The 262,167-nt window shown below is 39.2% G+C and overlaps 6 protein-coding genes across 17 annotated transcripts; 3 read left to right on the forward strand and 3 right to left on the reverse strand.

Moving 5' to 3' along the window:
• Positions 1 to 51,693: 51,693 nt before the first annotated feature.
• NANP (N-acetylneuraminic acid phosphatase) lies at positions 51,694 to 55,626 on the reverse strand. The gene is made up of 2 exons (XM_085219551.1): positions 55,398 to 55,626; positions 51,694 to 55,309 (listed from the first exon to the last, which is right to left on the reverse strand). Exons 1-2 carry the CDS (start codon positions 55,485 to 55,487, stop codon positions 54,614 to 54,616), a joined length of 786 nt encoding a protein of 261 aa, XP_085075677.1. The 5' UTR covers positions 55,488 to 55,626; the 3' UTR covers positions 51,694 to 54,613.
• A 56-nt stretch (positions 55,627 to 55,682) lies between these two features.
• Positions 55,683 to 76,136, forward strand: EIF2AK2 (eukaryotic translation initiation factor 2 alpha kinase 2). Of its 7 annotated transcripts, none has more exons than XM_085219548.1 (17): positions 55,689 to 56,066; positions 56,364 to 56,426; positions 56,532 to 56,731; positions 59,379 to 59,493; positions 60,382 to 60,551; positions 61,805 to 61,931; positions 62,603 to 62,679; positions 63,437 to 63,521; positions 65,092 to 65,126; positions 65,297 to 65,404; positions 67,336 to 67,455; positions 68,582 to 68,692; positions 70,438 to 70,630; positions 72,798 to 72,923; positions 73,300 to 73,398; positions 74,843 to 74,905; positions 74,989 to 76,136. In XM_085219548.1, exons 3-17 carry the CDS (start codon positions 56,628 to 56,630, stop codon positions 75,121 to 75,123), a joined length of 1,668 nt encoding a protein of 555 aa, XP_085075674.1. In that variant the 5' UTR covers positions 55,689 to 56,066; positions 56,364 to 56,426; positions 56,532 to 56,627; the 3' UTR covers positions 75,124 to 76,136. The 7 variants fall into 7 exon arrangements, with proteins under 7 accessions (XP_010705171.2, XP_085075674.1, XP_085075673.1 ...); XM_085219547.1 differs by having other exon boundaries at positions 56,535 to 56,731; XM_085219546.1 differs by having other exon boundaries at positions 55,690 to 56,143; positions 56,615 to 56,731.
• Positions 72,154 to 83,017, reverse strand: GPATCH11 (G-patch domain containing 11). 3 transcript variants are annotated; one of them, XM_085219554.1, is made up of 9 exons: positions 82,786 to 83,017; positions 82,461 to 82,687; positions 81,352 to 81,393; positions 81,152 to 81,272; positions 80,282 to 80,372; positions 79,029 to 79,133; positions 78,225 to 78,306; positions 77,022 to 77,107; positions 72,154 to 76,603 (listed from the first exon to the last, which is right to left on the reverse strand). In XM_085219554.1, the coding sequence occupies exons 1-8, from the start codon at positions 82,830 to 82,832 to the stop codon at positions 77,052 to 77,054; spliced, it is 771 nt and encodes a 256-aa protein (XP_085075680.1). In that variant the 5' UTR covers positions 82,833 to 83,017; the 3' UTR covers positions 72,154 to 76,603; positions 77,022 to 77,051. The 3 variants fall into 3 exon arrangements, with proteins under 3 accessions (XP_085075680.1, XP_085075679.1, XP_010705169.2); XM_085219553.1 differs by having other exon boundaries at positions 72,154 to 73,300; positions 82,786 to 83,016; XM_010706867.4 differs by lacking the exon at positions 72,154 to 76,603 and having other exon boundaries at positions 76,715 to 77,107; positions 82,786 to 83,016.
• Positions 83,018 to 83,023: 6 nt separating this feature from the next.
• On the forward strand, positions 83,024 to 136,176 carry HEATR5B (HEAT repeat containing 5B). The gene is made up of 36 exons (XM_085219544.1): positions 83,024 to 83,082; positions 84,986 to 85,151; positions 85,670 to 85,881; positions 87,343 to 87,451; positions 88,452 to 88,601; positions 89,119 to 89,290; positions 89,696 to 89,853; positions 90,782 to 91,031; positions 92,846 to 93,001; positions 93,290 to 93,540; positions 94,482 to 94,593; positions 95,999 to 96,151; positions 96,431 to 96,530; positions 97,313 to 97,422; positions 97,941 to 98,104; positions 99,784 to 99,959; positions 101,127 to 101,232; positions 102,455 to 102,645; positions 103,701 to 103,860; positions 105,233 to 105,422; positions 106,698 to 106,867; positions 109,058 to 109,202; positions 110,038 to 110,277; positions 111,420 to 111,671; positions 113,620 to 113,801; positions 115,936 to 116,004; positions 117,802 to 117,981; positions 118,850 to 119,087; positions 119,762 to 120,022; positions 120,300 to 120,427; positions 120,605 to 120,749; positions 124,286 to 124,555; positions 125,951 to 126,175; positions 128,606 to 128,757; positions 131,689 to 131,902; positions 133,351 to 136,176. Exons 2-36 carry the CDS (start codon positions 85,026 to 85,028, stop codon positions 133,653 to 133,655), a joined length of 6,222 nt encoding a protein of 2,073 aa, XP_085075670.1. The 5' UTR covers positions 83,024 to 83,082; positions 84,986 to 85,025; the 3' UTR covers positions 133,656 to 136,176.
• A 1,300-nt stretch (positions 136,177 to 137,476) lies between these two features.
• STRN (striatin) lies at positions 137,477 to 201,697 on the forward strand. 3 transcript variants are annotated; one of them, XM_085219556.1, is made up of 19 exons: positions 137,477 to 137,911; positions 149,812 to 149,915; positions 156,579 to 156,652; positions 158,416 to 158,494; positions 160,397 to 160,561; positions 171,598 to 171,733; positions 173,515 to 173,650; positions 175,984 to 176,094; positions 178,324 to 178,410; positions 178,976 to 179,119; positions 181,453 to 181,559; positions 184,863 to 185,038; positions 186,042 to 186,089; positions 186,708 to 186,829; positions 187,688 to 187,855; positions 189,472 to 189,612; positions 191,629 to 191,736; positions 192,981 to 193,067; positions 193,150 to 201,697. In XM_085219556.1, exons 1-19 carry the CDS (start codon positions 137,612 to 137,614, stop codon positions 193,317 to 193,319), a joined length of 2,463 nt encoding a protein of 820 aa, XP_085075682.1. In that variant the 5' UTR covers positions 137,477 to 137,611; the 3' UTR covers positions 193,320 to 201,697. The 3 variants fall into 3 exon arrangements, with proteins under 3 accessions (XP_085075682.1, XP_085075681.1, XP_085075683.1); XM_085219555.1 differs by having other exon boundaries at positions 137,478 to 137,911; positions 181,423 to 181,559; XM_085219557.1 differs by lacking the exon at positions 178,324 to 178,410 and having other exon boundaries at positions 137,479 to 137,911; positions 181,423 to 181,559.
• A 2,415-nt stretch (positions 201,698 to 204,112) lies between these two features.
• VIT (vitrin) lies at positions 204,113 to 233,194 on the reverse strand. Of its 2 annotated transcripts, none has more exons than XM_010706862.4 (18): positions 233,164 to 233,194; positions 232,325 to 232,390; positions 231,134 to 231,290; positions 228,979 to 229,112; positions 225,048 to 225,125; positions 223,417 to 223,497; positions 221,862 to 222,065; positions 221,147 to 221,197; positions 219,045 to 219,083; positions 218,892 to 218,948; positions 218,058 to 218,120; positions 215,409 to 215,456; positions 212,583 to 212,645; positions 210,316 to 210,463; positions 209,416 to 209,519; positions 209,087 to 209,313; positions 207,136 to 207,649; positions 204,113 to 206,497 (listed from the first exon to the last, which is right to left on the reverse strand). In XM_010706862.4, exons 1-18 carry the CDS (start codon positions 233,192 to 233,194, stop codon positions 206,319 to 206,321), a joined length of 2,244 nt encoding a protein of 747 aa, XP_010705164.3. In that variant the 3' UTR covers positions 204,113 to 206,318. The 2 variants fall into 2 exon arrangements, with proteins under 2 accessions (XP_010705164.3, XP_085075684.1); XM_085219558.1 differs by having other exon boundaries at positions 231,134 to 231,305.
• Between the last annotated feature and the right edge of the window lie 28,973 nt (positions 233,195 to 262,167).

The following is a 262,167-nucleotide window of genomic DNA, read 5'->3' on the forward strand; positions in this document are numbered from 1 at the left end:
TAGTTTTCTGCTTCCCATAATGTTTTTCTGTTCTAAGCATCCAAAATACATGACAATTTTGCATATCTTCATTGTTATCCATCTCCCTTTGTCTTGGTACTGAGTATAGAAGACCCTCATCTAATGCTAGCTTCTTTGAGCCTGTGACATTCTAAACACTTGGCTGGTCTTCCTGTGGTCAGGATATTTCTCAAAGCTAAAATGTTTGTACACGCTTATTCTGTTCAAGAAAGTTTTCCTTTTGAAAAAAAAAAAATAAAACAACAAATAAATCGCATACACCATTCCATGGCCTCAGTTTTGAATAAATGGAGCAAAATTATTCAGTGCTGCTGTAAGTACCAATACACAAAACAAGCCTTTCTAGTGCTGTGTGCTCAGAAACCTGAAAGACCTATCTGTTCCAGTTGTGGAAAACATCATTTACAACAGCAAACGTTGTTGTGACAGGGTTAAACAGTTAGGAAAGAGTTACAGGCTGCCTGCTTGTCACTTGCTTCAGCAGGGGTTTAGGTGGAGATGTGTGCCCTTTTTCTGTCAGGAAGAGCTTGGGAGCCCCTGCAGCTGGCTTTGGATGAGGGAATAATTTTTCTTTGTGTTTCTTTATGAATTTGATGTGTAGATAATAAACTGTATCCTGGAGCGAGAGCTGAACTGGACTTGGGTATTTCTGTGGCTCAACCTTTCCCTTTCCCCTGGGCAAGAAAGCCCACCAGCGTGCAGGCTGGGAACAAGCACATGACAAGAGCTGTGAATTTTTTTTTAATAAAGTTATTCAGGTTTGCAGTATGAAAAGAGAAGGCAGGCACATGAAGCAGCAGGCCCACATTTCACCTGTAGGTGTAAGAGAAAGTCCCACTGAAGGTAACATGTCTTTGGATGAAAGCTCTGTAAATGAGATGGGTTAAGTGATACCTATCTAATATTCAGCATTTCCAGTGCCCGCGTCATGAAGCAGTGAATACTGGAGCATGAAGTGTGTCCTTCATCCACTGAAGATTTTGAACTCCCAGACAGGAAGCAACATTAGATCAGGGGAACAAACCAGCTGCTGTGACCTTCAGCTGGCTGAGGGTTACCAACATGAATGCAGAGTCTGAAGCGGCTCACATTTAATACACAGCAGCAGTAGCAACCTGCTTTGGTGTTAATACTGTTGCCGTTATCAGAACTGGCAGAGCTGCCCGCAGTTCACCTACTGTTCCTGAGGGAGGGCAGAGCAGGGCCAGCTCTTCGGGAAGCACACAGCCTGGGGACGCTGGTGTCATGCCTAGGCAGTGGCGGTGAAGCTGCAGAAGGCAGATTTCAATCTGCGATGGATAAGAAGCAGAATAATACCCAAGACAAGGGTAGTGACTCTAAATCTGTGCCTGCTCTGAGGGCCTGCAGGGGAGCTCTGTCCAATTTTTAGCACCGTATTTGAGAGACATGGACAGACTTGGGGGAGGGAGGAGTAGAGCAGCAAGATTTATAGCAAAGCTTAAGACGAGTAAACTCTTTGTCTTGCTTAGGCTGGTAGGGACTTCAGAATTTATGTGGATGTTCTAAAAAGCGATGAAGACTGGATATTATTTTCCAGCTGCAATGGATGTATGGTCAAAACCTACCTGACCAAGATTTAAACGCTAGGAAAAACTTCCTATCAAGAAAAGAAACCTCTGAAAGACTGCAGGTTGGAGGTTTGGAAAAAATTTTAAAATGTACACGCTGTGGTCAGCAGGTGCATGGTTTTAATGGTTTTACTTGTTTTATGGGAGTGAATAAATGAACGTGATTCACTTCAGGACAGCTGTGGCCTGACATGGCTTTACGTGTTTAAGCAGAACAGAGGTGATGGTGGTGGCCCTGGCACACATTTAGGCACTTTAACTCACAGTTTTCCAAGTACTGCATGTGGAGGGCATCCAGGGAGTTGCCTGCTTTGTGGAAGCCGATGGACTTTGTTCCTCTTAGTCCTGGTAATATCACCTGTACTGGTGTGCTTTTTCAATCCTGTTAGTTGGCAGTCTAGTTAGATGATTTTACAGTTATTTTTATCGTCCAAACTGACAAGCATTTGTCCTTTCTGGCAACATTAACAACCACAGCCCTTTTGTTTAGTTCTCTTTTAAGCACTTATTTCTCAGAAGGCAGAGAAGCAGTGCAGCGTGCATCTGGCAGGTTGTCTTCCAGCACAGGCAGCTGTAGGATCCATTGGCACACACAACACCATGGCAGGATTGCAAAGCAGTTTGTAAGCTGGAATAAGTATTTCTGTCAATCAATTGTGCTGAACCATGAAAGAGTGGTCTAAGTCTGAGTAGCTGCATACCTCTGAATTTCAGACAGCATATAAAGCAGATCACTTGGGGATGCAGATGTATTTGCATAAATTTAGATCATAGTGATAATAATGAAAGTAGCATTTTTAATGAAGTAATTGCAGATCCTTTCACAATCACTAAGAAGCCTAGCAGTAGATCACAGTTGTGATGTGGGTAATTATTAAAATTCCAATTTAGGGTGGCAAACAACATGATTAGGGATTTTCCAGAGACCACTCCTGACAATTTTTTACTTTAAAAAAATCCAAACTTAATTGCTTCTGTTCCTGTAGTTATTCACAGACTTGTTTTTCCCTTTTTTTTTTTTTTTTTCCCCTTCCCTTTTATTATCATAGACTATCACAGAATGTTTTGAGTTGAAGAGACTTTAAACATCATCCAGTCCCAAACCACCGCCCCCAGCCATGGGCAGGGACTAGATCAGACTGCCCAGGGCCCCAGCCAACCTGGCCTAGAACACCTCCATCTCCATAGAGCCAATGACAACAACTCTGGCTTCATTCAGCCAATTCTTTATCCACTGACTAGTTCACTTTTCAAATGTGTGTCACTAATTTAGAGATAAGGATGTAGTGTAGGAGCATGTCAAAGGCCTTGCACAAATCCAGATAGATGATATTGGTCAGTCTTCCCTTGTCAACTAATGCTGTCCCTCTATTGGAAAATGCCACCCTTGTGAAGCTGTGCTGGTTGCCTCAGATCACCTCTTTTTCTCAGTGTTGCAGTTGGGTTGAGGAAATCCCAGATACGACGACAGACTGGGAGAAAAACTCATTGAGAGCAGCTCTGCGGAGCAGGACTTACGAGTCCTGATGAAGTCGGACACGAACCAGCGGTGTGTGCTTGCTGCCTGGAAGGCCAGCAGTGTCCTGGGCTGCAACAAAAGAGGGGTGGCCAGCAGGGTGAGGGAGGTGATTGTCTCCCTCTACCGTGCTCTTGTGAGGCCACATCTGGAGTATTGTGTCCAGGTCTGCGGCCCCGAGTACAGGTGGGATGTGGAGTTCTTGCGGTGGGTCCAGAAGGAGGCCACGAGGATGGGAGCTTGCAAGCAGGAGGAGTACCAACATTCTGCATGATCTGATAGTGACAAGACAAATGGAAATGGCTTTAAACTAAAAGAGGGAGATTTAGATTAGATGTTAGGAAGAAATCTTTTACTCAGAGGGCAGTGCGGCACTGGCACTGTTGCCCAGAGAAGGTGTGTTGCCACATCCCTGTAGGGGCTCAAGGCTGGGTTGGATGGGGCCCTGGGCAGCCTGAGCTGGTGGGTGGCAGCCTTGACCACGGCAGGGGGATGGAACTAGATAATCTTTAAAATCACCTCCAACCTAGGCCATTCTATGATTCTGCGTGCCTTAACATAGCTTCCAGGAGGATCTTCCCTGGCAGAGGCATGAGGCTTATTGCCTATAGTTCTCTGGGTCTTCCTTTCTCCTTTTCTTAAAAATGGGAATGTTGTTTTCTTTTTCCCAATCACCAGGGACTTTTCCTTACAGTCATGACTTTCCAAATGTGATGGAAAGTGTCTTGGCAACTACATCATCCAGTTTCCTCAGGACCTTGGGACGCAAATTACTGGGACTATGACTATGGGCAGATATTTTCCATTTTACTAAGAAAAGTGAAAACAGTCATGTTCTGTACCAGCGGTATTTAACACATAGTCAGCTCCTCAGGCAGTCAGGGTGTTCGCCTTTTATTACATCTGTTAGGTATCATCTGGGACAGAAGACTCCAGCGCTGCTGTGGATGCGGTCATGTGCTGACTCGTGGGAGAAGAAACGCTCACAGTTCACACGCAGAGACCTTGGCTGCAGATGCACTGCTCACAGCACCAGCAATGCGTGTGTGAGCTGTCAGAGTACACAAAGCTCCCCACTGTGACCCCTTGTTCCTTGGCTTCATGTCCCCACATGAAAGGTGGAACATCCTGGGAGGTCAGGAGAACAAGAACTGCAGCTGGAAATCGCGGAGGAGGAGTACGGAGCTGGAGACATAGAGACCGGGGAAGATCTCCAGGGAATTCCACCCGCTGCTTCCAAGTCTGGATCAAATATGCCTGTAACACTCCCGATAGATGCATGTCTAAGTTCTCCTGAAAACCTTCCTTGATGAAGATTCCACCCTATCCTCTGAGACTTTCTCTGGGACCTTGTTTTCCCTATCCAAATGTCGCACTTCAGCTTTCATTCTCACACTTCAGACACAAAACCTTTGATCCGCCAGGGACCCAGAGAATAGGTTCTTCTATCTGCAGGCCCTTATGTATTTTAAGTCAGACATAGTGTCTTCTTCAGTCCTTCTCCAGAAAGAACTTTCCAGTCTCCTTGTAGATTATAGTTCTTAGAGGTATGGCAATACTTGTCAATTATTATTCCAGGCACCCAGCTGTGCTATGTGTTATTCTTAAAGCCAGAGCCTAAAACAAGGCACACAAATGAACATAAGTGCATATGACAAAATTATTATTTTTTTTTAAGATAAATCTCGTATCACACAGCTCCAGGTCTGCTATTTACATTATTCCCTCTTTTCAGAGCAGAAAGCAATTTCTTTTCAGTATTTTATGTCCTGCAATAATTTCTCAAGAGGTAATGGAAAATGCTGAATAAACGTAGTATGAAGGAGCTATAATAGTTAAATATGTGTAACTAACTTCGAATTTCATTTCTTATATTAGTTTATTGTCATAGCAATGTTGTGGTGATTGGAGGTGTTTCCTGTTCACATGGGAATGACAGAGAGGCTACTCATCCCCAGGAACAGCTACTTCTACTTAAGCAGGAGTTATTTCTATGATCTGCTTGGAAAACATTATTCTTTAATTCTCCTCCTCATCTGGCTGCTAATGTTGTTTTGATGTTCAGAAAAATGCAACACTGTGAACATGAATATTTGGGTGGAGTACAGAAGTAGGACCATCTTCTTCATCAAAATTATCTTTCACTTCCTTGCTTCAGTAATCACCCATCTCTTCAGAAAACCTTTTCCAATGACCGTGGAAATAAGACATTCCAATGACATATCTTTTGTCACTTAAAATGTCCCCTTTGTTTTGTACAGAAAGAGGACAGTGATGAAAACTGGGTGGACATAGTGCAGAGACTAGTTCTTACCAGGATAAATTTCCACTGTGAAGTCAATAGATGTGCAGTTCTTCTGTGGTCACAATGCATTTTTCTTCTCATAGCTAATGCAGAGAACTCGTTTACTGACTGCACCCAATTACTGGGAACTTTCCCTAGTAGCCACATGAAAAAGTAGCTGTGGGATTTGGAGAAAGTTACAAGGCATTTTCATATTCCAGTAGGGTTCTTTGTGTGTTCAGTCCTCACAGACCTTTGGCTTAGCACACCCAGTAGCATTTCTTCTGACTTGGACCATCTTTGGAGAAGATGACAGGATTCAGGCTAATCTGCTGTGCTGGAAAAAAAACAGGTTGTTTTTTTTTTTCATGGTGTATGTAAGCAAGCCCTTTATTTTCACTAAAATTGTCTTTTATGACAGTGCCCATGCCTTCTAGCATCAGGAGCATATGCTGTAATGGGATCTGCATCTTGAAAAGGTTGTGGATGAGAACGAAGGCAAGAATTGTGGGCAAAGAACATTATGCTGAAGAAGCACAACAAAAAATTGGCTATACTGTGGAAAGTCAAAATGATTAAAAAGTGTGATATGTCATTTTATCTTCTAGCTACATGCAGCATGTGTTTCCCGTGTCTCAGATTACAAGAAAATGTGAACCGAGGGTTTATGATAATACCACCAAGGAAGTATGATATCATCTCTCCCACAGGTGTTAAGTCAGTTTTCCAAGGTGTGTTTACATGGTGTGCTTCAGAGCACTAGCACACATGGGTTGCTTAAGCAATATCTGTAATTACGGGAGAGTTTGAGGAATAAACATTGTCTAGCCAGGTATGAGTTGTAAAACAGCTCATGGCAAAATAGGTGATGTCATTCATCTTATCCTGATAAATACTTGCTAGGGCATGAATTTGAATGGAGGTAAAAGAAGCTGATAATTTGGTTTATAAATGCACAGCACATAGATGTAATAAGGCTAATCATTAATAAGATAAATATTCTGATAGCGCGGGAGCAAATTTTCTTACATTTTGACATTTATAAGGCTATATTTCAGACTACTGCTCTGCTCTTATCCAAGTTGTAAACCACAAACCAAATAAATGATATAAGATTACAAGAGGAAAACTGACAAAAATCAGCATCAATAACACGCTCAGCTTGATGCATTCATTTTCATCAGGGGACTGGGTAACTTGAGATTTTTATTATTATAGAATCATTATCTGCCTTTATATTCTTTATGTTTATTGAAAAAGTTAGTGCAATTAAACATGGTGGAAATGAAACATGCCTGCTTAGTTTATATGCTATTTGTTATCTTTTATATTAGGAGCACGTATATTGTATACAGAAGCTGTGAAATTAAGTAAAATCCAATAAGGTGAACTTGTTATTTCAATTTAGTTCTAATGCATGGCTCCAGAACAGATTTACAGCTGTCTTTTTTTTAAGGTATGGGATATTTTGCTAAGAAAACAGTCTATCTGTAAAGTTCAGTGCTTGTGAAGTACTTCAGATATTTTTTGCTTAGATTTTGATGGCTTGTATACAAAGAGTTGGACACTACCTTTGTGGTACCATTAAAACTCATCATAATCATTAAGCAGAGGGCATATTCACTGTGCTGCAGCCCATGCCTTGGCTGTGGTATAAACGAACGTTGAGCCACAGCTGCTGAGAATGATGGTTATTTGCAAGGAGGGAGACATCCTTGAGATCTGCCATATTGGCCACTGCAGGGAATGGTTACTAGAATGTCTGCTGGGCCACCACTTGCTCCAGGGTGGCTTTTCAGGGCCATGGAAATCAGCTCAGCAAAATGGTATTCATTACACAGCTCCTTCAGAGAGCATCACCCCTCGGCATTTCCTCCTTGGGAGCCCAGAGGCAGAAGGGAAAGCTGTGCGTCTCACTGCTGCTGCAGTGCTGGTCCCTCACTTTGTTTTTCTTGGTGTTTTTCACCGTTTGATCCCATTCAAGTGTCTTAGCAGATGTGCTTGACCACCTACGGACTTTCTGGACTGTTTTCCTTCCTGGCTTTTCAAGTTCAGCTATTCATGAAATCTGAACTATGTGTTGATCTCTGAGACTGTTCCAATTTCACTTAATGCAGCAATTATTTAAAAAAAAAAAAGTGGGCAGCAGTTCTGCAAAATATTTGTCCACATTTCTCTTGGATGCTTTCCTTTAATAAGCACATGAGAGTGGGGTCTGGTTTTAGCTGGTTTCCTGCAGAGGCAAGGCATGGGCAGTACTTCCTGGCTACACATACGTGTGTCTTATTCCTCCCAAACAGCTTTTTGAATCCACTGCTGCTCTGGGCTAGAGCTGCAGAGATCTGCACGCTCCTGCGTGTTCCTGTAAATGTCAGTTAAGCTGTGCAGAAGGTAAATGTATTATCAAGGGTTTGCTTCAGCACTTCACCTTTTAATAGGCACAATGCAAACACAAGACACAAATCAACAGGGGCAGGTTCAGTAGCTCCACAACTCACATCACTCTTTGTAGGACTAATCAAAGTGTGCTTCTTTCTCTTGGCTAGGTGCAAGGCAGTGTTTTTGTGGGTGCTGGGTCTTGAATTTTATGGAAGTCTTTATTAGAGCTTATTTCTCTTTTACACTGCCTCTGGATAAGTTTGTTTTCTGGTTAGTGTGTGCATTGAGGAGCCCTACAGGGCTTAATGCTGCACCTAATTCTTATGCATACATGTTTTCTCAGTCCAGCTTTCCACTGAAGGCATTGCCACAAGGCATTGCTACATCAATCATTCTTCAGCACGTCTTCTTTCCTTATGTGTCATCTATTTCTCTTGCATGCTGTGCTGGAGATTTAGTGTTTATAGGACATGGATTTTCAATAAAAAACAGCACTGAGCAAAACTCAAGTGATATTTTATAAACTTCATTGTTTACAGCCTTTTCAGCTTCTATTTATAATCACTTTTTAATCTCTAGAACTATAATACTTCTGGCACCTCTTTTCCTTCTCCTCTCCAAGGAGAGAGAGAAGGTTGTCATTCAGTTTACAGACATAGCTTTTACCAACATAGGGCCCAGTTGGATCCCTGCCGTCTGAGAACAGCAGGTCTCTCCTGTCCTCATTCCCTCCCTGCTGTGTTTATGCTGCTGCATCAGAGCTGCTGAAGCAGCCACTTCCCCAAGGGACCGACCTGGGGACAGCCAGAGTGCACAGCAGGCAGGTGCATGCCTCGACGTGATGGTGGAAGCTGGCATTGCACACAGCTCAGGCAGTGAGCACACCTTGCAGCAGTGCAGGGGCAGGCTGTTTCACAGCACCCTTATCGTGCAAGGGATTCCTGCTTTCTAGGAACATATGAGCCTTTTCTAAGCTATTTAGTCTGCATATTTTGGATACCATGAATATGCACACTCAGTACTTGGGCCACTGGCTTGTGTTTTCACAGCAAGTGGTTTATCCTAAGTCTGAAACAGTCAAACTTGTTTTTATTCTTCACAATCTCACATTACTCAATCCCAACTTATATTTTTTTTGCAATTGATGCAATCTTCTCACTGGTACAGCAACATATTCTTCTATAGCTGTTAGAGATATTTGCTGTCCAAAACCTGTATTTTTGACAACTAAGTGTGGTAAACTCAGGAAGGACACAGATGCATTCGACTCATCCGAATTTCTTTATGAGAAAACCCTGTATTTCTGCCTATACTTTTACTGTGGATTGAGAAGCAGATGAGTTGCTTCTAGATCTGTAGCTGTTGGTGCAGAAGTGCATCCACTTGTGGCAGTGTAAACAAAAGTGAGTGAGGTCTGGCACTGACTGCATATGGACATCTCTCATCATTTTCTATCTGCCTTGGTGTATGAAACTGTTTTATGAGAAGTCCTCAGGGACAGAAAGCTCTGTGTCCAAAAGGAAACTGTTTCATGATCGTGGGGGTTTTTTTCTTTGAGGATAGCACAGTGTCAGCATTATAAGGAGATATATGAGACCTACCAGAGGCACTGATGTGGCTCCATGGGATGAAGTGGTCCTGGGTAGTAAGTTAAAAAAGCGGTAGTAATTTGGTGCTCCAGTATTCATCATTTGTGACACTTCAAATATGTGCATTACACAAAGAAGATCTTTAGGACCACTTTCCTGCTAAAGTCTTGAGAAGAGGACTCTTGCTTGCAATAAGTATTATACCAAGTCATGCAAGTTCTGGCAGTTTTCAGTTCTTCGGTAACGTGGGAAATCAGTTTATGCTGTGAAAAGTACAGAGCAAACAATGGCACTTGAAATCTGAGTCTCCGCTTTCACCAGAACAAAGCACATATTCTCTTTAACTCAGTTCACAGTGTAATCAGTATTCTTTTTAGGAAATGTGCACATTTCTTAGGTGAATTTGAAACAGTAACGTTGAAATCTAACAATGACTAAAGAAATCTGTGTGAAAGATAATGACTTGTGCTCTGCAACACTTGCTGTCAGCGTCTCTTTAGAAGAGGAGTGAAGTTTCTGACTTGAAAGGAATGAAGTCAGCATTGGATTTAGAAGTGTCTTTAAGAGATGAAATGAATTATTCACGTTTCACTCGCTGACACCTGAGATAGGAGCTACTTTTATTAGTGCCTGACAACACGGAGATGGAGTCACCCAGGAAAGCACCTGATAGTCTGATTTACTCATTGTTTTCCTGAACTTGAGAACAAAAAATGGTACAAGAAAATGATTTTGTAATGATGCCTTAGGCTACTGATGAAAAAGCCTTGTTTTCTTTGGAATATGCTTAGCTCAGCAGTTTGGTCTCCGTGTCTTTAGGTATTCCCCACCAGGCACGATGTATCTATCCCTCTCTGATTGCAGAAGTACTAAAGCTTTCCTACTTTCCCCTCCTAGCAGAAGAAGAGTAGAAAGGGCTCTCCTGCCCCCCTCCAATGAAGCCAACCTTCCATAGAGAGTGAAAAAATTAGATTTTTGTTGTTGTTGTTGTTTGGGGAGGGCTCAAGCAGTAGGGAATGTGTAAAATTAGACAACATAGGAAAGCATTTAGAGCAGTTAGATTTGTTACTTTTATTACCTTTCACACCACAGAGGAGCAAGGGAGCAGTCAGAGATGAAATATGAGCAAATTCCAAATAAATTAAAGGAAATATGTTTTATGTAATGTACAGCTGGAGCTTGAGTCTCATTGACTAAAGATAGCTACTAGTCTCAGGAGCAAGCAAGACAAGGAAGACAGCAGAGTACTTGTGTGAGCAGAGCAAATGTTCAGAGGAACTTTGAAAAGGCTCAAATAAAAAAGCTTGGGATGTAAAACCTGAGACAGTTGTAAAATTTTCACAAATCAACCCTTTCAGCATTAAACTTATAACTGTGATGCTCTTCATCCTTTGATCTTTCGAGCCTTTAGGTAAATGCACCCGTCAAACCTCTTTGGTGTTAAGTAACGTATTAATTTGCCGGCATATCAGGTCTGTGCCTAGCTGCTATGAGGTGCTGCTGTTTCACAGATGACATCCTGTCAGTGTCTAGCTTGTTGGTTTTTAAATTCTTCAAAAAAGACCTTTAATCTCTCAAGAAGAAGAATTCGACCTCTCCTCTCTCTTTGAGATTTTAGACAAGTGGGAAAGCCTGTTTCCCTCTTGTGAACGTTTGTATAGGAGATATATTTGGGCAGGATCTAAGTACTTTACATATAAAATAAAATTTGAACAGAGCAGCCTTTTTATCTCTGGTTACTACTGAAATGCATGCTGGTTGGTTCTCTCTGAATCTAAGTGTTCACTCTCCAAAAAGGAGATTTGGGTACTTGCTGGATCTCTGCAGAAGATAATATTTATTTACATGTTATTCTGTTCTGTAAAGATGTCAGCTTGGAAGATTCTGCCTTCCAACTTTGAGGAATCTATGCTTGGGTTATGTTCTTGGCTCACCCTCTGGGCAAATCCATGGTCAACTTTTGCTCTTTTCTTTGAATTTTTACGTACTCCAGGCATGGGTCTTTGGATTTGTCAAGAAGCTTAAAGTAATCTGTGGGTAAGAAAAGATGAAGTTCTTGATGTCATAAAGGAAAGACCTGTCCATCCTTCCCGTGTCCCTCTGGTAAGACCAGGGAGATGAGGGAAGAGACAACATATGTTAGATGTACAGCTGTGACATTTGTGTCACCCACATTGTGAAATTTAGACCCACAAGCTAGACACGAAGATGAAAGCTTCCTTTGTCACGTGAGAAAAAAACTTAGCAAACCACAGTGAGACATTTCAGCCTAACTTCTTATTCATTCTTTAACTTTATTTCCTTATAACATGAGCCATCAAAAAAACCACCACCAACAAAAAAAAACTTTGACGTTTTTCAGAAGCACAGTTGTTTTTTGCTTTGTAAATAAGAAACTAACTTATTCTACTGTAGCTGTCTTTGAGATCTGTTTTTTGATTCAATGGAAAAGTGATGACAGGTGTTGTCATGCAGAAGTTAATTCTTTCAGCGTAACTGTCCGAGGTCTTGAATGATTTATTCTGTGTAAAGTATTTGGCAAAAGTAAAATCTACTTATCTTGTTTAACAGCAAGGGAAAATGGTTAAACCAAGCATTCCACCCTGTTCTTCTGAGTGATGCTGGTTGGAAACCAGCACCCTCACCAGTACAACAGGCAGCACAGAGGCTATTAAACTGATACTTGGCAAGTTCTCATAATGGGGGATTTTCTCAGTGAGAAGAATGCCCATGCTTGTTTTAGGCCAGCACCAAAACCACTGTTGTTGTTCTTGTTGTTGTTTTTCGCTGCATTGAAGCAGATTACAGCCTTAAAAACAAAGGTCTTCGCTCCCTGTATCCATTACTTTGTTCTCATGAGAAGAAACCCGTGTCTGCCTGTTATAATAAACTGATGTACCAGATTACAGTGAAGTTAATCAATGCTGACAGTATAACAGGAGTGACTGCGGTTTACATTGCAATAAAATATCTGTTTGTTTATAGATGAGGTTTTGGAACAAACAAAGCGTTTTATAAATCAAAGAGATCTCTCGCTGAACTTACCCTATTAAGGAGTAAAACATCTAATAACTAGAAAAAGATTGCTGTTTTGAGAAAGCCATTTAACTTAATTTCTTTTGAAAGGGCTGGTAGGTGAGCATTTTCTTTAATTCAGCCAGTGCAGTATTGCCATCTTTTAATTATGTCCTACCCTTTCATGGGATTTATCCTACATCCCAATGACGTGCAAATGCCAGTTTCCTCACTTCTCTCTTGTTTTAAGTAAATTCACATCGCTCTGGGTATAGGGGAAAAAAAAGGATTATCAAAGTTGGAAACAAAATATGTTTTCTAAATTCTATTATGTATATACAAACATCATAAAATTCAATCTTTGTTATGAGTCAGGTCCAATCTCGTTTTTTTTCGTTCTTGCTTTGGCAGTTTTGTTATTAATTATTCCCACCAAGATAGATACCATCAGGACTGCTGTCCCATTTGCATATCTCCCCGTCTTCATCTATAATTTGTAACTTGATTGTAAGACTGAAGCAGCAGTTCCTGTCTCTTGGCCATTGTTACTGTGCTAATCACCTCTGCATTCTTCTTAGTCAGGCATGTCAGATATGAACAGATGTGGAGATATATTTAGAAAAACACTACCAAGAATCTTCTTATCACTCCGTTTGCTATTTCCAAAAAATGCATCTTTTGCATTTTGAGGATGGTCTGTGAGTACAGACTTCCCATCTTATTGCATTTAACCCTTCTCCACACCTGCTAATACTGATTAATATTTTATATGTTTTTTACAAGTAAAAACCTTACAGGTGTTCCGTATTCTTCCCTCTGACTAGTTAAGAAATATGGAACTATATTAATATTATGTACTGCAGCATTCCTATTTGTAATGTAATAAACTGTTGACCAGTCAGTTGCAACTTGACTGCAGGAAAGGTAGCATCTCTTACTGGCCACTGCTGCGTCGGTCACTTCGGCTAATCACATTACTGGCTACGGGAGTTTGCATTTTGATAATGTACGCAGAAGAAAGGGCAGCAGACAAAGAAACCCAGCTGAAAGAGTCCCCTGGTGCAGTAATTCGTAAAATACGAGAACTGAGTTCAGGAAGGATATTTTTGATCTTTGTACAACAAAACAACATTTTAATGTAAAGCCTGCTTAAACATGAAAATAAGGTTCATTCTTAGATTTGGTCGTTTAGCTCCTCCAGGCAGGTGGTTCCAAAGCCTTCCCCCCTGACAGCCAGCCAGAACAGATCTTCTTCCACCACTGTGCTCACCTGATGGTAGGAAATAGCGGCAAGATCATATCTCAATTTTTCTTTTCTCAGGATAGATTCCTCCGGTTTTCTTCTGCATCACATAGTCCCACTCTCTACTGCCATCCTCTTGGCCCTTCCTGGCCTGTCTCAGATTGAATCTGTCTTTCCTGAACACAGGCAGCAAGAACTATATTCATCTGTGTAACTGAGATTTCACTCATTTGTACACATCAGTAACAACCTTCCTATGCTGGGAACACCCCTGATTTTGTTAGTCTCACGCTCAGTGTAACTCAGTGTAGCTGTGGGATCCATCATATTGTGTGCCGGCTTCACATGGTGCAGTGTCATCTCTTCTCAGGAGTTGCTAACAGTAACTCAGCTAGCCTTTTTAAAATGAGTTTTAATTTGATGGCTAAGAATTATTGTTAACAAGTGGATGAGCCTCGTGCAGACAGGCAAGGCAGCAGCTGGCCTTGTTACAAAGGGCTAAGGGGAAGCTGCACCTCTCTCAAAATGGAATAGGCAGTTTCTCCATGAGGCTCATTCTCAGATTCACCCCTGTTTAGCACAGTGCATTGTTAGTGCTGAGGCATTTCATGCTCATTTGAAATCTCCATTTAAGGGAGCCTGTCACAACCTGCCAGCTCCTTCCCTGGAGCAGCTACTAGGCCTGGGGTGCTATCAACATGCTACTTGCTGGCCTCGTATAGTGTACCCAGCTTGTTCTGGCTTTCTTACAGACCTGCCAGGAAGGTAGCACATCAAAAACACTACAAAAGCACAGATTTAGACAACTAGCAACCCAGCAGCAAAGTTTCCGTGGCCTTCAGGAGCCAAGCCTGCTCCTGTGGTGTGTCCCAGGGAGTGGCTTACAACCTGTCTGCACCCTGCAGCACCCCCACCTACTACAGCATGGCCCCTTCTTTTCCCGTGGCCCCTTCAATTGAAATGATTCGGTTTTGCCCGCACTCTTTGAGCTCACAGTGACTGAGAGGGACTGGAAGTTTCTTGCCAGCTGGATGTAGCAGCCTGAATGAAGTTGTGGAGAGACATCTCTTCTCTGTATGACAGCACCATTTGGAGATGTTTGTGCACAGCCAAAGGTTGCTTCCTACCGCACACCAGTGTGGTTGGAAGTCTCCCATCCATGTACCTTCAGGCTTGACCCTCCCTTCCCTGAGATGGTGAGATTTGAGATTAGCCGTCACGTTCTTCATAAATAGTCTTAATTGGCAGCAAGTTCATGGAACAAATTAAAATGCGCTGTGGCAAACTTGAGCTAGTAGAATTAATAGCTTGTCTGTAGAATTAATAAGCATTGTTTAACTATGCTTGCAGCAAGAAACTCTGAAGAGTCTGTTCTATCAGTAGTTGCCTCTTACCACAATAGTATCACACTTTTCTCCTTGGCTGAGGAAGCTTGGTTACATGGGTGCTTGCCTTCATCCTTTGCACTGATGTTTCATCCCACTGACTTCAGTGAGACTGCTGCCGTGCCTGCTTCTTGCAGTTAAAAAGTCAGCAATGGAGATAGAGCTCAATTGAGCTCAATTGTGGCTCTGGGCAGCGTGGTCTGGTGGTTGGTGACCCTACCTGTGGCAGCGGGGGTTGAAACTGGATGGTCATTATAGTCCTTTTCAACCCAGACCATTCTATGGTTCTATGATATGATGATTCTATGACTTGTTCAGCAAATGTTTTACTTTCTTGAACAAAACTGTATTCTCTTTTATTTTGTATAACAGGATCTGTAGAAACGTGGGATAATGCTAGAAGCTGTTGGCAACCCCTGAAGTTACACCAAATGGAACTCTGAATTAATGTGGAAAGAAAGAATATTCCCACAGCACAGGCATTTATCTACACTTTCAGGAGGTCAGGGTGAAGGCAGCCTGTCAGGAGGTGCCAGCAGTTAGCTCACAGAAAGGGGAGAGAGGCACTGGCAAACCGTGGACCGCATAGGAACACAGCCATGAAGGCAGGCAGAGGTCAGAGACAGTGCCACATCAGCCCTTGTCGCAGGGTCTGGGCATGAGGGAAGTGCATCTGCACATCATGGGGTGCCTGTTTCTGTCAGCATTTTCATCTGTGGTTTGTTGTACATTTGCAGGAGTTGTTTTATCATGCCTAGCTCAAAGTGTGCTGAACCTAGACAGAATCTATTCAGTGATTTCAGTCAGATTTAAATTACACTTTTAGAGTATGGCTCCTTTCCTTTGCCAAATGCTCAGTTAAAATAATCTAGATCGTTTTACCAAACCCTACAGAGTCTGCTTTTCAAATAAGCCTTTGGAAGTGAAGAATCGGTGAGGGATGCAGAGGGGAAAGCTATTGCTCACGTAGCTTTCCTGAGCCACCTTTCTGCAGGTGAGCAGTGATTGAGCTGGCCCTGCGGTGGCCATGGGCTGGGCTGGGTGGAGGAGCCCCCTCTGCTCATCCTACCCGCAATCCCACGCTCCTCCTGCTCAGTGACACAAACTGCTTCAGTCAGGTCATGGTGAGCACCCATGTGCAATTCTTGATTCCATTATTTTGGTTTATTTCAAAGATCAGTTTCTAGTCTTCTGGGAGTGAATGGATGATACCATCAGTACCTGCATGAGGCACCTTTCCAGTTTAAAAATAAGAATATGAAGAGAAAAGTAAATACGTGAAAAAAAGAGGCAACCTAATTTTTAAGGCCTTTCTATTTCAGGTGATTTCTAAAACAAAACCTTAAAAAAAAAACCAACTGAAATCCAATCATGAAAGAAAGAGCAAGAGATATCATTAATGAGATTGTATCTCCTCAAATTGGCCAAGTACTTACATATGCTGCTGAAAGAAATTTGATGCTTAATTCTTTCAGACAATTTAGATGTTGCCAGAGGTGGTGTTCCACCTGCCTACAGGAAACTATCTGCAACTTTACATCTTAGAAAAAAAAAAAATTATATTAATCATCTCATATACAAGCTACTGGTACTATACATGTTGCTGCAGATTAAATAACTCCTTGGCTGAGTTTCAAATAGTAGAAAACAAGGCTCTGCTCCCACATCTCCCCTTGCTGATTAGGTTGCTGTTTAGATTCTTTTTATCGCATCTGGAGCTCTCAGCAGAAGGGATTGTTTGGCCCTGCAAATTAAGATTAAAATTGGTCTGATGACAATCTGATGGAAATGTATCATGTTTTCACACTGACATTTAGGTCTGTGCAGGCAAACAAGTTACTGTGGGGGTAAGCCAGCTAACCAGAAATGACAGGTCGTGATCATGCTATTATTTTGTGCTATATTCTGTAAGCTACCCGAGAGAGATAAGATCCCTTGCATTTCGTACGGATACTGCAGGGTCAGATCTTATAAATAGCAATCATTTTGAGCTAGTTGATATGCTATTAATTCAGTCCTTGCTTCAGCCTTGGTATCTCCTTCATTTGATGATCTCCTAAGGAAGGAAAGGTACCTATGGAGTTAAGGAAATGAAGAGGTGTATTTAGGTGTGAGGCAGGCTCTCCATCACTTTGTGCATTTGCAGATGGTGATGTTCCAAGGGTAAAGGGCTAAGACACGATCAAGGACACTTCTTACCCTTTGTAACAGGGCTTATGTTGAACAAATTTTTCTGAGCACTCTTGACTCTCTTGCTGCTCACTGACAGAGCTAGTCTACTGCCTGCAGAAGATGTCTCTTCATGTCATTATGACTTCCAGTGCCTGCTAGTGTCCTTTCTTTCTTCCTTCCTTCCACCTTCCCTCTCTCCTTCTGTCCCTTTCTCTCTTCCTCCTTCCCTCCGTCAATCCTTCCCTCTCTTCTTTCCTTCCCTCCTTCCTTCTCCTACTTTCTTCCTCTCCTAAGTCACTCCACAACCCCTGATAATAATACCTGGATTAGGCGATGTTTCCTCCTTCACACAGAAGGTGCTATTCTGCTTTTCACATTCTTAGGACAGCATACTCTAACTTTACCAATTATGTCTCACAAGAAAGGTAACGTTTATGCTCCCACCAAGGAGTATTACATTTATCTTGGCTAAGATCTTTGCCAAGATAAGGGTTACACATAATATATGAGCATGGGTAAGGTGTGATTTTACCTTGCCACAAACAAGGACACCACCAAGAGCAGTGACAGAATTCAAAGGATCCCCTCAGGTGCCCTTCTTGTGCCCTATTTTTTCCTCTTATTTGCTAGAAGAGAAGGGCTATCGTGAAAGATATGAGTATAGAATGTCATCAGAATTACCTATATGGATATGAGACAAACATGACACATGATCTACAGGGGATGCATACCTTCTGGGTAGTGTCCAGAAGCCAGGAAATCCAGGGCACTTCAGATGCCTCTGATACTCACATTTCAGCTACTGCATCTAGCTTTAGGTTATGTCTGCAAAAAACAACAATGTAATAAGAACAAAAAAAAAAGCCCCACACAAAACAGATAAGCAAATAAAAAAAGACCTTACAATACAGTAATTATTCTCTGAAGGGGACAGGGAGGCTTACAATTACACATACATACCACTGTTTCTGTTCTACCAAACACAAGCTCAAGCTTCTGACAGCGGTGGTGGTCCTTCCTGATAATCTTTGCTCACTTTTTTTTTTGCAGCTGTGTGTGTCTTTGTGTCACTAAGCATTATATCCACATCTTGAGGTCAGTGCTTTGTGGTGTTAGAACCACACAGTGTTTGTGTGCCACTGCAGATGGAGATGGTTGGCAGAGTGTGAGGCTATTATCAAGCTCCTGGAAGCAAAGCTGCTTTTATTGCATTTCTCTGAGCTTCCAGGAAATGAAGAGAAAGGGCGTCTCACAGATCAGTTTCTCCTCAAATAATTGGAATGAGCGGGTTGATTATTGATGACATACCATTAAATTGTAGTTGAAAACACTGAATTGTACTGTTTAACATGGTTCTGGAGAAGAGTTACCATGGTCCTGTGAATCATCAGTTTGAGACTTATTATTTCAGTAAACAAGAGATATTGTGGTCTCAACTATTATACCTTACATTTACTCGTGAGTCCTATGAAGAGGCTTTCTATAAAGGCTTTTGATGACAGGAGATCAAAAGCTGATTATAAAAAATGGTAATTTTTTCTCCTTCTAGATATCCGCACTTCTGTCGGTTCCAAAAGTTACTGTTACCTTGCTATATTTCCAACAGTGGCAAATCAGGGGATTTACTGTATCATAAAACACAGAAAAAGTGACATCTTTGCACTTAGTTCTCATTGTTTGGGACTGTCTATTTGACTTCTCTTCTTTAACCCATTTTTCTGGTCTAAAAGTACATTCACGTGGTTATTCGTATCAAGTTTGCATCAGGACAACATAGCATTTAATTCAAAGTAACTTGTCTCTCGGAGGTAGGAAAGGCATTTTACTGATCTTGAAACTCCCTTTACAAATGTGCACAAGCTACCTTTATTTTATGGCACATTGAAAAGAAAACCATACTGTCTCCATCCAAGTACAGAAATTGTAAAGGTTAAAAGCAAGCAGGACAATACAGATAAATATGATGAAGCATATGATGACTGTTGTATTTAAAAATCACATTTTCTAATATCCATAAGGCAGCAGAAATTAAGAGTAAAGTGCAGAAATGTAGAGGCCAGCTTTCCTGGAAAAGCAGATCATTCATACACTTCCAAACAAGCTCTATGTGAAAAGGTGGTTATGGAAAGTATAGACAGAAGAATTATTGCCAGTGTCTACTGTAAACTCTAAATAGGCAATAAACTGTAAATATGCAGAATAAAATTGTGATGTTAGAGAAACATCAAGAAGAAAATGAGACAAATGGTTATAAAACCCACAGAATTAGTTAAGTCCAAACTTAAAGCTCTACCAGGTGATACAAATGTGAACTGAGTGGTGCTTCCTAAGAGATTTTTTGCATACATATATATTTAATTTTGATGGATATCTACGAGAAGGTAGAGAGCGACAAACAGTGGGTAGCTGAAAAAGTCTGGACTAGAGAGCTTTCCTCACTCCGGTCATTTGGGGCCTTATGAACATTTTTTTTGCTTATAAAAAACTGCTGTTGTACACTTCAGGTGATCTGAAACATAACGTTGGGCAAAAAAGTGTTTAATTATGGAAGGAATAAACCTTGTGCTTAAGTTACAGACCAAAATGAAGAAAGCTGGAATGTAAAATGTGATTTGAATATAGCTTTGTACCCCTAAATGTGAAACCACTCTCTTCCATCCTACTTCGTTTTCTCTGATCTTCTCCTCTGCCTTGCCCATCCTCCACCATTTCAGATCCCAGCAGTCTTTGATTTATTTATACTTGATTTGCTCTGCTCCCATTCAGGCCTTGTTCTTCTAATCTATTTTCTACTTTATTGCTATTCTGTTCTTTCAAGCAAGACTTTACTCCAACTGTTGAACATCTCGTACCTGAAATACTGTAATGGCTTATACTTTGCCTCCATTTTTCTCTTTCTTCCCAAGATCACATTTGTCCCTTTGTTTCAATTTGAGCAGACACCCATCCAACTGTCTGCTGCTCATTCTTCCCTGGTTCTCATTTTTACCTCATGTCCTTTGTGCAAATGTAATATTCCTTGGTGGGTGCATAAATGTCATATTTCTTGTGAGACATAATTGGTAAAGTTAGAGCATGCTGTCTTAAGGATGCGAAAAGCAGGAGAATAGCACCTTCTGTGTGACAAACCCAAAGAAAGATCTGAATAAAGACAGTACATGTTACTCTCTTGTGCCTTCGGAAAAAGCATATTTCAGTCCAACCACTTCTGAATACAGAATTCAGAGTTCTTGAAAAATAACATTTGATTACAACATCTTCTTTAATGGGGAGCTGATTAGTGTGCTAAAGACCTACCATGTTGGCAAGTGCTGATGAAGCTGCTTTATTTCTTTCAAGTGCAAGAAACTGTAAGAAATTGTAATAAATACCCTTTTATTCTGTTAAGCCTAGCAGACCTGAAAAATCATCAACCTTGTTTCTGTACAACGTTGTGTGCAGTGTGTTTACATGGAGCAGTACCTTCTGTATTAATTGGAGGTACAAAACCAGAAAGTTGATAAGGATTTCCATTAGCCTGCGGATCCATTATTCACTACTGTGTTTTGGGGTATAGTCTCTGTTACATATTCAATCATTAATACAGAAGAAAAAGCATTTATTCTTGGAAAATGCCTTTCATGACTGGGATCAGCAGCTTGGAGATCCTAATTGCAGCCTATTAGGAATAATGAGATTTGCATGGTAGAAGCCAGAGAATTACATGGATAAAGGAAAAAAATTCACAACGTGAAAGGTTAATATAAACATATACTGCCCGAGAGTGCAAAGGACACATAAATTGGTGGCTCATTACTGCAGACTGACCCATGGGTAAGAATGTCACCCAGCTCAGAGGCTTTCCCAGGAAGTTTGGCTGCAAAAGTTACAAAAGATAAGGACATGCTTGTGGAAACCGCTAAACTAATGAGAGCTGAAAGTTGTTTGAAATATCCCGATGACCTCACAGATGGGATGCTTATTAAGGTATCTGCATCAGCCTCTTTTTTGTCTAACAGTCTGTTGTAAAGCTTTGCCGAGGCGTAGCCAACAGTCCGTGAAGGTGTCTCCATGCTTTCTGACATACCAAGGGCATTTTTTTTTTGAATGAACTCAAAATGAAAACCAACATGCATGTCCAATTTTTGTTTGTGGGCATATTTGTGGAATAGCACTGGCGAGGCAGTCAACTATGATTACTTCATCAACACGGGGTCTGCCCACTACCTACGTGCGTATCTGCTCGAGTGCGCTGGTCAGGAGCCAACTGCAAATTTAGGTCTTGAAAGTCTGAAGAAAAGCGCTTTATGTGTGAGGGTCCCATGAAGGCTCCGTAATGCAATTAAGCCACGTTTTAACAAAAGGCTGGACATTTTGCTGGAGCATGACGTGAGTAATTAAAATATCATTTAAAAACAAAAACAAAAACAAAAAGAATTGAGTGTTCTTTTCCACTCTCAGATATTGTTTGAAAAAGATCGAGGGACAGGAGTATGATTTTTGTTTGTTCCAGGATCTCCAGAGGGGAAATCATGGGCAACGCCATAAGCCGGCAAAAATATATACCTACCAAAGTTGCTATGCAAACCTATCAGTGTAGCAGCTAACACGCTTATAACCAGAATAGTAGAAAAAAATATTTCCTTCTCCATTACAAAGAAATAAATGGGTTTTCTAGATGCTTTTCTTAGTTTGTTGTAGATGACTGTGTAAGTATAGAAGTGTTGTAGGAAAATCTAGGCAAGGAAGAGACAGGAATACAGAGCACAAATTGATATGTGGGTTGTGCTTACAGTGAAACCAAGCTAGAATGGCATGAAATAATGGTTTGTCAACTGAAATGGTGACAAATGGTGGTAGGATGAAAAATGGGGTCTGTAATTCCAGCAACATCCAAGGATGAGAATGGAAAGATAAACGTAAGAGGAAAAAGGTTGCATAAGGTCTGCCTAAGGAAGAAGATTTCAGTGATTTTCTCTCAGCTTTTATTTGAATGCCTTCTTTAGGTCTCCCTAAGATATAACAGTTATAGAGCTTTTGGCCAGATTGTGCTCAATATATCCTATGAGACAAAGATGCAGTGGATATCACAGCTCATTCCCCTTGGTTATGATGGATGGCTGCTATGTCATGCCTTGTATTGAGAATACATGTAGAGCAGTGAGATGTAGCCTGGAATGAGGGATTCAATAATAGCCCAAGCACTGCCAAATCCCACAAAAATGTTTGGCAACCTTTCTTTAGGGGCTTACATTCAGATTTAAGAGCTAATTTCAGGTTCTAGTGACACAAAATTGTACCCACTCTCTTTAGGAAAAACATAAATGAAAACAAATTAGAGAACTGCTATCTATAGCACCAATTAGGTTTTTCTGTGGGCCCACAAGCCAATAAACCCCCAAATACATGTTCTCTGACCTGGCAGTGTTCCTGCATTACATTCAGAAAAGAGCCCAACAACAAGCTACAACAACAGAAACACCACTTTGGTAAATTCCTTTGCTGACTCAGCATCTTTCCCATCAGATCTGTTACCTTCTAGAAGTCCCCAAAAATCTACATTCTTTCATCTGGAGCAGATAGGATCCCACCCAAGTGATACATTGGTTGCCCTTGTCCTCTCCCTTTTTCCTGCTACAGTATCTGTCCTGAATTAAAATCCTGAAGAAACCCAAGGATGATGATTAGAAAAAATCAGGGAAGATTCCATTCTCAGCTCCACTTGGTCTAAACCACTTGAAGATGGGTAAAGAAGTTTGGCAATGAATCTCAGGGAGACTCACTTCCAGAAAATACACTTAATGGTGGGGAAAGCGTTGTAAAAAACTTCTCTGGCTGATGTGATGTTCTTGAGACAGTGGGTCTGCTGGCCAGCAAAGATCCATGTGTTTGCAGAAGGTGCCTGACTCACCACTCTCTCTGCAACTCTTCTCCCTGCTCTCCCAGCCAGCCCAGCAGCCATCCTGGGCTAGGAGTGGTACTTCTATCCAGACATAATGAGCATCTTGTGGTAAACATTGTTTTTTCACATACTAGTACATTAATATCCAATCGATTTTTCCCTTGTGTACTCTGAGAAGTAAGTTCATTTTGTGGAATATGTTATTCCTACAACAAACCTGTTTTATAAACAATCATCATGTACAAATACGTTGTGATATTGCCACGACATTTTCGTTACACTGAAAAACTGGGCTAAAAGTGCTTGAAAATCTGGTGTGCTGTGTCTTTTACAACCCCCATATAATTAGGAAGGAAAGAGCAAGTCCATGATTATTCTTGGAAGTTACTCAAGAGAGTGAGGAAAGGGCATAACTATTCACACTGGAAGTGTGTCATTTCCAAGCAGCCCTGGTTATTCTGCTGTACGACACAGTATACAGTGAGAGTGGATGTGTGCCGATGGTGCTGGGGGTTGCTCCAAGTATTCAAGTTCAGCAAAGGTTGTAATTCAGTCTTTATAACCCTGTGCTGGGTCTGAACTTCTGAACTCAGTATTGTCTTGGGTTTGTCTCCTGCCTGTATGCCCATCTGCAGCTGCGATACCATTACATTTCCATTTTCCCCAGTGAGCTGTCATGTGATTGCATTTTGAAATGAAATGGAAAGTGATTTATTGTGCTCAGTTATTTTCTCTTCTGTGGATGGATGCAAATCTAGGGCAATTTCCCATGCTCCTGCAACTAGACTTAACTTGGAAAAAAAAAAAAGAAATCTAGAATCAACAAATGAGAAAAACATTCCAGAACGCTAGAAAAATAGGAGCATTTCTCTCTGCCTTCCTGTGTTGATACAGCAGGTTTCTGCTGAGGTTGCTAATGACTGTGAAATGTCTTAGCCATAAGTTCTCTGAACCCCTCATCGTAATTACATTTCATAATGTTGTGCAACTGAATACACAAAAGACATTAAAATAACAGTCATGTAATACTGCTGAATTCTCGCTGTGAAGCTATTGTGAGTTCAAGATAACCGCTACAAAGAGCTGTTTCACAGAATTAAAGTAGCTGTGAAAAAGGAATTTAGCAGGAATTGATGATAAAACTCATTGTGAATATTACTTGACTGATAACACAACAGAAATCCAGTCAGTAGATAAGCTATCTAAATATTGAAATAGATGGGCTATACTGATGTTAAATGAGGCACATATTAAGTATGCGTCATTTAAATTACTAAATTTACAGTAATTGATGTTGTTCTAAGCTCTCATTTTATCCTCATACTCTCAGGGGATGAATTTCTGCCAATCTTAGCCACATACCCAAGCAATTTTTCTCTCACTGGGACTGTGTTATTTCATGATGTGAGTTTTTTCATGTGGAAGATCAGCTTAGTTTTTTGCCTTGTTATTTTAGACTGTAAAATTTTAGGATATGTATCTCTATGTCTATGTCATAGCCCATACCATCCCAGGGCCCTTATCTCTATTGAGCCTTTTAGTATTGTGGTACAAATCACCATAAATATCCTTCAGAAGAAAAGAAACATCAGCAGCTGAGTTTTCAATTTGCCTCATTCATCTGATTGCTTAGACCATTCTTAATGTGGCAAAGTTACTACGATGTGAGTGATGAGAAGAGTCCCCCTCCTCGACAGAGGATTGCATATGGTGTGGCCAACATACTCAGACTGGGACCAATTTCCTCCATAATGTTGGCAGGCACAGTGCTCTCAGAGCCAGAGAGATATCCATAGGCTCATGTGGGACTGATAAGAAAACAGTTCAAGTGTATGGCATTTCTGGAGAGTTTCAAACCTGGGAGCTTGGGAAGTTCCCTCTATTGGCTCCTGTCAATCCTGACAGCTGATTTTTGCTTCATATTTTCTTTTTCCAGTCAAAACAGAGAAGGATAATAAAAGTGTACCATATTAAACTCCTTTTTGTTACTCGAGGAAATGCTAAGAAACAGCACAAATGGAAAAGGCTGATGATTTATTTGTGATTTTTCTGCACAGCACTATCTGCAATGGCCACTGTGTAACCCATGGGCTGCTTAGGGGCCTGGGAAAGGGGCAAGACTTTGTGGAGACATCCTGCATTTTCTTGGAATGAAATGTAATTTGATAGGAAAGACAAGATCCTGCAAACAGGATAAGGTGGCAGAAGTAGCAGTACTAGTCTCCAATTTGGCAGGCAGCAGTGATCTTTGTGTCTTGCCTGACATTGGAAGCCCATTGTGGTAGCTCCCAATGATTAATTTTGAGGATAACAACCTCCTTCCCAGTGCTGTGACCTGTGGCAGTAAGGGTGATGGGCTCCCCTTCAGATTGAATCACAGCACGATGGCTGAGTTGTTTTCTTAACCCTAACAAGATCTGTCATTGAAAGTTACCAAAGCCTGACTTTTCCTTGCTCTGTCATTCCCCGTCAGCCTAGGCTGCGGGTCCCGTGTCCTTTGAAGCCAGCCGAGCTGCCACTCGCCTCGCAGCCCCCCTTTGGCTATGTAATGGCAGAGGGCAGCTCTGCAGCTGAGTGCCCAGCAAGGCCAATGAACCATGGCTGGAGGAAAGGCCAGTGCTGAGGAAAGCCAGGAAGCTCTGCCTTTTGGATTACAAGAGGCTACAACAAACACAGTAGTTCTGCAAGTCCTCTGCCAAGGATAAAGTGGCCTGATTGTGCATCTGGTGCCATGCAGGTTGCTTAATGAAGGAAATCTGGGAGTTCTTTGTGTTTAAGGTTGTTGACATTACATAACTGTACTAATGACCTGATGATTTTGGCTGGCAAAACAGTCTCATTATCTAGGATGCTCAGTTATTAGTTAGAAGCTCTTTATGGTATCACTTCAAAATTATAGAATGTATTGTTTCAGATTTATTCAGTACCACTGTGCTTCCAATATGCTTCCCATGCTGGCCAGTGGCTGCAAGAAAAGATGGGTTGATGTTCTCTATCCAATGCACTCAACTCCCTATGTCTTTTAAATATTTACAGTGTTCTTCATCCTTCACTCCTCCTGACTTCAGTTCTTTCCTCCTTCAGACATCCCTCAAGTAAGTAAAGTTCTTGAAGCAGCCATGACTCAAATGTGCTCCTGCTGACATGAACTAAATTGAAGTAAGCCAAAAATTGGAAACTCGTAAAAAATGTATTTCATTTTTAATGAATGAAAGCATTAGTATGTTCCTGAGTCCTTCTGGTCTGTGCCCAATTACCTGTGGTAAGCTCTTGCTCTTTTCCTAAGTTTGCAGTTGTGCATGATGATCTGCAGAGTAAGTCTGTTTACAGCTTTACTATTTAGTGAATTTCATTTGCATGGTTTATTGGTAATTAAAGTAATAAAGACCTTGGAGTCAATAGTTCACCCAAATAACTTCAGTGAGAGAAAATAGCCTGAAGAAAGACCAAAGAAAACACAAACAGTCATTGAAGACCCTTCTGCCTTTTCTTTTATTCCTCCTCTTGGCTTACGTATTTATTCCCACGTCCATCTAAGACCCAGATTTCTTACTAGCTGCATCACTGGTGCCATTCCTTGTAAAATCCTCTCAGCATCTCAAAGAATGAGAGCAGATGTAGTGGGAAGACAGGGGAGCAGTGCTGTCATTTCCCTGAAATCCTATAGGGTTTGTCCCGCTCTGGTAGCTTGACTGCAGTTTCACATTGTGTGGCCCTCTATACCAGTCCTCACTTTCCACAGCTCTTTCAGCATTATATATTCCCACATTACTCCACTTCATAAGCTATGGATATTTTGAATTTTTCCCCATAAAATGTCGGCATTTTTACAAGTCATGTCAATTAGGCATTAATCCCACAAATGTAAGTCATTAAATTAGAGTAGAAAGGTAAGACTATTGATTTATATTCTTTCTTTCTGTTTCTAATTTCTGCTCCCATTGTACTATTTCTCAGCTCTTTACCTTTTTATCACTGGGTTAGTCCAGAATTTGGCACAAGTAGCGTATCTCCATGGACTTTTAATATGTGGGAGTCTGTTTGCACAACTGCAGAACTGGATGATTGCCTGTGTGTTGGACGGTGAGTGAGGATACTGGAACTCAAACAGTATTCCTTTCCTTTAAAAAGTGGCTGAAGACAAGTGGGCATTAAACCAGCAGGTTTCCTAATCTCTTAAGCTCAAAGCTGTAGAAATAAAGCAGACCCACTCAAAATGTGATGGTTTGGGTTTTCATGAAAGTCATTTTCTGCTTGGATGGTTCTTCAAGGGTCACAGCCACTAATGTTGCTTTGGGTTTCAGGCTGGGATTAATACCAGAGGCTTGGTCTTTATACCACACAAACCCACTTAGTTTCAGATGTATTTCATCTAAACTCATAAATTTCATATCTAGACAAGTCTGGATGAATACCAGGTAGGTTTCCTTTGCACTCAACTGAAAATTACTAGGGGTTCCAGCTGTCCCCATCTCTTATAGCACGTTAAACAAGACAAAGAGATACTGGGCCATGTCTAGCTGATGGTATTAACACTACTTTCTGGTGGCAGATTCCTTCTATAGGAGAATCAGGGAGCAATGAAAGCAACAAGAAGACCATATATTACTGGTCTTTAAAAAAAAAAAAATATATATGTATATATATATTTTTTTCCCTGACTTAATTCCTCCCCCTTTCCCCTCCCTTATTTTTGTTTCAAGCACTTTTATTCTGGGAATTATGTCAGTTCATGTCTGATAAGAAATTCAAAATATTTTTCTCTAATCTTCTGAGGTGTATTTTTACTTGTTTGTTTGTTTTGTTTCCCCTCTTTTTATTAGTGTAATCTTCATGTAATGGCAGGACTGTACTCTCTTGATGACACCTCCCAGCAGTGACCCATGTTTAGGGGTTCTGCCTGTAAATGAGCTGATGTTGCACTCATCACATGAGCCAGACAGAAATATTACAGATACTATCTGGGTGCTATTTCTCTGAAACCTGGGCTGTGAAGAAAAAACAAAATGTCTGCGATGGGTTAATAAATACTGATGGTAGAAGCTGTCATACAGCCTGTGTACAAGTGGTAATTAGGGCAGGTAAATGTGCTGTCTGCAGAAGATTTTTTATACAATGAGGTTGTGTTTTCATTTACAAGAACTTCACATTTACTTTGCAAAAAAAATCTAACTTTCACAGAATATTCTGTAGTCTTCAATAATATTAATGATACAGTTTAAAAAGAAAAATGAAAACCTAAAGGACCCATACTTTTATGGGGGAAAATAAAAAGTTGGCATGTAACAATTGAGATTAAAATATATCCCTCCACTTAGAAGACATCTGTTTCCTATCTGTATGCAGCATATTCTGTTCTGTGCAGATGCCACATCAGGAGTTTTCTTAGCAGCTGTCACAATGTATTGAACAGAACTGCACATATCACAATTTATTTTTGTCAGATTGTATTGTTTCCCCCCAATCCTGTAGCTGGAAAAAATCTTAGAAGCTTAGAGACTTTTTTTTGGCAGCCAAGATATGATTTTAAATGGGTACATGGAACTGAAAGCATACCGAATGCCCGTAATGGTTATTCACAGAGGCTGTACTCTCTCTCGATGACTTGTCAGTCGTGGACTGCAGGCAGTATCACAGCACAGACAGCAGATGTTGTGGAATCATAACTTTTCAAACCTCTGTCCTCACTTACTGGTGGATTGCATCAGTAAAGCATAATAAGGCCTGTGTGCTGGTTCCCTGTGTTGAAAACAGCAAATACAGTAGTGTTCATATACAAATAAGGAAGCATATAGAGCATTAGAGTATTTATTACTGGACATACAGCTGACTCAATTTCAGTGTGATTAAAAGGTGGTCGCCATAGAAAGATCCACAAATATCAACTTAGAAATGAAATTGCAAGCTTAGGAGGCATTTGTAATTGTATTTTTAGTAGCCCTTAGTGAATATAATTAGAGAAGATGAATTGTATTTAGGCATTCCTTAGAAGTGCTTGTCCAGTGGGTTTCTGAAAATTTCCAACATTCATAAGTAGCCTATTCTGTCAGAACTCCAATAAAAAGGTGTTGGTTATTTTTATTTTATTTCCAACACCCAAATTAAATCTTCTTTGCTTCAAATTAAGATATTTTCTTCTTATCTTTCTGTGAGTGGAGAGAAAACATCCGAGTCCTCTCTCAAAGAACTTTCCTAGCACACCACTGGAAAATTATTCTTTAATCACCCTCCCAGATGTGCCTGCTTCTAGGATGAGCAAGCCAATCTTTTCAGTGCTTCAACACTTAGTCATCTAGACTCTCTCTGGTTTCTCATCTTTTAAAATTAAACACAGTGTAGCATTTGAAGTCTCTTCTAGCAAAGAAAGCTATCATTATCTCCCATGAGATATGTACGATACTGCCATTAATACAGTTAAAATGAATTAGTACCATTAAATTATTACTTCATATTTAGCTTACAATCAGTTTCATCTCCAGCCTCCTTTTTTGACACAACACTTAGTTGTGCATTTGACTTTTCTTTAGCAAGTACTGTACCATGCATTGTCATTACTGAATATGATTCCTGGTTTTAGATTTTACTCTTTCTGATTACTCCAGTTAAGTTTGAATTCTCATTCCAGTCTCTAAACTGCTTTACGAAATCTTTTTGTCTACTCTCTCTTCTGTCCTCTAAGTTCTCTGAAGTCTTGATTAGAACTGTGCACAGGACAAGTCCTTACAGAAGCACGGAAACAGACACCAAACTCTTGATATATGTTGTTTTAAAGCATTTTCTTTTCACCCACCTGGGCTCATTATACCAACTTGCTTATGTGAATACTGTGTAGAATGCTGTTAAAAACCATATTGAATCAGTAGGTATCAGTAACTAGTGCTTCCAATATACTCACTAAGTCAGAGACCAGTTCTTCAGATACCCATGCTGGTAGTCTCGTTGATGTCTTCTAAATATCTGCAAACTGTTTGCCTAGTCATTTGCTCAACAGCTCTTCCTGATATTGAGGTTAGTGACACTGGTTTACTATTCGTGAAGTCCTTTCCAAAGATAGGCAAAATGCTTGATCTTCTCCCAATGGAAAAGATGTTCTTACTGCCTTGCATCATCAATGGCACCACTATTTGCCTCTGAAGTGTCAATGAAAAATGAAAACCTATAGTACTATCCTATATGATATCCTGTATGAACAAATTTTTTTTTATTTTTTATTTTTTTTAAATGAAGGCTAGATTAAAATATGTGACTGGCTCTGATTTAGTACATTTTGGATGTGGGAGAAAAGGCTACAAGAAGATAGATGTCTTTACACTAACAAGATTATTCCAATGTGTCTTATGTATTCAGTGCTTTTATCTACCCGAGACATCTTGCTTTTTCTATATCAGATTAATATCTTAAAGAACTTTCTTTGTTGGACCTGCTTCTAATGTATTTTAGAAACTCAGACAATATCAGAGAGATCTCTTTTGTCTGCGTGTTTGTTGATTCAAATAATTCCAGTGAATTTGTGACATATGATCTGTTTGCAGTGTCAATATGCTGCCTTTATCCATGGGCTTACAGGCTGTGCTCTAGAATATTTCTGCTGAATTTCTGCTAGAACATTAAGTCTGATGTAGATGTCAGGTTTGATTTTCTGCAGGTTCCTTGAATGGAGACATGCTGGTGGAGTGCCTTTTCACCCAAGATGGAGTTCACCATCATTCTGCTTCTAGGACCTCTGGCTGAATCTGCTAACTTAGTTGCTGGTTAATTTTCAAAAAGAGGTGTGCAAGTGTTATGTTCATGGTTCAATTATTCCAGTTTTAGAAAACCCCTATCACAGAGAAAAGGGAAATAACAGAAGGGTGTTACAGTAAGCGGTAAGTATGATTCTCCATTTAACACCTTTCATTCACTAGAAGTGGTTTACGGGAAGAAGCATGCCTTCCTAGTTCAGGGAGTTCCCTTGCTATTGTCTTAGCTCTTCCAGTTTCTGAGGGCCAGTAGGAACAATGTCTTGTGAACCCAAATTCCAGAATTTCCCATTGCGTTATTGTGTTATGGTTAAACCACAGAGCCAGCATAGCGTGACTGACTTGTTAAGCCCAAGATGTAGCGTGCCAGGAAGGTTGCCAGGTTTTTAGACTACATCTTTGTTGTCTTTCAGGATACAGACTGCCAAGGTATGTGGTTTGGATGAGTACTTTTTATTTCAATGTATCAACATAGCAGACTTGTAGATCAAAACATTATTATTCAGTTCCAATGTGCATAGGATACTGTCAAAGAAAGTGGTTTCTTTGTCACTTCAACAACCAGACATCGGAGTCTGTGATGTTTGCTTTTAATTCATTATAGGTTTAGGAACACTGAAATGGTTGCAACTTCATGCCTCAAAAAAAAGTTGTGGACAGAGGAAAAAGTTGTTCTTGTCATTGGTGATTGGACTTGAGAGGAAATGAGGATACCAACCACAGGTCTTCAAGTGTAAAAAAAAATGCAGCTGTTACATAACTCATGACTGCTCGTTCCTTGCTCACTGTTTTCTTGCTTCTAGAGATGAGGGCCATCTACCTATGCACCACAGGAAGCTCAAGACTTCTTGTTTTCTTACATCTTCTTGTTGCCTACCTTTGTCTTCCAGTTATGGCACTGTAACTAAATACTCTCACATTTGCTATGCATCACCAGTTCAGCCTTCTGTGGTACAATTATGTGGTTATCAGCAAAAGGAGCCTACAGCCTTTGCAGGTTCTCAAATTAGAAGATATGGTGAATGACATTCAGTTCCAGCTCCCAGGGGAGATGTAGTCTCCCCTGTACAGAGTTAACAGCACAGTTTGCTGTCAGACTACTAACCTCACAGGCAGGATCTTTTCTCAATTGAAGTTTAATGCGCTAGCAGGTAAAAACTACACTGACTAGAAAGAGGAGTGCTTCTCAGTGCTTAGTTTGGTCCCATGAACGAGACTATAAGCTTACCAGTTCTCTGACACAAATCAAGACAGCAGTTCATCAGTGTTTACCACTCAAAATACATACGGTGAGGAGAAGATCTAATGAACTCTAGTAATTTCTAGTCTGTCCCTTCCTTTAGGCAGGAAAGAGCAATCACAGAATGGCTCGGGTTGGAAGGAACATCAAGGATCATGAATCTCCAACCCCCCTGCCAGAGGCAGGCAATGTCACATGTCCATAATTGTACAGACTTTCTTGTTACTATTTTTGATAGATTTGATCAGTTTTCTTTCGTCACAGTTTCTTCCAAATCTCTTGGAAGGTCTGTTTGGCTTTCTGCCAGGGTTGAGATTTGTATTTGATCGGGAAAGAAAAAAGTATTTTTTGTGAACGTTGCTAAAGTAGTAAAGTAGTAAGTAACCAAAGGAATATGTTGAAGATTGAGAATAGTTTCTGGTTGTAAGAGTTACAGAAAACAGATAAAAAGAATGCACTCAGAGGCTAGAGAAGCAGCTAATGTGACTGCCCTCTAAAGCACCCGGAGCAGTTCACCTGGCCTCGTGGAGGCTGGCTACCCAAACTTCTTTTTAGAACTGATAGAATTGATATCTGCCAGGCCAGGCCACAGGTGAGAATCAACAATCCTTGTGGCATTCACAGATACATTATCTTTTGATAATGAAATCTTCAATTAAAAAGAAAAGAACCTTTTTCGGTGAAGGAGGCCTGCTCATAAGAAAGCAGTGGAGGGTTTAGGCCCTGGGAGATTGATTCTGTTCCTGTCAGTGTCACTGCTTCAAATGCAATAGTCCAGAGGCCTGAATAGATCTCAAGGTGTTAGTGAGAAATTACCAGCCCACAGGGGACTTTGTTAAGATGTGCTCCAGGGGAAACAAGTCACATGAAAAGACTTGCTGGATTGCAGTACTTCATCAGTGACATGGAAGAAACACAGTTTATGTTTGACAGATGGTCAAAAGTGGGATAAGGTCCTTCAATAAACACTACTTGGAATGCTCTTTACTCACACAGATGAAAAATATTGTTAGTAATATTACCATCATCATAATTGTCCCTGTTCCTAGCATCATTATTATCTGTGCTACTGTAGATCAGAATTGCTTTGTGCTAACAGGGAGACAGTACCGCTTGAACATGGTGTGACAACTACAACAGTGTTCTTTGACCAACAGACATTTTCCTCATCTATTAACATATAAAATGCATGAAATAAATCACATGTCAATCTTCACTCCTTCACTCTTCTCTATTTTTCATTAAACCCGGACCTTAAGGATCACAAGAGTTTACAACTAAAATAAACAAATCCTCTGTTAGAATAGTAACCTAATCTTTATTTTCCTTTTTTAGTGGGTAGTGGGAAGCCTAATATGCACAGCCCAACTGGGTGTGTTTGGCTATTCCCCAAACTGAAACAAAACTTGGAAGATTAAAGGGGAGCTTGGCTCCAGGTCAGGTGAATCAGCACAGATACAATGCCAGCAAATGGCCTGAAGGATGGCCTTCTCTTCTGTAATTATACAAGTTTTTTATGCCATACAGGCAAAGGAAGTAATCTACTTAGTTTAATTCTAATTAAATATGTGACTTGAGGAAGTAGTGACACATCTGTCTGTGCTTTAGCTTCTTTTGGTGAGAAAGTGAACCGCTCTCTGCAGCATCTGCTTTAGCATGATCGTAGCCTTCTCGTTAATGCTCATGCTCTTAAATGCCGTTTATGTAAAAACTCTAATAGCAGGTTTTGGCTATGATACATGGTGTAAAACTTTATTCAAAGAAACAGAATACTTTCCCCCCACCTTTTTGTACTGTGTGAGTTTATGTTACGACTTGAAGAAGTCTCTTGGGGCAAATTCCCATAGTCAGTATAATTAAGTGAAATGTAGTTATCACAGGAACAGGAACAGTGATAATGCTTAGGAAAATGAATTCCCATAGATGACAGCAGAAGTCAGGTTTGGCTCACAAGTGGCTGTGGTTTCTTTGAGCTGGGAAACAGTGTCTTATTAGAAGGTATACTTGATGGCAAACATTCAGTATTTTCTCATGAGTTGGTAAAGGCCTGATCCTAAGAGCCCTGCTCTTGATTTGAAAAGCCAAGGTCAGCCCAGAGCTGTATAGGAATGTGCTAATGGGAAGAAATGGAAAGGGGAGGATTTTGATAAGTGAAGGAAAAGGATTTATACTGTCAAATTGTCAAATACTGGTCAAACATGGAACAACAAAAGTAAAATCCTCCCACTGTGCCTGTCTCATCTGGGGCTGATAAGGGATGAGATAAGCTGAACATGGGAGGGGAGGTGGGCATTCATTAGAAAAAAAAAGATCAGCGTTCTAGTACCACTGAGAATGTGCCTGTTTAACACAACACTATGTGCTCTTTAGGAACTTCCCTGTCTTCATATGCGTGCTATTTGAAAAAGGACTGGGAATTTTTAAACCTTCCCCACTGCTGAAGAGGACACTTCAGAGGAAATATGATGCTTACCTGGCACTGTTATTTCATTATGCAACCTTAGGTTGTAATTGTAGAAGTTTTGCAAAAGGACTTGAAATTCTGCCTGCTTAGGGATGAGAAAATATGCTATAAATTGGACTGCAGCTTTTTGATGAGGCTTAGAGCTGGGATTTAGGGGAGGAAGGAGCCTAAAGCTTAGCCTGGGAACTTAAAACGAAGATAAAAGAGAAAGGGTGTTCTTACCTGTACCATTCAGGAAGGCTTTGGCAAGCGTTGCTCTGGAAAGCTACCAAGGGAAAGTCATATTTCTGGGAGAAACTAATGGCTTACTCAGCTCCTGAACACAGTGATGTGAATAACTTGGGCAGTAAGGGGCTTGTTTTTGTCACCTGAAGGCTTTTTGCTGACTTCATGCCATCAGTTGGCAGGAGCCGAGCCTTCCTGAAGCTATTGGCAAGCTGGGTGAGCACATACTGCTGCCATGAGCCCCACCAGTGAGGTGCCTGCTGCTGTCCGTGCTGTTCAGGATGTGTCCTCATCACCTCCACTCGTGAATTCTGGGAGTGCTCCTGAGTGGCAGCCCAGGTCTTGTAGCCCAGTAAATGTCAGACTGTGCAGAGCCTTTGCCTGGATATGGCACAGCCTTTCCTCACTTTTTTTCCATCTTTTTTTTAAACCCTCACCCTAAGAGTGCTCTAACTGAATCCCTCCTCTCTGCTTATCTGATGATCGGTGCTCATTGACCTACACCCTAGGTCTGTAAAGCATTCTACCTGTTGCTTTCAGCTGGTTTCAACCTACAACAGCATATATATTTAAACAAGTTTACATATGGGTTTTGGTGAGGTTCTTGTGATACATCTAGTCTCCTGAAAACCTGATGTGTGCTTGAAATCTTGTCCCCTCTCCCCATTCAGCTTAGTCATATTACTCAGAAGCTGTTGGCTGTGTAGCCATGTCTCAGAGGTTATAAACCAGCACAGAAATAGGCAGACTGCCATTACTATTATCTACTGGAGATGATGAAGTGACAGCCATGATAGTGTTCTCCATAGATGAGTTGTCATACCCTTAACATTTATGTTTCACCCAGTGGCATGATCCTTTGTGAGAAGAAGCATCTGATAACAAAAAAGACCACTGTGGGAACCCTGCCTCTTCACAAAGACAAAGCATTTAACAAAACGACTGCTCTGACATAAATAGGTGGAGAAATAAGTTCTATTTAATTATTGAATTTGCCTCTGTGTGTATGTATACCTTACACACATTATGTTTCACTTTTCCTGTTGGGTTCATGCTCAGCTTCTGGTGCTGTTTCAGAAATTTTCCATCTCATGCTAGGTCTTCCTTCTTCATTATGCATAATAAGCATTTATTGATGTCTGTAGTGATGGCATCTAGATCAAACACTGTGGGAACACAAGAAAAAACTGTTTTGAACAGCTGTGGAGCAAGAAAAAACTGTTCAGAGCAGCAGCTGTAGAGCAAAATAAGCGGCATGAGAACCAAGGACACCTTTAGAAGAAGAAGGAATGTCTCACGGCTCTGATTGGATAAGCGTCTGTGTTTTGCAGAATGCTCTGTTAACATGTATAAATAGAGTAGTGCTTAACAATAAAGTGGACTAATAGCTTTTAACCACATTGGTGTGCTGTTGTGTCTCCGACCTCGCTCCTGAGAGTCCAGAGACTTCCCCACAAAACACCTAGTGAGATCAAGCTCAGAGAGCGTGCTAAGAGAAGACATTATACACTCTATAAAGTAACATACACCTTTCATGAATGTAAATGGATGTTTGTCAGTAATGAGGCGCTGCAATTAAATGAAATAAGCCTTGGCAATAGCTCTGCCATATCTGCCTGTGCAATGCTCCCTCAGCAGCAACACTCCCATGGGAAATTAAATATATGGCCTGTGCAATAGCCAGCCTTATTATCTGGGTGTCTGCAGCGGAGGAACCATCAGCCCTGCTTCCAGATCCAAGCCCAGGTGGAAAGAGGGTTAGAGGCTTCTCTGAAATTTGAATACAAGCTGGGGGTGAGGCACTGCCGAGCTCCTGTGAGACGCCTGCCTCAGGGAGTGGGCAACTGCAATGGGCAAGGAAGTGGGGAAAGACTCAGCTCTCCCCTTGAGTAAGCTTGTTCCTGTAGGCTCTTCTTTCTACAGCAGACTGAAGCATTCTGAAATAGAAGCAGTAGCACTAACAACAGCAGCATCAACAAGAGCACTCTCTTCCTGGGATGAAAATGTCCTCATGCAGACTGCTCTTTACCCAGGAAACCACTCAATCTAAACCTTTCACCATCTTTATTCATCTTTCCTATTGCTGGGAAAGCCAGCTGAGCCTGAGAGGAGCAAGAACACCCTGGTGAGGACATTGAGATGAAATCTCCTTTTGGAAAAATAGGTGCTTTAGGGGACTCAGAGATTGCCAAGGCTTTTTTGGATTAATGGCCACTGTCATTCCACAAAAATATTGTGGGAGTGAAAGAGAGGAACCTCTTTGCTTGTACACCTTTATCTAAAAGCACTCGTTGAGAACCACTTTCCATGGCCTCCTGGATCGTTTGCAGTCCATAGCCTGGGTACTGCTCACCGACTTGATTCTTGATGTCTTAATGTATTTTTTCTTAAATTAAGTGTTTACTAGACTGGAGAAAAAAGACTAGAAATGTGTGAACAACTGATTTCATAATTATTATTATCTGGGCAAGAAAATAAGAAGGCAGTTATGTTCGCAGTGAATAAAATACATTGGTTGAGCACCAGAGATAATCGACTCAAATTCAGCCTCAGAGTTTTCTTTGGAAAACAAGTTTTCTAAAAACGCTTCCCAGGTGCAGTCAGCATTCTCAGATCTTCTCCAAACTATAGGGCTTGAGATCACATTTTTTAAAAACGAGATGTTAAAAACAAATCTCTCAGATCTAAAAATGATGCAACACTTCTAGAATTTCTATTATACATTTTTGTGCTATTATATCTGATGGTAAGGGTGGCAACATGGCATTATGCCCCAATGTAATTTAGTTATGTCACTTTTCCCGTGAGACTCAGCCACTTCAAAGTGAGCTCTGTGCAAATGCTAATGTCTGCAAGCTAGGTAAATCACACCAGAGCACAATCATCAATGCATTACCACCACTTTTATGTAAGTAGATATTTCAGAGACCTTTTTTTAAGAACATTTCAAAAACAGAACTAGAAAAATAGAAATAGAAGTAGAAAATATCAAGAAGCAGAAGTAGGAAAATGAAGCTCAATATTGAGAACGTGAGTTAGAACATAGGATCTAACATAGAACATAGAAAAAGAATCATAAAAACAGTAAGGGAAATTAGGAGCTTTTCATCTAAAGTGAAACGAAAGATGACAGGCTTACTTTGATTTTGGAAAGGAGATGTAAACAAGGTGAAAAACTATTAATACATAAAGCCATATGTATTTTAGAGATCAGTTCAGCATTTTTTTCCTGAAAGAATAATGACATGAAGATGCTTAAAAAATTCATTTGATCATTATATGCACAGTGCAAACATGCAGGAAATACTGGAATGCTTTTTATTTTGGTAAAGAACTTTAAAATCCAAAATCAAACCAGATACTTACATAATGAAAACTACAAGGGCTGCTCTGAAAGTAATGCCTCCTATGTTATGACATTGGCCCATGACATCAGAGGTGGATGTTGGTGGTATGGTGGCAGAGTTGAGCCTTCCCACCAACACTCCATTACATTTTGTTGTAATTACATTACATTAAAAAACAAGATTGCATTTTGTTGCCTTGTGACAGATGGTAGCAGAGGGGCAGTCTGAATGAATGGCATCTGACATGGAAGTGCAGATAAAGTAAAGGTGTGTCATTGAATTCTTCCGTGAGTGAAAAAATGGTACCCACTGGCATTCATTGATGCTTGCTGAACGTTGAGTTGGCGATAGTGCATTTCATCAGTGGTGACAGCAGCTGTGAATCACTTCCACTTCCACTGATTTTTACAAGTGCAGCATGCAGGCTGTTGCTGATTGCTGGTGAAAATGCACAGCGAATGGTAAAAAAAAAAAAGGTATTTTGCGGGAAGGGAAGGGAAGGGAAGGGAAGGGAAGGGAAGGGAAGGGAAGGGAAGGGAAGGGAAGGGAAGGGAAGGGAAGGGAAGGGAAGGGAAGGGAAGGGAAGGGAAGGGAAGGGAAGGGAAGGAAGGGAAGGGAAGGGAAGGGAAGGGAAGGGAAGGGAAGGGAAGGGAAAGATTTATTTTCTCCAGCTGAGGATGCTATGAACTTGAAGAGAAATCCCAGTCATGGAGGCTGGACATGATGTTGACATGTAGCTGCAGAGCTTCCTTGTCTTCAGCGGGGCTATTCCAGCTGACAGCAGTTCTTTTCTCACTCATGACATTTACATTTAAATGCAACTTTTTGTCATTGTGGAGGTACTAGGGGTCCTGTTACTGTGCTCGATCATGGGACATAGGTCTTGGCTACTTTCCTCTTGTTGTTGGGTGATGGTCATAGGAAGATGTGTGAACAGGAATTGTCTGAAAATGCTAAATTCACAAATGAAACCCCTCTGCCATTCATTAGTGTAGCTTTTTCTGTTATAATAATCTGCCACTTCAGCCTATTGCAGTGGTATTTGCTGTATCCTTAACAAGCAGTGTTTCAGCTGCAATGATAATGGGTTATCTAAAGGAGTGTGCTGAATTGCTAATACAGGGGGAATTCGAAATGCAGGCAACAACATTTATGATTAACTGGGCTAGAACAGGCGAGACAAAGAGTTTGTTAATAATATCAGATTATAATCCTCTTTAAAAAAAGAACACAAAAACAGATTAGATTTGCGCGATGTGCAGCATTATAGTTATTTTTAAATAGACATCTTTATTAAAAAGGTCTCTCTGTTTGTGGCTGGATCTGTTTAGCTGAGTTGGATAACACATTATCAGCATGTTGTGGGAGAACAAGCCATTTATTTTAAGATCTCAAGATCCGAGAAAGGAATTTATGTAGCAGTTTTAGCAGCAGAAGAAATCCATCAGAATAAGGTGTCCTGTCACCAGCTGGATCAGTATGTGAGTCAAAAACTATTCTTTTATAAATCACAGAATTTTGCCTTATGTAATCTGTCTGTTTAGAGCTCCTGCTCCTTTGAGTAGGGACCACATCTTCTTGGGGCTGAAAGTAACTAAAGGTGCACGTATCTTCATTTTTTTTGTCCTGATATATAACACAAAATTCCTATCATCTTTTGAAAACAACTGTCCTTGCAGCTATGCTACCACGGCACTCAAGTTTCACAACTTATTTCATGCAGTTCTATTGATACAGAGAAGCTCATTTGTTTGCTACCCACTGACATGCCATCCTGAGTACCAGATAACATCAGTGCAGAACTCCTGCCCCACACAGCACACGGCACCAGGAACTGAGCCAGTGCATCACCGCACCCCCAGCCTCAGCTGCTGTTTTTGGGTCTCTTGGTAACAGCAGCTGCCCTGCTCCTCTCTCAAAACAAGGTTTCCCTAACATAGGTAACAGTTGCCTTCAAAATTATGTTGGTTTGCTGTATAATTCAAACTTGGTCCTATAATCTCTTCTATTCAGCTTTAAAAGTTATATTTACTAGTAGAAGGTGGCAATAAACTCAATTAACCAGGCTGATATAAACCTTATTTAAATCAAATTAAGGGCATTTCTGCAGCGGTTAGCATCTATTTCATCAAATGTGATTAAAAACTGCTTGGAAGTTAAATTGGTATGGCTTTGAATATAGATAAAGCCAGAGAAAGATGGAATTGGCAGCTGAGCCTGAACTGGACTGGGAAGCTCGGAGGTCTCCTTTGTATCCAGAACACCAAAGCTTTGTTTGTTTTAATTAAAACTTGGATCTTGCAGAATGTAATGGATGTTGTTTAGAAAAGCTGCCTGCTTGTTTCTGATAATTGGATTTTTCTAGCCCAGATTAATATCCTACCATTCCATTTCACTATGTCCTAGAGGATTCCTCCAAATAATTAAAAAATGAGTGCTGAAGGCTGTAACTACCTCATTAAGATAAACTTACAACAGCGTCTTAGATTTCAATAAGGAGTTATTTTCCTTTTTCCTGGAAAGAGGCCACAGTTTGTTTAGGCTCACAGTGGCAAGAAACTGATTTACATGGACGCAGAAAGCTTTTCAAGCCATTACTGCTGAATCATTGTGTTTCAACTAGCACGCAAGTGAGCTGGTGTGCTCTGACAAAGGGCTGGGGAAAAGGGTTTCAAGAAAGTTATGGTGACTAAATAATGAAAGAGAGATGCAAGATTGTAAATATTTTTGGAAAGTGTCCAGCTTGTAGTTTACACCTGCCCATGCTTCATGGCTAGAAATAATAGTTATTCTGATTCTTCATCAAAATGGTATTATCTATTTGCATTTTATGCTGCACACATCATGTTGCAGTGCACTTTGTGGTGTCCCTTAAGAGGAGGGATCTCTCGCTCTATGGTGCCTTACAATGGCAGATCTCATTCACAAGTGCTGATTTTGTTAGTATCTGACTTTTTACCAATACAGATAAGTTCTGATACTTAGGTTCAGCCCTAAGAAATATACAGTTCAGGAAAGCTGACCAGCCTGTTGGAAAGTCAAAACGGGAAAATGGAGGCACTAGAGGAGAATGGGAGTGGCAGAACTGCCCACATGAAGGTTTAAAAAATATATTAATGGTCGTAACTATATCTATATATATACCTATAACTCACAGGGTTGGGGGCAGCTGCAGTTGCATGTGCACACACTCATCACACACACAAGTCCCTGAGGCTCTGCTTGAGTGAGGTACCTAGGTACAAGTTCAAATTTAAACCTGAGCAAACCAGTGGCACTTAGATATGTTGAAATGTTTGTAGGCTGACAGGGGCTCAATTTCCACATTTCCTCTTGTGTTGCAAGAGAAGTTTTCAGATCAAAACTCATTTTAGTGAGAACTTTTTCCCAGAGCAAATTTCACATAAAAAGCTCTTAAATCCAACAGTGTGACATTTAAAAGGGTAATTTTTTAGTATCCATTTACAGAAATATATTATTTTAAAGCAATATTTTAAAAGTTTCTTAATCCTGGCTCTGGTCATAAGCAGTACCTTGTATATAAATATAATAGACACCACCTGAAAGGACATGACTTGGTTAACGCGTGCCGGTAGAAGGAAGAGTCCTCACGCAGGAGTGGAGGGCTGTCCCCCTTCCTCAGTCAGGGCTATGAACGACAGTGTTGTAGTGCGGCGGAGGTGAGACATTTCCTTCACTGTGACATACCTTGGGTATTTTCTTGGTGCCACATGGGATCGTGGGATATTTGAAATAATTATCATGGGGATCTGATATTCTGGCTAACTGGGCAGAGCCCGGAAGTGTGTTTGAAAACGTTTTCCTTCAAGTGTCACTTGTGCCTGGAAGATGAGGTAGTCAGTATATGGCAGAAGTCACAGTGACTGTATCTGAAACATCTGCAAGTTCTTCTGCATTTTCTGAGCTATTTATCTGTGAGGTTCAAGACACCTAGCATAATCTTCCCTAAGTGAGAGCTATGTATTTTATGCAAATTACATAAACTTTTTCTTAATTATGGGGATATTTCATGGAGATTTTGAGGAGAAGAATATGTATGAGAAAATCCATTTGGAGCCAGGTTGGAAGCATGTCAGCCTTGTGGTGCCTGCAGGATGGCAGTGCAGGGGAGGCAGGAGTAGATGCTGGGCAAGAAGGAAGAGAAGTGAGGCACTTTCTGGAGCAGTCCTTTTCCTGGTAAACACTTTTAGCTGCCCATTGGTGATGTAGAGACTTTCTGAAGCATAGGCTGTGCCCAACCCTTTATTTTCAGCGTACGCTTTTGGACGCATCCTTCACAAACTTATTTAATCTTTCTGAGGCCATTTATGCTTTGGCAGTCACAACATCCTGTGGGAATTAATTCTGCGGTTAGCATGTAGGGTGTGCCGAAACAGCCCATGAGTTATTTATGTATACCTGTTTCCTGACGTTGCTGTAACTCTCGCCAGCCTTGTGCTCATCTGCAGAGGTGCCTGCCGTCCATGACTGAGATGTCTCCATTTCCCCATATTGTTCAGGTTTATCGCTCACTACTCAACCTCCCAAGGTAGTTTTCTGCATGCCATACTGCTGTGTGCTGACAAATACCTGCCAGGAGCTATGGGTTTTGTCTTGGGAAATTCCAGGTAAACATGATACCTCAGCTTCTTGGAGGTAGCAGCTGCTGCTTTTGCTCAAAGGGAATTCCCAGCAACTTTGATCTGTGAGAGAGGACATCACCCTCGCGTTGCTTTGCAGCAGTGAGGTAAAATGTTTGTTAAGGACATGTGGCAGGCGCAGCTTCACAAGCAACAGGCCAAACTCCTTCATTGCATCCCTAAGCCACACATGCCTCATTTACAGTGGGGCTCTTTGGTCACCCCAGTAACAGCATAGACAGTCTGAAGCAAAGAGCAGCAAGCAAGAGCTGAATAAATATCAGTTATTTCTCACATATGACTTGTGGGGATCTGCAGGAATGTTAGATCTTGGCCTTTTTACTTTCAAAATTTGCTGTCTTTGGTGCATGGAAAGGCACTGAAGCTTTTAGGAGGTCAGCTAAATGAAGAAATATTGTTCATTAAAACAAAATTTTTATTGGTTGCGCTTGCTTTGGGCATGATGCACTGGCCAGCCTCCTGGGCTGATGTTATGCTAGATACCGTGACAACTTGTAGTAAGAATGCCTGCCCAGGGGAGCTTAGCAAACACGTCCTTTGAAGTGGATGAAACAAGAGAGAGTTGGGTGGGCAGGAAAAGGAAAAGGAGGGTAGGAAATATGGTATGAAGCACACGGCTCCATCAGCCTTGTGGAACAACCTTTTATAGTCTTAGTGATGAAAGCTGTGTAGGCCGTTTTCGTCAACTATTGCAGTAAAAAAAAACTGGACCAAAATATTGGTATTTTGTGTTACTCTGACCTGAGTAAGGCACAGAGGTACTTCAAACTCATTGCATTCCCCCTGTGTGATGTGTGCGCGTGTCAAGCAGACAGTGGCTTAGGCAAGGCAGCATCCCACCTTCTAAGCATCACAGAAAGGTATTGGAGATTGTTTTAGGGCATTTTTCTCCATGCAAATGTTTGATTGCATTATTTAACATAATAGGAGGACCTCCTCTAGCATTATCCCTATTGAAAATGCTCCCAGGTGTGCCAGGGGCATTCACAAGAATGTATAAATGCTTCTCTCCAAATGCCAGAAGTGCCTCCTTGTAGCAATACTGCTGCTGCACAGCTGTGCTCCCAGGTGAGAAGAGTTGTTGAGTGCCAGTGAATGTTTTGAGCCATTCAACTGCTGCACAGTTTGTTCTCGTCGTAATGGGCAGAGCCTCACACCACGCTGTTGACCTTGGCCTAGGGAAGCTTCAGAGGAGGCTTTGTCTTGGATTCAATGACCAAAGCCCCTGTCAAGGGCCAGATAGAACTGGTGGCTATGAGTCCCGTCTCCATCCCAAGCCTGCTGTGTGACCACCAGCCAGTCACCCTGGTGTTCTGAGGCTCATTCTCTCTTTATTAAGCTGGAGAAGGCAGCACTTGTGCTGCACAATGCCACCCTTTATCTCTCTGGATGTACTGTATTTGTCATCGTATAAACTTTATCAGGACAAAGAAGCTGTCCTGCCTATCCACGATACAGAATCACAGAATCACCAAGGTTGGAAAAGACCTGCAAGATCATCCAGTCCAACCATCCATGTATCACCAATAGCACTCACTAAGCCATGTCCCTCAACACAAAATTCAGCTGTTCCTTGAACACCTCCAGGGTCGGTGACTCCACCACCTCCCTGGGCAGCCCATTCCAGTGCTTGACCACTCTTTCAGAGAAGTAGTATTTCCTAATGTCCAGCCTAAATCTCCCCTGGCGCAGCTTAAAGCCATTTCCTGTCCTATCTAGTGTTCTATCACTAGTTACATGAGAGAAGAGGCCGACCCCAGCTCACTACAACCTCCCTTCAGGTAGTTATAGAGAGCAATAAGGTCTCCCCTGAGCCTCCTCAGCCAAAGAGGCCAAAGTACAGCCAAAGAGGGCCAGGTGTTACTGCAGAGGATGCACTGAGCAAGCTCTATACAATTCAGAAATGCCGAATCACACTGCAGGGGCTGCCAAGTTTGCTTTGCCTTCAGGGTCAATTTAGTATCGTGGCAGAGATGCCCCCGCCGGCTCCTGCAGTGGCACGGGGCTGCGGCAGCCTGCCGGCTGCTCCTGCTCGTAGCCGATCCTCAGCTGCCACCTGCTGAGCGCACAGACAAAGGCAACAGAATGCTCTGCGTGGGTATGTGGGCTCCTCTTGAGGGGACCGAAAGCCATTGCGGAGCGCCAAACTCGCCGTCACTAGCCAAGGGGAGATGGCACACACAGTGCCACGAGGTTTGTCCATGAAAACCTGCCCTTGTTTTCGGGTGCCAAGGTAGGAACTGCCTGAAATAGTGGTGAAGAATTCAGCAGACAAAAAAATGCAAAGTGGTAGAAGGAAACAGCTCAAGGAAACCCTGTAGAAAGAGGAGCTCGGCAGGAGAACCTGAAATCATACAGAAACCACTGCAGCATTAGCTGCAGGAATTAAATTCCTCTTTTGAAACTAAATCCAATAGCTACACGATGTAAATCTAACTCAGTTCAAGCACAATGCACCCACACCTTAGTGGGGTGAACTTTCAGGCATCATAATGCCAACAAACCTGTTGCTGATTTTAGGCACTTTCCTGTTCAACAGGCTGCTGTGCTTCTTGCAAAATATGCCTCAGATACCTGTGCTTAAAACAGAGATGGTACCGATCTGCACAGACCAAAACTCCTAAGCAGGGCTGCTTTGCCATGTATTTATATGCTGCCTACTGAAATAGGGTCTCCTCGCCATTTATGATGTCACAAGTGTAGTGCACAGTGAAAAGAAGAATGCTCCAACTTATTTATGGCTGCCAGGTATGTCTTACATTTAAAATAGTGATTGGGGAAAAAATACAGAAAACGGGGAAAAAAAAAAAAAAGAAAAAAAAAGAAAAAGAGGCTGTAGCTGTACCTACCAAACCTCTAATGCCATCTGCTGAGGAAACACTGGAAATGAAGTCTTCAGCTGGCTACTTCTTGCACTATTCTTGATATTGATGTCTTGTAAAATTTCCACTGCATGAATACATTGAAAGGGTTTTAAGAAACTCAGGAGAGCAACTGCGAGCATAAGAAATAGAGTGTGCTATTACAGGTTCAAATGATAGAACTTCATTTTCAGTGCTACTCCAGACACTAAGTCCTTGTAATTAATAAATGCTATTCAGCTTTAATTTTCTCTTTCTTTGCACCTAAGATAGGCGCCTAGAAAATTATCCTAAATTATATTTGCTTTGTTCATTTGCAAAGGGGAGATTATAAGGAGCACTCCTTAAAGGCACTCAGTAATAGAGGAAAAAAGCCTTCTTCTCCAAGAAGCTCCCATATGAAGCAAGTGCCTACAAACCTGAATAGAGCACTGTCCCTTAGTGATTGAACCTTAAGCTGTTCTATATCAGCATAAATGTGCTGATATCTGAGCAGTTACTGTGTATGGCAAAAGAAGGGAGGAGGTCGTTGGCTAGGATAGCACTGAACAGGGGCACAGTATGGGAACAAAACAGACAAACAAAAAACCAAATTGTTAATTCTGTAGATTTACATAAAAGTAAATAGATCTCTAAGGTAGGGGCTTTTCATTTCAAGATACAGCATAGAAATGTAGAACAAAAATATTAATACAATATTAAGGTGAATCTCAGAATGCAGCAGCATCTGTTTTAACACACACATGGAAAGTGTTCAGAGTAAAAGGAAAAAGATAATAGATCTCTCAAAGTATTTTAGCTATCAAGATACTAGGTTTCCTTAAAATATTCAGCTCACAGGGATGGAAGCAAAACATATATTTGAATTACATTTACAGAAAGGAAAATAAACAAGCTGTTTGTGTTGTTTTTGCATTTCCTTACTGAAAGGGGAAAAAAAGCACTTGGAACATTCAGGACCCTTCTTGTTTAGATGTCTGAAACAAAGGACAATAGAAGGCATCAACAGTTCAGCAAACAAAGGCTGTCAGTCCACCACTGCCGACTTCATGACAAATCAGAGCCCCAATGAGATTTTACGTGCCACTAAAACACGCCACATCATAAACAGCAAAGAAAACACAACCGGTGTAACAAATGAAAACAGTTGAGACTGACAACCTCAAATAGGCAGACCTGACCTATTGCTCCTCTGATGGAAATAGCACAGTAACTTTGAGGATACGTGATGATGTAATTCATTGAAAAAATAGAAAACTTTAGTGAGACTCGTAGCACTTGCATAACAAAAGAAACAACAAAGCATATATTTAAATAGTTGATACATTTTTGTTAGTAATGATTTTGCAACCAGTTGGACATTTCCTTTATACTGGTCACTATCTGGGGAAAATGGTCTTCCTATACTTGCCTGTATGTTATGCTGTTGAGGACACACAGTAACAGTACAAGTACATGAAAAATTGCTAGGGTGGCATATGGGAACTGTTGAATCATGGCCTGAGCCACTGATTGAGCACCTGGGGGAAGGACCCGGTCAGCCCTGGGAGCACAGGTGAAGGCAATTCAGCTGTGTGAATGGAAGGAGTGGAGCCTGGCTGCACCTCTCCTAGACCTCATTTAAGGGGTGACTGCCACTGGGGAAGGATCTCATCCTGGAGGTCCCTCCTTGGTGAGGCTTTTCCTCTGTGAACCTAGAATCTTCTGATATGGGTGAGCAATCTTCTTCTCTTATAGCACCTTCCTATTGTGCTGGTTCTTCTGCTGTCACATCCTTTGTTGTAATGCCTTTACCATTGCACTGATCTGTCTAATTGCTATAGGTGGGTTTAGCCAAGGAAAGTAGAATAAATTGAATGTTTTTTCATCTTTATTTCTGGAAAGGTTATTGAACACTTGGGGTAACTGAACCATAACTATACCAAGTAACTTTCTAGAGTCATTGGGAAGTACAAAGTTGTTCCCTAAATCCTTCACCTGAACTATACTTCTTAAGTGACTGCAGTCATAAATATTCATATACACCACTACACCTTGAGCCTCTTGTTGTATTGTATTTTTATAATACAGCTGGTGTGGCAAAATAAGCATTTCCGGGAATGTTTACTCCTGGAATACACTGAAAAACTGAACACAAGAAAGAATGTAAAAAAAAAAAAAGTGTATGAATGCATTAAGTGCATTAAATAAAATGTGTACTCAAATGTAGTTCAAACTACATGCACAGTTCCTTCTGCATTGCCTAGTAATACCTTATTTCCAAAATATAGAGAAGTTGGATTTTCTAAGTGTGATAAAGCTGTTCTTGAATACAGTTATAGTAGAAAAGCCCAATGCTTTGAGCCAGTGATAATCTGAACGAACAGACACAGGAAAATGATTGTCAGTGTCTTGCTTTCCACAGAATGTTCAGTTCTTTAGTCAGCTGTTCTTCAACACTGATTTGGAAACTTTGAGGAAAGCAACTCAAATTTGGTATTTTAAACTTGCATTACAAACTTTGATATCTGTAGCTGACTAACAGAAAACTTTGTTTTGCTTTAAACGTGTCTTTTATGCTTTCTTTTAACAAACTGACAAATTTGCTTTGTTTGTTTGATATGAATAGAAATTTTACTGGAAGAAAGGTTATTTAAACAAACAAATCCCAAACATGCTTGCAGCACACAGCTGCCGAGAAGCCAGTAAGAAATGTATGTACTCACATGATCTTGGTACAACAGCTGGCTCTTTCCTCTATTTATTATTGAAGTTCTCTGCAAACTTTGTTCCAAATGCTTGTTACTGCCGTGATTCAGAAAGAGAAGCAAATACAACTAAACAAATTGATGAATTGGATCAAATAGCAAAGGGAGAAGTGGGAGGTAAAAGTCACTTGTATATGACCTTATAGAAATGTGCACAAACTTTATTTGAATTCAGGGAGTTCTATGGATGCAAATGGCAATACTAATATATGGTAAAAGCAGAGTTATAATCCAGCCTTTCATTAGGAGTTGACTTGAGAAATGTGGCTTGCATTTCTAAAAGACTAATTCTTCATGTTTAGCACTATAATTTCACTTAACATTTTTAAAATGCATCTTTTCTGGTGTTTGAGGACTGCTCAGCAGAAGGCTGTCACACAACTGTTTTTTGTTTTTTGTTTTTTTTTTTTAAATCAGATAGCTTTTTATTCTATCTGCTTTTTATATGCTATATGAAGCAGGCAATGTGATACTCTGTGTTTAGGTCCCTTGCAACATAGGTGCAAAGTTGCAGTTTTTGCTTTAGACACAGCTGACATAATCTCTGCATTGTTACACCTCCTGTACGTGCACAGCATGATCTAGAAAGTGAGTTATAATGGAGACAATCCCACTGCAAGGCTGATAGAAATGGTAAAAGCTGCGCACAAAAGAACAGTATACACTACATACATTAGAGATACATTGCATTTCTATTCGTGTTCGCATGATTTCCAGGTGATGAGTTTTATTTGTACAGACTTCTGTTTAAAGAGTCTTTAAGATAGCTTAGAAGCAAAAATACTCCTAATTTAGGGCCAGGCTGAAAAAAGAGATCACTATGTATGTAAGCAGCCAGCACTACTTGGTTCTGTCCTGTATTGTAATGCTGAGAACAACTAAAATTGGATAGTTAGCTGGAGGGCAAATGGATAGATGCAAAATGTGCTGACTTAACACACATAGCCATGGGAGGAGGGACTGGTGCCCATAGACTATAAGGCTAAAAACAAAACTGAAGGACTTGTATTTATCTTTTTTTAATGATAGCTAAAAGAATTAAGAGTACACTCACTACCTATGGATCTACAATTAGAGTAGTCTATGGCATACTCCACCAATTCCTTTGAGGTAAGGAGTATCAGTTACTTTACATTCGCAGTTTTGTGATGTGCTAGGTCCAGCTGCATTGAAGTCTAGGTGCTGTTGAAGAGTAAAGTTAATGTTAACAGTTGATGAACCTAATTGCATTTGCACCCAGGTTAGAAATGTTGTTTTTCCTGACTTCTGGCACAATTTATGGACAGGCCTTCTCAGCTGTTTTACAAATGAATTGAATATGTTGGGAACAACAGCTGCACTCCTCCCCTCTTGCCTTCAGTCTTACTTTTCAAAAGAAGACTGATCTTGTTCACCCATCCACTGCATATACAGTTAAGCACTTTGTTTACCATGCCCTCACAATTCTCATCAAAATCAGCCTTTGGTACTTTGCCCTCTGCCAACCTCGCTGTCAACCGTGGTTTTACCTGCACAAATAGTCGTGTAGGACTAGGGACAGATTGTGTTTAAATAGCTTAGATAAGAAGCGGTTAAAGTGATGGCTGCTCTGTATCTGGCAAATTCTTAAGATATGGGAGAATGGTATATTGCCACACATACTGCTGCCCAGAACAATCTCTTTGCAACTGCAGAACTACATGAGACCTCAAAGAGCTTTGAATGTGTGCATGGTACCGAGATGGTCACTTTTGAAGACAGTTATTCCATTTCAGCTCTGACTTAAATCAAAATTTCATATTCATACAGTTACATTTGATAAGTCTATTTGAGTCCATCATCCAGATATGATTATAATCTACAGAGAAGAGTAAGATATTTGGAGGATATAAGTAATAGCAGAGTAGCTGTTCTATGTAGATCAGCTGACCTGTGCTCTTGAAGTCCCTATCTGAACTGACTGGAAGAGGTTCTGATGGTAATCCCACATTGTATATATCTATACTGGGTGATAGGAAACCATGCCATAAATCGCTTGTCTTAATGCAGAATATAGAACACAAGCATGTGTATAAATCTTAAGACGTTATCTGGTAGCAGAGGAAGCATGTTGTATTTAGGCTCCTACAATTTGGTTATCCAAACTCATGCTGTAACTCCTGGGAAATCTGACAATATTTATTCTGCTCAGATAATAGATTTTCTTCCTTAGATTTTTAGTGTTAGTTGTTTTAAAGCAGTTACAGTGCTTCCAAGGTCTGTCTTGTCTACCACTGATGCTCTTCTGATGAGTAAGCTGTTCTATCAATGGATGGGGGAAGAATGAAACTGGGAGAAAATAAAACACGAAAAACTATTCATAAAATGCATTATTTTTAAAAAAAAAATTAAGCATATAGTATTTTTATTATTTATTTTTATTTATTTTTAGTTCATTTTCTAATAAGGGAAATGTCTATGACAGATCGAACTACTTGCCTAGTTCAAAACCATGTTATTGGTATTTCCACACAACAAGAGCTTCACAGGAAAAGACAAATGGAACAGGTTCAGGGTATCTAATGCACAGGAAGCTATCCATTGTCTTTGTTTCAGGAAGTCATAGAATATCCTGAGTATGAAGAGACCTGCAAAGATCTCAGTCCACCACCTGGCTCCAGACAACACTATCCAAAATCCAAGCCCTAGTCTGAGAGCGTTGTCCAAACATTCCTTCAACTCCAGCAGCTCAGGGCTGTGCCCACTGCCCTGGGCAGCCCGATCCAGTGCCGACCACCCTCTGGTGCAAAACCTGTCCCCAGCTGCCCCTTCCCTGACACAGCTCCAAGCCGTTCCCTCGGGCCCTGTCACAACTGCAAAGAGCAGAGTTCAGTGCTGCCCCTCTGCCCAGCTGCCATCAGGCTTGTGAAAAGTAGTTGCAAACACTTTCCTGAAATCCAAAGAGATTATACCTTGGTAAACAAGGTGGGTAATCTTGTCATAAAAGGAGATTAAATTTGTTGAGTCACTTTGAACTCTAATTTTGTGCTGAAGTTCTTCAAGCACATAAAGAATCCCTATTTCTGATGCATTACTATGCACCTTTACACCTTACACATACAAAGCCACCCCCAACAAGAATGGAGATGCAGTGATGTGCAGGGCCTGTGGTACTTTGTAGGGCCAAATGCTTTTTTGACAATTCCTAACCACAGTTAGGAATTCAGTGTGGTCTACACAGTCAGGCCAAGAAGTTTTAAAAATACAGAACTATTGCTTCAGCCTTTGAAATTATGAGAACTACACATATTCAACATATCAGGGGTCACAGATTTTGAAGCCAATTCTATTAAAAAGTGACAGAGTGCAAAACAAGGTTTTATAAACAAAATACTTTTATTAGACTAGTACATGGGTTGTCTTGAATACAGCTGGCATTATAATGTTGTTACAGTTCATTTAATCTAAAGTCAGCGTTACTGAAGATTAACCTCAGGAGATATTTATCTGAGAAAATGTGATTAAAAATAAATAATTTTTTTCTCTTTTTTTATTTAGTGTGTTTTGGTAGTATAATTTAAATTAGACAACTTACCTAATAGAGCATATCACTAAGCAAAGCCAGAATTTAACTGGAACTGAATACTGACTATTTTATTCATCTGTTTTCACTTTTGATTTGAAAATGATTCCACCATTACATTTGTTTTTCCATTTTCATTAATAGAACTATTTTTCACTTGGTTTTCTGTAACAGCTCCATCAAGGAAAACCATCTTGAGTATGTAGATATTCCAGATACCTAATCCAGTTTTTTTGGGTAACTGCTTCTAAGAAGATGCCCAATGGAAAAATATCTTGTCTCTTTTCTTCTTGTTTTATAGCAGCATCATAATAGCATTGCCCTAACTGGAAGCTGGTAGTCAAATCCAGCCTGGTACAGTACTCACAATGGAAAAGTATATTTAAGTGTGACCTCTACAGATCACACTATCCCCTGAGTGTTCAGTTACAGCATTTTTCTTTCATAGATCATAAATATAAGAAAATAACTGGCTAAAACCAAGTGCAAAACAAGGAACAGACTCTTATAAAACAAGAGACCTTTTAAACAACGAGCAGGCTCAGTATCCTATTTCAGAATGATGCAAAAGCAAGAGAATACAAGCTTCAACTTACATTAAAAAATGGTAATCTGGTAAATAAATATCCTTCAAGCCCACAGACAGAACTGTGAATTACTACTATTTATTATTTTACATCACAGCTGGGTGAGAAACATCATTCTGATACAAGTTCTGTCAGCCTGATGCCATGCAAGCAGTGCAGTTAAATTGCATCTACTCTGGGATACTGTTGTAAACAAAGTTGTTTTCCTTCAGTATAGTTAAAACATTACTTCAGCTAAGTTATCTTTCCAGGGATCCATCTAACCTTTTGGATACGTTTCTACTTTTAAATAATATTCCTGGTGGGCTCAATGACCTTCACTATTTTTCTCTCAGTCATTCATTTTAAGGAATGTCATTAGCAATTTTTTGCTCATAAGCTCATACAACAGTGACTGTTTTCATACTCTCTCAAAGGCAAAATAAAATCTTAATTTAGGCTTCTTACTCCAGTAACAAAGGTATGTCCAGTCAGTCCCACTGGCTCATATTACACATGGCAATTCACTTGTGGCTTATGCCTGTTTCCTTATAGGTACAAGCAGAGCCTGCATCTGTACTCAGTCATCCTAGCATCTCAAAGGTCTTGGCTAGATGACATTAAGAACGTGGATGGTTCCATCATTTTTAAGAATTAATTTGATGAAAGAGATTCAAGCTTGAATTAACATGTCAATCTATTTCAGTGTTGGAGAAACTTAGTTTCAGGGAAATTATACTCATTGCCAAGTAATTTAATGCAGATTAACACCCTCCTCTAAACAGAATCCATGACACTATGTGAACCTTTCTTAATTGTATCAATTTAAATTCATGTAAACAAAGATACATTTCTTCTATACATTTCTTATGTACATTCACCCAAAATTCTTACTTCTTTTGTATTAAGTATATGAAGTACAGCAAATTTAAATTAAGATAATAATCTGGGAAAGAGAAATCTTTGTGTTTCAGGGGGTCATCTCCGTAACATCTAGTTTCGAGTGTTCCACCAAATGCACATACACATTAAGAAATTGTGCACAGCACTGTAATTGTACATGTATGACACCATTTTCCAAGTTTTCCATTTTCATGGAAAAGTGTCACGAAAGCCATTTACAAACAACTAACTAACACCTTCTCCAGAGTAAACCACATGAGATGCAAGTGGAAATGGGAGTAAGGAGGGATTGTATGGCAGTGCTAATCAAACAGTTAAAAAAAAGCACTGATCCTGCAGCTAAATCTGAGTGGTCATATACCTGAGCAAGACCAAAAACAGTTTCTCCAATGAGTCTGATCAAAATTCCCTATAAAATCAGACAGAACAATAATATGAGCTGCCAAAGAAGTTACGGTACAGTAAGATGATCATTGAAAATATCCCTGTAATATCAGTTATGTTCCAACAAAAATCATCATATGATTTACAAGCACACTGCTTATTTGCAGCACCAAGATGATACAAAGTAAAAACTTATCCATTGAGTTCCTCTGATAAATGGTCCCCCGTGCAAATGCTAATCTGTATGTACACTGAAGTACTTTTGGCAACAGGTACAGATTCCATAAAAGTCACTGCAAAGACTGAAAAAATTGCTAAAACTTGAAAAGGGATCAGAGAAAATCACTTCCTACTGGTTTGCTACATAATAAGTTCTATCAATAAATTCTGATCTCAGGAATAGCAAAATTCACATCAGTTTCTGAGATAAGCTGAAGATGGACTGTGAGTCTGCAAATTGCACAACACCTTCTTGCTTTCATGTTTTTTATGTGCTGCAGACAAGGTTTGAACTGAACTTCTGCTGAACTTACAGGTCAGCAAGGCAAATAACCGCCACTGAACGATCAAAACATTCTGATTTTCTTTTCCAGCATAGAAACAAGGGACTTCCATCAGAGACAAACACGTTTTAGCCAGTCTGTCAAAGTAATTTTCAGATACAGGCAATTATTTTAAGCTAACTGCACTTGCATCTTTTATATGAATCCAATACTCTGTTTTTACCCCGCTTCCACTGACAACCTCGCTCCTTCTTGCCTACCCGCTGCTGAAGAAAAACAAAACGTACACGAGTTGAAAACCCTAGGGTCAGATTTTTATCAGGAGCACGGCCAACAGCTCCCTGCCGCGCCGCAGCCCTCAGCGTGCCTCGGTCCCGCCCGCCGCACGGTCAGTCCCTAACTTGGCGTTCACTTTGTGCTCTATCTTCTGCAGCACCGCCGGCAGATCGAGAACGGACGAAATGACGTAATGAGGCACCGGGGAGGCATTGGCCGGGGCCGCCATCGACTTGTTTAACCAGACGGTCGCTCTCAGGCCGGCGTTCAGCCCTCCCTGGATGTCTGTGTCGAGAGAGTCCCCCACCATGACGCACTCCGCCGGCTGCACGCCCAGGAGGTCGCAGCAGTAGTGAAAGATGGACGGCGCGGGCTTCTCCTCCTTCTGCTCGCCTCCCACCACGATGGCGTCGAAGTAGGGCTGGCAGGCGCACGCCTCGATCTTCTCGCGCTGCGTCTGCCGGTCGCCGTTGGTGAGGAGCAGCAGGCGGACGGCCTTGCGCAGCTCGGTCAGCATGCCCCGCGTGTCCTCGGCCAGCGTCAGGTGCCGCAGCCGGGTGGCCTTCCACAAGAAGTAGCACTCCGCGGCCAGGCTGCGGTTGGCCTCGCCGCCGATGGTCTCCTGGATCGCCTCCTCCCAGTGCGAGATCCGCAGCTCGGTGATGCACGTCTTGGCGGGGTCGTGGCACTCCTTGAGGAGCTTCGCCTGCACCTTGTCGCAGATCCCGCGGGCGTCTCCCTCCCCGCAGTGGTGCTTGGAGCGGAGGGCGTTCACCACCTGCAACGCACAGAGCAAAGTCCGTCCGGACACCGCCGCCCTGCTTTGCCTTGCCCTGCCCCGCCCGCTCGCGGCCGCCCCCGCATACCTCCTCGATGGCGCGGCGCCCGGCCGCCGCCGTATCCACCAGAGTGTTGTCTAGGTCGAAGAAGACCGCCTTGACGCCGTGCACCCCCATGGCGACGCCTCTCCGCCCCGCGCCCGAGGGCCGCAGCCGGGAGCGCTCCGCCCGCCGCCGCAGCGCGCAAAGCCGTGCGTGGCACGGAGCGGCGGAAGCCACCGAACCCTGTGCCCGCCCCGGCGCTGGGCGGGGCGAAGGGAGTCGCGTAGAGCAGCCCCAGGGGCGGGACTGCCAGTAAGGCAGGTCTTCTCACGTCTTTACTGCTAGTAAATAAACTTCTCGAATTACGTAACGTAACTCAGGTCAGGAATGGTTGTCGAAGTGGTTTCCGCTCTCTCAGCGAAGGCGGCCGTAGGGCTCCGTGCACCGACCCCGAGCCGCTCTGTCCGTGCCCCGAGGTGTAAGCCGGGGAGCGCTCGCTGAGCCGTAGCGCTGCAGGCAGGCAGCGGTCCGCCGCGGCAGGGCACTGTGAGTGAGGCGCAGCCGCCCACCCGCGCTCCCCGTCCGCCTTTCGCTTTCGCTTTCGTTTCTGGCCCGGCGCCGCTTCTGTGGGAAACGGGGTTGGAGCTGCGTCATCATAGCACTGCGCTGTTCCTCGCGGCGGTGCGGCCCGGCACGGCGGCGGAGACAGCGGAGGTAACGGCGGGCGGAGGGAGCCGAGCGGCCGTGGGGAGCGGGGCTGGTCGGGGCAAACCCGGCGTTCCCGTTACAAAGTAACCGTCACTGATTTACCTGCTTTTTTTTTCTATGAGCGTTCGTTTTTCTCTTCCTGTTTTCGCCGTGCGCGTCACGGAGTCTGACAGCCTCGTAGCCTGAGAGTGCGGGCTGGTGTGCCTCGGTTCTGCTCTGAAGGAAGCAGTTTTAACTCTTTATGAAGAAACGCTGCTAATTTCTCTCATCATCCACTGAGTGATTCAACCTCTTCTTTTCCAGGAATCTGCTGAGAAATCCTTCATCACTAAACTCGCCGTTCTACTTTCTGAATCTATAATCTCGGTAAGTTTAGAATACAGTTGCAAGCCAAGGACGACTTGAATGAGAAATCGGAGTTACTTCTTTGTGACCGTTCTCCTCCTGGCACCATTTTGTCCTCTGTCACAGCAGAACGCAGGCTGTCTCTGCAGCACTGCGTGAGGATCAGGCACAGCCCTGAATATTTCTCTACAAAATCTTTTGATACTCAGATATTGCACCGAGATGGACCGAGAGTGTATGAGCAAGCTCAACAGCTACTGCCAGAGGAATAAGTACAAGCTCGACTACATTGACGTGGACATGAGAGGCCCATCTCATGACCCCGAGTAAGTTCACCACACACGCCAGTGAACGTCAGCAGTAGGTAAAACTAGGTGAAGGCTGTAGCCAACAGAAGTTGATTTGCTGAAAGTGTGGCAGAGAGCTCCCTGCAAACACCGATGGGTGGGTGCAAAGCTGTCACTGGGCACAAAGGGCATAAGGGAAACTTATCTCAGAGCTAATGGTGCTTATTGGGAGCATCTGTTGCTGGTGGTTGTATTGCATTGATGCTTTTTGTCATGAATTTTCTCAGGAGGTGGGTGGATCGCAGCCAGCGGTTTATGACACACGGTATTTTAAGTGCTTTGGTTTTTATAAAGTTTTACAAAGTAATTTGGTGATTTATATTGTTAACTTCTAGGCGTAAAGGTTGGGTCTACATTAATTATTTGGTTACCAACATGTTTTTGTGTGGCATTTTTGAACATCTGTTACAAGAGAAGAGTCTTAAAGTGTCGCTTTTGTTTTTAGAGACAAATGCGGAGGGTGGAATATGTAGGGTTGTTTGAACACAAATGCAATGTCTGATGTCTTGCTGTTCTTTCCCTTACCACAGATCACAGATGCCCAATGTCTATAATATTTCCTTCTTTTTCTTTGTTATTTTGCATGAAGACAAACCTTATGCTAATAATCAGGATGTTTCTTTTAAGTGGTGGTGTCCTGTTGCCAGCCTGCACTCTATGTGCTGACTTATTCTCAGACTTGACCCTGAGCAAATTATTATCTGTCTCTCAAGCCTTGATCTACCATCTTTTTTTCCCTCTCATGCAATTCATACTTCAAACGGGATTGCATGGGACTAATAGAATGTGTGTACAAATTCAAATCCAATTAATTGCACTTTTCCATTTTTCTGTATGTTCTCTTATGTTAAAAACATAATTCAACCTGCTGTCTTGTATTTGTGGGTGATGTGAGCTGTGATAGTGTTATCTAGGAAAATCCTATATGGCTCAGGCTGTTTTGAGTAGAATGCAATGTTGGGCTGCCATAATAAGCTGACCCTTTCAGGTGCCTCTGGCACTCATTCTCAACTCATTCTCAATCGGAAGGGCAAAAGTGAGGAAAAACTGGGGAGTTAAAGTTAAGAAAACTGAGGCACACTGTACATGCAAGCAAAGCAAAGTAAGAAATTCACTCACTGCTTCCAATCAGCAGGCAGATTATTAGCCGTTTCCAAGAAAGCAGGTCTTCATCACACTATTGGCTGCTTGGACCCACTTCCTCCTCCTGTCTTTCAGCTTTTTTTGCTGAGTCATATGGTACAAGCTGGGATACCCTTTGGTCACGTAGGGTCAGCTGTCCCCTCCCAACTCCATGTGCACCCCAGCCTTCTTATTGGCAGGGTAGAGTGAGAAGCTGAAAAGGCTTTGATACACTGCAAACATTGATCAGCAAAAACTACTTTATCATCAACACTTACCAACACTTTTATCATCGCAAATCTAACACACGGTACCATACCAGCTTCTATTAAAAAAAGTGGCTTCACCCCAAGCTGACCAAGTACAGTCACTCTTGACTATCCTGGTCTGACTCACTGTATTGCTGCATGAGCAGTAGGATATGATCGGTTATATCCCAGAGACGGAAAGGATCAGTGGCTGGTGTTAAAGGGCAGGACTGGTTGTTAGTATTTTTATGGCAGCGATAACAGAGAGTTACACTGGAGTTAAGTACTAGAGTCTAGTATTAGATATGGAGGTGGGGGGCCTGGAGCTTGATGGCCATTGAGGTCCCTTCCAACTGAAGCCATTCTATGAAGTAACTGTGTAATCTCATTCTGCATCTCTGATGCATTTCTGTTATTTTTTTTTGAGACTCAAAGTGGCAGAAAGGGACTGCCTTTAAATGTATAACTTATGGAGCAGCAGTGTATGGGAACTGTTGAGTCACAGCCTGAACCACTGATTGAGCACCTGAGGCAAGGACTGGGTCAGCCCTGGGAGCACAGGTGAAGGCAATTCAGCTGTGTGACCGGAAGGAGTGGAGCCTGGCTGCACCTCTCCTAGATCTCATTTAAGGGCTGACTGCCACTAGGGAAGGATCTTTTACTGGAGGTCCCTCCTTTTTGGAGTTTTCTACCACAAATATAGGTCCTTGGATATGGGTAGGCATTTCTTCCTTGATTGTTTCTTTTCCACCATGATAATCTTTCCAACTCTAGCACCTGTAAAGTACCATCCTAACTGTGCTACTCTTCCTGCTGTACAAGCAGACGTTTTTTGTGCTTACTAAGTAGTGCCTGGAAGGTAAGCGTAGTGTCACTTCTGGATGCACGAAATCAAGTTTAGCTAATCTTTAGCATTCCCATAGTTTTATGGTGCTGAGATGTGTACAGGTATTAGGGCTTCACAACCTTGCCTTGTAACAATGATGATCTTACGTATTCTTTAGGAATTTTGCTTTTAGAAACACTATTAGAACTAGTATAGAACTTGCAGTTGTGGTTAGGGAGGAGATGTTTTTTAAAATCTTTACTATAAAGAATTATGTTAATTAGGAGTCAGATATAAAAACACATGAATGCTCAGATACCTCCAGAGGTAATTTAGTACTTTGTACATAATAAAACTACAGTTTTATCTGAAAAAGTTTTAAAATATATTTGAGACAAAACTTACTGATGTTACATGTTGTTTATTGCAGGTTTACAGTTACGGTTAGAATAGATAATAAAGAATATGGTACAGGCACTGGTAAAAGTAAGAAGGATGCAAAAGCAGCAGCAGCAAAAAAAACGTGGGACATGATTGTACAAAAGGTGAGTGAACTGTATGAGTTATGTATTTATTCTGCTAGCAATGGTTGAAAATGAATCTCTGAAAGTAGCAAAGTTGTTATCATTGTTTAATTTAGAAGAGATTCCAGTTACTTATGTTGTTTTTGTTTTGTCATATTCACTGTTTTTTCTACTTTTTTTTAACCATTTAATTATTATGTTTATTATTCTACTACAGGGTAATATCAAGAGTATTCCTTTTTGTTTGTTTGTTTTTTGTTATAGAGAGATGAGTAATTTATTTGTCTTCAAGCTGCGTTAGCATATCCAGAGTGGACAGCGTTCCTTTACTATCTTGGCAACTGTTCTATATATAAAGTCCTTAGAATCCATACAAGCTATTATTCAGTGTGTGTTGCCACTTTTCTCTTAAAATGGCTTACTTTTACTTGATCAGATTCATGCTTCTTGCCATTATATTCTTTATGGCACAATTAATTCTATGCTGTCTTCATTTATTTACATTTGTATTTTCCCCTCTTGTACGTGCACAGGAGCAGTTGCAGCCTTTGCAGCATCAGCAGCTTCCTGCTGCCACCCCTTTTCTTGGTTCTGTTCCTTTCATTTTTGAGACATTACACTGCTTGTTCCCTGCCTTTCGCTAAAAGATTTGGTATTAGGTTGTTACACACACTGTTTAAATGCTTTGAAAACTTATGATTGTTCTGAAATTCAAAATGTAATAATCCTGGCTTGTGATGGCTGTCCTCTGTCATGTCCAAAGTTGCACAACAATACAAACTTGAAATTTCTTAAAAGCATTTTGAAATGCTGGCAAACCTTGCAGCTGTATTAGTTTTCACGTGCAGTTTATATTAAACTACTTATTAAGCTGAAGTTTTTAAGTTATCTATTCTATTTGCCTTATAGCAAGATAGTCCTTCAAATGTGCATGCTCCAGATCCAGTGACATCTCCTCTTCCTGTGGATGTGCTACCTACATTTGACTACGTCAGCCTGCTAAATAAGTACTCACAAAGGACATTGCAGCTAGTTGATTACAATAACATAAACCGTACCGGAGACGCCCATGCTCCAATGTAAGGTGTACTTAGTGTTCTTTCTTGCTTTTAATACTACTTTACATTTTCTAACTCGTCATTAGATAAAAGCTAAGATTGATAGGAGCAGGAGGATACCATTAGGAAGACTGATTTCAATGCAAGGGATGGTACAACACAATCTGAGGCTAATGGGATCATCTGTGCTGCTCCAAGGAACACTATGGGTTCAGAGGCATATCTGAAATGCTTGTACACTGATGCATGCAGTATGAGGAATGAACAAGATGAACTGGAAGCTTTGGTCCTTTCCCAAAGCTGTGATCATCAAGACTTGGTGGGATGAGTGCCGTGACTGGAGTGCTGGAACAGAGTGCTGTTGGCTGTTCAGAAGGGATAGGCAGGGCATAAGAGGAGAGGCTAAGAGGACTGAGTCTGTTCAGCTAGGAGAAGAGTTGGACTGATACCCCATTTGGAGTAGTGTGTCCAGGCCTAAGGTCCCCAGTACAAGAAAGATGTGGAGCTGTTGGAGCGGATCCAGAGGAGGGCCATGAGGATGATCAGGTATTAGGAGAAAATCTTTTACTCAGAGGGCGTTGAGGCCCTGGCACAGCTGCCAAGAGAAGCTGTGGGTGCCCCATCCCTGGAGGGGCTCAAGGTTGGGTTGGATGGGGCCCTGGGCAGCCTGACCTGGTGGGGGGGCAGCTCTGTGTGGGGCAAGGGGATGGAACTAGATAATCCTTAAGATCACCTCCAACCTAAACCATTCTATGATTTTGTGATATAATAAAGTGATAGCCAGTATTGACAAACTGTCACTTGGTTGGTGCCTTGGCACCTCTGTGGACCTCTGCATGTATTTCAAGGACCCCTAGGAATCAAGTGTGACTGCCTGTGTCTCCTTATGCACTGTGGTCAGTGAGTTGTACAGACATTCCAGTTAATGACAGCTGGGGGGCAATAATATATGTGTGTTTTAGATGTCTGGAAGATATCTGCTGGAGAACTTTGTTTGCAAAATCAGTTTTAAAACTTGCATGATGGGTAACTTGTGATTGTGGGTGCCTATGATAAGATGCTTTGAGTAGTTCAACCTTAAAAAAATGTGTTAAATACCCACTTTCTGGAAATTACTTATCATTACTAATTACATTAAACATACATTGGAAATTCATTCCTGAAGATGCATATTTCAGGTTTCTATAATGTCAGTTGACTGTAGAGTTTAAAGTCATTAAATTAAAACTTGTAACATAGGCTGTAAGGAGATTTTATTCTGTTATATTTTACAGGTATTCTTGTAGCTGTACAATTAGTGGTCACGTATATGGAAATGGCATTGGAAACTCTCTAGCTGCTGCGAAACAAGCTGCTGCAAAAGAAGCATATAGAGTGTTACGGGAGCAAGAAGCTTCAAGAGTATGTGCTATAGCTTGCCTTAAGACTGAAGTTAAATTATTTAATCCCTTAAACAGATTTCCTTATTTTGTATAAGAACATATTCTGTAGATTCCGCTTAAGGTGGAAACAATCCACCTTACGTTGGTTGGGCTACAGGATTCTGTTGGTAAAATTTATCAGGTTTTTCTGTTCAATTGCTGGATTAAAAAACATCACAGTTGATATCTGTGTGTATTTCAGAAAATGGTCTGATACATGCATCCTTGAGTGGCAATGTATATTTAAAAAAAAATCTGACTCCTCCCTATTCTAATATGCCAGTTTTCTGTTCTGTGAAGTACTGTCAAGCAAACTGGCCATAAGCATAAATCTGCTGCCTTTTGTTGGATCAATAATCTTCAAAGTGTGAGAATGGCAAAATTGGGAGTTAAAATCAAAAGCCGACTTCCATGGTGTCCCAGGGATGATTCTAGTGAAGCAGTTGCTAACGCCGTCCTTCAGAAAGCAGAGCTGTGGTCTGACAGCCATTTTATTTCCATTCAAAAGTGTCTGAAATTGAATACCCAAACCAAGCTGTTAAAAACTGCCACTTAGAACCTTCCTCTTAGAAGGGTGTGTTTTTGTACTAGGGATTCTTTGTGACTATTATTTTTTTTTTTCAACTATTCTTTTTTACCTCCTTTTTTCAGCTGAAAAGTGAAAACTCTAGTTCTATACTTTGTGAACTTAGTAATTCCTCTGGAGAGCAGAGTCAGTCTGAGTCATGGTAAGTTGGGTTCACTGGTAATATGATAATAATACAAAATATTTACTGATTTTTAGGGGATCATGTGATCTAATCCTAAAATACTATCATAGTTTCTTTACTGAGTAGTTCTACCACATTTTTATTGCAACATAAAATGAATAAAGATTCTCCTATCAGCAGTTTTATTTCATGACGTTTCTAACATTTGTTCTCCTCTTGTGACTCATTTGTGAGCGTAGTATAACTCAGTACTTTTCTGTACTCAACATTGATTTCTTTTATTTTTTCCTTTTTCATTCTTCATAAATCTTCATCTCTACTGAAGGGAGAATTTGCTTAACAAAAGTAAACAAGCATATATAATATTTTGTTTGCAATTTCAGAATCTTATGTCAAGCCTTTCATGCCTAGCAGTTAATTTGACAGTAACCCCACTACTGCTTTGACATTCCTTGTGGCAGTGTAAAGCAGTGTATTCTTAGCTGGCTGCACTGTATTGAAATAAACCCCTCTATTTCATTTGTTTAATTAAAGGATGTCATGCTTTTTAGGTTTTGTAGAAATGGAGGAGTACATTATGATGTTAATGTTCTTACTATCTCTCCTGATAAAGTTTTGCAGTTTAAAACAGTCATGACTGTTAATACTTTTGCAGGTCTTTTATTTAAAAGCTGGTTTTATTTCTGTGCTTCATTTTTCACTGCAGGAAGTTTGTTGTTGTTGTTCATGATTGCATACTTTCAGTTAAAATTGGATTTGTTATTTTCCATAACAGGGGAATTACCTTTAAAGACTCAGCTACAAACTTGACAAAAAAAGCAAAAGACATGTCTCTATCTGAAGAGCCTAGAAATTCTAAGGTATAGTATAAAAATAGTCCTCATAATTACATTTTAGTCTCTGAATGGAGCAAGTATTGTAGAATATCCTGAATTGGAAGGGACAGTCATCAAGGATCAAGTCCAACTCTTGGATTCACACAGCACCACCCAAATTCAAACCCTGTCTGCTCTGGGGAACCTGTTCTAGTGCCAGACCACCCTCTGGTGAAGAATCTTTACCTGATCCCCAGCCTGACCTGATACTCTCCCGAGGCAGCTTCGTGCCTTACTCGGGGGTTCTGCTGCTGTCATGCAGAGCAGAGCTCAGCGCTGCCCTTCTGTTCCCTGGGAGGAGCTGCAGCCACCATGAAGCTTCCCCTCAGCTCCTCTGCTCTGGGCTGAGCAAACTAAAGAACCTTAGCTGCTCCTTACATGTCTTGGCCTATAGACCCTTCACCATTTCTGTAGCCTTCCTTTGGACACATCACTCTGAAAATAATGCCTCCTGTTTATTTTCACGGAACTGCTACAGGTAGTACAACTGTGCTCTATCTGATGGAGCAAATTCTCAGTTACAAAACTCTGTTTTCCAACACAGTCATCCCCATTAGCTGCATTTGTGCCAGCAGTGAACAAGAGCCTGCTTGCCACACTTGTAAAAATCTGCACCAGTAGAGGTGACCATTGTCTTTGCCACTAGTGCTGAAACACACCATCCACGGTTTGGTCTCCAGAAATGTCCAGCAAGCATCAGTGAATGCCAATGAATGCAATTTTTTTTCCACATGGAGGAACTGAATTAACATGTTTGCTTTGTATGTGCTTCCCTGTCAGATGCCATTTTGTCAGACTGCCCCTCTGCTGTCATTTGTCACAAAATGACACAAAATGGCAACAAAATTTAATGGAATACTGTCAAAATGTAATGGAATTCTGTCAAAAAACCTCTACTGCTGTACCATCAACATCTGCTTCTGATGTTATGGGCCAACATAATAAAATAAGAGTCATTACTTTTGGAGCAGCCCTTGTAGTTTGATGTCCTCCTTATATTGTGGCACTCAAAACTGCGCCCAGTGCTGGAGGTGAGGCTGCACAGAGCAGAGTGGGACAACCCCTCTCCTCGCCTGATGGTAGTGCTGGGCCAGAGGCACCCCAGGGTACAGTTGGCCCTTTGGGCTGACAGTACACTGCTGACTCAGATTCAACTTGCTAACAACCAGAACCCCCCAGATCACTTTCTGTGGAGCTGCTCTCAAGCATCTCTTCTCCCAGACTGTACGCAGATCCAGAGTTACCCTGGGATGGGTGCAGGATCCAGTAATGGCTCTTGTTAAATTGTCCAATCCTTAAATGTTAAAGATTTTACTGCAAGGCCTCTCTACCTTTGAGGGAATCAATAGATCCTAATTTGCAGGAAGATCACAGGACTTTACTTCAAGTCCTGTATGTAGTTCATATTTGAATTCTGCTTTTTTTTTTTAAATAAATATAAGATGTTAATGCATTTCTAGGTAAATCTAGAATACTTTCACAGTCAAATTTTAACCTAAATGCAGTAAAGATACCCAGGATATCTAATTTGACCTTGTTTCTTTTTTTCATGTAGAGAAATGCGCCAAGTTCTGCCATAAAATCCAAAAGGTACGTGTTTATTTCTAGATTGCATCTTCCATAAACTATATTTAAACTACTGTAGTGTGTTGTTTTTTTTTATATCTAACAAATAAGTGCCACTTTTGGTATGTTTCTTTTCTCTTGTCAGATATTAGAAAAATGGCTCACTATAAATTTTATTTTTATTTCTCTTAAAGAGTATTGGCACCTAATTTTAATAACGCAAGAAACAAGTCGGAAAAAGTGATGTCAAATACCTGCAGAAATAAGAGTGAGGCAGATAATATTTATACTGTGGATGAAAGGTAAGAAGGAGTTTTTTCTAAGATGTATATAGCAATTACAGCGTGTGGTGGTCTAGGTTATTTATTTATAATAGAATGTGAGAGAATATTGCTGTAAAAATCATCTTCAAAGAAAATTGATATTTGAGATTTGTTTTTTTGGAAATTTCAAATGTACTGTGACAACTGACTTGCAACGATATTTATTTAATGCTTACAACCAAAAACCATTTATGTGAGGATGAGAGGAAAAGTATCCCACCAGCTTTCAAACAAAATTTCAACTGAAGCACAGCAGATAACATTGTCTTCTACTGGCACAGTAGTTATAGAATCATAGAATGGCCTGGGTTGAAAAGGACCACAGTGATCATCCAGTTTCAACCCCCCTGCTATGTGCAGGGTCCCAACCACCAGACCAGGTTGCTCAGGGAGCCACATCCAGCCTGGCCTTGAATGCCTCCAGGGATGGGGCATCCACAACCTCCTTGGGCAACCTGTTCCAGTGCGTCACCACCCTGTGTGTGGAAAAACTTCCTCCTAATATCTAGCCTAAACCTCCCCTGTCTCAGTTTAAAACCATCCCCCCTTGTCCTATCACTATCCAGCCTCGTAAACAGCCATTTCCCCTCCTGTTTATATGCTCCCTTCAAGTACTGGAAGGCCACAGTGAGGTCTCCCCAGAGCCTTCTCTTCAGGCTAAATAAGCCCAGTTCTCTCAACATTTTGTCATAGGAGAGGTGTACAGAGATGTAGGTTACAAAGGTTATCCATAACATTAATAAAAGAAAAACTATCAGATATGCTGGTTTATGGCAGCCTATTATCAGTATCCTTCTTGATTCATCAAGTTGCCTCCTTGTTATTATCTATTATCTGAAATATTAGCAAATAATATTTTTATTTCTCTTGTACTATGGGAAAAGTTCTTCCATAAACTTGCTAAAGATGGAATAGCTCGTGATTAGTTGAACTTGCCATCTATCTGGATTAAAACAAAGAATTGAAAGGATAAGGAGATGATATGAATTTGTCATCTTTTTTATCCACTGAATGGTTGAGGTTGGAAGTGATTTAAGGAGATCAATACAATCCTCTGCTTGCGCAGGGTTATCTAAACAAACTGCCTGGGATAATATCCTGAATTGAATGTTTGAGGTGGGGAGTTTGCTACATCTTTGGGCAACTGTTCCAGTGCTTGGTTACCATCAGAGTAAAAAAGTATTCCCTGATGTTTAGATGATGACTCTTGCATTTACTTTGTTCCCATTGTCTCATCCTTGCACTGGGCACTACTGAAAAGAACTTGCTTCCATCTTCTTTGCACCCTTCCTTCAAGTATATATATATATGTGTGATACCTATATATATGGGATTTCCTCCTGAGCTTTTTCTTCTCAAGGCTCTCAGTCCCAGCTTTCTTAGCCCAATTATCATGTTAGAAGAGAGGATATTCCTCAAGTTCAAAGTTACTTTGAAGAACACTAGGCCCTAATTCTTAGAAATATTTTCGTGTTCTTTGTGATCACTACTAATACGAGGAGTTGATCTCCTTCAACTTTGTTCTGCCTGGACCAGAACCAAACTTAAGCTCAGAATTTGGATGAGTCTCTTATCCATAGGTGTAGGCACTCAGATGAAGTACTGTGGGTTTTTTTGTACAAATTTTGAAATATTTACTAGAAGTAGGATTGGAATCCATTGGTTCACATTTCAGACGGGAGCTGCAACTACTGATTTTAGAGTTGAGTTCCCTTGTTTTTTTGTTTTTTTTTTTTTTATTTTATTTTTAAGACAGTGATTCATACCTTTGTATGTGTTGATTGATTGTGGGACAGTGACATTTTGGCAGACGTATTAGTTTTATCAAGACTGTTCTTTTACCTTGTAAATTTAGTGTTAAATAATCTTCAGTTGGAGAACTCAATCTCTCTCTCTCTCTTATTTTTAAGATTTTGTCAGGAGTATAAAAATATAGAGCCTATTGGTAAAGGCGGTTTTGGGAATGTTTTTAAAGCAACATCCAGGATTGACGAGAGAACCTATGCAGTCAAACGAGTTGAGTTAATAAAGTAAGGATTGTATATCTATGTGTATTGTTTTTGTTGTTGTTCACTTGTTTTTCTTTTATGACATCCTTAATCAAGTTTTTCATTATTTAGTTCTGTTATCTTTTCAGTAGTCTGTGGAACATTTAAGTGACTTTCATTATTAACTGTCTTTCTGATAAACTGTTTATTTCTACATAAGGCTGAAAAGCACATGCAATTCTTCATTTTTGCATGCACTGGAATTATTTTAGGTGCAGCTGTAAGAAAGTAGATTTAGTAAGCTTTGCTTTACCTGAAAACACTTGTACACTTAATGAATTCTATTTAATACTGTATTATGTGTTTAAAGAAAATTTGCTGTTTAATAAAAACATTGCAAGCAGAAATGTTACTTCTGACAGGGCATCTTGTCTGAAAATCTACTTATTCATAATTCATAATGACTATAGTTAGGGGAAATGGATAAAAATGAAAGTAATACATTTTGTGGTTTGTAATTGAAAAACACTTTACATATATTATATGACTGACACCTTGTCCTTTACAAATCTCCACACAGAATAACGATATCAATTTTTTAAAAGGTAATTTTCTGTAACTGGTACCTGGTAGAATACTTCAACAGCAGCTGAAAAACTTGCATTTCTTTTCAATAATCTTTCCAGAAAGTTTCAAGTAATTCCCTATGAAATAGTTAACTTAGATTTGGAAATAGTCATCTCCTACAATATGTAACTGGGTCAGTACTGAAAAACATTTTATTGATTCTTCAGTAAAGACTGCTAGTCTTCACTATGCAATTTAACAGGAAGTGTAGGTCAAATTTACTAATAGTTCACTGGGAATATTTACAAACTTCTGTATACGTAAACAAACCTTTTTCAGCATTTTTGAGTGGGGCTTTTCTAATATGGTTACAACATTTTAGCAAATGAAATAACTGAACCAGTGGAAAAAAAGAAAAAAAAAAAAAAGAACAACTTGTAATTACAGTTCATACCATATAAGAACGTTGTGCTACTTTTCAAAATTAATGTTAAACTAACTGCATACCACTACTTGATGTCATGTCTTTTAGTAAACTCAGTATTTAATTTTTGTAGGAAAATGCCGTTTGTTTTGCTTGAGATTTTTTTTCTTCTCCCAGTAGGAATGTAAAGCGTGAAGTGAAAGAACTTGCAAATCTTGAACATGAAAACATAGTGCGATATTATTGCAGCTGGGAAGGGACTGACCATATGATTTACCCAGAGTTAAGGTAACTACAGGACAGTCATTTGCACTCAGACTTGTTTGCCATAGTGAATTTTGTATCGGCAATCATCAGCCTTTCTTTTTACAATTCAAAATTGCACAGCTATAAATGCATTCAGGTACTTACATACCCAGTGTTAGGAAATAAGGCATAGTACTTTTCAGCAGTAGATGGTTTATAATTAAATACCTTCTTGGTGAATACTGTACATTTTGCAATTTTATCTTTCTCCTCTTTCTTAGCATACAGAAGTTGCTGAATCTATAGGAAGGTGTAAGAATGAAGAATTAAAGATATGAGGTTAGAATTAAAATAAAATTGTCTGGTAGTTGGCTGCCAAATCCCAGATTGGAAGTTTCCCGTTGTTGTTGTTTGGTTGGTTGGTTTTTTTCCCCTTTTCAGAATTACTGGTCATTCAGTAACTCATAGATTATTTCTCTAAATTTGCATTTTAATTGTGATGTCTGCTTTTGTTGCAAACGAAGAGCTGTTGAGAGTAGATATACATAATTAAAAGCTCTTTCATTAGAAATAGTCTTCCAGCACTAAGAGTTCTGGGTGGACAGAAGTGAGAATTTTACTAGTAAGTTAGGTTATTAAATTTTCATAGTTTCTATGGTACGTTTTCTTCGTAGCAATACATTTGCACTCTTTCAGGTAGGTCACTGCATATAGCCATAAAATATCAATGCACTTGAAATTATGGTTGGTGTATATGTTCAGTGCATTCAGAAAAAGGGAAATAAAATGGGCAGTTAAAAAAAAAGTTTCATGTGAAAACCCAGCCATTACTATCTTGGAGTCTCAACGTCACTTAAGCATTTCAAATGGTTACTGGATAAAAGAAAGAAAAACTCCTCAAGGCTGAAGCCTCAGCCTGGAATTCCACTTAGTGCCCTGATCTCAAGGAAGTGTTACCTCCTTTCTATATTGTCCTTTTCCTCCTCATCTCCAGTCTCATCTTATTCTATGGGCTGATAGTTAGGAAATACTTCTGGGAAGTATGAAGCTGCCAAATCTGTGAATGTATTTCACTTAAGATTTCCAACTTTCAGGCTCACAGGCTTATCATACAGGCACAGAATGGTTTGGGTTGGAAGGGACCCTTAAAGATCACACAGTTCCAACTAACCCTGCCACATGCAACTTGATCTTTCAGTAGATCAGGTTGCTCAAAGCCTTGTCCAACTTGACTCTGAATGCTTTGCCTGTATGTAAAACATGATCAGCCCTACTTTAAAGGACTAAATTTGAAAGAATGTGATCATTTTGTGTAAGAGAGGAAGATTAATGCTGTGCTTCAACTTAGTGGACCAGGGGTTTGCAATAGTTCCTTGAGGGTGAGATGCAACTCAAGTACAGTGCTATTTCTTCCTTTATAGGACATTCTTCTACATACTGGGGGGGGGGGAAGAATTGGGGCACTCAGAAAATTTTCAGTGTGAACAAGGAGGTAAAGAGAATCTTCCACGGGTATGTAGCAAGTGAGTAGTCATTGCTTGTTTTGGAAAGTTCTGTAGTTAGATCTCCTACATAGTGGTATAAAGTCTTTTAAATCTAGAATAACAATTTAAAAAAAAAAAAAAAAAAGTAGGTGGCTGGGTTTTTTGTTTGTTTGTTTCTTTGTTTTTTACCACTGGGAAAACGTGGGAATCATTGATGAAGTGGCTTACGAAGAATTGTATCTTGTCAATTGTAATATGTGGTTTTTTTTTGTTTTGTTTTTTTTTTTTTTTTTTTTTTTGCAGTAAGAATTCTGTCGTACCAGTTCCTTGCCTCTTCATCCAAATGGAATTATGTGAACAAGGGCCATTGGAAAAATGGATTGAAAATAATAGACAAAACCAAAACTATCATGAGATGGCACAAGACAAATTTTCACAAGTACTGAAAGGAGTGCGCTATATTCATTCTAAAAATTTAATTCATAGAGACCTCAAGGTAAGTAGAATAGGAAGTTAATTTTTAAAATCTTTGAGAAAAGTAGTATTTATTGGAAGTTTAGAAAAATGTAAATTGTTCTAGTCTTTGCTTACTCTATTATATACTCTAGTACCATGCCTCTTTTGATAATACAATACAATAATACATTTTTTTTCCCAATATCTGTCTGGATGTCATTCTAAAATCATGAGGTGAACTAAAGGACCTTAGAATGAAGTACTTAGAAAATAAAAATAAAAAATAACCAACCGACCAAAACCAGTAGCCATCAGTTAACAGGCATTTTCAGTGTATTGTGTGTTACTGGGTTACAAGACAGCCTCTTAGAAAAAGGAATACTAACCATCTGTGGTAATAAGGCGATTGAAAGAAGGAAGATGTGAGTCTAGGAAGTTGTCACTTGTCAAATTTTAAAGGGACAGTATATCCTAATACATACTGCATGTGATAAAAATTGTTCTAGTATCATGTACTGCGTACATATCCAAAGAACTAGCCTTCAAATATATTACCTCACCATCTCCACAAGTGTGTAACCATTCAATCTTAAGAAAATATTTTTAAAGGACAAAATTCCAAGCCTTCATTGCTTCATGTGCCAGCTATAATTTTTAAAACAGTCCCTTTGTGAATAAGTTGATCGAGTGGTGATGTTCCTAAATTGTAAAAATGGCTGTAGTAGGTCACATTAAATGTTGATTCAGGATATTGTCCTCATGTAATAACTAATTCCAAATACCTAGGGAGTATTAGAATACAGAGTTGATACAGTGATTCTGATCTCTATGCATATTCCATTCCTCTCAAGACCTTCGGTAACTTCATAGACTTCTTGAGTTAGGCATTAACAGTGTTCTTCCAGATGATGTTCACTGCCCACTCTTAGACTCTTGTCTCATGGGCACATACATTCACTATCTCCTAGAGTCCCTTTTTTGAGGCTTATTGCTACAATGCTGAAGTGAACCACAAATATATTCATTTATATAGATATCTGGAAAAAAAAGAGGTGTGCTGCATGCTTTGTCTCCACTCAGTTCTTACGTCTGCGTTTCTTCCTTCTTAGTCCCACTTTATTTTCACCTCAGCTCTATCTCCTGCTTTTCTGTGTTCCTATGAATCTACTGTCCCAATCTTTCATCTATGGAAACTAGCTGTAATCTGCTTCCAGGTTTTATTTGCTATCTTGTCTGTCTGCATTTTAATTTAGGAACTTTTATCCCAATTAAATCTGTCAGCTAGGTGCTTGGCCATCTGAGATCTCCCAGAATCAGAGCTGCAGGATAGGTTCAAGCTTTCTTCATTCTGAGATCCACTTGTGCCTGGCATGAATGAAGCCTTCAGATAGCGTAGCGGTGAGACACCATAGGTACTGTTAATAAATGCGTGTGGACTTGATTATACTTGAAGAGAAGAACTGTGCTGGGCATCCTTGACACAAAGATTACTTCCTGTAAAACTTTAAGTCTCTCCTGCCCTTTTAGTCCACCAGATTTTCTTTGAGTAAAAGACACGATGAGGCTGCTTGGTTTTGCTTTAATAACATTCAGAAATACAGTTTACCATCTTTGGAATGATAGATGGTTTGGAAAACTTCATTAAAAAAAAAAATCCAATTCTATTTCATTTTCTTATGACTTTGTCAAATTTAAAAATGATAAGCTCAAAGTGATACCGTGAGATGACTGTAGTAAGCCCCAACTCTGCAATTAATCTAGTACAGATAATCCTACTGTGTCTAGGGAAAAATCTATAGTTTGAGTGGAATTTCATGTAAACCTACATGCTTTGCCCAAGTGTAAAATCCGAGGACCAAGATTAAAGACTAAAACGCATTTGTGGATATAACAGATGATATGCACAGTGCAACTGGAGAACACTTGAAGTATGATAGAGTCACGACACCTAGTTAAAAAACAGTTAATGCAGCATATGCTATTTCAAATGGAGTTTGCATGTTTAAAAATGAAATTAATTGAACTTTCTTGTTTCCTACCTCCCACTGATTTCTTAAAGCTTAATTTCTGTGAACAATTAACACAATTAACAGATTTTTATGGGGAGCAAATCTGTGGTTGATTATGCTTGACGATAAACCTTGGTCACAAAGTGTCTAACTGATTGACTTGTTTTTTTTTTTTTTAATACATCTATGTATCTGTAGCCTCAGAATATATTCCTATCACATGAAGGTAAAATAAAAATAGGTGACTTTGGTCTTGTGACTTCTGTGACTTATGACCCTCTAACTAAGAACAGAGGAACACAGTCATATATGGCACCAGAACAGGTAATGATCTTGCTATATTATTTGATTTATTTGTGTGTGTTTTGCATTATCAACTCAGTACTGGTTGTGTTCAACCTTAATCTCGGTACTAAACCAAGTTGCTTGAAGTTCCCTGATATGACAGCATACAAGGATAACCTTATTCTGGAGAGGGTAGTCTACAAACGCAATGGTTTAATTTAGCTAACTTGCTTGTATAAAGTCTGACACTGTGTCATGTAATGTAGCAGAAAGGGTTAAAGACTAATATGAAGATCAAGTAATGCTGGTCCTCTAGTAGTCTTCAGGTGCCAACTTCTACTGATTTCAGATTTTGCCTTCAAGAAGTGCCTTTCAGCAGGATTTCACAACTCTGTTGTTCTTGTGATCTTTGTAGTCTGGGGACAGATATGGAAAGGAAGTAGACATTTATGCGCTGGGATTGATTTGGTTTGAAATTCTTTCTGCGTTGGTCAGTCATCATGAGAAAAACAGGGTAGGTAATCTTTAAATTAAAAAATGGTTTTGCACTGACATTGTTTTGCCTTGCTGCTGCTATCTGTATTATGCTAATTATATGCCAAAAGAAACCTGTACAGCTACAGTACTATCTCTATTTACAGACACAAATGAAGGGAAAACTGTCAGGCCCATTAATCCCTCTTACTTCAGTTAAAATATAACTGAAGAAACATTACTGGTTTTATTTTACTTATGTTCTACTCATGTACTGATTAAAGCCTGACTATTCTTAGCTATGTACATATAAGAATAGAGAAGCAAGTCAGAAAGCTAAAATATACAAAAACAATTCAAATTTCTGATAAAGCTTTTTGTTTGCTCAGAGTATTGGAAAAGAATATTTCTCTATTTAAACAGAAGTCAAAACTGGAAGAGTTTAGTCTCTGCCATACTTTTCTTTACTGCTCAGAGGGGGGGTAAGAACAAAATCAAAACATTTTAGTTTTTCAAAATGAAAACAAAAGTGACGTGAAATATATGGCTTTCTTTCAATTGAAAGACAAATGGTATTTCTGCAAAGAAAACAATGTAATTTTAACTTTGCTTGAAAATGTATCTTTTATGTGTCTTTTATATTTTTCTTTGCATGTCTGTAGTAGAACAGCATGTATGCTCAAACTTACATATTTGGAATATAGATATAAGGAATGTAGATACTGAATATCTTGTCCAAAGTAATTTTTTAAGATATATGTATGTAGCTGGACCCAGAGGATCATGCACATTGTTAGTTGACTTTTGCCAATATAAGCAAACCACATCAAAGTTCTGTTAGTCTACTTTGTCACATTTTCTAAAGACATCTTGTGCCAGCTTACAGCCAATTGCAAACATGCCCCCAGTCCCATGGTGTTCAAAGGGCCAGACTAACTGGAAACCCTAATGTGAAAAAATAGTTGTTACTTAGCAGTAGTTTTGGAAAGCATATATTTAGTAATCCTTAGCCTTGCTTTGAGCTCCAACTAGCATTTTTTGCAGTGACACAGAAAGAATTGTGTAATGCTGAACAAGGTAAAAAGGAGGAAGCATGCCTGCTTGGTTTGCCAGTAACATCACCCAACCCTTGTCAAAGGGGAAACTGTCTTCTCACATTGCGTGTGTTTTTTAATGTGGGCAAGAAGATAGAAAACCATTACTTTCCAACTGAAAAGAGAATGACAATGGCTATGAATTAGAGGTTTGCCAAAACAAATGCATCACTGTACATTGTGAAGCTTTTAAGCTTACAGAGGGACAAGTGTATACATAAGACAAAATGAAGTACAACTAAATGACAAACTTTCAAACTTCTATAGTTTCTTTCAGAACCCTTATGTTATATTCTCTTAATTACTTCAGTAAATGACATTGGTCATAAAATGAGATAAAGTATGATTAATGAAAGCATACTGAAACTGTTTATCTTGTATGAATTTCAGGTATGGCAGGATGTTAGAGATGGTGAACTTCCATCAGACTTCACCAAGCAATTTAAAATCCAGGTAAAGTATTTCAGTGCATTATTTCAGTTAATTTATTTACATAGTCATTTAAAAAAAATTACTCAAACTTTGTTTTTTTGCAGGTACCCATAATCAAAAAGATGCTTTCAAAAGACCCCTCAAAACGATTCTCTGCATCCGTAATACTCGATATTTTGTCTGTTGATAAAGACAAGTCTGTTGATAAAGACAACTCGCATAAAGCTTACAGTCACTAAATACGATTTTAGAAGGCTTTCAGATTGTGCTGTCTTGTGGCATGTGATTCAAACCTTTCTGAATGATTCAGTGATGTTTATATTACTAGACTTCGCCCTTTTAAGACCAGAGGAGTCAGTGTGCTTGACTGGAAAGGCTACTTTTGGCAGAAAGAATACTAGATACAAGTGGGTTATTCTTGACTGAATTTTACTTCTTTAAGGTGAACTTTCTTCTCACTAGGTACTTCTGAAATACCTAGCACCTTCAGTACTCTAAAATTTAAAAATACTTACTTTTTAAATTCAGGTCTTCCTTGAACATTTAAGTATTTCTTTCTTTCCCAGAAGCTATTTGTTCTGTACTTTTGAAAACCTCTGTTTGTTTTTTGTTTTTTTTCTTCCTTATAGGAACAAGTAGAGTCCTCTTAATACAGAAATACTCTCCAAGTTTTCTCAATAGCAACCATTTAAAAACGTTTCTCAGGAGAGCACCTTAGACATCATCTCCTATACTGTAAGGTTTTAATCAATTATTATGGCATTGAGGCATGTCTCACAGATTGCAGGTGTACTGAACACCTCTGCTGGCCTTATATAAGGTGTGAACAGACTGACCGTTACTGTTTGGTTATATACTTTAAAGATATTATGTTTGACTGAATAAGAACTGTGCAGGGAAGAAAATGGGCAAATTATTCCTTCTGACTCATTTTTTTAATAGTTTGAAAAGATGCAGCTCATTGCTGTGGCATCTGCTTAATTCCATAAAGAAAAATGCACTAAGACTTCTAAGCAGGAAAGTATGATGTGCATTAGAGATCAGGTAGCATATGATTTTTCTCAATTGTTAAACAGGTAGAAGGTGTGTGGATGGTTAAAATATGAATGAGTGTGTGAATTCTTATAGTCTTGTGGAAATTGTTGCTAAATAGCCATCTGATTTTAACATTCTTTTGTATGAATTCAAGTTGTTCCCCCTCCCTTTATAATGAATGTTATTCTTCATAAATAAAGCATTCCATTATTTTGGACTAATGCATATTTCCTTGTAGTTCTCAAGATGTGGGAGAAATTACATCCTGATACAGACAAAATAGCACCAGTTCTACTTACCTTTGACTTTAAAATTGCTCTTACAATATGAAAATTGATATAGGACAAATTTCAGCTGAATTTCCTTTACAGTTTCTGGACAGAACATCCATAACATCATTGCTTATTTACTGATAGGTAATATTTACCTTGTACCAGTAGTTTCTGATAGATATATATATATATTTTTTTTTTTTGTGGTATTTATATACCTCAGTAATACCTTTCTATTAGTAGATGTTTACAATAACAATTGTTATTCCCTAAGGAAAAAAAAAAAAAAGTTAAAATATATTTATATTTTAAAAAAATTGAACATGCTCTATGATCTGGTAAACACTCATAAGAGAATATTAGTTCAAATGATATTAGTGGCATTTCAAAAGCCTCCCCCCGGTCACAAACTCTAGAATAGAAAGAAAAAATAAATTGATGTTTAGTCACCCTTGCAAAAATGTAAACCCCCCCCAACCACTTGTTTAACATATTTTACCACAGAGTAATTAGTCCATACATATACCCTTTGTCAAACCTTCAATTTTATTATCAGTTGATCTTGCTCAATTGGGGACAGCATTAACAAAGACTGTGGAAGTCTTACTTGCCTTGAATTTACAGTAACTCAACAACAAATGTAAAGTTTTAATTTCTAATAAATTTTGCATCACCTAGAAATAAAATTAAAAAAAAACAACATAGAAATGCTTCAAAAATATAAAGTTCAACCTGTCAGAATTACTACTCGTCTGCACACTTTTATATGTATGCTGGCACAGCACTGAATTTTCTAAAAAAATATGTCAGAGCATATCCACTATACATACTTATCTACAACTCCTTTCTTTAGAAAGGCTTTAGTCATGATCTGCAGCACTGTCTCCGGGGCAGTTTAAAGATAAATCCTCAGCATCTATGAGATAAAAAGAAAAAAAGTAATCCCAGTTCAGAAGAGGAGGAAAAAATAGTTGCTAGAATTATTTGAAGAAGCCATCAACAGATTAAACAGAACTTAAGATTGGTAGATTATTAATTCCAAACTATGTTTTAAAATGCTGAACGCAAATGGCACCACAAATTCTAGCCTCTTTGGTGCAAAGAAACTAGATAATGTTCTAAACCTGCAACCTTTGTTTTCTTATGGTACTATTTTTAATATCTGAATGTTGTTTTTTTTTTTTCAAAACAATACCGATTCATATAAGTGCCAGTATGATTTTTTTTTTGTGCATATACATGCCCTTACAGTGAGAATCTGTCCAGCAGCTTGGAAGGAAAATGTGCTACCTATGTTTAAAACATTCCCGTAAGAAAGTAAATTCTCTGGAAAAAAACGACTAGTGCAGGATAGTTATACTTCCCCCACAAGGGGGGAATCTCAGGCCTGGATGAGGGTTGAGTGCACAGCCAACAGACCACGTCATGATAAGCTTCTCATGAACAAAAAGCAGGTAGCTCTAGGTTAGGTGTTGCGAAAAAATTCTTTACTGAAAGGATAATGAGGCACTGGAACCCCTTTCTAAGGCTGCTCAGATAAGCTGTGGAGGCCCCACCCCTGGAGGCATTCAAGACTAGGCTGAATGGGGCCCTGGCACCTGCTCCTAAGTGGGTGGCAGCAGGGAGGTTAGAACTAGATCATCTTTAAGGTTGCTTCCAACCCAAGCTGCTCTACAGTTCTGTGATTCTATGATAAGCCAACCTGCAAAACAGAAAACAAAACTATTCAGGTAGCTGCGTAAGCTGATGGGAATTATCTTTGAAAAGTGTTTCTGATAATGTTGAAGCTATCTATAATCAGCCATCTGCATTATGAAAGGAAGTAATGAAAAGCCATCAGACCCCCATATCAAGAAGTTGACGGTCTTTGATTCTGGACCTCGGAAATTCTGGAGAAATGACTTGTGTGGGCATAGTTCTACAGTTCTTATGAAAGCATGTGACAGGATTAAGGCTGAATATATACTATATTAATTCAGTCTAACTACATAAGCAAAGTAAAACACATATGTGCATGACATGTTTACTCTCACCTTCATAGGTTGTTCCACACCAAATGCAATAGAAGTGTCGTTCTCTTAAATAAGCAGTCAGGATTTGTAGCTTTGCTGATACCTAGAGGTATGTACAAGGATTCAGTGATTAGGGGCTCATACAGTGTAAGACAGTTTGAGCTACTGGTATTGTTAAAACAGCTCTTTTAACCTTTTTCTATGAAAAAGCTACTGTAGCTTGGTAAGTTCCCCACATTTGTAGCCCATAGCACAGGAATCCATGAGGCCTGGCTGTTGGCTCATCATTCTTTCCAGCTACAAAGTTTTCACTGAAGATTTAGCTAAAAGTATTACCTAGCTACCTTATATTAAGTATATGATATTTTGGTGGAATTTTCCACACTTCATCATTTCACTGTAAGTCAAATATGTTAAGCTAACAACAGTGGTGTAATCTAGAGGTGCTGAGAAAACATGAATTTCTAGGGCAATGTTTTCAGAAATTACTTAGTCATTCTAAAGTTCAGCCTGAGATATGTGGTGAGGCATCTAAGATCAAAACTTAAATTATTTAGCAAATATATGATTTTGTACATTGTGGCTAAGCCTGTTGAGAATTTCATTTTGACTATTTCCAAAGATCAGCTTCAAAACAGATAAGCAATAAATCAGTGTTTTAATGTTATATATTTTGTCATTTAGTTACTGTAAAAATAAGTGCACTAAGATGGCAAACAGGTCATTTACTACTGCTTTGAAAATTATATATACGTAATTTTTTTTTTTTAGAGGCCTATTAGATTTCATTCTGAATCAAGCCATTCATTTAGTTGCAAAACTTACACTTAAGTCTGAACCTGTGCACTCATCATCCTTGTCTTCTTCATCCTTTTGGTCTTCCTCTTCAGGTTGTAGCCAATACCAAATCTCTTTGGGAGCTTCAATATCCTTAAATAATGAAGGATTAAAATGAAAATTATTTGCCTCTGCAAGTTCTCTTAAGAAGCTGGATAAAAACAATTTCTAATAACCGAGATGTTAGGTCCCAAAACTTACTTGTATAGTATAACGAAGAATTACTGAAGTTGTAGGAGGAAACTAAGTACAGCAGTCCATAAGGAGGATTATTCTCTTTTTTAAAATACAAATAAATGCATGCTAATGCTAAGTTTTATTCCATCTGTGTTTGGTACACATAAAGCTACACAGCAAATCTCACATTAAATCTGAGAGCAGATACTTCTTCCTAGATGTAGTTCTGTCAGTTGGAGCACACTGCTTAAAGATTTTTTATCACAACGTCATTAGGTGCTTCCTAGTTCACCTTGGATGGAGTTATTTTAAAGGAAACAGTCAAAGATAATCTAAATTAATCCAGTTGACTTTCTTTGTTTGATGCTCCTTTGTTTCAATCTCAACAGAACTCGCAGGGCAGCGTTTATTTCTAACATGTTAATAGACGAAAGAAAAAAAAAACTTATTTTGTTTTATGCTTTCAACTTATTAAGTGGCAAAATTTTATAGTATCATAGAATGGCTTTGGTTGGGAGGGACCTGAAAGGTCATCTAGTTCCAACCTCCCTGCTGCAGGCAGGGTCACCAACCACCAGATCAGGCATGAGATCAGGTAGTAGTTGTACTGCTGTTACCCACGTTATTCCTTGCACATAGACATGGCGTGTTTGTTTGTTTGTTTGATTCTTTGGGAATCTCGCTGATCACTGATCTCAGTGATGATCCCCCATATTCTGAGATACTGAAAAGCAGTCAGGGCATGGCCCTGGACAACCTGCTTTAGGTGATCCCAATTGAGCAGAACCGTTGGGCAAGGTGAGTTCCAAAGATCTCTTCCAGCCTCAACCATTCTCTGTAATTTTGCTCCCCACTTAAGGAAAACAGTCATTTAGAACAGCCTGACACTGGCTAATGCATGATAAGCAAACAGCACAATAGTACCAAAAAGCAGGAGCAAACACAGGCAAACGAACATGGTTCCTCACAGAAGAGAACTTCCAGACACTGAATCACTATTTTGTTTTTAGCCTTTATTGCCAACCCACAAACCTTCCTTCCAACCCCCAAAAAACATATCTCACTTTCTGAATATCCAATTGCTGGCAAGCCCTCTGACTTTTTCGAAGGTCTCCTTCCATCTTACGTTCTTCTTGTTTGTTTTTGAATCTTATTCTGTTAAGAAAAGGTAGATAGCTAAAATAAGCAGACAAACAATGACTGTCATGCATCTCAAGAGCGTTTCAAAAATAGAAAATCTGTCAAGATTCTAGATGTACCACTTTCCTCAGACTACCAAATGCCAAATAAAGATGACCATGCTAACCAGGACAATGGCAAAGCTATGAAGCCTCTACAGACTGTTTCTGTAGGACTATGTGTATTTTTGGGGAATTATACCTTTCAGTTACACCTCCAGGACAGAGCTTTTGATGACACTGCACCCTGAAATACTGCTTTTTCACTAGGTTTCCTTAATCCACGAAAAAGTGGCTCATGAAAAATTTGCAAAAGCTTTTAACCTTCTCTTGCCTTTCCTTCTTCACACAGAAACATGCTAACCAGGAGAAAATCAAAATAAAACCTGAAAGATTTACCCTGAGTTTTAATCTGCTGCACATAAAAACCACTGCAGCGACAATGCTCTGGATTATCAATGAATTTTATATTAAAAAATGACATGGTTCTCTGGTTTAAAATGTTACAAATGACTTGAGAATTAGTATGCATATTGCTTACAGTGTTAACAGTTATAAAAATAAATGATGCAGCATACTATTCCAGTACTACAGTGTTCACCTGCTCTTGCTTTAGAGCTGAGAAGCAATACAAGTATGTTTCAACTCATACCTCCCATTCAAACAACACGCATAATTGGTAACTCTAGAATAAACTAATGAATAAGAAGAATGGCCACTTACACCTTGTTTGGCGTTTCCTTTACAGCATTTTACCTGAACTGATCTGCAGCTTGTTCATTTGCTTGTTTTTTCATGTGGAGTTTTTTTCTATAGTTTTCTAGTTTTTCTTCAGCTTTTCGCTTTTTGAATTCCTCATGACCAAGCCCGCTTCTGCCTATGTAAGTACACAACAGGAATGTAAGCAGCTGAAAAGCTGTAATATACAACTGAGTAAATTAGGAAATGTCACAAACCTGTTTTTATGTTCAGAGCAATAGGTTCAACAATGCCTTCTCCTGTGAGGGGAAAAAATAGGCAAATTTGAGAATGGAGGTCTTTCTCAAACTATGGTTGGTGTGGTACAGCCAAGTAGGCAGCTGCTTTTGCCATTAAACATGTACATTTTCTTTGAATTTTGCTTAGTGCAAATAGAAAATACATTAATATACACTTAGTGCTTTACAAATGACCCAGTTGAATTTGAGCCTCCTTTCCTTTTTCCCCTCATCTGCTCAACTGCTGTGTGCTTTTTCTGGGATGCTACCCCAGAGAAAGAAAATGATGTTGGTTTGATAGGCACAGCATACCTGAAGGCTGCTTTGCTACAGTCTTCTGTGGCATTTTTTATTCTAGAATTTCGCAACTTGAGGAAGATGAAGAATTATAAGAATCTGCCTGGGCCAGTTTATTTGCTGATCATCTGCTAGAGATGCACTAAACTGACATAGCAATTATTGATGTTTTGCTTCATTGGTTTTCTGTTTCATCTAGCAGGCCTTTCTGGTGTGCACTTCTTTTCCAGACTCCAACTATAAATTCAAAGAGGAAGCTGATATTTTTTAAGCAGTTAGTTTTCCACAACCATCAAAACAACTTCTTAATGCCACAGCCACACACAGAAGTGCACTGAGTGAGCAGCAAGTCCTGCTGCTTCCCTCACATCTTGCAACAGATGTTTTTATTTTCATTTCAGTACTTTGCTCTCACATTTTGTTCAGCCACGACACACACAGAGCGATGGTTGGGTTTCAGTGAGGCAGATATGACTCTATAGATGAGGCAGCATAGAATCGTTAAGGTTGGAAAAGAGATCTGAGATCTCCTGTCCACCTACCATCAATATCACTCACTAACACACATTCCTTAGTACTACATCCACACGTTTGTGGACCACCTCCCTGGCAGCCCATTCCAGCGACCAACCACTCTTACAGAGAAGCTTTTCCCAATATAGAACCTGAATTTCCCCTGGTGCAACCTGCAGCCATGCCCTCTGTCCAACTTAGCTAAGGACAAACAGAAGTAATACCTCCCTCAGAGGACACCTGAGCACACTGTGCTGTTCTGACAGAGACAAACTCACCGCTCTTGCCCAGAGCCTGGCCGCTCTTGTAGCCCATCTTCTGGAGCAAGGCGAAGCCTTTGTTCTCGTTTCCTAAGGCGCTGCTCAGCACCAAGTCGCGTCGCTCTCTCTCTTCTTCCTTCGCACTCTTCTGCCTGTTCTTCTCGTTGGCTTCTTTTTGCTTTTCCTCTTTCTGAAGAGCTTCTCTCACCCGCCGCACCATGGGCACCCCCGGCCTCACATCCTCCCTAAGGATGCATGACCCCAGCAAGCATTAGCCCACCTCTGGTTTTGGCTTTACGTGCTTACAATCGCTGAGGATGAAACAAAAACGACGCCTACTTACTTAATAAATAAATCAGACATGTAATCTTCCTCTTCCTCGTCCCCCATGGCCAGCACGCATGTCCTGCTCAGACCTGTTTCCTACAGATGCAGTCGATGAACTTTAACGCACACACGCCGCCTTTTTCCGGATGACCCCCTTCACCAGCCGGGGCACGGCCACAAGAACCCCCCACACCCCTTCCCAAAGCACCAGTCCAGCCAAGCGCTTGCGCGCGGCCGCCCCTTTCCCCGCCCGCCGGCGTCTGCGCACTTCCCGCTTCCTGCTGCGCTCCACGGCCGGCTGTGCGCTGCTGAGGTGCGTTGGGGCTGGGGCTGCTCCTAGCGGCTCGGGGCGAAGCCGCCCGCGTCTCCCTTTTCCCTCGGTCCTTCTCTCGCCAGCTGGGCTCGAGCCGAGCCGCTGCCGGCGCCTCCTCAGCCCCAGTTTCTTCGCGGTGAGGGGGTGCGCTGTGGGGCCGGGGCCGTTAGCGGCGGTCCTGCGGTCTGGGGGCGGCGCGGGGCTGAGGCGGAGCGGCACTCCGAGGCTCCGGGCAGCCGCCCCCGGGCTGCGCGGTCGTCGTTCGTTCTGCTCTCATGTAAAGGTGTTTTGAGGTGATGTACGTCAGCGATAGGCAATGCCTCTGAAAAAAAAGAAAAAAAAAAAAAAAACAACTAAGAAAACAGCCCCTTTCGCTGCTGTCAGATGGGGGGCTGATTTAAAGAATAATCCATTTGTTTAACTGAAATAGTTTTGATTCGCTTTAAGCGTTTGTTTGTTAAGGGTTCGACTATGAGTGGGGAAGCACAGGGAACATCCTGAGAATGCATGCTGTAGGGAGACGCTGGCTTACATAACGCTTCCCAGTGCTCTGCTCTTCCTGTTGTGCCCAGCACAGCCGAGTTCAGGATTCAGGTTCTGCTGCGTTTTTATTGTTGTATTGTTTCGTTTTTGCCTTCTGGCTTTGTTTTGCAAAAGACAGTTGACTTTATTTTGTGATTTTTAAATGTTTTCTTCTCTCTGTTGTGTATTAAACTGCTCCATTCACCTAAATGTAGCTCGCTAAGGTTATGTTGCCTTCAGTGCTTGCTTACCCCACTGGTGTGCTTTGGTGGTGCCTTGCACCTACTAAGTTTGTTGTTTGAGCAGGATCTCGGCTGTTTGACCTGTAGTTCTCTGCCTGCTGGGAGACCTGCAGTCTACTTGTATCCCGACAGCTGCTAGGGAGGCTGCCTGGATTTCAGAGGGCTCATCTGTCCCTTATAGCGAGGCTGGTGGGTTTGGGGATCCAGCCATCCCAAATTCTGTCATTCTTCCTGCCTCACTCAAATTTGATATTATTGAGATTTGCTATCCATCACAATTCCACCTCCACACCTCTGACTCTTTCAGTTGCAGTTGAATAATTATAGCCATCACAGAATTTCAATTGCAAAACTGTCTTAGGCTACAGGATAACATCTGCTGTTGGTTTCTACTGGATAGGTGAGTTGGTAGGTCATCCTGTGATTCTTAATGATGTGTTCTAAACCAGCATCAGTGAGTCTTATTTCTAGAAAATATGTGTTTCTGATTTCCTTAATGTGGTGGTGCTGCTGTTTGCACATGTTGCTGCTGGAGCTCTGTTGTGCCATGGAGCTGTGTTTAGTGCAGTGCAGGCCTCATGCTGTGCTATTTCTGTGGAACCCACGCTTTGTGTCTCAGGGCATGTGAGAGAGAGAAAGTCGGTCTGTCATTTCTGGAAGCAAAAGTTACTGATTCCCCAGCAGTCCTCGTGGTGGGGATTTTTCCTCACCTTGTCTGTGAAAGATGTTGAGGAGGTGGCTGGATTCATGTCTAAGCTTCAGGAATGGGCTCAAGGTCTCAATTAAAGCCGAGTGAGAACTGCACTTATGTGAGAGGAAGCAGTGAGATGTCTGTTAGCTCGTTTGTTTTGTTTTTATAGGCAGGGACTTTAGTATATATATCTTGGCTAAGAGTTTGCCTCTTAAGTTGCCCATAGGTTCTCCTTTTACAACTAACTTCTCAGATCCCTGAAGTACTACTAATGGATGTACATGGTTAAAAATGAGTGGTTCTCATCTGGGACTCGTAGTTAAGGTACATTTAAGCAGGCTTGCATCATGATTCTGTAATCTCTTTGTTCCATCTTCATATTTTTATCTCACTGAAGTTTGATATTGTTATACTGTATTTCATACTAATATTCCAATTTTTATTTCAGAGACTCTACCATCTGTGATAAAACCAGAACTTTACCAGGGATGGAACTGGCTCATAGTTTGTTGCTGAATGAGGAAGCGTTAGCACAGATCACAGAAGCAAAGAGGCCAGTCTTTATCTTTGAGTGGTTGAGATTTTTAGATAAAGTGCTGGTAGCTGCTAACAAGGTAAATTGCTTTTTCCTGTTTCTGAAACATGTATTAATTTTATGCTAGAGATAGTAGGTAACATCCAAGTCATAACTGTGTAATTCTAGATTCAGATGCATTTTAGTTTGTGAGTATTGAATTGTGGGTACTTACTTGGTACTTACTTACTTGGACTCCATTAAAAGCCATTTAGTTTGGTTTCTGTTTTTCAGTATTGTAAATGTTTGGAAAGTAAAACCTGCCTTTCCATTGTAAGGATTCTTGATGGGAAAGAGGATTAAAATGTTCTCTGTGCAAGTAATACTGCAATTTTAGTGAGTCATGTAAAAGAAGATAAAATTTACATAAAACAACAGCTAATTCTGATCATTTAGCATCCATCTCCACAACTACTTGAGTGTATCTCATACCTCTGTGACACAAGCAATTTGTCAAATTATGTAGGAGTAGTGTGAATTTTGCTTCAATCTCTTGTAGTTATTACCAGGTGTTAAGGGAAACAAGCTTTATTTCATTAATTTTTGATCCATTAACAGACAGATGTCAAGGAGAAACAGAAGAAACTGGTAGAACAGCTAACAGGACTCATCAGCAGCTCCCCAGGGCCGCCAACGCGAAAACTCCTCGCGAAAAATCTTGCTGCTCTCTACAGCATTGGAGACACATTCACAGTTTTTCAGACACTTGACAAGTGTAATGACATCATCAAGAGCAAAGATGATACTGCAGCTTACCTGCCCACAAAACTGTACGTTTGGTGTTACTTGGGGAAGGGGGGTGGTTTTAATGCAAAGTGGTCCTGGATATTACAGAAATATCTGCCTTATGTGTGCCCTGTTAAGTTAAATTTTGTGGAACTTACATTTTTGCATGCTTAGTTGGAGTCTGTGTGTGCTTGATCTAGAAGGAAAAAAGGAATGTATCTGAGACTGCAGAGGGCAGGGTTTGAAGGTGACAGATGCACTTTTGTCTGGAAGTTGGATGCTTTTCTCTAGGCAAAGGAGTATGTAATGTTTCTTTTGCTTTCTTATGCCAAGGGGAGGTTAAGCAGTAGTTGAAGTAATGCAGTGAAGAAGTTTCACTAATTGTAATTGGTAATTGGGCCTAGGTACCCAGTTTACAATGGAAGCTGCCAGAATTGTCAAGTGGGAGCATTATTTATTGCTGAGAGAACTGTAGCCAAAGAAGTTTGTTTTGTTGTTTTGTTTTTTTTTAACCCCCCTCAAGCACTGCCTGTTTATATTCTGTTGTAATGTAGCTTAAAACCTCTCAAGGAGAGTCTGTATGCTTGGATGTGTATGTGATCCAGTTTATCTTTGCAGGTAGGAACAGTCTTATTTATAGGAATCGGTTAATACTACATACAGCATCTACTGAAACTTCTTCAGTGCTTTCCCATGGTACACAAGGGAGTACATGAAATACCTTACAGCATCTAGTGGTCCCCAGGTCAGGCTGCCTTCAGATGCTGTTGCACACCGTTAGGATAACATCTGAAGTCACCTTTGGGGCTGATGCTGTCCTCCTTTTACCTGAAACTGTTGCAATTCTGTGGGGAACTTGCTGCTGTGTAGAAGAGCAGGGCAGGAGGCATGCCAGTCAAGCAGTGGGCTGTAATCACATTGTAACGTAGTTTACCAAAAGAAATCATTTACCCAAGGATTTCAGGTTTACAAAGGCCTTGGGGCAATTTGCATATCCTATCGCACTAAACTGTTACTCAAAGCTTGCTGATCAAAAACAGCAGGGAAAGAATCTGGTGATGCTCACAGTGTTTATATATGTGTATTTTTGCTTTTCTGCAGTAATTTATGCATCCTAGGTTCTTCGCTTGAATGAAGTGTCTCATTCAGTATCTTTGAAAATGTATCAAAGATCACAGGGTTGTTTCTTTACCAAGCACCTGTAGTTCAAGTGCACAAAATCCTGATCTTGCTGTGATGTCAGCACGTTTGTCTTCTGCAGCTCACTCTGTGGATTATGTACTAATATCAATCCAAGCACATCCGTATTCGAAGAAGCAAATAACTTCCATGTTTTTCTTAATTAAGCGCGTGATTTAAATGCACTGTTAAACAACAAATATGATTAGTGGGTAATAAGGTTTTTATTCATCAATGATGAATAAAAGATCCATTTATACCTAAGTTTTTGTCTTTGTTTAAGTGATCCAGAAAAGGAATATACCTATGAATGTCTCTTTTTTTAGGGCTGCTGTGGCGTGTGTTGGAGCATTTTATGAGAAGATGGGCAGAATGCTGGGTAGTGCTTTTCCAGAGACAGTGAATAATCTTTTAAAATCTCTGAAAAGTGCAGAGGTGAGTTTTGCAATATTTTCTGTACGTGGTCTTGATTCCATTTAAACTGAAACTCTCTCCTTCCAAAGGGGTTTGTTAAAATGTCTTCCATGTAGAAAAATGCAAATTACTCATCTCAAGTTAAACCACGTGCATGTGTTTGCTCTGCAGAGAGAGTTTAGAGTTTTGGCATATTAATGTTATTGTAGTTGTTTCATTGCAGCATCAGCAATTAAAATTGTAAAAGGGTTGTAGGGACCATTTGAAATACTGCATTAGGTTTCCACTTGGGTACCCTGAGTAAATGCTTATGTTTTGTAACAAAAATGTTACGCTGCTTGTGGGCAGGATACACTGTAAGAATATCATATTGAGGGAATGTGCCATGGGTTGTCAGTGGGTCTTACAGGACTGAAATAGCTCAGTTTCTTTTGAAATAAATGACAAGTTGGTACAGGTGCTGACTGCATAGATCTTGACTCCTCCTGCATATACACTTACTCTCTATGAGTAATAAACATTTATAATTCCACTGCTGGATTTAAAGCGGGGACTTCTATCAGTGCTGAGTGTAACAGTAGCTCTGTGTTCTGCCCAAAGAGTGCTTGTTCTCTGCAATACCCTGTGTGTGGGTGTAGCACGAAATTTGACTACTTGGGCGTCACGTTGTCTCATACGTTCTTTTTAGCTGCTTCTATTTAGTTTTTGTTTCTGCAACATGAGGCTGCAGCAGATGGGAGAAGGACAGCAGCAACTTTAGCCATTTGTTGAACTACTGGCACTCTTTCTTGGCACTCTTTCTAATTTATGTGATAATAGATGCCATCTTACCAAAACCAATTCTAATATTTACTGCCATCTGCAACCAGCCAGATAGTGGTTGTATGTGACTTCAGTAAACTGTTATCCATTTTCACAAGTGTACACGTGCACGCAAATGAAAATGCAGAGGTGTGTGCCTGGTACTTGGATATAAGCGTTGCATCTGCATTTCTGCATAAACACCTCTTCCTGTGTACAGTCTCAGGGCCGCAGTGAAATCCTGATGAGTTTACAGAAGGTCTTAAATGGACTCGGAGGAGCAGCAGCTTCTTGTCACCGGGATATTTACAAGAACGCCCGGTCTCTGTTGACGGACAGATCTATGGCTGTACGATGTGCAGTGGCCAAGGTGGGTGTGTTTCTACACGCTGCTAGAAAGTCTTTGTGCTGTGATTGTTGGAGTGCCTGCGTTTAAGCTTTCACGTGTTGCTTGTAACGGGAAACTTGGTTGTTATTTGGGAAAGGTAAGTCCTTGCTAGTTTACATCAAAGGCTCAAATGCTCGACTTGCTACTTTGTGTATGCTGAAGTACAATAGTATTGACTTCCTCACTTCATAAGCAAATAATGAGATAAAGTAAATTAACTATGGTTCTCAGAGGGAGAGGTTTTAAGAAACAAGATAAGATTCTTTTGTTCTGTTTTTCCTATGCTTTTTATTTGTGTGTTAACCTGTTCCTCAATTGTTCTAATAGTTCATTCTTACATAATTTTTATGGTGATGGAGCGGGGAAAAACTAAACTCTGATATTCATATAAAATGTTGAATAAACCCAACAATTGCATTGAAACTTAGAAGGTAAGGATAGTCTTCATTGGTTCTCAGCAAGTTTTTTTTTGTTGTTGTTGTCTTTTTTCCCTCTTCAGTGTCTGCTGGAATTGCAAAATGAAGCAGTGTTTATGTGGACAGCTGAGCTGGAAAATGTTGCTACACTGTGCTTTAAAGCTCTGGAAAACTCAAACTATGGCGTGCGGGTTGCAGTGTCAAAGCTTTTGGGAACTGTCATGGCTACAGCACTGATACCAAAACAAGCAACAGGTACAATCCTCCTGAATTATGTTCCCAAACAAATTACATCTTCCATACTGTGTTGCATGATACGATGTTTTGTTCAAGTTCAAATTTCAATTCCAACTTGAATACCTGTAGTTGATCTTTTTTTTTTTTGTTTGTTTTAAACTCCAAGTTTAAAAAGAGGTAAAGCACTCAGATTCTCTCTTGTAGCCATGCAAAAAAAAAAAAAAAAAAAAAAAAAGAGGAAATGGTCAAAAATCACTTGGGAAAAATAACTTATTTTATAAGTGCAAAACAAAGCAGTTAACTGAAACGTAGGCTGGATCTATGTGTCAAGACAACTCTGAATTAATAATTCTGATTTTTGAGATAGTTACTTGTATTGCTTGGAACTTTAGGATTAAATGTTTGCTTTTCTCTTGGCAAAAGTGATGCGACAGAACGTGAAGAGGGCTACTCTTGAGGAGGTCTTGGAACTCATGGCCACAGGATTCCTGCGAGGAGGGTCTGGATTCCTAAAGAGCGGTGGAGAGATGCTCAAAGTAGGAGGATCTGTCAATAGGGAAGTGAGAGTTGGTGTTACTCAGGTTTGTGATAATCTGTACTGTTTTCTTTTTTTCCCCTCAAATTAAGTAACTTTTGTACACTGTATCGCTTTTAGGAGGAAAATATATTCTTCTGGTGCTTATTTGCTTATAGTAACTTACAAGGCAAATTTGATTCACCTGTTTGGTCAAATGTATGAGCAGTGTCATTCACCTAAGTTATATTTTATCACTGATGTACTGTAACTATAGATTAAAATACGTGCTAGAAAAGGCTTATTTGATCAGAGTGTCTTGGGTGGGATTAAAAAAGATTTGAGAAATTAGTATTCTAATATGCTTCTGCCCTTTGGTGTGCTGGCTCTCTCTGATGAATACTTTGCAGCCCTAACTTGTTGAACTGTGTTTCTTCTCTCCATGTGTCTTTCTTGAATAGTTGAAATCTCGTGAATATGAAAGCACCATTTGTCTAGTAGAGAAAGATAGCAGCGTATCATCACATTCAGGCCTTCCCACTCTGACATATTTCTGCTGCAGAAACTTGTCAGAAGGCAGATTTTTTTTTATATTTTGTGGAATAAATCTTTTTTTTTTTTTTTCCCCAGTCTTTTTCAGGTGCATTTGGTAAAATGCACTGTCTTCAACCAGAACATGTTCGTATTGTTGTTGATATTTACATTATTGTTGTAGATTTTTTTTTTAGCAGTAATAGCTATTATTAATTTTACTAAATAACTAATATTAATAATTAGCAGTAGCAGTAATAGAGAGCTACCCTTGGTGCTGGAAACAGTTCAGCAAGAGCAGATACTGACTAAATTCATCTTGTAGCCTGAGCCAGGTTGCATATAACTAACTGTTATTGCTGCTGTCATGCAGTATGCGTGTACTGCAGTCATTACTCTGCAGTGACCAAATAGTCTTTTCTTACTGTTTTAACTGGATCTGTATATAACTTCTGAATTTGCAGGCCTATGTTGTCTTTGTTACAACGTTAGGAGGTCAGTGGTTGGAGCGCAACTTTGCTACGTTTTTGTCCCATGTACTTGACCTGGTCTCCCATCCTCGTGCAACTCAGACCCACGTGGAGGCAGTGTACTCTCGAAGATGTGTGTCCTTCATCCTGAGAGCAACTGTAGGCAGCTTACTGGGGGAGAAAGCACAGATTGCAGCTGCTAAAGATATATGTCAAGCCATTGGTAAACAGATGAAGGCAGTGGGTGAGAAACATATTTCTTTACTTGAGACCTGTTGAAATTGATTGCTGTTTATGCTGGGTCAGCCTTTTTTCCACTTAATTCCACTATGAGAAGTAATTCTATTGCTATGGTAAAAGATAATTCAACTGCTTTCTATTTGAAATGCAATATTCAAAATACAATTTCTATCTGAAAGATGATTGTGTAAAGCTTGCTTTTTAACTTCTTTTGGCTTTTGACATTGCATTTGCTAAGTGGGGGGAAGAAAGTGTGTTTTTGCAATCAATCTTAGGATAGGTTATACTGAAAGTTGCACAGCTGAAGAGCAGGTCGTGTCCTTGTACCTGTCCTACCAATATGCGTCATGAGATCCGGTTGAATTTTACAGGTGGTAAATAAAGATGTAATCCAAAGTCAGATATTTAAGAAGATAAATGTGGACTCTTGAATATGTAAGAGGACTGCCATTTAAAACTGTTAGCATTTGTTTCTTAGAAAATAGTTAATTTGAGCTAGAGTTTGGAAAAGGGAGATGGAATTGCCCAGCAGTACATTGATTAAACAAGTGAAGGAGTGTTTCTTTTCTTTCTTTATTTCATTTTTTTTTTTTTAATGCCACCATCTAATTTGATTTAAATTAATATTTTAATGTGTGGAAATGCAGTTGTCTTTGAAGCTTTTCCAGGTTTTTCTCGAAACCATTTTTTCATAGGGAAGTTATGTCTGAGTTTAGTAGGAACTTCAATGTTTATTACAATCAGAACCCTTTTAGTTCTAGGTAAAAAATATCCGGAATTCAACTTCTGAGATGCAGTGATTACAGAAATTTCTCCTCCTGCCACCTGCTTGTCAAAGTTAGAAGGAAATTCCATTATGGTTTTTATGAAAAACATAATATTATACATAATTTTTATATATATGCTTTATGCTTTATGTGTGTGTACATATATGCTTTATGTGTGTGAAGCATATAAATATATATAATAGGAATATATCTATAGGAATTCTGATTCTTTGGTAATTTATGTTATCAATCTCTGCAATTTTATATGTATACACACATACACAGGTGTGTATGCATGTATGTGTGTGTATATATAAATTATTAGATGGATTTTTAGTTGGTAATGATTTGTTCCCTTTACCTAAGAAGGATCATTTGTTGAATTTGTACTGCATTAGCTGTATCATTTTAAGTTGATACTCAAATTCATTTTCTTTGACATGATTGTTGCAGCTTCCTTACCCATCAAGGTATCCTCTTATCTTTTACCCTACTCTTCCTGAGACATTGTGTTAGGGCAGAAAACGAAAAGTGGAACCTGTGGAATTAATTGGATAACTGGATAAATTTGTGATGATTGAGGTTGTGGTTGAGGTTGAGTTTGTGGCTAATTATTAAAAAAAAGCTCTGGGTGTTTTTTTGTTTTTTTTTTTACAGTTTTATTTTGTATTTATGCATGTAGAACTTAGATATATCAAGACTGTGTTCTTAGTTCCTTCATCTATAGGTATATACATAATGTGTATGTGTATACTTATTTTTGCTGTGTTACCTTATTAATCCTATCTCTTAGTGCACTGTCATCCACAGTAACTTTTGGGTGTCTGTTTTACATGGTCTTTGGATGATTATGTTTGGTAGGCTGTGAAATGTATTTTTCTTCGGAACACGTTCACTGCGAGCTCACGCTGTGAGCAAATTTGTGGCTTTATTTTAATATTTAGGGATGATGCCAAAACTAAATTGTTCCTTTCTATTTTGTGTATGCTGTATTCTTTATATGTGACTCCCTCAAATGGTCCTAAGCAGGATACTTCTTTCTCTTCTGCAGAGGCAGTAGTGAATGATGCTAACAGTGAAAATAAAGCAGGAGCTGCTGATGTGGCTGCAAGCCAGCATGTAATGGTGTGTGCTCTCCAAGAACTGGGCAGTCTGGTGCAGAGTCTGAATGCTACTGCATCTCCTCTTATTCAGGAACCCTCTATTGGTACGCAGATAAACTTGCACTGATTGAAATATTAGAGCAATGAATATGAAATATGATCACAATCTGTTAAAATAATTAATGTGTAAGAAAGAAAATTGATTTAACTACATAGTGTTATTAGCACTTTTTTTTTCTTTTTAAAGAGAAAGGCAGAGTTATGAAATCTGAGTACTTCAATTCTGACATTTTTAACTTTTCTGTTATCTGTTTAATACTGACTCAATTCAAATCTCAACTTCCTAAGAAGCATGTTGTAATTTTAAAACTTCAAATTCTTTTTTTATGTAGGTCTGTTGGAGACAGTAACATCAGTTCTTCTTCATCCCAGCATGGCTGCTCGACTTGCTGCTGCGTGGTGCTTGCGGTGTGTAGCTGTGGCATTGCCTTTTCAGTTGACTCCATTTTTAGATAGGTGTGCAGAAAGACTCAACAATCTGAAGACCTCCCCTGAAGCTGTTAGTGGCTACAGTTTTGCAATGGCTGCTTTGTTAGGTGGTGTGCATCAGTGTCCCTTAGGTATTCCTCATGCAAAAGGAAAGGTGAGATAATGAAGTTTGTTTGTGAATAAACTAGAATGTGTATTTTTTCAAGAAGTAATTGCTTTGCAAAATGTGTGACAAATTGAAAGGATTGTTGAAATTGAACTTGTACCCAGCATGAGCATTGATTGGAGCCCTTGTTTGTACATTTGTCTTTCCGAAAGTAATGCCTTTATAGAAATTGCAACAAATACAAAGAGCACAGTAATACTAATAGAGCAAATTCTCAGCTACAAAACACTATCTCTCACCATAGTCATCATCATTAGTCATGCATTTTTGCCAGCAATGATCAAGAGCCTGCATTCTGCACTTGTAGAAATCTAAACCAGCAGAGGAGACCCACTGTTGCCACTGCTGGGATGCTCCCCCACCACCTCACTGTTTGATCCTCATGAGCGTTCAGCAAGCATCAGTGAATGTCAGTGGGTGCCATTTTTTTCCTGCGTGGGGTAATTCAATCCCACCCATTTTGTTTATAAGCAATCCAGTGTCAGATGCCATTCTGTCAGTCTGCTCCTCTGCTGCCATCTGTCACATGGCAACAGAATGTAATGCAGTATTGGTGGGAAGGTTCAGCATTTATTGTCATACCACCAAAATCCACCTCTGATGTTGTAGGCCAGCATAATAAAATAAGAGGCATTACTTTTGGAACAGCCCTCATAGCACTTGAGTTGCAATATCTACCAGCTTTTTGTTCCTCTCTCTCTTTCAAGCTTACATTGTTTGACATTTTTTCTTCAGTAGTTATTAATTAATATTGCTTCTTGTATTTTTGTGTGCATAAGACTAATTGTCTGCATGAAATGTAATCTGTTTTTTTATGGAAGATCAGTTTAAATATTTGAACATGTTTACATACAATCAGTAAGAGGACTTGTAGTAGTGTGGTAATTTATATTTTTTAAATCCTTTTTTTTTTTTTTTTGCTATTGCAGATGGTGGTTAGTATTGCTGAGGATCTGTTACGAACTGCTGCACAGAACAGCAGGCTTTCCTTGCAACGAACTCAAGCTGGATGGCTTTTACTTGGGGCACTTATGACTTTAGGTTGGTAAAAATAGGTGTTTTATTGGATTTTAATGTTGTCCAACATTTTTGATTATCCACTGTAGCAAATAGTCTTCACAGATCATCAGTATGGATACCACAGGAAGCAAAGTCTTAGTTCATTTATTTCAGCTGTGATGTTTATGCTGGGGAAAAGTGAAATATTGGAGTAAGTTGAGGGATAGCAGAAGGTGGTGTTCCTCAAATAAAACAACAAAATTAAAAGAAACAAATATCAAAAGAAAAAAGCAGTTTTTTTTTTTAAACCCAGTGTTTAGTCATTTTATGAAAATGGAAATTTCTGTGATGCAAGTTGTTTTATTTGCAGTTTATTTCTGCAAATAAACTGCATCCATGGATAAGCAACAATACTGATGAGGAATGATGGAACGATGATGCTTTAAAAGTTATCCAGTTGGCTTTAAAACAACAGCAAAACAAAAACATCAACAGCAACAAGAAAACCAGAAACTTCTGTTTGTGGTGGTGAGGCACTGGCACAGGCTGCTCAGAGAAGCTATGGATGTCCCTTCCCTGGAGTTCTTCAAGACCATGCTGGATTGGGCTCTGGGCAGCCTGATCTTGTGGGTGGCAGCCCTGCCTTTGGCATGAGGGTTGAAACTAGTTGGGCTTTATGGTCCCTTCCAATCCTAGCCATTCAATGATTCAACATATTGTTCATGTATATGCCATCACAGAAATATCTGAGGCACTATTTTGAGAGCTTATAAGTACTCTTGACATTTGAATCAATTATCTTTTTTTTTTTTTAATTCTGAAAAATATAATAATGTTTTAATACATTCCTCAGTATTTTGATCTGTGAGCAAACACCATTTGTGTTTTTTATTCCTCACATCATCTCACTTTTGCCAAAGTTTTTCTGACAATGTACCACTATTTTGATTGTCCTTCTCCAGTACGTTTTTAATGCACTTTCATTGGGTTTTTTATCTAAATTTTTTTTCAGCTTTCTGTAAACCTAATTGTAGAACTAGTTTTCTAGTCAGTATCGTTTATTTTTCTATCATATGAATAAGATAAGATGGGCTAAAGAGCTTGCCTTCAAAATACTAGTATAAAAATAATATTGGAAGTCAGGATGAAAAAACAAGCATCAGTGTTTACGTCCTACAAGATTCAATGTATGAAATTGGCTATTCCCAAGATTTGGTACAAATATCAACAAGCACTTAATCTTTGTGATTTACTTGCAGCACTTCCAACAAACAAATGAAAACAATGAAGAAGAAAGAAAATTTACTTAGGGAGGGAAATAGGTTAGGAAAAAAAAAAAGTGGAGTAAGAGGAAATAGCAGTTAAGAGAGCAAAAACCTTAATGGCAGATTTTTCATACTTTGTATAATGAATGCTTTTATTAAACTGTCACTTTGTTTTTGCATAGGTCCTTCTGTTGTTCGTTATCATCTACCTAAGATGTTGCTGCTATGGAGAAATGTGTTCCCACGATCTCTGAAGGAGTTAGAGGCAGAAAAGGCAAGAGGAGATTCTTTTACTTGGCAAGTAACGCTGGAAGGCCGCGCTGGGGCTCTGTGTGGTAAGAATTTCAAATTTCAAAACTATAAGTGGACAGTAAGACAGAATCACAAGTATTATACAGAAAACTCTCACAGTTTCCCCTCTTTCATTGAAAATGAGTAAGACTTGTCAGAGTTTCACCAGTTTACGTACCTGTTTTAGATACGTAGTCTTATGAATGTGTCACATGGTCTTTCGATATTTTAGTTGCTGCTTTGTTTATATTCTCTCAAGATCTGTATGTTGATCATGCACTGTATTTCTTTTTTGAGTAAAACTCTAACTACTTTGTTTCCAGCTATGAGAAGTTTTGTTGCTCACTGTCCTGAGCTCCTTACTGAGGATGTAATCAGGAAGTTGATGACACCTATAGAATGTGCCATGACAATGATGTCACAGTAAGTAAAAAGTTGTTTTTTTTTTTTAAGATGTTGTTCTATGACTTCTAGAAACACAGTATGAGATTAAGAGATGTTTATTTGATAATAAAGTTGTTACTACTGAGAGGAAGTTGCTCTTCTAATCTGCAAGTGTTTTTGCTCTTTTTTCACACTTTTCCTGGAGCTGAAATACTGTAACTAATTTGTTCTAATTCATTCTCAGATTTTAACTTATTACTGTACTGTTGCTGCTTGTTCATACTGGGGGAAAAAAACACTTTTTTGTGAACATTAGTACTACAATCTTCAGCTTTCTCATAGTATGTGATCCCATGGCATGGGCTGAAAGGCTTACTGGAATAACTTCTGTTAACCATGTTTTGAATTTTCAGTGAGGTTTTTTTTTTTTTTTTTGACTTCATGATTTGTTTATCCTTGTTCAAGAGATGAGAAAGCTCTGATACTGGTGTACTACCAGATGTGAATCAGTAAACTATCCTTTTTCAAAACGTGCTAGTGAAAAATTTCTAACAGTTCACAGCGTAAAAGAATAAAACACAGTTTTAGGTCATATTTTGTGCTTTTGTTTAAGTAGCAGTTCAAATAAATTTTAAAAAACCCTCAATTACTTAAAAAAAAAAAATCTAAATATCTGAAGTTACTTAAGTAGTGCTGCTCACTGTGGACACTATTTTCTTGTTTTGAGTAGGACAGCTCACAAGAAAAGAAATCTGAAATATTTTTGTCAGTAACTACAGTATTTCTACCTGTCTCTTTTATTTCTTCTCTTGATCCTGTAGCATTCCATCAGTAATTAAAGCCCATGGAGCTCATCTGAAAGCTAGTGCAGCTATGGTCCGTTTAAGACTTTATGATATACTGGCTTTATTACCTCCAAAGACATATGAAGGTATGGGTTGTTTTTGTTTTTTGATGATTATTATTAAAGTAAAAATTGCATTCTGTATGTTGTGGTTTGTTTGTTTTTGTTTTTGCTTTTTTTACTTTTTTGGATGTCTTTGGTGCTTGCTTCTGATGCAGATACCAAGTGTGAAATAAGAAACTGGGAATCTGCAAGAGTCTTGCATTGTTGCTCATTTTCTGTATGTCATCTTGTAAGTTTAAATAGGAAGTACAGATATTGCAGTGTATAAGACTAACACTGATATGTAAGTTCTGGTTTTGTTTGTAGGATTGAGTGGTATGGAGATCACGTTTTCCATGTTTTACAGTGTTTTCCACCATTAGTGGAAATACAGAGACTTGGATTCTTACTCTCAGCAGTAGTGTTGTCAGACTTACTTCTGTCCATTCACTACTTGTAGAATTGAGATAATGGCACATGCTTTCATTTGGAGCTTCTGATCTGTGGCTGAAATGTTTTGGTTAAGAAGTAACAACAATTCTGTTTAATGTCCTGTGTTCTAGGTTCATTTAATGCTCTTCTTAGGGAGTTGGTAGCAGAATTTACTTTGACAGACAACTCCGCTAATACAACCACATCGCTCCTGAGGTCTCTTTGTCATTATGACGACAGTGTTCTACTTGGCTCTTGGCTTCAGGAGACTGATCATAAGTCCATTGAAGACCAGGTAATAAGGAAACAGGACAGTAATGAATTATCTGCAATATCTCTCTGGGTTATGAAGTTTTGCTCTTTTTTTCTGGGCATACTTCAGAGGTTTGCCAAGTTGAAGTCTTTCCGGGTACTGCACAATCTTTTGATAAAAGTGCCTGCAGATGAGGTGGCCATAACATTTATGCAACTTGGATGTCTTTGGTTAGTCAGTTAAACTGACTAGTTTCTTTAAAGAAACAATTTTAAAAAATCTCTTCAGTGTAACAATTATTCTCATACCTTTCTTGAAAACAGCTTAAGTTCCATTTAAATAATTTTATAAAGAAATTGCTGTCAAAGTGTCAGCATTGCAAGTGGTGTTGAGGAAAAACAAGATGCAATTTTCTAAATGTGCAGCATGAAATCACATATTTAATTTGAGTTAACACAGCTATATAAGGAATTTGCTACGCTTCTAGACAAGGCACATCTTTGACATACAGGATTTAAAAAAAAAAAACAGGAAGCAAAAGTTGATATGGGACTGGATTAAGTTTTTCAGATCAGCTCCTAACATGGATGCAATTACCTTTTTTTACATATGCTCATTGAGGGCAAATGGAGCTTTGGGAACAATTTAGTGTTTAATTTATCATTTTTCTGTAGACAAATAACTGTTCTGAGCATTGGCTGAGCTGTACCATAATAAGATTTTTGGCTCACCTTCTCAGAAAATTCCTGGAATAAGAAAGGGAACTGAAAATCTCCCTTCTACCACAACCTGTTTAATAATGGCAAGGTTTCTTAGAAAGAAGCTGTACTTATAGAACAGATCAAAAAGTCAAGACTCCTATTAAGTGTGAAAAATGGAGGGCAAACTGAGTTTTTGAGAAAAATCAGCATGTCAAAGTAAAGGACGGGTTTTTCCTTTGTAGTAGACTTCAGTGCACTATTCAATCAGCAGAGCTTTCTGGGGAAGTGCCTCCACATTCTCCTCCCTTTTTTTCACCAGCTTGTTGAATAGTATCACTCTTGGTGGAAATGAAAGCCTCCAGTGAGTCACAGGAGCATCATGTACTTGGTCACTTTTTTTTTTTTTAACAATATCAAATTTACTCTGTTTTCTAGCCTTTTAAGAATACAGACTTACTAGAGTCAAACTTTGTTTCATGATGAGATAACAAGTTCTGAAAGTAAGCATTTCTTCCAAGGAAATAAATTGATTGTGTTTCTGAAGGAATGATGGTTAGGAAGTATTTTCATGATGGTAGACATAAGCAATTATAATACTATTTCAGAACCTTTCTAGATAGAGAATCATTACAACCAAGCCTGACTTATTAGTATGCTGTGTTGTAACTCAGTACTTACAATGAATTAATATATATATTTTTTTTGAAAAGTCAGTTTGTAGTTACTGTTTCAGAAGCTGCTGCTCGTACCAAAAATTACATGCCTTTCTCTAATTTCTGTATCTTGCTACTGGGAGTCATAGTTTGTGCATTTATCCAACTGTTAAGTGCTCTGTCAGGGATTTAACTGGCCCTGTAAATGCTAATCTGTGCATGCCTGGGGATGCTGCAGTTGCTTTTAATTATTTGTAATGCAGTTTTCTGTTTTTAGCGACTGCATATGTCTTTGGTTTACCACTAGTTCAGAACTTTGTCTACAGAGAGATATTCAGAAGCGTTCATGTGATGTGGCATTTTTCAGCTTCAGCCAAACAGTGCATCTGGAAGTGGTGCTTTGGAACATGATCCTTCTTCTATTTATTTGCGCATCCCTGCTGGTGAAGCTGTACCCGGTCCCCTTCCTCTAGGAGTGTCTGTCATCGATGCATCTGTGGCTCTCTTTGGTGTGGTTTTTCCTCACGTGTCTTACAAACACAGGTCAGTTTACATCTGTGTTCAGTTTCAGAATCTAATGCTTTAGTTCCCTGCATAGTATCAAGTTTTTATTCTTGAAATAAGAATCCACTTTCAAATCGACTGTCTCTAAATTTAGGTGTCAGTATTTTGTGTTCATTGTGTCTCAGGATTGCAGAATATATTTACCAGTTGAGAAACCAGACATTTCCTTGGTTTATGTTGTGTAGATTGGGGCTAAGTGGTACAGACTGGATTTCTCTCCTCTTACTTATTTAACAACAGTAATTTTTGCAGGGAGTTTTGGTTGTAGAGAAATATCCATAGAAATTAGCTTAAAATCAGCGTTGAAAACACAGTAGTGGAATTCTTTGGGTTTCAGCTGGCTTCCATAAGTGAGATTGTGAGTGGTTTACACTAAGTGGTTTTATGCAAAAGAAGAAATAAATTCACATGAAACATGAAAGAAAATATGCTGATTTTTATAGAGTTATGGGTTATCAGGACTCTTTGTCATGTAGTTTAGCTAAGTCATCACTGAGCACAGAGTATAGGCAGCTCTAAGATTCATTTAAAATGAAAATTATCCTTCAGTACAATACTGATGGAAACTGTTTTTGTTTTTTTTTTTTCCTTCAACTGCTCAGTCTCATTTTGCAGTAAGCAGTAAACCTTAAGTTTGTGTGATCTATACTGTTGTTAGCTATGGAAAAAATTGATTCATTAGCTGCTGATTTGTTAACTATGCCAACTACTCATTATACTCCTGTTCTTAGTATCTTTGAGAGAGCATTCCTCTCATTAATACTTCATGACATGATGTTAAAAAGGGAAAATAGTGGGAACGACTATAGGAGTGTGTAGAATAACACTGGTTTTGAATGATAGTGCAGAGGCAGCATTTTTCTAGTCCTGTCCTTGAAGTTTTCTAGTTGTACATCCAAACAGTATCTGAAGACCTCCCCTCAGTGTTCCCTTCAAAAGGGACAGTGAGCACTTATGGACAATCTGAAAGAACTAATAGCATCCAGAATTACTCTTTCTGTCTAAGTGGAATATTCTCTACAGCCCCTGAAATGTAAATTCTGTGACTGATTGTAAGTCTCTTTTGTTGTATTTTTTTCACTTGCTGCATTTTGGTTTGTATTTTGAAAACATCTCACTTAAATTATACTTTTTCCTTTGTTTTAGATTGCAAATGTTGGATCACTTTGCTGAATGTGTCAAGCAGGCTAAGGGTGTTCGACAGCAAGCCGTGCAGCTTAACATCTTTACTGCTGTTCTTAGTGCCTTGAAGGTAAAACTTACAAACTGTTGTAGATGCCAAAATTCAGCAGTTTAATTCATAGATTTGTATTCTGTACAAAAAGCTGTTAGAAGAACATTATTAAAGCTACTACTTACAATTTTGAAAATCTGCAGGTTGACAAATCAGCCCCAGTGTACAGCTGAAGGGCATGCCCATTTAAGTGTGTGATATGGAGCATGTGAGAGAATTCTTCAAATTTGACAGCAAAATTCTATCATTTTGGAGCAAAAATTTTTTTTTTTTTTGAGCTTTTGCTTAGTTGAAGTTTTCATGGTAGCAGCAAAAATCAAATTTCTCCCCTAAGGGCTATCTGTCAAATGTCAGGTCTGTCTTTAGAACTTAGTAGAGCTTTTGGAGAGAAAGTTGTCACAGATCTGAAGCTGGCAAAACATTGTTTCTCTTCCTTGCTTGCTTCTTAAAAACATGAACCATGTTGAAACATGAGACACATGTTGAACACTATTTCCTGAGACAGAAGTCAGGGTTTTGCTACGCCATGCCAAAAGACCAGAGAACTTCAAAATTTCAGGATGGAAAATGGGAATCTATGGTAAAGCTATCAGAGTTTTCTGGTCTAACACAGGCAGTGTTTGTACTTTACATGTATTAAATTATTTTTCTGAAACTAAGGCAATGTCTTATTAGGGGAATATGGGAACCAAAAAAGTTGCAGAAAGTGTTGTATTATTTCTCTGTAACACATACAGTGTACTGTATAAATTTTCAAAGATGTGAATGTTAAGAAAAAATATTTTATTTGCCTACAGTCTCTGAGTGTTTCTTGCAGAAACATAATAAAGTTGTGGTTTTGCTCTCTAAAAAAGAGATGTTAGTTAGCTTTAAAGCCTCTTTCTCTCTGTGCCCATTCTTCTTTCTTTTTCCTTCTTTCTTTCTTTTCAGACGTATTCTGTCTATAACTATGTTAGATTCAGCGCTACCAGCATGCGTATAGCGCTGTAACACATTTGTAAACAGAGACAGGTGTAACAAGTCCTTACTGTATGTGAAATAGGTAGAATGTTGGTAAAGGTGGGACTGAACACGTTATTGGTTTTGAGCTCTAACTCTTTTCAAGAAATGTATTTTAGGAAAAATGTACACAAATGTAAACAAAAAAAATGTGTAATTTTTAGTTGAAGCTCACTCTTATTAATATTGCTGTTCCCTTCATCCACATACTTGGAATATTCCTTCATATTTGTTCATGTAGGGGTTAGCTGAGAACAAAAGCACATTAGGACCAGAAGAAGTTCGCAAATCTGCTCTAACACTGGTAATGGGTGCACTTGATAACCCTAACCCTATTCTGAGGTGTGCAGCAGGAGAAGCTCTTGGTAGAATGGCTCAAGTAGTTGGAGAAGCCACTTTCATCGCTCGAATGGCTCAGTACAGTTTTGATAAGTAAGTTGACTTTGATTCAGAAAAAGAAATAAAATGTAATTTAATGTATGTTGGAAAATCTTCTACTAATAACATATTGATTACTGTTTCTTTTCATGCTTTATTACTATGACTATGCAGGCCTACCAGGTCTTCAAACAGTGTCTTCAAATGTTGATACATTTCTTATGATTCTTCCAGGAATAAAAGATCACTTGTTAAATTACTTGGAATTAAAAATGATAGAAATGAAGAGTTTTTGATGAGTTGCTTCTTTTGATGACTAAACTGCTTTAGATAGATAAACTCAGCTTACACTACGTATGACTATAACGTGAATTGTATTACAGTGGTTCTGTTTCATGAAAACATCTTCTTTACATATCAATTTAACTTATTTACTGGCCTGTATTTTTTTCCATATTTTGTCATTAATCTCAGCTCTTTAGACAGATATCTGCTAGGTATAGTAAAACAACATATTTCCCAGTTTTCAGCTTAAATGGAAACTAGTCTGTGAATGCACAGTCCAAATGCACATACAGCACTGCGTGTGTTCAGTCTCTACCTCTGAGTATTCAAAATTTCCCCATTATTTCATCATGTAAAGTATCATCTTTACAGTCTTCTTTTATATTTCTATCATTGGTGTCTTATGTAGTATTCTAGATGGTAATAGCTGCCAGTATTAATGCTGTTGTGCCATTTTGTACATCTGAGATTTGTATTTACTTTGTTGCTCCTGTTGTTCGCTAATGGCATACTTGTCTCTCACATACAGACAAAAAAAAATTTCTTCTAGGATATCCTTTTCTTTTTCTCTCTTTTCTTCTCACTATGAAGAGGGAAGAAAAAGTTATTATTAAAATAAAATGTTGTTGATTTGCTTTATATGTAATCCAGTTTAGTAGCATTATAGATTAAGTACAGATTAAGTAAGGCTTCTCAAGGTCTGTAAGGTAGATGGCAAAATGCTGTTAGAAGTAGAGTCATTTGAATAGTTAGGGTATTTGAAGGATTTATTTTTTTTTTCCAAATAATTAATTGAGTTACATGATTTATTTGAACGTTTATAGGTTAAAATCTGCTCGAGATGTTGTATCAAGAACAGGCCATTCTTTGGCTCTGGGTTGCCTCCATCGCTATGTTGGTGGGATAGGTTCTGGGCAGCATCTGAAGACCAGTGTCAGTATTCTCTTGGCTTTGGCACAAGATGGAACTTCTCCTGAAGTCCAGGTAAAAAAAAAAACAAAACAAAACAAAAAAAAACAACATACACAATCATCACAGAATGAATTTTGAGTGTTTTAAAACAGAAGTTAAATCAGCTGCTTAAGTACTTTTTAATAGAGATTGTGATATAAGCCAAGCTGTATGGACATAGCATTTGCTAAGGAATGTTAAACCAGCAGATTTTGCTTTATAATGACAGTTGGTTAGGAATAGGCCCAAATCTGCTAGTGTTACCTTAGCTGTCTATACTAAGGCTTTAGTAAGTGTCTAACGGTCACTGTATGGTCAGCTGTTGGAGACTTAGCTAATGAAGTCATTTTCTTTGTCAAGCAATTTTGACTTGTGTGAAGCAGTGAACAAAGTATAGCAGTACATCTTCTTGGGAAGGTTATACTATAATAACAAAATTTGAAATCTGTTGCAGATAAACTGAAATTTGTTTGCGTTTAGGACAAAAAGAGAATATTAGGAGAACTAGTAAGGAAGTGGGGAGACTTCTGCAGTTGAGTTTCTGTTTATCTACTGTGTATTAATAACATGTGGAAGGCCTCCCAAGAAGACCATTTGACTGCTAAAAGTTGCTGGTAGGGTAAGAGGGGAAATAGATATGCTGCTGAGAGCACTGCCTTTGGGGTTACAGATCATGTATGAATAATGTGTGGTACAGAACATTTCCTGAGCTGAAAGTATTTGGAAATTGGGATAACGTGCTATCTCTTAACTCTTCCAAAAGAAATGTGAGGGTAGCAGTATTTTTTTCCTATCTTTACTGTCCTGTAACTCCTTGTTTGTGGATGCTGCTGTAAAAAGAGCATATGGAGCAATACATCTGTATTGAATGAAGTTAAATGTTAAAAGGCGAAGTGATGAATCTTTCATTTTCTTTAGCAATGAAAGAAATCTAGAATGCTAGAATAATTGCTTTTCCGTAGTTCGTAAAAATGCACGTGAACCTTTTAGCTTGTGATGTAAATCAGTTTTTTAAAATGTCAAAGATACTTCCTACAAAATGCTTTGACAACTGCTTCTGAATCTACATTCTTTTCACTTTTTGGGGGGGGGGAGGAGGGTTAAAGGGGACTTGTTTTTTTTGTTTGTTTGTTTTTGGTTTTTGGGTTTTTTTTTAAGTGTTTGCTCAAATTCCTTGTCATCTTCATCTCTGTTATCTGCAAAAGTGTTGGCAGCCAAGCAGCATGCTAGAAATATTTCAACTCCCAGGTGATTGCTTGAGGTTGTGATCTTTCAAACCCTTCTGGAATCAGAGAAGATAAGTAGATGTGTAAGCAAGGATGTGCAAAACTAAGTTCAGTCTACATGTAAGTTTCTGTAACTTTCCTAAATATATTATTCAAAAATCTTTTTTTTTTTCTAATAGACCTGGTCTCTCCATTCACTTGCCTTGATAGTTGATTCTAGTGGACCAATGTACCGTGGATATGTGGAGCCAACACTTTCTCTAGTTCTTACTCTGCTCTTAACTGTTCCACCGTCACATACAGAAGTGCATCAATGCTTAGGCCGATGTCTTGGAGCTATAATAACTACAGTTGGGCCTGAGCTGCAAGGTCAGTGTGAATCTGAAGAGGAATAAAACATTAACTTCTATAATTAATCACAATCTTAAACGGAGGACAAATTTTGTCTGTTGTAGTTGAAGGGTGTGGGGAAGAGATTTAACAATTATAGTGTCCTGCACAGAACTTCAGTTCTGACTTTGAATATATGTGGTGATGTTTTCTTATGGCATTTTGTTATTTTTTTTCCATCAGTTTGAAATTTGTATAAAGGTGCTCCAGAGATGTATGATGTTCTGTCTTATAGCAATTTTGTATTGTCTGTAAAAGATGGAAGCACCCTTGCCAGAAACGTTTTGTGTCGGGCAAGAGGCAACATTTCTCCTCTACTTCTTCAGCACATTGGCAGCTTTATTTTTGACTGATGACAAGATCTTAAATTGGACATAGTTCTTGGCATTGTGAACAGTAACTAATTTCCACTCATCCATGATGTTTTGTATCATGGTACTTTACCATTATGATTAAGACTTATTTACAGACCTAACTCTGTATCTGAAGTTCTGTGGCTGAGATGGCAAAAAAACATGGTCTGAGTCCTAGTGGGATTTTTTTAGGAATATTTTGCACTGGTTTTTCAAATTCTGGAAAATTGGACTTAACTTTCCCATAATAGAAATGTTCTAGGTGATTTGATTTAACCTGAGTATCTGCTTGCTCTTTATTTGATTTGGAATGTTGTGACACTTTTTAATAAGCATCATCCTTTTACTGAAAGTCTTTTGCAGGCATTTTTCTGTAATCCAGAAACTTCTTTTAAACATCATATGGTTTAATTACAGCATTATTTTTCAGATTCTGTTCTTTAAATTGTGTGTTCTGTTAGAGCAACATGACTCATCCAATGGAGCTTACCAAAATTAGCTAGCATTTATGCTAGCTTAAGCGTTGCCTAACACTTTAGGAAATGGTTCTCTGCATGAAATATTGCCCATATATCATAAAATGGAAAAGATATTCACAGATGAAATTCAATTACCCTTACTGGTTTTATGTCCTGGGGAGATATTTTGAAAATATTTCTATTTGAAGACAGTTGATCCAAAACTTCATTTGGACTGAGCGTTGCTTAACTGAGCTGAAATACTGAGATACTGAAACACGCCGTAGTGATTCTTTCAAGTTGTACTGTTTTTCAGTAGGAAGTCAGAGAAGCTGCATGTGAATTCTGTCAACTTCTGCATTAAAATGTTTGTTGAAGATTTAAAATCTGCTGCTCTCATACAAAAATCTTGCTGTGTTAAGGATGTCACATTATATCACCAGGTAATGGAGCTACCATTTCAACAATCCGTTCGTCCTGTTTGGTGGGATGTGCAATCACACAGGACCATTCAGATTCTCTCGTTCAGGCAGCGGCCATATCCTGCCTTCAGCAGCTCCATATGTTTGCACCACGGCACGTCAACCTATCCAGTCTGGTTCCCAGTCTTTGTGTGAGTAAAAAAAGCATTCCTTCTGTTTTTCCAAGTTCTGTATGTGTGCCTAGCGAGGGGTACAGGAGAGGCATTTAGTAAGATGCCAAGGGTACCCATTCATAACAAAGAGGTGACATCTGCAGAACATTGGAGTGCATTAAAGGGATATCTGTCCCCAAGCTGTTTTAGATGCTTTTCAGAATGCTGCCCAAATCAATGTCATAAGGCTGGATTCACTCTGGTAGCACGCTAGCAAGAATATATATGGTATCACTCAATAAAAACTACTGAAATGCCTCGTTCCTTCCAGCTGAAGGAACTGCATGCACAGAGGAAAGAAAATGAATCTGGGAAAGGTGGGAGGTCTTGGATTTGCTTTATACCACTGTCAGCATAGTAGATGCTGATGCTCAAATTCTTGTGCTGCTGTTGTGATTAGCATTGCTTTCTCCCTGTGGTACTGTTTTGTCAGCAAATCCTGGCCTAAACTAGGAAACAGATACTGGAACCCAAAACTTACAAAATGCAACTGTAAGAGAAAGATGTGTGTTTTCTTTCTTTATTACTATTATTTAATTTTTTAAATTATATTAAGGGTTTTTTAGCAGTCTAATGCTGTGAAGTTTGGAAAACTTCTCCCTGAAGTCTGTTTTGTTCTGAAGTCTGTGTTTTTGAGAAGTTGTTCTTAGAATTCACTGTGCAACTAGTGTTTCTGTATTACCTTATGTCAATATTGGAACTTTTTCGTAGTCTCCCCCCCGACTTTCCCCAAGACATCCTTGCATTGTTACATGTATTTCGCTGCATACGTGCTTTTACTTTCCCCCACATGCTGAAATGCTGCTATGCAGCACCTGTTCTTGCACAGAATTTTGCATGTCAGTGATGCAACATATCCAGAAATATCTGGGCCCTATTGCATAAATACTGTGCACAGTGTGACAAATAGTTGTAGTTAGGCACTCTGTAAGCACTAGTGGGTAATAGTGCAGAAAATGAAATTACTGCTGGCATGACCAGTACTAAAAACTTTTCTTAGGCTTTCTGCTATCCGTTTCATGTTTCCTAATGATCCTTTATTAAACAAAAGCTATTTTCCTTCACTTTTTTTCATATTCCTTACTTCCAAGTCATATGCAGCTTGGTAAGTTTTCCTTTGAATTGTCTTATTCACTTCTTTTTACTGTGAACTCAGCTAGGTAGGCAGAGTCTGCATTACCTTTCCCCATTAACAAACTTTTCATTGCATTCTTACTTGTTCTTTTATGCAATTAATGCCAGGTATCAAAATTAAACCATGGAGCTGCTTTCTGCTTTCCTGTATTGGCATCATAACCACTGGTTGTTTGTTTTGTAACGAAAAACAAGGAATGCTTTAGTGCAATATTTAGAGGATTGTATGAAAGTGGATTTATTTTTCCAGTATCTAAGTCTTGTGTATTCACAAACAGAATAAAGATCTACTGTTGAAGTGCTTTATACACTATACAACCCTTTCATTTAGGGTTGCAGTTTCCATCCACATAATAACCTAGTACTCAGAAAGCAAATGTGTATTCAGTTTATTAAAAACAATTTCCCCAGGGTAAATAGTCAGTTTCTTAAAGAGCACTCATCATCTCTTCCACTGTGGAAAAACATACAGTTCTCTATGCAGCTACTACCTCCCAAGGAAATAGTTACCATGCACAATTCTTCCTAAGAAAAATATTTGCTTGTACTTGAGGTGATTCAAAAGGAAATGGAAGCCTGGTATTGGTTAGCAAAGAGACCTGAAGCTGTCATCTTGACAGAAACATATAAAAACACATGCTATAAATTCTGGTGCATGCTTGAAATGGAAGATTTTAAGGTAGTTGTGTGGTTGCTTTTAAAGTGATTTATAGCTATAGCAGAATATGATGTGGAGCAGTGTTCAAGAGTGTAACAGACTGGAAAGTATAATTTGTCTAAAATCATACTGACGCAGTAGTTCTAATATTAAAGCTTTTGACAGGTAACAACTGTCAGCTCTGTATACGCCAGCTTTATTTTCAAATTTCTGCTTTCAGTAAGTGCTTACCTGTGAACTTCCAAGATCTTGTAAAGAGTTTAATACCTGGAGGCTTACACAGGGGCATATAATTGGAAAGTAGAATACTGGCAGTCCTTAGCAGCACTTATTCGTATGGAGGTGCAGTTCACTCACTTGCAATGGTTCTGATTTAGGTTCACTTGTGCAGCTCCCACTTGCTGCTTCGCCGGGCTGCAGTTGCATGTTTACGACAGCTTGCTCAGAGAGAAGCAGCAGAAGTATGTGAATATGCCATGAGCTTAGCAAAAAATGCTGGAGACAAAGAAAATAGTGGCATCAGTAAGTACTTCTTTCATGTGGTCTTTTTGGGACAGTTGAGTGCATGCATTCATGCATGTGTGTGATTTTCCTTCAGGAAGAAAAAAAAATCCACTCTATAGCCATCCCTACACACTCGAATAACATTTCTCCTCACATCTGCTTACCTCTTGAATTTCATTTGTCATTTCGCTTCCTGTGAAATTTGGACTTAACCTTTTCTGCCCTACTGACTAATAGAAATCAAATAGGAAATACAGTATATATACAGTGGAAATGTCTTATAGTTTAAGTATTTTAGATCTTCCTCTGTTGAAAATTGACTTATCTCCACCAAACAGCATACAGCTATCTAAGTGTGTTAAATTCTCTTAGCAGCACGTCTACTAGCCTTTGAACTCTGCTGATTGGCTCAATGCTTACATGCACCAGTTTATTCTGAAAATAGGAAGTTCAACAGTTTTGATCAACACAGTGTTTTTCAAAGAATGTAGAATTGTGAGATTAATTAGTATTAAATCCTGCTAATTAGGTATGTCTCTAGAAAGACTCTTCAGAATCAAATATTATTAGGAGTTTTTAGAAATTGATGGAATGTGCACCTTGAAGAGAAATAGATAATTATTTTTGAAGTAATACTCAGGTGCTATTTGCCTTGGAAGAAAAAAAAATAATAAAAAAAAGATTGCTGTAAAAGCTTTCTAATGTTAATTAGGAAGAAATTCAGTAACATTGTGGCGTGTCATTTCCCAAAGTGTACTTACATGAATTCAGTGTCCATTTCTCATTAGTTACTCCAAATTGTAAAATGGAGCTACTGATTTCAGAAAATGATGTTATAAATATCATTTCACAGATATTAATACTTTCACACCTGGAGCTGGTTCTCGGCGAGATGGTCATTCCCGGCATCAGGGCGTTAATATAACAGAGACAGGCCTTGAAGGTGTCCTCTTTGGTATGCTGGATCGAGAAACGGATCGGAAGTTGTGCTCAGATATCCATGATACTCTGGGACACATGCTTTCATCTCTGGCAGTAGAAAACCTTTCTCACTGGCTCATGCTTTGTAAGGATGTCCTTGCAGCTTCCAGTGGTAAGTGTTGTATAGCGTGCACGTAAGAGATGGTGTGTCCTTATTATTAGCATCTTCTGACAATATTTATTTTGAGCTTTTCCTTTGTCCCAGTTAAGATCTAGCTTCTACTGTATGTGGAGTTTTGACTATTATTCATTAAAAGTACTCAGATGAAATCATCAATGTTATGTTATGTTTTTAAAAGTAAGATTTCTTTTAAGATTAAAAAAAGTTGCTGCCAATTGTGAAAGCAGATGAATGCTTTTTAGTGTTTGTACGTCAGACCCATAGGGAAGGAATAGTGCTGTACATGCTCTGCGCTTTCCTTTATTCCTTTTGAGCTTCTGTGAAGATGGGTTACCATGGTGATGAAACTTTTTTGTGTGTTGTTCAGCCTTGCTGATTTGTTTGCAAATCTTGTCCTCTGAGACCTTATACTTCTTTTTCAGCTTGAAGGATAGTTGTGACGCAAATTCTGCTAATTTGCCTTGCATTTATGCTTATTTATTGGCATATTGTGAGTTCATCCTGAAACTCTTCTAATTGTTGTCACCTTTATGTTTACTGATGAGTAATGCTACCAGTTGCTTCTTTATGCAATATATTTACCATTTATCTATTCTGTGGGAAAGACTTCACTTCCTGAATTTGAACATGGAATGTTCTTTCCTTATTTTATGTGGGATGGATTTTAGAATTTTTGATATGAATGTCTGATCTCCTCTTCATGTTTTTAGTAGGTGAAATAATCTGTGATGATATTTAGATAAATTTATTTCAGTTATATTTTAATAAGGTGGCAACTTCGTTTTGCACTCTTTGATACCACTAAGTGGTATATGAACAAAATCTAGTTTTCTTTTTAAGTAGAGATTTACAAATCACGTACTCAAGCTTTCCTGATCAGTTTCTCAAAATGTTCCTGTTTTGAGTTTTCTTCATCCATGTTTGATTTACCATAGCCTTTCTCTTGTTTGAATATCTTGGCACTTAGAATGATAGAATCATTATGGTGGAAAAGACATCTAAGTCCAACCATCAATCCATCACCACCGTACTCGCTAAGAGGGTGCATTTAGAATCTTGAAGGGCTTGAGTATGTTCTTAGTCATTTGTAGTTTTTATCATAAGGATTTTCTTAAAATTGTTCTTTATTGTAGACATGAGCACTGCAGCTCCCTTGGGAGGAGGTAAGGATGAAGAATCCGAGAAGAAGGATGAGATGGACGATGATACAATGTTTACTACCCTGGGCGAAGAGGATAAAACCAAGCCTTCTGTAGCACCTCGCTGGGCAACTCGTGTATTTGCGGCCGACTGCCTGTGCCGAGTGATCATGCTGTGTGAGAATGCAAACAAGGCACACTTTGATCTGGCACTGGCTCGCTCAGCCAGACTTAAAAACCCAAAAAGTAATTATAGAATGTGCACGTTTAATTTTGGTTCTTTTTTTATTGTTGGTACTTCTTTGCGGCTTAAAATTACACAGTCAAGATAAAAATGTAAGCCCTTTGAAAGTGAACTTCCTTTCATTCAAACAGTTAAAAACAGAGGAAATAGAAAAAGGCCAAAGCTGTAGTTATGTAACTGTTATAGTTACCATGCCATGAACACGAAATGATGTTTGTTGGAGAATATAACTTTAACAGACTGATCTGCTTGGGAGTGGGAGAAGAAAAGGGCTTGCAAACTCTTTCTTTTAGTTTGAAATAGAAGGAGTAAACATCTGGTCAAATATAAGCTGCGAATAGTTTATCTGAGTCTAGCCTAATGATAGTGGTGATATACAATTCTTCTTATTTTAGCATTTCCACAGCAAAGGAGTGCTAGGAGAGAAAAAAGATAAGGCCAGCTAATATTGCTGTAGCAGAGTGAGGGATGTGTGAGGGATGAACCCAGCTGCTTTATAGAATTCTTTCTTTTGATATCCGCGAGACCGGTAAATATCATGTATTCAAGATGTGTATAACTTGGAGAATCATAACTGAGAGGCTGGGAATGACATAACACGTTTTTCACAAGGCAGTTTCAAACTAGTAGTGGGAAGTTTCTGTCCTTTGATCATCCATGTGTATTGGTTCTGGTGCATAGTGATTGCCTTCAGCTGTGCAGCATAGCATTCATGAGGAGCTTATGTGCACGTAGGCTGAATATCATATATAAGGATTCTAGAATGCATAGGGTCTGTGGATTTTAGCACTTGTGCTGTTACAGGCTTCTTTCTGATATGGATATTATGTATCTGGTTCCAGAACCGTGCATTGGTTTTGTTGAGAATGTTGATTTTTACTTGATTAGAGGCTGGGGTCAGTGTTTGAAGAGTGAGGAGGAAGAGCTTTGGGAAGCTGATTTTGGAAATGATGTTGCGTTGTAGAGGAAAATCATGAAAGAGCTGCTTTTTCATAGGATCCTGCAGGGGATCACATATAATAATCCTGAGAATATACATCTCTACATTTATTGAATGTGAACTTGGTTTGTTTGGTATCATCATAAAAGAAAAACTCGCCAAATCTCTACCCATAAATTCAACTTATAAATGATCTAATGTTCATTACTATATCTGTGGTGATCTGAAGAATTAATGACAGTCTTTACTGCTTGCATGTCTCTGAAAATTTCACCTACAACACGAACTATTTTCTGTCTTCGAACTTGAAAAGATCTAGAGCAGTAATCCTGATTTTTTTTTTTTTTTAATTGCCCTGGATATTAATGTTTTTAAATAATTTATTTTCTTATTGCACAACATCTGGTAATTTCAAATTGAAAGTAAAGAAAGAAGTACAAATAGAAGAAATATCCTTTCACAGTGTTACTGAATCGTCTGGTGCTTTTCTCTTTGTGTTGGTGGCTGCTTGCTGATGGCCTTGGATGCAGCCCTTGGGTGCAGAAGTAGAAAGGCATACTGAGTTGTTAAGTGTTAAATTTGATGAGGCTTTCTTCTGTCAGTAGAGGTCACTATAAGCATAGGATTCAAGAACTGCCTTGATTTTCTGTATATATAGGGCAGAAGGGAATTGTGAAATCCGTTTTACTGAATGTTCCTACCTCTTACAAGCTACTCAGCCACATTTAAAATATTCTATCCAATGCATTTTTTTTGTCTAATATTTTACTTTGTTTCAAATTTGTGCTTAGTTTTTAATACTGTCTTGAGAATAAATGTTTTTATGTCACTTTAAAGGAGGTGGGAAGAAAAATAGGTTACATTCTTTCTTGTATTTCTTCCATTTCCTAAATGTGTACCTTTGGAAAGGAATGTGTGAAATCTGTACATCTCTGTTAGGAAAATATTACAAATGTCTCATCAACTATAATTTAAGTTATTAAATAGTTCTTCTTTTGTTCTATTTTAAGATGACTTCTTAGTACTGCATCTCTCTGACCTTATTCGAATGGCATTCATGGCTGCAACTGATCACAGCAACCAGTTACGAATGGCGGGTCTTCAAGCTCTTGAAGACATTATCAAGAAATTTGCATCAGTTCCTGAGCCAGAGTTTCCAGGCCATGTGATACTGGAGCAATACCAGGCTAATGTGAGACCTTCTTTATAACTTCATGAAACTGTATATTTATGCCAATATGCCAGAATTAGTTTTGAGAACATTTTGTAACTTCAAAAGACCTGTGAAGAGGTTTTTTGTTTGAAAATGTACTAAAGAGGCAGCTTTATTTACCTCTTCAAAATTTGTGTATCTCTTCCTATTTATCGTAATTTATTAGCTGACAAAATGGAAAAAAAAAAAAAATCGGTAGCTATTGATTCTTGAAAGCCAAATACTACAAATTAAACTTGATTTTTATTTTTTTTTTTGCAAAATTGGTATTTCATTTGTAGAATGAAGAATTTGAAAATAACACTGATTAAATTCTAGAATAGTCTAATAAATCTGTTTTCTTGGGAACTAATGAGTACACTTAGGTTTGAACAAAAATGACAAAAGTATGGGAATGGGAGGTGAGCAGCTGATGATTTATTTTGGGAAATTATTGCATTATTTTGTTGCATAGCTTAACTCTTCTGTCTTTTGTCTTCAAAGTTCTAACTATATATCATAACAATTTTCCATATTATACTGAAATATCAGTACTGCAGATTTGACTGTTATAGATATATAACATACTTAAGATTGATCTCTTGCCTTAGACTTGAGTGTGAGAATGATCAAAGCTTAAGAGATAGTGTGCCTTGAAGGGTGGGCTTCTTCTTTTCTTGGTTGCCTCTTACTGATTTACATCTATGATCAGTTTTGCTAGTTCTTTCATTTGACTGATTCGATAAGATCTCAGCCTTGCAAACAATTGCATATGTGATTTATCCCACTGACTTCAGTATTTACATTTATCATAAGATGAATGCCTGCAAGAACGAGTTTTCATTTGGCCAGGTGCCCTATTTGAGAGGGACAAAGGATCTTTCCCATGCCAACAAATCTTTCTATGAAGAAAGGTTGAGGGGACTCAGCTTATTTAGCTTGGAGAAGAGAAGGTTCTGGGGAGACCTCATTGTGGCCTTCCAGTACTTGAGGGGAATGCCATTCAGTGATTACGATTCTGTGTTATGAAACTTGCCATTTTTTCTGCTTAAATAACTGCTTTCACAGCATTGTAGGTTTTTTTTAGTAGCAATACTCACACTGTGATTGATTTCCTGTTCCTTTGGAAGTCCTAGGGCATACCAGTTATGTTTCGCTGATGCACGTTGAGCAATCTGTTAAGTCTTTAAATGCATGTGGTTTCTAGACTGCATTTTAACTTAAGAATAGTCTAGGATAGTGCACTGGTCCTTGGAAGAATCTGTGAGCATCTTACAAAATATTTATTTCGTTCCTCATACAGAAACATCCTTTTGAGTAAGGACACTTGATATGAGAATTAGAAGGGTGATATGGGCTTTCTAATTCTGTTACCTGTTGGAAATACATTAAAAAGAGAGGTGAAGTTAAGGGCTTTTTCTCCCTTCCCCCTGGAGTGACATAGCTAACTCACTCCTAAGATTGCACTTTTCCTCTAATCTTGTCAAGTTTTGCTATTCTTCTGTGCCTACCACAGTTCTCTACGCTGCCACCATTCCTTGCCTATTTCCCCCCTCAAGTTATGTTTTTCCTCTGATTTCTTTTCTGTGTTTTCAGAATTCAAACACTTCTTCAAGACAGATTTTCATCCTATCCTCATTCTCCTTCCTTCTGTAGTGCTTTAACTATTGCTACTGTTTTTTTTGACTTGCCTCTTTCTATTCCAGAAAAACACTGTCTTAAAACAACTGACTAATTGTTTTTTTGTCTGTCATTTAGAGAACACCTGATTTTGCCTTATTATTCTGTTGGAGTTCAAAAAATCATCGTCTATGCAGCTTCAGCATAAATTGAATTCATAGTAGTTTCATGTGTAAAAGGATGTTCATTAACAACAAAAAGAGAATGCCACGTATGCAAAGGTAGCTGGGGCTTGAAAAGACTATAGGAAGACAAGCAGGAGTAAAACAGTTTTTTTGTCATTTAGACAATACTGTTGCAAATATTTGCTAGATAGCAAGGGTAATTTTGGGTTATAACTATAAACACTAACAGTCTTATCTTGCGTGTTTTGTATGTATTCATGAACCTTAAGCAAGGTTAGATGAAGAGTGGTGTCACTATCGTTTTACACTGGATTTTCTCCTCTTTCCAGGTTGGAGCTGCACTGAGGCCAGCATTTTCCCAAGACACACCATCTGACATAACTGCCAAGGCCTGCCAGGTACTGAAGAGTATGTTCAGATGGTATAAACCAAACTGAATACATTTTCTGCCTTTATGCAGTAGATGTATATGATTTTTCTTCTTGTTGGAAGAATGATGCAGAAGAGAAGTAAATTTCCAGTAGTAAATAGCTGGAAAATATTGTAAGCCGAAGCTGAGATATTTTTGCAACGTGTTTAGAGTCATCTGATTCTTCTTAGTCTTTCTGAAAATAGGTATTTCTCCACATCAATTCTACACTTCTTGATAACTGGAAAAGAAAAAAAAAAACTGAGAAAAAGAAAAAAAAAATGCTTAGTAAGACAAATGGGAATGTATTCATTCAGATGTCTTTGTCTGATGAACTGTACTCACTAATAATGATTTAGGGTTGAAGAAGCAAAGCTGATCTTAGTCCTACTTTTGAATGGATTTTGAATTTGTAACAGATTTTCAGCAGTCCTGTCCTGTCTATCTGCAGAGCCATGTGTGTAAATAAATCGTGTATTTGTTTTAAATATATCCATCATTCCAGGCCTTCCCGAAAGGAACTGGTTCTCTCAAAGCAAAATAAACTAGAGATAGAACAGGACTACCATCAGAAAAGAGTCTGTGAACAGTTTTTTCCCACCACTCTTCCTCCTTCCCCTGCTGCATTTTTTCTTCATTTTGCTGCTTTTTCTCATCCTTGCAGAATTTGTTCTTTTTGGTATAAAAGCAGCTGCATTTGTACCAAAAATCTTTTATCTGGGTGTAAGAGGATGAATGCCAATGTATAGCACTAGACAGAAAGTTATGATCTGTTTGATGTTTCAGGTTTAAATGCCTGTTTTTAGTTTATTCAATCTAAAAAATAAAAAAAAAGAGCAGGAGTAGGGAGACACCCAACTGTCTGACCTCCATGACAGGTGCTGACTCATCTAGAATGCAATACCACTTGTTTCATACCAGAGCCATATTGAAACTTTTTATACTACTCATTTCTTGATGTTTTCTTAAAGTCATTGATGATCTTGGAAGCTTTTCATTAGTATGGAGCTTTAACATGTAATTTGAGTTATAGGTTTTTGAAGATATACCATTATGAACTGCTGTGCAATACAACCTTCACTGTGAATGTGAAAACATACTACTTGAATGATTTGATCAGACATGTGGGAACAGAATAAAAACTTTGTGATCACCTGTTTAGGGGAATTTAGCTTGGAGAAGAGAAGGCTTCAGGGAGACCTCATTGTGGCCTTCCAGTACTTGAAGGGAGCATATAAACCAGAGGGGAAATGATTGTTTACAAGAGTGGATCGTGACAGGACAAGAGAGAATGGTTTTGAACTGAGACAGAGGAGGTTTAGGTTGAATATTAGGAGGAAGTTTTTCGCTCAGAGGGTGGTGACACTGGTGACGCACTGGAACAGGTTGCCCAAGGAAGTTGTGGATGCCCCATCCCTGGAGGCATTCAAGGTCAGGCTGGATGTGGCTCTGGGCAGCCTGGTCTGGTGGTTGGCAACCCTGCACATGGCAGGGGGGTTGAAACTAGATGCTCTTTAAGGTCCTTCTCTACTCAGGCCATTCTATGATTCTGTGTCTTGCAAGCTAAGTATTTTCTATGTATCTGAGTTTCGTTGTATCAGTAGCCATTGAAAACAGCCTTTGTAACCATTCACCTGAACAATTCTGTTGTGAGTGGAGAGAAGAAAGGAAAGTATCAAGTTGGAATGGTTGAGATTTTGTTGTTATATTTCTTTCTGTGGTTTTTATTTATAAAGTTATCTGTTTTTCTTGCTAATGGAGAATGATTCTAACCTTTGTTGTTTAGGTATGTAGCGCATGGATAGGAAGTGGGGTTGTAAGTGACCTGAATGATCTCCGCCGAGTTCACAACCTTCTTGTCTCTTCTCTGGATAAAGTGCAAGCAGGAAAAGGATCCTCCAGCCAGCTTTACCGGGAGAGTGCCACCACTATGGAAAAACTTGCAGTTCTGAAAGCATGGGCTGAGGTAACCATTTTCTATTACATCTTCAAATGTTTGAAAAGACTTAACCTCAGCGGCATCAAACCCTGCTGGCTAGTCAGTCAGCTAGCCTTATCTCTGCCTTCCTCCTTTCCTACTGCAGTTCCACTCTTGGTGTGTTTTCATCTTGGTATATTTCTTGATTCTTTTTTTTCTGCCATTTTGTCTGGTGGTGCTTTTGTATTTTATTGTATTGTACACTCTCATACCCTTACAATGTATTTTCATAAAATATTGTAGTTAACCAACTAGGAATTTTTTTTAGAGTTCACAACAAATTGCAAGCTAGACAGATATTGCTAAAACCTTAGACTATCTACAAAAGAAAGAAGTACTTATGTTGTCTTGCTTCCTGAAATATTATTTGCATGCTTTAGAGCTACATGTCTAATTACATAAATTATATTTTGATTTCTTTTGGAGTAGTACTTTGAGGACCTTCGGATTAAATTTTCTTGGAAATTTATTTTGAAACTGCAAAGGGAAGTGTCAACTATTCAGCCGTGTAAACCTGTTAGTCACCCCATAATGATACATTCAGCTTTGATGTGGAGCATCTGCTGTGTGAAATTCCTAATTCAAAAAATGCTTATTTTTACTGTATTTTTCTGATACTTTTGCTTCCCATATTTGTGTGAAAATCCTTTTATAGCATATTTCCAAGATGAACATATAAATGCTCTTGTATTCACGTAACCCACTAAAGGCCATTTTAATCTTTCTGCATATCGTACCTGATCTGCTCTGAGAAAGTGACAATTGCTCTAAGGAAAAGGCTGCTGCTGTTTTTTTTTTTGTTTTGTTTTGTTGTTTTGATTTCACGATGTGAATTTTTCATCTCTGTTTCTCCTAGGTGTATGTTGTGGCAATGAAAATTAAGAAAGAAGCAGAGACCAAACCCAAACGTGTTTTGAAGAGTACAGAGGAGGATGAGGATGATTTTGGTACAGTAGACGAGCTGCCACCTGACAGTTTGATAACACTTGTACAGCCAGAGTTGCCTTCACTTAGCCGTCTCTGGTTAGCTGCACTGAAAGATTATGCTCTTTTAACCCTACCAGCTGAATTTGCTACTCAGCTTCCACCAGATGGTAAATACTAAAATTTATTTTTGTGTTGGTTTGAAGAACAAAGTAAACCTCCTGGCTGATTTATTAGAATTCTTTAAATTGTTTGGCAGGTGTGATTTTTTTTTTTTCTGTTGAACAAAATGATGCATGTGATTTTTGCCTTTGTGTAATAGAAATGTATGCCTAAAGTTTGTGTGTTGAGTTTTTCTTTAATCTACAGTGAAAAATTCTTTATCTGATTCACAAAGATGATTAAAACAATATTGTTGTAGAAATAGAAAACAAAACAGTGCTTTTTATAGCTGTAATACTTTGACATCAAATGCAAAAAGATGTTTACCTTAAGGAAGCACAGTCCATCAGATTACAGTGGATTTGGTCTTACAAAACTTGAGTGTTCTGTGTGAAAAAGGCCGTGAGATCTGATGTATTTTAGTGCAACTCTTGACTTTCTTCTTACTGCTCCATCACAGCCATTGCACTTTGTGAGATGTGCTAATGTTACTTCTTCAGACAGTGTTGGAATACACTGTGACTATGAAGGGTTACATCTGAATATCTACATGAGTAAACACAATATGAGTAAATAACTAAGAAATTTGGAGTACATGCTTTTTGTCTATTATTTTAGAGAATTTCAGGGTTTACCTTTGCAGAGAATTTCAGAATTTATCTTTATTTTTCTTATTTAATAGGAGGAGCATTTTACACTCCTGAAACAATTGATACAGCTAGACTGCATTATCGAAACTCTTGGGCTCCTATACTTCATGCAGTGGCACTTTGGCTAAACAGTACAGGTTTTAGTGCTTCTGAGTCAACAGAAGAGACTGCTGCAGCAATGCCTAATTCACAGAAACGTGCCACATCTATTATGTTAAACCAGACACCTGGGACTCCACCTACCACTAAATCTTTGCCAGAGTTGAACAAAGATCGAATGCACTTAATTTTGGGTAAGAGCTATGAATTTCCTGCGCAGTACCAGCACGTTATGTTATGAAATGATATGGGAATAAGAAAATTTGTTTTATTTAAACCGAGGAATTTAAAAATGCATTGTTTGTCTGGACAGTGATGTTTTGAAATATCTGTCTCTCTCTACCTCTTGTATATTTCACAGCTTTGACAGAGTATTTGTCAGTGTGATTTTTATCATTTCTATAGAGTAGTTGTGATGTAGTTGTGTATAGCTGATGAAGTGAACATTCTTCTAATTACTGCTCTTTTCAGGTGTTAGCATACAGTTTCTCTGTTCCCCAAGACCTGAAGAGCCTGTTGAACATGTTACATCTTGTTTACAAGCACTTCACACTTTATTGGATTCCCCTTGTGCCAGGATCCATATTGCAGAGGATCAGGTACTTGTATGAGCATGATATGTCAGTTAGCTTTCCTGGGTCTTGATTTTTCATTTGTGATGATTGCAAAACCTAGAATTATTCTTGTGCAAGAGAAGTATCTGCTTGGTCTAAGCAATTGATATAACAATTGAGAATTGTTAAGCCCTAATTAGATTGTGTTTTGGTTTCTTGTAGCTCCTTGGTGTTGAACTCCTGAATGTGCTTCACCGACTTCTCCTGACTTGGGATCCTACTTCAGTCCAACTATTGGTTACAGGAGTTGTCCAGCAGATAGTAAGAGCAGCTCAGGATTATTTGCAGGAAAAAAGGAACTCCCTAAGTAAGACTTTGAAAACATAGCTTGTTTTGTAGATTAAAGAAGCAATGGGTTTTCATGTTGGAGGAGGGTCTCAGATGCATTTGATGGTGGTTACACTAAGGAAGAAAATGCTGTATATTCCACAGATGCTGTAGCTGCATTCATAATATTGCCTGCTGATTTCTTAACTCTTGTAAGATGTATTTTCTCCTTCCCCTCATAATTCCAGTGGTCATTCTTTTCGCGTCTCATTCTCTTGAACGTGAGTGATGAAAATTATACTCAACAAACAACTGTAAGGTCTTAGTAATACCTAGTTTCATGGAATCATTAGGATTGGAAAAGACCTCTAAGGACATGTAGTCCAGTTGTTTCACTGATGTTTATCTATTGACTGGATCTTAGCATTTCATTGATTTGTGAAGTTTAGTGGTTTGGTCCCCTGTGTGTTGGGTCCTGTGGTGCGTCCCTGTCAGGACTGGCTGGCATGAGGTGAGCTATTTGCTACTGGAACCAGTGTGAAAACTTGATTACTAACCAGGAGTTCTTGTCTGGAAGTGGAGTGGACTGGCATCTTGGTTCTGAACTGTCATGTAGGGTGTGTCTTCAACCAAAAGCTTTGAGAACAGGGTGTGCAAACATGAGCAAGGACAGATGTGCTTGTGCCACCCAAAAGTCATTCTCAAGACTGTGTAAGATGCTTGAGTCAGCAAAATGATGGCAGTGACAGGCAGCAAGATACAGTCAGCTTATTGAGGAACAGTCACCTCTGGCACATCAGAAATCTAATGACCTGCCTTGAAATTCAGATGAAACTCCTAATGTGACTGTACTCGAGGTGCTTGTCCATGCAGGGCTAGAGGTGAGGTTGATCTCATCTCTGGGATATGAAGGAAATGCGTGTGAAGGTGAGCAGATTGTGTAGTGTCTGGAAAGCCAAATGGGAGAAATGGCATATTCTTCACAAAGATCTTGCAGAGACAGGAGCCCGAAATGCATGCCTCACATAAGGATGGACAGCCAAAGGCTATGCTGGAATATGGAGCATGGGACCCCTACAGTGGTGGAGACTGCAAGGTTGTGGCATCTAGCAGCAAAAAGCTTTCTCTTATCTCCGTTCATCTGGTTAGAGAACATTGTAGGACTGTCAAGAGAAAAACAAAGTGTTGGAGTAGGCATCTGGGCTAGACATTCTTTTCTGGATCAGAACTAGTACCTGTAAAAGGGGACTGAAGGGTGATACAGCAGTCAAAGACATCTTGTTTGCCACAGACTGCTTAATCAAGAAGAGGTGATTTAATATGGCTTCATCCAACTGGAAGAAGCCTTCCAATCACAAGCCTTGCGAGTATTATGTAATCTTCTACCATCCCGGCATCTGTGGGAAGGGTAGCTCTACAGAGTGTTCTGGGATACGTGGACCAGTAAGTTTGCCTTGTGTGTGTTGAAAGATTTTTTGGAGTTAGTCCCCTTGGAAATAATTTCAGAGTTCAAGAATGTCATTGGGAAAAGTTAGCATAAACTTACTATGGGTAAATAAAGTCTAATTGCCTTCTGTGATGAAATAACTAGCGTTAGATGTAGGGAGAGTGGTGGGTGATTACTGGGTGAATAATGTTGCTAAAGTTGTCTATATCATTGAAAAACTGGAGAGATGTGGACTGGATAGGTGAATCTGTGCATGGCTGCAATGCTGAATACTCAGCTGCTTTAGAAGAATGTGGCCAGTAAGTCAAGGGAAATTTTCTTCTCATTTAAGCTTGTGAAGCCGTGTCTGGAGCTGTGTCTTGTTTTCTCAATCCTTTCTTTCCTATCCTAAGTAAGGAAGATGTTGACAAGGTTTTAAGTCCAGTGAAGGTCCATTAAGATGCTTGGGAAGATAAGAACGGCAGGATGAGCAAGCTGAACTTATTTGGTGGCAGAAGAGAGAATTAATAGGTGATTGAATGGCAATCTCCCCTTCTTAAAGGAGACTTGAAGAAAAGGGCAAGCCAGACATTTCTGAAAAGAGTATGATGAGATGACAAGAGACAATGGATAGAAGTTGCAGAGAAATCCACACAGGATATGAGGAAAAAGTGTGATGCCATGGGGGTGATGAAACAGTAGAATATGTACCTAGAGATGTTATGGAATTTCCATGTTTGGAGGTATGCCAAGCAAGACCCTGAGCAATCTATTCTAGCTTTTGAGTTGGAATAGAGAGCAGAAGATTGGACTCAAATGACTCGCAGAGGTCCCTTTCAGCTTCAACTTTTTCTGAGATTCTCTGTTCAGCTGGTATACCTAAATTCTGTTCCTTTACTTTTCCTTTTATTTAGCATCAGTGAAACTTATCCTCGCTTCTGCTAATGTGTCGTATTTCAAGTTCTGATGTTCTGCTTAGGATCTTTGTTAGAAAATTGTTTGCTTCTACTTTACATCTAAGTACCCTTGATTAAAAGTATTAGCATCAATCCAGATGCTGCTTTCTGAGGTACTTTTAGAAACCTCTTTTTACCGAGCACCTTTCTGTTCAGTTGTTCTTTTACCATTTATTTAAAAAAAACTCGTATTGGGTGTACCATTTTCCATCTTTGCTTGTTAAATTGATTTCCAAGTGGCAACATGGCAAATATTTATTGTATCTGGTTAATTTAGATCTACTATGTTTTATTTTACTTCAAGGAAGAAAAATAAAACTTAAAGGATGTGTTTCTTACTAAGGAAAACTACTATATGGTTCTGGCACTGTATGCTGTTAGGAGAAAACTTAGCTTTTACCCATTTTCTAAGTGAAAACAGAGAGGGGATTTTGTTAGAATTTGAGGAACCAGCATAGCTAAAATGTAAGCTCTGTTCCTTCATGTGAATTAATTGAATTGTTTGCTATCGGTCTGGCAAGTTGCTTTTTTCAAATCAGCGAATGTGAAAACTCTCGTAATCATTTAAATTCACTGGGGCTCTGTGAGGATAGTTCAGGCCAGCTTTGATGCGCTGAATCTCTGTTACTGTTTTATGGGAGAAGGCAGGACTGCAGCTGGCTGAGCTGCCGTTCAAAAGAGAGCCTTTCTAAATTGAATGCACTGAAATTGTGGAGTTAAACATAGAATCCTACTATGCTTTTCTGTTCTCTTATTTCATGGTCAGCTTAGGCTGAAATAAGATTTGTCAGTGTTGAACACTTAATTTATAGCCATTAAATTAAAAAAAAAAACAAAACTGTAATGGCTATTTATTTGACAGTCATTGCCTTTAATTTTGCCACTAGAATGAAAAAAAAAAAAAACTTGCTGCATTTTTATTTTGTTACTACTACTTTATTTCTAGTTCTGAATGGGTCTTTAGAACTATTGCTGCAATTACAATTATTCTAAAGCATCTTAAAGCCCTTTAAGTCCTTCAAACTAGAACATTTATTTTGACATGAGTCGTGTTTATAGTATCTTTGTTTGAAGCAACTGTTTTCATTGGATTTTTAACTCTTTTTTTTTTTTTTTTTTAGTGTTTTGTATAATCTTTGATAGGGAATCTCTTTTTCTAACTGTATCCTCAGCCATTATTTCCTTTTTTTCCAGACGAAGATGATATTGGAGAAAAAGAAAATCCTCTCTCTTTAGGAGAGGGAGGTGAGAGTGGTGGTCTTGTACCTGGAAAATCTCTAGTATTTGCAGCCATGGAATTGCTTATGTTTATCCTGGTACGACACATGCCTCATCTAAGTTCCAAAGTGTCAGATTCTCCAAGCCACATTGCTGCCAAATCCCACCTTTCTGAGGAGAGTGCTCGTCTTGTGGCTGCCACTGTCACTATACTGTCTGACCTACCTTCTCTCTGTTCTCCAGCAGGTAAAGTATTGACAAAGTACGTGAATGGTTATTGTGTGGGACCTTGTGAGCTTATGATACTAAAACAAAATTAAAATTTTATATGATGTATAAGGTCATCTGTTGAAAATGTTGCTTAGGTTCTAGAATAAACTAGGAGCTCAGGCTTCTCCAGTGGTTCAACATTAAGAAAATGGCTTCAAGTCTGCATGTGTGCTGTAAGTTTGCTGAGGAAATGAGCTCTATATCATTGTTTCTTTTTCCCAGTTCTTCTTTTTTTCTTTTTTCTTTTTTTTTTTTTTTTTTTCCAAACCTCCTGATTTTGAAGCCTTTTGACCAATTTTAATCATGTTGTGAAAGATTGACATCTCAGAAGTAATTAAATTCCTGGGAAGTTCACAAAAAGCAGAAGTTTGATGAAAAAGCATCACACTGAGGAAAAACTAGCACAATTTAGCTCTGCTGCACTTTGCTTTTCGGCCATTGGCTGTCAGTCATCCCAAAAGTAACTCTAAACTAAATAAAGCTTTCTTCTGTCCAGGGAGGCTGTCACAAAGGGTATGCATAAACTAGAGTAGCTGCACTTATTGCAATTGCAATTATTGCAGTTGTAAAATACACAGATATGTGGGAAGTTTCAACAGATGTGGAAAAATGAGGCACAGAAAAGATTAAGAATTAAATGTGGAAAGAGACTTAACTGTCTGAAATGAGTTGTAGCTTGATATTATACACCTAAGCCCATTAGCGCCCTTCTTTCATTCCTGCACTTGCTTGGAGTTTGTATGCATTGTTGAAACTACTTTTAATGAAGATCCCATGTGTCTAAAGTCAGATTGTGTATTTGACCAGTACTTCTTGAGTTTGCCCAGCTTGCACTTTTAGGGCTTGCTGCACAAAACTTAGATTACTTTTCTGATGAAATCAACAGCTATGATATATAGGAGGTAGGATCACTTTGTCTCTTTTATAGAGTAAGCAAATGGTTGCAAATTTTACCCAAGACATGAAACACTCTGAACTTCCTTCTTACTTCTGAGGCTTATAATACACACCTGCTTCCTTGGAAAGTCCTCTGACTTGGATACCTGTTCGCAGATCTGTTATTGTATTTTTTTTTTTTTTAAAGACCTTAGACATATACAGATGCTGTTTCAAGATATTTAACTTTCTGATGGCATCCATGAGAGAGTCTAACTCCTTTTTGCCATGTAGGGCAATCCTAAAAGCTCATGATATACTTCCAGAGTACTGGTGAATGAATTTGGTGATAAAATACTGAATTCCACGTACTACTTTGTTACCTGAATTGCAGTTTCTCTTTCTAGCCATATATATCCCTTTTGGGAAAGCTGAAGAAGTTATCTACTGCACTGTTTGGAAATAACTTCAGAAATTCTACTTTATCTTGTTTAGGTTGTATGACAGTCCTGCCTACTATCCTATTTCTGATTACTAGAGTATTGAAAGAAACAGCTGTAAAATCAGCAGACAATCAGGTCCCACCTCCAGTCAGTGCAGCACTTCAAGGGATAAAAACTATTGTTACTCTTCCAACAGTCAAGACTGATGAAACTCAAAACCAGTGGGCAAGTCTTATTCGCAGTACTTTGGCATCTATCCTGGAATACTCACAACCTGGTAAGTGATTCCTCAGTGCAGGAAACCTAAAACAGAACTGGCTTTTGCTTTAATGAAAAGACAGGTATTGTACCTGCCTATAATTTAACAGGTTGCATGCCTGAGGATTGGGAGTTAAAAGCGGTGGATAAATTGCTTCTAAAACTGAAATGGAAGGAAGATCTGAGTGCACACAGCTTAACTAGCAGAAGTCAGTAGGTTGCGTAGGAGATGAGCACAATGTTGACTAAGAAAATACAATTGTATGTTAGAAGTTTCCATCTCAGTTGTGTCCTTGTTGGATCTTGGCTTTGGCAGTATTGGTCATAACCTCCTATTAAAAATGTTGCCGTTTGCAACTCCAGGTAGTTTTGTACATTAGTTCAGGCTTCTCTCTTCCAGTTTGAATGCCGTTATAAAGTAAAAAGTTTATGCTTTAGATTTGCATTTAGGATAATTATATCAGTCTTCATAGTTTCAGTGCCTTGTTTCTGGAATTTGAAATCTTCCTTCTGATATCTATTAGTGTTTCTGACACTGAGTGAACATCTTGCAAATAAAATCTGAATGAGTTCCAAGCTGCATTCGCATCATTTCCTAGGCTATGCCTCAATTTCTCTGATTACTGGCAACTCTAAGCATATTATCAAGGCTGGAACAGACCATAATTTCCACTCCTCCTTTCCTTTTTCCACAGGATACCAGCTAGGTTAAAGCAAAAGGGAATTTAGTTACCAAAACAGTGTTTGTAGAAAGAACCAATCTGTTTACTGAGTCTAATTGTTCAGTGCAGTACTTGAACTCAACACCTTGAATTAAACCTCAGAAAAGCAGTGTATATCTTATAAGCGCTTGCTGACAAGATTTGTGTAGTCTTAATGACAGTAAGTGTTAATGTGTATGAAGACAGCAATGGATAATTGTGGCAAGGCTCATGCTAGAGTAGGAGATTTGCAATTCTGCTGCAAGCTGTCAGTGGTTAGAAAAAATCCTACTCCTGCCAAAAAAAAGCCTGTTATCCATTGGCAGGATTTCTGCTGTGTCTTGTTTAGAGAACTACAGGCTACTTCTGTTAGCTCACATTTGTGCTTTGCCTTGCTCTTCAAAAAGTGAAAAAGATATAGTCTCAGCTGCATGGTTAGCAAAGAGAGAGACAAAGATTTGTCATTCGCTTAATGGCAGTTCAGCCAAAAAGACATCCCATTACATCCCTGAGGAACCATTTATAATCTGAAGAGAAGCTTGAATGGAGTTACTCATGTGAGATAGGTAATTGCAAATGATCCTGAAAATGTCTGAAGGGGAAGGATCGGTGCATTTGTGTTATCTGAGTCAAAATTCTAATTTGATCTGTCATATCAACTCATGTCTTCCAGCCATTTGTTACTGTTTCTCCAGTTCACCTTTCCACAAACATTACTGCCTTTATGCTTTATGCAGACTTCCGAAATTTTTCTCAGTTCCTTGCAAGAGTGTAAATTTTCCTGTTCCTTTCCAGTCTTCTTTGAACGCATCATACAAGAATATAAGCAAGGTCTATTGCATGCAATTTTGTTTCATAATTCAAAGAACATTAAAATTAAGCAAAGCCCCCCACAAAAAAGCACCAACAGAACACCACTGTGTTTCTCACTTAATGTTTGGAGTCATTTTCTGAAGTGAGTTTTCACATCGTAGCTAAAGCCAGTCTAACAGCTAGCTGATAACTGTAAAAAGGATGTCATGCTATCCTTGGTTTTGCTGACTATATAGATGTTACTGCTTTGGTTCTGCTCTCCCTTGAGAGTCTTAACAATTTAGCTAACAAAACCAGCAGAAAATTACTACATCTTCTTTTCCCCTGTTGCTGTGTCTTCAAGAATGATATCTATGAAGAGCTGGTGCAATCAGAAAAAGGATGACAGTTGCAAGTACAGATGAATTTGAAAAGAAAGAAAAGTTAAAATAGAACTACTATTTTTTTGTTTGTGGCAGGTAGATGTCAGATCAGTCTATCTGTTATGTAGAAGCTCATGGTAAGTTAGAGTTGTTGCTGTGCTGGTTATCAGTTCTTGACTCTGCTGAATCAGCTGAAGAGAATAAAAAAGGGAAGCCAACTATTTTTAATGGGAAAAAGATTTCAAAAATACATTTTCACCCTTTGTTTACACATGGGAAACAAAAATGTAGCTTGTTCAGAGAAAAAGTGTGGGTGATATTTTTGGCTTGCTATTTGTTTTGGAAAGTTTGAATCGCTTTATTAAAAGAGCCTTTGGAAAAGAGTTGCTCAGCTTTAAATTTTCAGTCACAGTCAACAACAACAAAAAATGTAATGAGTAAATGTGTAGTTGTATGCAGTTGCAAGTAATTTCAAATACATTTATTTTTAAGTTTATCTGCATTCTCTGGGTTTTACTTTACTCTGAAAAGCATTCAGAATTTATCTAACAACCTGTTTGGTTTTTCTTTCAGAAGCCACTAAGCCTGTTCTCGATGAAGTAAGCGTACTTACAGCTATTGCTCTCTTTCTTTGGTCAGCAAGCACTGAAATAATTGGAGTACAGTCTTTACAGAATGGATGCATAAACAGATTTAAAAATGCATTAAATTCCAGTGATCCTTGGGTAAGATCATGATACAGGAATTTGAATGATATACAGCTGGAAAAAAAAATAGTAATAGTAATAGTAATTGTAATATGTTTGCTATGTTTCCTGAATGTTTTGTGGGAGCTTTACTTTAGAGACAGATCCTGCTTGTCAAAATAACTAGAATTTTCAGTGATGCATTATAGAAACTCCATAATGAACAAAAGAAACCAAACAATTTACCTTTTGGTAATTTCTGTTCATGGCCTTTTGCCAGGTTTATGACTTGCAGCCCTCAGAAAGAAAAAACCTTTGAAATGTTTAACAAATGCAAAAGAATAGTTACTGGAGATCAGTGACAGTTTTATAGTAAAACTGATCTATTGTAATACAAACTAAACCATGTTTTCTGCAGATAAAATTACGACCCACATTCCTGATGAACTTTGTTCTGCACAAAACCTATGCTTATTTTAAATGTTCATACAAAATGCAGTTGAGAAAAATCTGTTCTGTGGTCACCATCAAAGGCATCTACAGCTTGTGAATCATCTTTCTTGATTTCTCTTCTGTCCTTTGGTTTGTCTTTATGAATTTTTTTCTAAATTATCTTCTTACTGATGAGAAACAAACTTTTAGCCTAGTTTTGCTCAATCAGATTAATACACTTCATAGTTAAGCTTAAGTGTTCTAGCCATGTATTAGTTTGAGCAGCTATATAAATCAGCAGGTAGGAACTAAAAATAAGTAAAATAAATCTGTAGTGTTTCCACAAGCATGTGCTGCAGAGATTCCTCAGAAGAAAATGCTGACGCGTTTATTGTCACATCAAGACATTTAGAATCATCTTCGGAGCAAGAATTCTTTTCTTCATCAGGCCTGGTATTTTCCAGCAGGGGCAAGAAACTCAGTTGGTTCTTTGCTGAATCCTAACTTTGAATGAAAAGCTGCTTAAGATTTTAGTGTGTGAATGGAAGTGTCAAGTCTGTGAAGTGGAAACTTTTACGTCTTACTCTCTCTCAGCTCTGAATAAACACACAAACGGTGAAAAGAAGTACATCTTTGCCCACCCTGCTGGAAAGCTGTCAGTGAGCAGGAACTTAGAACTAATTCTGTAATTCACAGGAAATGCTTTGACGGGAACCAGATTCTGTCTAATCTCCTCACTGATGTGCAGAGCAAATACTCTGTGATGCTTGTTGTTGGTTCACTGTAGTTTTTAAATATAAAACAGTCACTGCTGAGTGCAGTTACTAGACACTTATTTATAATAGAAGCATTGAACCAATTAGGAAACAAATAAAAAACGACTCTTTTAAAGAAATACCACTGTCTTAAAGATACAGAAATATTTTTGAAACTACTACCAGTTGCAGAAGACTGAAGTGATAGATAAGCTGCATAGTAGTATCTTTAAGGCAAGTTCATTTTCTGGAGCTGTAGGCTAATTTTGATAGGTCTTTCTCTCTTGATGTAATTAGTAAGTTTTACAGGAAAGTGTGCCTTAGAAGAAGCCCTGGTTTTACCTCTCAGGAGTTCTTGGAAAACTTCTCTGAATGTGGAGTAGTCAAAAGTTATATACATACACATACAATTGAATATGCTTTAGTGAAATTCTGCTGTCAGATGCAGTTGTAAAACTGCACCTACTTCAACTATGGATGTGTTTAAAAAAAAAAAAAAACAAAAAAACCAGTCCATTACTCTTTATTTTTACATTTAATAACCTTAACAGCTAGTCAGGAGTTTTCAAAATGTAAGCAGAAAGAGGAAGAAATTACTTGGAGTAGTATGGAGTGTATAAGGGAATAATTTATTGAAAATGGCCAAAGATTTTTCTCCCAGTACCTTGCACAGCATATTTTCTACCATGGAGCTCTATTTAAAAAAGCATGGAAATGGTATTTGAGGAACTGTTATTATTTCAGGCTTCAAACATTAAGCTGAACACAAAACTTGCAGTCATATATTAACAGCAAAGTGAGCTGCCTAACTTGTGTTTTCTTACTATTAACTTATCTTTTATTTAATGTTTTCATTTATGCATCTCTTTTTTCCAGTTATCCCCTCACAGATCACTGTGTTTAACAATACTTAGGAATGTTCCTATTCAGAACATGCTTGATAATTTATCCTGTTCTAGTTTGAGTTTGGTTTGAAAACCTGCAGTGTTTTATCCTCGTACTTGCTGTGGGGTTTTACCCTTTCAAAGGGTCAGCGTTGTCTGTGTGGCATTTTGGAGCAAGAGTTTTTTTGAACCCAAATCACGTTCATTCTAAACAAGACTATCAGTAAGTTGTTTTTCCCAAATGTTAACTTTAATGTTTCCTGCTTCTAGTAAGAAAAAGGAGGGCTGGGGAAGGAAGAGAAAAAGGAAAGATGGAAGGAGAAGGTTCTGTGATCCAGCCTGCTCTATACCTATGTCTATATTTTTATGTTTTTTTTATTACCAGCACAAGATGGAGACACAGAAGGAAGGATGTACCTGCCACTGCTGGCCACAGCCTTGGCTTATGTTAGGGCAATAAGATCATTTTGAGATCTGAATCATTTTTATAGACTGTGTAACTCATCTGAGACTGGAAAACTATGTAATGATTTTGAAGATACTTAGTGTTGATAGTTACGAAACTTTAAACTGTAGTTCTCTGTGGACCTATGTGATTGTTTAATATGATGCTAACTGTCCCTTTCTTTTCTGAGTTCGTGCTGACCACCATTTTATACCTGCAGTTAACTCTAATTGCCTTCTTTTATTGAAAAACTGAGCTAGTAATATTTTAGCAAACAGCCTATTTTCTTCTTTCCCTTATTCAGCATATCTCCTTCCCACTTAATCTGTTTTGTTGGGGTTTTTTTTTTTTTTGGAATCACATGTATCTCACACACATAGATAGCTGATTGTATTAGAATTCCTTGAGTTAGCAAGTAACTTGGAAGACAATGTATTTATCTTGATTTGATTAGGTTCAAGCCAAGTGTTACCAGCTTCTACTTTCTGTGTTCCAACATACCAATCGCGCTCTGTCGACTCCATACATTCATTCATTGGCCCCTATAATGGTTGAGAAGTTGAAAGCTGTGGAAAGGAACCGCCCAACAAACAACCTGGAGCTGTTAGCAGTCCAGGAAGGAATTAAAGTCCTTGAAACATTGGTTGCCCTTGGTGAAGAGCAGAATAGTAAGTATTTAGTTTTACTAGATAAATGTGTAATTGTAAAATAAAATGTTGAACATTAGAACTCTTGTAGGTTGATAGCATGCTCACAAAAAAAAAATGCGTAATGCACTTTCATAATTTCATTACTGGAACTTGTGTATACACAAGCTCACATAGCATGTACAGTGTAATATGCTGTAGCATTTCAGTTTCTGGTAATTCCGAAGCAAAATTTAAGTGTGAATTGAAGTAGTGGTATTTTCTTGTATTTAAACATGAATAGAACATACTGTTTATATTTACTTTTTCCTGATGTTAAATACTATTTATTTTAACATCATTTTTATCAGGTTAGTTCTACCATCTCAACAAAGCTTATTTAAAGAGACCGAGAAATAAATTGTATTGGTTGCAAGATCTAGATTGTAGATGAAGCCTTCTGTTTGCTTTGGTAGATAGAATACAGTCTTCATAATTTCTTTCTCTTCACTTTGAATAGCTGAAACAATATAATAACTGAAAGATTTAGCCTGCAGATATTGAACTTAATCTGTGTTTAAAGTTTAAATTGTAAAAATGTTACTTTTTTTTTTTACCCCAATACATTCCTGTTGATATTTCTCTTCATTGATGATAACACTAAATGTATGTTTTCTTGAGTGCCATTGTGCACCAGCCTAGTTTCTAATGAATAAAATTGGAGAATAACTAAAGTGAATGAGGAAACAGAACACTTGATTTTTGCTAATGCTGACAGGAGGCAAGAATATATGTGTTGTCAAAACCTCTAGGAGGAAATGATTAATATTCTAATAGCCTACAGAATTTTCTATAGATGACTTCCATTAGTGTTGAAGTTCTCCAAAAGTTTCAGTTAACATGTTACACGTTTCAAGGATTACTTGTAGCCAGGTTAGGAAGAAATATTAGTCCTACTGCTTTGGTTTTGTTGGTGATTGTTGTTGATCTAAAAGTAAACTCTGTGCTAGTGGCAGGTCTTGTTAGCCCAAGTATTGTTACAGTGCTATTTTTTAAAGTAGTAGCTTTCAAGATGGAGTTGCATGGTGAAAACAGTTCAGTTATGTTCAATGGTTGCTTTTCCAATTCAGATGAATTTTGTCTTTTTTGGCAGTTTTTAAAGTCTTTAATAGCCATTCTACATTTTAAGATCTGTTATCTGTGATCTGCAATTGGATTGTGCAAAGACACTTCTAAAGATGTCAGGAACAAAATAACTGTGATGAACAATAGTAGAAATGAGAAGTACAAGCCTGACAGGCAAGATTGGAGTGACCAAATGACAGGAAGCACTCTGTATTTTGCTTATTTTTGATCTGATCATTTGTAATTACTGAGCTTATTGTCAATTCAGAAAACAAAATTCACATCTATCAGACTAGAAACTTTTTGTTACTAGTTCTTTTCGTTTCTTTCTGATCTGATTTTTTTTTTTTTTCTTTCACGTTTAGGAGTCCAGTTGCTTGCGCTTCTTGTTCCCACTCTGATCTCCTATTTATTGAATGAAAATGCCTTTGCTTCTGCATCTCCAGCATCTAAAGATCTTCACGAGTTTGCCCTTCAGAATTTGATGCACATTGGACCACTTTACCCGCATGCTTTCAAGACCGTAATGGGAGCTGCGCCTGAATTAAAAACACGCCTAGAAACTGCAGTCCGAGCTAGTCAGGCCAGCAAGGCAAAAGCAGCTGCTAGGCAACCACCACCCACAGTACATTCCACCCCAACAATTAAATTGAAAACTAGCTTTTTTTGAATTACTTCTATTATTTTTGGACTGTTAAATTGTCTGAAGCACTACATTATCCCTGATATGTTACTGCAAATAAGTCTGTAATTTTGTGTAATTTGTATCTTAAAGGCTGTCTAATAGAGCTTTGTGTAATTATTTGAAATCTGTGCATTACAAGGGAAGTGGCGTTACTTGTATTTGTATAGCTTTTTGAGAAATTGAGTGTGATCATATTTATGAATTTGCAATATAAATTATCCACAAAAAAAAAATCCACCCTGTTCTCTATCTCATGAAATCCTTTTATTTTTTAAAAGAACCCTTAACCTTTCTGAATGGTGTTTGAAATCTGGTGGCTGTTATTGTACCACTGTGCTGACACAGTGGGGATGCAAGGAAGAGTGGAAACTGTTAGGCGGTACTTACTGTGTACATGGGGAATGTCAAGAGTAGAAATATGCACTCTTTCCTTTTAAAACAAACTAGGGAAGAGGACTGCCTGACACTGTAGAACTTTTCTGCTTGCATGGAAGTGAGAGAAGGAGGGAAAAAAAAAACTTCCAGTCTTTCTGAAGGTTAACAGTCAAGCATGCTATGTAATGAGTCGTCTTTTCTTTATGTGGTGTATCTTTCTTTTGGGTCCATTTTAATGCTTGAATAAAGCACTACAAGAGTCTAATGCCCTATTTCCTCTAAGATAACAACATAAAAAACAAAACAAAAACAAAACAGTGCATTAGAAATTTATTTGATAAAGAGGACTGCCTGCTGTCTGCATTTGTGTTGCTGTGGAACTTGGCCCTTGCAAGGTGCAGTGTTAGCAGTCTCTGTATTCTGCCAAACACTGGTTAAAAATGATGGCTATGTGTACTGCATGTTGTTCAGATTCTAAGATATTTACTTCTTCCTGCAAGATTTTAATATCATTGGAGATGTAGTCCTTGATAAAGTTTGCAGAACCAAATGACTTTGCACCTGTGCTGACTGTAAGGGAGCAGAACACAAAAGTGAGCAAGGCCCTCCAATTTTACCTTCTCCTACCTGGCTTTTTTTTTTTTTTTTTTTTAAATATGCATGGCCTCCCCTCACATTTGAGTGGGTCTGATTTGTTGTTTTTGGATCTGAAAGATAGCTCAAGTGCTTAACTAACTGTACAGAACAAGAGCTCAACTCCCAGTGGTCATGTCTGCCTTCTGCCATATCTCCCCCTTCTGTTAGCAGAGGTACAGAATCATGTATTTTCTTGTATACACAAGACTGACTCACATGAAGATTTTGACACTGCTATTGAATTTACAGAGTTCCATAGGGATCTTTCTATGCATATTGCTTTATAGAGAAAAGTTTTGTAACTGGAAGACTGGGCTTGGACTACTGGGTTTCATGTCTGATATTTTTCTGGATATAACAGGGCTCTGTAGAAACTCTGTATTGTAGGAGCTTCTACTTGAAGCCAAATATAACAAAGGATAGTAAATAGAAATGAGCATGGTTAATAGTTGATTGAAATATTTGTAGGTTGTTATTTTTGTGTAGTCACTTGCCTCTCATCTGCCATAACAGCTTATGTAACCTTTTGGGTACCTATGCAAAGTGAAAGATAATGCTCTCTTGCCCTGATGTATTGGATGTGGGTAAAACATATAATATAAATCTGAAAGCTTTTTACTTCAGTGATTGTTTTAGTACCAAAGTGAGAACAAGAAGTTTGCACCAAGGCAAGAGAAGCAAACTAATATTTCAAATGTCTTTTTCATAAGCATGTAAAGATTAACATTCAAGTATTTTCCAAAGTATTTTCCATTTCCTACTGCAGATAGAGATGCATGCAGCAGTGAAAATCATGTTGTGCAGGAGGAAAAGGATTTCACTGTTCTCATCCTGTCATCTTTGTATAGTGGGATTTAAATTCATCAAAGTTTATCATTTTCCTATAAGTGTTTCAAATATTACAATGCTCTTTTGCTCAGCAGTTGTTTTGAACCCCCTTAAACGTTTGAGAAAGTTCCATTAAAATGTTCAGGAAACTCTCATTGTAGAATCGATCACAAAATATTTGCAATTAAAAATAAGGAAAGTCAAGAAGTTCTCTTCCTTGATAGTTCAGTAATTGATGACTGGTGTTTGCTGGAAAGTTTTTTGTTTTTTTTTAAATCTATAATCAAGTCTGTCTTTACCTTAATTTTTTCTATCTCATCCCTTTGTTGTTTTATTCACATTCTAGGTAATAATAAGATGCTGAACACAGAAGAGGGGTGAGGTGAAGTGTAGTAATCAAGTATGGTGAAGTCTGTAGAAAAACAGTAGCAATGTTGGTGAAAGGGAAAACAGTCCTGGGCAGTTGCAGAGGGATTGGGAAAGGAGAGGTTTTTCTTTGTACGCTATGTGACTGTGTACAACAGGTACAACCTTAATTTGTGTATGTGCCTCTCTTGTTTCTGGTCTTTGTTTGGTTTTGTTGCTCCAGACACAAAAAGTATAACTGCATGATTTTACATCGGAACTTTTGAATCAAACTTCATTTGATTAAAAAACAAAACTTGAAGAGTTGGTCGTGCTTCTTGTTCTTCCTTCTGTTTTTTGATTGTCCTCCTATTCATCTCTTTCTTCATTGCTGGCCTTTTTACTGTGTGTTTTCATGAAGCTTGTTGCTATTTCCCCTTCACTTCTTTCCTCTCTCACCACTGTTTCCTTCCTTTCTCAGTGAGACGTGATGTTCTGCCCTGTTTCTTCAAAAAGTTTCCCCCACAAAGCATTCCCTGTGGTGGGTTCTTGTTCCCCTCTCATCCCTGATCCTTTCTGTCAGCTCACGTGTTTATCATTCCTCTCTTTAGAAGAGATAAGAGGTTATCCACCCACCGCAGTCCCACCTCCTCAGGGTTGGTTACAAAGCAACAAACGCAAGTTCAGAACAGCCAGAAAGAAACAGGAAGCACTGCTTGAGCAAGCGGTGTTGCGCGGGGCCTGTTTCTCTGTGCTGCAGGCTGAGCACGGCCCACAGCATGCAGTGGCCACACCGCTCTCCTGCATCGCTTCTCACATGGAGCTGATGGTGCTAACATAGGGCATGCTAGTGATGTGCGTCTCTTTAGAAAGCTCTTGTGCTAATGGAGCAAGCAACCCGTCTGTGTATGCCTAACAGCTTGTGCCCTCAGCCCATGCTGTCAGCATCAGCCTCAGGAAGTCTTGTTTATCCTTTCAGAAGAGGTAGTGTGGTCGTTTCTGAGAAATGCTGTTATACTCTCCTTGTCAGTGTTCTGATAGGTAGGGAAGGGAAGCTGAAGTGCTCCTAGGATGGACTTGTAGCTTTCAGTGCTCTGGTAGAACTGTGTGGATGTGGCACTGAGGGACACAGTGGGCATGGTGGAGGTGGGTTAGTGCTTGGATAGATGGTCTTAGAGGTCTTTTCCAACCTTAATGATTCTGTAAGTGTAAGATCAGTGCTCAGAATGTAGCCAAAACAGAAAGGAATTCAACAGCAACAAGTTGAAATGGTGGGATTTGATGGAGGATTGTGCAGGACACAGCCCTTGTTATGCCCCCAAGGTGGGCTGCAAACATGCCAAAACCACTCAAACCCGGCTCTGAGGTGCAGATCTTTTTAAATCAAAGGGGCTTTTTAAATCCTCGATCCCCCGAATGGCAGTGCGCGCGGATGACGTTCGCTCGGCGCAGCACGGACCCCGATCTGGCAGCAGGGAGGAGCCGCAGCAGCCGCTTCCTCCTCTCCTCTTCCCGCCCGCGCCGCGTGCCGCCGCCCCACAGAACTACGTTTCCCGGAGTGCCGCGCGGGCGGCGACGCGAAGCGCTCTGAGTTGTCCCCTACGGGCCGCGGTAGCAGCCGGCGGGGGCGGCTGTCAGGCGGTGACGGCGGCGGGCGGGCGGGACGCGCCCAGGTTGTGCCGCTGCCGGGACGCGGCTGGGCGCGGCGGCGGCCGGCGGCGGTGGGGGCGGCGCGGCGCGGCAGACGCGGCCCGGCCATGGACGAGCAAGCGGGGCCCGGCGTTTTCTTCAGCAACAACAACAACAACAACGCGCTGCTGCTGCCGCCGCCGACGGGCGGGCCGGGGCTGGAGCCGGGCGAGGCGGCGGCGGCGGCGGCAGCGGCGGCGGCGGCGGGAGGCGGTGGCGGAGGGGTCTCCGCCGGCGGCACCGCCGCGCCGGTGTCTGCGTCGCGGGCTCAGTACAGCGTGCCGGGCATCCTGCATTTCCTGCAGCACGAGTGGGGCCGCTTCGAGGCGGAGCGCGCCGAGTGGGAGGCGGAGCGGGCGGAGCTGCAGGTAACGCTGCCACCCCGGCCCCCTCCCCGCGCCCCGCTGCGCCCCCGGCCCGCGGGGGGAGCGCCGCCCACCGGCCCCGGTTCCTCGCCGCCGCCCGGAGAGGCGTGACATGGCGGCGGCCTGCGGGGGGCGGCCGGGTGGGACCTGGCCGGGAGGAGTCGGCCCCGCAGCCCCAGGGCCGAGGGGCGCGTTGTGAGGGCGCCGATAGCGATCTTGTGGTTTAGAGAACTTGTGAAGTGCTGGCCTGCAGCCACCGCGGTCGGGCGCTCCGGGATGCGCGCCTCGTATTAACGCTAATAACAGCGGGCGGCGCGGCCTGCGCCGCGGTGCTGCTCGGGCTTTGTTCACGAGGAAATCTCGGTTGTAAATCTTAACCGCCCGCAATGCCGGGAGCCCCTTGTGGATCCTTCCCAGCGCCGTGCTCGAGGCACAGAGCGGTTCCTCCTGGGTCTCCTTCCCTTCCTCTTCCTTCCTGGGAGCTCTGTTCTTTCTGTTTCTTTCCTTGAAAGTACCGTCTTTGTCGAGAGTCTTACGTCTATTTGACAGCAAGAACCACCTATCTCTTTTGTTGGTGTTCTTTTGTTTTTCTTCATTTTTGTTTCAAGTTAGGAGGAAAGTCAGTTCATTAGCCGTACTTCCAATGGTAACATCAGGCAAACCCTCCCGGAGGGGAGTGGTGGCACTGCCGTTCCTCACCAAGGGCTGCACCCTGTGTAGGAGTGCAAAGGAAGTGGCCATGAGCACAAGAGAGATGTGGTTTGTGTTTTAGCTTCAGTGATTTGGTAAAAGATTTGCTCATAACATGGTTAGCGGGCATAGTGGCGGTGGGTTGATGGTTGGACAAAGTGATTTTAGTGGTCTTTTCCAACCTTATTATTTTATGATTCTATATTTTGTGTCCGATATCCGATAAATACAGTATGGAAAGTAACTAGCTTAGCTGCATATAATAAGAACATTGCACATCGCACCCTAAGGTATTTATGAGACTCCACTGGGTGTTTTTTCATCGCCGATACAGATCTCGCAGAGTGCTCTGGAGGAAAACGTGTTCCTTGGGAACAGAGCGGTTCTGCCAGTGCTCAGCAGCAGCAGAGCTGTGTGTGTCCTCAGTGCCCCTCCAGAGGCACTCCTGCACCCCACCTCCCCAGCGTCCCTCTGGGGAGCAGTGGGTGTCAGAGGTGAGCTAGTAGAAGAAGGGCCGAGCATATGCATGCTGTGCCAAAGTCATGCGCTGTCAGCAGCAGGGCAGGAACACAACCCCAATACAAACTGTTTGCTTGAACTCCTTTGGCTCTTGCCAAAATGTCTCAATAAAGCTATAATTAGCTGTGACTGGCATCGCCACAAGCTGCAACAGCATTTATCTACTGCAGAGTCATGTTCAGGAAGGTGCAAAATTCTTGGCTGTCCCTGCAGACATCGGGTGTGTGACGTCTGCCGTGACCGTTCTCAGCCGAATGCTCTTTGATCCATGTGAGAGGTTTGTGTTGTGGCTTCGGCAGCAGCAAGGGGGCTCTGAGTGATGGTACATGCACAGCCCCACGATGAGCAGCGTTAATTAAAGGCAGATTCCACGTTCCTCCTGAAGGCCTTCATTGGCCGGGATGCTGTGGAGTGTTTAACAGAATAATGGCAGTCAGAGGTCGCACAGTTTCTGTCTCTCGAGATAAAGATGCAGTGCTCCTGGTTGTACTCCAAGGTCTTCTGGCCAGTGTAAATTAAATGCTAGGCTGTCTGCTCTCTTGGGAGGCCATGTGGTAGAGATCCTGCTTTGTACGATGTTTTCTGTGTGCCACACATTTTATCTGTAGCGCATCTTGCTCCTTAGAGGCAGACTTCTGTTCTCTGGTTCCTTACCGCCATAATACTGAAGTCCCTCAGATGTTGCTGTGCGTGGCTGCTGCTCTGTGCTTGACAGTTAGTTGAGCTATACTCACTCTGAAAAACACCTCGTAAGTCAATCCAACTGTGATTTCCTGTCTTCCTTTTCTTCCCCTCTGGGCTTCTTTTTCTTTTCCTCTTTTTTTCTCCATTTGCAATTACTTGTGTGGAATTCCACGTGATGCTCAGGTAGTGTACCTTCCTGTTGTGCTGCAGGCTGCCTGCTCAGGTGACACACACCCTTGCTGCAGTTCAGAAAAATACACGAGTTGATACGCCAGGCAACTGGTTCTGTTCATACTTGCTGGCCTAGTTGCTTCTTTTTCAAGGCTTTTCTGCCTATTTGCCTATTCTGCCTATAGTTTGCTTTCCCTGGCAAATATCCATGTTTACTCTGATTTTCTAATTATTTTTCTTTAATCTTTAAAAATGGTTTTTGCCTCTGTTATATAATTTTCCCCATTCAGAGACCTTCAATATTTATATCTCCGTGAGTACCATCAGCAAGCTGCATCTTTTGAGGCAAACTGAACGCAGTCACACAGGGCTCCCCTCAATGCTTATTTGCTAATTATGTATTTCATTATTAACATTTGCTTTGTGTTTACGGTACTTCGACATCTGCAGATTGAAGAACTATCCCAAGAAGAAGCTTTTGTGGTGCCTTGTAGTGGTAATTCACTGAGTACTGACTTGATGAATCTTCCTTCTACTGTTAACAAACCGTGTGCTTAGTGCTGTCATTTATTTTCACATCTTTTCAGAAAGCAGTAACTTTCTTTTTCCCACGTTCCGTGGCAGCTGCTTGGGAGAGTTGACAAGAAAGGATTTCCTGTTCTGCAAAGTACTTCAGCTCCAGTGTTTTGTGTTTTTTTTTTTTTTTTTTTTCATTCTCCATTATCCTGGCCTATGTTTCCAAGGCGTTCCGGAGTTGCCGTTGTGTGTCAAAGCAGCCCACCGCAAAACAGCCGATAACTGATGTGGAGGTGGATGCAGTACAGAAGGCTGGAGGCATGTGGACCTGGCCCTCCAACTTGCTGGTGCCCAGCCTCAGCCATAGGCCTCTCGGCTGGTGGCCCTGCCTGGCCACGTGCCCACTCAGGAGGAGCTGGGATGTGCCCTGTGGGGCTGGGAGCTGGGCCGCCTCCTGGGGATGGCGGTGAGAAATGCCATCTTTGAAAGTAACACGTGTGTTACTGTGGAAATTTTGCTTTGGACAAATGAACATCTTGTTGGCAAAGATGCTGATCTGTAGCTTTTTGACTGGCATATCTCAGTGTGTTTCACAACTGCTTTAAATTGCAGCAAACTGCTATGCTGTACGTAAGTGGATGCATAGGCGTCCCGCATCCTGCTGAGTTTTCTCACTCCTGTCCTGTCTGTGGATGGGGATGTCATTTCCTCTGACTCTTTCGGAGCAGTGGGACCCGGCATGATTATCAGCATTGTTCTGAGCAGGGAAACTTCCCTTTGGGAAGGTGTGCAAAGAAGTTAAGGAGGATGGGTGAATGTGCTGGATTTGTATTTGTATAACTCTGTTGAAAATATCCCATGTCAGAGAACGCCAAAAGGAGAGAAAAAAAGAGAAAAAACATAGGAAAAAAGTTACAAAATGAGATAAAATGTGGCTAAACTATAGCAAGCAACAGTAACAAAAGGAATGTGATGGAAATAACAGATGAACCCTTGAGATTGGCTGAGGAAATCAGATTTGGCAGTAGCAGCTCTGGGGGCACTGGGGTGCTCCTGCCTGCTGCGCTGCGGCTCTGAGGCAAAAGGCAGTGGCAGAACAAGGGCCGTGTCCTCGCCTCTGCTGGGCTGCAGTCATGGGGAGAAGGGGCATGGCGGGCACATGGCTAGGCTATTTATAGCATGGTTTGGGGCACGGGTTACTTGGTTCAGAAATAGTTGGTATTTACTGCTAGTTGGCCTCCTTGTTTGTGAGGTTTCAGTTAGAAATCATTCCTGTGGTGATACTTAAGTACTGCTCAGAGAAAAAGAAGCGAGCGCTGAGCTGATGGTATCAGCTGTTTGATTAAAGGAAAACTCCCAAGAAGTTTAATGTGGTCTTGACAATAAAATGGAGTTGTGCTTGAAGAAGTTCTGTTGTAGGATTTTCAAATAGGAGCACGTACATAAAATCATGGGATTCGTGGAGAAAGGTGGGTGACCTGGCAGAAGTGCTGTGGATATCTTTGATAAAATTTTTCTTCTCGTAAGGCAGTTGTTATAAAGAAAATGGGTTAATATTTAATTCCCCTCCACCCCAAAAGGACAGTATTTTCAAGTTTATTGCTTCAAATGCATCAGATAAATGAAAAGTGGATGAAAATATGTCAGTCACAAGACTGAGGCGTGTTTTAGTTGGGAAAGTAGTGCTAAATGAATCTCAGAGACCAGATGTTCTTTCTTTCGATATCTTCCTTTAGCAAACTTTTTAGTTTGTAAATTCATATGAAGCAGGGAGAAGCTTCCATGTTCCTTTTTTCCTGTTTGTTTGCTTACATACATGGCTGCCAGCTAGGCCTCATGTTCTCATTGATAAGCCGTCATGACTTGTCTTATTCAAACCAGGAGGACTAGTGGGAGTAGATGCTGAGTGACTGAAGAGCTGCAGTACACAAATTTATAGCTTTTGTGCAGAAGTAGAATGTAAATACAGTCTGAGAGAGACGGTTCTTTGCAGGTCTGTACTTGAGTTTTACAGACTTTTGATTTGTTTAATTGCATAAATGATCCCAGTTTTTCTGAGCACCACACTTTTTTCTCTGAACTCTTAAAATTTGTAACTTTGTTCAAGCATATAGAAATGTTTCCTAAATGTATACACTCCTTTAGGAAGGTGCTGCTGTAAGTGTGAACATGGTATAAATAGACTTTTTCAAGCGTGGAATGGCTTACTGTTGTCTCCAGGTGGCCTTTGCGTTTTCCTCAAAATGTTATCCTTCAGACAGATATTTTCTACTTTTCATGATTTGCTATGTAATTGTTGAATTGATGCCAAAGTAAAAATTAGACAGTTTATATTGTTCTAGGTGCAAAACTTCGTTTTTTTCCATGTCAGGTTAGCATATGGTGGAGGATCACACGTGTCTTTATGAAGGCGCATCTATAATCTAAATTGGTATATCTGTGCTCCTCCAACTGTAGCCGTTGTTCTTATGCTGAAGGTCTTGGCATATGTCACTTTTATTGCATAAGGGGTAAGTAACTTTGCACTGTTTTGAACAAGAAGTTGCAAATATAACTCACCCTTTATCTACGTTTCAGTAGACACTGAAAGTTTCTAGAGCAGGCTGTGTAGAATTCCTTAAAGAAGATCACATGTATCTCAGGAGTCTTTATTTAATGCTGAAGGAAATAAGGCTGTAGAAATGTGAAGTCTCAGGTAGAAGTGATAGCTATACACAGTTTGGTGAGAAAACAGGTATTGATCAGCAACCTACAGCTGCATTTTGTCTCGCTAGGCTTGAGGCCTTGTATGGTCCTTCTTCCTAAGTTTGTTTGCTAAGAAGCAGCAAGAACTTAAAAATAGGTTAAGGATTGTCATGTTTTGTTTTTTAAATGCTGAGAAGTGCTTGAGGTGGCTCTTCTGAATCTCTCTGGAGCGCTCCAGATCCAACCTTGACAGGCAGTACTGTAGAAATGAAATATTCTTAAATGGTAAAGTAGATATGCTTCATTGTAGTGACCTGCTTGGTATGTGGCTGTTGCTTGATTCATCTGGAGGGTTTCATTTTCTTTTTTAAGGAGAGTTTGCTAATACTAATCTATACGGAATATGTTGAAAACAGTGCGGCGACAAAGAAGTTGAATAAAAGACTGCATTGTGGAAAGATTGCATTTTTCTGCCCTTAGCCAGGGTTATGTTTCTTTTGAGGGCAGTCGCATAGGGCAGGATTGCAAAAGCATCGAATAAAACTGGCACGCATCCTGTTCATAACCGTGCTTGTAAGCAGGAGGTGAGGACACAAAGTAGTTGTTTTTCAGTCTGTTCCAGCCGATATTGTTCAGGGTAGTGGTTGGTGCATGCTTGAGCACACGGGGTAGCTGTTCTGAACTCAGCAGCCAAAACCAGTGATGTGCCAACTGCCATTGCGTTGTGTGGTTAAGTCTGCTTCACGCCTCTTTTTATTACTGGAATTGCTGCCTTTCTCCTTCAGATGCAGTAGCCAAGTGATGCCTTTGAACCATGAGATTCCATGGTTTCAGTTTAGATGTGGCCAGAAGTCTGTTTATCAGTCTTGGTGCTGATTGGTATTGCTGCATTTCTGCCTTCCTGTATGTGGGATCCTTTACAGCAAGTGAAAGGCAATCTGTCTGAGCATTCGGGCCTCATAACTTGCTGCTGTTCTGTGACAAGGCACCAATCTCTTTTTGTCTTTCCATCAGTTTGCATGGAGCATGCCCCTGTGACTCAAAAGAAAAATAAAAGTTAATTCTCACCACTTAAGTGTACTGCAGAAAGGATTAAAGAGATTTCTTACTTCTGAAGAATGATTAAATGAGCGGAATGTATATTGCTTGACTAACTCAGCAAATACTTTGGTGTTCGCAGTTGCTAGAGTAGTGAAAGGCAGCACTAAAGAGTGGATGAAAGACAGACTGGTCATCTATCTGCAAAGATATCTGTGTCGTAAAGCACTTCAAGCTGTAGAAAGAGAAGTATTCCTGTTGAGTGAGATGCCTAAATTACTAATCAGGGTGTTGCCAGGAATAAATTACTACATCACCTTTGATTCTGAATGACTGACAAGGAGTTTTAAATTTAATCATATTGTTTCTGAAACAATATTTTCAAAGAGTTGAAGAATGTAAGTGTGTGGTTTTTGCAACCCCTTCCTTACTGTAAGCCATATCTCTCATCTCTTACGGGTGGTTTGACTTTTTCATTGCTTAGCTCTGATGCTGGTTTTGGAGTGAACTGATACCATTTTCGAGTAAAATAAATCTTCATATACAGGCACAAGTGTGTTTTAACCTGCTGCAGCTTTGCATTGCAGTAAATGACTGCAAGTGTGTGTAGAAGCATTCTAGCTCTGTTTGCAGAGCGGTCCAACAGCTGGAAATCGGTGGGTGTGAAGTTTCAATATTTTTCAAGCGTGGCACTTGAAGAATTGTTTAGCACTGGTTCTAGCCACTGCTATTCCCCCCATCGTGCATACGCTCAGCTGCACTTGGTTTTTCTCTCTTCTCTTCCTGACTCTTCAGGGCATGCCTACACTTATTTACAAGTGTGCTTGATGTGTTGTGCATCCGTAATCTGAAAGCCTGAGCTCACCTGACAGCCTACAGAGTTGTTCTGGTAAATCTTGGTAGACCGGTTAGAGCAGCTGTTGCAGACTGATTCATCAGTGTAGGTATTTTGTTATTTTACCTATTTACATATTTTTACAATACCTTTCTTAGTGTTTTCCAACCTGTTTCTTCTTCTCTTTCTTCCAACCTGTCAGAAGCAGTGTCAGAAGCAGTATACATAGGATTGTTCGCCTTAGTAGCTTTTACTTTGCCAAAATGATGGCTGTCAACCTTGCAGTGCCCCAAAAATTTGAAGTTATACTTATTTCAAAAGAAAAAGAAATGTTTCAAAAGAGAAACATCTTTAAGAAAAGAATGGAAAGGGTTTTGGTAGTTCTTGAGTTTGATCAACTAAAAGGCCTTCCAGCCTTTTAACTTGAAATAGCTGTTAAATCCATAAAGAGAGAGAAATTGGTGGTAAATACAAACAATTTGTTTAGCAGCCGTGGCATTATTTCCTTGTAAACAATTTCTGCTGGAAGTAATTTTTTTTTTTTTCAATCCTTTGTTGTTCCTTAATATCAAGATGTCAGCCTAAAAAAGTTCGCAGGTTTTTTGACAGCCATAACACTGTGGGTGATGATTCCAGGAAATGTAAATCCCAACTTATTTCTTAAAACATTGGTAAAAATCCAGACTTTATTAAGATGCAATGTAATTATTTGATCATATTTTTATGGCTATTAAGTCTGTACTAAAAAGGCAACAACTTGAACTATAGTAATAATAGTGCGTCTAGCCCAGTGCTAACTGGGTTGCCTCACCCTTCAGTACCTTTCACAGGAAAATGACCTGTGAAGAGCCTTCAGGGGAACTTCTTAAAACCATAACACACTGTCATATTTTCTCCTTTTTTCTCCCTTGAAAATGAATGTGATTTTTAAAATCTCGTGGTGAAGAGGTGAAACAGTTACAATAGCTACAGTGCTACTAATTTAGACCAGATGCACTTGAAACTTTAAACTTTTGTTGCAGTTGGCAATGCCAGAAACTTTAATGGATGAAAAAGGAAGAGGGGAAAAAAAAAAAAAAAAAAAAAGGATTGTCCAATAGTAACAGAAACAGACTGTTACAAGTATTTAATACTGTTTTTTTCCTTCACTTGACTCTCGATTCTACTTCAGCAGATGAGCTGTACCACAGTGACTCCTAGCACTTAGCTGGGATTACACCAGAGGTTGATGCCGGTGCAATTCTGTGCTGCTGAGCTAGCAAGCCAGCCAACTTGTGGAGATCTGTGCCCCACCCACAGGGCAAGAGCCAGCACGGGTTTAACGTGCTCCCATAGGCAGTTTTAGAGGTTTCTGATGACTAGTTTACAACCTAATGCATGTTAACCTTACTAGCTAGAAGGTCAGTTGTTACAAAACCTGTTTGTTAGGCATACTTGTGAATTCTTGACATTTTTGGCAAGCCTTCCTAGGAGTGGCCAAAGCAGAAGGACAAAACATCACAGATTATTCAGAACTGAAGCATTTCTCCTTCGCTTTTTAGCTGTCAGATAGTTCTCACCTGAACTTTGACTTGCACTAACGCTTCTACAATGGGGAGCTGCCTGTGGAGTCCAAATTTATTTATAAATTTCTGCCAACCTCACTGAAATAATGAGAAAGCTGTAGTTGTCACGTCGTCATATCAGCACTGAGATGTCTTACACTTTAAATGTTTGCATATTTATAAGGGGAATTGGTTAAGTATTTTGATCAGAAATTATGAACCTAGAAGTACAACCTTTTTGTGTAAGAGTGAGAACATACTGCTCCATCTCATAATTTGTCATATATAAGCTTTGATGGGGGGGTTTAACTAGTTGACCTCTAGAGGTCCCTTTCAGTCCCTATAATCCTGTGATTGTATGATATATATATATATATATATATATATATATATATATATATATATATATATATGAATAACTAATATTCATTTATATTACAGATTGTTTCATGTATGATATGAACATTTAGGTTCCCTCTGCACACTTTCAGTTAATTATGGCTGCAGAGAAAGAAGACTGCATATGGACTGCTGCAGTATTATGCATAATATAAGATGTCATTTGCTATTTTTTGTGCTGTCTGTCTTCATGTCCTCATCTTTGCCTTAATATTATCATGAAGAATTTCTTAACTTTGAAGTTTCTTAATGTCTTAGTGACATAAAAATTTGAGCTAATGCATGTAAATAATGATTTAAGAATGACTTGACTCTAATTATCCTATATGCATATAAATGAGGAATAAGGATTATTAATGTCCTGTGAGAAAGAAGGCGGGAAACTGTCCTTACTTTTGGAGCTATGAAAGTGACGTGAAATGAAAATATCTCATTTTAGGAGTCAGAATGTCAAAAGTAATGCTTCAAAAAACTCCACAGCTGTGCTGCAGGGCTCAGAGAGAGGGCACAGGTTGCTCCTACGCCTTCTTGTGCACTCCTGCATTTCTTGATTTGACAATAAAACAACTGACCTGAAAGGAGTATAGTGACTGTGGAAGATTCTGGCAGTAAGCCTGTGCAGAGTGCAAAGGCAGCTCGTGGGCCTCTGACTCCAGCCTGTTGTTGTTGCTGCCTGCTCTTCAAATGAGAACCACAAGTATTTCGTGTTCTTAGACCTCCAAGGGAAGTTATAAGACATGAGTGACAGCACTGACGTACCTCTAACATTAAAAGAGGTTCAAAGAATCAATTAAATTTTTTCCAGGGGCTTTTCTTCCTGTGTAAAATGTGAGACTTGCCGGGGTGGCTGATGCTGTCTGTCCTCTAGATACACAGGCTTTGTTCTTCATGTGCTGGAAATGCCTGCAGGTAGCCATAGGTCCTTACAGCAAGTGTCCTGGTGCCAGTGGGCAATCCTTTTCATTCCATCCAAATGCATATTTACACAATGTACTCCTTTCCATTTAGTGAATAGTGTGGTTTCATGTCATCTCACTCGCTTGGTTGGAATGGCACTTGCATGTTTCTCTTGGGCGTGTTTGGAAGCAGGTTGATGGAAATTATATCAGGCTGCATCAGTCTGTGCCTTGTAACCTGGGGGGCTGTACAGCTATTGCAAACCAAGTTGTACGTGCTTGAGATGTTGCCAAGAGGGATGGAGTTGAAATGCTCCTTGAAGAGTTAAAATTTTCAGAGTAGACAATGATGGCTCCTGAGCAGTACTGCGACTTGCATGGCACTGAGCATACAAGGAGCATTAAATTTGATTCTAGCTTTTTGCTCAGTTCAGGTTAAGTACTGAGTGAGAAGAAGCTTGCTGCCAGAGTGATGGGGCCTTCCTTTTGATCCAGCTGAGGATTTCTGGGGAGTTGAGTACATTTTCCCTAGTGAAGATGAAGACTGAGCTCTTTGTAGATTAGTCAGCATTTGTCACACGTTGTAAGCTGTAGTTGGGGATTGATACTAAGGCTTCTTCAGGTGTTTGTGGTGCTATTTACTGGCTCTGTTTGAGCAATGAAGTTGTGTCAGCTGCTGTAGCTGATCACCAGCAAATGCAATAAAAACCTGAAGTCAGATAAGTTATTCTTGAGCAGCAGTTTAAGTCTCATTTAATTACAGTATCTGAGGACTGCTTTCAAAATTGTAATGAGGACAGGATAATTCTGTTTCTCCCAAACTTCCCCTGCGAGACTGGGGCAGACTGCAATACCTGCAAAAAACAGTTGGCTTGCTTATAGTGAGTATTTGTGGAAAAGAAGGGCTTATTAGTCATCATATTCAACAGCTGGAGGTCTTGACCAGTTGCCTTTTATGCTGTTCAAGCTCTTCAGGTCATACATCTATGACTTGGCTGCAGAGGTTGCTGCTGACACTGAAAATGGCAGGCAACTTGAAGAATGGGTGAGGCTGAGGTACGAAGTGGTGGCTGTCCAGAGGTGCTCTCTCAACTCACAAAGCACACTTCAGACAGAAGCACAAGAATCTATCTTTTATAATGACTTGACTTAAACATGAAGTATAGAATCAGGTTCTGCCTTATGATTAGGAAAGAATATCCTATGTGTATCATCCTTGCTTATTGAAAGGAGGTTTTCATGGGTTGCTAAGTACTGTCTGCTGAAAACTGACAAAAGTTAGGTGTCTGTTTTCCACTTCTATTTACTTTTATGCCATATCTTTCCCCTTCATCTCACCAAAATATTTTTCTCTGTTTCCTATTTTTCTCTCTGTTAAAGTACTTCTGGAGAGCTTTCTTTAACCTATTTTAGTAAGTATTATAATTAACGCATGGCACTGTGTCAGAAACAGGGTTTTATTTTTCTTTTAGCTACACATGCTAGTTCTCTTGACTAGTGTCATGTATCTAACGTGTATCTGCATAACAGTGCACTAATTATATGCTACTTCAGATAGTAAGGAGAAATATTTTAACATCTTCTGCTTATCATTGGCAAATGCTTTCATCTGCTGAAGGCATTTTGTATGTTGATTTTATATATTCTTTATCTTTGAATGTTTATCTACAAGAGTAAATAAGCCCTGTCAAACCAACTAAAATTTATTTCTTATCTTTGTGACCTTTTTTTTATATGAAATGAGAATGCAGTTTAGAAGGCTTATCTGTGCAGTGCTTAGTTTAAGCATTTAATGTTTGTGAAACACTAAGCCAGTTTCTTTTGGGCTGTACAAATCAATTCTAAAGTAACTTGAGGCGGGAGGAAGAATTGAGCTCTCCTGAATGGTTTTGAAGAAAAAGTCTACATTGAATACTTTCTTTGCAGGCCCAGATCGCTTTTCTTCAAGGTGAAAGGAAGGGGCAAGAAAATCTGAAGAAGGACCTAGTGCGGAGAATCAAAATGCTGGAATATGCACTTAAACAAGAAAGGTACGTTGATTTAGCAATGAGTACCTGATGACAGGTAATGTTGCCCAAAGTGAGAGAGAGATTTACTGTGAATGAAAAAATGTTTGTATTTACCATTTAATCAAATACCTGTTTCTTTGTTCGTGGGAATTTCCTTTGAAGTCTCCTGTCCACTACTTCAGCATTTTACTCTGCACACACTCTCCTGTAGCTCTAAACTTTGAGGCACACAGATTATTTTTACTGTGTTTCCAGAAGTCTCTACTCCAGTGATCTATTTTAGAGCAAGTTGAATTACTTTTATTTATTTATTTGTACTAGTAAGATGTCTTTTAAAATGCTTAAAGGAAAAGCATGCTTCTACTAACACTAATACTTCTACTAATTGTTGCTTAAATACCATTTCCCTATCAGATAATTCCTACTTTTCTTTCATAAAATATTAATAAAATTAACTCTTTTAAATAGTTTACATTAGTAGAAATATACACATTTGCATGTGAGAATAGGATACTGCTTGAGAATAAAAAACCACAATGATGTACAACTATTAGAAGCTTTGTTTTTAGAATTTCTCATCTTACTTGGGCTGCTTGGGCACATGAGAGATGCCTTACATTGTCCAATTTATTTGCTAGCACAGGGCTGCAGTCCCAAGGCTGCAGCATATTTGCTTCTTTGGACAGTTATCAGAGAAACAGTTAAGGTAGATGTCTTTTTTGCCCAGGCCTTCTTGCCTGATTGATCTTAAATCAGATAGCATAGGAAAATATCAGTTTTCTGCTTAGTGGAGATGTTAGTTTATAGCCACAGAAAGGCTTGTGCTTGAAGCATGATTTTAAAGATTAGAGTCACTTTAAAAGAAGACAGAGAGGCAGTGGAGTGCATTTTTGTGCAGTTATTCTTTATGTTCTAAGGAATAAAATTGGTAAGATTTATTGTATTTCAAAATTAAGAAATATATTCCTGGTTATTTAGGGATCTCTCTAACACTTCCTTTTCATAGTCGAGTTAAATTAGCAATTTATCCCAAATGATCTGACTATATAAATCTATTTCAATAAACTATTATATAAGTTTTGTAAGAAAAAAATAGAAACAAAAAACCCTTCCATATCTGTAATGAAAATGTCCACTGGTTGTTTGGTAAGAGCCACTTAAATTTCATTTGGTATTTAAATTCTAATGCAGCATACAGTTTCAGAATTAGGAAAGCACCCAGATAGTTTTTTGTTGGCAGTTTTTACACACATATCTTTTATCTTAATTTTTTTTGTGTTGTTGTTTTTTGTTTCCTCTCCCTTCCCCCCATATGTAGTATTAGCCTCAATTACTAAGGTCGGTAAACCACGCAGGCAGCTGATCTGATCCAATCTGACAGTTTCTGTATGGGCATACAATAGTTCTTAAAGTAAATGTGATATTTGTGTGTGGCGTGTACTTGAGATGGCTATTTATAACAGTTTGTTGTTTTAAACAGAAGTATTATTTGCCAGTTACTGAAGAAACTGTTCTGTATTGCTGCTAGAAATGTCTCCCAGCAAGTGGTCTTGCTTGATGCTTAAAGGAATGGCAACACACTGAGCTTGGAAACATTATTCTCTTTCCCAGCACTTCCCTAAACTACCCCTGAGCTCCGTCTGCCAGTAGTCAGGTCAGATGCTGGCTGTTTATACAGGGATCTCAGAGTTGAAAATGAGATCCTCGAAATTAGGAGGAAAACATTTTTGGATAAGTTAGGACAAAGCTGGTGCTGCTGGGAGAGGAAGAGAAGACATACCTGCATTCTTCCATTTCAGCCCTGGCCTTGTGGTGTACCAGTCTTAATGAGATTAAATAGATTATTAGTAATTGAATGGAATATTAAATTTTGACCCACAGTAGTTTGTGCTCGCAGTGTTCCCAAAATAAGAAATGGTTGACATTGGTCTTCTCAGGTATGTGATTTTATGAGCTACTCTTTTGCAGAGTGGGTCTTCAGAATTTTTTCCAATCAGTTTTAAATAATAAGTTTTGGAAGCAGTGTTCTTTTCTATTTCTTGGCATTTACCTGATTTTGTAGTGAAGACGGTAGAAAATAATGTTTACACATTATCATGCTTTTTTTTCTGACAAATTTTTTTTTTTGTTCAGTCATTATGTCAGTAGTGGTAACTGCCTTTTTGTTGTTTATGTATGTAACCAAGTTGTTTCTGCCGAAGAGTCAATACAGTAAGGAGAAAAGAACTTAGAAAGAGTTAAGCACTACCATTTTTTCAGCAGCAGTTCTGGTGTAGGTTTGCCAACATCCCATAGATATTCAGTGTGAGGCAGTTTGTCCTTGAGTGTTATTTTTTTATTGCTTTATTGATAGTTGCTCCACCAATAAATGGCATTATTTCCTTTGGATTTTCAGGAGCTACACAAAATGTAGTACTATTTCTCTCAAGTATGTGTCTAATTTAGTAAACTAGTCTAGGTCGTTTCCTGTCTTAACATATCCCATCCAGAAAACTTGACTCTTGAGCCATGTCACTAGAAATACTTGATTTAATTTTATGTTGTTTTCTGCACTAGTGTGCCTGATCAGAGTGAGGCTGGCGCCCTCACCCCTGGATAGAGCATCTTACATTGCTGTTCCTGGCAGTCTTTCTTGTTTATGTCTCTTGGTTTGGCAACGACTCCTAGATCTTCTATGGATGTTTTGGCAGGCTCCCTTAGCACAGCTGGATCAGATGCTGCAGGTCCGGTGACAGATATTTCCAAGAAACAGTGGCTTTTTTTGATTGGAATCAAACTTTTTTGTATGAAGCATTCAAAAAAAGTTTAACTGCTCTCAATTTTAGGAGATTTTTGAAGGATGAAAGCCTTTAGCTTTTTTCTGAGTACCTCTTAAAGTGTTGTGGCAACGATGTTTAATGCATCCAGGCACTGTTTGTATAGAAGAAACACAGTTTAAAGAAAATGATAATAGCAATAGTAATAAAAAGATAAGTTGTATAATGAAGTACAAAAGCCAGAGTAGTAGTAATATACATACTTACCTGAGTAAGGCTATCTATCTGGTGAAATAGTTTTATGGCCCCAAAACTGCATTCTTCAGACAACCTTCAAGGCTAGATTTTGGATGGGAATAACTCCTGTAAAGTTATGCTCTTAACTTAGTTATTTTCAAGTCATTCTTCAGTCTCTTCATACAGTTAATAATGCAGATGCCATTTTCAGAAATTGATGTTAAGCCACCCAAGTTGGTCATGTTTCAGATAACAATGCTAGGCTCTCAACTTTGTGAGTGCCAAATCCCAAAGCTACCTCAGTGTTTTTAAGCAGATGATGCCAAGTTTGGAGGAATTTTGTTTTTTCTGCTTTCTCATTTCTAGAAATACTGCATTTGCTCTCTTTTGTGGCAGTAGCATCTCACTACTGCACTGTGTGAACTAGAGTTCAGCAAGAGTGCTAGAGGGCCAATTTCAAGTAGCTAATAACTAGAATCTGTGCTTTCTGAGGAAATGGAGAAATTAAACATGTCTGGTGGGCAGGAGATATCTGTTACTTGAAGGAACTGAGAAATATAAATATGATAAGAGGTAAGTCATACGAAGAATGTGGAAAGACAACAATTAAGATTTATTTTGTGAGACCTTTCATGCCTTTTGTTTTCAATATGTGATAGTGGCTGATCAAGACTTCCCTTTTTAGACTTGGACTCTTAATCCTTGTGTTCAATCTTTTCCTTAGTATACTTTAGAAAGAAGGAGACTTTCATACTTGTGACATTTTCAGCTGTATCATGAGGATGTTACTAATAATAAATCTTGTACTTCCTGCTAGAGTGAGTTGAGATTTATTTTTTTTTCCCCAGTGGACAGCTAACTACCTTACCCTCCCCCTTCCTTTAAACTGGAAGTTAACCATAGCTGAAGATGTGTTTACCAGGTCAAATGCTCTGTCACTATATTTATATTTATGTTTTATGGTGTCTTGCTCAGCAATCTGAGTTTATACTAATTCATTGTAATTAATTCAGTTTTGAATTTTGCACTGGGATTTCATTTCGTACAGGAAAAGTCTATTGCCTTTTCAGTTTATCAGCTGTCTTTGTCAGGGCATTATGCTTTTGTTGCATCTATATTTTCACTGGTCTCTGCCCGTGATGCACAGTTAAATCTTCTGGTAGATGAAGTCTTAGTCCAGCTTAGTAATGAAATAAATTTAAGGACCTAGGGTGTACAAGACCATGTAATCTAGGTTATCCTCTTGTATTAAGAAAGAGCAATAAAGGCTTCAAAAACTGTTGCATTACAAGGAGGAACTGATTTAAAAAGAACCAACCAACCAAAAAAACCCCAACTCTGTTACTAATAGATCAGAATGTGAGTGGAACGAATAGTATTACTATGCTGAACTGATTTTATTGTGCATTTAATGATGGGGAAATTTTCAATTAGAAGAAAGACACAAAATGCTGCTGTTTGTTTAAAGAAGGAAAACCCTCTAAGAACTGTAAAAACAAACAGTGAATATACAGAGAGTTAATGTTGGTAACAAATACACTGAGAAGTATTAAAAAGTACAGATTGAATTTTTGAAAGGTAGGTTTTGGACATAAGAAAGATAAAGGGAATAGTCCTTCCACTTAACCTAATAATCATTTTACTTAGTTCTTAGGGAGAAAATTAACAAAACTTTGATTAGAAAACTGGTGAATGCTTTGAGGATAATAGGAATTTATATAAGGCGTATGAGCTTAAAGCAAGTACCCCTGCCACAAAACCAACTGCTCTCTGCAATATTGTGGAGTAGTGTATCTATATACATATAGGTCACTAATCCAGATTTAAGTGAAGTGTTAATATTTGCTTTTGAAAAGTCAAATAAAAATGGATTAAACATTAAGATCACTTGAATTGCTGACTGCATAAAAGCTTGAAGTTTTTTTTAAAAATGGGATGTTTACTATTGCTGAGGTAGGTTAGTGTCAGACTAGAGAGTTTGTTCTCAGTTAGTCGTTACTTTTCATTAATGGTGGTGGAGTGAAAACATGTGCACATTATCAGTATTTAACAGTACTTATGTGGGTTTGTCTAACTGAGGAAACATCTCTCTGCTTGGGTTGTGTAGAAAACATACTTCGAGAATAAAGTATTTCAGACGGGCATTCAGTTTTAATTTTGTTTTATTCTTGGATATTCTTCTCTGTACCTATCAAAATGTTTTTCCTTCACTTGTTTCTGTTCATATCTTTCAAATACATTCCCTCTTCTTTCCTCAGTGATTGCTGCTTAGCTGAGGTAGAACTTAATGCTCTAGCTCGTGAGAGGGAAGTGAATTCCTTCATCTGTCTTACTTGCTGTGTGCTCATAAGAGGCATCATCTCTCTGCACTCACCTTGCTCACACAGAATTAAATGTTTATTATCACTAAAAAAAGGCTGGATTGTTAGGAAATGTGTACTGTCAATACTGAGGTGTAAGAATGACCAAACATCACTTCCATTAGCATTATTTTATTAGAAGTAATGAGTTTGTTAGTGGCAGTTGCCTTGTGCAGTCATGAGGTGTAGCACCAATTATTTTCTTTAAAATCATTTCAAATGGAAGAGTTCCTTTGCAAGTAGTGAAGCCAGTGAAGCCTGTCTCATTGTTGATATACATAAGCGTTTATTTTTTTCATCTTTTTGCCTTTTTTTGCCTATATCTTGCCTTAACACTGAGCTCAGTGTGTTTGCACTGGTGCTGCGCCTGCCGATGTGCATGCAGGTTGGTGTTCCCACTGTTGCCAGGCTGAATGTTGAATCTTGCCTGAGTTCTCCCTTGCCTTTTATTTATGATAGGAACAAGTGCTGCTTCTCTACCCAGTTAGGAATGGCTACAAAACTTCATAGGGAATCAGTTTGAATCTTCTAAGCTTTTGTACTTGTTGAAACCAATTATTGAGACAAGAGTTACAATTAGTACAGGAGAAGGGGGAAATGATAGTGACACTGGATAAGGCTGTCTTTGCTCTCAGTGTTGCCTTAGTTGCTGTGTCAGGCTTTATCTATTGTGATAAATCTTTATTAAATAACTTGCATATACATTCGTAATGCTATACTACTGTGGAATTATTTGTAATGTGTATATTTAAAAGTCTATAAACACTGAATCTGTTGGATGAAGCTTTTCGTCTTCTAGCTACTCTTACTGTCACATGGCATTCTTTGTGGGGCTTATTACAATAGGCCTTCTATAGACTAAGTATTTTTGGAAGAGGTCTCTGCATTTTTGAACTCAATTAAGTGTCAGGTCTAGCAGCTGCATGAGAAGCTGGGCTGCCATCAGCAGTAGAATCTGACTTAGAGTAGTCCTTAGTGAGAAAAGCTTGAATAAAAAAAGAATTTGTTTTATTGAAGGGGCATAGTGAAGTATCAAGTAAATGGCACTGAACTGACGTTCAGTGGGTAGAAAAAAGTTTGATAGTTATGTGATTTTCTTTTTTAACATGGAAGTGGAGGAGCAGGAGAAGCAAGCACATGTCCACAAAGAAGGAAGCTTGGAAAAATTAATTTGGCAAAATGATGTGCTGAATTTCATTGTTTTGTTTTGTACCTATCCTAGAAAGATGAAGTGGTTTTTATAACGAGGACAGACAACATTTATGTGTCTATTCATGCCCTTTAAATGTGCTAATGTTTTTGTTTTGTTTTGTTTTCCCACCTCTTTTCAGGGCTAAATATCACAAATTGAAATACGGCACAGAATTGAATCAGGGAGATATGAAGCCACCAAACTATGATTCTGGTAAGAATTTATTAAGAATGAGTTCATTACTGACAACTCAACTATGCTCAACTAAGCTCAACTATGGTTTGTACAAATGCTGCAGTGATGGTTGATGAAATATGTCACTCAGAAGAAGCAGTGGGAATAGACATAATAAAGTTCCTTCAGTACTCATCCATAAACCATCAATACTGCCATCAATCATTTGTTCAGAGCTCAGAAGAAGAGAGTTCTTGACTCCAGCTGTGCTTAACATTGCCTTCAGAAGAAGGGTTTTCACTTTCAAAAGTAATTTTAAGGCAGATTTATCTTTGTTATATATTAACTCTTACGTAGAGTGAGCTTTGGTAGTTGTGTATTGCATCCAGCTGTGTTCAGTAGTTGTCAGGAAATGACTGTGCAAGAGGTGATTTCCCATGGTTGCTATTAAATGAGTCTGTGAATATTGAGATAGATAAAATGCGTATAGGTCCCCTTACATGTGAATTCTGATTAATCTTTGGTAGCTTCTTTGTTAGAGGGTATATTGTTGTTTTTGTTGTTTTTTTGTTTTTTTTTTCAATTGAGTTGTTTAAAGAAGAATGACTTCCCAGTATGTTCAGTATCTTTCCCATATCATTTATCAAATTATTCATAGGGTTATACCACAAGCTTTTCTGGTTCTTAAGTTTTGTTTATGCAAAGAAGACTTTGTTCATCCTTCAGTGTTTTTACCACAACGGCTTCAAATTTTGTAGAGATTTTTGTAGATAATAAGCCAAGATATTTTTATCTTAGGAGCATATGCTTTTTTATTTCCTGAAGGAGGGGGGAAAAAAAAGTACTATGAAGCTATGTATGGAAAAACATGTAGCTATTGGTTGCCAGCATTCAGGTAGGTTTCTCACCAGAACAGCCATATAATTTTTCTGTGGATTTTCCCAGGGTAGTGCTGTTTGAGTTCTGATTAATGATTATGGCAAACATGGAAAATTTTCAACAGCTTCTTAGATTAATAAATAAAGCTTTTTTTTCTTTTTCTTCTTCCGTAACAATAATATAAATACAGATGAGTTTAAAGTTGATATGAGTAGTTTTGATGAGTATGGTTAAAAATATTAAGGAAATTTATTTACTGATACATTATAAATGGAAATGATACTACAGATAGAATTCTAGAATCATAGAATGGCCTGGGTTGAAAAGGGCCTCAAAGTTATAGCCACCTGCCATGGGTGGGGTTGCCAACCACCAGACCAGGGTGCCCAGAGCCACATCCAGCCTGACCTTGAATGCCTCCAGAGATGGGGCATCCACAACCTCCTTGGGCAACTTGTCCCAGTGTGTCACCACCCTCTGTGTGAAAAACTTCCTCCTAATAATCTAACCCAAACCTCCAAACCCAAAGATATTTGTATTGAAACTTGAATTATGAGCAATAGTTATATTGGAATTCCAAATTGTTTACGTAATTGTGTTCCCTTCGAGAAAAAGGAGAAAGATGGGTCTCTTGGATGTGAGACCAAAGGGAAGAAGGTACTGATGATTAGTGGAACTTGATCTCATGTAGTAAAGTATATAGTTGACGATCTGTATTTTTTATGAGTGATTAAAAGAACAGCTACATTCTGTATGAATTTTTTTCTTTCTTGATTGATTTTTGGTGCTTGGAATTTTTGTGTTGTTATCCAATCTTTCCAAATACTTTTAATACAAATTACACTTATCTTGTCAAGTGGAGGGGGATATTTTTAAAATGTCAGACAAAGAAAAGCTGTTTTTAATTAAATAATCTTTTGCAGATGAAGGGAATGAAACAGAGATTCAGCCACAACAGAATAGTCAGCTAATATGGAAACAAGGACGACAGCTGCTAAGACAGTAAGTGTTGAGAAAAGAACTTGAATAATGAATGCAAGAAAAAATATCTGTTAATGGAATACGATGATAGTGGTATTTGATTTTTCTGTTAGATTTTCTTTCAAGAAAAGTTAGTGTGTTAAAGTTCATTCATCTTCTGCCCTACTTTTCCTAGGCTTCTGAAAAATTTTAATATTTCAGAACTTCAGGTGGGGAACCTTATGTGAAATCAAACAATCTCATTTGCTTTTCTTTTACTGAGTATAATAAAACAGTCTGCTTGGGAGTACAGTGATTCATGACACCTTAGTGTGGGTTTTTTTTTTTTTTTTTTTTTTTTTTTTTTTTTTTTGCAATTAAAAAAGAAAACACAATTCTGTTAAGAGCTATCTAAAATAAATCTCCAGCCTGGGTTGCAGAGGGATATAACTTGTTTTGGTCTACTTTATGTACAGAAATGATTAGGAAGTTTTGCCTAAAAGCTTTCTAATTCTTGATTCATCTTAATGAAGCAAATGTCTGTTAATCTAAGTCAGTTTTTGAATTCTGCTCATAATGAGTTATCCAGTTCCAGAGTATTTGATCATATTTCTTTGGTGGTAAGCGTTCAGGTTTTTTTTTTTTTTTTTTTTTTTTTTTTTTGCCTTGATTACAGCCCTCAATTTACACAGAGGTCTCTTACAAGAGCTGTTATCAGGGTCACCCTGTGAGCATGTTTTTCCATGTGTAAGCTTCATTTTTCTAAGCTGAAAGCTGGATTCTGTGGTCTTCTAACCAATTAGCAGAATTTTTGATATCTAGTAGTTTTTTTGTGTTACCGAGGATTACATGAGAGGGGAGGGAGATAGTAAAGACTTCCTAGGGCTTATTGGAATGGACCTCTTTCCAGTGAATTATACAAAAGTTAAAATTGTCCAGTTTGTCTGTTGGATGGCACCGGGATCCATCCTGGTGTAATTCATAGGTTGTATGTTGCTGAATAGAGTTCATTACTGATAGATTCTCTTTTGCATAGATGTCTGGTTTGATTTTCATATAGCCATCAGGCACTATTCTTCTGCAGATGTATTTATATAGAGGATATCGTTAAATAACTGGAGGAAGATATTTTTGCTGGAAAAGTGCATGTCCTTGATTTGCGACAGCTCTTATTGTAAAATAGCATTTCTGCTCTTCAGAGTCATCCAGATTATTGACTATTTAATTAGCCCAGTATTCCTGAGAAGATAGCATTATTAACTTTGTTTTGTAGAGGAAGGAACAGAGACAGATCTTTCCAAAGGTAATTCTGCACATTGATGAAAGTGCCAACTTTAGACCTTGATGTTTTCATACGAAATGTCCAAGATTTTTACTGCCCAGTCCTTACATGCCAGATAAATTACAGAGTGAGAAAAAGACAAGGCACAGATTTTATCAAAACTACTGCATTATAAATAACCATTCTTACTAGTAGCTATAGCTACAGAATTTGGTTTTATTCCTTCTGTTTTCCTAGGATTCTAATGATTCTTGAAGGAACATGTCTCCCACTTCTTGTAAGGCTTCATGTGTAGTTTCCATGTGTTGAGGAATAAAATGGCTATATTGTACATGCAACTGTGGTGATTTTTATAAGCCAGTTGTAAATATTTTAATTGAAAGTGCTTTTCCATCCATTTTAGTAAATGAATGAATAACGTATTGTATAACCTCTGACTGCTAGGCTCTTTGATTTTTTTCCTCAGTGACTGTAGAGGCTGGTACAGCAAGAGACGATCCCTCTGCAGCTGGTACAGGATGATTTATAAGCATGTTTCATTAGCACAGCACCATACTTTGCTAAGCTAAGATGCAGAAGATGAGTTTAGGGAGAAGTTTTCATTTATTGTTTGGAATGAGTAAGATGTGCATGAAGAATTAGCATGAGTTCTGTTCCTGCAGGTATCTACAAGAAGTGGGTTACACTGACACAATATTGGATGTGAAGTCAAAACAAGTACGAGCTTTATTGGGCCTCTCAAGTGATGCTTCAGAGAAGGAAAACAGAAATCAAGAACCTATGGTAAATGGCACAGAGGGCCAAATTAAAGAAAACGCTATGATTGGGTAAGTAGCATAATGACAGTATTCTCTTTCTTCATTAAAGCAATTAATGATGCAGAACAAATTTTTGATAACTGAGATTTCAAAAACCTTTTTCTAACAGAAGATTAGAGTAATTTAAACTAATTTTATCACATTAAGCAGTAAATATGGAAGAAACTTTTAATATTCACCTCTTTAAAAACAGCATGTTTGTTGATTTTTCTGGTTGCACGACAGCACAAAGGCAAATCAAGCCATTTATATGTGATCAGAGGTCAGTGTTGTTTCAAGTTAACAACTTATTTGAATTGTTGAAAATTTACTGTTTAGATTAGAGGCTTTGATTTTCTGATGTGTGCTGACATTGATGTGATAATGTATGTGAAATATAGGACATTTTGATTAGATTTGAAAAAACAAGTTTACTTATTCTACTCTGATTTCTGTAAGGTCGTGGTTTTCCCCTAATGGATATACATGTTCAAATGTAATTGAAATATTACATAATTTATTTATCTTCTTTAATGTTTCTATTACTATGAAAAGTCAGTCAGGGATAGTAAAAGCTTGTGTTTACTTTTGCTTTTAAGTGTTTTTTTTTTTTAAATTATTTTTATTTTACTTTTCTACATTTTTCTTTTCCCCACAAACAGATTTTGTTTGTTGAGGTTTTGTTCATATTTTTTAAAAGGAAAATTAAATATGAAACTTAAATGTAGAGGTTTTCAGAAAGCAATCTGCTTTTTTTCTTGTTTAGGGTACGGTATTTACAAAATTTGAAAAATAAGGGAAATGATGCAGAATTTTGTCTGAACAGTATGTGGGGTTACTGTTCCCAGTGGCTTGTGCTGTCATCAACAAGCACAGCTTTCTTCAAAGATTCTCCCTCTTTTCTGTGCTAATTAATGTGGCAAAATTCAAGATCTTTGTATTTTAAAGACTGATACTGTTATGTGACACATTTTGTCTTTAAAAAGCATTTGTAAAACTGTATTGTAGCAGATAGCTCCAGCAATTTCAGGCCAATAAGTTATCTAAGGACAGAAGTTCATTGTTACATAATTAAATTTAATGCTGTGAGGTGGAAAATTTGAATGCATGAGAAACCCTCAAGCTACATAGATGACAAGCTGCGTCGTTTATGTGCGATGGCTTTGTTTTTGAAGAACAGGGAATACTTGATAAATTACAGTAACAATTTATTTCAGTTTCTGATGGAGTCAGTTCTGGAGGAAATTGATAGATAAAGCTCCCGTTCTTATTCTCAAAAACAAATTATTGAAATGTTTTTTTTTTTAATAGGTGGATATTTATAAGGTAGTTATGTGATGGAGAAAATGATTGGACAGTGGTTTTTTATATAGAAGTTTTTAATATATTTTTATTTCCTATATATTTCCTCTCTGGGTAGGTAGAATATCAGATTATTTTTTTAACACTAGTAATGTGCCCTGTATCTGAGGATACTCACTGATGCAGAAAATAGTTCTTTCTGTTGTGGCTATGCAAGACTGTCAACTTAAAGGCTGTTCAGACACGAACACTATTAAGACTGCTTTCAGCTCATTTGTAAAGCCTAAGATGGAAGATTGTATTAGAAAGATTAGGGGAGCATTTTGAAACATGATGTGAGACCTGACTCCTGGGTTTTAAACTGGAAGAATCTTCAAGTGATCTCATTCAAAACAGTCATGTCAGTCCTTAGGGGTTATTTTGCATTTGTGGATGTCAGCTGAAAACTTTCTTATTGAAAGGAAAAAGTTGAGATTTTACCAAAAATCCTTGGTGAATTTAAGACTGGCTTTCACTGCTACAATTCTTCTCTGTGATTCAAGAGCATTTTCTGAACATCTCTTTCAACTTTTAGTGCAGGAGGCATTCTGTGACTTTCTTCCTAGCAGAGGCTGCCTGTTACTTAACTGCCATTTCCTCTTGTGCTGTTAGATACGTGTTATACCTCACTATTTCTGTGGTATGTGGCACTTTCACCTTCTCTCAGATGCACTGTCACTTTCCTCAGAAATGTAAAAATGCAGCTTTATGACATAATGAAAATCAGAAAGGAGATGAGGTGTTACTCAGCTCATAGTTTAGCAGCCTCACCGATTATCAGCATTACTTACTACTTGTACTTGTACAGACTAGTTTCTTCCTGAAGAATATTGGTATTTAATTGGTGACTTGCTCCTGATCCCAACTGGAATTGTTACTGAGTGTTCAAAAACTCATTTCAACATTATTTCTGTCTGCTTACCAGAACTGCAAAAAAATTAGATAGCTCAGCTTCATTGTGGCTTACAGTCTCGAGGTAGGAGCACTTTTTAAGCAACTTGAACAATGCCAGGCTATATAACAACAGAGAAAAGCTTGGCTGTTCTTTTAGCAGCCTCTTGCTATTCCTGGTGTGCATATAAATGGGATGAAAATTGGAATGGCACAGCAAGGTTGTGAGATTGGAAGGGCTGTAGTGAGCGAGTGCACTTTTATGGTGTTAGAAGAGGAAAGACAGCTGCGGTGAGAGATTGGAAGAACAAAAGAGAAAAAGAAAATAAACCAAATCAAACAGACCCAAAAGCTTAGTGCAATTTCCAGAGGTATAAGGCCACGTGTGTTTGTCAGGACCACCAGTCATTCAAGGCCAGGTTGGATGGGGCCCTGGTCAGCCTGGTCTAGTATTGAATGGGGAGGTCGGTGGCCTGCATGTGGCAGGGGGGTTGGAGATTCGTGATCATTGAGGTCCCTTCCAACCCTGGCCATTCTGTGATTCTGTGGGTCAATTGCAAAGTCAAATGCATTAAAATGCAGATGGAGGGTGAGCCATGGCTGCGTGGATACACCCTGTTGAAGAAGGGTGTAAAATACACAGCTAAGACTGTGTATTTTAAAGTCTTTTGAAAAAAAGGCTTATGTGGGAAGACGGATGTGAGAAGTGAAGTTCAAGGAATGAAGGAAGAAAGCTTGTGGAGGAGAAACGATAAAAACCAATCAATAGGAATTTGGAAAGATAGTGGGTGAATGTGATGAAGATAATGTAGCAGAGAGGGGAAAATGGCACAGTGAAGAACTGAATGAAAAATGGATGCTTTGATATGTTGCATGAACAGGAAAATGGAAGGCACATTAGAGTGAGATGTTCTTAAGAATTTCTCTATATAGCAGTGTAAACTGCAGAAAGAACAGATTGGCTAAATTGCCTTCTGTACAACTTAACTCTCATTTGATAAATTCTGTAGAAAGTAAAAAATGATGTTTGATGTTTTCATGCTGCCATCTGGTTGCCTCTTTTGAGTGGAGAGAGGAGATAACAGAAATGATGAAACAAATTTTCCTTTTTTATGCTTATTGTTTATTGGTATTCAACCAATATTTTCTTAGTGAAATGAAAGTGGTAGAGGACAAAAAAGAAATTTGTATGGAAAAAAATTCCTATAGAAGAACAAAAGGGACTCGCTCCTTTACACTGTATGGTTCTAGCATGCTTTCTGCATAAGCCCATCAAGCTGTGTACGGTGATTGCTATTACTCCTCAGCCTTGTTCAGGAATGTCTCTGATCTACAGTACTTCTCACAGCTAGATACATCCATGCTTTTCAACTTAGTTATTTATTTATTTATTTTGGACATGTATTTTGACTGCTCTAGGCATAAAGCTCTGTTTGTTTTTTTCCTCTTGCACCAGGAATCTGTGATCTATATACTTAATGGTGGTTGTAGGGAGGATATTCCTCCTCTGCTCAATTCACTACTTTTCTGACAGACTTGAATGAGTCAAGTCCATTGTACCAGCACTTGTGTCCCTGCTTCAAGAGCCAGAGTTCAGACACTGTGTTCTTGTACTGGGAGTAAGCTGAGCTTTTTTATGGGAGACGCTTGTGAGAATGTTAGGAGTGATTATGTGAAGGTGATGGCTGATTATTTCATTATGGCTAAGCTTACAGTAGTTACTTCAATGCAAATACTTGGGTCAATCGTCTTGATTGACAACAGATAATATGTAACTTGAATTCTGTTAATTTTCATTCATTTTAGGAAATTGCCATCTTGTCCATCATCTCGACCATCATACATATCGTAGAGCGTTACAGTTACCTCAGAAAACTATTCATACTATTTTTTTTTCTTCTTTTGATACAACAGTGAACTAGCTACTGTTGTTTGAAAGCCTTCTAAACCCATTTCAGTTTCTCCTATAATTAGATCATGTCGCCTCATTTTTTGTGTGTTACTTGCTGCCACATCTGTGGGCAAATATTTGTATTCTTACGTTGCCTATTTATTTGCTAATGTACAGATCCTCATGAAAACTTTAGCAGTCAAGACATCATGTGAATTTTGAGTGCACCCTGGAAGATTTTGATTCCATAAATGAAATGTTAATATGATAACCTGAAATAGATGTAGTCCTGTTTCCACTTATTTCATGGAATTTAAAAGGGCATCTGTTTTCAGTTTCTTCAAATCAGCTCACTTGCATTACAAAAGATAAGTACCACTTGGCATGATTGGACTCAAAAATAGTTACTAAAATAATAACTTTATAATAATGGTTGAAATTGTTAACACTCGCAGTGGGAGAAATGGGTGCTTTCCCTCAGCAAATTGAAACATAAAGCTGCCTGCAAATGTCATGTATAGCCTTAAAAACTTGAGAGTATTTAAGTATCGTTGGCTCACTTATTACCTCATTTTTAATAGCTTTATCTTATTGACTGAAACCTAAACAGTCAGATTTGTTTACCTTCTTGAAGGTCTGTATTTGATGATTGCTTGATATGAATGGAAGCAAATATAAAAGAGGAACAGAACTGGAAAAGGAATAAGAATATGCCAAGTATACGTTTGTATCTATATGCACATGTGCATGAGTGTATATGTAAAAACAATATAGATAAATTATCTGAGTTTTTGTTAAGAGTTGGTTGGCTAGGACATAGAAATTTTTAAAGAATTTTTTAAATAAAAATCGAATGGCATATCAGCTTCTCTCTGAAACTGATCTGCTGTTCAAATTTTCTGTTGAACTGTATATGTCTTCCACTGCATACTCTTTTCTAAAGCATCAAAGTAACGCGTTTGAGAGCAGATCCAAAGACCCTTTCAAAGATTAGAAGAAAACATTCTGAAAACCTTATATTTGCAATGTACAACAGATCATTCCACCTGAGACTGCAACAAATGAACGTCTTTATGTACCAGAAGGCCTTAATAACTTTTGCATCTCTAAATTCTATTAACACTAACACACGTAATGAAACTACTGCACATGGGCTGAGGAATGTGGTGTGTTAACTTGCTTATAAAATGGTTTATTTGGGAAAATACTTTTCCTTTTAACTACCCAAGGTAATACTTGCCATGAAAAAGATTTCCAAGAAGAGAATATTGAGTTTTTAAAAGAAAAAAAAAAAATCCCAAATCTGTTTGTGTTATTATAATTGGGTTTCTTTTTTTGTTTGGTTGGTTTTTGTCTTTTTTTTTTTTTTTTTTTTTTCCCCATTTCTTTCCCATTTATGTTTGCCCCAGTCTTGCAGTGACCTAACAGACATTACAGAGATATGTGGTTTAGGCCTGACCTAGCCACTTTTAACAAATGCCTTGAAGCGGGAAAAATGATTAGGTAAGTTGGGGGACTGAGTGAAGAAAGTAGTACCAATTTCCATTTCATTGGCACAGATCACTAGGACTAGGAGTCTAAATTATTATTTTGGAAGTATCAGGTGAGAGTCATGGCACAGAAGGAATGGAGAGAAAGAGACAGAAGTTGTGCAGGGAGAGAGAGAGACCGTAAGAGGGGTGGTAAATGGAGAGAGAATTTTTTAACGTTACCTCGGTTCTTTAAACGCTGAATTATATTTATCTTTTAAAAACCTTTTTTATTTGACATTTATTTGAGTATAGTTATCTGACCAGATTGGACAAGATACAAGGTTTTTCTTTTTTCAGTGGCATTTTTTCACAATTCCAATTTGCATCCAAACCATTTTGTAAGTGTTGCTTACTGGTTGTAGCACGTATTGCGCTGGTTCTTGCATCGTGTGGTGTGGATTTGTAAGAAGTTTTAAAGGTTTCTAGTCTCTACAGTGCTCTATGTGTTTTAATTTTGATGGTTATAATCATTCATAAGTTTATAAATTATTAGTTTGATATTAGTGTTGATATTATGAGATTTTTTGCACAGTATTCACGATTTCTTAAACTGTTCTGTAAAGACAGTTGTCATAGGAAAATATTTGAATTTGCATGATGTTATTTACTGTATCCAGTTTGAAAGGACTCCATTAGCCGTGTTGAAAAGACTGTATTAGAATGTGAAATAATGACATTCAGTGGGAAATTAATAAAAACAGTGACTGTGCTATCGTGTCTTGATAGTGACAGAAACCTGAGCCAACAAAAATGGCTCAAGGAAGAATTCACTTAACAGTTCTTCAGATGCTGGGCCATGATGAGCTTTCTCCTGTACGGGTCCTGGAAACATTTTTCAGCCTCAGCTGAACCTGTGTTTATTTAACTTTATACTGTGGTATTCCTTCTTGCTTCTGAATTTGTCAATAAAATCTGTTTTTATTTAAGGCAACTGTGTACGTTTTGGACTAAAAGCCAATCAAACAAAAATGGAGCCAATCCAGCAAGTCTTCCTCTCTTTTTTCTGCTAGGGAGTGAGGCAATTAGTGGTTTTGTGGCCAGGCAGTTTGTGGGAGAAGTTTGTGGCACTCTCCAAGGACATGACCACAGAAACTCCCCAGAGTCACTATCAGGAGAGGAAAAAAATAATGACAGAAATATAGACAGTGTTGTTATGAAGAAAACACACAGCCGTAATCTGGCTTTAGTCTGAATTAAACCTGGCTTTCTAGCATGAAACATCAGGGTCTTGTTAGAAGCAGAAGAGGTGTCATCAATGTGCTATTTAGTTACCTCATGTCTTCGCTTTTCATATAAGTTATGGCTTCTACTTTTCCCGTAGTAAGAAAACAAAATCTACCAGAGGGTTTATGTTAAGATCTTGAATGTTAAATGTTAGAGCCAGTTCAACACTACAGGTTTTTTTTTAAAGCTGCTATTATTTCCTTATCAGGGACAACTGGATTTTACACAAAATGCTTGTTCTGAGCTTTGTGATTGTAGAGCAGAAAGCAAAGAGCTGGCTGCCTGGGCCCAGTGAGATCCCAGCATGCTTTCAATAATACACGTGGAGCATCCGTAAATTGTATTTCTTTCATTTCAAGGGAAGACATTATTATTATTTTTAATTTTAAAGAAATGAAGGAGTTGAGACACATCTGTATTATCAAACCGCATGTAAAAAAATCTTAGAATAAGATTTTCAGGGTGGTCACAATTTCAGAAAATTCTAGCTACTTTTTCTGAGGATAAAGGTAGTCAAGTGATTTTAGGTTTATATTGTTTTAAGGGAGGTAAGTACTGAAGTTACCAGCCCATATAATAACAAGAATTCTGTTTTTTAAACAGGAAAAAAGGTATCTTTATCTTTGGGAATCAGAAGTTCCCTGTGTGAGGAATTCTCTGCATACTGTCCATCTGTTAGTACTAAGGTGGAGAGCCCTGCAGCATCAATGTAGCTGTATTTTACATCCTGGCAGTACTTACTGTGCTTGTTACACTTGTGATGAGCTGTTAGTCCTACTCTACTCACTGGTGCACAGGCACGAGTAGCAGGTATTCTCTACCCAGAGGCTTCCCTGCCTCTTTGGATATGGTCACAGGAGAGGAGGATGTGATGCCCACACAGAGTTAAGCCTGATTAATAGAGAATGCTGTGTTGGTTAAATGAGTTTTAGATCTGGTTAGGAAGTGGTAAGCCAGCTGGGATGAAACATTCAAGAAGGAGGCTTGTTCTTCTCCAGCGGTGTTCCTTTAGACAGTGAAATTAAGGAAGAAGAAAAAAGCACCATTTTGAAAGTGACATTCTTCCCTACTTATGTTTTGATTTCAGACAGTCCAGTAAAGAGGAATTGTCCTTTCTAAGGCATTTTTGTTCTTTCAGTTTCCTTGTATTTGCAGCATTTCCTGAATCTTGCCATTGTGTTGCTTCACTAATGCCTGTAATAGGACAGTTCCCTGCTGGTCCCTGCTCTTCAATCTGCTGTACTATTATTTTCACCCATTGAATGTTTTTGGTTTTTTTTTTTCCAAGTATTATAGACTGCAAGAATTCTGGAAGTGTTGAGTTGCATTCTTTTTTCTAGAAAGGAATTTAAAGTAATTTATTGTATTGTTCTGTCTCAGAATATATTTTTGCCACTTTTTTTCTGTTACTTTGTGAGTGACTCCATAACAGAAACCAACTTAGCAAGTGGAGAATAATGAAACAAGCAAGCTTCAAATTGTCATCAAAGGGCAAATTAGCTAAGTCCAGGTATTTTCTCTAGTGTATTTTAGAGTATTTGTAAATGTTTGTGTTGATGGTAATATCTAAAATGATGCCTTAGGTACTACTAAAAAATGAAAAATACCATAGATGAGTCACTATCTATGACTCATCTATGTTGACTACTAGATTGTTAAAATATATTAGTGGTATAGTATAGCCACTCAAACTGTGTATGAGCTTCAAGCTTCTTTTCTCTGTAGAGCCTTTAAATAATTTAAATATTTTCCTCCTTCTGTTTTCTTTCGTTATTGTTGTTATCTTACAAACACTTTATTGGAAGTTGTGCTTTAGCACAAGTAATATTTGGTTGTACTGTGCTGACTTTGTACACTTCAGTACTGTACACAAGTTTTGAAATGTATGATTAGCTACTGTGTATTCCAGTGCATAAGGTGCCTTTTTTTTTCCATTTGTAAATGGCAATACTCAGTTTAGTGTATATTCTGACTACTTAACTATGTACAAATTGATAAGATAGTTGAAGTCTGACCAGTTACTTAACAAAAAGATAAAATCTCTTTTGGTGGTTACTGTCCACTTCACTGTAAGATTAAATGAGTACAGAAACTAATGTATGTATGAATTACTACAAAGACTTTTACCTATAGAAGGATGTTTGACTCATAAAAACAATTTCTCTCATTTAAAATTTTCTACGATTGGTGTTAGTTCATACAATACTCTGGTATATCTGCAGTTATTACTCTATATCAGCAATCACTATGTTTTTACATAGTAGATTTTCATATCATCTTATACACAGGAAAAAAACAACAGAAATAACAATCGGAGTTAGACATTTTTGTCCACTAAAAGTTAACTAGGACTCATAAATGCCTAAAAAACAAGAAATTTTTAAAGTGAAGCACATTACATTTGTGCGCTGGAAACAGTAAAATAACAGCCCCATAGGATTTCTTTGAAACTGTATTATTGCTATAAATTAGGTATTATAGATTATACAGATTGAAGCATTATAGTCTGCCAGTGCAGTGATTACTTGAGGAAAAAGAACAGCATTACATAGTGCTTTCAGGTTTGTCAGAGACAAAATACTACACAAAACAAGGCAAATTGGAAGGATGTTCTCATCTAAGATAAGGGAAAGAAGAATTAATAAACTCGGTAAAACCAGTGACTGTGAAAATGCACAGTAGTACATCACTGTATATTATGCTGCTGTCTAAGTGGAATTTATAGTGGCAAGTGAAATTGTTACAGGTATTTTCAGTCAATGCAGATGAGTAAAAGAGTAAGGTGACAAATTGTCTGATGAAGATGCAGACGTACTGGAGCTATACAGAAGCCACTTCTGCTAATGATTATCAAGTATGCCTAGAAATAATTGAGTGGAGACAGCATAAAGGAGGAATTGTTTTGTTTACCACGCCATATTACACATCGGAGCTTTTGACCTTGAATGTTTCGTGTAATAAGCCTTGGCAAAGTGTTATGAAGAAACTCTGGAATAAAAGGCTGATGGACAGATAATCAGGTGTTTACACTTCAGGGAGTTTACAAGGCCTTACTGTATAGCATTGTCAGTTGATTGAACCTTTTTAAATGGGTCGTAGCAGAAGCAAAATACAGCGTTAGTAAGGCACTTGCTGTCAGAAGGGATGACTGTACAAGACAATTTAGAACTATAATTCTTAAATGAGAGGGAAAGACTTCTATGGTTTCAGTGGTTGTGAAAATCAAGATGACGTACATGTAGTGATGAACTATGCAACAACAACTGCTGGTTAAAGGTAAGGAAACAACAGTAAAGTTTGTCTCCTTTGTAGTTTTAAAGTCATAGAAGTACTTTAAAGGGTTTTACTACAGTTCACACTGAATGTATTTTTTTCACCATTTTATCTCTGATAGAGAAGTTCATCTTCTGCATAGAAAACATTATACCCCTTAATAATTTTGGAATTGCTTTAATTTTGCATTTATTGGAATTTCATTTCTACTTTTTGAATTCTTCCTCTTCAGCTGTTAATATGACAACTCTTTTAGTTCCTGTTCTAGAGACAATTCTTGAGTTTGTGCCAGTGTTGGCAGTCATGATTTCACCCAGTTATCATTCTTTCCTCTTTTGTTTAGTGTTAACATCTACAGAAGAATCACTTATATTATTTTATAATGGCAAATTTAGCAACAAAAGTTAATGGATGATAGATCTAGAGTTTGTTTCCCACAAGATGGAGAACATGAGTGAGCAGCAGCAAAGTTTTCCTGTACCCTGGGGTACATGTGACAGGCCAGCTTAGTGTAGCTGTAACTTATACCTTGGTTCCTACAGCTTTCTGTGTTGATACATCAGTATTGATAAAACTTTGGGGTATGTAACAGCTGGAGAGTGCTTAAAAATGCTTTTAAAATTAAAAATGGAAACAGCAACAGAAAAAAAAAAAAAAAAAACAAAAAACTGCAAAGTGCCTGTCCTGGTAATTGCAGCTGGATAAAGAATAATGGTTGTAATAAGATGAATTTATGGATAACATTTAGGTTTTTAAGCAACAAATGTTTTTATCTATAAATAGTCCATTTTTATCTTTAGGCTTATTTTAATTTCATGTGTTGTTAGACACCATAAAATAGAACAGACTGGTAAATGCAAAAGTGATGTTGTAATGGTTTCTTTTGACTCATAGTGGTTGTTGTTGTTGTTTAGGAAGCCAGAATTGACTGACTCTGCCTCTCTGCTAGAGACCTTCAAGTTCCTTGAAAATGCAGCTGCAGACTTCAGTGATGAAGAAGATGAGGAAGATATTGAAGGAAGAGAGAAAACAATCATTGATACCGCAACAGTGAGTGGAAAAAAATAATTGAAAAAGTTACGAAGAACAGAAAAAGTGAGATTAATGAGATGCCTATATGCAAAGTATATGACTGTGTATGTACACGTGCAAATCATTAATGCATCTTTATGATGGTCTGTCCAAGCATGTGTGCACAGGAGGAGTTCATGCATACAAGTTAAGCTTTGCTATCTGTCTTGCTGGAAGTTTGCAGTGACATATTTTGAACTGCTGTTTCATACCAACTAGTACTTTTGATATATGTTCGATGCAGTTTTTAAAGTACCAGATATCTTTTTTTAATTATTACTATTTTTTAACTTTTTTCAGTGCATTTTATATTTAAAGTGACTTGCAGAATTTTCTGTTTGTAGGGTACAGAACTGAAATACCACCTTTGATTTAAGTGAATTGTTGAAAAAAGAAAAAGTATAACTGGAAAAATTTTAAAATGTGGTTAATAAATTGTTTGTGTATTCAGTCAATGCCTGATTCCCTGCCTCATGTTGTATACTTTGCAACATTATTAGATCAAATGATCACATTAAGTAGATAATGTAAATAATACACGTAAATAATACTCAATTTTATCCTCTTCTTTTTGGAATGAATATTTATTCATTGAATTATGCTTCCAAAAATTTTGAAAAGACATAAAGTGGATACACTGGATCATTTTTATGGTCAACTGTAAAAATGACTGCTTAAAAATATGAGTTATAAAGTTTTTTTTAAAGAGGATCTTGTAATTGATGACCTGTGAACTACTGTCTGAGACACTTCTGTAATATAATGTATAACATAGCATGTTCACTAAACCTGCCAGGAGTGTTAAGTTTAGTGTTTATTATTGTTCTAGGCTTTGAAATTGGTTCATTGTATTTAGAGAAAACAGCCATTCATCCTCATGAACTATGGGATGTTGTCCTAGGTACTGAAGTATTTTCACATTGACTTATAGCAAGGTTCCAAGTCAAAGTACATGATTAATGTAATTTTTCTATAGAAATATTTTTTTCCCTACTTATTTCAAATTTGTTAATTTGCCAGTTAATCAAATAACTTTAAGGCAGCTAGTTCATTTTGACTATTGAAGGAAAAGTAATTTTATTACAAGAAGCATACTGTGAGGTCTTTTGTTAAAACGTGTATTTAATTTTTTTTTCCCATTACCAAATTTCCTTTAGAATTAGATTTGGAAAATGCAGTTTAAGCATGGAAGTACTGTATATAGATGTGAAATGTCTGAAGACATATTAGGATGAAATGATTTTTGCCAAACCTAAGCAAATTAGCACTTTCCTTAGGTATTTTTCTAGGCTAAGCTTTTGGTCCATAAGTAGAGTGATTTCAAAGGTGAGTTAGGTTATTTTCAAAATAGTTGAGATTATTTGACTTTGCTTAAGTTCTTCCTATGGTATTGCGTTGGGGTTTTTTGTTCTTTGTGTATTTAGGTGGGTTTTTTGTTTGTTTGTTTGTTTTTTAATTTCTATCAAAAGAAGGTTTGTACTTTTCTGATATTAAAAAGACTGATAATCATATACGTCATTGTAGATTCATTATCAAGTGATTGAATATTGATAGTTACAGGAAATAATTGTACAGGTGATTTTCATTTTTACTTCGAAATTTGAAGGAAACCCATATGTTAATTTAAGGTTTGTTTATTAATTAGTACTTTCTTCCTGCTTCTTAAATTTCCTCTTAGAATTTTGTATAGAAAACATTACTGATAGATATAAACATCATGTTATTTAATTCAGTTTTTTCTTTCCTTCCTCATATTTCAGATTGTAAGGAAAAGAGTGCTATCTGACAGTAGTGAAGACAGAGATACAGAAGAAGCTTTGAAGGAATTTGACTTTTTGGTTACCTCAGATGAAGGTGATGGGGAATCGAGAAGTTCAGGAGATGGAACAGACTGGGGTAAGGAAATGTAATGAAATGTATCAGGAGAGAGAAAATGCACAAAGAGTATGTTCTGATTGGTTGATTGTGGTCTCTGTCATAATGGGAGGACCTTTTGAATGTTCGTGTAGTAAATCCCTTCATTGTCAGATTGAGATTCTTGTGATGTGATATTCCCATTTTTGTTTATACTGCTTTTATGTGAGGGTTTGTGGAAGTTTTTGCTTCCAGTCACTGTGTCTGTGTTCTTTTTTTAGTAATAGGCAGATAGAACTTCAGTTTTATGAGTGGAATCTCAGTGATTTTTCCAGTGCCCCTTTCTAATGAGGAACTCTGATACAGATGTATTTTACAATTCCAAACATTCTTTCCTTTCTCCAACTTTGACGTGGAAAGTAATGCATTTCAAAGAACTGAACTAGTTGAAATATAATTATATATTAGCAATGTGGAAAAAATGATCCATTCTGTTTCTCAAATTTTCTGTTACAAGTTATTAAAAGCGTGTGTGTTCAAGCCCCTCAGTCACCAAGTGAAATTTGACAAACTGTTCTCTGTGTTCTTGAAGTTCATGTCCTGCAACCAAAAATGGCAGGATCCACTTTATCTTGCAATAATTATTCCACATAAATGCACTGCACAGGGAAGAGAAGGAGGAAGAGAACTGACTGAATGTTTGTATGAGTGGTTGTTTCCTCCTTAAGCTTCTCTGTAAAGTTTTACATGTTAATGGGGACAGATTGGAGCTGTGGAAGAAGAATGGGAGATAATTAATCTTTATAATAGCACCAAAACATTGATGGAAACCAACCATGACAGCAGTGGCTCTCACATGAGCTAACAATTCTGAGATACAATATTTCAGTGAAGTTACTAGCTTGCAGTTGAACTCCAAATTTCTAAATGATTACAAGTACAGAGATTACAAATTATTAGTTCAATAGTAGGTAGCCTCTTTGCTGAGAGAGTACATCTCAATATTTTTAGATATGGAAGTCAGCATTCCAAGCAAATTTAGAGATGTTATTTTTTATCATAAATTGTTGTAAGTTGTTATTACATTTCTTCTCTCCAAAGTTGAAGGTCTGTCTATCCACTTACGTACTGCTTATGTCACTGAAAAGCTGGTATGCCAACAGGAGCTTTTTTGTTCTCAAATTCACACCTTGAGTTTCTTTTTACTTTTATTGATGACAGATAAGTAAAAAAATGAGCAAATGTCTAACATTAAAAATAAATTGTCGTCAAAAATAGTTCAATTTCTAGAAGTGTTAGGAGATTTTCTTTGAGTTACAGGCCTTCAGGTTTTTCAGTTATTTTTATTTCATAGTCTGTCTTTCATAATAATGGCATGTAAGAATAAGCTTCTTCAAGGAACTGCCTTTATGTATCGCTGATGTTATTTTCACACAAAAGAAGCTGCTAAATGTAGCATAAAGCACCAATATTGTGTATTGAGCAATATTGTATATAGAAGCAACATAGGAAGTCCTTCATTTTTGATCCTAAACATTGCCAGCCAGTTACAGTAATCTGTACAATGTGTCCTTAGCTTTTCAGGAGCAGTCAGCTGATTTTTAAATGAAGCACATTATACCACTTGCACAGTAGTTCAAGATCTGCTTGTAAAGTTGAACAGAACCTGTGGACATGTAGGAAGTATCTGGGGACAGTCTGTAGAAAATAATTTGTCTAAATAATTTCCTGGAAAAAGCAATTTGAAAGAGGTCTTCTTTAAAAAAGTGGGATTTTATTCATTAGGTATATTGAAATGTTTCTGTAGCTTTTTCTAAGACTAATAACTCAGGCTGTCTCCTTTTGGTGAAATTTCATAGGTTCTTCAGTGCTTTTCATTCAATGCTTGGTGATGTGTATGCTATGTTCCACAAAGATTTAGATTGGCTGCTGCTTTGTGTAAATAACAACATATCACGGAGACAATGAAATGAATATTTGAAACACAGTGACACAAAATCTGAGTTGTAAAGTTATGATGAACATAGCTTTAGCATAACTCTTCTTTCTACACATAATAGTTCTTTCCGTGGGGGAAAGAAAAAGCTGAAAAGTATGTCCTGATGTATTGTAAAGTAAATGTTGCTTACATTTTATGAACAGCTGTGTATCTAGTGATAGAAATTAGACATGTGAAATTTTATCTCAATTTCTTGTAAAGAAAACTGAGCAAATAAAAGTGGAATGGGAGCAGTTTCATAGCTTTCATGAGCTTGGTACTATTTCTGTCTGTTTGAAATAAGGCAAATACCAATACCAGCTGTTACCTCCTTCAGTTGGAGATCACTTGGTGACATGACTGAAAAAGGATGTTTCATTTGTTTCACTTTGTTTAGAAAAGGAAGACCAGTGTCTCATGCCTGAAGCCTGGAATGTCGACCAGGGAGTAATAACCAAACTCAAGGAACAATACAAAAAGGAGCGCAAGGGGAAAAAGGGGGTGAAGAGTAAGTGGAAAACATTGCACTTTAAAATCATAAATCCTACATCTTTCACACCCTTAATTCTATCTCTCTCTCAATGTTTTCCTAAAATTACTTACTCTGTTACTTTGCTGCTCCTGACTGCTTTCCTGTTCACCAGTTCCCAGGGGTTGAAATTAATGATAGTCAATCAAGTTACCTGATAAGTAGTTGGAATAGATAGTTTTTTCCAAACAGGCATTGGATTAATTAAAAATTCTTGCAGAAATGTGAATTATAAAATGCATTGGTTTAGTACTTCACACTTCAATATAGAAAATTTCATAACCCTTTCTTAGCTGAAAACATTCCAGTTTCACAGGAAGAATTGAAGTCTGGTATGCAAATTGAACAGCCATATAGAAGCTGTCTTGAGTATCATGTTAGATGACAGAGGAAAAAAACAGGTTAATTTCTACCCCTGTTTATACTTAACATTCACGACATGAAAGTCATGCTGTCATCATAATTTGTTTTGCAGGGCTCGAAATAGCAGGCAACTCTAACCATCCATTTATTTGTAAATCATGGGATTTATTGACTTCCTTTTGTTGGACTTATCTTTAAAAATGTTGGATACTTTTATCCAAACAAAAAACTGATCAGTATCTGAAATACAGTTTCTAGCCCTGTATTATAATTGGTTCCCTTTCTTGAAACGCAAATCCATTTTGTAAAACAATGTTTTTCTTAACTAAGAGTTGAAACATTTTGAACTCAGATGAAGTGTTTAAAATAAATTTTTTTGTATTTGTAGCTTTATTTCAAGGATCTAACCATACTGAGAATTCATGTGCAAATGATGTAAATTAGTAACACTGCATATAGTCCAGTAAGAAATGAGAGGTCTCTCTCTTTGTGGGAAGATGGTTGTTAATCACAGTGATACTTTCACTTCCAAAAAGATACGCAGAATGATATAAAAGGTATATCATTGTTAGAGGCTGACTGGTGTTAGATTTTGTATTGATGTGATGAGCTACTTATTGCTCTGTAGTTGGTTATGTTGCTGAAATAGATCAATCTTAGTCAAATATACAGAATAAACTTTTTAAAGTTAACCATTTCCATGCTTCAAATTTATCAGATATTTTTGTCATCTTTGGAATCATTTCGGTTACTGGAATTTGCAACTCAGTAAGAAGTTGAGTTGGGCAACCAAAGTGCTTGTGATTCATAAACTTGTTTTAAAATTTCCTTATGGTTAAGATAGAGAGGGTGTACCAATATGTGAACTTCAGTAAAATTGGTATTTTTAACTCGTCTGTTATTTTTAAAATACACAGATGTGTTATATTATGTCAGGGTGGATAGTTGTAGGGTTAAGCTAGCATAAAAGATTTAATCAAATGATTGAAGTTATGTTCTTGAACAACTATTGAATACTATTTCTTTTTGGTAACAAAACTGAAATTTAACTACATATAGATGTAGATATTACTGAAAATTGTTCTATATGTTTATGAGAAAAATTTCTGTTATATGGCAGTGCTTGGTCAACCAGTGTTCCTTCATAAAGAAAACTACTCAGTACATTCATAGTATCTTTTGGATTGATTTAATTGCTTTGATCTTGGGAGGCCAAATGTTTTACTACAGAACAGAAATTCCATCTTTGCACGGGCAAACCATAGGTGGATAGGCATCAATGTAGAAAAATTGAGAAGTTTCAGTCATTTTCAGCTATTTGTTACATTGCACGTAGTGAAGAATGCAAGGAAGGAAGTGTGGGGAAGAAAGAAGGGACTAAATATCTTGACATTAAATTATAAAACAAAACAAAACTAAACTAAATAAAGCTTGTTACTGTAACTTTAGCTTCATCACAAATCATGTTTAGATGATGAACTACTACCAAGTATAATATTGTTGTATTGTAGATCAAATACTGTAGTAAAGCAATCTTGCAAAATCCTACTTACTGTTACCTCAATCAAATAATACCTTTGTGACTAATGAGTTAAACACAATTTAGTCAATTAACTATCATTATGATTAGGGTGGACAAAGTGGCGTTTGCAATTACATTAGTAAACTTACGATTTTGCAAGGCTGTAGTAAACGCTCCTGTGAAGTAATAAGAGCATACATATATTAAAGTACACTGCTGTGTTAAAGCTGCTTGAAAATAGCTGTATTATTACTGGTCTAGGAAAAAAAACATAATGGACTATGGGTAAGACATTTTCCCATTCTTAATTAAACTTACAACAGGAAAAACTGCCGAAGATATGTTTCAGCCTCAATCCTATATAAAACAGTCAAAACAGGGATGTGGGAAAATGATGGAGCAAAGCACAGGTAAGTGTCAAGAAGGGCATGGGTCTTCACCATATATAGCTTCAGGAAGTAGGCCAGTGGATCCGGTTGTATTTATATTTTAATGTAGTTATATTCCTTTAGATGATATAGTTCCACAGTCCTACACTACTGCACAAATATATTGAAAATAATCATCTTATGATAAGAATATGCTGCACAAAGAACCTGATGCACAAGTACTGAAATATTCACACATGCTATCAATTGTTTTCGAAAAGTAAATACTCTAATATAATCACTGTTGCTATGACTCAGTTGGAGGCATTCTTCATCATTCCATGCAGTATGAATGTATAAATGTGGGGAAAGTTGTGCATTCACAATTCTTGGTTGCTTCTACCACTTTCTTTTTAATAAATTCATTTCACGCTGGATAACTCGATATTACTGCAAATAGGTGCTCATTTTTCTTGTGTGTGTCATAACATTTTAATGCAAGGTGGGATCCTTTGTTGCATGTGCTGCTATGCTGTATCTGATATAATAAGTAACGCTGTTATGAATTATCCATAAACTATTTTTTGTTTGTTTGTTTTCTGGTTAGGGCCCAACAGGTCAAAGCTGCAAGATATGCTTGCAAACTTGAGAGATGTTGATGATCTCCCTTCATTACAGCCATCTGTTGCACCTTCTTCTAGACCCAGTAGCTCAAGGCTGATTGAACATGAGATAAACAGGACAGATGAAGGTAAATATTAAAAATGTGCCTACACTTTTGTAAATGGTAGATGTTTATAGTTACTTTTGCTTAAAGAGTATCCTCTAAGATGTTCCAAGCACTTCACAAATACTGATTCAGTATTATGAGTGCTGTCTAAATGCAATAATGCATTCCTCCCCTCCAGTTATTATTAGGAAGGTAAAGACACCAACCTAAGTAAGACCCTGGCTGAATATTTTCAGCATGGTGGAAAAACTTACTTGGCATTTGGTGGCTTGTAATATGAGGTTCTTAAGTTACTTGCTTGTATGGAAAGCCATTCATCTTTGCAGCATAGCATGTGATTTCCTTCATTAATATTGCTTCTGTAAGTTGCTAAATCAAGTATTTGAATCAACATTTGAACTGCTGCAATATACATCATTAATATATCAGGATATAGACTTGTAAAAGATCATATTGTGCTATTTATTTAGATGGTAAATACGTATTTAGAAAAATGAGAAAGACATGGTGTTGGCTTTGCAGTCTTATAGTGAGTGTGAAAATGTAAGTTGTCCAAATTGTAATTAAGATGCATAAAAAGCTCTGGTGTGTAGCATACTTACTGAAGATCTCAATAGTTCTATTTCCTACATGCTTGGTGATTTTCTTTATGAAAGAGGGGGGTAGCTTAGCAACAGTTGGAGAAGTGTAGGAATTTTTTGTTGAATGTTTCCTTTCTAACTTTTCTTACATGTACTGAGAGACGTATTAGTAAAACTCTATTCTCATCTCCTTTCAGGATTGTGTTTTTAATTCAGAGACTCAGATAGGCTGCGATGAAAACAAGAGGACAGTTGACTGTTATTAGTCTGAGTTTGGTGTTGCAAGCTACCAGTTGCATATTTGTTTGTAAATTTGAAACCTATCGATATTTTTGGCGTATACTTGTTTTTTTTAAATTCTAGTAGCTTTCTAAATTTGGCATTCCGTATGCATTGGGTACTGAGTGGAGTATAACATTGTAGAGAGAATGAAGACAACGAAAGTTTAGACTTAAGGGTGATGAAGATAAGAGGTGCTTGTAATTAAAAGGTAATACCTAAGAGACTTAATCAAACATCAGAGCTGAAGGGCTTTTATTTCTTTCAAAGGTCAGAGAAAGCAAACAGGATACTTCATAGAAGTATGGAGTGGAATGGAAAGATCAGGAAGGTTGGGTTAGTTATGCTGAATGGTCTAGAGAGGAATTGAATAGCATCTGTACCCGATGCCTTCAGACAAGGGGGAAGCAGCCTGAATGAATCAGACTGTTCACTGTAAACCATAGTTTGTTCAGTTTTAACTTATCTAGCCTACCAGCATCAACACTAAGCTGCTGAGAATGAGATGGTGTTTGTTTGTATCTCCCTGGTATCAACAGCATTTGCCAAAGCTTGTATTTATGATGGAATTAAAAGAGTGGTAGAGAGGTTGGGAAGTAATTTACTGCAAAACCCTTGTAAGTTGACTCATATGGTGTGCAACACTGAGTAAAGTCTGTCATGTCCAGAAGATAATACATTTTTATCTATTCAGTCTTTTTTTGTGATATATGTTTTTTGGAGAGATGTAGATGGAAGTTGCTAAAGGCACAGCTTCTTTCCAGTTGTATCATCAGAGCCTTATGGTGACATATATGTGAACTGCACTCACAGCCTTTTATCCTTCCGTTTCTGGTGAATCTGCCTATGGATATGTTTATGATATGGTGAATAGAGAGCTTATAGGCATGCTCTCACATCTGCAAATGAGTAAGATTGGGTACTGCTAGTAAAACATTGAATTCAATGCTAACTAATCTCTTTGGCAGTTGAACTAATTTTACAAATAGCAATGAAGTACAAGTAGCTTTCAGTCATTGCTAGGCGGTAGTGCATGTAAACAAGCCTTGCTGTAGACATGCTTTTAGATATATGTGAATTCAGTGTCATGAAGGAAGTCCAGCTGCTTCCACCAACTCTTCTTGGCTATATTTTTGTTGCTTCTTTGGAAACTGATTGAGCTGGGGAAGGGTCTGATCTTTTCTGTGTTACTTTTGCATTATATATGGGGGAATGGTAGCATAGTCTTTCCTGTTGTGGTTAATGACACTTAGTGTCTTGAGCATGCACACTTCAACTGTATTATGTTCAGAGGATGCAATTTATTGGTATGCACTGTGATCCTCTTACATTTTTTTGCACTCAGCTACTTAGTATTTTGAAAGTAGAAAATATACTTTTATAAATCAGCATTGCATATGCCTGTGTTTCAGGGTTTGTTTTGTGTTTGTTGTTTTTTTTTTGTTTGTTTGTTTTTTCTTGCAGTGGAAGCTTTAACATTCCCTCCTTCTTCAGGGAAATCTTTCATTATGGGAACAGACGAAACCCTTGAAAATGAGCTGGGTCTTGGAGAGTTGGCTGGCCTCACAGTGGCCAATGAGGCAGATTCGCTGGCTTATGATGTAAGTGGTTATTAAAAAGAACTCAATGTCTTGTTGTCTCTACTTGATGAAGGCATATGCAAATTATATGTGTGTAGATTCTGCGGAAAACTTTTTCCCGTTAAAATTATGCTGCCAAAGAATGTCACAAATTTTTATTTGAAATATCTTTTTCTTGTATGCAGCAGATTTCATTCCTACCATGCAAGCCCTTCTTTTACACGCGTTACATAGTTAATAATATTTAGTTTACACACGTTTTTGCAGTGACACTGTAGAGACATGCAAGTTTCTGAGCACATGACTCTTCAGGAGTCATCAGAGCTTCAAAGAAATAATTTTTTTTGTTAACCTTTCCTAACTTTGTCTCCAAAAATATAGTAAATTGATGTACAAATTTCACATTTTCCCATTTAAACTTAATTAGATTCTGATTTTATACATTCAGAAGATGTGATATGTATGGAAGCTTAATGTTGACTTCATTGATCAAGTGTGCATATAAGTTGTTTCTACATCTTGACTCAAGAGCTTTTGTTTATGGAATCTAGCACTTCTTTATCTATTGCATCCTATCATGCATGACTGGGAGTATTTGTTTCTATTTGTTCACTTGTTAAATCCTATGTGAAGTCCGGATATCAGGAATTCATAGTCATGCTTACCTCACGCCTTATCTTTTCCACTGTTGACAGTTGAAAAAAAAAAAAAAATTGTTTGCAAAGCTCTTTGCTCTTGTTTTTTGATCTTTATTGAAGCAAAATGAATGATTAGTTTTCCCTTTTGATTTTCCTTGGGAGTATAGCTTACAAATAATGTAATCTGTTTTTATTTTGGATCACTTCACACCTTCTGTCAGATGCCAATTGAGAATCAGGTAGGATTAAGTAGGATTACTAGAAATGTAGTAGGTTTTATAGAGTCAGTTCTATATTATACAGGCAATGAAGTTTAAAAGTTTTGTGTGGATCAGTCTTTAAATGTATTTTCTCTTAAGAGCTGCAAACAGTTTCAGGCTCTGTTTTCTCAGTGTTGTGTTTACTTGATTCTTTTCTTCCAAAACATAGCAGTACTACCCTACTTCATTTTATCATTTAGGTTTTTCAAACACTGCTTTGACTGGCTGTAAATTAAAGAATGGCTTTCAATTAGTAGTGTAGATTATTTTAATATATTACTTAAAAGAGAAAATGTTTCTTTGTTGCATAACTTCATAACAGAATGAGTTCTATGTAAAAGCATCTAAACTACAGAATTAGTACATTTAATATACTGATAACACATTGTGTAGTAAACTGGAGGTTTTAGGCTTTGCAGTAGATTCTTGCTTGTTTGCCTTCAACTTTCTGCATCAGACATATTTGTAATGCTATCTGCATACCGCAGCTATTTCTGGAATTTTCAATTTGGCATTGTATAATTAGACACAGACATAACAATTAAAAGCAAAACCAAGTCACGTGCTAATTATGGAGTGGACTCGTCCTCTCTCCTCCCTACCAATTGTGCTTTTTAAACCTCAGACTACCTCACTGTTGTATTTTAGTGGGAAGAGAGAAAAGGAGGCCAGCTGTCCTGTTAGTAACTGAGCTTCATGGAGCTCTTGGGAATCTTGTGAATGAAGAGGGAGTGATGGTGGGGTGACCATACAGACAGCGCATCAGGACTAGGATCTGTCTCCACTTCTGCTGCTGGTCTCCTGAGTGAAACTGCCCCCAGTCCACTTCACAATTTATAAGCTAATTACAGAGTCACAGAGTGGTTTGTGTTGGAAGGGACCTTTAAGTTTAAGATCATCTAGTTCCAGCCTCCCTGCTACTACAGGCAGAGACGCCTCCCTCTAGACCTCTAGGTTGCTTGAAGTTCCGTCCAGCCTGGTCTTGAATGCTTCCAGGAAGGGGACATCTACAACCTCTCTGAACAACCTGATCCAGTGCCTCACCTGGAGGCCAGGTTCAGTTTCTTCCATTGCCTTAATAGGCACTAGATGTTTATCTTCAGGCAGACAAATTCTACTACAGTTATCTGTGGATACTCTATATGTGTTGTACCCTTTTTACTGAGAATTTCTTGGCCAATCTCCAGGAAATCTGACAGTGCTGCTAACTTTGCAGTCCTGCCCCATCCTTGCACAAGCTCCAGCATTTGTCTGTTCCCTCACTGAGCTAGCGGAGCTCAGTAGACTGGCAAAGAAACTGAGCAGTTTCACTGAACAGACAGTACGTAATTACTAAGAAATACAATGAGATTGAACCCACTTTTTGCTATGCTTCCTTTCTTGTTTAAAATCTGTAGAACCTCCTCAGTGAAGCATAGTTAATAAATCCAAAAATAACATTAAAAATAAAAAGAAAACTACCTATTTTTTGTTCACATTCTAGAATAAAATGTAGATTCTCAAAGTGTCTCATAATAGTTATTTCTTTATGGAAGTTGATGACAATTATTAGGGATTATCCATAGCGTTCAATATAGTGAAATTATTTGAATCTTAAGCATGATTGTTTATGTCAATGTTTTACCAATGGATTGTTTGCAGTGATTATAGCAGGGCATATTTAACTGTGGCAGTCTTGGTTGACAAAGTCATAGAAGTCCATTTGGCATTTTACAAAGTCTGCTCAGAGGAACAATGTTGAAGTAACTGTTTATTTTTTAAAGCTTTCTTACTGGATCTATGTAAAATGCATTCGTTGCCAAGTAGTTATTTCTGTGTATATGATATCTTAGTGCTTGCCAGTTACATTCTTAGTACGTAGCCAAGACTTTTTTGCCTTTTTTTAATTGTTTTCTGGCAAGATCATCTGGTCATGTATTATCACAGAATTTGTATTGCCTTAAGTAAATATGTTAGATTGTTTTCCTTTCTGCACTGCTAGACATCTCTCCATTTCTGTTAGATCTTTAGTTGGTAGATAACATGTCAGTGGTACTTCAGATATTCAAGGCACAGCAGTTAGCTTGATTCAAGCCCAGTGTTAATGAATGAGCCAATAGGTACGTTAACTTTCAAATACCAAAGTTTATAGCAGTATTAGCCAGAAAGGTGCTTTTAAATTGTGCAACCTAGTAGACATGTGGACTTCAGATTTGCACAGAATGCATTGCTGCAGAGATAGAATTGTTGCCTTTGCAGAGTATCTCTATCTTCATACTCGTTTTGAGTAGTCTGATGAGCTTTAAGTGGACTGTTACTCGAGAACAGGTTATTATGAAAAATAGGCAATTTGACATCTTCTGAAAATGGCAAACTAAAGCTCTGATATCCTTTCCTTCTATCTTCCAGATTAACTATAAATGTCTCCTTTTAATTATTATTTTTAGATAGGAAACAATACAGATGCACTGAGAAAGACTTGGAACCCCAAATTCACATTAAGAAGCCACTTTGACGGAATAAGAGGTTTAGCTTTTCACCCAGTTGAGCCAGTGCTAATAACAGCTTCAGAGGACCATACATTAAAAATGTGGAATTTACAAAAAACAGCTCCAGCAAAAAAGTAAGATCTTTTTTTTTCTTTACTTCCTTAAAGCATTTTATTTATCTAAATAAAATTGTAGATATGGCTTCATCTGGTAGTCCTCGAGAGTCAATGGGAATTGTCCCTTAAGTACAAAAAGAAACTCTTAGAGAATTATGGAGACTTCTAGAGCGTATGAAAAGAAATCTATGCATGCAAAAATAAAAACTGTTCTCTTTTTTTGAATATATGTATTTTGCGTGTAGACTAAAATGGGAAACTAATTTATTAGTAAAAATATTTGTCTGCGACCTCCTAGTGTGCTTGAATCTGTATATAAATATATAAACATATATGCCTATATGTAAAAAGTAAATGTATACTCGTGTGCATATATACATATGTTCAGAATTTAACATTGACGGCGATGTTGCTAGGCATATGTGTACAGTGTTTCCTTCGTATTGCAAGGGATGTCAGGAAACGTATAAATTTGTAGTAAGGCTAACATAGTGAAGGGTGTGCATCATGCCTTTTTTGAAGATTGGACAATGCCTGTGGTAGTCCTGAAGTCTGCACTAAAAAAAAAAAAAAAAAAAAAAGGAAAAACAACCCCAACACCTCACTTGTAAAGTCCTGAGCAGCAGTTTAAGTGATTTGTAACTGTATTAGAGCTTTATTAGAAAAGCAAGATGTTACAAGCCCCCTTCCTTGGGTAGGGATTTGAAATGAGGAAATATTCCATCTGTTACTGATAGCACTCTACTCCTTCCCCACCACTGATGTACCTTCTGCTTTGATTGGTGTGTGAGACTTCCTGAGCTTTCTCACTTTGAAGGTCTATAAATCAGACAAGCAAGTGAAAATCCTATCATATTTTGAAAGAATGGAAAGAATCACTAGATATACAACTTCTTGTTTCTACATGATTTTTTGTAGCAGAGATTTCAAAAGAGGTAGCGGTGATTTTTAAGAACTTATTAATTCTGGCACATTTTTGTAAAGTCATATGTGTGCTAACATTTTCTTGTACTTCATTTAGGAGTGCATCTCTTGATGTAGAGCCAATATATACCTTCAGAGCACACAGGTGAGTATTTGATAAGAACACAGTCTTATTTGAGAAATACAAGATTTTTAAACAGACACGAAAATTTTTAAAGCAATTTCCACCATGTCAACTAGTGGTTCCATGCAGTGCTTTTATTCTCATTTTATTTAAAATACCTACTTATTTTCATCTGTTTTTGTCTGGCGCTGGGTACACTACCATTTTTAAAAGAGAAAGCTACAAATTATGCAGTTCACATTCAACTAGGTATTCCATTCGTTAGAGCTCTTGCCTTTTTGTCAGATATGTGTATATGTAGAACAAAGCTGTGTCCAATGAATTAACATCTACTGAATTGTTTCCATGGAAAAATCTTCAATTTTTAAAAAGAGGAAAAATGAAATTAAAATAATAAAACCTATCATCTTCAAAATGTGAAATGTCTGAATTGTTCTGAAACTGTAGTTAAATTACCAAATACTGCTGAGATGCTATAGGAAATAATGTAGCTTATGATCTGAGAATGCAGAATTTCCATTGGAGCCAATGCAGTAAATTAATTGTATTTAACAGGAAAATTTGAAGAATCATTTTGACAGTATTTATCATTTAATGAAAATGCTAATAGTTAACTTTTTGGAATGTGGTTTCTTCCAGTGGACCAGTCCTTTGTGTGGTGATGAGCAGCAATGGTGAGCAGTGTTACAGTGGAGGAACTGATGGCCTCATCCATGGCTGGAATACAACAAATCCAAACATCGACCCCTACGACTCTTACGGTACGTAGTTGTCAGATACCAACAAAAGGACATATTTAGTGACATTAATGTTATGTAGCTAAAATAGTATAACTTGTAGGTAGTATTTCTTGGAAAATTAAGAGAAGATTGAACATTTGCTCCAGTTAAAGTAAATTTGTGTTTTAATATTGATGCTAGTTGATGAGAAGATGGAATTTTTCATTTTCTTAAAAAGAGCCTTGATATCATTATAGTTCTGGCAAACAGCTGGGTTGAAAAAGTGCAGGGCTAAACCTGATACTAACAAGGACAGGAAATGTATATATAAATGTTCTTGGACAAATCTATGCTGTTGAGATAAAGAGGTTGTAGAGTCTGAGACCAAAGCTGTTAATATAATATTCAAACTGATAAAATCGCATATTTCAGTAAAGTTTATGAGCTATAAACAGGCCTCAGCCTTGTGTCTGTTTTAAAATGTTCTTCACATCTCATAGCGTCAGATACGATTGGCCTCAAGGCTGTCTTTTGGAAAAAAGACTGACATATATCATTGGTGGCTCCTTGAGAGTGAGTTTTATTTTAAAATCAAAATCTGTTTTATTATCTTTAATACCATTTCTTCTGCTGAAACTTTGTTACTAAGTTTTTTTTACAAACTGGGAATTAATTACAAACTGGGAAACTGAATGCCACTTGTGCTAATGACATTAAAGAATAATAGAATAATTTACACTGTTATACTGATAAGACCAACTTGTCTTGGCTGTTGTTTTTGTTTTGTTTTTTTTATGGACTAGCTTGTTAAGGCTTCTCCATAAGCACAGACCAAGATAAAACTATTCATTTAATTCAGTTTTTGTTTTGAAATGTGGTTTATTTGTCTTTTGTTCACAGATCCTTCTGTTCTAAGAGGTGCTTTTGTAGGCCATACTGATGCAGTGTGGGGTCTGGTTTACAGTGGCACACACCAGCGTTTGCTATCCTGTTCTGCAGACGGCACTGTACGTTTGTGGAAAGCTACAGAAGTTGCTCCAGCTCTCAGTGTATTTAATGATAATCAAGGTACGGAATTTTAAGTTCATTAGCATAACTATTCAGACCACCATAATCTTGGCTACTGAGTAGATATCTTTCTTGTTTGTTTACTGGATTTTATACTGTTATGATTGCTTGGAAGAGTAGTAAATTTTGGATTCTGACACCAGCTAATACTGATACCTACACACAGGGGGACAGTCACACATATCTAAAAACTAAGTGTTGCAGGTTACTTGGAATGCTATTTGGAGAGACGTGGACAGACTTGAGAGGAAGGCTTGTATGAACCTCATGAAGTTCAACAAGGCCAAACGTAAGGTGCTGCACCTGGCTACCCAGAAGGCGAACTGTATCCTGGGCTGCATCAAAAGAGGACCAGCAGGATGAGGGAGGTGATTGTCCCTCTCCGCTCTGCTCTTGTGAGATTCCACCCACAGTACTGCATTCAGCTCTGTGGCCCCCAGCACTGAGAAGGACATGGATCTATTGGATCATATACAGGGATGATCAGTGGGCTGTGGAGCAGCTTTCCTAGGAAGACAAGATGAAATAGTTGGGGTTATTCAGCCTGAAGAAGAAAGGGCTTTGGCGGGAGAGCTTATAGCAGCCATTTCCTAAAGGGGGCCTACAGGAAAGCTGGAGAGAGGATCTATTTGTCAGGAAGTGTAGAGCTGGGACAAAGAGTATAGATATAGGTTAGACATAAGGAAGAAATTATTAACTGTGAGAGCAGTGAGGCTCTCAAACAGGATGACTAGAGAAGCTATGGATGTCCCACCCCTGAAAGTATTCAAGGCCAGGCTGGCTGGGACCCTGGACAGCTTGATCTATTAGAAGGTGTCCCTGCCCCTGGGAGAGGGATTGGAACTGGATGGTCTTTAAAGTTCCTTTCAACCCAAACCATTCTATGATTTTACCTCTTCCTTCTCCTGCTCCTGACATCTGTTGGAAATGGTGCTGTTATTTCATTTAGTTGGTAGGGAAAAGTACATTTGAGGACAGAAATTTTAAGGGATGTTTCTCATACTCAGCCTCTGCTGATCTGGTTTTCTGTCCTGTAGTGTTCAGATAGCCACTGTATAAAGTCATCTGATATATAATGGGCAGGATGGAAGAAGTTATGTAATGTGAGGTTTTTAATGTACTTATGTAACTTTCCACGCTGATAGTTTCAGCATGTAAAATTTACATTTGGAAAGCTTTGGGGTTTTTTTAAGCTCTGAAGTTGTCCATTTTAATAGCAGCGTAAAATCATCTGTCATGTAAATGATTTTGCTGTTTTGATTTTATGTCCCTGCACTGAAGGTTTGGCTGAAAATTTTTCTTGCGTTTAAAGGAAGAAAAGGGGCAGGGCAGGTGGAACACATAAGGTTCTTACTTTCCAGCACATTTAAGATTAGATTTCTGTCCAACCTCAATTCCATATAGAGCATCTCAATAAAGAATGTTGAAGTACATACCAGAAAAGCAGGTTTAAAGTAGTGATCACTCAAGACCATCTATTTGGATTGTCATAATGTAGATTTTAAAATGTAACATTTCATAGTCATGAGACTTTAAATATCAAAGTGCTTGGTGTTTTTTCTACTTTTTTTACACAATCTGCTGCTTATGAAAATGTTCTCTGCATTGTTTTCTAGAAATGGGAATCCCTTCCTCAGTAGATCTTGTCAGCAGTGACCCAAGCCTCATGGTAGCATCATTTAACACTGGTCACACTAGCATTTTTAACATGGAGACACGGCAACGGATTCTTACCCTGGAGTCTGGAGTAGATAATGGTATGTATTCAAAACAGAAAAAAATTGCTAGATTGAGATCAAATGCTGTTAATAGTCTTTTCAGTGTTTCCAAGCAATTAGGCAAATGGTGTATCTTAGTAACTTGCATCATGTATTATGTTAAACCTTGTGTTTTAAGATGTAGGAGTAAGTTGTTATTACTATACTAAAGCAAGAGGCTATTTAGTAGAAGAGCAAACATAGCTTTGAAAAAAGGTAGAAGAACTGCAGATACCGTAATTTGTTCCTCAAGGAACAGTGGTAGAAGGAAAATAACAAAATTTCCTGAGTTTTTTTTTAATCAGGATTTTCCATTTTCTCTTTAGTCCAAAATTGCAAGTCAGAGATAGTATCAGACAAATCTCAAGTGGAATTCATGAAAAATCTGTGAATGTGTAGGACAAGTTCTACATTTTTCATAAGCAGTATTGGCTCATTTTCAGTTAGGCTTTGTTTGAAGTTTTCACTGAAGGAGATGAGCAGAGCTCACAAGCTCCTTCATAATGCTTTGGATTGTGGCAGTGTGGAGAGGGGCGAGAAGGAGCTAAAACATGAGAATTCATGTTTGGGTCAGAACGGTAACCTGAGAACTTTCAAAATGTTGAGTCTTTTTTTTAAACTTTGATTTTTTTTTTTTTTTTTTCAGCTTAAACTTTTATGCTAGAGAATGCTACTGTATGATTACACTTTTAAAAGGGAGCATGCCCTTCTTATCAGTTTTGCTCATCTCCTTTCATGAAGTTTAACAAATTTGACGTTTTATAAGAGTTAACAGAAAATCCCACCTCCTTTCTTTGGATTATTACTTTACTGTGCAGAAACAACTGTACAAAAATATTCTTTTTTTTTTTTTTTAAAAAAAAGCTCACCGTATGACATCTAGCAGTCTCTGTTTAGTATTTTTACTTACATAACTGTGCTCTAAAAGTTAGCTGTATTAAATAAATAATACAAGAACAAGGCAATAGTAGATGAGTGTATGGGGCTGCTGAATCATGGCCTGAACCTTTGATTGATCACCTGAGGCGAGCAATGAGTCAGCCACGGGAACACAGGTGAAGGCAATTCACCTGTGCTGCAGGAAGGGGTGGAGCCTGGCTCCACCTCTCCTAGACCCATTTAAGAGCTGACTGCCAGTGGGGAAGGATCTCTCTGGAGATCCGCTCCATCAGGAGTTCATCTCGCGAGCCCAGGACAGGGTGAGTGACTTTCTCTCATTTCCTCCAATATAAATTATATTAGCCAAGCTCCTGGATATATATCTATACCATCTGTATATCTATTGACTATATACCATCTGTATATCCATTGATTAAACAATGAGTGATCTGAAATGGCCTATCATCGCCACTTAGGGACTCTAAGTCTCATCGTGCTTGGCAAGTCAATGTCTAGGTTTCTATTAAGAAAAAATAACCCACCAAAATATCTTTTCTATAATTTTCTAGTTCCTGCTCACATGTGCATGTATATTTATAGAAATATAAAATAGTGATATTTCAGGATTCTTGAATGCTGAGAATGTGTCTCTCATAGGAATAGCTAGTATTCTTTTCTCCAATTTTAATCACTATATATCTAGTGATAGTACATGCCTTTTGTTCTGTGGTGGTGAGGAATCCTCTTTACTTGTAAACATTCTTACTATGTTAACTTTCCTGTCTGCCTGTATGTTACAATGAAAATTTGACTTGACAAGAGGAGCAGTGTAGAGGTGGGGAAATGCGAAAGTAGTATTTTTACTTAGTTTTTGAATACTTATTCTTACCAAAAAAAGGTGAACCTTATCTATATTTATATTCATATGTAAGGTAAGGCTACCATATGCAACTATGTGTATGTAATTTGAAAAATAATTTAGAGTAAAACATATATAAGGTGCTGGTTGAGAGAGTTTACGTTATATGATAGAATTACATTGCAGATAAAATTGATTACATATGCATTTTTAATTGCAGTTTTTCAAAGACCTTAGCAATTTACATATGTCAACATGTTTTGTTTTGTTTTACCTAGCGGTCAGTACTTCCTGTCAGATAAACAGAGTCATCAGCCATCCGACTCTTCCAATTAGTATCACTGCTCATGAAGACAGGCACATCAAATTCTATGACAACAATACAGGTATGCATCTGTATCTTTTCAGCAGGACCTAGTCATAGTATTTAGCTGTATGACATAAAATACAAGCAGAATTTCATTATGATTAATGCTATGTGCACAAATGCTGAAGAATGTTAAGAACTGGATGTCCTCTGAATCAAAAATTCTTTTTTCACTGGCAGAGCCCCCAAATTGCCAGTCTACTTAAAAGTTTATTGGGATAATGATAACAAACCTTCATCACTCTGTTAATTCTATTAAAATGCTTTAAACTTAGTGGTTATCAATAATTAACATGTAAGGCAGCTTCTTAATTTTCATGTCCTTATGTTCATAGTGCTTGTCTAGAGTTCTGATATGAGGGCAGGGAGCCTAGGCACCACTTTACTGCTTCTAAGACCTCTACTTAATGATTTGGAGGTAGCAGTTTCCTTGCAGGGCATAATTCTCAGTTTAATACACTCTATTTCTCCATCTCTCTTTTCTGCAGAAACAGTAGACAATTAGAATAGTTTTTCAAATCTGCGGTGAGAATTGCACTAAGCTGTATAATTATAAATTACATAAAGGAAATTTTTGTAGGAGTGGTAGCGTTGAACTGTCATTCTGATTGTAAATGTTGATTTTCTTCAGCTTGTGACTTCTCTGCTTCCAGATCACACAGCTCTAGCTATTCTTCACAAAGAGGTTGGAGCACCCAATGGAAATTGAGACGAAAGCTGAAAATTGATTATTTGTTTGATGATGTAATGCCATAATGTATTGTAGAGGAAACACTGAGCTTTTCAGTTTTTCCTTTATTATTTTCTGCAACCAAAAAAATACATCTGAGCCATGATTTTGTGTATTTCACACCAAATCATTAATATTAATAAGCTGTTCTAGAACATCACTTCTCTCTGAGTTGATTAAAATCATTCTGTATTCTTATTTAGTTTAGATTCATTGCTTATCAGAATACTCAGCTCATGTCCTCCTTCTCAGTCAAGGTCTTACTTAAGTCCCTTAGGGGACAGATATTTAATGTGCACAGTGATTGCAGCATCAGGATGGATTTGCACACAAAAAGCGAAGGACAAACAAAGTTGATGGTATTGGTTCTGCAGCATTACTGAGCCTGTAAAAATTAAAAGAGTGGCTTTTCTTAGAATTTTTGCTGATTTAATCATGGGACAAGATAATATACTTATTAAATGGGCTGTGGTGAGGTTGAATACAGGTAACAGTGAATTGCAGAAAGTAACTTGAATTATTTTCTTTCAAAGGAAAACTGATCCATTCCATGGTAGCTCACTTAGATGCAGTTACGAGTTTAGCTGTCGATCCTAATGGCTTGTACTTGATGTCTGGCAGTAAGTACATTAAATTTCATTTTCCTTTTCTCATAGTGTAGCAAGCGTGAATTATAAAGAAAACCATTTCTCCTTTCTTTAGGTCATGACTGTTCAATTCGCTTATGGAATCTTGAAAGCAAGACCTGCATCCAAGAATTCACTGCTCATCGCAAAAAATTTGATGAGTCCATTCATGATGTGGCATTCCACCCATCCAAATGTTATATTGCCAGTGCAGGAGCAGATGCCCTGGCAAAAGTGTTTGTATGACAGAGTGGGTCCCTTTCCAACTTTAGCTTTGTATATATTTAACCAGCTGCACAAAACAGAAGAGAAGGGCATGGGTCTCCTGCCCAATCAGAGAATGTTTGTAAGTGTTTAGTTTTTGCAGGGTGCTGTTTTCTAAATTGAAATTTGTTCTGGTTTCTGTGAGCTCAGCTGGTGCTGAGAGCTTGGAAACTCTCAGTTTCAACTACTTTCAAAAAAGGAAAAAAAAAAAAAAAAAAAAAAAAGCAATTTTATTTCAGAGGATGTGAATTTTCGTCCAGGCAGGCCTTGGGTGAAATTAGGTCTATGTGTTCTCTATTATTAAGATGGAGTACTGGAAAGAAAGGGTCTAATTGCTTCAGGGAGAGAGGGAAAAGAGGGAAATTTTCTGGGATGCTTCTTATGGAGGAATCTTGATGTACTTAAGATTAAATCACCTGGAAAAAGTGTCAGTTCAGATGCTTGTTATTGTGTCATGTGAGAGGCACTTTGTCATCCCTTAATCCCTTTTGGTATTAATGAGTAGATCACATTCAGAGAGCAGTAGCTGATACTTAATCTCAGCCACCTGGCTGCTAGCCTAAGATAAATGTGGATAAAGAAAAGCAAATTACTAACATAAATTGAAATACAGTAAAGTTTTATTAAATATTTGGTGTTATATGGCAAATATTTAGTTTGCAAAAAAAATTGTATAATTTTTTAAATTGCATTAGCATGTGGCTAGAAGCTGAGTCTTTAGTCTAGTCCCAGTTAACAGCAGACTGAAGCAGTCTGTACATACTTTAGTAGCAGATTAACTTATTCAGATTTATAATACTGTTTATTCTTGGAGATCTGGCACAAGAAATTATAAGATTTCCCAAAGAAACTCTTACAGTGTAATTATCATATGTTCATTCCTCCTCTTTCTGTTCCTGCTAAAAAAGGGTATCATTCTGGGAATTGTGTAACCATGAAATACTCAATTTCTTTTGAAGATTAAACCTATGCTTTGTATGAATCCTACTAGCGTCATAGGCGCTTGCACAAAGGTTGATCTGTGTGAAAGTTTCTGCTACTTGTAGAGGCATTTCCAGACTACAGCATTTGTGAAACTTTTCCACGTGTGCTTCACTGGGCATATTGTGCCATTAATTAGGTTACCTGAAGAACGAATGTTTTTTTTTTTTTAAATTGCTCAACAGATGTGCTTTGTCTCAGTATTCAGAACTTCTCTGTTGATTCAAGTGACAAGTAACTTTTAATCCAAAATTTTTGTCAATTTATCCCTTCCCTTTTATCCCTCCCTATAATGAAAGTGAGTGGATTCTTTTATATTACGTGTCACCATGAGAGCCCTTACTGCTCTTCAGTCTGGAGTTGGTGTTTTCCTCAAATTGGAATGGAAGGCAGAATTTATTCTGCCTATTATTAGATTATTTCTGGTGCTGATGTGAGTAGGAAAGAACCCAACATATGCAATCCTTTCAAAGACCAGCCTGAGGCTAAGACTGGAAACTGATCATCTTTACCTTTACGCTTTTTAAGAAGGAATCGTTGAAAGATATCAACATAGGATTTGACCATGCTGTTCTTAGAGTGATATTTAGAGATGGGACCACTATTGATGCTGAACTCAGAGTTTAGATTAACTATTATTTAGAATAAAAGGTTGACCTGTGCTGTTTGAGCCTGCAACACATTATATTTACTGCTAAAGTATCCTGGAATACCTTTTTTTTTTGCTCAGAATATTCAAATATGTCACTTCATGATACTGATATGCAATATATTTCCATAGGTAAGGTTAGAACTTTTTACCATGAAACAGATGATTACGATAATGATTCAGATTTAGTTTTTAAAAAACGTTTTGGTTATGATAAAAAGAGGGAAATCTTGTCTGCAAAACTGAGCATTCAACTTAGTGAGAGTTCTGTATACTTGACTCATATTCTTTCAGTGTCATTTTATTTCTTTTTGGAGAGCAAATTACAAAGATTTATTTGAAAAATTCTAAAAGCTATGTATATTACATATGTGTATATATATATTGTAAACATGTATTAAATATGTCTAGTAAGGGAAGACTCTATGGGTGCATTTTAATGTTTTAGTATTAAGAGTTCTCTTGAGTTTGTGTATACAAAGGATAATGGTGTGAGTATGAAATGAATGTTGTGCTTTTGCTTACACAATACAATATGTAGTTAAAGTTGTTTAAATTGCTGTACATAAAATGAATAGGCCAGCATGCTCGTTTTTAAAGACTGTCATTCTGATTACAATTGGAATGTAAGAAGTGGCTGTTCAAATGTGAATTGAAAGATGTTTCCTTCTCACTATCGAGCTTTTGCTCAAACTGAGAAGAGACTTTTTTTAAAGCTGGCAATAGCTAGAGGATGAGGTGCCTTTAAAAAACAAAACAAATGTAGCCTTACAAAGAGGTTGTGGATATATATTTTTGTGCTGGTCTTCATAATTGATGTCAGTGTCTTTTTACTGTACTTGTTCACATACTCGTAGGACTGCAGGGTATTGTGCATGAGCCTGTCAGATCTTCTGAACGTCATCATAGGAGTTAGGGATGAAAAATTTATTTAGGTTACCCAGTCCATCTGTTCGCTCAAGCAGGATTGTTGACTTGTGCATTTTAATATTGTCTTGGCCAGTGAGGTCCTGTATGTGTTCTAAGTGATTAATTTTCTTTCGGAAGATTATTTCAATGATTGCTTCTCACTGACAGGAGGATTTATTTGATGCTTAGTGGTTCTTTTTTGTAACTTCATGCTGGTATTTCAAGTCATATTTTGTGCCATTTTAAATATTCCTCATCACCTCAGTAATTTGGAACCCTTGTGTATGCACTAGCTCTACTGCATATTTCATTTCCCCTTTCTCTAGGCTGTTTTTCAGTCTGCTCTTTTTACACAACTTTTTCTTATTTTCAGCTTTTTTAGCTCATGTCTCCATATCCCGGTGCCCACAGTGCCTTTCCACTTACAGTGCTTTCTCAGACTTAGTCTGAAGGAGATCTGTTAAAAGTGGAGGGTTTTGGTTTTTTTCCCCTCTACGTAATGCTTTTGTGTAGGAAGTCCAAACATTTTAGTCTAGCTAGTATCTCTATACCCAGATCTCATTTCTGACAACTGTTTTCTTTAACTCAGCATTGCTGCTTCTCAAGTTTCTCCTTCGCTTTCAGTATGTACTTAAAATTCTTTTGCAGCTAGATGCTTAATTCATAACCTATTTTTACAGGCTTTGAACTTCTGATCTCTGAGGGAACTCTTTTTTTTTTTTTTTTTTCCATTTTATAATGCAATTCTTTCTGGTTCAGTATAATTGGTAACTTTTATGAATGTGATAAATCCATCTGAAGATGCAAACAAAATGGAACTTAACGGTTGTTCCTGGAAAAAAACAACAAATAGTGACATTTTTGTGTGACACTGTATATTGCATTTTACCATTGTCCTTTTTCATGTATTTAATTGACATGATAAGTTTTTTAATGGTTAACTTGTAGAATTTTTTGTGTATGTTAGCCTGTGCTACTGATTTTGGTTTTGCTAACTAATTTAATGGGAAAATCTGCAATCCTTTCATACATTTAAAATGAGTCCACTAGGTTTAAATACTCTCATTTTTATTTCTAATTTATTTCATTGCTGTATACTTTCACTTTGATTATATTTGATTCAGTTGCCAAAACACTTGCACAAAATGATTTGGAATAGCCTGGAGGAAGCTCTAGATATAATTTTGTTGTGGAAAATATTTCCTTCCCTCCCAAAAAATCTGTTTGCTTTTTTTTTTTTTTTTGGTGCCTCAGAGGAAAGTGTTTTGACATACCAAATAAAAGATTTTATTACTTAAAAGACTTTAGCAAGAAGTCTTAAGATAATGACATGTCACTCACATACTGTTGATTGTTTTCTATCTGTATGTTCTCAAATGGTGTTATGTAAAGCAGTCCCATATATAATATATTTGAGAAAATGTGTGGCATTTACCATACAGCTTTGTGATCAGTAATCAGAAATGTGTCCTTTTGAGTAATTATGTGACAGATAAAGGACTCGGTTACACTGCCTTTTGAGGTACACTTGTTTGATCTCAAATGTGTCCCCTTTCCCTCTCCCTGTTCCTCATGTTTTATCAGTGTCATTTTTGGGAGCAGCAATTTCCATAAGCTCATGCATCACTTGTCAGCGTTAGTCCATCACACAAGAAATAAGAAGTTAAGGAGCAGGTAGAACCATCTGAGTGTTTGGAATGCCTCCCAAGATGCATGTTTGGAACCATTTGCAGAGTGTGGTTTGGCAGTGTTTGCAGACTGTTCTGGGGAGCTCTCGGTGTGAAATGTTAAATAAGAATGTTCTGTAGTAAACCTAGTAAAATCTTGTAAAATAGGGGGAGTTGTGGAGGAAAGTACAGCTATTGTGTTTGTGCCTGTACAGGACTGATAGAGAGCATTCTTCTTGGAGTCCTCTTTGCTGAAGCATCAAACTTGCAATCTAACATGAATAGCTCTTAGATGCAAATGAGATTGCTAATGTTTTTGCTTTGAAGATCTATAGTGGTCACTATGCTGAACAGTGAGGGAGGGTATTGGCTGAACTCTGAAGGTTAAACGGTTTAAATGCCAAAACCAATGTGCCCTCCCTGGGACTGATGTCAGCTCAGGATAACTAGGCTGGGAAGCAACGTATAATTCAATGTGATGATAGCAGAGGGAACAAGGGGAAGCCTTTAAAGGGTGGAGTAGCAATCTTAGTGAAGCTTTCCTGTGATGATTCCTCAGATTATTCACATACCCATTGGTTGCCAGTTGTGCGAAGGACAAAATGTAGTATATGTTCAGATTCCAAATTGTGGAATAATTGTGTCAAAGGTGGAGATCATGCAAATTTATAAACTCTTGCTTTAGATAAGCTGCCCCAAACAATTGCTTGTGTTGCTAAATATTGTTGTGTCTTTTTAAACTTTACTTTCTCCTGTAAGTGAATGGGACCAGTGGTTTCAGTTAAATTGAAACTCAGTTGGCACACGTATCTTTCAGCTTTCTTGTGGACAAGCTGGAATTCATGGAAATAACTGTGAAAATGCGATGCTGCTTGTAATACAGCTTTTATAACACTCTGAAAATTGTGGCTCTGGTGGAAACTGTTTTGGCCTACACTGTTAAAAATGAAGGTATCAGGAATGATAGTAAAATGTTCACGTACGGTAAATAGTTTTGTATAAAATGTTTGATTTTTGGGAAAGCACCTGCTGCTGGTGAGCATCATAGTGATGTTCAGTTGAGCTATGTTACTACTGAGCACAGAGAGGAAGCAACAATTTTTCTGGAAACCTAAAGCTCTCTTTTTCCATGAAGGACATGTAGGGATTGAAAATGTTTTATTCAAATCTGATAATATATTTAGTTGCAGAGGTTGCAATAGGTGAACAGTCTTGACTATTTCATCACTTTAGAGCAGCACACTGTTACTGAAACTAATGGTCTGTGAACTGTTAGGCAGTCCCTCTGCAGTATTTCTGCTGAGTAGCAATGAATCTGACAGAAAACAAAGTGGTAGGCAATGCAGTCATGAAAAACTCACATTTTAAGAGATAGTCTTAAGTACAACAGAGTGAATGAAGAAACATCTGGGGAGTAAGGAGGGAGGGTGCAAGAGTCACCTTTATGTAAATAGCCTTTGTACAGACATGCTCAGTATGCAACTGATGAGACTAATCCAGGGAGGGAAGGTCTTGGCAATGAGAAGACCTTCAAAGTTACAACTGTGCCTGTACTAACATATGTACCTGTTGTGAAGGTTATCAGTCTTTTTGAAATTTTACTCTTATCTTTCCACTTAAATCTATCTTTTCTTGGAGTCGTAATATTGTAGCTACAGTGGATTTTTACTGCAGGATAAATTTCATAAAAGCATATTGATCTAGAATGTTTTTTGAAGAGTATTGGGGTTTCAGCTTCAGCCCTGCCCCTCCCATCACCAACAGGCTGTTCTATACTTCCTTGGTCCCAGTTTGTGTAAGTCTACTGAGTTCTCTGATCCTGCCTGCTTACCTGCTTTCTCTACCCTTTGATCTGTTGTGAAAACTTAGGGAGTGCTACGTCATTCAAGGTTTTTGAGAATCTGAATTCAACTACAGAATGTGTCATTCCAGTTCCACAGTAGAGTTTATGGGTCTGAACTGGGTCATTCTAAAGGGAGGTTTGATGCTCCCTGACAAAATGTGAAGTATAGCTGAACTAAAGAGGTATTTAATAATACACATGCTTTAGCCTGTCTTTGTTCTTGATTGTCTCTGAGTCATCGTATTGTGTGTCCAACTAATTTTGCACAGTTTGTGCCGCCAAGCCACACTGTGATCCTGGGAGATCGCACCTCATTTTAAACCATGCCTGTGTGTATGTTTTTGAAGCTGCTCAAAGCCTTGTGCTGGCAAGGTCCTCGAGCCCTTGCAGGCCTCAAAGGTACTCCCTACTACTTCAGAGAAACCCTTGGTCCTCACACCGGAGTATTAGACTGGAAAGCTGAGAAAAGATTTACGAAGCTGCATTTGTACTCTTCTGTAAGAAAAGGGATGACTTATCTCCAAGCCAAATATTTTCATAATTTTGGATTGCTTTAAAAAAGCAGCCAAAAACATTGTGTAAGGGAAAAGCAATGGACTTCAAGCTAATATTTTTCCATTGAGAATTTATTTTTTTATTCTTCCTCTCATTAAGATAGTGCTTGTTGAATGTTGCTTGTTTTCAGATGTGTGTCTCCTAGAACTGTTTCCTTGCAGTCGAGCATTTACAAACATGCATAGATTTTGAAAACTGTTTCATATGTTAGCACTTTTTCCAGAAATGCAAAATGAGGACGTTTGCTAATGACTTCTTGTATAGCCCATTATAGACCAATCAGACTGAAGATCAGACTTGTACTATAACTTCCTTGAATCACACATCTGAAAATCTTATAGAAATCTGTGATAAGAAGACTATTGTTGCTGTAAGATTTTTTTGTTGACGTTTGTTAGCAGATCAGCAACCTGCGTTGTATTTCATCTAAATATCTTCAATTGGTTTCTTTTAAGAGAAACTGTCAGGTTAAAAAAAAAAAAAAAAAAATCTAGATGAATTTCCTTGTCTTACGGGACATTCATAAGATTGAAGTAATTAAAACTGATTGGTTTTTCAGCATGGTCATGATTTGGATTGTTGTTGTTTATATTCATCTATACCTTTTCCCCTCCCTAGGGAAAACTGTTGAATTTAGAGGTACCTGTCATTTCTTTCAGAGAAGATACCACAGGTGATAACCACTTACATGTCAATATTTACATGTGGTCCTCTTCTGTTTTGGGTCACTTCCATGACAAATAGTTAATAGGAAAAGGCTACTGTGACTAATATTTGAACTCTTGCTTCAACAGCTACAGGAAATTAAGATTCCCCTTCAGAATTACACTGAGGTTATTATTTTGCACGCCAGTTTTGAATGACTACTTTGAAACAGTGTTGGGCTTCAAGTGTCTTGCATAGTGGTGGATCCAAATGAGAAATGCCTACTTGTTGAGTAATAGTCTGCTTGTCAGTTTGTATATGGCTCAGTACCAAGTTGTCAGAGTACCACCAGATTACCTTCTTTAAATGCTACTGTTGTATAGAAGTGAATGTTATGTTAAGTGAGAGATACTGCTTTCTAATTCATGAAGGAAATAGTTTACTTGGGAGTCAGGATCCCAAATTTTCATATGTTTCAAGATTTCAGAAAGGCTTTTATGGGAAATAAGAAAAGTGAAAGTCATCATTCTCCAAAGATTTGATAAGCCTTTGTTATAAAAAGTATAAATATTTGCTATAAAGAAAAATGCTTCTTCAAACACTTCATATTAACTTTTACTGAAAATCAATATTTTAAAATCCTGGATAAATATCTCAAATGGCGAAGACAGAAAATTCAGAGAGATTATTTTGAAATATGCCAGTATATTTTTGAGCTTCTCAATTGCGGCCCTGAATTTTCTCTCTTTCGCTGCAATTCATACTTTGTGAAGGTTCTTGGATAGGTTATATTTAAAACTACATTCACATGCCTGAATAGTCCAAGTAAATATTTTGTCATTAAAATTGTATAGGTCTGCATATTTTAGTGTGCCATTTAAAATGAGACCACATAGAGGTAACCATGCAGGTATTTATATTGATATGACTGTAGTGAAGTGGGATAGCTGTATACTGTACCCGCATTCTGTGCTGAGCAAAATCACATGGACTTCCAGAAATAAGCAATGGTTTTTAAAAGCAGCTTTATTTAATGTTACAGCAGCAAGTAAGTGTCATTTGTACCATATAATTATGTAAATTGGGTGCTAATAAATACTATTTTTCAACATTTTGTATTGTGTTTGTAATTCTGCGTTTTTGTAACATAATTTGTGCTCTTGGTGTGTGTACGAGGAGCGGGAAGTGCACACAGTCTAGCACAAGTAGACAAGAGTTTGGAGGGATGTGATGTAACCTCATGTCAATGTTTTTGAGTTGTGTCAAGTGTTACCATTTACAGTAGTGTCTCAACTTCTCTGTTCTCCATGTCTTGGTTTCTGTACTGTTCTGGGTTCTGTACTGTTCTGTTTTCTTGGCATTGACGGAACCCTGCATCTTTCCTTGCGCTTAAGCACTCCGTCCCTGGTGTTTTCCTGGCTGAACACACATGCAAAGTGTGTACAGTGCTGCTGATCAGGAGCTGCTCCATCAGCCTTCCCTAATCACAGCGAAGCATGATGTGCTTCCTGAGTGGAACATTTGTTTAAAATAAAAATAAGTGCACGAATCTACCCTTCAGGAGTGGATTAAGGAGAGCAAACCACACATCACAGATGGTAGCTGCATTTCTACAGGAAAACGATCAGAACAACACTGTTGAGGGGGTGGTATGGGAACCTACACAGAACTGAGTAGAAAAACTCATTAGCAGGTCCATCCTGTTGGGTTTTTTTTAAGCTTGTAGGTGGGCTAAGTGAAGTTCTCATCTCCTCTGTCTCCATGATAGGTAAAATAACCTTTCTGACTTAGTACTGCTCCTGTTCCCTCCTTACGGGAAAATAGTAATAGGAATTGTCTTATGAAATGATGGTACAATTGCTTTTACTCAGTGTTCTGCCTCTGGAGCGGGCCAACAGAAAATTCGTGAGATAAGGAGCAGGAGAAAGAACAATGTAGGAGTAACGCTCCCACATAGGAGGCCTAAAGACTACTTTGAATTTGAGACACTCAGATGTATATTTGCAATGTTTTCAATATAGAGGCAACTTAGCAAATGTGGGTTGCCAGCTACTGTTCAAGACTTCCTCAAAGAGAGGTGATGATGGAAAAGAAAATGGAATGGGATCAACTTGTTTCTGTAATGAGGAGACGGTGGTAGGCAAGGCAAAACAAATAGAAGAATGGTTGAGGTGATGATTGTGTTCAACCATGAAATAATTTAATGTATGTACAGCACAGAAGACTTCTTACTGTCTGGTGTTAGGTAATATTTCTGATATGAAATTTGCTTTGACTTGCCACGTAGATAGAGAGGAGCTGATGGGCAGAGTAGTAGATGCGTGAAGGAGATTCAGATTGGCTTGGCGCTGTCTGGTTGGCTGTCTGCTTGTTTAACACCAGTGTTTACTGGCTTCTTGCGGTTTTACCTTTCTGTGCTAGAGAGTGGCTCTGGAAAGAGTGTAGGGAGGAGAGAAGCTGCTCTGCCAGCTTGCGGAAGAGCAAATTGAGAAGCTGCCACAGGGAAAGCTGCTGCCTGCTGAAGCAGCAAAGTGGCAGCAGCTGAGAAGTGAGTGGGTGCACGGAATGGGCAATGCCTCCTGCACAGGGTGGCACAGCCACAGCAGAGGTGCCAAGTGTTCCATCTCTGGCCTAGCCATGTAAGACCCTGCTGAGGAAACTGAAATGGGTTGTTACCTTTGCTGAGATAACTGAAAAATGCAGACACCCATGTCGTAAGGAAAGGGTGATCAGAAGCTCCTTTTTGGCTTATATCGAGTGAGAAATTTGGCTCCAGGTCCAACCCTTTGGTGCCCTGTTTTTCTGGATGCCTCAGCCAGGCTGCAGGCCTCACTGCAATGGTCAGGCATCTGATACTGAGTGGCCCAGCGTCGAGTGCTGGGATATCTAAACCCTCTTTTGATTCAGTCCCACATCTAAAAAGAAAAGAGCCTGTGTTTTTCTTTATTTTTCAGCTTCTAAAAGATGTCTGGTTTCAAATAAGACACTGTCTTGCAGGCTTAGCAAAATGTGCGTATATAGTTAAGACCTTTCAGACCAGAAGGCTCTGTTGCAACGACTGATTCCTCTGACAGGGAATTTGCTGTTCCTGCTCCTGCTTGCTCCCTTCTAGGCTTAATTTTTTTTCAGCTGAGCATGTAAAAGAAATGCATCCAAATGTTTGTTTGTCTGTTTGTTTTTTCTCATCTTTGCTTTGTCTTCTAAAGCCTTGTAGAAACATCAGCTGCACTTCAGAAACTACCATGGCATGGACCATATTTGTTGCTTTTTTTTTTTTTTTGTAACTGCATAAATACAAACAGACTTTGTATGCCTTTGGGACATCTTTATTGCAAAAGATATAGCAACTTGTACTGAGAAGCTCAGAACAGCTTGTATATGTTACAAAAGGAGTTCTGCTTTCTCCAAACCAACATAACTCCTCCAAACATTTATGAAGGCTTGTTATCTTTTATTATTATTATTGAGAGACTTCAGATGTGACAAGTGTTTCTGTTGCTATGGAAGGTTTATTGCTATGGGCTGTAGAGGAGCGCATTCTGTGCTGATCCACTTCTGTTGAAGGAAGGCTGCATTGGGACTTCTGAGGCTTATGCTCAAGTTCAATGTGTATGTGTTTAAGGCATCTCAGTTTAGATGAGAGTCGGATTAAAAATTAATTTCAAGGTCATCTCAAGTGAGTAGAATGGCTTGTTAGCATCTGAGCACCACAGGTGTTCTGTAAAGTCAAGATTAATCATTTAGACAACAGCAAACCTTGCCATGCCCTAAGCAAATGTTTGATGAGGAAGATAGCTGTTCAGCCTCTCTGTGGAGAGTGAAAACTTGCTGTTGCTCAAAGTTTTCAGTAGAAATGAAAATGTCTGTCGTAAAGAACACCTGTGGCTCTGGCTGCAGAGCACAAGCACAGTGTGTGGGACCATCTGCAGAGTGCTGCTCTCCTGTGCTGCCAGGGTATGTCCAGTACAGCCATTGATATGCAGTGGCAAGCTGTCTATTAAGAATTAACCTGCAATATTAAGAATATGAAGTCCCCAGTAAATCCAACATAAAACCACCATTTCATCCAGCATGGCTTTAGGAATAGTGGCTGGAGAACTAGCGAAGGAACCCTCACCTGGTTCGTGTCATCACACTGGGGAATTTGTGTTGAATGGGCTGTTTGCACTGATTTGAAGTATGGTAACTTCTCTGGGAATTTGTAATCTACTTCAGTCCCATTTCCAAACAAAGATTTGAAAGATGGTGTCAGTTTTGTTGACAGAAAGGGTTCTCCTTTGGTGGCAGTTTACCCTAATTTTCTTTGTGTGAATGATAACATTAAAAATTTGTGAGTAAGAGAGGAAATGTGAGCTTTAATTCCTTTCAATTTCCTGTTAGTTCCACAAATCTGTCGCAGTGCTGTAACTACCGTAAGGTGCATGAACACACATGCTTGTACTGGCACTGAAACTTCAGCCTTTTCCTTTGGTAATTTCTGCTTAAGGGATATATTATCGTACATGACACCAGATGGAAATCACCAGCAACTGCTGCTTGCTACCTGCCATGCAATGCTTTTGACCTCTGCATGTCACTCCTCCCATTGCTGAGCAGTGCTTTGGCTGCTTCTCCCTAGGCGGAACAGCCACGTACTCTGAATAACTGGGGCTATGTAAAGGCGTGTCTTGAAATCAATCCATACAACAGAAGTCCACACCAAATTCAGAAGAGGGTGCCTGTGAATGCTAGAAATACTGCTTTTCCCAGTGTGTAATATAGAGCTTTAAGATAGTTTCCTCTTAAGCCTTTTTAAAGGCTCTTAAATAATTATCCTCATGCTAAAGTCTGCTGTAAGCTGTTCTAACTGTGCCATGCTTGGTGATAGAGCAGGGGTCTTGGAAACCTTTCAGACAGTGAGCAACTGAAACCCACAGTTTTTACTGAGGGAGCCTCTTCTGCCTCCACAGCTCTCCTGCTTTGCAGAGGCCTTGAGCTGCATCGCAAAAGATGGTGCAAGTGAGCTAAGGGGACAAGGTTTTTTGTTTGTTTGTTTGTTGTTGTTGTTGTTATTTTTTTGTTTTTGTTTTGTTTAAGTACATTTAATGCAGCACTGTGGGAGATGAGATCCAGCTCCTGCATTGGCTGCTTTGCAGATCTGGGGCTTTATGGAGACTGGCAAATAGATGTGGGTCCCACAGCCCAATCCTGGCCATTTGCTGATTTTCTGGTCTCTGGGTTTGGATGAAGCTCAATACTTGAATTCACACTATCTTCCCAGTATGTGCCTGGGATTTCAGGATGTCAGTCCTATCCTGGATTGCGAGCAATGGGCAGTCGGAGGTGCTTCTGTCACAGCAGCAGAGCAGTGTAGCTGCTTCCTTGGGGTTCTGGCCCCTGCAGGAAGCAGGTGGTACATCTTACTTCTTGTGTGTACCCTGAGGTGGGAATCACCTAAGCTGAGGCTCTATACTGTTAACAGCTTTGCAAAAAGCTCCATTTACTCCCTCCTTGATGTCTCCTGCCTGTTATTCTATCCATCCAAATAAGAGTTTCTGAAGCCTGCAGGGGAAAAATCAGTAGCCTACACAGAGCATTATCATACATAAGGACAGAGATGCAATCGACCTCATTAACTGGAAAGTGCCAGAGAAAAATAAGTCCAGTATTTGTTGAGCTCAGAGCTGGCATTGTTCCTGTAGCATTGTGTGTTTTCAACATGACGCCCAAGGATCCTGGCCTGTTCCATTCCATCAGTTCCGTGGCTGTGAGTTAAACTCTGTGCAAATGTTTTGGATGAGTGGATTAACAAATTGGTAGAGGTTGTCAAATTCATCCACAAAGAAGGAGTGCTCCTTATCTGGATCTGTTGCAATGGCTTCCAGTTCATCTTCGGCAGCCCAAGCAACTCCAATAGAGTAAGCTATAACTCCTGGAAAGAAACCCAAGAGATAACGGTGAGCATAAAAGTTTTAATTGCATTACATTTGATTAGTTAAGATCAATACTGCAGGCATAACTACCAGGCCATGAAAAAATTGGCAGTGAATTGCAGTGCTCTCGGTTTTTTTTTTAATAAAATAATAAATAAAATAAATTTTTATTATTTAATAAAATAATTAATAAAATAATAAATAAATAAAATTAAAAAAAAAAAAAAGCATTGTCAAAATGGAAGAAATGCCTGATGTCTGCTGTGGAACTACCCAAGCTCTGGTTGTGGCTCTGAACAACAGCTCCTTGTTTCTGTCTTACAATTGCTCTGGAAAATGTGTGAATATCCTGACTGGAAAGACAAAGGAGGCTTCAAATATTATTAAGACAGTAGAAATCCTCTGCAATCTCATAGGTCTAGCTGCATCTTTCTAGTTCTCTGTTACTTTCAGAAAGTTCCTTATTCAGATATACAACAGATGGTGATCTTGCTTAGCACTTGATGAGACCCCAGAGTGGGTGCTATGCTTCCTTCCTAAGGTTTCATCCAATGCCTTTGCATCACAGCAGAGTGTATTTCTCTGACCCAAATAAATGTGGAGGTATGGAGGAGCAGATAATGATGGTAGAACTTACCGTTTTGGTGAGCTGTAAGGGCTGGCATTCGGACATCATCGTAAGACCTGCCATCCGTAATGAGAATCATGATCTTCCTCTTGTTGGGTTTGGATTTGGTGAAGAGCTGCTCGGAGGCGTAGCTGATGGCTGCCCCTGTGCTTGTTCCACCACTCCAGTAGTTGATCCTTTTGATAGCACTCAGCACATCCTGCTTTGTGCTGTACTTATCGAAGCTGAACTCAAGTCGTTGCTCATACGTGTACTGAATGGCTCCAATACGGGTGTCCGTGTCTGAAATCTCAAACTCCTTGCTGATGTTGGCTACAAACTGGAGGACTGTGCGGAAGTTGCCGGTGCCAACGCTGCTGGAGCCATCGATCACAAAACCGATGTCAGCTGAATTAAGACATGTCTTGCTGCAAACCAGCCGGTCGATATCACAGACCCGCTTCACCAAGGGCTGGACGACCTTGTGGAGGCTGAACCAGCTGGGCACCATGATGGAGTAGAAGCCATTTGTTCTGCACACTGCCTGCAAAACACCACAAGTACGAATGCAGTGGAAATTCAGTCTGCTTGTTTCAACTGGGATTTTAGCTAAACTGTAAATTTAGGCTCCTGGAAAGAGCAATGCTGGAATCTGGAGTGGGCTCTCCTCCAGTTGCCATCTGCTTCCCTGGGAAATGACGTGAACATAACATCACAGATATTTCTCTAGATACTTGCCTCTTCTCTTCCCCTTTTTTAAAGCTGTGGGATAGAGCTGATATTATAGCCATGAAAGAAGTGTAATAACCCGGTTTGCCATCTGTCAAGCTTTTTGAGATAAGTTACACTGTAGAGAAGGCATCCAAATCACAGAGACGCTGTTTGTGTGGCTCCACTTGGAAGCCCCAATATTTGGCAGATGATAACTTCAGCTCCCTCCCTCCCAGGTTTAGGGCAACAAGGATGGATTTCCCTGCTGACAAACCCTCCTGCCTTGAACTGAAACCTGGGGCTGAAGCTGTTTTCTCCTTGGCTGGTCAATCAGAAAAAAAAAAAAAAGAACAAGAAATGTTGATAAAAGTGTAAAAGCCTTTAAAGATTCCCAGTTGTTCTGGCTCTACCAGATAATTAAGGACAGACAGACAAAAACCATGCTGATGTCTGTTTTTATCACCAAATAGTTGTAGGGAGCAGATCTGCAGGAAACTGTTAGAGGATTAGGGGGATTTGGGTGAGTGTAGGTAAAAACTAAGGGGTGGCACGAAGCAGGGAGCACTCTTCCACTTGTGCTCTCTAGCAGGCTCACACAGACTCACTGTAGCTTTGCCATTTTGAAAAATAAATGCAAATCAGCCTATAATCCAATTAAACACTGACCAGAAACAACAGAGTTCTGAAACAGCCTTGAAACTAATGGAAATTATTTCATGGCAGAGCAATGTGGCTCAGGCAGGAATCTGTTCTCTGAAAATAGCAGATAACTCTGCCGTGCTTCCTGAGCCCAAGTGAGTCTGGAACTTGGTAGATGTCTCCTGCCATAACCTTGTGTCACCTTGCCCTGAGACACTATTGAGCAGTGCCAAATGCTAATAGTGCAAGCCTTGCATTCTCTTTTTTTTTTTCTTTCCCTTTTTTTGTGCTTTGTCATGCGGCTGTACATTCAGAAATTCTTGTCTGCAGGTTTATGCCAATGCTTGGTCAGCAAAAAGCCATTTGCTTCATGATGAACCTCAGACCAGAGCTTTACTGTGAGACAAAGTTTGCTCTTAGCAGCTTTCAGACAGGTCACCTTTCTGACTTCAGCACTGCTGCATGGCAGTGTGAGACCTAACAGTCTAAGCAGGACCAGAAGTAACCATGAGTGGTAAGAAGGAAGAGAAATGTCTCATAAGTGTGACTGTGCTTAAGCCCCTGTGCAAAATCACTTGAAAAAGGTAGAGTCCAACGCAAGTGTATAGCCGGAGCCCAGCCCAGTAAGTACCTTGTCCACAAAGTTTGGCTCAATAACATTTTGCTTCTCATTTTGAGCAGCTGCTTCAATAGTGACAAAGAAAATGTTGATGCCTGATTCCCTGGCCAGCCTGGAGGCCTCCTCCACCCTGTCGGTTGGCCACCCATCCACCATTACCACCACCACATTGGGCGCTCCACCTCTGTTTCCATTAGCATCCGAGAAGAAGTTTTTGTTGACAAATGAAAGTGCCTTTCCTGAAATGAAAGAGGAGATTGAGGATAAGTTACAGGGCTGGCAGCACTCCAGGTTCTGAAGCCCTCCCTATGCTGAGGGTGTGCATGCAGCCTGTAACCTACCAACATTGGAAAGTCCACCTTTCTGAGGGATTTTCTCAATGGCGTTTCTTAGATCCTTGGGGCTGGTGTATGTTTTCAGGTTAAATTCTGTGGAAGGGTCATCACTGGCAGATGGAAAGAAACATGAAGCAGTTGTCAGGTTTTTGCCTTACATACAGCGGTACAAAAGCTCCTGGGTGTGAGCAGGAATTGTAGAATTATTAAGGTTGTTTCCAATTTGTAAGATCATCTAGTCCAAACAACCACTCATCCCCACCATGCTCACTAACCATGCCCCTCAGTGCCACATCCACACAGTTCCTGAACAACTCCAGGGATGGTGACTCCACCACCTCCCTGGGCAGCCTGTGCCACTGCCTCACCACTTTCTGAGAAGAAATTCTTCCTAATACCCATCCTGAATTTCCTCTGGCAAGCTTTAACATGCTCCAGCCACACGCATATCTGGTAGTGATGGGAGTGGCTTGTCCCTAACAAATGTGCTGAATGCCTGACTGCTCTCACAGGCTGTGACAGAAAAAGGAGAAGGCAGCAGGCAGGGGTAAGAGACTTTCTCAAAGCAAAGAGTGTAACAGGTTGTGAAGGCAGGTTCACACTGTTCTTTGATATGCTTGTGCCCATTATCCTTTGAGGTTCCTTGCGGGAGAGGAGTGCTGCTCTAGCAGCTCCTGCACAGTGTAACTATAGGTGGAGGTCATAGCATGGAAGCACCAACAGTAATAACAAAAAGAAGTTCCCATGCTGTGTATATGGATGAAAAGATAAATTATCAATGAGGCCACACTAGTGGAATTCTAGAGGGTGTTTCAGTAACAACTATTTCTAAATATTACCATTCTCATTTACAGCAATAATGAAACAGAGCTAGGTTTGTAGCCCAGGTGCAGAAGTGGCCCTTACCCGTACTGCACGATGCCCATCAGAGGTCCAGCGTTGTTGATGCCGAGGGCATGAGCCACATTAATGAGGAACTGCTTTTGGAGCTGGAAGCGGCGTTTACCGATGCTCCAGCTCCCATCCATCAAGAAGGACAAGTCTACCTTGCAGCCTGAGGAGAGACACAAAAGCAGGGAAAATGGTTTTGGTCTTTTTAGTAGGAGTACTTCTTTTGAAGAGCAAAGGCCTAAAAACTCTGCACCTGGTGACTCTTCCAGCTGCATGAGCTCTACTAAAATGCTTTTGATGGTGACGTGGTGGCTGGCCCAGGCTTGTTTTGTCAACAGCCACCCTGAGGTGTACCTGGGCACCTGGGGACAGCCAGTGTGTGGAGCAGGAGGTGGCTGTCATTGCCCCCGTGCTGGGCCTGCTAGTGAGGTGGGGACGGCAGCTCCCACTCACACCGTGTTTGACCTGAGCTTCAGTTGCTCCCAAAGCAGCTGCGTGTTTCACCTGTGTATGTGCAGCAGCAATTTTGGTGTTGCCTGATCTCACTCACTCCATGTTTGACTTGAGCTTCAGTTGTTCCCAATGCAGCTGTGGGTTTCACCTGTGTGTGTACAGCAGCACAATTTTGGTGTTGCTTGACTCAGATAAAAGCTGCATCTGCACTCAAATTCTTCCTGCTAATTACTCAGATGAACCTGATCATTGTGCTTTTGCATGTGCTGCCTGTGGTCCCTACCAGACTGCCTCTACTTCTCCTCATGTTAGTGGTGAAACATTTGTCAGTTGAACCGTGACTAGGAGTGGATCAAAATTTGGCTTAACTGGAGCACTACTGTTTTCTCATGCCGTCTGTATCTCTTGATTTGTCTCTGATGATGCCTCCTACCAATCAGTCCAAAATCATGTGTTTTAATCATTAGATAGCCTGAAGGTGACAAAGTGGCAATTGTTCTTACTGGCTTATGCAACTGTCTCCCATCTCATTACTTTCAATTCTTTCTCCCGTAGCTGTCTGTTTTTTTTAATTCTAATAATGCTGAATTAGAGAAGCGTGACCGAAAAGCATGTTCTTTCACAGCAGAGAGTGAGGCACGGCTGGGAACCCACAACAAATAATACCTCAATTAGGGGCCAAATTTTCCTGAATCTCCTGGCCTTAAAAGGGAAATACCTCATGGGATGTCCACATGCATAGTGGAAGTTTCTTAGCTAAAGGATCTGAGATTTACATGCCTGCTCCAACTTAATTCGCTGCATTTGAATGGTAGAAGTGTTCCTGCACTTGATCAGCAGCAGGACTCTGCTTACGTGTGCTCTGTAGGGAGTTGTACTGAGCTCTGCTTTCCCACAGTGAGTTTGGATCTCCAAGGGCAGGTCCTTCCCCTTTTTTTCTCCTCTCTCTTACTTCTGTGTATTTGACATTTTTTGATGAGATAAAACATTAAGATTTTTAGGTGAAGCAACTGAGGATATAGGAATGCTTGGTTCAGCATTTAAGGTAAAGAGGCCTTGAGACAAAAGTGAGCACTCAGCTGTGGGAGGATGGGCACAGGAGGCCCCGGGGTCAGCAGAAGGGTGAGCCCCTTTGCCAGCGAAACTTCCCTTGAAGAGGTGGATGATCCCATCTCTGCATTTGTGGTTTGCTTTCCCTAACTCCTTGTCTGGGCCCCATTTCAAGATGAGTTAATGGGCAAACCTGACTTTAATTACAAAGGACTTTGCAAGGCTTGCTTTTCAGAGCATATGACATCTGCATCTCCAGATGGAGGGCTCCTCAATGCTCCTTCAGCACCCCAGCCAGGACGCAGAACCTCTCTCCTGACTGCGTCCATTTCTCAGGCGGTTTCTTTCCCTCCCACCCTCTGCATCAGAAAGAGCGCCTGTGCGGCCACAGGAGTGTTTGCAGTCATCAGGGTTTGCTTGCCCATTCCTGGCTGCAGCTCATTGCTTTGTTGTCCTGCACCATCACAACGCCTTGAGAGGAGCCGTGTGTGCCCAGAGCGTGGAGCTGTGCTCACCCTGAAGAGGAGCAGCGAGCAGCCATTGTCCTGACGCCCAGGTAAGCTACATCTTGAAATGCCTTTCTTGGAAAAGCAAAATCAATTGTATCTGTCAGAGCGACTGGCAGAGAGCACTTGTTCATCCTCTGCAGAGAAAAATGTATTCCTTAAGTATCTTTTCTTTAAAAAGTCCTAGTTGCTATTTAATTTGAATCCCTTCTAGTAGCAGGTAATTAAAAAAATGGTACTGTGTAATTATGAGATTAATTTCGATTTACATACTTGGGTTCCCCTGGGAAGTTGCCTCCAGTGGCTTCAGGTTCAGTTCCTCCTTTGAAGCAAAACCTGGAGAAACGGAGGAGAGGAGAGGTGTTGAGGTGTGCTGGGCTGCCCCAGCTCTAGGTGTCTGCAGGGGTGCCTGGAGGGAGCCTCTGGGCTGCTGCTGAGCACCTGTAGTCTGAAGATGCTAAATGTGAGAAGGAAGTGAGGGTGGGTAGCAAATCCTGGCAACTCACCTCTACCGTCTCCATAGCCAGGGCAGCCAGCAGCCCCATTGTGTGAGCACTGCATGTGTAAAGACAGTGGGTGGCCAAGGGTCATCAGCAAAGGGCACTACCAGAATCTGATGGCAGCTGTAACAGCTCTGAGCTTGTGCACCACTTGAGCTGGCTGCCAGAGTTATTAATGACTGAGCCATAATAGTGCAGAAAATATTCAAGAAAACAGGAAATTCCAACTCCCACCAGTCTACCTTCCACTCTATTTACATCTACCAACTCACCTCTCATGGGAATGAGCGCAAGAATACAACTGCTTGGAGCTGTTTCCCCTGCATGATGAAGCTGTGTGCAGTTTTGGGTCAGGAGAGGAGGTTTTGTTGAGGCTGTGTCCTCAAACTGGCGTCAGACCTGGCACCTGATCCCCTGTGCATGGCTGTAGCATGCTGCTGGGACATTACTGGGCAGAAGTCTTGCTTTGGCATCTCACTTCTAAATTCAGCTGCCAGTGAGGGAGATAACTTCTGCGGCAGGGATCAACCATTCCTGTGTGACTGCCCTCTGCCTTTCTCACCCCCAGGCATCTGTCACTGGGTAGGACACTGTGTTGGCTGGGCACTCTGCCGGCCTTGTGAAGGACACTGGGTGCTCCCATATGAACGAGGTAGGAAAAAGGCACTAAGTTTAGCCCCACTTCATTTATGTTCTTTTTTTTTCTTTAAAACCTGAAATACTCAGCAGCTTGTCCTTATGACTGTGTGTACTCCAGTGTAGCCTTTAATCACAGGTGTGTAATTTCCCTCAGTAGCAGACCAAAGCCACATTCCACCTCACAGCACTACGTTCTAACACGTAGTGCTTGGCACCACATACACACTGCATTCCTGCTTACGTTATTGCAGGTCATGAAATAGATGGATTAAAGGCTGTTGTGAGGTTAGATACTAACACGTGCCTCTCGTTTTGGCAAACAGACTTCATGGGGAAGTTAATTCACAGCTATTTCCCTCATGTGTGTGTCTGTGCTCGATAAAATCTGCTGTCCATACCTAAAGCTGCCAAGAGCTCTGTCAGCAGGGCACACCTGAGCACCATGGCACTCCTCATTCTCTGTTCTCAGAGGCTGTGGGTCAGCAAGCTGCTTTGTGCTCACTGTAACAATAAGGTCACCCACCAAATAACCTTCCCCACTAATTGGGGAGGTGGTCAGAATCTGTGGATTTTGCCAGTCCAATTTAAGGTTGTTACTGCCATGGGAATTTGAACTCACTGCATGGGTAGCCTACTCCATGCTAATTAAAGTTCTCTTCACTGATTGTCACAGCCGTCCATGCTGATTAAACTCCCCATTCATTTCAGCAAGACAGTAGTGACTGCATGCACACCAGGAACCATTCCTTTGAAATGACAATCTGAATTCATCAGACTTTATCACGGGGACGCTTCAGATTCTGAGAAACTGTTAATACAACATCCCTTCTCCCACACTCAACTTTTCACTGCATTCAATGCAACTTGTCATTTGCTGTCTCGGGTGCCCCTCTGCACCGCTGGCCCTGTACACTCCGCTGCAGCTTTTTCTAATTAATAACCCACTGAAGGCTGGATAGAAACATGCTCACTCTCTGGCTCAGAGTGCCACCCCTGGAGAAGGGAAATCTGTTCATGTTTGAGATTATGCAAATTTTGACTGAAGAACCACTGCCACTGGATTTGCAAGCTAATGCAAATACGCAGCACTGCTGGTAGCAGCCAGTGGGAGGATTAGTCACACCTCGGCTTTGGGTGTGTGGGGGGATGGTCTTTGCAAGGGCCACCAACATAGCACAGCTCTCTCCAGCAGCAAAACTAGTAATGGAAAAGAGACCTTATACTGGATAGTCCAGCTCCTAGTAAGAGCACGCTGTGATGAACTGCCATATCTTTGCATGGACTTTGCATAGTAGACTTTGCATAGTCTACTTTAAATGTTCTCAAGGAAAGAGATCCCTTAAATACTGAAAGTGTGGGCTGTGCACTTGCAAACTGCACCTGGCTAAGAATTTCTCAAGTCTTGATCTTCTGCCTCTTAAGCCTGCTACAAATGTAAGATTTTTTTCTCACTCACTAGTAGTTCTAAAAATGCCGTCTTCTGACTTTTTAAGGCTAAAACATTAGAAAATTTCAGTAACGTCCACTATTTTTTAATCCACCATTCTCATCTGAATGCCCTTCCTTCTTAAGTATATTTGCATCAGAATAATCTGCCATCTTTTTCATTGATTTCTAGACTGCTTTCCCAGCTGTGGCATTCCCAAAATACCTTCTTATTTAAAAGTGAATTTCAGTAGCTAGAACCTCTTTCCTGCAGTACAACTGCCAATTCTTTGCAGATCTCATCTGTTCTGCTCTCACTTTTGGCAGGAACTTGAGAATGATGAAGGCTCAAAATAATTTTAACTACTAAGATTTAAACAACATACCTCATTTGTCATCTTAAATACCATAATTACTTCTTAGAATGAGATTGTTATCAGCAATGCCATGGGCCTGATGAACAGTGTGAGCTTTCCCTACATGTGATGGAAAACAATAATTCCCAGTCTGATTACCAAATGCTTTAAATATTTACCTGTGTCAAAAAAGCTCAGTCCAGGTTTCCACAAGTCTGTTTCCACTGCTTTCATACATGAAAGAAAAGACAAAGTATTACTGAAAATAATGCAATTACTGGAGACTAAAAAGCTCAATTTAGAGAAGCCAATTTATATAGTGAATCACTATTCATGAGAAGGAGCTAAGGAAATCAGTAAACTTGGAAACCTTTACAGACACATTTCAAGCCACATTTAGCAGGCTTATGTCACTGGCTCCAGAGCTCTCATCTGTTTTATGTCTCAGTATTCCTCTTCAGATCTGCTTTGGTTATGTTCCTCAGAACTGCACTAACACTGAGACAATTATACCAACTTCAGTATACTTTTGCTTTCCCTAGGTTGTTTCCCACTGAAAATCTGTGGTCTACTGATTTCTGTATTGCTTGAACCTGTTCAAACACAAAGAAGGTGTCTAAATCTTGTTCGCAGCTTATCGGGCATGTAAAAACTCCAACCAAATTGATGCTTTCATAAATATGTCCCCAGTTGTTTGTTTTTGGAGCCTGCAGAAGTAGTCCTCCAAAAAGTAATGCTTCCCCAACTAGACTGGTGACTGGCGTCCTCCAGATTACAGCCAATGGGTGAAGCATATATTGGTCTGGAAAAACGAAAAGGGAGCTGTGGGCTTACCAATGTCCTCCAGCCAATGAAACACTGACCTTTCTGTGAGATTGCCACCTCAGTGCAGGCTCCTCTAGCTTATCTGACTACATAACCTCAGAAAAGTCATGCTTTTCAGTAACTCTAGGAAAAGACTGATTTTTTGTCAGTAGAAGCAATGGTGGACTCTTTCTAGATTTCTCTAGAACAACTGACTAGATAACTGTGGGTCCTTCCAAATTCCTGTGTATGGATAATGAGGAAGAGCTGTGTACAACTTCTTTGAGCAGTCTTGCCACGGCTCATGTCCTTTGAAAACTTTCTGTAGTGAGAAGAACTGAATGAAGACAAGCACAAGTGCCGAGGATTTGGGTATCTGGCTGCAGAGATGAAGAATGCACTAATTCTGAGTGATTCATGAATCCAGGCAAAAGCTCTATGCTTGGATGTAGTCCTAGACACATCACAGAGCAAGCTATCAATTAAATGTTCCTTTGAAAGGAAAAAGAGTATTCTTTTAAGTAGCTAGGGCTTTTTCTTTTTTTGCTTGATAATGCCCACAAAAATCAAGGTTGATTTTTAAAATACTACAAGACTGATCTTTAAAAAAATATAAAAAGATCTATAATTGTCAAGGAGTTGGAGGAGGTGGGACCTTCTTGAAAGCAGGCAGGGAGAAGTCAAGCAAACAAATGGTGTGTCAGGATGGGTGTTTTCCAAGCAAATCTTTTTGCTAACCTGAGTTGAATAGAGGAAGCTTCTTGACAGCCCAGCTCAATAGCTGTTGTTTGCTGAGCAGTGTGCACTCGCTTTGCAGGATCAAGAAAAACAGCTCTCCTTTCCAAGAAAGCAAGGAGTTGTCCAGGAATTTCCCTTTGACCGTGAGAAAAATTGGCTGCTTGGAAGCAGCACATTTGAGCTGCCAGGACCCAGGCTGAGAAAAGATCACGGCTTGTAGGGAATACAACAAGTATATGTTTGTGGGATTTTTTTCTCTTGCTCTGTGGCTGCGAAAACAGTTGTTTGTTACAGAATAATTGTGCTTTGCAATTGTCTTGGGAAGTCTTCAGATACGTAAGGTGGGAACAAACTGTGACTGATTTAAACAAGATTCAGCACAGCATTCCTCTGCTCCTCTGGGAAAGATTTGGACAGACTGAGGCTTAGTCAGCACATCACAGGGCTCTTCCCATTTCCCTGCCATACCACGCTCTCCCTCCTGTACATGGTGTAATATAATTCGTGCGCTGCTTTGTTAGGCACTTTTACAGGCAACATGTTTGCTCTGCTGTTCTGCATGGATACATATTGCCCACCTGTTTCCCTTGTGATGGTGGGCACTGGATTTTGACAGGGACAAAGAGGATTGAGAGAAGATAACAATTTAACAATTATGAGATTAAAAAGAAAGAAAAGGCTGTGATATTGGTATGGCCAAAAGAACGTGAGAAAGACAAACATGGATGGAAATGAAGGAACAGAAAGGGACTGAAATAAACAGAAATAGTGTTAAAGCAAAGTAACAGAATAGAGCACTCCTGAGTGCTCTGGGGCCACATGAAGTTGCCAGCAGCCTTCCAGAGTGCCACTGAAAGGGCTGTTTGCTGATGAAGTGGATGGTGAATTGCACAGCTGGGAAAGAAGAAATGCATCAGTGATGTTTCTACCCTCATTGTTAAGACAATCCCCATGTCGCAATCAGCCTGGAGGTTCCTGAGAATGACAGGAACAGCAGAAAATTTAGCTCCACCATAGACCTGATAGATTGCACAGGGCTGGGGTTTTGTTCCTCATTTTGACTAACAAATAAGGTAAATTACAAACACTGTGGTAGAAATTGATTCCCGCAGCCTGAAACAACAGCTCACTAGTGTACGAGCTGTCCACTGACTCTTCATTCTGGAAGTTGCTGGTTGGCCCTTCAGTACACAGAGAATTGGTCTGCAGAGCAGCATATGGGTTAATTTAGGCTTATTAGAACCATGAAAGAAAGCAGAAAACCTGCACCTAGCAGTCTGGCTCACCCAGATGGGCTGGAGACCCGGCAGGCCTGCGGAAGGTGGCAACAGGCTCTTGGCGCTGTATACCTGCACAGTGTGAGAGAGAGAGATGGACGTTAGATGTCATCTGGCCAGGATAGAGAAGCATGATCTCCAGGGATGAGGGGGCACCAAACTACTTTTCTGTATGTGTTTTCAGATCAAATGGAAGATGGATTAAAAAAAGAAAAAAGAAAGAAAGAAAAAACACCACCAACAAATAAGATCCCCCCTCCCCCCCCCCCCAAAAAAAAAAAGAATTTACAAGCTTAGGGAGGGTGGCAAAAGCAGAAGAAAGGAGTCTGAATGTTAGTAGATACTGTAGTTCTCTGGTGCACTGTAGCAACAAGCAGCGGGTCCTGAGATGCTGACCATGCACAGGAGCTGGAAACTGAAAGCAATTGACAGGCTGCCAGAGAAGCTGTGGAGCCCCATCCCTGGAGGCAATGAAGGCCAGGTTGGATGAGGCCCTGGGCAGCCTGAGCTGGTGGTGGGGGCAGCCCTGCCCACAGCAGGGGGTTGGAGCTGGGCGGGCATTAAGGTACCTTCCAACCCAAGTCTTCTGTGATTCTATGATTTCTCTTGAGGTTAGGCCTATGGACCCCAAGACACAAAGTTCTCCTGACATTTTGCATTAGCGAGTATTATAAAGTAGCTATGTAAATAGGTTTAGGATATTGTTCTGAGGACAATTCTAAGTTTAATCATTCCTTTTTTGTTTTTGTTTCTAGAAGTTATGCTATTGCTGTGCAATAACTACAGTAATATCTGCTTTTTAGAGGTGAGTAATGGGGAGAAATAAGAAAAGTGATTGGTTACCTGCATTGGGTCGCAAAATATTCCTGTTACTTGCAGATGTGGAAGTGGCCCTGAATCCTTTGAAAATATTGCATTGGTTAGTAAATAGAACTGAAAGACAATGTTTTCTAGCATTCTAGTAATAAAGATTCAGCTAGTTGGTTCAATAGGTACCTGTATTCAGTCCTCTTCCTTGTGAAGTCTGAACTTGTCCTAAGTGGACATCAAAATGAAGAAGTGTCATTTGTATCTCATGTTTGGTGGAGGACTACTGCTACCTGAATCTTATTTTATTGCTATGAGAGTTAGTTGTTCACAGACAGAAAGCTTTCGTTGATATCCATTTTCAGATGTTAAAACTCTACATTTTAAGTCAGCTTAAAGAAAAATTGCCTTGTTCTGCCTAGAAAGATTAGTTAACATTCACTTCAGTTATGAGTACGACTTTAATCGTCTCTGCTTTGCACTTAGGTTGTTTTTAGTTACTGCTGTGATTTGCTTTCCCTAATAAGTTTTGTTTCTCTATTGCTCAAGCTCATTATCTGTTCTTATTTCTATTTCAATGCCATCCAGTTGTGTGAAGAATGTTAAAAACAAACCAAAACAAAACCCAGACCAGATCACTTTCCGCACAGAGCTTACTATCTGAGACAAGAGCCAGCAAGTAGATACAAGCAAGTAGGCAGACTGTAAATAATGAAACAATAACAAAAACAATGTGGGAGAATTCATGTGTCTGAAATATCTTCATTGCTTTTTTAATGTGATTGTGTTGATACATTAAACTCCCACCGTTCAAAAATACAGAATTCTCAAAGCATTTGCAGATGAAGATTGTCTTCTATCATGCTTTTCTTTTCATTAATTGCTCTTCAGAAGCTTGTTAACATTTCAAAGCCTGCTGAAATTAGTAGGAATGTTTTAGCTGACTTCCGAGAACAATGGACCCATGAGATATTTCTCAATAAGATATCATAAACGAGATAATTTGTAATGGTTGTCTAAGAAAACAAGAACTGCTGCTACTTGCAGGCTTCATATAACAAAATTAAGTGGCAGCAAATAATGTATGCATTACCCAAATTTGAACATTCGCAGAGTACTGGAAGCCCTTTGATGGGATTTATGTGAGCTGTCCTGAGAGACCATGAAAATTTAAAAGGCAAAGAGATCCTGTTTTGGGAAATAACAGGCTCTCACCTGCTAGGCTTTTAAACTTTGTAGGCTTCTAGCTCTGTCTCCAGGTAATTTGCAGGCAGTGTAAGATAACTTCTTGGTTCTGGAGAGTGAGATCTGCTTATGCAGCAGCATAGTATAGAGTTGGGTGCTCTTTTCATGCCCAAGATAGGTACGTACCAAAAAACAGGAAGAGAATTAACTTTGAGCCTGAAAGCTTGCCTTAGTTTGGGATTGCCTAAGTGTCTGTATTTACAAGGCCACTTGAAACAGTACTCTGGCTTTGAATTAGTCAGCTACAGGTACAGCCACATTTACATGTGTGAGAGTAGAACCAAGCTCAAGGCACTCAGAAATAGCAATAGTATAAAATAGCAATAGTATGAATAGTTTGAAATCTTCCAGCTCTCTTTTTATACAAACCCAATCCAGATCTCTTTTATACAACCCTCAAAATAGTGTCATGCTCAGAAACTTGCAAACTTCTCCCATCCTCGACTGAGCAATTACCCATTGTATGAGAAAACCCCTCTACATATTGCATTGCAGCCTGTGGGCTAGAATGGAGGCAGGCTTCTGGATGAAGCTGCAGAGCTCTGAATGGGCACAATTCTGTTGTCAAAAACACAAGTGGTGTGCCAGGAATAGCATCACATTTATGTCAGGCTCGGAACCACAGCCTGAGGTTTTCACAAAAACTAAAGTTGGCATTTCAGAGCTCTCAGCCCTAAGTTTAAATAGCATTGCAACTGTCTGTACTATGTATCTTACAAGTAAATCAAATTTTCCTTTAAGAGAGTATGACAGGAGGATGCTACAGGAAAATCTGACTCCAGCACAAACTTCTTCTCAAGAGTTGCAAAATCCAGCATTTGTCAATGCAGGTATTGTCACTTGCAGTTATTCACTAGAAAGGATTCCCCAGAATCTTGGTGACCAACATCTCTGACGTATCAGGCCTAGCATATATTTTTCAGTTTAAATACAGACTTGTATTCAACCACTGCATTTGCTGAGGCTTGAAAGGTTATTGAATCATTGCTGCCTTAAAATACACCACACTGCGTGCCTTGTGGCACATACTTCCCTGCTGTACTTACTTGATGCTGCTGCTGCCACGGAGGAATATGCAGGGTGGACACTGCTAGAACCTAAAAATAAGAGATTTTGATTTTCATCTACTGAACCATTCAAAAAGACACCAATATATATGAATAAAAATAAATGAAGAGAAGAAAAGATTGGGGGAAACCAGGTGTGAAAAAATTATACAGGGGGGATTCCTTCACATTGTTTTCATCCTTAAAATCCAAGAGCTATTATAAAAACATATATTACGACTTCCATTTAGTGAATGTTATCACAGAGTTAAATCTAAACTAAATCTTAACCTATTTGATGAACATTCAGTCCAGAGATATGAATCAAGGAAACCGTTGACTACTATACCTGAAAATCATGACAGTGTTTAGAGATGGAAAAGTTCCTCCCGCAAGAATCAGTATAGGTGCCAAAGATAATGACGAGCTGTAATTGCTCTACTTACTGAAGATGAGCACTTATTTTGGGGAATCTAACTACATTGAGTTGATGCTAGACAAACATTTCCATATGTGTCTCAGAGACTATACTACAAGTCTAATTCCAGCAGATGGGCGGGAATTAATTTCTTTATCCACTCATAATATGCCTACGTTGAACCGCTGTACTAATGATCGACTAAATAATGGTATATTCAACTGAGTGTCTTGTTCCTTCAATTTTAGGAGAACTGTTAGTCAGGAGGAAAGCAATGAAAACATCTGTACTACTGACCTGTATCCCTGACCCTGTGCAATCCAGGTCGAGGCTTGGCTACAGCTGAGTCTGTTGTGATTCTTGTTGTTGCAGGTGTGGTTGGCTTTGGTGTTGTGCTGAAAGGATCTGTGGTTGTGGTCGTTGGGGTTGGTGTTGTGGCTGCCATTTGTGTGGTTGGCATTGGTTCCGGTGATGTCTGATACACCTTGTGGACTGTGTCCCCTGTAGGAACATTGATACAGTCACTCTGCTACATCCTATGTGGCACAGAAACATCATTAATGACTATTGCTGTTGAAGGCAACCAAGATGGTGATGTTTTCCTTAGGATGTCTACAAGCATCCTCATCTCTGGACCCCATTAGAGCCTCCATTGCTGAGTGAATGAATAGCTCATGTGCCTGTGTAACGCTGGAGTTGCTGACAACAGCTTGTCATAGACTTAGTGTTTCCCCTACACTTTCTGTGCTTTGAAAGAGAAACTCTGCCTTACAGTTGTCTCAGGTCTGTGCAGGGGTTCAAACAGCCAGTTGAAGTTGCAGTTTTTGTTTTGCTGTCATCTTTTCTCAATATAATTGAACTCTTTGAAAATCTGTATAAATAGAAATCAACAGACATCTGGTAATAAAAGATGGCAATTCTGAGTCATAGACCAGAATGAAGTAGTCAATGCCTACCACACCAAAGTGTTATTGGCAGAAGGACGGGTTTCTGAGATTCAGGACAGGGTTGGAGCAGGAGCCAGGAGAGCTTTGTCTTAGGGTTGTGGTGAGAGCAGCACCCAGGCATGCCCATTTCAGCTCACTTTGATTCAGCTGGCAGTTGCTACTGCTTTTAAAATGGTCTGTCATGAGAACAGAGACAATTCTAGTTGCAAAAATGTGCACCCTAAATAGTTTTATGCAAAATTTTTAGTGTGCTTCTAGTCCTTTCCAGTCAGCATATTAGAAGAGTCTTCATCTTTTACCTATCACCTATCTATTAAAGTCACCCTCAAATATATTCCATGTTCATCTCATCCCTGCTCTCTCCTCCCTGCCTGTGTCTCCAGGGATGGCCTGACAGATTGTGTTCACTAAAATGGAGTGGTGTGCCTTCATGCAGCCTTTTCATTGCAACACAGCACAAGCTTGCATTTTACTGCTGGATGTTTCCCTTTTGGAAAGCATCACCATGAAACTGTCTGGTGGATTAATTACCACCAAATGCCAGCCAGAGAAAAACTCAGATCTCCGTCAATTTTAATGGGATGATGCTGAAAGCAAGCTCAGAAGAAAAACAAAACAACTCAGCTGAAAAACCAGTGTGAATGACTCTCTTTGGGCTGAGTGGTACCCTGCTCCATGCTGCTGCACTAAGAAAAGGAGGAGAGAGGGTAAAGGGATTTTTCCTGTGCAAGACAGTATTGCAGAAACAGGGAGTGGATACAGCAGTAGTTTCTGTAACTTTGGGTGCATGGAGCAAGAAACCTGCGAGCTTATGCTACAGCAGAAAGTCCAGGGGCAGTGAAACAAGAGATTGAAAATGTAATTGAGTTTCTTTAGAAAAAGACATGAAGATTTCCAATCCCTACCTTGTTCCGAGGCTTTCCCCGATGTATCAGATGTGGCTGCACTCTTTGGAACTTTTAGGTCTTGCTCTGGCTTCTTAGGCTCTGAAGCAAAATGAAACACATTAAGAAATGCAGTCTGGAATAAAATAAAGTTTTCCATTAGGAGGTTATCAGTCCCCAAAGGGACACATCCCACCACCTAGCATTACAAAGTTTGGTTAGTCTAATCAGTGCTTCCTTGCTAGGAAAGAAAAAGTGATGGATGAATGCCTCTAGACAGCAGTCGCCGCATGTTTTCGGTGCTTCATTTAGACATCTGACTGCCCAAAAGCTCCTGCCAATGTCAACAGAATTTCTGAAGTGAGCAATAAACACGGGGTTTTACCACTAATAAACCAATCCTCATAAGATTAATGTGAGTCAGGGTCCTGGTGTGTGTAGGTTGTCTGGTGAATACCAACTAGCATGTAGTATTTCAGTCACTAATTCACATTCAGATGTAGTTCTTTCTTGCTTGACATTGTCAGATCCTCTTGGGGCCAAATCTTGGATGTTATGAGCTCACTTAGAAGGAAAGAGGGATTTTTACTCATCTCAAATAATTTAATTCCTTTCATAAGTTTTTGATCAAGACTTACACTAGGTAGTAGCTGATATTCAAGTGTATATGAAGTGTCTTCATCGTGGAAATGACAGTTTGCTTTTTTTCATAACTGTGTAAATTGCAGACTTTTCCTCGGGAATAGGGGGGAGAGGGGAGAATATCTTTTACTACTACACTTCTCTATCGTGACTCTTTGGGTATTTTTGAGTTCAAGTCTTCATGAGCTTATTCACTGTGGAGAGTGATGTAATGACGTGCATCTTTCCCATACATTCAAATGCCTGTCAATGGGTGCATCCATCCAAGGTGGCATGGCTGTTGTTTGGAGTCCTACTCTTCTCCTATACATTATTCTTTGGTCCTTGGAAGGAAAGTACAGATATCTTTCCTCATTTTTAGGCTTTCACATGCACAGTGGCATCTAAACATTGTAGTTGTTCAGCCTGAGTGTACATCACTCAAAGCCCAGCCTTTAGTTTACAATTCCTTTGCATTACATTCCACTAGGTGCAGATTTGTACGTATATGTTGATGTAGAATTACTGACACATATTATTTAAGCTGAGTTCAATCTGACAGAATGGGAGGCAGGTGAAACAAGTTATAGAGTAACTCCTTACCGTATGGTCCTTATCTAAAGTTTCTGAGCACTGCCATCTGTATTGTTAATATTATGTATTACTGTACTCTCCACATCAAGTGTTCCAAGAGATAACACAAGTAGCATTAAGTGAAAGCTAACACAGAAGACTTACTTCAGATAGAACAAGTAGAACACCATACTCACAGATTTAAAGCAAGGGGGAAAGTAGGTGGGAACAGAGGCCTGTAAATCTGGATAAGATCAAAAAATAGAAATTGTCTGGGATAATTCTGTATGCTTAACATAAATATCACAAGAAAACTGAATGAGATAGTAACATTGATGAACATCAGGGATACATTATCTTCAGAGTCTCAATTATTGAATTTTCTTTATTACACAATTGAGATGCTATAACAGATAGTTCTGAATAGATATAAGGGGAAGTTGATCATAATTACTTGCCAGGTTTAACAGCTGTGCTCTTTGAGGAAGAGAATTCAAGAGTTGATGGATATGTCACACCTTTTCTTGGCTTGCCCTCTACAAAAAACAAAACAAAACAAAAAAAACCAATCATTGTAAAATATCACAGAAAACCCTCCCATCTAACATATGTGTTCAGAATCAGATCCTACTTTTTCACTGTCCAGCTCATTTTCCTGAGGATTTCTCTCATCGGATGGAGAAATCTCAAAACCATTACACTAAAAATACCAATGCTAAAACCCAGCATAATAAGAAAAGATAGAAAGCATGTAAATACTGTCCTGGGAAGGATTTGTAGAGGTCACTCAGTTTATTTTTTTGCTCTCACATGGTGTTAGGCATGAAAGAATCAGTCCTGAAGAACATCTGTATAAACTGCACTTAAACCCACAGCCTCCCTGGGTTGCCTTTTTTCCAGCTACCAAATATGTAGTTGAATTAGAAAGTGTATTTGATGTGGGATTCATTTTGTCAAGCATACACCATTCTTTTCAGACCTTGCTTTTGCAACATGCCATTTCTGGCAATGATCTTTTGCAGTAATAACAGTGAGAGAAGGCTTTGCTTGTGTGTGGGGACATATGGTAGCTATATTGAGATCTAAAATGAGAGTCCTGTCTTAAAACAATGAGGTATGTTTCCCATTTAAGCATTAAAAGACAAATCTTTATAATGCCACACCAGATGCCATCTCTATTGGTTCATATAGCTGTACAATTCCATTTCTTGGGACAGTTTTATATTCTCAATGCATATCTATATCATTGAATGTAAGATGTTGCAGAGAAGCTCAGTGTGGATAAGACTGCTCTGCTCTTTAGGAGCTGGAAAAAGCATAACTGTGCAAGCTTGGATGTGGCATAGATAAGGACTTCCACTCCCTGGTGACTCTCTACAAAATGATGTGATATGTCATGCGTCTGGACCACCTCCGGTTAGACCTACCTTCACTTCCTGCAAAACCTGAATTTTGATGATAAGATTGCTTTCTCTTTTGTCCTCAATGGTTCTTTTCAATGAACATTCAGCTGTCATCCTGGCTAGTTAGAGACCAACAACAGTTAACAGAACTCATCTGTACAGACTGAGTGCTGGAGCAGGCTGACCCTCTCATGTCCCTTTGCATGTCTCTAGCCACTTTGTTTTACTCCTCTCTGAAATTTCAGATATCAATAAAGAAGTTACTTTGAATTACTTCGAAGAAGTTGCTTTGAGTTACTAACAGGGCAATTCTGTAAGGATCTATTTCATCTCCCATTTATATTGGTATAATTTGAGAGTAGCTCCACTGAAGTCAACACAGCTCCCTCAGAAGCCAAGCTGGCAACTTGCATGGACAAGCTGGAAAGAGCTTTTTCCTTTTTCTTGGGTTTCCCATAGAAGCTGGCGTAAGTTAAGGACAGCAGATCTTCACTTCCACTTTTTCCAGAGGCAAAACTGGCCTCAGTAGCTAAGCAGGAGTAGGGAGTTCTTTTCAAAATTTGGCAGAAAGGTGAAAAAAATATATGACTGTAGATGATGTCTAAATGCATTTCTTTATCCCCAGCAGTTCAGAATTGTCAGGTAAGTTATTGGCACACAGATCTGGCAATAGCATAAAAATCTTATCTTAGAGCTAATCTGATTTCTCATGAAAACTTAGACTTTCACTGTGCAAATAAGCTGTCTGCCAAAGGGAAGCTGGCTACTCCTGGACTCTGTGGTTTTTGATAAACATCAGCTTGCATCCCATATGTTGCCAAATGGTAGCTCTGAAGCCTGACCTGGATGTGGCCCTGCTTTCTGGAGCTATGGTAATTTGCCTTTTCCACTGATATGTCATCTGGAAAAAGTTGAATCTAGGTCAGAGTTTGCTTAGTATACTTAAAAATGGGTTTACATGTGAGTTGAAAACCTCATCTTCTGGCTGTTTGAAGTACAAGCCATGGGATGGTGGCCGCTCACCCTCTTGTGCCGATTTGCAATTAGCAAACCCAGAGGTTTAGGACTCTATTTTCTTAACCCACTCGCTTCAAACTCCCCCTAAGCTGAATGGAGCCATTCAGCTGAGTGCCAAGGCATTTCAGTGCTTGAAAGTGAATACCAGTGCATTTGCATACCTCCTGGTGTGCTGGCTGTTTTAATCCCAGGGGGCAGACCTTGTTCCCCACTGCTCCTAAATCACGCCACCTCATTGCCTGGCTCTCCTAAGGATTCTTCCTCCATGCTCTTTTGTGTGGACGTTTATTCATAATGTAAACATCAGAAACTCTCGATGACAATATCCTAACTGGAAATAAACTGTTGGCACAGCCTTCCTGAGAGTTTAGTCTTCTGAATTTCTCTCTAAGATTACCACATTTTCTGCAGGTATAGTTAGTAAGAATTTCCTTCTTATTTGTATGTGAAAAGTGATATCAAATATACTATGTTATGTTAGATTTATGCTTGAAGCAGTTTGTAATGTAGTTCCACTGCATTAGTATTAGGTCAACATGCTTGAAATTGAGGCATGAAAGACAAATCTCATCATGCCTACACGTGTGCAGATTTTTCATCTTCTCTTTACCTATATTTCTAACTTTCTCTAGTATCATCTGTCATAGTGACCCATTAATTAAGAGTAAAGATAGGTTACTACAAATCAAAAATTCCTGCAGTTTTATAGGATGACAAACAGCAGCTGCTGAGGTAAAAAGATCTTATTTCCTATTTATGTAGCAGAATTACAATGTACTGTTTGTTGGAAAAAAAACAGCAGCAAGTACAAGTAGCAATTCAGCTATTCCAGGAAAGCCATACTCATCCAAAATAAATCCTTCTCATGGTGTGGTGTACCCATGGTAAAATGCTGTAAAAAGTGCATCCAAATATATTAATGCAAACTCCAGATGGCAGTTTAATTTGGTCAGCTTCTAAGACCTTATTAAATAAGGTCCACTAATTTTCACATGAAAACATTTCTTTATTTTTAGTGGCTGTTCCATTGCTTGAGCTGTTGATTTTTCCAGAAATGATGTAGTTAACTAATATCAGTTGGTCATACCTATCCCAAACCTTCAGAAGTGTAGACCAGCAAGAGATGGTCCCTTGTCTGGATGAAGCAAGAAGCTGGATTTACAAATTGTATGTTAAGTAAATTAGACCCTGTATTGGTATGGGCAGAATGAGTTCAGGCAGGTTTGAGATAATATGAAACCGGTGCAAAGGGGATCTAATCTACAAAAACATCTGTGACATTCATCACTGAATCCAAGTGAGCTGTTGTATGTACTGGGGAGAAGAATGAATTAGTACTAAATGTATTTCCTTGTGCTGGGTAGATATCACAACGTTCCGGCTAAGAGAGAAGGGAGCATTTCATAACTTATTTGGGATACAGCAATAGAATTTCTTAATTCAGTGCTTTGTACAAATGCAAAATGGTACTTGTACATAGATTTGAGATGGGTTGACAGTTTTTTATTTGAAATGTATATATCATTAAACTATGCATACTTAATTTTATTTAGGAACTCAGAGAACCTTGGTCATTGCAACCAACAGGTATACTGAAAATGTGTTCCTTTACACATGAAGGAAACCTTCACATCCCAGAGCAAGACAGACTATATAGCTTCACTGCAGAGTCTGAGTGGCAGCACTGGAACAAGTCACTTCAGAAGACGTGGACATAAACTCACGCTGAGGGCCTTAACTTGCTTGGCTGCAGTACTTTTCAGGGGAGCAAATGCAAGGGAAGACCCACCCACCATTCCCAAGGCTTGGACTTTAAGCATCAACAGCAGGAGCTGGGATGCCCACAGGCATTCAATGCAGACCTGTCACTTGCAATGGGCAGTGCATAGCTCCAATGGAGTGTATTTCACTTTGCTGTCTCCATAAGAAGCCCAGAATAAAAACTAACCAAGGTGCTTCAGCACAGTACCTGAGACAAGGAAGGACTCCCTCCAGCGTGGCAATGACAGTGACCGAACTCCGTTGGAGAAGCTCCCCCGGTACCCAGCATGGCCGGCCACCTTCTGAACAAGGATCTTCCCACCTGTGTTGTCTATTGCACCACTGCAAGGGGAAAACATAGTAGCTAAAGGTGGGAATTCTCCCCCAAGCCACAAAAACTGTTAAACAGTGCAAGAGGTAGGAGGTGCTTACTTCCATTTTTAAGCCAGGAATTACAGCGAAGCTACCAAGCTACCACTGAATCTGCTACTAAGAAAAAATTGTACTTCATCAACACAGAAGAGCAGTCAGCTGCACAGCACTGTCAGTCTCTGTTTTTTCTTGCCACTGATCTACGAGGTCAGTGCTTAAGGCTGACTGAGTTGCACAGAAGGACAAGTTTCTGCCCTCCTTGCAATTCCTACAAGCATGACTGCATGACTGTAGACATCTGTAGATGCACTTTGAGAGTTGGAGGGCCAGCCATGCAACAATAATAATTTAGACTAATCAAAGACAAACCTCCCATTTTCCTGATTTGTTCTTTTTCAAAAACTAACGTTTTCTTTGTTTTTCAGTGTGTATTATCCACAGAAAACTGTGGTTCTGGTTCTGACTTCAGCCCAGAGTAAGCTGAACAAAATGTTACTGGAAGCTGTGGAGGTGTGCCATGTAAGTTAATCTAGCCAAACTCAGCTGGCAAATGGGGAAAACTGAAATTCTCATTCCAATAATATAGGGAACTGGCATTCGGACTACAACAGAATTTGCATTCTCTATCAGTATTTTGTACCTTTCCACTGGGACAAGTTCTGCTTGCAGACCACAAAATTTTCATTATGCACTAATATCCAAAGGAAGAATTTGTTGTGTGAAAGCCAGGCCCTTGAAGGCCATCACCAAAGCACAGGGCTGAGCAGTGGCCGCTGTAGCCAAGATATGGTAGTCCTGTGCCCAGTGGCACCCAGGGGTGCAGCCTTGTAGTGGGACTCAGTACCATGTAGTCCTTCCCTGGGCAGTGGACCTCAGCACAGGGAGAGCTCTGCTGTCCCCTCGCAAGCATCACCCCTTATAGCAGAGCTTTTGTCTTCTTACATGTTCAAGTGAGAATTCATGCCAGGCAGCTTGAATTAAGAAAGCTAATGTTTTGCATTTTATATTTAGAAACAGCTTTCCATGGCAATTAAAAGCTTCACATTAACACATTAACACAATTTTCCATCTCAGCAGGTCATATTGAAGTATGGCTGTTACAGGGCCAAAGCAGTTCATGGGATGGGACTGTGAAAGGAAGGAGGGCAGAGAATTCCCACCGGTAGAGCAGCTGATGTCACCAAAGATTCATGAGCACTTACACTTTCTCAGTGCTGCTACAGTTCTCTTACACAATATCAAGGGAAATTGTTTTTCAAATAAGGTACTAAGTCTCAAAGTCCTAACTATTCAAACTTACTCAAGTTCCCAGATATTTCTCAGAACTGGAAGCACTGTGATAACTCTTTGAATAAAGCCAAGATGTCAATCAGACTCTACAAGTTCTTCCTGCACTTGTATCTGAATGCATCTTGCCTTTGCATCCTGCTTGCAATGCAGTGTTTTGGTTGTGAAGTGATTCTCCATTAAAAATATCTGCACATTTTTTGCATGACAAATTAAATTTGGCAAAATTAGTGCTATAAAATCTTCATTATACATTTCTTTGGCCAGTATTTCCTTCTGTGGCAGAAAGGCACATTACTCAGCCTTTGATATCAAAACCAGTTAAATTCAAATCCGCAGAATTAAAACCAGTCCCACGAGTGTGTGAGCTGTACATTTTCATTGCCAATGATAGTCAGTCTTTTCTTCTGAAACCTTATTAGTAGCAGCAGTTCCATCCCACTTGAATGAGAATCGTTCAATAGTCTGAGATGTGCAAATCTCAAGATACTTTTACAGCTGAGGAACACCTTCAAACACAACTGATTTCAGTAGGAATAGAGTTGTCAGCGCTGGATCCATAGTAACACGCACAATCTTTCACATGTGCTTTCCACCAGAACAGCAGCCTGCAAACAGACCTACAAGGCATTGGGAACTTTGAAGGACCTGAAATCACGAGTGATGATTCTCTCTGGGTGCCTGGCTTAGTTTAACCCACTCACCTGTGAATTGCAGCACTGCACACACTGGAAAAAGAAGCATAAATGTCTGTGCCATAAACACGGTATTTTACATCTTGACATCCTGGAGGGCATTTTGCAATGAATTCTGGATTTATTATCTTCCCAGCCTTGACATCGCAGTCAATCTGAGGTATGTCTGTGAGAGCAAAATCTTGGTAAAGTCAAATTGAATGTTTTCATAGCTGAATGATCTTGTCATAGAAGAATGAGTAACTGAATGAAAAGGATGTCCTCCTCTTATGCTCTTACACCAATGCTTTTGTGATACAAGAAATGTCTGTGTCCTCTGCATCTACAGTATAACATACAACAAGCCTTGTACCCAGGATTGTGGCTGTATGGATGGAATGAAGAAGTCTGAGGATATTCACCGAATCAGAATTGCAGGGGTTAGAAGGGACCTCTGGAGATCATCCACTCCAACCCTCTGCAAAGCAGGCATCCTCCAGCATTATTTCTGATATTCAGTGTTTATTTCTTTAATGGAGATATGCCTCTCTGATGGAGAGAGGAAGAAATGTGGATACCTGGGCTGTGGTTACCACTGAGGAAGGAGGCAGTAGGGGAAGAGGTGGCCGTGAGTAGAGACCAGGAATGACCATGCACACAGGAGTCATGATGCTTCCCAAATCTCCTCCGTGCTCTTGGAATTCTGTGCCATCTGTAATGCTAGGCTGCAGCCACATCCCATTATCTTCCCCTTAGTTTCAAAACTATTTTCTGGGTACAATTTACTTTGCACAGGGCATAAATCATCACCTCCCAGCATACTTGTATTTTGACTAAATAATGAAAACTGTAGGACTGAAAGTTCTGCATCCTCGTGCGTAAGGCATACACAACCTCTCTCATGCTAAATAACTACATATGCTTTATATTACAGCAGATTCATTTCACATATTTAGATCTCTTTCAAAAGCCTTATGATGACCCTTTATGGCGAGTGGGGACAAATGAAGACACATTTTAATACTGAAATACACAGTGTCCCCTTTACTCATGGACCAGTATCACACCTTAATTCAGTAGAATAACTTTTACTTAATGTATGTTTCCATTGACTCTGTAAAGAACTGTGAAGAGTTACTAGATTATCACTTCAGACATTTTTGTGCATCAGTCTTGCTTGCTGTAAAGCAGCCAAGCATTTTAATGAGATCACTTACTTACATAGCTTAGCCTTCTTGGTCTTCTTTGTGGCTTCCTTAGCTGCATATGTACATGTAAGAAGTACACCTGGAACAAAAAAAACACAGTTTCAAGAAAAAGGTGGACTGCCACCATCAGTCACCACAAGCTCCTCTGCATGAGATTTCCCAAGTTTTAATCAACTGGCTGAAAAAATGAAATAGGAATATTTAATGACACATCTAAGTTTTTGCTTGTTGGTTAACTTGTCCAGTCAAAATGTCAGCTTTCTAAAGGGGATTCAAGAACAACAGATCACATATTTTTCTGTGGAACTCATTATCAAAAGGTGCCATTGAGTCTAAATAATCCAGAAAACAACAAAAAAGCCAACTGTTTCCATGAGTGGTGCAATAATGTAATTGGTGTGATAGAGATGCCAGCAGATCAACATCTCTGTGCATTAAGTAACTAGGAAGTTGGGGAGATAAAAAGACTACTAGGAGAAAGAAAAGAGGACACATTTATAAACATTTTGCTTTGGAACCTTCTTGATTGGAGAAAACTGTGTTCTTCTAGAACTCAGAGGAAAAGAAGATGCTCACAATACAAAACTAATTGCTGATTTTCCTTTCTTTAAGTTAAAGATATTTTCAGCCCTTGTGATACACCTGATGTAGACTGTGTCTAGCTATGGTCAGACATTTAGAAATCTCTTTGAGTAATTAGTATTACATATTTCTATGCAAAAGTCAGGAAATCTGGGTGACCCATTTCTGAAAAGCTGTGCCAAAGCTTACTTTGCCAGCAGCCACTGATCAGCCAGAACAGGGGAGTACAAGCCTACTAACTACTAATTGCATCACATCAGTTGTACTTACCAAAGAAGATTGCAATGACTGAGGCCTTCATAGTGACTGAAGCAAAGTCTGGATCAATAAGGAACACTGAAAAGGAAAACATGAGTACATCAGGTTGCATTTAGAGGTGTTGCAAATGATACTGGAATGGTAAGGGAAGAGGGAGCATGCAGCATTCATCGACCTATCACAGTCTTCATGTCCTGTGCCCCTTTCTACTGGGCTGAGTTTGCTTTGCAGCGCAGCTGACATCCCCAGAGATAATGCTAGGGCTCTAGAACAACCACGGACTCATTTTTTACTTCTGTCAGACTGACTTTTCCCTCAGCAAAACTAAGGTTTTATTGGTTTCAAGGTTTATTTCTGAAGCCAGAATCCTCTGGTAGCAGAGGACATGACAGATATGGACATGCAGTTGTTCAAGTTAATTCACTGATTTTCTAGGGAGTTCTCACAAATTTGCAAAATTCAAATGCATCCTGTAACGTGACAAATGTAAGAGGAACATATGTCATCTCACTCTTGGAGCAAGTTGCATAAAGTATCTTGCAATCATGCCATCGATTGTGAGACAAATTATTGATTTCTTTCTTTACTGAGGATGTGTGTGCGCAAGCCTGAGATTAAGAAGACATCTGCCCTTCTGAATGGCACTTTTCTCTGGGTCTGTTTATGTGGTTCCTGACTCCTGCCATCCCTGAAGATCTTGACCAGCCAAAAGGATAGAAACTAATCACAGATATCCTCCTTCTCCAGAGCAGTTCCTTCCATGTTTCCACATTGTTGTTCTGCCGTTCTTTTCCTGATGACTCCCTGCTACAGAAGTATACCTGGCCAAACCACCTGTCTTCCAGAGATGTGGCGCAAGGGGTCACGTGGATATGAAAGAAAACAATCCACACTGTAATTAGCCTTACAAAAGCCAAAATGAGAAATCTTATGTTTAAGAGGAGTGTGCCTGTTATGGCTCCATAGCCATGACCAATTCCAGCAAATTCTCAGATGGTCAGCAAAACAGGGGAAGGAGCAACTTATCCTGAACCTGGCATTTTATTCTCTGAGCTACGCTGCCTCTGATGTAAATTGGATTTTACATACTTTTATTTTTCCAGCTCCATGGAATTCCTGTCATACATAAAAAACGGGGAAAAAAATGTTCTAATGCCCAGAGCCCTGTTTTTGTTTGGTTTGCTGTGGACCTTTCACTCCCAGCACTGAGATGCTAAGGTGCTTTTGAGTTTATGTCTCATTAGTGAACCAAAACAATGGATGATCTGGATGATATTTTGTAAGCCCTGATTCACTGGCATCTTCCATGGTTTTTCTGTGACTCTCTTCATGATTCGTGATAATTCCAGTTATGCTTAGCAGATTTCCATTAATTACTTGCAGACAGCAAGTGAGCATTTAACATTAAATCTCCTTTGTCTGAGTACATTTCCTCATCTGTATCCTCCCAACTGCCATGACACACATTAGTCCTACCAGGAAAACTGTATATGCATTATATTAACGCTGCTAAAATCCGAGTCAAATCAAGCACAAATCCAGCAAGAAGCATCTCCTTCAGTTTTTTCAAGTATAAGTATTATCCTAACCTTTTGAAATCAGATTTCTATTTGAAAAAATAGATTGATTCTTTTTTCTCCACCACAAATATTTGAAAAAGCTTGAATGCCAGGGAAAAAACAGAATTAGGAAGCCATTCTTCCAGCACATGAAGTCAGACATTTACACTGACGTTTTATTATGTCAACTTGGCTTTTATAAAGCGGTTCAAGGGAGTTATTACATGAAAGAAGCTCTACAAACAGACAGAAGGTTTTTTATCGCTATAAGCTGTCGTTGTATGGAAAACTATACATTTGATGATGGACTTGGAGGTTTTAAGTAAGTCCTTGATGCTTGGTGTAAGACAGTGCTGTCCGTCACATGTGCAAACACGAATTCTTTGCTGCTGTCACATGCTTTGTCTCTGCAGGCGTAAGCAGTTTATTTCCTGTAATCTCCTGTGCTGCAGAAATTAATTTCTGTACTCTCTTTGTACCCAATAGTGTGTGTTATTGTTCTCCTTCTCAGGGGGCTGTAATATAGCAGCAACACTGGCGCTGTTAAAAAAATAGAAGTGGACTTTGTTTCAAAGCTATTCAAACAAGTAGCTTGGGGTTAACAGGGCTATCTTCAAGCACTGTGGGTTGAGTTAAATATGTGCTCCGTACAGGAAAATCAAGTGGGTTTGGTGTAGGTGTGAGTACACTGGTTCAGATAAACAAGAGCTGATCATTATCTTACAGAGTAAAAGATTTTTTATTTTTAAAAATTCATTTATTTTTTTAATTACGTTTCACTCTTTCCTTGTTTCGTGCTATCCCCTAGCTCACCAGTATAACAGCTGTGTGTTCGGTGAAAACTAGGTAAATGGACTAATACCTACAATTTTCTTTTCCCTCCTTTCTTCTCAGAGAGAAATGACAGGTGGTCTACAGTAGTCCTCCCCACTGTGGGTCATCACACTCTCATAGCAGGGTGGTGTTTGCTGCTGTTCCTGCTTTGTGTTTCTATCTTTTGCTTTAGAAAAGAGAGCAAGGTCTTGGACACTGCTCTGTTGCCTAAAGATGGGCTTGTTTCCCCCATGTTGTTACACGGAGGTAGGTGTTGGCTCTGTTTTTCAAATAAATTCAGCTGACTGGCTTGTGGCTGTGTGTCTGGGATTCCAAGAGCTGTGAAGGTGCCAAAGGAGCCTTGCGGCAGCTGTGTGGCTGGGACATTCACATGGGAAGTCCTGAGGCCTTCCCTCACCCAGAGGCTCTGCTTCTGCTCTGTTCCCAGAAAAGCAAGCAGGCAAGCACCATGTCAGGCTCCTTTTCACTTGCTGTCTTTTTGATCCCGTATTTCTAGTATGGATGGTTGTGCAGGGTCCTGCTTTATAGCAGCGAATGGGGAATATCCCAATCTTTCATGCTCTGGAGCCTGAAGATGGGGATGAATTTGGTGACAGAAATGTGGGCTGAAACTGACTGAGGTTGCAGACAGCCCTAAATACAGTTCTTCCTGATCAAGGGTTGACACAACTTGCCTCTCATTATAGATGCTTTGATTGACTGCTGTGTTAGTGGTGCCTGATCTGCTCTATGAGGTCCCTATCTTAGAAGAGAGCTAGCAAGGCTGCTGGCACCCAGTACCCACTGGGTTGCTGAATCAGATGTTCCAGTGCTAAGCTGCACTTTAGACACGCAAACCCTTTTCTTTTTTTTTCTTTTTTTCTTTCACCGCCATTTCAAGAAATGTTTATGTGCAGATTTTCAAGAAGAATTTAGTATGAAATAGCCCCAGACAGGCAGGTATCATGAAAAGATGCTATACCCAGCAATTTACAGCTAAATAAAAACACCCAAGGAGCCCTGTGCACTCATTTTATATTCATGCAAAGGTCTGAAATTAAACCAAGGTTGAAGTAACAGCAATGAATGCTTTCTCTGCTTTCCACAGAGCTCTTTCAGAATAAGGTAATTTATTTAAAACTATAGTAGTGTGATTTAACTTGCCAGACCTTTCTCAGGACCTAAATAAAACTGTAATGATTATCCTTTCTAATCTGTCTCACAGAGGTAACCACCAATTACACTGATCTGGCCTGTCCCTCCCAGCACAGGAAGAAATACATTTAGGATATATCATTCAGTCACAGAGCAAGCATAACTTGGAATATCCAGACAACTATTTCTGTGATGGTCATTACACTGTGCTTCCCTGTTTTCTGCTAAATCATCATATGTTACTTTTTTCATTTGGATGCACAGCTTTCCTGGTTCATTGGGAATTGCTGTTACATGCAACCTGTGAATCCCTGTCCAGACAAGTACCTTTGTTTGTCTCTCACAGCTCTTATGTCTCATGTATGTGTCCCCATTTCTCCTAGGCTTGAGCCCTTCTCTCTCTGTGCACTGGAACTTGACCACTGTTGGAGGCAACCTCTTTCCCTTTCCTAATTTAATGACTTCTGCTTAACACCAGCCAGGGCCCAGCCAGGTTCCTTACACTTGCTGTGTTCCAAAGAAACTGAGAGCAAAGAGGTGACAGAAGGGGAATGGAAAAATCTGCAATCCAATAGGACCTGAGGGCTATGCTAGGTACAAAGCATAAGATTCATAGCTCCATTTCCTTTGCTCTTTATAAAACACAGTTTTCTATTTTCAACAAAACAATTCTAAAAAGTCAAAGGGACATTTTAAAGTGCAGTACATAATTTCTCAGGTTGGAGGCACAGTTAAAAAAAAAAACTGAATAACTGTGCTATTGTGCTGCATGCAAACTAAGAATTACTGTAGTGTGTCAGAATTCCCCTGAAGGTATATATTTGGTCTAAAAGTGAAGAATTTGTGAAAACGGCACTGAAGAAACTGAACATCACTGTGGGGATGGCTTTTGAAATTTTTGTGGCATGTTCAGACAAAGTTTAACACCTTTTTGTGTGGTAAGAACTTAGAAGCAGAAGTATAGAGAAACATTAGTATGGTTGTGCTCTGCTTATTAAAGGTACATGTATCCCTTTGCTACACAGGTGAGTTATATGTCTAAGTTGAAAGCAAAACTGATCCTTAAACATGCTGATAAGTTTATACATCATCTTGCAGAAAAGTAGAATGGAAGCTGTATTAGTTCACTCAGTACAACTATCGTTGCCTCATGCCAAAGCAGTAATAGTAAAACTGAATTGATTGACAGTGATTTGATCAAGGAAGTCAAAATATCTTCAGGAAATCAGGAAGTGTCAGGAAAGCTGCAGAAAGCATTTTGGAAAGCTAAGCTGCTTTTGTGCTGGCAACTGCCCCAGGCCATGTCCTGCAGGCATAGCTTATCCTTCCTGACCTCCCTTCCATAGGCATGGGATATAAAGGGGCCACTGGCACACTCAGAGGAGATGCATGAGCTGTTGAGGTAGCCAGATGCTACAAGGATTGTTGGTGTATCTCTTGCAGGCTCATGTCCTCCAGATCTGGGCCACAAGCAGCTCCACAGTCACTTGCTAGTTTGTGCTTTCTTATTCTCCTCACAGAGTATGACAAAGGTTAGTCTTTAGTCTTTGAGCTGAGTCTGCCTATACTTCTGTGGACATGTTGCATGTTTTTTACCTGCTCTACAGAGAGATCTTAAGGCTTGAATGTCTGACCCCTCTCCTTCTCATGGGTTGGAGATGAGTCCTGCTCCTCAAGGGCTCACGGCGCAAGGCTGCAGCGCCAGTAGAGTCTTACTCCTTGCACTGCAGCAGGCTGACCTTCTCAGCAAGTGGTCATTGCCACTTTGGTTTTGCTACAGGCAGTCTCAGTTGTATTCATCTCTGTGGTGTCAGCATGCAGCCCACCTGTAGTCCAGCAGGCAAGTTCAATCTGAGAACTATCACTGGACATGGACAGGGAGCCAGTAGAAAACTGGACTCCTATGAGTGTTGTTTCCAATTTTAATGGCTCAAGAAGACATCTTGAGACTCCAGGCTGCTTTTGGGATGAAAGTGAGCTACAGGTTTGCATGGGCGCTAACATTATAAATGAGGATGTTATGGGTTGTGCTGGATCTCTGAAAACAAAAAGAAAAGGTGCTGCTGGTCACAGACTTGACGTCTTATGGTAACTGCTGAGTCATGGCCTGAATCACTGATTGAGCACCTGGGGAAAGGACACAGTCCTAGGAACACAGGTGAAGGCAATTCGCTCATTTGACCAGAAGGGTCTGACTGCATCCCTCTTAGACCTCATTTAGGGGCTGACTTCCACTGTGGAAGGATCTTTGGTTGGAGATCCCTCCCTTGGGGAGTTTTCTCTGTGAGCCTAGATCTTCGGAGACGGGTGAGCACTTTCCTTTTTCCTTTGTAACACCTTTCCACTGTGCTAGTCCCTTTGTCATTACATTTCCTGTGTCACCATTCTGCCACGTTGATCTTTTTGACTGTTGCAACTACATGCAGGTAAAGCTGTGCAGCCTCATGGTATGCATGTCGGTAGTCCATGGCAGATGGTGGGCATAGGCTCTTTAGCATACTGGTCATGCAGACAATGTGATGTGGTTTTGCTTCTAAAACTATATCCCCTAATGTCTGAGGTGCCGACGGCACCTGAAAGAGCTAAAAAAAAGGTGGTGGCAGGGAGCAATGCCTTCAGAGCCTCTCATGGGTACTGTGACAGTAGAGATGCAGCCAAAATTGTTGAGAAGTACTTCTCAGGACCAGGCTGATACTGATTTACCGATTTTTTTTTTTTTTTTTTTTTTTTTTTTCTCCTCCAAATAGAGGTTTTTAAAACCTTCAGTTTCAACATAGAGATGAATCATGGGATTCTGTTTCTGAGAATCCAGGATCAAGAAGGAAAACTGTGCTTATTGCATGAACTAGGAACAATCTGACAATCACACAGCAGGAAGATGTAGTTTATGGTCAAAGCTCTGTTTGAAAACAGAAATACAAAGCCTGTATATCTCAATATTGCATAATAGATTTCTGCATTTAAGATGTTTGTTCTGATCTTTGGCTTGAAGAAATTACCATATGAGCTTTTACTTCTAGTTATTGCCTGACTTATGTATTTTTTTTGATGCACAAATTTCACCAATGAGAATAGAAGATGTAGACTATGGAAACCTGAAATTCTATATCCAAAATCACCTTCTATTTTGAGAGGCAGTTTGGTAGACAGATTGTTGCCAAAGCATAGCAAGAGAGAACCTGTCTGACCTGAGCATACTTGAAGAAAAGAGCAGGTGTCTACATTCATTCCTGGTAGATTCATAGGTGCATATTTGATACCTATATTTGACAATGCAAGTGGTTCTTGCAAAGTCAAATATTCCAAATTATTCCAGTGTAATTACTCCAAACTTTATAACTGTTTCCTTCTCTCATTTGGACACTACTCTCCTTCTCCCTGTTCATTCTCCTGGCCAGGCAGGATTCTTAACATCCAAATACTTCTTCCACCAAGCCCAGAGAACAAAATGCTGGTGTGTTGCAGATGCATTGTTAGAGTGGTGAGCAAGATAGGCTTCCATTGTCCTCAGCTGGCTGGCAGCAATGCCTACTGCCACCAGAGTCATGGGGCCATACCTTTGCATCACTCAGATTCTCCAGAGGTGACTAACGCCAGGGCACACAGCACTGCTGCCAGCTTTCCTCTGTGTCTCACTCTTGTTCTAGGAACCCCAGGGTAAGCTATAGGTTTAGTGCAAATAGAAAGAATGGAACCTTCTGAACCTTTAAAGGAACCTGGCAGAGAGATCGAGAAGTACAGATGTGGTTGCATTCAAACTTCCCTGTAAACAAGTGACCATGAAGAGGTAAAAATTTCCACAGTTTTATGTACAAGCCTGGAGGCACTGGAAATCCCCAGTCCATCCTGCTGGGGACATTAAAGGATTGCAAGAAGCTACACAAAGATCATTCAGAATTTTTCCAGAAAACTTGGCTCATGTCAAACTGTCATTTGGCAATTTAGTTTTTTTCATAGGGAACCAGCTGCCAACTGAGAAACTGTTGGCTTCCCTGTTACATGCATTACATTTACAAAGCTATTTTACAAGGTGGTAGGCCAAAATACAGTTTGCAAATATTGTTGGCATCTTTAGAGCTTTTTCTAATATCTGTATCTGTAGTATGTCCTGTAGAATGAGATATGTTTTGGATGTACCAATGAACTTTTAACACATCTTCAGCTCTGGAGATGAAGCAGAGGTAGGATCAGCTTAACAGTTACCAGAAAGCTAAGTCAGTCATGACAGTAAGTCTTGGCAAATTAAGAACTGTTTAAACAATTCGAATAAAGTAAATGTGGTTATGAATGCTCTTCTGAATCCGGAGGTGTCTCCAGCTTGGGGGATGAGCTATAGATTTGGGTGCTTTTCTTCAAAGGCAAAGTAGCCATACAGACGGTACTATAATTTTAATTAAAATGTGTTTCCAACTTAAAATGCAGGTTCCGATTCACTGGGAAATATTCATTCTGCCCAACACTTCCTGTTTCTTTCCAGGGCTTATCTGCTAAAAAAAAATGGTGCAGTCATGTCCCACTGTGAGGGAGAGCAGAGGTGCCAGCTCAGAGGAAGGTGGCCAAAACTTGAGGGTGAGAGGGCTGTGGAGAGAGGGAATGGTGGCTCTACTTCTCTGCTGGCAAAGCATGCTGCAGAGGATGTGGGAGCAGCCCTCAAACACCATAAACACTGCAGCTGCTCCAGGGCACAGAGCTTGGAGCTAAATGTTTGCAGGGATCTGAGCCAGAGCTCAGGTACTGAACCACGAGTGCTATGCTGTCCTGACTTCTGATTCATCTCACTGTCTGCAAGAGTCAGACATATCCATGCAGGCTGCAATCACTGCTGATGATTATGGCTATCCCCATAGATGCCTTAGGAGCCTACGCCACATCTGAAGCTACCCCAACATGTCTGTGGGCCACGGTGCTGGAGAAAAATCTTATTTGTCATAAACAGTCTTGTGTTACCTGCAACAAACCCCTTCATTCCTCCCTTTTTGCTGCAGTTTGCTCCGCGGGGCGTTTCAAGGAGTCAGTTTCATTGCTCCCTCCCGTAGCACTTGCAGCCACACATGCAGCCCCTGTGGGCTGGGATCTAAAAAAGTCCACCCATGTGATGCAGGCAGTCATGAGCCAGACAGTTTGATTTACTGATGTAGATACAGCCTAAACAGCTACAGCTTTTCTGGTCACTTGTGCTGCTTCTGTAGCATTCACGCAAGTTTTCCAAGTGTGAAGTGTGCAATAAATAAACGAACTACGGTGCAAAAGAATGACATCTGCTCTGAGACTGTTAGAGAGGCTCTTTTACAAGCGAATGAACCACCAATTTGTAGTAAGACATTGTTTTCTAAACACAGAATAAAAACTGTTATCTTGCTTGGCTGGTCATTAGAAGGGAGATAATTATAGTCTCAGTGTGACAATTGGCTCCAAACAGTGGTTGCATTGTCCCGTTCCCAGCTGAATCCCAGCACAGGCACCCAAGGCCAGTAGCACTGGGAACAACAGGGCTCCTTGTGCATGAGCGAATTCAAAAAAGCGACTGAAGTGCTTAAGAAGGTGCAAAGCACCTATCTCTCCCTATGACTCTGGCACTAAAGACTACTCAAGGTGGGCAAGGTGAAAAAAAAAACACCTCAAACTTTAGTTCTGCATTGATTTCTATTTTGTTCTGTATTTCTATTTTCTAATGCAAATCAATGAGCCCTGTATGATGGACAGGCTTTCAGAAAGAAGGGCATGCTCAATGGTCAGTGTTCAGTTTCTGAATTCTTGAATGGTGGACCCAGAGCTTCAAGAGGCCAGAATGTCTCTCAGGGCTTTCAGGAAACTCTGGGCCACTTGCCCAGATAACACCCCACTGCTATGGGTTAACCTGCCTCTCACTAATCTGGCACCTGCCTATCTTTCTGTACAGAGATTTCATGACTGTATGCTAGAGCATTTTCTCTACATTTAGCCTCAAGGCACGGGGGGGGGAGTACAACCATAGCTGTTGGGTTAGCATGTTGAGCTACTGGGCACCATTTTCTTTGTAGAGCTGTATTTGAAGCTCTGAGGTGAAAAGGAAAAATATAAGAATTTTCCAGATAGACCACTTACAATCAAGTCTTTGCCACTGCTACATAAACTTCAGTTTGTTTTTTATAGTGTTTTCTAAACAGCAATGGCCAGAAATAATAATTCTGTTATTTCACCTTAAGTAATTAGTTTTTCCCATCTTCTGGGCTTGTGCTGTCTCAAGCAGTCCTCTTTTAGAAGTACTCATTTTAATCAAGTATGACCCAAGGGAACATAAAAATTAATTTCCTACTACTTTTGTGAAAGTAAGTAGGTGGGTAAAGGAGTGAATACCTTATTAATACTCCCACTAAAGGAAAGATTTCACTAGGATCCGGTTATTAGGCATTAGAGAACCAACATATAGACTCTTTCTTGGATCCCAGGGATGAGGAAACCTGGCAGTATTGCTTATAAAACCACTTGCTTCAACAAGCAGTAGTAAGATTTCTGCAAGGACACTGCCAGGGAAGAAACTGTCTTACAGAAAATAGTGAGCATGTTAAGAACTTCCTGCCTCAGGCAGAAGCACAATGCAATATTCCAATCTATTAGTAAGACAGTTTCTCTTTTAGTTATTTATTAAATATTTTGTTTATCTTGAATAACAGAAACACAGGAAGTCTTTTTTTGTCAGCCCAGCAACTTAAAACACTTGAAAAATATGGAAACAAAGTAAGTTGATCTACAATAAGATACTGATTCAATATTCAGAAAGTAATGTGCATGTGCAATGCAGTTACTTTTCCCTGAGCTCTGTTTGTGTTTCCTGAAGAAACACAGCCTTACAGTCATCACTTTAATTCAGGTGATGATCTGAGTAAAGACTGAAGGACATGGTACTACAGATACAGAAAAAGATAGCCAGCCTTTGTCCATAATAAAATGTAAGGTGTTTTTAACTTTAGCAAACATTCAGCAAAACACATTATAAACATACATTGCAATTCTCAAATCGATTTTGTAAGTCATCTAAACTGAACTAAATTTTTCTTTGTGTTTTTTTTTTTTTCTTTCTTGTTTTTGGTCTTCTGTTTAAATTCTGGGGATGTATGGTAAGAGGGATCTGCCTCTTCAACCTGTAGCTCCTGTTTTGCTCTGAATATAGCATAGTTCACGTAAACTCTAGGAACAAAATGTTGAGTAGGGATGAAAGTTTGCTTGGGGCATCTGGTTCATGTTTGTACTAGCCTGACAGAAATCACATTTTGAAGAGACTTATCAGGACTCTAATCTCTGTAGAGAGCTGAATGTCTACGGCAGGCTTGACAATGCTATTCATTTTTGGATCTACAGAAGCAAAATAAGCACTCAGCACAAAAGAATACATAAAGTCTAGGCTACTGTACTGCTTATATGTCTGAATCTACCCCACTAACAAGGGAATTCACACCATATAAGTACACATCACTGGAATAACATAATTTTCCACTTGGTGTCTTGGAGATCAGTGTCTCCAGAGACTTGTAGTGCTAATTAATACAACACATACCTTCCTATTGATCAAAGAGGCAAAGAAAAAGTCTTGAAAGCAAAGCCACTTTAAACATAAGGAACAGGTCACATTGCCTATTGCACGCTATTTGAACAACAGCCATATATGTGCCTATTGGTGTGTGACTAATATATACTATGCTTTATGAAGCAGTTAAGCCCTTGCTATTCAGGCAGTGAGTATATGTGTCCACTTTAACAGCAGGGGTTTAATGCTTTTATAAATGCTTAATGAAATAAAGTACAGTTTCATTTTACATCTATGTCTTCATCTTCCTGGGTCTTGGATCTTATGCACGCAGCTGGAAGGTTAAACAAAAAATTATATCCCTACAGTTTCTTAGCAGTGAAAATATTTAATTACCATCAACACACACGCCAAAAAAAAAAAAAAAAAAAAAAAAATTCCCTCTGTCCCCAGAAAACAAATATAGCAGAGAAATGACATCAGAATTACCTTGTTTGAGGTGTGCAACTTTTTATTCCTTTTCTCCACACAGTATGAAAGTGCTTTTTTTTCCCAGTTTTTCTGTACCACAAACTCCAGCCAACATTATTCTAAAGAGTCAGAGGCAGGCGGCGAAGGGAGGCCTGGACACCTTTTCTCTTTCAAAGAGGAGCTAATCAAACATTCCCATCGAGCTCCCAGCTCTGTGAAAGGCACGTTGCCCTCCCTCCCTCCTCCCTCTGCTCCTCTCTCCCTCTGTCTCTCCCTCCCGCACACACAGACCTACAGAGCTCCTTACAGTGATTTAGCAGCTGAATTAGGCGGTCCTATTTTAAATATATGTTCCCTCCCACATGTTTTTGGTAGGGATTTCTATGCTTCTTTTGCATCAGTTTGTCAGATGTGTCAGGTTTTTCTCTTTTGGAAAGAGAAGCTTTATTTGCCCGATGTTCTGGTTCAACTTTTTTTGTTTCCCCATGCAGTTCAGCACTGTATTAAGAAGACTATACTTAGTAAATTCAACAGCCTGGAGTAAATTCAACAGCTCTAGAGATAGTACCAGATTGCTTAGGTGAAAGTCAGATTTAAAGAGGTAAATAGTTTCTGAAAAGACAGTCTTTGATGCCTTTACTCATGTTTATAGCATCTTGTTCCGTAAACAGCCACCCTGGAGTTGGAGGATTAGAAGTTTAACAAAAAGTTGTTAGAGGTTTCTAAACCAGCACTCATTTAGTGTGATCTGGTCAAATGAGATGATACAGAAATGACTATTCTTCTTAAGTGTCTGTTCGTGTAGCTCCTAAATTTCTCAGGTAACTTTAAGAGAAAAGTTTCATTGAGACTTTCAAGATCATAGCATTTACAGTGTTACCACAGAAAGGAGTATCATACCCTAGGATGCTGGAATGCAAAGTGTAATTTGCAATTCCAGCTAAGTATTCAGATGTTTGTAGGTAACCCATATGAGTGAACATAAACAGTTTTATCTAAGATCATTACTAGTGAAAATTCACCTACAAAAATCTAGAATAAATATAGGAGATGGAGCTCAAAAGACACATTGAAGAGATATGTAGTTCTTGGCTACTTCTGATGTAACGGTTCTGTAAATACATTTGGCTTCAGTGAAAGTGATTAACATTTGTTTATGATTCTTCAGTACTTACAGAAACTGTAAGATAGCTCAGCATACCAATGAACAGTACAGCAACAGAGGTTTATCTAGAAGTTCCAACTGTTTTCCTATCTTATAATCATGCATAATCATTTGATTCTTTCGATTATGCTCCCAAAATAGAAATCTAGGCTTGCCATGGTAATTCCTTGTGAGGCAGAAAAAAGTATACAGACAAAAAACTTGTCCTGATAGCAAATCTACTAGCAGACCTACCCAGCAAATCTACTAAAACAAAAAAAACAACACCCAAAGTCTTGCTAATTCAAGTTAAGACTGTCAGAATATCATTATCAGCTTTTTCATAATGTGTTGTGAGGTTCATTTATTCAAATAATACTAGGCAACACGATTGAGACCTTACGAATTTTAGAGGTCCTGAAGGCCAGACATCCAAATACTGGAGTTTTTTGGCTAAGTGGCTGTGCTATTTTCCAGCACTTCTGGATGAAGTGATAATCTCTTACCTACAGATGTTGCTAGAAATACTCTCAAGTGTTTGTATGCATACCTTCACTAGTATTTAGCCACTTATTTTCCACTTAAGAAGACTATTTTCAGAAATCCACAAGCATGTATAGCCTATATAGTTCCATAGTAGTAGATCAGTAGTTATCTAAGAAGTTTCTTGAGTTCAAATCAATTCAATTCTAAATTGACTTTGAAACAGAGCCGTACATGAAGGAATGAGAACCAAAGAAATATGATAATGAGAATGCTGATGAGCGAGGCCCTGACAAACCAAGACTTAGGCAGAAAAAAAGCTCAGGTTGTGCTGGCAGGGCACAGAAATAGTCAAACTGATGCCGTACTATGGATGAGAAGAAGTGGATGAGTGGGATGTACATGCAATAAGTTCTCCTGAGGTTCTTTTTCTGGAACTCGTATTAGCTTGTTCAGGGCTGTGGACATAGGCAAGCTGAACATGATTGATAAGGTGTTAAAGCAATAGTTACTGTGTCTACATGGTAGGTCATATTCCATCTCTACTGCTATAAGGGGGTTGTAGTTTTACAAGGGAAATAGCTGATTCATTTTTCATTTTCCGTAGCTGGATTACCTAATTTATGGATAAATGGTACCCAGTGCAAAATGTCGGATTGAACCTGGCAGGATGTAACTCAAATACAGTGTTGTGTGAATATAGTTCTGTTGCTTCCAGAAAGCCAGCACTCATGAAATCCATCTGTGCTGTACCCACCTGAGCTATGCTTAAGGGTTGGGGTCTAGAATGCTGGTGTTGGGCTGGCACATTTTTGTGTTGCTGTAAGAGCTAACTGTGCATCCTGGAAATGAGCATTTTGAGAACTGTGGAGCAGAAAGAATGAGTGGGCAGAAAAAGTAAAAACTCCCTAAGTTTGTCACTATTCACCCTCTTGTTGTCATGTGTAATGGAGAGCTGAAGAGTATCAAAACAAAATGTTGCAGAGGCCACTGGCTGTCTCTCTTTATCACAACATTTCCCAGCACTGCCAGCTTTGGCCATCCTGACCGAAGTAACTCCCAGCCACCCAAGAGCTGGCAACACAAAGTGTGGGAGCAAGAGGTGAACCCTGCTGTGTGGTCTCACTTTGGTGCATGGATTTGCACAGGAAAGGATCTGCTCATTAAAGAGGTGAGTGTGCAGTCAGAAAGCCACTAGTTTGAAGACAATAGCTGTTGGACACTATTATCTAGAGGCTGGAAAAATGCTTGGTGTCTGTGTATTCATGCCTCCCACCATCAGTTCTATTCAGAGGACTTCATTTGAGTTTTCTGTTAACTGGTAGTACTGTTTGCGGTGGTAGCTATAAAGTTTTGATATATTGTGGGTTTTTTTGTTTGTTTGTTCAATTAAGGATTTCAGGTGGTGTAATCTTTCTACTGCACGACATATACAGAAATACATACATACATATATACATGCAAATATGCCTAGTAAGTAAGCTTGAGACATATCACAGCTTCACTTCCTCACAGCAGCAGCTCAGCTACTCACTTCGGTGAAACATTTTACCAACATCACTGCTTTATTCCTTTCCAAGCAGGCAGCGCTGATACATAGAGTGGCTTTGATTCTATGTAATAAGAAGCCTGAAAGCTATTATCTGAAAGGATGTCAGACTGGAAGATAAAGAGAAGACTGATAGAGATGTTATGATATATGCAGGCACTGTTGGTGTGGAAGAAAACAACTCGGCCGAGGCTCTGGAGGGAGGTATGTTCCAGAAGAGCTGAAAGACCAGACACTTACTGATGGATCTCTGTCACAGACCTTTAAATAACTCTTCATTTTGAGATCATTAGTCATGTGGAAGTTTTAAAGTATACAATTTTTGTTTAAAAACCATTGCTGGAATAACTGAAAATCTTACTTATCAAAAGGGAAGCTCACTTCACGCAATCTAAGCCTCACTACAAGTCTAACTAACTTCAACGTTTTTTCCTGAAGCTTTTGTTTATAATACAGTTTGAGGGTTTATATATTTCAGCTGACACAGAAATGTAAGGTCCCTCATTTCTCCCTCTCTCTGCTGAGATGTACTGGTAAATGAAAGAGGAAAACCTCACCTATTTGGAAGTGATAAACAAATTCACCTCTCCCAGATCTAATGCTTAGCAAGCAATATGTCTGTGTGTCGAGGCAGGTGGTGATGTTGCACATATCGCGCCCTGTTTTTTCCTCTGCATTGCATTGCATGGGCTTTTCTCTCTGTCCAGCAAGCACTGTGCTGGCTTGGATCTGAGCCTGCCTGGGGACACCACCCCCAGAAAGATTCCCTCATTTCCATCTGCCCTCATACTGCAAGGTTGTTGGCTTAGCATGGACGGTTTGTCATAGAAAAAACTTTTAAAAGGTGACTCTACAGCCCTGTGCATACCTAAACTCAAATGGGTAATTTTTAAGGGAAGACCAGGAGTCCTCCATGCCTCTACCCTACCTGCAGGCCCAGAGCACATGCGGCTCTTCTGGTGTGGGGCTGTGGCCACCTTCTGAAACCACAGAGTCATTTACTCATGAGGCTGTGGGTAGGAGATGCATAAGGAGTCACAGTGTTCATGGCTGTGCTCACCGGACTGTGACCATTGTGCAGAAACCATTGTAGGAACCTTCTCAGTGACTGATGGCAAGCTAAGGAAGCAGTGTCAAGGTCCTGACTCTGCATGAAAGGACAGAAAACATAGGTAAACAAAATGATTTCTGCAAGATCACGTGTAGCTATGTCACATCTAATCCTATCCAAGTACTTAAGCATTAAGGAGCAAATTTTCTGCTCTCAATCTCCCACAAGTCTCTTCCACCAAATACTACTGCAGGAGCCACAGAGCAGACTGTTCTCCATGTTACAGCCCCACTAGATGTCCTACATAGCCTAGCAGCCCTGCTGGCATGGCAGACATGGCAGAGCTGAGTTCCCAAGAAACAACAAGAGATTCAACTTCTGTAGCATTGCTGTGTTCCTGGTACACTATGAAATAAAATATTAACTTCTGCACTCCTGCTCTTAAGGTAGATGTGCTTAAAGACCATTTCTACACTAAGAAAATAAGGCACAAGTATATAGTAGAAAGTTAAAAGTATAATTGGGGTAGCAGAGCAACTAGGGGGTTAACATTGTTTGGTTTTAGCTGCTTAAAGCACTTACGTCTAAATTGATCTCGGGTAAATAAAATAACCAATGTCCTGGAAGGCTTATATAAAATACACTGATGTGTTTGTCTTGTGCTTGAGAAAGGTACGAAGGCTGAATTATGTATACTGGAGCTGTTGCCAGCATCAGAAACTTTAAATAATTAGAGCAACAGGGTAGCCAAGCATCTGTTTTTTCTTTTTATGAATGGAAAGATATCATGGGCCAAATGAATGCATGATGTTGGCTTGCCCGGTTTAAATGGATGGGTACCAAACTCACACTCTGTAAATTTGTCTCAGTGGGTGTTTCTCAGTGAAGATGGCAATGGTCATCTTTCCTGAGCTACAAAGAAACTGGGCTCCATCAGTAATCCCCAGGTTCCAAGTTCATTTGTACACTCCACAAAGAAGTTGGAGACAAGGGATGCCTAAATTAGCTTTTTCAGGTGTGACAGCTCAGTATTATGAGAGCTGTCAAGTCCCCCACTCTGGATCCCCTGCAGCATGCAGTGTGGAAATGGGACCTGTCTGGGAGCCTACTTTTCTGATGGGACAAGCTCAGAAATTGAGATTCACGGCAGTAAATGCAAAGCAGACTCTAATATGATATTGATACCTGAATGACTTGAGCATCTCTTGAGTGGTGGGCACTGGCACAAGTTGCCCAGAGGAAATGTGAACTTCCCATCTGTGAAGGTGTTCAAGGACAAGTTGGATGCGGCTTTGGACAGCCTGGAATAGTGGAGGGTGTTTCTGTCCATGACAGAGAGCTGGATCCATATAGTCTTTAAGGTCTCTTCCAATCCAAGTAATTCTGTGATTCTAGGACTATTGACCATTTTTTGAAATTTTTTATCTCATCTGCCTCTACAATAATCAAAAGACATAACAAAAAGTGAACTCAGGCCTAGACAGAAAATATGATGAGATGTTTGAGCAAACTCAGAAATTAGTATTATCTTTAAAGAGTGTTTGTATACTTTGAGAGAGATCTAATATGTAGTGCATTAACTATTGGCAAGCAGACAATAGTGGGACCAAGATGTCAGCTAGGTTTTCTTGTAGATCTTGGGCTGTAGCATAAAAAAAAAAAATGCAATATTGTTTTCCTTGAATAATCTCAAGATTTTTCTCTGTAGGAAAAAAAGGAAAACAGCCAGAAGATCCACTTGTAATTGAGATGCAATAAAGAGTTATCAGGGCATCAAGGAATCTTCATTATTTCACCATGCTGCTGAATCTATCCCTACCCCTACCTTCTATCCTCCATGTTGCCAGATTTATACCAGAGGCTGCCACAAATGCTGTATTAAAACTTAGCTAAAGTGAGCAGTGGGTGCCAGGGCTGGAACAGCACCCAACACATCTGGGGTCAGCAAATTCCCTGGGCTGCTGTACAAGAGGAGTTTGCACTGATAGCCTGAAGAGTTGCAGCCAACTTTAAAAGTTGTTACAGTATGGAGGGTTACTGTAATGTTTGCATCTCACCAGCCTGCTATCAGAAAGCAAACAGTCACTACAATGGAATCCCATTTAAAGGATCAGTTTTTTTGGCAGCACTTCCAGTTATACAAAAATTCATAGTAACTGAACAGAACCAGGTCTGTAGGAAGCCAAGCATATGGATTTTGTTCATCTCGAATCCAATGTAGGTGGGGATTGAGTCTTCCAGACTAAGTGGGATGTATTCTATAGTGGTACAACCTCATATAAAAACTGATTCAGTGGCATAAAGATCCTTGTATGAAGAGTAAAGTCATCTGTTTAGGAGAGCGCTCTTTGTTGATGGGAGGTTTCAGCTCTGCTGAATTCAGTGATGGAGCCTGCAGGTGAGGATGACAGTTCTTTAAATACAAATGGCTTTTTCAGTGTGCTTTCCCTAAGTGCTTTCAGTGTGAGCCACGTGCTGTCATTGCCACTGTTAATTCAGCTTGCCAAGAATACCAGATCTCACTCTGGATCCTGGTACCCCTTACCTTGGCAGTAAAGCTCAACCATTCACCGCAGATTGGGCCTGAAAAATGTAAACTCTGTAACAGTCTTCTATCTGTTCTTCCTAACTGTTTTCCTGATGTGTTTTCTGTTTACGCTCTGTAGGGCATCAGGTGTCAGAGCAAGTAGGTGATGCCAGTAAAAGCCACTTCACAGTAGAGAGCTCGTGGCTGCCTCCCAGAACCTGAATGCATCCCCTCTGTGGTGCCCTTATCCTTGTCTTCTCCTGCTTTGGCTCTCGGCACTGAAGACTATTCAAAATGCAGGTTTTTTCTGGAGGCAGCATGCAAAAATCATACTGCTGCTCTGGCACACAGAAGTGTTCAAACATGCAGCAGGGCCAGAACTGCCAGTGTATTTAATGGGTAGATTAATGTATTTGCTTTGCTTGTATGCATCTTTCAAAATGGGTATTTGCCAGAGTTCATGAAAAGCCCCTCTGCATGCAGTTCCTGTGCAAAGGCTCAGCATGTAAGAGCAGAAATCACTGTTACCAGTCTTGTGGCAGTTCGGTTCCCACCAGGGTCTCCCTGCCTCTGAAGACTGCTGAACTTGTGGAGGTCCATTTGCCTTCAAGAAGGCAGAATTTCCAGAATGGACTCAGCTGGTAGATGGGAGCAATTGTTGGTGAACCCATGTTCCTGAGTGGAAAGGTGGAGAGATATCAGCCTGGATAATCTTCCCACCTTTTGTGTTGTGCTGTGTCCATATAAACCTCTTACTGTGTGGATCCAGGTGCTGGCAACACCTTCCTTGAGGAATGGTATGCATTATGGAGACAGACTGTCTTGTGTTTCAGCAAGGTGGAACTCAGTTCGGAAAGAGACAGTTTATGGGGTCCTGGGGGCTGGGGGAGAGGGCAAAGGCAGCAGGGAAATGGGAGGGGAACAGAACAGGGGGAGTATTCTGGGGGATTAGAGCCTCAAGGGGTCCACATGATGTGGATACAAGGAGGGTTTGGAGGGATGGAAGAGCTGCCCTCAGCATGCAGACTCTATGGACTGGCAGAAACACTTGCATTTACCTTCCCTTCTTCCCCTCACTGCTCTCAGCTGAAGTGCGGTGGGAGAGATGGTATTCCGGTGTTTCTGCTAAGTTTCTCATTGCCTTGGTAAGCACTGAAGATCTAGACTACTGTTGGTCACTAAAACACATTCAAAAATTTTGTGTGTGTGTTTGCACCAGCCTGACACTGGAAATGCTGTTTGTTGTCCACCCAGGGCGGGGCTGAAGACAGAAAAGTCAGACTCCTTTCCTGTGCTCTGGGTCTTTGCTACTAAGTGTTTATTCCAATACATGTGCAAAAGGTCGGGTCTGGGGAGTGCAGGCTCAACATGGAGGAAGAACTTCTGTGACCCTTTCTGCTGCCCTTTTGCACGACATTGATATTTTTCTGCCTGTACAGACACAATTTCTTATTCCTTGCTTCCCAAAGACCAAGATCAGGGATGGTGATAGAAATATTTGCTACCCACTGTGAACGTGAAATGAGCACTGTTCATCCCCCAACAGCTGGTCTCCTTCAACACATGGTCTCAGTCAGCTGCTCGGTTCATTAGCATACATTAGCACAGTGTTCATGAACAACCTCCCCTTTTCTACCATTTATCTAAGCACCAAGTTGCTTGAGGCATCTCCAGCCCTACAGAGCAACAGGGTGTGCTGCAAGGGACAAAAGATATAAACACAAATTTCCACAGTGTCAGCCTGCATCTGTGCTTTCTGTGAGTCCGTAATTTGTTGTGATTCTTTTCAAGTTAAAAAAGCAGAAAACAGACAGGATACATAAATATCACTCCATGGTGTAGCAATTCAGTTAATTATAAACTCAGTGATGTAGAAATAGAATCGCAAGGAAGAGTCATGTCTCTTTTTTCGATGATGCCTTAAAGTGCAGAAGTATTCAATGCAATTTTAAATCCTTCTTTGAAATCAAGCCTTAAGAAGAAAGGATGCTGTCTTGTTGTATTTAAAAGAAAAAAGTCAACTTTAAAATCTTATTAGAAAAAGAAATCTCTGAATAAGCTCTATCCTCTGTTCCCTGCTTCCACTACCACAACTGTATATTATAGGGTAAGCTCTGTGTTTCAATCCTCAAGTTAAGTAAATTATTTCTCATAAATTGCTTTGTCACAAGCACAGTTAAGCTGGCAATACTATATGCGTTCTTGTAATTGCCAGCCTCAAATCTTCATGAGAACTGCAAGAGGAAAACCTCCAGATTTTTGAGCTTTCTAATTTTTTGGTGGTTTTTATATTATGAAAAATACTGTCAGCTCTTTCAAGCTTCAATAACTGACATTTCCCACCTTAGGTTCTCAAGGCCCTTTGCAAAGAAAGGCAAACAATGAAAGAATGTGAAAAATGCCTTTGGGAGAGAGAAAATTAAATTACACTTATGTTCTTAGAAAATACCAGAAGAAAAGAAAGGCAAGCAGCTTCTACAGAGAGAAATCCAAAAAGCACAGCGCTCTCAGAACAGAGCTGGGAATGGTGTTTGAATTATGGAAGATGCAGATGAGACCAGCTACCTACAGAAAACCCTAGAACCTGTCTCTCACAGCTTTCTCCACCCAAGGCATGTAAGAGGTTACAACCCACAGCTGTTTGCTGCCAGCCCCAGCTGGCCTGATCCAGCCATACCATAAAGGGCTAGCCCCAGATGGAGCTTGTGGAGTAGGGTCTTGGTTTCTTTTTATTGATGAGGGCTCTTCTACCTGAAGATGACTCAGAAGGCGATGTTGACAGATGATGACTTCTGTCTGAAAAGGTAGGAATTTGTGTAGAAGTTTATTATTATTTTAAATCTATAAATGGAAAAGAATCATAGACAGATTAATGGGGTTTCACAGCCTTGTGAGAGGTGCATGTGATTTTTACATCTTCCTGAGAGAATTGGGGCATTGCAAATAGATGCTGCAAAGGCAAGTGTGAGGGGAAGGAAGGTGCTCAGGACTCAGCAAAAGGTGAATGATTCATGTTGTTGCGCCTACAGTTCTTTGATACTATCCTGTGTGCTTAGATCTGTGCTTGGAGTGCAGCTTGCAAAGTGCTGGTGGTTTCTGCTGCATCCTGGTAGGAGGCTGGGAGGGCCAGAGAGGGTCGGAGGGAGGGAGGGTGGATAAGGTATCTGCTCCATTTGTTTTGTTGAGTGTGTCCAGATCCCGGTTCAGCTGCTGCGCTTCCTCCCAGAAGCAGAGTAGTACAAATCTGGTTTAAAATCTCCATTGTGAACTTACTGTAGGCTGTTATGTTCTGGTAATGGTTTCTCTGAGTCCCTTCCCATCAAGTGAAAACGTAGTTATGATCAGTGAGAAATGTGGATTGCGTGTTGTGCTTGTCTAGTGTAGTTATGGTGGGAACATGAGAGTCAATCCTGATTTGGGTCAGTGTAAGAGAAGGAGGCACATGGCCTGTGGAGCTCTGTACAATGTTATGTTCCTCTCCTCAGTGAGCTAATAAAGGACAAAACCAAGCTGTGTCAGCTGTGATGTTAAATATTATGCGCTATCCTATGTTACAGCTCACTGAGCGCTTTGGCTGTTTGCTTTGGTTCAGTGGGGTGGATAGAGCTGCTGCTGACGGTGTGCTAACAGCTCAAATGAGTTGTAAATATTCACTGTTGAGGCCACTGATGCATCGTGCAATGGCTCTGTATTGAGCCCCAGCTGTGTTTGCTGAATGCCCCTTTCAATGCCTCTGCTGTATGTGGGACTTTATGCCATTGAGCCATCTTTGCTGTGGATTGGGATAACCTGTGTTTTTACTTTGCATTGATTGCTTACAGGAATTCGGATGCTGAAATCTCTGTTTGTTTCCTTTGTGCCACTGTATGGGAAAGTCTGTAAAGAAATTTGTGAGTGCTGACAATTTCCATCCAGCCATTTTTGGCCATTTAAGCTGTCAGTGATTTTAGGAGGTGACTATTAGATCTTAAGGTTTCTGCTGCTCCAAAGTGAATTTCCTTGCCCTTCATAAAACTTATGCTTCAAAACCCAGTCTAGACTCAGGTAAAATGTAAAATCCAATCTTCTATAAAGTTCAGGAAAATTAACAGAGAGTTCCTGGCCCCACTGGTAGAGCTCTGGCATGAGATCTCTTTCTGGGTACTTTGCCAGAGAATGCTTTGCATCAAATAGAGCTTGCAATGGCAATTTGAGAATATATGCTGTTCTCAAATGACAATGCAATGTCATCTGATGACAGCATTTCTTCTCTGAAATAGAATGAATAAAGTACCTATGAGATAAGTAGATCAATTTCCAATCAAAAAAAAAGGAAAAAAGACTTAAAGTTTTAGTCTGTCCTAATTCATTGCTTTTCTTTTGCTCTTGAAGGCACGTTTTCCTACTTTTCTGAAGGGAGTCTCTCCAAGACTGATGCAATCAAAATTTCTCTGTGAGGAAGGACATCCCATTCCTACAATATTGACTTTCTTTCTTTCAATATGTGTGAACCCTTTTTATCATCTACTAAAAAGCCACCTTACAAGAATGAGTAAAAAAAAAAAAAATTATAATAGATACTGATTTCATATAATAAATTAGATTTATTTGTAGCAAGTATTTGCTTTTAGTTTGTTGTTCTCTCTATTTCTTTTCATGTGTAAGGTAGAAAAGGGTATTATTATGAAGGCAGAGCTGTTTGGCAAACTACATTTAGTTATGGGAAGATTTTAGTCAGCTCCCAGATAATTTAGTTTCACACATCTGAGGGTAGGCTTCCTAAAGGTGATAAAGTCAAGGGCATTTAAATTAAGTTGATGTTTGAGAGAAGTCAAGAAGCAAGTAGTCAAAGTCAGCAGGCAAATGAACTTCAGAGGGAAACTGAGTACTGCCCTCTGCACGCATGCTTTTTGCATTATCACATCTACTTTTCTACCAGGATAGTACATGTACACAACATGTAAACAATAACTGTAGAAATGGGTGATCAGGAGGTCCGTGAAACCATGAACCTAGAATTAAGGAAAATGATGCTAGTTTTCATCTCTCTCCCCCTCTCTTTTTTCTTTCTCTCTTTTTTTTTTTTTTTTTTTTTAAGTTTTTGAAATGGTGTCTTTGGTACCAGTTTTATAGGAAACTGTGACAGTGTGAGTGAAGTCAGTTGCTGTGGAGAAGATAGTTTCTAGGAATTAGTGATTCTTGGGCTAGTATTTCAGATGAGATTTTCAGCATCATCATCTCTATCATTCTTTTATCAACTAACATATAGAGTGGAAACAAACAAGTTTTATCAATAGGGCTTCCTGAGAACACATCAGTGGATTGACAGACATCTATTTGTGCTTCATGAGCTTCTGTGCCACACTGTTGGAAAGTATCATAGAATCACTAAGGTTGGAAAAGATCATCTAGTCCAACCACCAATCCATACTTACCATTCCCCGTAACCATGTCCCTCAGTGCCACAATTACACATTTCCTGAATAGCTCCAGGGTTGATGACTCTACCACCTCTGTGGGCAGCCTATTCCAATGCTTTTGGAGAAGAAATTCATCCTAATATCCAACCTGAACCTCCCCTGGTGCAATCTGAGGCCATTACCTCCCATCCTATAGCTGTTATCAGGGAGTAAAGACTGATTCTCATCTCACTGCAGCTTCTTTTCAGTCAGCTGCAAAGAGTGTTAAGGCCTCCTGTGAGCCTCCTCTTCTCCAGACTAAACAATCCCCAAGCCTGTTGTTGTGACCAAAGAGTAGGATACAGCACTTTGTCTTGTTGAACCTGGTCATGTTTCAAAGCTGCCATGACTGTGAACATTGCAGCAGTGCTATTATGCAGGGATAGGGGGATTTGCTCCTGGATTTGCAAAGAGTAATGTCTGTGATGGCTCTTTCTGAATGAAAGCATGGGTGGTGGGGTTTTCTACAGTCACATGGCTTAATCACAAGGTTTTACACAGTAAGGGTCAGTACTGTGGTAGTGGTGTAAGGAATGTGGGCCGAAGCCCTGAATTTTCATTACTGCACGGGGGCAGAGGAATTAGCTCTCTCTCTCTCAATGACATTTAGGGATTTCTTGAGCTGAATGCCATTACTGACTACAACATTTCAGATGAATAGACCTACACAGATATTCACGTTGCAGCAGTGCACTAATTGCAAACACTCCTCAATCTCTCCCTTCCCACCCCCCTCAGCCTAAGCACAAACACTCATTTCAGAGCCAAAGATACACTCTTCAATCACTTCTGACATTTCATTGTTGCTGCCTAATGAAGACTGGTTGATGGGCTATATAGAAGGGTTATATAAGCATTTGCAGAGCCTTCATTGTAGTATCAAAAGTGGGCAGCAGTTGCAAATGTTAGCATTTATCTCTGGAGTTTCTTTAATCGCAAGCCTAAATGTCATCATGGTTCAAGGGGCCTTGTTTCCCCTTTCAATGGGACTCGGTGAATTGTCACAGTGCAGAGGACTGCAGGGCTTAAAGAATGGCCGTGCTGCAGTCCCTCATAGGGAATGTCTATGTGCTGTTGTCTGAGTGAGACATAATTGTAGAATTATAGAATCACTCAGGTTGGAAAAGACCTTAGAGATCATCAAGTCCAGCCATGACCTAACCATACTACCCTAACTAACAGCCTTCCACTAAATCATCACACAAGAGACATGCCAGCTTGCTCCTGTTGGCTTTTCCAAGCACTTTTATAATTCCTTTCATTAACTGCATTATTTGTTTTCTGAGCTTGTTGCTAAGCAAATCCAGTCAGTCCCTGCCCTGCATTTGATGGCTTATATAGCTGTGGCCAAGTGGAAGCCATGCTGCAGCAGGAGGCTGGACATGTACCAGGCTGTTTTTCCTCTTGACCCTGTCAAAAGGACTTTATCCAGGTGATGCAGAATGACCACCAGAGGCCCATTGTTTGCTTGTCATTACTGTCGGTTGATTCTTCCAAGCTCTTTTTGCAACAAGTGATCAGATTCTTAGAGGTGACTGAGACATACCGTCTTCATTTAAAAACCTGTGGGATCCTAGATCTGATTGAAGAAAGAAAGAAAGAAAGAAATGCTTTTTGTTCCCCTGACTCCTGGTGGTCTGGCAGTAGCTCCCTCAAGTTGTAGGATGATATAGGTCTCATCTCTGGATCTGCAACGTAAACTTTAAAATCACTGAACTGGACATTAATCTGGAATAATTTTGTCTGAAATAACATTTGGGGTTGTTTCTGTATGTGAGTGCCTTTCAGCAAGCAAAGTTGAGCACTGGATTCTCATGTAACATGATGAAATCCAATGCTAGCAAAAAATCAATTTTCCATTCCCTTTAAATCCACACATACGCTGCATGCTGCCTCAGGAATTGTCTAGCTTGCTCTTGAGTAAGTTGGCTTTGCTCATTTCATGCAGCAAGTTCCTCACAGTATAAAGCATGATGCAAATCCACTAAGTTTATCTCACTTTCCCATATGAATACAGGATGATACTGTAGTGGAAATGCTAAGTCAAACCAGTGATTGAGCAGCTGGTGGGAAGGCAGGGCTAACACAGGTGAGCTCACGTGCATGCAACGCAGCTGAGTGACTGAAAGGGGTGGATCCTGGCTCCTCCCCTTCCTAGACCTCATTTAAGGGTTGTCTGTAGAAGCAAGGGTATCTTGCTGGAGATCCTTGAGTACCTGAGGTCTTCTGGAGGTAAGCAAATAATCTTCCTTCATTTCTGATTCTACGAGTGCTGCACTTGGGCTTGTCCTCAGTTGCTGCAGCCAAAGATTTTGCCACCCTGCTATTACCACTGTGCTTTCCATAACACTATAATGTTACAGATACAGATCCCTTTGAAATTTGTCTCTGGTGTGTGGCAAGGGTTTGCCAAGACAAATTACCAATGTCTGCTTGTGCTCTTGTCTGTACTGCCAAATGTTATTCTTGATTTAATACTTCTATTCACAAGTACTATGGTGAATATAGGCCACAGGCACCTATTGCTTGAGTAGTTTGCATTGACCTTACTCTGGATCCAACAGAGATGCCTCTAGCTACATATACACCCTTTGTGATCATCCAAACTTTGCTCGAGCAGTAGCTCATTGCATTGGTCAGGCTGGCTGGAGCAGTGTCAAAGGCTATTGGAGGCTGTCATATCACCAAGGTGGAGGGGGCTATTGAAGTCATCTGAGTCCTTCCGCTTCTGTTTTACTAGGATATGTCCTATTACATAATTAAATGCTATGTGTTTGTTGTCCCCAGAGGGCTTACGTCTTGTTCACTGAGCATTAAAGTTGATGATTACTGGCGTAGACAGCTGGTAGATGGTTCTTTTTTTATTTTTATTATTCCAGTGTGACTCTTTTATAACTATTTTTCTTATTACTTTTCATTTAGTAAATTTCTGATGTGTTTTTATTGTAGTACTATATGGACATTCTTTGAATCTTGAATTTATTCTTGTTCTTCTCCTGCATATCAAGCATAATGTATTCTTGCCACCCTTTTATGATAAGCTATTATATAGACAGATTGCACACTAAAAAAAAAAAAATCCAATCCAGAAAACAAAGTTTCAGAAATGTACTAAATACATATTGTATAGTCAAAACTGTAGATAAAAGCATAGGCCAGATGGTAAGCTGCTGTCCTCTACTGCAGTCAGTGCAATCTATTTAAATACCTATACTCAGACTGCGAGAGTTATATTAGACTGTGCCTACTTGGTCAAGCTTTACAAGAGGCATCCAGGTCTTGCAGGATTAATGTGTATCTGTCTCCAGTAGTATCTGTGCTCTGCTCTTCTGGAGAAGATCGTGATTCCATCTTCCTCTGGAGCCACCTGAATTGCCTTCTCCAAGAAAGCAGGAATATGTGCTAACCATGAGGCCCTTAGAGCCATTTTATTTCCCTGATTGTAGGCTTTCCCATATTGCGTAGGTCATTGATATATAAAGGAATGGGGGAATGAGTACTGTAGGATCTTCGCATCATGTGAAAATGGGCACTTCAGACCATGTAGTAGACATAGGCCCATTTGACCCTGCAGGCATCTTTGCTTTGGCCCTCAGCTCCCAAAGGATTTTCAGAAATCCTTTGCATTTGTTGATGTACTGAAAAGCTCCGAAGTCCAAGCTTTTGACAATCTGAGAAGGAGAGAGAGGGTCAGACACAGCGTTGCAGGAGAACCTGACCTGCTAAGCTAGCTTATAGTGTTTAGTTTTCTGGGTAGTTGAAAGTGCAGATGCAGTAACATCACACACCCTTTTCATTATCACCCAGGAATGCAAGCACTCATAGGGTAGAAGAAATGAGTTCTTTGCAAGCCCCTAAGCTTGGGAAAGGAATCTCGTCTCTGTCTATTACTCCTATGGATAGTGCAATGGACACAGTCTGTATCTGCCTTATCTAGTCAGTGTACAAGGCAAAGAACTCGTTTATTGGGGTGGAAAGAGACCCTGCAAGAGTGTGCAATCCTTAGTAAGTTCATGCTGTAGTAAAGTCATTATCTTCACGGGGATGAAGGTAGATGTCCTGTTTTCTAGTCTCTGCTATATGAAATACTTTACATGAGTCATTAGACAAAAAAGGTATAAATATCACTGAGAACAGGGACTGGCTTGCAGTATGCTGTCCCTCCAACTACACACTCACATTATTCATATTACCATTAGAAATGTCAGTGCTGTAAAGAAATGTTTCTATGTACTTCAATGTGCTGACACCCAGAGGGATTTTCAGCTTGGCAACTATGTCAGCAGGGAAAAATGTGAGCCCTAAAGGTTTTCTTGGTGTAAATAAACAAGTGATAGCTTTGTTTTTGTATTTTTTTCCTCAAACCAGAAGCAGCTATTTTTACATGTGGAAATTGAACATAAGTAATCCTGGCTTAACTGCATTGCTTGAGCTATGTAGGCCAAGTAAAATGGTTGTGTTGGTAACAGGGAGCCACCTGCTAAGCCAATGTGTTAACTATTGACAACTGCAGTGATTATGGTGTCATACTGGTATGCTGAATGTTGTGGTTACGATAGATAATAAGAAATAAGAGCTGATGACATTTTGATATATACGTAATGGCTACACAATTAATGTATTTACAAATTTACCTGCTCGTGTGTACTAATGAATATCTAATCAGAAATGTTAGGCAATGTTTCGAAATGAAAATATAGAGTATTTAAAGAGTGGCTTAAGTGTTTCAAGCTTTTTGCAGAGTGACTTTTGCTGTGCTGTGGTATGTCACCTTTTGCCAGAGTGCTTCAGCAGTGCCAATGGGGGTGAGGGTACAGAGATAGATGGATGATGAATAGCTAGCAGGGTTTGCTGGCTGGGTTCCTTGCATCCTAGCAGTGAGAGAGAATGAATAGATGTCTCAGATCCTGCTGGAACAAGCCAATAAAAGCTGAGAGCATTCTTGGAAATGATAGGATTGCTTGTCCTACTATATTCAAAACGAACACAGTACTTCTAAACAGAACTCAGAAGCAGGTAGGCCTTTGCTTCTGTGAGGAGCTTGGGACCTCCCTTCAAAGACCATCTTAGACTGAGAGCGTTAAAAGCTGCAGTTTACGGAGCTCAATCATTCATCACCAGAGCATCATTCATGACCACAGCCCTCTTGCATCTCTACTGGCAAAATTCATCCACTGTAAAAGAAAATCCAAGGTTTGGCAAGCAGTAGGGTTGGCAGGGGGATAACTTGACTCTAGACTTCTGTATGCTGCTACACTGTTCTTCATTGTTGCTGACTAGAAGGCATAAAAATGCCCCTTCTGTACTCCCAGATCGTGTTTC

This window comes from Meleagris gallopavo, chromosome 2, assembly GCF_905368555.1.
Source record: "Meleagris gallopavo chromosome 2, MGAL_WU_HG_1.1, whole genome shotgun sequence".
Classification (NCBI taxonomy): Eukaryota; Metazoa; Chordata; class Aves; order Galliformes; family Phasianidae; genus Meleagris; species Meleagris gallopavo.

Coding starts and splice junctions, on each gene's coding strand:
- NANP (XM_085219551.1), bottom strand. CDS start 55,487: ATGGGGGTGCACGGCGTCAAGGCGGTCTTCTTCGACCTAGACAACACT. Junction 55,310..55,397: donor GGCGCCGCGCCATCGAGGAG/GTATGCGGGGGC, acceptor TGTGCGTTGCAG/GTGGTGAACGCCCTCCGCTC.
- EIF2AK2 (XM_085219548.1), top strand. CDS start 56,628: ATGGACCGAGAGTGTATGAGCAAGCTCAACAGCTACTGCCAGAGGAAT. Junction 72,924..73,299: donor CATATATGGCACCAGAACAG/GTAATGATCTTG, acceptor TGATCTTTGTAG/TCTGGGGACAGATATGGAAA. Junction 73,399..74,842: donor GTCATCATGAGAAAAACAGG/GTAGGTAATCTT, acceptor TATGAATTTCAG/GTATGGCAGGATGTTAGAGA.
- GPATCH11 (XM_085219554.1), bottom strand. CDS start 82,832: ATGGGGGACGAGGAAGAGGAAGATTACATGTCTGATTTATTTATTAA. Junction 81,394..82,460: donor CCAGGCTCTGGGCAAGAGCG/GTGAGTTTGTCT, acceptor TTCCCCTCACAG/GAGAAGGCATTGTTGAACCT. Junction 77,108..78,224: donor GTGTGGAACAACCTATGAAG/GTGAGAGTAAAC, acceptor TTTATCTCATAG/ATGCTGAGGATTTATCTTTA.
- HEATR5B (XM_085219544.1), top strand. CDS start 85,026: ATGGAACTGGCTCATAGTTTGTTGCTGAATGAGGAAGCGTTAGCACAG. Junction 96,152..96,430: donor CCGCGCTGGGGCTCTGTGTG/GTAAGAATTTCA, acceptor CTTTGTTTCCAG/CTATGAGAAGTTTTGTTGCT. Junction 99,960..101,126: donor CACGTGTCTTACAAACACAG/GTCAGTTTACAT, acceptor CCTTTGTTTTAG/ATTGCAAATGTTGGATCACT.
- STRN (XM_085219555.1), top strand. CDS start 137,612: ATGGACGAGCAAGCGGGGCCCGGCGTTTTCTTCAGCAACAACAACAAC. Junction 149,916..156,578: donor TATGCACTTAAACAAGAAAG/GTACGTTGATTT, acceptor ACCTCTTTTCAG/GGCTAAATATCACAAATTGA. Junction 173,651..175,983: donor AGGAGATGGAACAGACTGGG/GTAAGGAAATGT, acceptor CACTTTGTTTAG/AAAAGGAAGACCAGTGTCTC.
- VIT (XM_085219558.1), bottom strand. CDS start 233,194: ATGAAGGCCTCAGTCATTGCAATCTTCTTTG. Junction 223,498..225,047: donor GAGCACAGCTGTTAAACCTG/GCAAGTAATTAT, acceptor ATTTTGCTTCAG/AGCCTAAGAAGCCAGAGCAA. Junction 206,498..207,135: donor CCTTACAGCTCACCAAAACG/GTAAGTTCTACC, acceptor GTTTCTTTCCAG/GAGTTATAGCTTACTCTATT.